Raw genomic sequence first — 288,358 nt, forward strand, 5'->3', positions numbered from 1 at the left:
TCATGCCTCTGCAATGTTCCCTGCATGATGGGCATGGCCCAACCAATCCAAAAAACCAGGCCCTGGGTGATGAGGCTTTTCTGTCTACCCACTAATTACAGTTTTTAGTGAGCTGTGTCTGGCCACGATTTCAAAATTCCATTCTGACAGCCTACACTATGGTCTACAGCACAGGAGTCCTTTACCGCGCATCAGCGTGCGGGATCAGGTAACACAGACAGATAGATCAAGGCTGTTGACAGTCTTTAATGAAGTGGCGGGGGCTGGAGCCGGACGGCTCATCTCCAGGTCTTTGTCTTGCCTGGTGCAGGCCGCACTGGAGATGCAGTTGGTGGATCACAGAGGCATAACCCTGGGCCCACAAACACTCAAATGACCTGACTCTCCTGGTTCTACAGAAGCAAACCTGGGAGACTCACGACTGACAGCACAGTGCAAGGGAGGATTTATGACTTCTTTCCGGCAGATTCTTATTTGCCTTGAAGAATCCAACAGAGGGCCGCTGCCTGGAGGAACCCACACGCTGTCAGGCATTAATCAACTGCAGAAAACCCACCAAGGACACTCTGTTGCAAGGGGACAGTTTTGAACTCCAGCTGCCACAGCTGGGGGAACATTTGATAGTGGAAAACAATAAACAGCAGGGGAGGGAAGGTCATCTGGCTGAGAATATTTAAGAACGTTCCCCTAGAGGCAGTAGCAGAAAACACATTTACATCTGATTGTCTCCTTCCTGAATGGTCAGTTTCTGCCTGATGATGACTAGGAACAGAAATACAGGCAAGCAGAATCCAGAACCCCAGGTTGGGCAAAAACACTCTGTTTTTTAAAGGACTTTGAACAATAACAAAGAGAGACGAAAAATTCCCCATGGCTATTCTGCCAGGAAGTGACCCACCAGTGAAGGTTGCAGAAAAAAAAAAACATCCAGGGCTCAAGACCACGGAGGGAGATTGTCAGGGCCTGAGCCTCACTTGCTTCAGGTTTACTGATGCTCTTGGGGCTGGGGTAATGCTGAGGTCATCCAGGGGTAACTGGATTGAACCACTACTCTGTGCACACATTAAGGTAGTGAACCACACAGTGCCATTTCTACCAGGTGGTACTGGCTTTTTTTTTTCCTCTGGCCATACTGCTTTCATGGTGGAGTCTTCACCAACCAACCCTTCCTAAATCCAATTCACTAAATGTTGCAAGGGGTACAAACATAAAGACCTGCCCTCCGCTGTCCACAAAAGCAGTCCATAAGAGAAAAAGGATGTGCATTTACTTGCTGACTAGTGTTCTAACACAGATATAAACACAGTTCAGAACAAATTTGCAGAGAAGAAAATAAATTCCATGGGGGGAAGATAAGGCCACACTAAACTCTGTGCCAAATGCCACATGGTCCCTGATCCTAGAATGCTGGGCTCATCAAGATCTTATAGATAGATGTCTATCAGTGACAGTGTTTTCTCTTAATGTTAGTATTTAGTGTCACTATCAAATATTTTAACCTTGGAAGACCTGTAAGTGACCTGACAAAGGGCATTTGAAGGTATACTTTATGACCAAGGGTGCTTGACCCGGAGGAAGCCCCTGCACGAGGGTACATCTCCTCACTTGGGCTTCCCGTGGGTTCTGATTCAATGAGGAGCACCAGGTCAGGACTGAGACATGGTCACATTGAGGCCAAAAGGATGCCATGCCACCCTGACACTGCCATGCAGACTTTAGGTCCAATTCTCAGCTTAAGGCTCACTTCTTCACAAGTGCGTCTCAATTCACACACCAGCCATGAGCTCGGGGTCCACAGACCGCCCACACTTCTGCCCAGCTAGTAACAAATTCCCATCAGGGTTAGTCATATACTGGGTTCCCATCAGGTTTAATCACATACTGTAATGACTCACAGAAGTCAGGAGAGCTCTATACTCACAATTCTAAGGGATACATCTCAGGATCATGCAAATGTGAGACACAGAGGGTGAGATTTAGGAGGGTTCCAAATATGGATGAAGCTTTCATGTCCTCAGGATATGTCACTGTCCTGGCACATGGATGTATGACTAACCAGGGAAGCTCACCTGAACTTCAGGTGTCCAGAGTGCCTATTGGGGTCTCAGTATGTAGGCTTCATTGATTAAATGGCTATGTGATTGAACTCAATCTTCAGCCACATCCCCTCCCTGAGGCCAGACTTATAGGGGCTCAGAGCCCCAACTCTCTAGTCACATGTTGATCTTTCTGGTGTGACCAGCCCCCGTCCCGAGTCTTCCTGTTCGCATGAATTCTGGTGTGGTCACAGGGGCCTACCATGAGTAACAAAGACATCCTATCACTCAGGAAATACCAAGGATTTAGAGGGTCCCTCCCAGGAACTAGAGACAAAGGCCAGCCAAATGCTCTATTGTACAATAAAGTCTGAGTCTCAACCTCAGAGTCTCTCACATGAAAGTCTTCTGTCATTCCCTTTGGCTCTTTACTCTCCTGAGACCAAGAAGAAGGAAGAGCACAGTCTGGGTTTCCCAGGCTCCCCCGGAACCCACCCATCTTCAGACTCCCCAGCAATCCAGACACCTTCGTCTGCAATGTCACCCCAGTCTCTGGGTTCATTATTCTTTGCACGGTCATGACCTGAGCTCCCACGTCATTCCTCAGAGCCAGACTTGCCGCTTCCTAAACAACTGTGCCAGACTCATGCACCTCAGTTTCCAAAACTGGGTTTTGTTTCCAAAGCCTTTTGACAGGCTGCTCCCCTTCCACTCCTTCTCTAGTGCTGACTCCCAGAGCCCCTGCCTTAGTCATCTTGCAGTCCCATGGTGAGCCATGACCCCACTCGCTTATGCATTCGTCACTTTCCCTCCCTCAGTCTTTCTTCCTGAAAAGGCTTTCTCTGGTCATCTGAGTCCCACCCAGTCTCCCAAGGCTTTCTCAGCTGCTGTTTACCTCTTGGTGAATTTCGTGGCCTCCCTCACCCTGCCACTGAAGCAGGTGTCCTCGCTCACTTGGCAGTCTGCTTTCAAGATCTGGACTTGACATCACACTATTGAGCTGCACACATTAACTTCTGCCAGCGTGGGGCCAGTCTTGGAAGAGCTGGGTGGTATTTTCACGTGTGCTGGCAGTCTCAGCTCTTAGGGAAGCAGCTCCCACACTGGTGGTGCCCAGGAGTGATTCTCAGTGGATTTGCAGCTGGTTTTACACGGCAGACAATCTCCTTTTTTATTCTGATAAAACTCTTGGCTTTTCTTGAACTCTGTTAATATTTCTGCCTAAAAATAAATGCAAAATAACTAAATTTGCAATCATCTCCAAAAAATAAACTACAATAAAAACTTGACTTTTCCTCTAATATTTAACGTAAGGTTTGAGTTATGTGTCTTCTTCAAGTGTCCATTGATGGAGGTATTGATTAATCTATTCTCAATTGCCTATGATTCTGACATATGCCACAGTTAAACATCTCCAAATGACAAGGAAACAGAACTTCAGCATGCTAATGAAATAACCAAAAGATCTGAGTAAACAGAACTGAAGACATGATTGTAAGCTCAGTCAGCATTTTCTTCTAATGGCACCAAGTAGCCCACAGTATTACCTGTGCACGCCTCATTATCTAGGCCAGGATAAAAGGACATTCACAATCTCTGTCGTGTCGAATTTCTCTTAATATTCACTTTGGTGGATGTTTCAGCTCCTTTTATTTTTTGGGTACTTACTTGTCTTCTAGAAACATCTTTTTAACTTATTTCATCCCAAGAATCTTTGACACAAAATAGGAAAAAAAAATGTTCCAACATCTTCAGAGAGTCACCATCAACCAGAAATGAGATATTGCTTTATAAATTCTGCACCAGATCTTTGCATCAGAGCCAGCTTTGGCTACCAGGGCACCCACCATAGTGCATCCATCTGGTGAGCCGGGTATCCGTGACACAGAGCAAGCCTGGGGAATGTTCACCTGCCCTGGCAGGCCAAACACAGGGGTACTGTATTCTGGGCTCACAGGAAACTACAGCATCATCACAGCCACACTACTTTTTGGAAAAGGTGATACTCAAAATTATCTGCACTTCCCTCCTATGCTTCCTTCCAGAAAGCCCATTCCCCGAGAACAGTTGCAAACCACTAATGACTCTGATCAATGCGTTGTCTTTTTAATTGAAAATTATGCAGAAACCCCTTGCATTTTAATGCCTTTTGTTGAAAGTAACTCAAAAATATGCCATCGAAAGAATATCCTGAGTGTAAACACATCTGTGAACCAGCAAAGACTTCCCAGGAGTTCCTAGAATCCTCATTGAAATAACAAGTCTCCATTTTGTGATCCTAACACCACCAGATGGGATCAGGGTAGGTGTGCAAGACTTTGGATGTCCCTGGAAGTTCTTCTTCATGCTTAGTAAATCCCTTGGACCACCTTTCTCGTTGCCATTCACTTATTTCCAAGTATTAGGGGAACACCACAGGTCATCTCTATTCACAGGGAGTTCTAGGTGGCTGGTTTGTGCTGTCTGTGCTGCTGGGATCAAAGGTGTGCCTTGAAGTGTCCCTGAATAGTCAAAGTACCACATGCGCAGGAAGGAGGCTTGAGCTTTGCTTTTGGTTACAGGGCATATGCATAAGGGCTACTCAGAATTTAGGAGTTACATCTCTTTTCTTACTCCCAGCCTGTGATGTGTGAAATGTGACCTGGATTGTAATCCAGATTCTTCCAGTAACTCGTGGTGAGAAAGACCTCCAATGAGCTGTATATTTCTCTGTGTCTCAGTTTGCTTATCCATTAAATGGGTTTAAGGAGAATACCTACTGCACAGGGCAGTTGTGTGATTAAGAGGGATAATTATAAAACTGGTTGCCCCAGTGTAAAGATAAAGAAACAGTAACTGTTGATAAAGACAATGTCTATTCTTTAATGCTTGTTTCCTAGTGAAAACAACTGGCTTCTCTTCCAATCATTTTGGCAGCCGACCCCAAATTCACCAAGGCAGACACTGAAATGGATGGAATAGAGAAATGAAAGCAATGGGTTCAGGGGTCAAAAGTGCTGCTGTACACGGGGTGAGGACAGACAGCTCTCCAGCCACAGAGAGACTTTAGAGCTGCCATGGTCCCCAAGGAGCCAGGAGTGTGACTGGGCTCTCTTTCCTTGGTGCTGTATCACCTGGACAGCACTTGATGTAGACTGGGGATAGGGCCCCGTGGCCCCTTCTGAAAAGAAGATGTAGCCATATTAGTTAGACCTGTTTATAATTTAAGAAAGCCCCTATAGCCACATGGCATTGCTCAACTATGGCCACAGTATGGGCAGAGCCCACATCCTTCCACCGCATCTAGGAAGTGCTTCTGCATGGCCTTTCCTGTCCCCAGGCTCCTGTGCTCTTACTCCTAATTGCTTCATCCACTCGGCAACCCACAGACAACCTGATGCTGGTCAGTTGGGGCTCCCCTTCCTGAACCATCACGTCAAACACGCAGCAGTCTTGTGACTGCCTTAGAGGGTACAACCTCCTGGACAGGTTGGTGACATTCTACAAGTTCACTGACTATCTTCATTTGGGCACAACCTTTTCTCTGATGCAAACTGGGCACAAACTTAAAAGAATATTGACTCAAAAGCCACCGGTATGCACTTTTCCCCAGGGACCTAACCCCCTTGGAGTGTCCCATGCTTACCTCATGCCCCAAAACATGATGCAACCCATGGGAAATCAAGTCACTTGCCAGTCACATGAAGGTCCCCTTGCTATTCAGCCAGCACAAAGGTCTTTGTGCTGGTCAATCCAGCTGCAGGATTCTAGCTTTCCAAGAAGCAAGTTGATGGGAGCAAACACTGAAAGTGGAAACAGGCAGAAGCTTGTAGTGAGTATTTTCACACAGGGAAGATGGGGCTGGAGTGTTTAGGATGCCAAGGTAAGCAGACACACAAGCAGCCTGCTCATGCATGCACTCCTCACTTCATCAGCGCCCCAGGGAGAGGGAAAGGGGAGCTGGGCCCTGGGCCAGGGAACCAGAGCCGAGTTTCCGTCACTCACATGGAGCCAGCTCAACTCAAAGCTCCAGCTGCAGACAGCTTCCCAGGACAGCCCAACCTCAGGACAGCGGAGATGCTGGGTGGTAAGAAGCAGGCAGAAGGGAAGAGCAGAGTAACATTCATCAGCTTAAAGAGGACCCCCATCTTCCTGGATCATCTTTTCCAAAACTTAGAAAATGCAACATAAACCCTGGGGTTGCTAATACTTCAGGAGTCTGTATTTGATTTCCTCCACTTTTGTAAAGCAACATCAAAGTACTAAAATTGACCTTCCTATTCCTCCCAGAACAGGGTGTACTCCCCACCATTCAGAGGCAGAGCCAAACCGAGAATGAAAAACAGCATCCCATCGTCTGGTCCTGCCCAGCAACTTCATCCCAAGTGCAGTGAGATGCTGTCCCCAGAGCTGCAGCCGGGGAGACTCCTCCAGTTTCACAAGCACACCCTCTTGTAATTTCCACCTCTTTGGAGTAGCAACTTGGATAAATTGAAAACGGCACATGAAACATCTCTGTGCCTTTCAAAGGGAGGGAGCATCTCTAATGAGCTTTTGAAAGAAAGCACAGGATTGCCCAGTGGAAAGAAATGTGTAGTGGCCACCCAGGCTTGCAGACGAGGCTCTACGATCAAGCGTGGATACTAATTCCTGATTCCACCCAGTCTCACATTAATTCTCAGGAGTCAGGAGACCTACAAATGCACTCAGGGCATCCACAGAGAGGCAGAATGCTGCTGGATTGGACGCAAAGGACCCGGTCTCTAGTTCTAGTGCCACTTATTTCCTTCTTCCCCCAGGTCCATGACTCTGGCTTTGAGACATCTGCTTTCCCAACTCTCATTCATGGGAAACCCACCCTAGCCGAGCTTCCCACCTCAGAGCAAACTGGAGAGAACCCATGCCAAGTGCTTCAGCGGCCGCGGGGATGAGAGTCCTACGCAAATATGAAATGTGGCATGCAGTCTCACAGAAGAACATGTTCTCACCAAGGATTGTTACAGAGAGCTGCCTTGTTCAAAGGTCCAAAACAGCTTTGGCAAAGGGTATCTTTCTTTCCATATTTGGCCAGAAATATGAGTTGACAGCAAATGCTATGATTTTGAAATACATGGCATATTATTTTTGCGAGATAGTCTATCTTTGGTGGTATATTCCACAGCTGATATCCAATACTGTTAAATGTTGAAGTCAGAAGATTTTAAACCAAAATAGGAGATAGCAATTAGGTAATGCTATGCCCAATCTGTTGCCGTTGGAGGCTGGTGAATTATCACTGGTTAAAGAGCAAGTGGGGAATTTGTAACAAATATTAGTCACGAGGCTAACCCATCAGGCTCACGTGGGAGAAGGAAAAAGGAAGAGGCTATAGGATCAGGATGTCTCTCTCCCCTGTCTGCAGATGTTATAAGTGGATCTGACCCTAAGAAACAACTTCTTGTTTTAAGACGTTCTAGGGTGGCCTTGGCAGGTAAGTGGAGATTTAAAGTCAAGAAACATAGAATTTTGTGCATTATTTGACAGATTTTTTGACCATGTCTGAATTCAAAATGGCCCCAGTTAGACTGGTGCTTTGGAAGTCCATTTTGTTTAAGATGAGGATATTGAAAGAAATTCACAGGCACAATTTTCTCAAGTCAAAAATATAACCTGATGAGTAGCAACTATATGGGAGGAAAGTGGGGTGAACACAGAGTGGTCTTCATAGTGCTGAGATCTGACCTCACCCCCACCCCAAACTCTGTGGGGCAGCTCTGGACTGCAATTCTGCCTGCTTGCCACTGAGGCATGGCCAGCATCTGTAGAAGGCAAAAAGTGTCTGCAAAATGAAAGAGCCACTGTGACAATGTGGCCCTGTCATTTTGCAGACACTTTTTGACACAGAAAAAGCTCTGGCTGCAGATTGAACCTGAGCAACCAGAGGCCAGCAAGGTCAGCACCACCTCCACTCCAGTCTGGTCTGAGTGGTCATGGGGGCTGAGGCTATGACAGCTGACTCTTCATGAAAGCATCTGTCACGGAGACAGTGTGGATTTTGCTAGATTGACATCTGGTCAAGGGTCTCCATGCTGAAGGATGAATTATACTTTCTTTTTGTGTGGGTTTTTCTTTTTTTCTGGACAAACAGATGTCACACAGAGTTTTGGAACAATCCTAACACACCTTTGGACTTTTGGATGAATAAAGTTCTTTACCTACAAGTCAGCATAGCACAATGAAAGCAGTAAGGAAGCCTTGAGTTTCCATCGTTGGATTCGGACTTCATGGTGAAATGCAAGTAGGTCACTTGCCTAAGTATAAATATGTGATCTCAATGTTGGCCAAAAAATGGGCAAAACTTCCTTAGGAAGCAAGGGTGAGAGGAATGGGGTCTGAGAGCTAATCCAGAAGCCCAGAATTCAGCCCAGGATTTCAGGGGCCCCCAGGCCTTTGAAAATGACTGGACTTCTCAAGGCTTCCAGGTCCTGGCCAGGTTGAAATCCCTGAGGACTATGGCTGCAGAAGAGTACAATGATGGGATGGCATAGGGTAGGTCACTGGCAGAAACCAATTGATATTTGTTTCTTTATAATGTAGAATATCAAGATTTGGAGCAGAGATTCTCAAGCTTGGCTCACACCAGAATTCCCTGGGCAGCTCTGAAAGATCCCCAAGCCCAGGTGTCCCATCAGACCCACGGAGCCGGAATATGGAGGGAACCAGGCATTAGACACACTACGAGATTTCACAGGGATAAAGACAACCTGTGCATGTATAAGCAGGTTAACTCTCATCAGGTTAAATCAAACCTAGAGGAAGCAAATGACAGACATTTCCTGACCTCCAACCCCCAGGCACTTTTCTTCAGATGATAATGAGTCATTGCCGAGCAAGTGGCACTTCATTCCCCACTCACCTTCCCACAGGGACACAGATGCAGTCAGCCCTGTCCTCCTGTGCTATGTGGGTGTGAGGTGGGGAGGTAGAGATCACTTCTCCCCTGGCCTGCTTCTCATCTGTTCTATGGAGGACCCTATGTCCTCAGACACATATGAAAGACCCTCTTGAGAACAATGCCAGGCTGCACAAAGCAAATTCAGCAGCTGAAACAAGGCTCTACCATCAAGCTTAGGAAGCACTTAATCAAACGTCTACACCTCTGCTCCCTGCTTTTCAGGGAGCCCACACGTACCCTGCACAACAATGGGAGGATGAGGGGTAGGTAGCCGTTTGATCACTTCTGTGCCAGAAAGGAGGCACCATGCTTTCACACAGAAGATCCAGAGGAGAGGGGACCCTTGTCCTCCACCACTGCCAATCAAAGAAATGCGGAGGAGTGGAGATTGGTGAGTGCTGGGAGTGGGATTTGAAGTGGACCTGCTGACGCCACCCCAGCATTCCCTCCACCGATTCTCAGAGCCACCCTGCGGCTAGTGCCCCAGGCCCTGACCTCTGAGAAGGTACTTCCAAGGGCCCGCTGATTTCATCTGAGTGAAAACATTTTTCAGGAGTTCACAAACTCCTTATCTGGCTGGGCTGCCTTTCCATAGGGCCAAGCATGAGAAAGGTCAACCCTGGTGGTGGGTCTTGCCGTGGGATTAATCCAAATAACAAAATAAGTGCCCTGCAGTCACGAGACCTGGCCTCTAGTCAGGAGGCTGAGATTTGAATCCTGATTCAGGACACGCCAGCCTTTTAAATCTCAGATGACTAGAGACAGGGCCTGCATGTCCCAAAGACCCTAGGGTTGCTCAGAGGAGTTAGCACCCTAGAGGACGATCCTTGTGAGATCCTCTGGCAGGCCTGATACCTGGAGCCTGCCTCCCTCACACCACACACCTGCACTTTCCTTCCCAGCATGTCTCCTGTCCCTCACACTCACTTTCCAGCCAAGCCCCCGGCACCCTACTGTGGCCTGGCCAGGGCTCCACCGAAACCACCAGCTCAGGCAGATCCTTCCATATGGAAACTTCCCTTTCCAGCCCTCCTTAACTTCTGACTAGCAGTCCCAAGTCCCACCCCTAGAAAGTGATGTGATGGGCTGCTTTGCACTGAGGTGTTAATGACTGACACCAGAGATTAGAGTTGCAGAGGACCACAGTTGTCAAACGGGGCCCTCTCCAATTACAGCTGAGGAAACCGAATGCCCACACACAAAGATCCCTGTCCCTAGTCACATATCCAGCTGGAGCCAGAAGAACCTCTTCAAGGAGCTCTCAAATCTCAGGGCCCCATTCCTTCTATAGATAAGCCTGCCAGCTGGTGCAGCCTCTTTACCCAGCCTCCCACCCAAATGCAAAATGGTGAGCTGAGGATTCTGCAGCGCTTTTTCCACCAAGGCAGAGACAGACAACTTTGCCCTCTGCAGCCTCTCTGTCAGGAGATGAAACCAGACTCGGACCTCAGCATCTGGGTTCCTGATACCAGCTGGGGAAACACCGTGCAGAATGTACATAAAAACTCCAGAGGCCCAGAGGAGCTGACCCTGGTTTCACGCCGAACCCCTTACCAGGCATGACTAGTGTATGGACCTTCGGGGGCCCATCTGCATGAGCAGCATTTGCTCTGCAAACAGCAGAGAAGCCTGGCCCGTTTGCAAGCATGTGGTGCACATGTGTTTGCTGGCAGGGGTGTCTGCACATGGCCTGCTGAACAAACACATCTTAAGACTTTTTAAAAAAAAAACTGGAAACTGTCATTAATAATCTGATTTTTATCTTTATAGGGCTTTGGCCCCAAAGGTATCAGGCTTCCCTATTATCACATTTCAGTCAAGCTCGCAGCTCGCACTTGACATGATGTTTAATCTTGGCACATCAAAGGGAGGGCTCTGCTACATTTGTTGCTATTGTTACCAGTGCCTGAATCCATCTGCACTCCACCCAGAAACCTACTGCTCCAGACACAGGAATTCCACCTGCTTCCCACCTCAAGGCTCTCAGATACTTCAAAGCCATTTCCTTAAATAAATAAATAAATAAATAAGAGAAAAGGGAAGAGAACAAGGGTAAAGTTTTTATTGTTTGTTTTCCGAAATGTTTCACTTCATTAAAATTGTAGAAGTCAGATCTGATATGCCTTGGGGTGTCCACATATGAAAAAGGCCATCCTATTTTACTCTTACAATAAAAACAGAGCACTGTATGTTTATGTGAACTTTCAGAAGCTCAGAATATTCTGGAAACTTCTAAAGTATGGTCATATGCCGTCACTCTATTAGAAACGTGTGGCTCAGAATTGGCGCAGAGTAAGACAAGACTGTCTCCTGACCCACTGCACTCAGTGTGAGGTCATCTTGTGTGAGACACTGTCACCGTCTGCAGTGACCCCAGCAGGAGCCAACAAGGCCACAGGGGCAGGCCCTGTGCCTGTGCACTCCTCAATGGTTCTCAGTTCTTGCATGGCGACCCACCAATCCCTCCTCATGCACCATGGGAAGTCACGCTATGTCCACCTCCAAGGCCTGCCAGGATTCCCTTGGCCCCAGCTGGGAGAGTCTCCCCCATCATTGTCCATACTGCTTCAGGCCACTGTCCACCCTGGATCATGTGCCTTTGCATACAGTCCTGTCTCCCTCTGAAAACAATAGGATGTCAAGACCTAAGTGTTCAACTCACGCCTTAAAAGACAATAGCTGTGAAACACCTGGGTCAGAAGAGCACTCAAAGGAAACGGGGTGGAGCTGCTCACAGCCATCACTCTGAGCACCCAAGGATTTGGTCAGGATCGCTTCAGCCCAGCCCCCATGGCAGAAGGTGACACTGCCCAACCCCAGGCCGAGAGGGATGGGGGCCTCCATGAGACCACTCTGGGAACATGACACATGTCCCTTACACCGTGAGGACCTGGTAGCCAGGAGTCTAATGATGCCTCTCACCTCCCACCAGGGAAATGTGTAAGGCGAGAGCCAGAGGAGCTATCTCCCAGTTCCTATATGGAAGGGCCTGCAATCCCACAGGTCAACTGAACCTCGGGGGCCATAGAGGGGTCCCGAGGGACCAGAATCAAGACACAACACCTTGAAGAGCTCCAGAAAGGCTGGATGGAGACTGCAGACACCACCAAAGCCCTGTGAGCATGTGGCCTCCTCACAGCAGCACCAGTTTCCCATGCATTTGCTCCCTTCAACCACCCTGAACTCTCCAGAAAACTTGGGGGCTGGGGAGGATGAAGAGGAGCCCATGAGAAAAAATAGAAAAAGTGGTCCCCGCCGAGATTCCCACTCCTGACTTCCACCCTGAAAATAAAGATGAACTGTTCTTGTGACTGAAAGTGACCGAGAACTGTTCATAACCTAAGAGGGAAAAGACGGCTCAAGGGGCCCGCTGCTCTTCATTCCCGCAGGAAAGCCACCTTCTCCCCTCCTGAAGAAAGTTTAAATGGCTGTGGACAAAATGCAAAATTGTATCTTCATTACAATTTACTCAACATACAAGTTACATTTATTTCAGGCACAATGACCAGGACATTTTGCTCATGGCTAAATTTCAGCAAATATTGTTGAAGGAACAGGTTTATTCTCCCAAAAATGAAACATCTAGGTTAGATCATGGGCAAAACACCACCTTCAGGGTATGCAGTTCTGAGGATATCATAGCCATAAAATGCTGCCCACTTGATCCCCTCCTCTGGGACAAGCTCCTTGTCATCCTTCAGGGTCAGACTCCAGGCTCAACTACCAATGCCCCCAAAGGCAGGCCAGGCTTCTCCTCCCCGAGGCATAATAACAACAATAATCACAGCAAGAGCTGTAGTCACGGCCTTCCTGTGCTCAAGGCTCTGAGTTCAGCCTCCAGGTGGAGACTTCCTGGATGACTAGCCTGGGAGGGAGAGGCCATCAGCCCATTTCACAGGTGAGGATATGGGCACACAAGAGAGCAGAACATGTTTACAAACTCTGTCCGTTATGATAAAAATGTCCAAAGTCATTATGAAATGGAACAAATGCATTTCATGCACGGACTGAAACTGACACTTACCACACGAAAATATCCCCCCACTGAGAGTTTGCCTGCCGTCAGCCCAAGTGTCCATAGGACAGAACAGCAGAAACTCGAGCTGTTTCTTTGCCTCAATAACCACTGTGTTATCATTGTTTGTTCAAAACAAATGTTAAACACAGGGACACCAGGGACGTGTATGACCCCAGGGCGGTGTGGGGAGGGGAATCGCAGGCCACACCTGCAGTGAACTGAGAGGGTCCTAGGCTGTTATTAACTCCCACTGGAAACAAACTCGTGTGTCTGACCAACTGTACAACTGGCAGTTCTTCAAATTTACTTCCCTGCAGAATACATTTATTAAAGTGTAGGTAGAATAAGGTGCCAGTTTGAGGCTTACATATATATTATTACAATTCATCAGTAACCACTGGAGCCATTGTTTGGAACACGAATGTTTTTCCAGGGAGAAGTATTTTATCACTGGCATCACTCAGAATCGCTGGTGCATGGTGACGATAAACAGAAGACAGAAGACAAACTGGTTGGCCTTATTTTTGTTTTGGGATTCTCTAAAGACAATGAGCACCCTCATTGCCCACAGGGAGGAGGAGAGGAGGAGACCACGCCCCTACTCCACCCTGCCCTTAGCGTGCCACTGCCCAAGGTCACCGGGAGCAGGAGCAGAGCCAGGATGGAGCCCAGTGGTGTAACTGGGACTGTGGGTGCTACGCCCAGTCCACGTGGCCTTCCCTAGGAGCCTCCTTCCATCACGGCTCACAGTCCTTTTCGGGGTCACATCCCAAATAACCTCCCTGCACCCAAGTCACAGCCCTGGGTCTGCTTCTGTGGAAAAACCAAACCAGGACAAATGGGTTTCTCCTGTCGATGTCCATGAATGCTCTGATTTGGAGAGGTCTTCACAAAAACCCACAGGCACCTGCTGTTCTTTGTGAAGACCTCTCCAGATCAGAGCATCCATTTTTATTTGTTTTCCTATGGTAATCTTTTTAAAAATTACTAAAAGCACACTCTGTAACCACATGATCCAGGAATTCAACTCCTCGGCACATGCCCCAAAGAAGTGAAAGCAGGGACCCAGACACATATTTGTACGCCCGTGTGCGTAGGAGCATTAATCACAATAGCCAAGATATGGAAACAAGGCCGGGCATGGTGGCTTACGCCTGTAATCCCAGCACTTTGGGAGGCCCAGGCAGGTGGATAACCTGAGGTCAGGAGTTTGAGACCCACCTGGCCAAGGTGGCGAAACCCCGTCTCTACTAAAAATACAAAAATTAGCCAGGTATGGTGGTGCATGCCTGTAGTCCCAGCTACTCAGGAGACTGAGGCAGGAGAATCACTTGAACCCAGGAGGTGGAGGTTGCACCGAGCCGATATCATGCCACTGCACTCAAGCCTGGGTGAGAGTGCGAGATTCTGTCTTAAAAAAATAGATATGGAAACAACTCAAATGTTCATTGAGGGATGGGTACAGAAACTAAATGTGGTACATCCATACAATGAAATATTGTTCTGCCTTAAAAAGGAAAAAAAAAAATCCTGTGATAGGCTATGTGACTGAAGCTTGAGGACTTATGCCAAGTGAAATAAGCCAGTCACCAAGAGGACAAATACTGTGTGATTCCACTCCTGCGAGGAACCTAAAGTAGTCACATTCATGAGCCAGAAAGCAAAATGGTGGTTGACAGGAGCTCGAGGAGGGTAATGGGGTTCTGTTGCCTAATGAATAAGGAGTTTTAGTTTTAGAAGATGAGAAAGTTCTGGACATGGGGGGTGGTGATGGTAGCACAACAGTGTGAATGAAATTAATGCCACTGAGCTAGCTGTGCACTTGAAAATACTTACAATGGCAAATTTTAGGTTATATGCATTTCACCACAATTTTTTTAACTAAAAAGAAAAAAATGTAAAAAGCCCATTTTGGACCATGTGATGTAAGTAAGCAGCCCTGGGCACTGTCCGTGACCTGAGAGCATGACTCGGGGTCACAGTCGATAGGATCACTCAGAGGCAAAGGTCAGTGCTCAAGCCAAAGGACACTGCTGATTAGTGGTGGGAATGCATCTTCCCCAGGGTTCAAAGCCGAGGTCCGGCCCTGTCAGCTCAAGACAGCCAAGCACACAGTGGGACCACAGCCTCTCTGCAGCTGACACCGAATGCCTACATACGACTCGTCTGTCACAATCAATTAGTGCTGCTGATTTGACTTTCTTTGGTTTTAAGGTCTGTTTGCTATTAACTTGTAGAAGTGTTTGCTTTTGTAACTGTAAATGTTACAAGCCTATCATAGAATTCATAGAAGTATGCAGAAACTTCTGCTTTACACATATATCTTAGTTTGGGCTCTCCCAAAACCTCTGAGACGGGATTCCAGATGCCGGTGAGAGAGGCAGTCCTGACCATGAGCTCCTGGGTGGAAGGGGTCCACGCTGGTTTAAGGAGCCATTTTTGGGTGAATCCAGAGGCCCTCCCTGACCTTCACAGAGCTGCTCCTAGGGAAAGGAAGGGGGATCCTGCACTGTGCCTGGGTCCCTCCCCACAGGCCTGCAGGTTGACATCCACTGGGGCAAACGAGGTTCTGGTGGAAGCTGGCAGTTCCCAAACAGGAGAGGGCATCCAAACCCCCGAGAAGGTCTATTCCCACATGAATTATGAGCCCTGCCCAGGAGTCTCCAGTTGAGTTGGGGCAAGGGAGACTGAAGGTCTAAAATTTTGGCAAATTCTGGAGTGAAGCTGCTGCTCTTCCCAGGACGTTCCCTTGAGAACCCCTGGACTGGGTCAGCTGAAGCCCTCTGCCTGGCAACCTCTGCACTGAACTCAGTCCCTTGGCCAATCCCGAGTCATTTGCTGCCATCCCAGACATGTGTCTTCACCTGCACTCTGCCGCGTGTCCTTGTAAATGGGAAGACCTTACAGGGTGGCTTTGAGAACTGAATTAAATTCAAGAGTGTTTGGAAGGGACCTGCTCCCTGTAGCAGCTCAGTGCATAGCACAGTGACACCAGTAGGTGCTGATGCCACCCCCGGGACAGAAAGGGGGCCCCTCTACAGTGGCCAGGAAAGTGATGTCAGCTTGGCCGAGAGGGTGCTGCCCTCCTGATGCCACATGGATAGGCGTGCCCCATGGCAAACCGACTTATTTTCTTAAGAAAACAAACAGGCCTGCATTATGGACTAGAGTGCTGAAAATGTGCCCACATTTTGAAGATAAACAAAACTTCAAGAAAATAAAAGATTTCTGCTTCTAGCTGGCCTCTTGGGAGTATGCCCCATATCCCAGTCTCTGTTTTGTGACTGGTGAGGTCTGAGGACTGTGGCCAGGAGGCTGGAGGAGAAGGGAATTGTGTTCTGTAACTGGACTACCAGGCTGAGTCCCTCGGGCCCTGTCAGGAGATGCTGGTCCCGGTAGGGAGGGAGAGTCCAGCGGGGCTGGGAACCAGCAGGCTGGGGGCAGCTGAGCTCCCCACACCCACTCAGCTCATCGGTTGGCAAAGGAATACTCCACCCAAATCCTCCTACCCCTGACGTCAAACCTTGGTGGTGCTCAAACTGTAGCTTCCTCCAGGTCCTGGAGGGCTGTTAAAGGACACGCCCCACCAGCTTCTGCTCAGCCCAGGTCAAGGTGAGACCCCTGACTCCAAATTTCCAACCATTTCCATGGAGGTCGACGTTCCTGGCCCAGGGCCCACACTTTGGGAACCACTAGTCTGACCTAAAGGCATCACCAACTGCACTCCAGCTGCTTAAGAAGAGCTTCCAGTCCCCCGGGCAACTGTTCCAGGGTGGCAAAGAATAGAGGGAGTTCTGGGCCTTCCTCCCTGGTCCCACCTGCTCCCAGCCTGCTCACAGCCTGTGCGGAAGTTCAAGGGACCAGATGGGAAGCCTGACACTGCCTGGGGCCTGGGCTGGAATCAGCCATTGCAGCCCCTCCCAGTACCAGGTGTCCTATTGCCCAGGGCATCTCAGGCAGCCTGCTCCCTTCCCTGGGCCTGGCGGCCCTGTTCCCCGAGCCACATCAAACAGAAACGGGGTCCCCGCAAGCTGCACGCACTGCTTACCCCTTGGCCTCTCGCTCACCTGACTGACTCCCAGTCCACGGATTTTCCCTCTTAAACATTCTGTGTTTTTTTGAGGGGAGGAAGGTAAGCATGCTTGAGAGGGGATATGACCTGGGATTTGGTCTTGGCCTGGTGGGCAGAACCCCTCCAGACCCCCATACAAAATAAATCTGCACATAATCCTAAAAAAGTAAGTATTCTAATAGGGAAAAAAGTCCGACCTAGTTCCCTAAGAGGAGTATTAAGCCCCACAACCTGCATCTTCCCCAGCAGGCAAATGCCCCTTTGGATGAAGCAGTCCCAGGAGAGCCAGGCCCTGAATTCAGATCCTACCAGATCCCTGGAGTGCAGTCAGTGAGGCCTCAGCTACTCACCAGATTCCAGGTTCTCCTCCCTGAAACCCAGGAGATCTGGATACTTCAAAGCACACACACTCCTACATAAGTGGTTCTGGTCACAGGGGATGCAGGTGTGACCTGACAGTAGCATAAAAGCTCTGCAGAGCAGTGGGCTCACCCACCCCGCCCTGCCCCACTCCACCTCACTCACCGGGGAAGTCACCTGGACCTCCAAAGAAGCCAGAGCTGGGTAACCTGACCTTTAAGCCCACTTTCCTATCAATTAGGCACCAGTTGGCACTTCCTCCTGCTCCTGCTCCTTGCTGGTTCTGCAGAAACAACGCACAGAGGTCTCAAGTCCAGCCCACTTTGTGAGGGCAAAGACAACTCTTACATGCACACATTCACACACACAGGCACACACATACACAGGCACACATGCACACACACAGAGGCACACACACACAGGCACACACATCCCATACAGACACATACACAGGAACACATGAGCACATGCACACACAGACACACACAGACACACATGCACACACAGGCTCACATGCACACACACACACAGGGGAGAAGTTGCACAGCAATTGCATAGGCAGGTAAACATGTTCAAACAGGCAAGGCACTAGAGCACAGGTCAGGAAGCACCACAGTGACTTAGACCAAGCTCTGGCTCTACCAGGCTCTGTGACCTTAAGCAAGTCACTTGAAGTGTCTGCATCTCAGTTTCCCGGCAAACACTATTGAAACAGAATGTTCAGAAATCAGATTCCTCCTGCAAGAGCCATTCTCAGGTAACTATTATCAAAAAGTCAACTCAGACATCTGAGGCCTAAGGAATCAGAACTGAGCTGGAGGAGGTAGGGGGCTCACAGCCCTGCCCCCACTCCCCAGGGAGCCCTCCTGGCTGCCTTTGATTGGAGGCCTCTGAAAATCTGTAAGAAAACTTTAGTTTTTGGAGGAACCATCTGAAAAAGTTATTTTGACCAAACCCTGTGTGTGAAAGAGAGTCATGATCTGCTCCAGATCCCGCCGCAGGCTGTCGTCATGAAGGATGGAAGACCTCGGCTTTGCAGAGCTCAGCCATTCAAGCCTTACAAGGAGCAGTGCACGTGGGGCCATGAGGTTCCAGAAGCAGGACCTCCCAGGGCTGCAGCTGGATCAGAAGAGGCATCATCCATGAGATGGGATGACCCCGCACCCCGGGTGGGGGTCAACCAAGCAGACGGGGTCTCCATGCAGTGTGGGTGTGGTGTCACAGGTGTGGTGTCAGAGGCAGGCAGCCTGGCTTGAGCCCTGCCCAGGCACAGGCCCATGGTCAATCTCTTCATCTGCAGAATCTCTTGCCCTTAGTCCCAGAGCTCTGATTTTGTTCTGAGCATCACTGCGTCTCCAAGCCTCACTTGCCAACTCAGTGCAGCCTCCTGACAACATCACAGCCAATGGGATCAAAACCAAAGTGTTGAGGGAACTTCTAGAAAGTCTCCTGAAAAAAGAAGGGATGCTCCTTGTTCCTCTCTTTCTCCTTCCTGCTGCCTGAAATGCAAACAAAAGGGATGGGGCATCAAAAGTCATCTTGGCCCACGAGGTGATAAAGCAGGAGGGTGTCCTGGGTGAGGACAGACCCTGGCTGTGTCCCCCACTGAGGGGAGGCACAGGCAGTGGGCTTGAGGTCGGTGGCAGGGACAAGAACTTGGATGCTTCTCCTGACCCTCAGCTCTATGGGATTCTCTCTGCCCAAGCTCCCCACTGGGTCCCAAGCCCAGCCTGCAGAAGCGCTCCCTGTGTCCCTACCTAGACTGCTGGTTCTCTTGTGTGCACTGGTGAACTCCCACCCACGCTCCTAGTCACTACTGTGCTGCCGTCACTGACAGCCCATATCCTGTTCTTTTATATGCATTTGATGATTTTCTGTCAATATGTTTCATCAATTACCAAGACAGAAGTGCTAAGTGTCCACCTCTAATTGTGAATTTGTTCATTTCTCCTTTCAGTGCCATCCATATTGCTTCATGTATTTTGAAGCTCTATTGTTATGTGCCTACACACTTAGGATTGTCATGGCTTCTTGAGGAATTGATCTTTTTTTTTTTTTTGCTTTTAAATTTAACAGAGTTTAAGTGAGCAAAGAATGATTCCAAAATCGGGCACCACTCTAACCAGAATGGGTTCAGAGAGACTCCAGGGCTGCCACATGGTCAGATAATATTTATGCACAGAAAAAGAAAAGTTTTTTTTATCATTATGTAGTGTCTCTCTTATCACTGTTAATTACCATACTCTGACTTTTCATTTGTCTAACATTAATATTGCCGTTCCAGCTTTCTATTGATTAGTGTTTACCTGCTATATCTTTTTTCTTTCTTTTACTTTTAATTTACCTGTGCCACTGTATGTTAAATGGATTTCTTGGAGCCCACATTTGGTTGAATCTTTCTTTAATCGATGTGTTTAAGCCATATACATTTAATGTCAAGGATTTAGGGCTACCACTTTCTTATTGTTTCCTGCTTGTTCCATTTGGGTTTTACTCTTCTGTTTCTCTTTTTCTATCTTCTTTTGAATTATTTGAATATTTTTATAATTCAATCATAATTAACTTATCTATTGGGTTTTGGACTGTATCTCCTCCTATATTCTTTGGTGGTTGCTCTAGGGATTACAATATGCATGCCAATTGTTCATAGTCTGTTCAGGATTAATATTTTACCACTTAGAGTGGAAATGCAGAAATCTCATCACCACATACATCCTCGTACCCTCCCCACTTTCCACTGTAGTTGTCACATGTATCTATAGCCACTGAAAACTCTCATCAGACAATGTTAAAGCTTTTACTTTCAGCCATTATACGTATTTTAAAGAATTTAAAAGGTGAAAAATAGACTACCGTATGGACTTCGATGTTTATGAGTTTATGACCCTTCTTTTTTATTTCTAAAGTTCCATGCTTCCCTCTGTCATCATTTCCCTTCCAACAGAACAAGTACCTTTATATTTCTTTCAAGGAAGTGATTCTCAATTGAGTGCCATTTCGCCTCCAAAGTGCAATGTCTGCAGACATTTTTTATTGTCACAACTTGGTGAGAAGGATGCTGCTAACCATCCTATACCGTATGGAGCAGCCCACCACAATAAGGCATTATCCAATCTCAGATGTCAACAGGTTGTTTCAGACAAAGTCTGCTGGTAACAAACTCTCTTAGTTTTTCTTCACCTGACAATGTCTTTATTTTGCCTTTTTTTCTGAAGAATAATTTTGTCGGATATAATACTCTGAGTTGACAGGCTTTTTTTTTTCCTTTCAGTAACTTTAAAAATGTTATTCCATTACCTTCTGGTCTGATAAAAAGTTTGCAATCTTTCTGATAGTTTTTCCCTCATATATAATGTGTTGTTTTTCTTTGGCTTCTCTCAATTTTTTTTATCTTTAAAGTTTGATTATGATGTATCTGGGAGTGGATTTCGTTATTTTATCCTGTTTAAGGTTTGCTCCATTTCTTGAATTTGTATGTTTATGTCTTTCACCAAAATTGGATGTTTTTACCTATGATTTCATCAAATGAAAAAAAAAGTCTATGCGGCATTTTTCTTCTGTCCATTTGGGACTCTGGCATAAATAGTGAACCTTTTAACCTTGCTCCACAGTTCTCTGAGGCTCTTATTTTATTCTCTGTTGTTTATAAAGCATAATTTCTATTGTTCTAGCTTCAAATCAACTCCTCTGTCATCTCTTTTGCTATTGAGTCCATCAATGGATTTTAAAAATTTCTGTTATTGTATTTTTCAGTTCTAAAATTTCCAATTTGTTCTCTTTTTTATAACTTCTGTTTTTCTGTGAGACTCTTTATATTTTTGCTTCTCCCAAGAATGTTTGCTCTACTTCTTGAAGCATGTTATAATGGCTACTTTAAATGTCTCTGATCATTCAAACATCTGGATATCTTGGGTTTGGTGTATGTTCATTGTTCCTCCCAATGAGAATTTGTCAGGCTTCCCTGGTTTTCCTTATGTTGAGTAATTTTGAGCTGTATGCTGAACATTTTGAGTATTGTTATAAAGTTATGAGCCTTCACACAACGTATGAAGAATGTTGGGGTTTTGCTTTTTGCTTTTGTGGGCAACTAATGAATGTGATTTCATGATGTATGTTCTAATATGCTTTGTATAAGCTATGGTTCTAATGTCAGTTTAGTTTTCAAAGACTTTCCATTGTTCTTTAGATCAGTTTTATGTGTGCACCACTCATGACAAAGACTGAATCCCAGGAAGTGGTCTTCTCCATAGTTCTCAAAACCTTTAGCATGCTGTTTGGGGTCAGATCCATGCGTACTCAGCTTGAAGCAAGTCCAAGAGTTCATATACAATTGGTGGGTCACTTTCTTGAGCTTCCCCTTTCTGCAGTTCCTCCTCACTCTTTTGCTTCCAGGGATCTGCTTCTTGGTCCTCTGCCTAGAAATCTGAGCAGTTTAGTTTCCTGGTTCTGCTGTACACTTACTGCAAGTGTGTATATGTACAGAGTCAAGCAGCAGGAGGCTACAGAGACAAAAAAAAAATGCAACAGAGATTCCACCACACTCTTCAGACATATTCCTCTGATGAAAAGGATTCTCCTTACTCAGAGTTTTGGGTGCCTACCCAAATCCACTGTCACCACTGTGACAGCTGCAGCTGCAGGCATGGGTTTCCTGGGGGGACAAAGGATGTCTTCCACTCTCTCTGCTCCTTTCTACTCCTCAGGCCAGAAAGTCAATCCTTTCTTTGAAGCTCTTCCTGTTCTTGCCCAGTGCATTATTCCAGGACCCATGCTGCCCTGGGGTGCATGCTGGTAGAAAAACAAAACAAAACAAAACAAGAAACTCACCACTAGATTTATCATACTTCAAACTATCTGATTTTCTTCCCCAGTATGCCTGCTACCCTTTGCTTTTCAGACTCTTTAGAGAGCCCCACCATTTACCTTTCAGACTCCTCAAATAGTTGTCCCATGGATTCTCTCCAAGATTTTAGCTGTATTTTGTGGGTGAGAAAGAGTAGAGTGTATTTTCTCCATCTTAATGAACCACAATTGCCCTATTGCTGTCTTTCGACTACAAAAGTTTTTAAAGTACTAATTCGAGAAATAATCTTAGAGAAAATATACTACACTCTTTATGCAAATTATCAAAAGAAGAAATAGTTTCTAATGTCATTTCAACATCAGAGATCCACATATAGAATATTAGACCTGAGAGGCACCTTGCATTCATCCATTCTGTCCCTCATAGGTCCTTTTTCTCTTTGCCTTCTCAAATACAAGATATTTGAGGTATGTGTGTGGTGGGGGTGTTGTGTATTTACTAGAAGAACAAAATTTGCAGATGTACAAACTATACTTGGTAACTTTTGTTTTGTTTTGTTTTGTTTTGAGATGGAGTCTTACTGTCTTACCCAGGTGGCAGTACAGTGGCGTGATCTTGGCTCACTGCAACCTCCAACTCCCAAGTTCAAGTGATTTTCCCACCTCAGCCTCCCAAGTAGCTGGGACTACAGGCATGCACCACCATGCCCAGCTAATTTTTGTATTGTCAGTAAAGATGGGGTTTCACCATGTTGGCCAGGTTGGTCTCAAACTCCTGACCTCAAGTGATCCATCCATCTCGGCCTCCCAAAGTGCTGGGATTACAGGCGTGAGCCACCACACCCAGCCAATACTTGGTAACTTTTATCTAATGTGTGCCACATTTTGCATTCTCAATCCTGGTTAACTGTAATAATTACCCAGAAAGTTGCACAAATTCCAAAATCTCCACCACTATAAACTCTCACCTCAGCATCAGCTCATGCCCAGCCAGCCACAAGTATATTTTATCCAGTTGCAGAAATGCCAGCTTTCCTGCTCGCTCCACCACTGAACCAGCCTCATAGCCTCCCATATTCTAACTTCCCTCCCAATGAGTTTTCCACATTGTCATCAAAGTCCCATTTCTAACAAAAATATGGCCATGCGTTAAAACACCTCTAATTAAAAGTCAGTGTTTTTCCCTTGCTTACTTGCAAATCTCATAAATGTGCATACTCCTTTTAAGAGAAAAAATAATGTTCTTAAATCTTTAGTGTTGCCTCAAATTATATCATACCATTAGTGTTATTCTTATTTGTATTTACATTCAGATGAAAACTGTATATAAGCACATTATTCTTACACTCTTACTTAGCTATAAAAGCAAATATAAATTCATACAAATACAAACAAACTATAAAACCAATAATATCATATTAAAGTCATTTATTTAATGTGAATAATGATGTTGTTTATTCTAACTAAATGACTGATAATAAGGATAAAAATGTGGCTTCAGGTCCAATTCTATATTTAATGTTTAGCTTTATGTGTTAATAATAATACCATTAAGAATGCTTGGTAAATGAAAGAATAATAAGCTCTTGAAGGCTTTGTTCATTAGTTTTCAACAATCACATCTCATAGTTAACCAAAATGCCAGCCACCCATCCTCAAAAATCACTTTTATTGAAATGTTACTTGATAAATTAGTCAAGTTGACTTGTTCACTTGAAAATACAATAGCTGTTTTGCTGTTACTTAAATCTACATTAGATTTCTAAGATAATTATTTCTGCAAGTAAAATAAAAAATTATTCAATAGTTTCTCCAACACTTTCTGCTAATAAACCATTGAGGTAACAAGACAGGCTGTGCCAAGAGCATCCATTCACAACGAGACTGCGACATGACAAATGAGACGAGTTCTATGGATGCCGACAGCTTGATTACCTTGTTCAAGGTGACAACTTTATTTTCACCCTCCTCTTCTCCTTTCAAACTACTGTGAAATCTCTTCATGACATCACTGTGCCTTCTTTGGCATGGAAGCAATCCTCGATAGAAAATGCCTATGGCACTGGAATCAAGCGAGTGTGGTCTCTGTCCCCTTGGTCTGAGCTGGCTCTCCAGATGATCCAGAATAGACTTGTAATATTTCATTTTAAAATATCACCAGTATTAAAAACTAGAAAGAGCACACAGATTTCTGAGAGTAGATCCATGGGTGGTCTTCAGTATTCCACACAGCTCAGTTTGAGAAACACTGATTTACAGGACAAATTCTGAGCCCCTAAGTGCACTGGGCATGGCCCATCTCAAATCAGGATGAATTATCTATTCTTTTTCTCAACTCCTCCCTCTTCCTGAGCATTCCTCTGCTCCTAACACATTGCCTTTCTCACTGGCCACCAAACTCCAGTTCCTTTGTAAATGCTGTTGGTTTAAATGTCCTTCCACTTCCTTTGCCCAAACACATTTACTTACCCACTGAGATGCTTCAGACCCACTCAGTGATGCTCCCTGTAAATGTCCTTCCACTTCCTTTGCCCAAACACATTTACTTACCCACTGAGATACTTCAGACCCACTCAGTGATGCTCCCTGTAAATGTCCTTCCACTTCCTTTGCCCAAACACATTTACTTACCCACTGAGATGCTTCAGACCCACTCAGTGATGCTCCCTGTCTCCCCCACACCCCAAAGCAGCACCAGTGATTCCATCCAAGTGTCCACATCACCATTCCAGCATCTGGCAGGTGATATCATGCCAATCAAGTCTCCAGTCTTTCATTTCTCTAGAATGTCAGCTATTACCAAGATGAAACTGTGTCTCGAACAGTTTTCATTTCACGGTACCTAATACAGTTCCTGGCAATGGTAGGAAATATACATGTGTAATCAATGGAAAATAATGAAGGCATAAAAGCACTGGAGCTGGAGTATGCAAATGGAGGACTGGGATCTGGCTTATGTTTCTCAGTTGTTAGAACAGTAAGCAAGTTCTTTAACATGCATGAGTCTCAGCTGCAAAGCAAGAATGGCAGTGCCAAGCTTTCCCATGTCACAATGATGCTGCAAGACACAGAGTCAACTACAAGTGGTGCATATGAAAGCATTCCTAAAGCTAACTGTAGAGTGCTAAACATAAAAAAAGAAAAGAAAAGAAAAGAAAAAGATTATTGTAACCATAGCACTATAGGGCTTCTCAAGCACATTTGCATCTGAGCATCAGGTTCAAATTTGGACTGAGATGAACGGTGGCACTTGAAAACAATTTTCAACTTTTTTTCAGATAATTTAAAAATCAGATAGTTTCCAGCTAAAAATCCTAAACCATCTATAGCTTTGTATCAGAATATACCTCTATACTGATGTATGTTCTATACGTAGTACAAATAATTTTTCATTTCAGTTGATATAATTCTGGATAGGACCCAAGAACACTCACAGCCACATGATTCTACTAACAAAACACACCCAGCACACAGATAATAGAGTGAAGCCCATGGTGTCAATTGAGACATGAAGTGGCAAAAGAGGTCAGTGGACCCAGACATGAGTTTCAGGTCTGGCTCTGCCACGTTTTCACTGTATAACTTCAGGCACATTAATTAATGTCTCTGAGCCTCAGCTTTCTCATCTGTGTCAGCCTTGCTGGGCTATCATGACAATTACAAGAGGCAGTGTATATTGTCTATTTCAATAAAATGTCTATTTCAGTGAGTTGATGTATCAGATACAGGAGGATAATCTCATTCAATTAGTGGGGACCTGTCTTCCTGGACAAGTTCCTTGGAAAGCCAGTGGAAAAGGAACGACCCCCATGGGGCAGGGCTTCTGTGAGTGTGCTGTGTCTTGCTAAGTGGAGTACCAAGCTGAAGGCAGGGGTTGGACATTAGCTGGATAATAGGGAAAATCTTGAGAAATTGGTCCAGTGAAGGAAAGGAAACAATTTGGCTAACAAGACAGCAGAATTCTTTATTAAGAAATAGAAATATTTGGCTGGGTACGGTGGCTCATGCCTGTAATCCCAGCACTTTGGGAGGCTGAGATGGGTGGATCACCTGAGGTCAGGAGTTCGAGACCAGCCTGACCAACATAGTGAAACCTTGTCTCTACTGAAAATACAAAAATTAGCCAGGTGTGGTGGTGGGCACCTGTAATCCCAGCTACTCGGGAGGCTGAGGCAAGGAGAATCACTTGAACTTGGGAGGTGGAGGTTGCAGTAAGCTGAGATTGTGCCACCACACTCCAGCCTGGGTGACAGAGAGAGACTCCGTCTCAGAAATAAATAAATAAAATAAAATAAAGAAAGAAATAGAAGTATTTAACCTCAATCTTTACGAGGTGCTATTGTTGATGAGTAATATAAACTCTCTCCTTGGCTTTCCCAAAAATTGTTAGGAGAAGTTTGTACCCCCTTCTTCTGAAATAGCATTTGGAAAGGCTGAAGGTAGGGCTCACTACCATAAATTAGATTTCAAGCCCATCCCACCTGTGCACAGGATGAACAAGTGAGACCTACCTGGCTTTATTCTTTCCCATCAAATAATCAGGATAAAATTTTTCTCCAATGGTCAGTTGGGTGTCCCTTCTGCCTCCAGCCTCCTCTCTTCTCTACTTCCAAGAGACCGTCTCAACCTGCTCCTACCAACCCCATTCCCACCCTGAGTTTTTCAGCACTGAAGTCAACTTTAGGTGTATACTTTCCATTTGGGGCCATCTGCTAAACAAACAGGTCTTCAGCTAGGAAAGGTGGCTGCTTCCTATGGCCTAACTTTGATGTGTTAATATGTTACCTGTCTCAAGACCTTTCAAGAGGAGGAGAGAAAGGGCAGGAGGAGGAAGAAAAGTCCTTCCTACTAGCGATGCATCTCTCTCTCTCTCTTTTTTTTTTTTTATTTTGAGATGGAGTTTCACTCTTGTTGCCCAGGCTATAGGGCAGTGGCGCAATCTCAGCTCACCACAACCTCTGCCTCCCAGGTTCAAGCGATTCTCCTGCCTCCTCAGTAGCTGGGATTACAGGCATGCACCACCATGCCTGGCTAATTTTATATTTTTAGTAGAGACAAGATTTCTCCATGTTAGTCATGCTGGTCTCGAACTCCTGACCTCAGGTGATCCACCCACCTTGGCCTCCCAAAGTGCTGGGATTACAAGACTGAGCCACGGCGCCCAGCTTGTGATGCATCTCTTACTAATGCTGTGCAGGCTTGTGGTCATCTAGGAAATTCCTTGGTGGGCCTGGAGCTATAGCAAGGGCTGCATTGCGATGCCCTCTCAGGCTAGAGGCCACTATTACTATTGTTTTATCAGTGTTATAACTCTGCTGATAAAGGTACAATGAACCTACAGCTTGGAAGTGGCCCTTTTTCCTTAGAGTCCCAGTCTTGAAGTTGTCCCAGGAAGGTATCAGGGCCCCCAGCATCTGCCCATCAGCCTCCCAGCTGGCAGGCCTAAGAGCTGCTTTGAGGATCAAAGAAATTCTGGAATGATACAAGACTCACAGATCAAGGAGACTCACCTGTTCTTTCAAAGGTTCTGAAAGAATGCCCTGTTCAGGGAGGCACTGAGGCTATCAATGTAAGCCCAAGGGGGTGTTCCATTTCAAGATAAATGATGCAAACTGACACATCACACACATGGCCATGGATCCAGAGATGACCATGGTGCTTGGGAGGCAGCCCAGAGGGGCCCAGGGGCAAGGGCTCTGGGGCCAAGGCAGTTGTAAGGTGTTACTGCAACACAGTGAGACTGTGGAAAGATGAAAAGGTGAGCAGCAGGAGAGAAGGAAGAGGGCAAAGGCAGAAAATACAGCAGCGTCCTTTGGGGATAGAAAACAATGCCCTATAAATCACATGTCTTAATGGATGCCATTCTGTCCTCTGCAGGAAAGGTAGGCTTAGCTCAGAGAAACTGCTGACTACATACAGGGAAATAACTACATCTCTTTGCACTGAATTCACACACCTTTTAACATGGAAATGCAAAATGGGGTTGGGGCATCTTGTGCCCTTTATTCCCAAGGAGCACGGGGCTCATTGAGGCCAATAGCTTTCAAAACTCAAGAATTGTCTGTGCCACCCAACTCTCCCAGGCCGTGACTTCCTCTTTTCAGCAACTGCTGTGCCCAGATGGAGGGAAGCAGTGAGTTCACACAGTCTGTTGCCTCTCTCTGAGCCAGGCAAGGGGGTATTTCATTTTGACCCAGATCTACTTGTAGACACATCATACGGGGTGTGACTCATTTGCTCTGCTTGCCTGGCCCAGGATCCTCCAAACATCAGCCAAGCTTGGTTTTTAGACAGTCTCAGGGTGAAGGTGCATTTCCCTCCCAAGGAGAGCTGCTGTGGCAACGCCATGAGGACCAAGGTCCCAGACTTTCACCCTGTACTCGGCTCTCCCAAAGCCCAGGCCTCTCTCCTTGCCTCATGTTCCCAGGGTGCTGCTGCAGTGCCTGACCGCCGAGCTCTTTTCCCATCAGAAGACAGAAGGAGGGAAAGAAGGAAAACGTAATGTGCCTTCCCTTAAAGCCATCTTTCTCATCAGGCCTGGCTGGTGGCAAGGAGGCTCGGAAACGCCACCCCTTCATGGGCACATGGCCACATGGAATGACACCAGGCTCTGTTCCCAGAGAAGAGAAGTGTGGATACGGGGCAGTGGCTCCTCTCCCTCTTCCTTTCCCTGCCCTTCCTCTGAGGAACTGAAGTCATTTATCAGTGAACTAGAAAGTTTGGCTACAGGATGCGTTTATTGAATGCATGCATTGGCTGAAACACCCAAGTAAGCCATTGAGCCTACTGACATGAAAAGAAATACCATATCTTTTCTAAGGCAAATCAGATCGTCCCCAAGCCCCCATGTACTAAGTGAGAAGACCAGCATCAGTCACATCTCATGGCTCCTTCCCCATCCCTTGAGTTGTTTGATGCTTACACTGTCCAGGGAAATGAGCAAGAAGCCACTCTGTTTCCCTTCAAAGCAGCAGCACCCCAGTTCTCCCAGCAAGCTAGCCAGCAAGTCAGAATTGGCTGGCCTCCTGGAGCTCTTTCAAATTCTGTGTAGGGTCTTTCCCTACATTCCTGGCAACCTCTGTTTCTGTTCAGCCCTAAACACAACAAGCCGTTAGTTGCTTTTTGGGCAAAGGAGCCCAGAGCATAGACACAGACTCCCCTGCCCCTCCTGAGTGGGAAAGAGACGTTACCTTTCACTCTCTTAGCAAGGAGACCCTGCAGTAGCAGGAACATAAACCTCAATTCGATACTCAGAAAATTCATTCTACTATAGACATTTCTACTTAATTCTGTGGTACTTTTTTTTTCTTTGAAATGGAGTCTCACTCTGTGGCCCAGGCTGGAGTGCAATGGTGTGGTCTCGGCTCACTGCAACCTCTGCCTCCTGGGTTCAAACAATTCTCCTGCCTCAGCCTCCCAAGTAGCTGGGATTACAGGCAGGTGCCACCACGCCCCACTAATTTTTGTATTTTTAGTAGAGACAGGGTTTCACCATGTTGGCCAGGCTGGTCTCGAACTCCTGACCTCAGGTGATCCACCCGCCTCAGCCTCCCAAAGTGCTGGGATTACAGGCATGAGCCACTGCACCCAGCCTGTGGTATTTTTAAATGTACATTTTGACAATCTACAAACAGCTTTTAGGGTAAATAAGATTGTTCTTGAATTTTCTAAAAGCAGTGATATTTAAGTCATTCACTCCCAAAATGATGAATTTCTTGTTTCCCTCTCCCAATTCAGGAAATGCATAGTTGAACATCTCAGGTTTGCTTTGCACAGTCCTAAATCAAAGATGTGGACCAGGAAAATCCCACAGGAGTGTGCAGGGCTGGCTTCCAGGACTCTTTCATGCTTAGGGAAGGTGGCTCTAGTGGACTGAAGTATGAATGTTTGAAAATAAAAAGGACACACAGACCTACTCCAGGACAAATGCCTTGCTCAGTCTTTCCAATTCCTTATGGCTGAGCTGCAGAAGGAAGGCCCAGAATAGTCCAGAAAAGTTCTGCACAGAGAATAAAGAAAAGGATGGTCATTGCCATTTCTTGGTGCTGAGGCAAAGAGATTGGTTATTTCTGTCTGCAGATTTCCTCACCACCAACCAGAGTTTGATTTGAAAAAGACATATTGTAGAACTTTTATGTGGAAATAGAAGCATTCTTGTGCTGCTTAAACCCCACCAGAGTCTCCCTGTGGGATGTTTTTTCATGAAGCCTTAGACCAAGCATGACTAATCTCTAGCAATTTGGTTAGTTAAGTTACTCCTGATTACCTCTCCTTTCAGACACCTGGGACTGAGAGGAGCTTCCTGGATGAACCAAGCTCTACACTTCCAATCCAATGGTGTGCAGGCAAGTGGCCTTGGTGGGGTAGTGAAGAGTGTGGCTGCCTTCTGCAAAGAGTGCCAGGCAGATACTGTCATGTGCTGGCTGTGATGTTTTTTGATATTCTCTGGCTGTGTCTTTGTATTAAGTATTTAGACATTTAATATATTACAAGAAGCAGTACTTTGAGTCATCCCCATCGGATGAGAATCCTTCATGTATACGATACTCATTATTTGGCAACCAGATCTCATCCACATATTTGTAATGACTAACACATATGTTTTCCAAATAAATCATTTAGCAGATGTAAGGCAGTTCTGGTAAGTTTCTGTTAAGATCCATATTGCAGAAATCAGCCCATTTGCACTGGAAGAAGCCTGGCTGACCAGTGAAGGCAGACACTCTTAAGTGAAGAAAATAGCCTCATTCAAAATTTAAGAATAATGAAGTTCATTTCTAAAATACTTTGAGTTTTAAGTTCAAAAGTGAGTGAGTGCATGAAGCAATTACACGGCTTAAAAACACACACACACAATTGAAGTTTAAGTAAGTGTTTTTAACTCAGTGTATCTTCTGACTAAACACAATTTGAAGTATCCCTAATTCATTTTCTCCCAACAGAGAACAAAATCACACACACTTTTTAAATCCTGAATCTAGAGGAAGTAGGCTGGATCTCTTCAGCCAACTGGCAAATGGGGCCTTTCTTCCTGGTGGGCCTTTGTAGCCACGCTGTCCCTTCCCCTGGGAGACGCCCTGGCCGTCACTGCTATTGGTTAAATGCACTGGCTACTATAGAGCTCTGCTCCCTCTTCATCAGAAGCAGCCCTTGATCTTGGACAACTTAAAGAGAGTCCTAGGTTTATGGCAGCATGGAGAGAAATGCCTCCCAGGCGAGAGCTGCTCTTTCCTGCATTAACCCAGGGGCTGTACTGCTCTGCTCTGTGCACAAGGCAGGCAAGCGGAACTGGCTGAAGCTTTCGTGGCAATAAGCGGGAGGCCGTTCAGAGCCCGCTTCTGCTGTGCTCAAATCAACAGTCCCCCTGTTGCCTTGGCTCTACCACCCACCCAACAAACAGCTAAGAAGGCAGCAGCATGTGCTCAAAAAACATTCAGGATATTTAAAAAAAAAAAAAAAAGTTTAAAACTCATTCACAGGGGAGGTTTTGCTATGTTACACGGGCCAATGTTTCATATTAACTTCATGCTTTCTGAGGTTGCGTTTGGGGTGACTAAGCCTCCTGATCTGGTTTCAATCCAAAGTCCGAGGTAAGTGTTTTCCCCTTATCTGTGATCATGAGTGAAGCCACTGGAGGGTGATGGGCATACGCACACACATGCACGCTCCCATCAGAGAATGAAAGGAATGTGATTCTCCACCCTGATAACACCCAGGGGCTCTGCCAGCTTTGAGATGCTCTCATTTGGCACTTACGAAGGTTTTCAGACCACCAAGGCATTCTTTTAAAGTAAACAGACAGTAAACAGACAGCAAAGGCGGCCCGGTGAGTGAGTTGGCCAGCAGCCCCCTCCTGCCCGTGTCGGTTCAGAGGCTCGTCATCCACTCACAGCCTCATTCAAAGACTCCAAGCACAGAAAGCTTTCTGAGGTGCTGGAGACATAATGGTCAATAAAACAGAGTCCGGAACCAGAAAACCATCCAGGCTAATAGAGAGACCAGCAAGCTAACTTTAATGCAGTATGACAATTGCTAAAGAGGGATAAGATAAGCAAGCTGCCTGATGAATGACACAAGGAACCCTTTCCGAGTAGCTGGAGATGGAACCTCAGAGCCCTTAATGTCCCCAACACCCCCAGGGCCCAGAGCTGGCAATCCCAGCGACTCCCAGGAAAATAGACATCCACGGTATCACCGTTCAGTGTGAAAGCTCAGGCTCCTTCTGCTGTCTGGCAAAGCTGCTCTCTCTCTTGCACTGCGATGCAGAAGGGCAGCCCGAGCTGGGTGGCCCTGCAGAGAGCATGCCCAGCTTGTCTAGCTGCACCTGGCCCAGAAGCCCAGCAGTGGGAACCACGCATCCGTCCTGAAGTCCCCCCACCATGCATGGCACTCCAGGATGCCACAGCGCAACTAAGAGGTCTGCCTGCCCTGCCAGGATCAAAGACATCCCCACTTCAGAAGCAGTGATGCCTATGCTAAGACGGGCAAGCTAGAAGAAGCTCATTAAGTCAGGGGATATGCCTGCTGAGAACACCCCAGGCAGAAGGGGGCCAGGCTGGTGTGTGGGGCGCAAGGCTCATTGAATACAGTGAATACATCCTAGGGGAGGTAAATGGAGAAAGATGCAGATGCAGACACAAGCACAAGACAGACACAAGGAAGCCATAGGGAAGAGCATGGAATACACCAGCTAGGAACCAGGCATTGTCCCAGCTCTGGAAAAGGCTCTCAAAAAAGGAGCTGATGTCTCTGCATTCCAGAGGAGCCAGGCCCGCGGCAAACTGTCAACTAATAAACAGCTGACATGGAACTTAGGTAGGCTGCCATGGGGGATGAGGAGACATTGAAACAGAGTCCCTGATGGAGAGTGAGCTGAGAGCTGAAGGTGGGAAGGAGACAACCAGGCTGGATGACAAGAGAAAATGAGCTCGTGGCTCTTATTCTTAAGTATTAGTGCATTTGTTATTTTTGTTCTTTTTAAAGTAAACACTAAATTTAAATTCCCTTATCTGGGTTTTTCTTCCAGCATCCCTTTACTCCCACTCCAGGAATTGAGGAGACAGCCCCTGGCTCTCTGCTCCCTGCCCTGCTCCTGTCTCTCATCATGCGGTCAAGGTTATGAGTGTTCTGTTCCTCTCCATCACCAGGGTAAGCCCTCCATGTGTTGTCCAGAGCTTGATTGCAACGTGGAAAACAGAACAGGGGCCCGCAGTGATGATGACCACCTATGTTGGGCACCGCAGGCCAAGGGGCTCACCAGGGTGGATTCTTTTTCTGCAAGTCCCGTGTGTCAAACCCATCTCCTGGGCATTGGTTGCCCAAAATCGCACCCCGCACTTGGACCATTTGTAATTTTTCATAGTTTCTGGATGCTTGGTTCCTTTTCAAAGTACTTGGAGAGCAAGAACTCTGGGGCTCTGGGACTCAACTTTGGCTCATTCCATTGCACAGAAATCCCCACTCCATGAGAGTGTTGGTGCCACATAAGTTCTGGAAACTGCGCGTGTGGGGGCAGGGTCCAGCTCCCCCATCTGCCCCATTGCCCCACAGAATCACCAGCTGGTTGGCCACACATCCTCGCTTCTCCACTTGGTATTGGCTTATTCCCTGAGGAGTCAACCTCACACCTATGGTTTCCTAAGAGGAAAGCCAGGACTCAGCAACAGCCTGTGTCCTGGGGAAGCTGCAGCCTACCCTCAGCCCAGGTTGAGCTGTGGGGTCTCATCACCAGCCCTTTCCTGCACATTGTGCCGGCCGAGTGATGGCTGCTGTCTGTGGGCAGGGTTCAGCAGATTTCTAGTAGGGAATGAGGCTGATCTTACAACTACCTACACACACACACACACACACACACACACACATACACACATTAATGCGGAGACACAGTCCTGGGGACTGAGTCCTATGCACAGAGGGAGAATCAGTTCTCTGGACTCCAAGTAGAGGCAGACCACATGACCTTGAAGAGCTACAAGAGACCTGCAACTCCTCTGCTCCTTTCAAATGCAGCCTTATGATTGGATCAGTTTCAGAAACCCCCGTGTCCGAAGGACATCGTCTCCGAGTGAGTACCTGACTACCAGAGCCGCCATGCTGCCTGGCATGGTGGTGCAGGTCCCATGCAGGCTGTGGTTGTGGGCTGTTTCCAGCAACTTGGGGACAGCTCTGGGAGCTGGGATATCCTTGAGCATAGCTCCTGGGGAGCAGGGAGGCAGATCAGTCTCACGCATTGCTTAGGAGCAGCTCATGAGCAGCTTGACTCCCCTGAGATCACGAGTCCCAGACAATGATGGTGACAGGAAGGAGTCGCAGTCAGGTCCGTGCAAGGGACTGGCTTCTCAGTCGGATCCGGTACCAGGTAGGAGGGGAGGGAAGAAAGGACAGTTGGCAGTCTCAGCCTGAAAGATGCCTCCTTGTGAGCCAGACCGTAAGCATCATGATACCCCTCCAGGAGGGCACCCTTGGGAAAGATGCTCTAGCTTTTAGCACCCTTGAGAAGGCACTGCTATTATTCTTGTATCATGACCAGACAGATGGTGAAAGAGGTTAAGAAAAGTCAGGGCCAGCTGTGAAGGTTTACACCTATAATATCAGCACAGGAGGATTGCTTGAGGCTAGGAGTTTGAGACCACCCTGGGCAACAGAGTGAGACCCCATTTCTAGCAAAAAAAGTTGCATTAAAAATTAGCTGGGCATGGCAGTACATGCCTGTAGTCCCAACTACTCAGGAGGCTGAAATGGGAGGACGACTTGAGCCCAGGAGCTTGAGGCTGCAGTGAGCTGTGAACCCAGGGCTCATGTTCCTCGCCTCTTCCCCAGACCATTTCATGGTTGCATTCCTGCAACTGGCTTCATTGGCCCCAATGAGCATCTCAGACTGGGTTGCTGGTGTTCGTTGGAATTCAGATACTGGGTGGGGGCAGTCTCTCTGGGACCTGGCTGCACCCTCTTTGTGGAAGCTGGCAGCTTCCCCCTCTTTGGGGGACCTGAGGCAGCTTCCTTGTGGGAGCAGAGGGCCAGGTAGAAGACTGCCTCTTAAGGAAGGATGCTGGTCCAGGCCCCGGGGGTGCTAGGAATGAGGAGTGACTGATCTGCAAGAGCTGGAGGGGCCTCCAGAGCAGGATTCCCTGGATTGGACTCCAGGGTCACCAGAAGAGAATGGGGTGGGAGTCCTGACTCCACACTTTCCCAGTAGATCCAGTGGGGTTCAGCCTTGATTCTTTGGTTCCAATGGAACAATCTTGCCAACACTGTGCTCCACATTGTAAGTGAGAGTTTTCTTCCGGTCACACACCTGGGACTCTGCTCACCCCTGGAAAGCCCTTTCCCAAAGGCATTTGTGTTTCTGGCAAATAGCAAGCCGCCACAAGATTTCACCCCCACCTTGCTGTATCCCTGCTTTCATGCCTGGAATCTTGAAACTTGACTTCCCTTTGTCATAAAGCCACAGTCTGGAGGCTGCAACATCGCCCACTCCCCGCTGCGGCCTCTCACCTAGGCCTGCCATGGACTCACCCAAGGCTTCCTTACATCAGGCGAGACAGGGCCCTGCATGACTGTGTTTTTTAAACCTAGTAAAAATGTGAGCACAAATTTCAACAATGCTATACCTACGATTGCTCAACCCAGACAGTTTGGATACCCGTAACATCCAGAAAAGGAAAAGCAACTGAGACTAATGAACCATCTTGTCTACCCACCCATGTCTTTTAAACATGGAAATTTATAAGCAAAATCAGAATGAAAGCTCTCCAAATAACCAGAGCAGTCCATGTTAGGAAGGAGACAAGGGCTGGAAGCATGGCGCACAAGGGGATTCCAGTATGATGTTTGGGTAGTGCTTGCTGGGAATGGAAGCAGCTAGAGAGCCAGGATTTGAGGTATTTGGTGAGGACTTATATCTCCAGACAAAGCAACAGGGCTAGGCCAGCTGCAGAATGTGGCCACAGAAGGGCATGAGGCCCTCCCCTATCGGATGTCCTATGTGTGCCCCTCAAGCTGCATGTTCCTTTGAAAAGGATTTCTTTTCCCAATAAACCAAGCCATTCGTTCTTAAGGAATCTTACAGGGACTCCCAGAACTAAGATCCAAATATGTTTTCTATAATGCTTATCATGTTAGAATCACTCCCATAGGCTAGAGAGTGATACTATACATAATTAGTAGCCCACGGAATGAAACTCTGCCCTACAAGGCTGAGATTACAGCATCATTAGTCCTGCTACCTTCAGCATGGAAACCTTTTAAGCACATTAAAAGAAGGAACTTACTCATAATAAAGCATAATTCCTTAGTCCATCAGGATTAAGCCAAGAAGAAATCTACTCTTTGATGCTTGAATAAGTTTAGAGAAAAATTTAACGTCATAGAATAAACAGTTATTTTAAATAAGACTATTTTTATTAACTTAGAGGGCCCTTGATGTATGAGTGGTAATATATATGCTGGATGTCTGGAGCTAGAAATTTGAGTAGTTTCCTTTTCCAACTCTTCCCAGCTGTGTAAGCGTGAGCACAACTTAGTCGACCTAAGTCTCAGTTTTCTTATCTGTAAACTGGGGATAGCAGTAATTAAAGTGGGTTGTTGAGGGGCATTATATACTATGCCCTGCACTGTCCCCTGAATGTTTTTGCCTCTGACTTGGACTAAACAAAATATACTGAGCAGTGACCTCATCATAACATATTTTTGAGATGTTTCACTTTTCAGAACTTGTCTTTGATTGCTTTGAAGAGCAGAGGTCGACAGAGTATGAATTTTGTTTCACTGATGAAGTGATGATGCCCCCTTTTGTCAGGGCCCTGTGGCTGTGGCCGGCCTCTTGTACAATGGGCAGCTTGCACTTGTGGGTCATAGCTCGTAGGAATCAAGTGACTGAATGGCTGGATGTGGATCCTCCGTGCTGTTGTTTCAGTTGCTTTCTCCTGCGTAACAAGCCACCCCAAAATGGAGCCACTTAAAGTAGCAGCGATCTCTTGGCTTTCCATGCTGCGTCTCAGAAAAGCACACGGGGCTTGGTTAGACAGCTGTTTCTGATTCACGTGGCACCAGCTAGGGCCGCTCAGCCCGACTGGAGGATTCAAGGTTGTCTGGACTTTGCCTCTGGTTCTTGGGTGGCATGTCTCTTTTCTCCTCCAAGTGTTCACTGCCTCCAGTAGGTCAGGACCCCAGAGGTACAGACTTGACCTGCCAAGACCTCCTAAGGCCTAGCCTAGAAGAGGCAGGACCTCACCTCGGTCTGGGCCAGTCATAGTCGGGATTCAAGGATGCAGAAATGGGCTCCACTCACCGCCTGAAGGATTCAGCAGCACAGGACATGGACAAAGGCCAGGGAGGGCACTGAGTCATCTTCAGGAGCAATATACCTAAACAAGGGGTTGGTGCCTCCGCACCTAGAACCCAGCTGCCTTCCTCCAGAGCTGGGCATGACCAGACCTCCCCTTGCTCACCCAAGGTGAGGAGAAAGCAGAAGTCCCCACACTTGTTTTGGGCACAGGTGCAGGAAAGGGATCAAGAAATCCCAGCAAAGGAGACAGAAGATGGCTCCAGGGAGTGCAGAGAACAGGAGAGTGGAGGGCCAGGAAGTGAGAGAGACTTTGAAGGAGGAGGGAATGACCACCAGGAGGACTAAACTGTGAATTATAAGAAACTGTGAAAAGCAGTTACCCTTGGCAAGGGTCTGCGCACTAGTGAGGGCTCCCACTTGTCCTAATTGCCTGGATCCAGGCCTTCTAACTTTGCCCCTGGATCACAGTTTGTTCCCCCCAGAACTATCTGGGTGGTGGACTTACAATCATTCATTTTAAGTCTTTTTTGAAAGGTGTCTTTCCCACCCACCACCTTCTCCCCTCCCACCTGAAATTAGAGAATGAGAAACCCCACGATGGCACAGGCCACTTAATGACCCCAAGAGCTCTTTGGTACTCTTATTCTTGAATGTCACGGATGATCAAAAAACGTGGGCAGGGATCTCTAATATCAAAGTTCAGTGATGGTTTTAGAATTTAAATAAGATTTTGGGGTCTCTGAAAACAAGGTGTTCATGGTGCAGTCACCTGTGGATGAATGTGGGGGAGGGATAATTGGACTGTTTGAAGGTATGGTACTTGAGGCTGTGATGATCCTCCACATGTACCTGTTTGTTTGCTAAAGAGGATGGTACAGACCTTGGCACAGCCTCCCACTAAAGTGGAATATGGAGGTTGGTGCCTTGAGACTGTCAAATCTAGGCTTTCTGGCCTTGGATCCAGAATCGTTGAGTGACAGTCCATGGATCCAGCGAGGTACAGCAGGCCTGACTCTGATTCCCCTATGGCCCTGGCATCCTGCATTCTCCCAGCCCCCACTCAGCATTGGAAGGTCCCAGAGCAAGGCTAGGTCCTGAACACCTTCCCTCAGCAGTGTGTAGCCCCATCTTCCACCCTCAGCCTGATCTTCACATGCCCTACTCCTTGTCCTCTACCTGCCGTCACCCTAGGGGCCCACCAGCAGGACTGCAGATGCTCTGTCAAGGTACCTTGCAGTCTCTGATACTCGGCCAGCCCTGATTGAGACACACACATGTGTATGCACATACACAAGTATGCACGCAGGTATATGAATGCATACCATATACACACATAGACACACTAACACACAAGTGCCACACATGCAAAAGCATGCACACACGCACACACATGTAGATACTCACTCACAGACATACACTGGAAGCACCCTCAGGCCCAGCAGCCAGCACAGGAAGGCAAAGCCTGCTGTAAACAAGCCTGGCACACACCCTTTTCCATGGTACTGGTCCCATTTGGACATACCGAAGGTTTCCAAATTGCCCACCACAGTTAAGAGAGGTTGTCATCGCAAAGAACACGCGGACCCCTCCCACCCAGCCCACCACGTTCAGCTGCCTGGACTCTTTCACACACAAGATGCCTGCAATTATTTGGTGTCCCAGGCACCTTGCCAGGTATCTGACACACCTCACTCCCTTTATCCTCACAGCCACCCCAGGAGAGGGGCTGCCAACAGCTCATTAACACAGCACAACACATTAACAACACTATTGCTGCCCTGCTCATTAACACAGCACAAGTGGCCTCCCTGCCAGGTGCCCTGGACACAGATGGCCCCAAATGGAAGCCACACTCTGGACATGTCACAGAATGTCAGCCTCCACAGGTGCAGTCAGGGATCATGGGCAACCAGCCTCTGCAAAGCCCTGGGCTGGTCACCCTTACCTGCTGCAGCTACAGCCGATGTGCTCCTTGGACTCTTTCTCACCCACCATCAAAGCTTAAAAGGATGCTACCAGCTACTTTCACTTCCTTTACTGGAGCATTTCAAAAAATCATTCTGGTTAGCTAACGGGAACTGCTGGAGATTTAGTGACATCTTCCTCTTGTAACTCCCCCATCCCAGCCTCAGTTTTGGAGGACTTGTGCCTAAGCATCCTGCCAAATTTTTACCTCTGGGAAGAGTGTCTGACAATAATCCACGTCTTTTCATAACAATCTCCATTAGAAAACAGTAAGTTACCCGATGTACTTCCCTGTGTGCTGGGCTTAAGGATCTAAAAGGTTTTCAGAGCCACTGAGGCCAGAGCCCAAGTGTGATTGCTCCCTGGCATACACTGTGCGGGGAAGACATTTGGGGAACAATTCCTGAGAATCTGATGTTTCCTTAATCCCAAAAGAAGGAAATTTCTTAATGCATTACTGTTGTGAAATTAAAGAATGTCAGGCTCCCCTAGTTACTTGTCACCCCAATCATTGCTGCCAAAATTTCTATTCAATACATAAAGGGTAGTCAAAATAACCCTCGCCCCGCTAAGGATTAAATTTGAATACTTGTAGTAATAAACACACACTATAGGAAGGAAACAGTAAGAAGAAGAATACAATTGAAAATTGAAGGCTCACTTAAAATCTATCCTAACCCAGTTCCTCAAAGAATTAAAAATAGAATTACCATATGACCAGCAATCCCATTTCTTGGTATATACTCAAAAGAAGTGAAAGCAAGGACTCAAGCAGACGTTGTACACCAAGATTTATAGCAGTATTATTCACAATAACCAAAAGATGGAAGCAGCCCACATGTCTGTTGAGGAATGAATGGTTAAACAAAATGTGATGTATACAAATGGACTGCAAAATGTTCATGAAAAAATAGAATTAGAAGATAGAAATTAAAAATATGAACTTCATTTCTCAATATAAGCTCCATCAATGTCAAGACACTTTTGTAAGTGATGATACACTTTTGTAAGTGATTTAGTTCATTCCTAAGGAACTGAGGGTCCTAGAAATGTAACCATGTCAATGCAGTATTTTTTACATTATTAACTGAAGAAAAATGAGTGACCTTTACAGGTGTTTTAAGAATAGGAAACAGGAAGGGCACGGTGGCTCACGCCTGTAATCCCAGCACTTTGGGAGGCTGAGGTGGGTGGATCATGAGGTCAGGAGATCGAGACCACCTTGGCTAACACGGTGAAACCCTGTCTCTACCAAAAATACAAAAAATTAGCCAGGCGCGGTGGCGGGCACCTGTAATCCCAGCTACTCAGGAGGCTGAGGCAGGAGAATGGCGTGAACCGGCGAGGCGGAGCTTGCAGTGAGCCGAGATAGCACCACTGTAGTCTGGCCTGGGCGAAAGAGCGAGTCTCCGTCTCAAAAAAAAAAAAAAGAATAGGAAACGAAAAGAAGTCAAAAGTACTCTTCATTAGTCTGCTCTCATGCTGCTAATAAAGACATACCCAAAACAGGGTAATTTATAGAGGAAAGAGACTTAATGGACTCACAATTCCACATAGCTGGGGAGGCCTCACAATCATGGCGGAAGGCGATAGAGGAGAAAGTCATGTCTTACATAGCGGCAGGCAAGAGAGCATGTGCCAGGGAACTCCCCTTTATAAAACCATCTGGTCTCATGAGACTTATTCACTATCATGAGAACAGCGCGGGAAAACCCAGCCCCATGATTCAATTATCTCCCACCGGGTCACTCCCACAACACATGGGGATTATGGGAGCTACAATTCAAGATGAGATTTGGGTGGGGACGCAGCCAAACCATATTAGAGCCAAATCAGGATTGCAGGGTGGATGCCTGATGATTTCGCATGGAAACTCTGATAAAATCGCCCTTGTTTGATGAGAGGAGTGAGCAGGAGCATTGCCATGATGGAGAAGAACCCACAGCATAGCTTTTCCAGGTGTTTTTCTGCTAAAGCTTTGGCTAACGTTCCCAAAAACAGTCTCATAATAAGCAGATGTTATTGTTCTTTGACCCACCAGAAAGTCAGCGAGCAAAATGCCTTGAGCATCCCCAAAAAACTGCTGCCAAGAATTCTGTTCTAGACCAGCCTGCTTTTGCTCTGATTGGACCACCTCTTCACTTCTCAATAGCCATTGCTTTAACTGTACTTTGTCTTCAAGATCATATTGGGAAAGCCATGTTTCATGTCCTGTTACAATTCTTCAAAGAAACGCTTCAGGATCTTGATCCCATTTGTTTAAAAAATCTATTGAGAGCTTGGCTGTTATCTGCTGCTGATCTGGGTGCAATCATTTTGGCACCCCTCAAGTGGAAAGTTTGCTCAACATTAATTTTTCAGTCGAAATTGTGTAAGCTGAACCAGTTGAGTTGTCTGTGGTGTTGGCTATTGTTTTGGCTGCTAATCCTCAGTCCTCTTCAACTAAGGCACAATCAAGACTTTTTTTTTTCTTGAAAATTGATGTGGATGGTCGGCCGCTTTGGGCTTCATCTTCAACTTCATATCATCCCTTCTTCAAATTATCCTCTTGTAAACTGCTGATTTATTTGAGGCATTGTCCCCATAAACTTTTTATAAAACATCAGCGATTTCATCATTCTTCCACGTAAACTTCACCCTAAATTTAAGGTTTGCTCTTGCTTCAATTTTAGCAGAATTCATGGGGCTCTGTTGGGTGCTCTTTCCAAACCAATGTCTCATCCTTCTTAGTGCCCCAAACTAGACCCTGCTCAGACATGTCCCAACAAGTCAGTACAAGTTGATTTTCTCACAAAAACAATTTTGAAATCCATACATAGTATTTTCATAATACATGTATACAATAAACTTTTTTAAGATCCTTTGTACTTACAACAGAGTATTTATTCAGCCTTAAAAAGGAAGGAAATTCTGACGCATACTACAACATAGGTGAATCTGGAAGACATCATGCTCAGTGGTATAAGCCATCACAAAAGATAAATACTATAGGATTCCGCTTATATGAGGTATCTAGAGTATTCAAATTCATAGAGATGGAAGGTTGAGTTGAGGGGCTTAGGGAGGAGAAAATAGGAGTTGTTTAATGAGAATAGGATTTCAGTTTTGCAAGATGAAAAAGTTCTGGAGATGCATTACACAACCATGGGAATGTAATTAATGTCATCAAACTGTACACTTAAAATGGTTACAATGGTAAATTTTGTGCCATGTTTATTTTACTGCAATTTAAAGATACATATTTCTCCATTTAAAAAAAATCCATTCTAACCAACCTATCAGCTATGATTTTCTGGCTATTGCACTGCATGTTGCTATTCTCTTGGGGAGCTTTGACTGCACATACAAAACATCTTCAGGGAGAATGGCAATAACTAGCCCCAAGATCAAAAGAACAAATACAAGACTGAGTTCTGGTATTTCCAGTTTAGCCATCAGCACTTAGATAGTCTAACAGCCTGCAATGAGGAATGCAGCCACAGATAAGTAACTGAGCCACAAAGTAGAAACATACATATCAGAAGAACAGTGCTGCATGTTTTACAGTAGCCTGAAAGTGAAATCAACACAACAGTTCATCAATAAACAACTGGATAAACAAAATTTAATATATTCATTCAATGGAATGCTATTCAGTCATAAAAAGTGGTGAAGCAGTAACGCGGGCTACAACACAGATGAACCTTGAAAACACTATGCCCAATGAAAGAAGCCACTCACAAAAGGTCATATATGTTGTTCAATTCCAATTATATGAAATTTCCAGAAAAAAAAAATCCACAGAGACAGAAAGTAAATTAGTGGTTGCCTGGGGCTAGGGGTAGAAATGGAGGTTACCTGCAAATAGGCAGGAGTGATCTTTTTGGGGTGGGGTGGCAGAAATGGACTAAAACTGGGTTATGGTGATGTGTAAACAACCCTGGAAATTTACTAAAAATCTTTGAATTTATACTTATAATGGGTGCATGTTATGGTAGGTAAATTATACTTCAATATGGCTGTTAAAAATTTAAGTTAAATGAGGGGCGCAATGGCTCACACCTGTAATCCCAGCACTTTGGGAGGGCAAGGTGGGCAGATCATGAGGTCAGGAGATCGAGACCATCCTGGCTAATACGGTGAAACCCCCGTCTCTACTAAAAGTACAAAAAATTAGCCAGGTATGGTGGCAGGCACCTATAGTCCCAGCTACTTTGGAGGCTGAGGCAGGAGAATGGCATGAACCCAGGAGGTGGAGCTTGCAGTGAGCCGAGATCGTGCCACTGCACTCCAGCCTGGGCAACAGACTGAGACTCCGTCTCAAAAAAAGAAAAATTTAAGTTAAATATATATAGACATATACACACATATTATATATTATAGATGTAGCATACCTATTTTATATATATATATATATATATATATGACTGTACCTCTGTTGAGATGCACATCTATCAACAGAGGCATAGTCAATGAATATGCTGTTTCTCTGGGTGAGAATACAAGCCTGACTCTTAAGTTGGACAAAGGAACGTGCACCCTGCTGCCTCTCTGATGTCTAAAGCAGGTGACTCCCTCCTAATCATCCCTTCAAATGCCAGCACTTCAGGCACTCAGTGTGTGTTTAACTGTGAGTACTGTGAACTGCCACTGGTCAAAAGATCTCTGGAGATATCAGTCATCCAAGACAGTCAACAAGACATGTTAATCACCCATTACCCTATGTTCTCTAAACACTGTCACTATATTAGACTTGATTTTCAGAAAGCAACATCTCTGCCCCAATGAGTGATGGCTACTAACCATCACCAGGCCTTTGTGATATAAACCTTATCACAGCAGGCCACAAGAAAGTTTAACTGGGGAGGCTTGGGATGAACAAGAGCAAAGACACATGGAGACAAGGTGCATTCTGAGAAGTTCGCACCTCCACATGCAGACTGAGAGGCAAAGCCCTTCGTAATTACAGAAGTGCAAAATACATTGGCAGAATGGAAGTTATTCTGCTGGGAGGTATTTCTTTTTAGAGTGCTAAGCCAGTGGGGCTTCTGGATAGCCCCCAGGGCATCTGCCAGCACCATTGCCTCCAACTGCAGCCATTCAGCCAGAGCAGCCAGGCTGGCATTTGTTGTATTATTGGGCAGAAAATTTTACCTGAAGAAAAGATTTTGTTAATAAGAATAGAAACCACCATTCAGTTGCTTCATTGGGAAATTAGATCATTTTAAAATATTTATAATTGAGCTGTGGAGGTGGGAAAGATAGAATCCAGGTCTCTGTGATCCAGGCTGGCCCATGTTACTGTACCCTTCCTTTCCTTACTCCCTCCTCCCCGAACAAGCACCAGCACTCCAGGCCAGCACAAGACTTGAGCCCTCTGCTGACCTGCTTTTTGGAGCAAGCTGACAGCCCAGGTATACCAGGTCAGCTGGTGACTGGGACAGTACCAAGGACTCAGGCCAGTCTGTGACAAAATAAATGACAGTAAAGGCATCATTTCTCAAATGTCAAGTGAGTGTCAAGAATAACCATCTGGGGCTAGGGCCAGAAGTGAGGACTGCCTGCAAATAGGCATAAGTGGTCTTTTTGGGGTAGGGTGGCAGAAATGGATTGAAGCTAGATTACGGTGATGTGTGAATAACTCTGTAAATTTACTAATAATCTTTTGAGTTTGCACTTAAAACAGGTGCATGTTATGGTGGTAAATTGTACTTCAATATAGCTGTTGAAATTTTTTTGAGACAGAATCTTGCTCTGTTGCCCAGACTGGAGTGCAGTGGCACAATCTCAGCTCACTGCAACCTCTGCTTCCCAGGTTCAAGCTATTCTCCTCCCACAGCCTCCCAAGAAGCTAGGATTACAGGCATGCACCACCAGGTCGGGCTAATTTTTTTTATTTTTTATTTTATTTTTTTAGTAGAGATGGGGTTTCGCCATGTTGGCAGGGCTGGTCTTTAACTCCTGACCTCAGGTGATCCGCCCAACTCAGCTTCCCAAAGTGCTGGGATTACAGGCAAGAGCCACTGCACCCAGCCAGCTGTTAAATTTAAATTTTTAAGTTAACTATATAGAGAGGAATATACAAAAACACACACATATTATATATAGGATATATAATATATAATATATGTAGTATATATAATATTTTGATTTATATATGACAGTGACATATATATGACATATATATGTCATATATATATGACTGTGCCTCTATTGAGATATACATCTATCAACACAGGCATAACAAGGAGAGTGAGGCAGGGGAAACAGGAGCAACTGAGGAAGCTTCAGGATGTCCTGCAGTCACCAAGGGGGGTCCTGGGGCATGTCACCGTGGGCTGTCCTGCAGCCGAGCTTCTCAGAAGGCTCACCGGCCTGGCACTGCCCTGTCTTCACCTGCGTCCTCTGGATTTGTATGCCCTCTGTCTTGCCAAGATGGCTCCTGCCCAAAACCTCCCATGCTGCCAGGTCCATGGGATCTTCTGTCTTCATCTTGTTCAACCTTCACCTGCACACCATATGATCAACCACACCCTCCTTGTTGAAGGCTTTCCTCTCTTGGCTTTTAACTACCTATGCTCCCTCAATTTTTCCTCCTTCCACCGTGCTCCTTCTCCCTCAACATCCACTGCAGGATGCCCAACTCTTCCTTGAACTCATTCAGTTCTCGAAGCCCCTAAGTGACCATATTCCTTGCAGCTTGGTTCTGGGTTCCCCTTCCCATTTACCCACTCTCCTTAAAGATTGCATTTATTCCTATGGCTTAAAATACCATATATACACCAACAAGCTCTAAATGAACATCTACTGCCCAAGCTTCTCCACAGGCTCCTGCTCCTGGCTTAAGTGTCAACCTGACATCTGCACAGAAACTTCACCACCAGCCTACAAAGGTGGTCCCCAGTGAACCATGACAGCTGATGTCATGTCCTGTGCTGCTCCACCCTCATTGAATCTGGCTGGACCTGGGACTGGCTTTGACCAGCAATGTGGGAGTGAAGCTGGTGCTGCTGCCTTGGTCCTGTGGGAGGCCTGAGCTGACAGGTCAGAAGTCTAACTGTCCTCCTGGAGAGGCCATGTGGAGAGGTTCTGAGACTCCATGGACAGAGAAAGGCCTAATTCCCCCATCCCAGCCACGCTCAGCCTCCAGCTGTCCCCACAAACGTACCACATATGGTCTACAGCCATGCCAGGTGTCCCATCCACTGTTACCAGCAACTCCCCATCAGGACCAGTCACAGAGAACCCATTAGGACCAGCCGAGGAACCGCCCAGCTCTGCCTAGCCAATGCAGAGTTTTTGCTGTTTTAAGCCACTATATTTTGGGTGTTTTTTTTTCTTTAACGCATCAATAAATAACAGGATATCCATATCAGATCTCTTGATTTTCATTGCCAAACCTGTTTCAGGTAGGGATGACCTGATCTGATTTGTGTGTGTTTGTTTGTTTGTTTATTTATTTATTTATTTTTACAGACAGGGTCTCACCATGTTGCCCAGGCTGGTCTCTAACTTCTGGCCTCAAGCAATCTTCCCACCTTTAGCTTCCCTAGTAGCTGGGATTATAGTTGTGAGCCACCATATTGGGCTCTGATTTGCATTTTAAGAAAATCACTAGCTGTCCGGTGGAGAATTGATTGAGGCACAGAGAGTAGAAAAGAGAGAGAACAATTAAGAAATTTCACTATTTCAAGGGAAATGGCTGCTGGAGAAGAGCAATGGTGATGCGTGTGTGTGTGTCTCTGTGTGTGTGTGTGTTTGTATGTGTTCGGCAGATAAGAGGATTTCGGAGAGAGGGAGGAGTCTAGGTTCCCGGCCTGAAGAATTGGGAGAACACTGGTTTCATTTCCTGAGATGAGGATCTGGTCATCCCTACCTGAAATCCAGCAATGGCTTTTTCTTTATCTTAACTAAAACCCAAGCTCCATATCAAGGCCCCTAAGTCCCTGCATGTTGGAGCCACTCCCCTGCCCTTCACCCTCCACTGGTACCATTTCTGGCACTTCCCTCCTTCCACCCTGGACTTTTTGGTCCTCAATGGCACCCACTGCTTCACCACCACAGGATTCGTGTATTTGCTGTTCTTTCTGCTTAGAGCATTGCTCCCACAATTGACATCTCAATTTTGATGGCCCCTCCTCAGCGAGGCCTTCGCTGATTCAGTCAACAACAGCGGACTCCCACTCCATCATGTCCCTGTTGGGATGTGGCTCAGCTCATGGGTCATGTCCATCTTAATACATATTAAAATAGAACAGTTGTTGGCGATGATATTGCTTCTTTTTTATTATTATTTTTTTTTTTTTTTTTTTTTTTTTTTTGAGACAGAGTCTCGCTCTGTCGCCTAGGCTGGAGAGCAGTGGCACGATCTTGGCTCACTGAAACCTCCGCCTCCCAGATTCAAGTGATTCCCCTGCCTCAGCCTCCTGATTAGCTGGGACTACAGGTGCCTGCCACCAAGCCAGGCTAATTTTTTTTTTTTATTTTAGTAGAGACGGGGTTTCACCATGTTGGCCAGGATGGTCTTGATCTCCTGACCTCGGGATCCTCCCACCTCGGCCTCTCAAAGTGCTGGGATTACAAGGATGAGCCACCACACCCAGCCTGCTTCTTCTAATATATCCTTTCCGCAGACTTTAAGACCCACAAGCACACTGATGTGTCTGCATAGGGACACAGTTGCAACCCCAGTGTCTGCGACATCCCTGGCATTCAGTAGGCATTCAGTGTTTGTTGAGTGAATGAATGGGCCTAAGACCTTATTGGTGCATGTTGACAGTGGATAAAAACAAAGACAAATCGGCCTCCCTGGTTAGAAATGGATTTTTAGCACCAAGTAAAGGCCTAGGCATTGGCCCTTGTCATACGGGCAAGCTGTCATAAGACTTTAAGAAATAGAGGATTGTCATCTGAGCTTCTAGGAGCAGTAGAGAGAAGAAATACAGCCTCATATCCAAATACCTCAACAGCCTCTGATCCACATCTAGAAAGGAGAGGTAAGAGGCAGGGATGGGGTCAGCCAGTATGGAAACTGCTTTCTGCCATTTCAAAAATTCAAACTTCATTCCTCTGAGAAGCCTCAAAAGACTCTTCCTAAATACAAACATGTACTGATTTTGGTCAAAGGCGCTGACAACTTGCCCAATCTGAAGGCTCAGTGCTCTGTCCTTTGTGGGACAATGCTGAAGGGCAAAAGGGACAGGAACAAAAATGCCTCCACAAAGTAGGCATACTCTTTACATAAGACTGCCTTGTCCTGGCCGGGCATGGTGGCTTACTCCTATAATCCCAGCACTTTGGGAGTCTGAGGCGGGTGGATCACCTGAGGTCAGGAGTTTGAGACCAGCCTGACCAACATGGAGAAACCCTGTCTCTACTAAAAATACAAAATTAGCCGGGTGTGGTGGTGCATGCCTGTAATCCCAGCTACTCAGGAAGCTGAGGCAGGAGAATCGCTTTAACCCGGGAGGCAGAGGTTGCCGTGAGCCGAGATTGCGCCATTGCACTCCAGCCTGGGCGACAAGAGCCAAACTCCATCTCAAAAAAAAAAATAAATAAATAAAAGACTGCCTTGTCCATGAAATCGATATTTTCCTCATATAAGACTTATTTAAAGAGCTGTTCGTGGTCAATTTATAAAAATTAGAAAGGAAAAATTCATGAAATGTATGCAGACCTGCTCGATAAGACCATGGATGTGTGATCCTGAGCTTGTCTTCCCCGCACCTTCGAATTCTCAGCTATGTTAGAAAGTAGGAGGGTTTAGAACAAAAATAAAAACATTTTTATCGAGTTATCATGGTGACAGACTGAGATAAATGTGCAATACGTGGTCATTTATGAAGAGTTATGCATATATTTGTAACAGGTCTCAGCTGAAACCAAATTGGGATTTCCACTCTGGCCGATGAAGGAGGGAGTGAGCAGGTGTCCCTGAGTAGGGTTTGATTTGTTTATTGCCTGGCGGAAAGGAGAAGGGATTTTGTAGCAAGTACCTGGAGGAGAGAGATGTCAAAAAGAGGGTATAGCTCCCGACCTCTGCAGGGAGGATGAGCAGGGGTCCAGAGCAACAGCAACATTCTCTATGAAAATGTCTGGCAGCTCTGGGGACCAGGTAACAAAACACACAAGTGTAGTGGAAAAGGCACTCCTCATATCCTCCATTTCAGCCAGAATTTCTACATTAGGTCAGAAGCATGCAGGGGATCCTGGGACCTGAAAGGTCTGCTGCTTAGGGACACCAGGGCAGAAGCAGGAATGGGGCCTATGGACACCCGCGGGTGAGAATGCTGATGGAGGTGAGGCTGGCAGGAGACAGGCTAGGTGCGCCCTTAAAGCACAGTGAGACAGCATCCGATGAAGCTGCAGAACTGGGAGTTTCATGTTATTTTTGTTTTGTAAGCATAGAGAAAGCTGCTTTGGGGAAGAAACAAAACACTCCTTAACCTGAATCCTGGCTAATCCAAAATCAATACATGTTGCACTATTACCCAACTCCAGATGACCCAGCAGCCTCAGAGCCTTGTTGTTACTGCCTCAGTGATAAAAGTGACTAGTAAAGCATGGTCATTATTACTTTGTCAATAGTACTCCCTCCCAATCCACTGCCCCAAGTCATTCAGGCATGTGCTCCCCACTCTTGAACCCATGACAGACCCCCATGGTGAGCCTCCCCAACCTCAGATGCCACTGCTCCCAGAGACTTGCCCGGCCATCTCCAGCTGGGGAGCCATTTCTCCAGAAATATGTTGGCTCTTTGAATTCATCATGAAACAACTGGATATCTATAAAGCCTCATACATTCAGGCATAGATAGGACTTTATTTCCTGAGGGACTCTATGGCAATGGAACTACTTATGATTCTCTGTCAATGGTTGTCCACCACTGTTCTGCTATGTCCGTCCTGTCTGTCATTTCAGCGACTGGCTCCTGGAGCAATGGTAATCTGAGACACAGCTCCTGGTCCCTCTTCCAGCGTCATCATAACCTGGGGGCACAGGAAGGATAAATAATAATTACAGCGCCACTATGTCAACAGGACGGTATTTTGTCTTGCTTGGTTTGTGTTTTGCTCATTCACTGCTGAACAGTCATTGGTTACTTGGTTACACGAGGGAATGGAGGAACTGATGAACAGGAAAACAACAGGAACTGTCACTCAAGCAAAGCCCTCTGTGCTGCTCCAAGAGCTGGAAACCCAAGGGAAGGCTTTGAGGGTAAAGAATCAAGAGTTGGATTTTTAACTAATGGCAGGCATCAGCCCCAAATGAAAACTGACCAGGATCTTGCAAAGAGTGTGCATGATCTTAGGACAGATTTCAAGGCCAATGAGTTACAGAAAGGATCTCGAGGCCACAAAGCATCCCAAAGGGTCTTTTGTACTTCTGGGTAACAGGTATGAATATCTTCCAAATGAAATAAAATCCTCTAGATTTGCGATAGCTAATAAATGAATATTTCTAACATTTCTCAGTATTTTCCATTGATTTTAAAGCAAAATAGCTTATTTGCAATTATTAACCTTTTATTGATTCAAAAAAATGTTTTTGTGCTACTATTGCACTTTATTCTGCCCATATTTTTTGTTATTTACCATGTTGGATAAATTACTGATTTTCAGTTAATAAAAACTTCCCTAGACCTTCTGTAAAGGCATAAAAGAATCTCTGATTCCTAAATGCTTTCGGTATCAAAGCAGCCAGAACTCATCCTCCCTGGGAGACACGGTGACGACAGAGAATGCTTCGGTTTCTGCCCTTGCCCTCATGGCCTGATGAGAATTTACTTCCATTCTTAGTAGCCTGTTGGGTCTGCACAACCCATGCCTGCTGCTCTTCCTCATCCCCTCAAGCCTTTCCTCAGATCTGACACAGACTTCCTGAGCTAGACCCTCTCCCAGGAAAGGGCCCTATCTCCTCTTCCCCTTCCCTGGTCATATGGAGACCTGAAGTCCCAGACTTCCAATGAGAGTAGTCCTGACTTGATGCAATATTATTTTTTCATTAAAAATGAGTTTTAGCCGGGCGTGGTGGTGGCTCACTCCTGTAATCCCAGCACTTTGGGAGGCTGAGGTGGGCAGATCACCTGAGTTCGGGAGTTTGAGACCAGCCTGACCAACATGGAGAAATCCCGTCTCTACTAAAAATATAAAATTAGCCGGGCGTGGTTGTGCATGCCTGTAATCCCAGCTATTCGGGAGGCTGAGACAGGAGGATTGCTTGAACCTGGGAGGCAGATGTTGCGGTGAGCTGAGAAGGTGCCATTGCACTCCAGCCTGGGCAACAAGAATGAAACTCGGCCTCAGAAAAAAAAAAAAAAATGAGTTTTAATCCTATTTTTTGAAAGCTGCACTAGGGACATTGCATGTAAGAAAGACCTCCATTGTGAAAATATCCTATCACCTCATAACCTTGGCAAGCACACACTCCTACAGTCCTTCCTGTGGAAACGCAGGGGACACGGCATGGAGCCCTGGCTGGCTGCTCAGCTCAAATATCCCAGCCCAACCCCACCACACAGCAACTCTGCCGGCCACTCCCCAGGAAGCTCTTCAGGTATGACTGTTGGCTGTGCAGTACCACTTGGGAGAAAATACCTTACATGTATAACCAAGTGATAATTAATTTCAGAATTATTTAAGAATGTTTACATTGGAAACAGTTGTATCTTGACCTAGGAACTGGAAAATGAGGCTGTTGTTGTCAGGGCCCATACCCCTCCATAGGCGGTGTCACCAGCAAGGGTGTGGACGCATCCTGCTCACTAGATCATCAGCCACCTATGGCCAAGAGGTGGATCTAACCTTCCCAATGTGTGGCTGAGATGATGTCACGTGTCCCTCCAGCCCTGGAGACCACATTTCCCAGCCTCGTGGGCGGCCGGAGGTTGGGGGGTCCTGAGAAAGCTCTGGGAAATTGAATGTGAGCAGAAGTGACGTGCATCTTACTCAGGCTTGGCCCTGAAGCCTCCCATGGGATCCTCCATGCTGTTTTTCTCCTCATCCACCTCCTGGATTCAGAGACTCCAACTGAGAAACCCAGGGCCCGGGAGGATGGCAGGGCCACCTGATGGAAGGGCCGCGGATCTCTGAGTGACGGTGTAGGGTGCAGTACCCCACCTTGACCTGCAGCCAGCCCTCACGGATGGGGATGCCAGCAAGAAAGAGCTTTGGGGCTGCGGATGGAAGCCGATTCCCTGGACCAATACATCATAGCATCTGCCAAGGCCCTGCCAGGGACTCCAAAAACCTGGTTGAATGGACAAAATCGTCAAGTGAGGAGAACACAGAAAGATTTCCTGACAAAAGAGTTGAGAACGAAATGTCTCTGTGCCCAGATGTGGGTCCATACGGCAAATGACCCCACTTAAGGTGTCAGGTATCCAGCTCAGTTCCTGAAGCTGGACTGGTGACCAGGGCACCCAGCTGCAGTCCCAGCAGGACCTGCTTCCACTAATCCCAGGCACAAGAGACCTGGGGGACATTCTCAACCTTAAGGAAGCAGTGAAGCGGCCTGGAACCATGTGCCCAGTTCTGTGCTCACTCCACCCCACCCGACCAGGGGGAGATGCAGACAGGAAGGCACAGACTCACCTGCAGTCTTGCAAGAGCCAACCATAGGCTCTTTCCTCAGGGAACAGGGCCCAGCGAGGGCGTGGCACTAAGCTTGCTCTAGTTGGCAAAACTCCACCAACCTCCAACACACGCTGTCCTCACCTCACCTCCAGCCCAGTCAGCATAACCTTTAGACCACAAACTTTGTCAAAGGTTACACACACAGCACACAGGCCTGGCTTGCCAGGGAGGGACAGGCAGCAAGCCAGTGGCTTTTGCCAGCAGTCCCAGCCAAACTTTTGTGACAGGACACTGTAGAAAGTAACTCCTGGGACAGAATAGATAGTGTGGTAAGGGTACAAGTGAATTGATGCATTCAAGGGCTGTTTTGAGTCCTGGGGGTGCAGAGATGGAGAGACTCCCTGAGGAGCTTGCAGCTGAGAGGAAAAACCTCACCAACAGACCACTGCAACTGGCACAAGCGAGCACCGCCAGGCATGCATGTGCCCTGTAACATCAGAGCACAGAGGAAAGAATACCCATAAGGTGGTCAGAGGAGGCTTCTGGAGAAGGTGTGGTTTGCATTGTGGGTGCCCTGCTAGCCTGACCTTAGATCTCTGTTTTCCCACACAGCTTTAGGCCCTACTGCAATGCCGGGCTCTGCCTGAGGACGCTCCCTGCACACTCCGCTCAGCCTAATCTCCGGGTGGGTTTGGGAATTGATTGAGAGCCTGCCTGGGCAACAGAGCTACTGATGGGGGGCACTGCAGAAGTCAGAGGGTAATCTCCCCAGCTTCTTAGCCTCCAGAGGAGACAACACCAAAGCCAGTTCTGCGCTTGCCCTTGAGGTCTCCAGGGACTGTGCCCCAGTGTCCAGTGGTGACAGCTCATCACATACAGCATGCACAACCTACACTTGCCAGCACTTCCTGGAATAACTTCAAGAAGAAACCGTTGGAATCAAAGGAAACCCTTGGAATCAAAGGAAAACCTTGGAATCAAACTTGTTGCAGGAACACAGATTATGGAGGAGGGAACACCCAGAAGAGAGTGAGAGTGTTAGAGGGTGGGGCCCCGGCGCACACAGTCCTCGCATATGAAACAGCATCTGGTATATGAGAAACAGCTCAGGGCTTCTCCACAGCCGGGGCTGTGTGGCTGAGAAGTAGGCAAGGGGCATGTCACAAAGAGGCTGGTGTGCACACTGCCATTTCACCCATGTGTATTACGAAAGCATCCATCCAAAGATGTGTGCAAGGAGGCACATAGCAGCTTTGTTACTCACTATTGCCAGCTGGAAAGCATCCAGGCATCCATCAACAGTGCAGCACTACCTCTGTATGCTGGAACACTCCTCAGCAATTAAAAAGAGCCAACTGCAGATGCATGTAATCGGCCACACGGATGAATCAATAAACCAGAAGCATGTATACTCCACGATTCCATTTATACGAATTTGCAGAAAAGGCAAAGCTAAGCTATGTTGACAAAATACTGCCAGTGCTACCTTTGGGGAGTTGAAGGTGGGGATTGGCTGGCAAGGGGCAAAAGGGAACTTTCTAGGGCAATGGTGATGCTCTATATCTCTATAGAATTTGGATTATGGAAGCGGACGCATTTGCCTAAATACATCAGATTGTTCTGTTAATATATGTTCATGTCATTGGATTAAAATCTGACCACTTCCCCCCAAAAAAGAACCACTAACAAATACTGAAATCTAGTCAATAACATTCATGCTAAAGTCTTAGAGTGGCATGTATTGATGTCTGAAACTTCCATGCAATGCATTAAAAAAATGAGATGGACATGGGTGATAGGGCGGAGAGATGGAGACGTGGTAGAGCAAAGATAGTAAAAGGCTAATCAAGGGATCCAGTTGTCAGGAGGATGGGTGTTCACTGTACAATTATGTCAGCTTTTCTACATGTTGTAAAGTGTTTATAATAAAATGTTAAGAGAATAAAGGAACTAAGGTGCCATGCCAATATCAAGACTGACACACATTGCAGCAGAGGTATGGGGGCTCCTAAGGGTGGGTGACACCATCACACTGATGTTGAGAAGGGCTAGGGAGGAACCAGGTTGGTGTCATGCAAAATGGTTGTGAACACAACAGTTAGCAAGCTGTCTTGTGCTTCACTGAGGTGATGATAGGTGTGGCTTCTGGAGACTCCCAAAATGCAGGGGTGCCAGGACCCAGGGGCAAGAAGTCCGGGTGACACCTGGTTCCTGGCTTGAGTTGCTCGTGGATGTGGCCTAGATCCTGAGCTTTAGAAGGGACAGCTCTGGGCGTCTACAGGACAGGGTGGCCTGCCCCTGATCCTTCAGCCTCTGTTAGTGACTGTCCACTGGAAGCACTTAAATACTCCCAACTTCAGAACTTAAATACCCAACACTCGGAGCCAAGCATGTGTCTTTTCCCTGACAGTCCCAGGAACGGCCTGGTGAGAAGGAGGTGGGGAGAGGGAGAACTGGTTGCCTACCTGTTGTACTGAGCTTGCCTTGCCCAGAGCTCCTCTGCAATGCCCTTGCCCTCCCACCAGCAGCACCCATTTTTCCTACACACCAGCTTCAACTGAGGACGCTTGCAAGTCTCATGTCCACCCTCTGTGCTCTCCTTTCCTGTGGGCGGGGATTCCCTGAGGATGGGATGCTGCCCATCCTCAGTTGGGCCTGCATTACTTCAGGGGAGTCAGGCAGGCCACCAGCCATGGCTCATTCCAATGGGAGAACCTGGCCACTTATGCAAAGGTGCACACACTAGCAGGCGGGCAGGCTGGAATCCAAGGCCAGTGTAGGTGGACTCCAGAACTTGGACTTTTTCTGCTACTTCCATGTGATGGCAAGCAGTGGGAGGAAGAGGAAATGCACAGCAATTTATTATTTGCAATGAGAACTTCCCCAGGATACTGAAGCCCAGGACAAGGGTGTGGTTTCAGATGCTCTGGGCATTTTGTCATCTGTGTGATTTTTCCCTTTCACTGGCAAAGGTGAGAATGTGTAAATCAATTATATAATGCAAAAAAGAGTTACCAAGCAGGTATTCACTGGGAGAACAAGACCCATTTAAAAAACAATGGGTTCACATACTGGCATGATTTTCCAAAGTGGTATATTCAATTCTTTTAAAATAAATGTTTTTCCAGTTCTCCATATGGAGGGCACCAGCTGCTCACGACCACAGTGACTTCCCAAGTATACTCTGGTGAAATGCCTGCTGGACTTTGCTGTCCCAGTTGACCCACACTGGAGCCTCAGCCCTGGCCAGCTGAACAAATGTGCTGGAAGGAGCCATCAGACCCACCCACAGAACAGCTTGAACCTAGAGACTACACATAGCAGGGGTCATGGAAATCCCCAGCTTTAACAAAAGAAACTGAACACAGTGACCTACTCCAGGGCCCTGCAGAGGGACCACAGGCTGTGTCTGAAGAAGGATATGCCTGAAAGGACCCTGGATGTCCCCATTCTGCTCAAGGAGACAACATGGCCCAGAGCATGGATGCCTGGCTTCTGAAGCCAGACACTCTGGGTCCAGGTTTCAGTTCCCTGCCCTTACCAGCTCTATGAGCATACCTCAGTTAACTCATCTGTGTCGTGGGGATAGTAACTGCATTCCCCTGTGTGGTGGTAGAGACCCAGTGGACCCTACATATAAGGTGTCCTGCACGCAGCCTACTCCTAGACAGCCCCCAACGCATGCTGGTACCACTGTCGATGTTCCCACAGATGAGAAGCCACAGAGTCACAAAGCCAACAGGAATCCTACCCAAGTCTCTGGGGATATCCAAGCCTACAATTGTTCCAGCTTCATAATTGCCCGGACTGTTCCCATCCACTTTCTCTACTGCCTGTGAAGGAAGTCCAAGGGCAGCTATAAATATTGGCAGAAAAAAAATAACACATCGCTAATTATAATCCTAATGGCTTCTCTAAATAAATGAGGGGCTCAACAATCTAGGGGTTGCAATGCAGGTGTCCTAAAGAATGCAACCTTTGATTTTCACAGACGTGATACTGTGCTCAAGGAGCCAGACTCAAACAAATGCACCCTGCATGTTGCAATGATATACCTTCTAAGATAGATGAAAGTCAGCTACAGTTTCAGAGATAAGGATGGTGACCAGGCTTGGAGGGTTAGCACTCAGAGGGAGCCTCTGGGGGCTGATATTGTCCTTTCTCAGGCTGATAACACATGTGGGTTCACCTTGGGAAAATTCACCATGTTATTCAATCCTGGTGTGTGCCCTTTTCTATGTGGAAGAGATATTTCAATAAAAAGAGTTCCCCTAAAATGCAATGATCCCCATGTCGTCACCTGGAGAAATATCCAGGAATCATCAGAGAGTAGAAACAGTATTACAAACAACAAGAAAAACATAATTAGTGCAAAAATTCTGTGGGCCAGTGCTGGAACAGCTATGTGTATCATTTCAAATAATATTTCAAACATCAAGACTGGTGGCAGTGGCTCACGCCTGTAATCCCAGCACTTTGGGAGGCCGCAGTGGGCAGATCATCAGAGGTCAGGAGTTCAAGACCAGCCTGGCCAAGATGGTGAAACCCCGTCTCTACTAAAAAATACAAAAATTAAGGTGGCAGGCGCCTTAATCCCAGCTACTTGGGAGGCCAAAAAAAAGTTTTATTTTATAATAAAAAAAAATTAATTAAAAAAATTTTAAAAAACAAAAACATCAAAGAGCAGTGGGAAATGGTTCTCTGTCACTTTTATTAGGCAGCTTACACACTTCCAAGCTGGCTCCCAATGCCCCTGCCCCGGTCCCAGGCCCCTTCTCTCGGTCACCAGCCCACATACTCCTTTCCCACCCTCACCCCTCTACCCAAAAAGGGGGACACGTGGCCCAGCCCCCTCAGTGCCTAGACTGCCTCCATGCCCATGTGACTGGTGCCCCGCCTTGATGGTGGCAATATTTTTAAAAGAATTTAAAAGATTGAAATCTAAGTTTTGAAAACAAACAAACAATTCACATGAAGCTATTTAACTGTGGTTGCCACCAGGGTCAGCCTGGTGGAGATAAGAAGGAATGTTGACTTTTTCAATTAGAAAAAAAAAGAGCGGAGGCGGGTGGATCACCTGAGGTTGGGAGTTCGCAACTAGCCTGACCAACATAGAAAAACTCCATCTCTACTAAAAATACAAAATTAGCCAGGCATGGTGGTGCACGCCTGTAATCCCAGCTACTCAGGAGGCTGAGGCAGGAGAAGCACTTCAACCTGGGAGGTGGAGGTTGTGGTGAGCCGAGATCATGCCATTGCACTCCAGCCTGGGCAACAGGAGCAAAAACCCCTATCCAAAAAAAAAAGAAAGAAAGAAAGAGGTTTTTTTTAACTTTTATGTTGTTTTTGCTATTTTTTTTTAATTACAGAAGAAATAACTCATTACTTTAAATCGTATATACAGTGTGGATACATTTAAAAACTCAATGGTAACAGACTAATCAGAGCAACTCCGGAGAAATAGCTGGTTGTCCTGGCTTTTCAATCAAGGACAAAACTTCTCCCATGGATCCTGAAGGGGCCACTCAAGGTAGAGCTCCAGGCACTGTACAATTTCATAATTGAGCTCATCTTACATTAGTGCAATTCTCTTTGTCTCAAAATGTTATGCGGGTGTTTCGGCATATTTGTTTATGTTTACATGGTCTTTCTCCAACTTGTTTGTTCCTGAGGCCAGATCCCAGGAGATGCTCTTTCCTAAGGGGTCTCTGCTCTCTTGGATTCTCCCAACTTGTGACTGCATTTCAGAAGGATCTTTAGCAAGAGTATTGTAAGATTGAAACCCTAGACAAAGCTCTGTGTCTCTATAAAAATGCACAGGAACACTGGGGAGGCTGCTATTTTTCAGAGATGGGCAAGCCTGTGTGTATATGTCTGGGTATATGTGCATATCTTATACCACATGCTCCCCTCACAATGTGATCAACACTCCTCCCCCTAGGGGGTCTTTGTCCCCACCCTTAAATCTGGGTAGTATATATGCATGAGGAGAGCCTGGCAGCGAGGATGCTGTGGGGCGGCCAAGGTGAGGTCATAAATAGCATGTAGCTTCCTTTGGGCTCTTTGAGGACTCATCCTGGGAACCCAGCCACCATGCTGTGAGGAAGTCCAACTAGCCATCCAGAGAGGAACTGAGGACCCAGTTGACAACCCGCACACCTGTCAAGATGTAAGAATGAATTATCACCAGTCAGATGTCCCAGCTTGGGCCTCAGACGTGGTAGAGCAGAGAGGAGCCATCCCCACCATGCAGTCTCCAAATTCCTGACCCACAGGACCCACTAGTAGTTTCTCACACTAAGTTTCCAGGTAGCTCACCACCAACCCAGTTACCGACAGCTCTTGTCACAGAAGGGAGGCAGCAGAGAGACTGCATCCTTGGAAAGATCTGTTTTTGACATTGACAGGCCTGGAACTTCCTCCCCGCACCCCAGCAATCCCTACTGGTGAGCAACATTGTGAAATTCAGGCAAATTTCAGCCAGTAGCTTTGATAATCTCTGGTTTACCCCACTAGTTCCTGAGAGCTGTGCTGAAGTGTGATGGAAATTTGTTGCATCCTCAGTCCTCACAACCACCCCGAGAGCTGAGTACAACTCTCTCTGAAGAAGAGAACAGAGTCCTAGAGAGTCCAGGTGGCTGGTCTGCAATTACCAGCTCCCCTGGCAGAGGCCAGCTTCTGGGACTGCGGCATCAGCATAATCCCTCCTCCCAGAGCCTAGCTGGCTTCTTTAATGACTCTCTGCTGCCAGCTCCCACACACAATCCTATTGTGGCCCAGGGGCCAGGCAGCCCAGCCAGCTGAGAGCGGCAGCTGTTTCCCAGCTGTGGGCAGTAATGAAGTGTTGTACAACCTACATCTCCCCACTCCATAAAGCACATCTGGGGCCCACGCTTCTTTCAGGGACCCCCCCTGCCTTGACACAGCTGCCTGGGAATTGAGGTCCAGCCACCCTGCTTGAGCAGATGGCCACAAGACGGGTGATGGGAAGGCTCTTTCCCAGAGCTGGTCTGGGTAGGCTCAGTCTTGTGGCTCAGTATCCCATGGGACTCTGGAGCTCAGATGGGGCCATGAGCTGTGCAGGTCACTCTGTACCACACAGCTTTATCCAGGCCACGCCCATCTAAGCCCATGTCCTCCTTGTCCTCAGCACACTGGGTTTAGCAGTCCCCTGGGCCAGGGGTAGGATCATGGGGAGGATGCAGGCTTTGAAGCCTGATCACCTGGTTTGAAGTCCTGGATGCCATCCTCACTGTGTGACCTCAGGTAGTGCATCCTCACCGAGCTTCATTTTCCTCTAAAGTGTAGCCAGTCTGTTCACCTGTAAGATGGAGCTTCTGGAGCCTGCCCATGGGGCCACCAGAAGATTCAAGGGGACATTTATGTGGATTGCCCAGCACCCTTTCCTGTCTCAGGATGAGCACATGTATGCCTGTCTGTGGTTGTGTGTGTGTGTGTGTGCATGTCTGTGGTTTTGTGTGTGTGTGTGTATGCTTGCCTGTGGTTTTGTGTGTGTGTGTGCATGCATGTGGTTTTGTGTGTGTGTGTGCATGCCTATGGTTTTGTGTGTGTGTTTGTGTATTTTTGTGTATGCGTGTGTGTGTTTATGTGTGTGCGTGTGCATGACTGTGGTTTGTGTGTGTGATGTGTGTGTCAAATGGACCTGGTTTGTGTGTGTGTGCATGCCTGTGATTTTGTGTGTGTGTGTGTTTGTGTGTTTGTGTGTGTGCGTGACTGTGGTTGTGTGTGTGTGTTTGTGTGTGTGTGCGCGTGCACACACTGGGAGAGATGTGCTGCTATGGCTCGGTGCCAGTCATGAGTGTGGGCCTCTGCGAGGCAGGGGTCCCCAGGTCCTGCTGCCCCATGCTGGGCCCCAGGACACCCATTGCTCCTTCCTACCCAGCCTCAGGAAAACCATCAGCCACATGGTTGGGCAGGGACTTTTAATGACTCCTTGTTTGAAGGAGCTTTCCAGAGTCCCTCCTGACCTCCCCAGTGGCTAGGGGCCAAGAGACCAGAGCTCCCAGTGACAAGGCGTAGGCCTAGCGCATGTGGCCATAAGCCTCTGACTCTCTAGGGACCAAGGGGCTCTCCAGGGGATAGTGTCAACGCCAGACTTGACTGTGAAGGTTTTCTTGGAGGCTGGGGCAGAGGAACAACCCTGGCATCTGAAGTTTGAGACGTGCCTCTCTGAGTTTCCTGCAGCTGAAATTGCCATCTGTTCTCTGCTCAAGCCAATGGGGGAGGCCTGGGGAGATGGCACCATACCTCCCAGGACTGTAGGTCATTTCCTTTCTAGAGGGCACCTCTCAGCCGTCGTAGCACAGGTTTGCAGAGTGAGCAGTGAGGAATGGCTCTCTGTCACTTTAATTAGGCAGTCTTTGAGACTTTTTATTTCCTTCCTGTAGTTTCCTTTTCCTTTTTGCAGCTTTTTAAATGCCCACTTTTCTTTTAAAACAAGATCTCTGAGCCCTGGAAACTGTAGAGATGGTTCTGAGTGTCAACAACACCTGGGAGGTGGCACAACATCATTTGCACATGTGTAAATGTGCACGTGTGCAGTTTGTGTGTGCATGTGCATGTGTCCACGTGTGTGCATGTGTGTGCATATGTATGTGTGTGTGCACACATGTGCATAAACACATGTGTGTGCCTGTGTGTGGTTTTCTTGTATATGTACACACAAGCATGTGTATATGTCCTGTGTTAATGGCATGTATTTGTACATTTGTGCATGTGTGCGCATGTGCCCAGTGGTTGCACATGTATGAACATGTGTGATTGTTCATTCATGCATGTATGCACGTGTATGTGTTTACAGTTGGCCATGTGTTTATGTTTGCACACCCACGTGCATCTCCTGGGAACAGAGCCCACAGCTTTCGTCACTTTCTCAAAGGAGTCATGACCTTAGAGGAGGCTCTGCCCACTCTTCAAGAGTTGTTTACCTCAGTTGATTATCTCTCTGTTCATCTCTTTACTTTTCCATAGGAAACAGGCAGCCCTGTGCCTTCAACAAAAATGACGCCGTTCAACTCCCTTCTTCCCCTCTAGACCCTTCCAAGACCCTTCTGGCCTTTGTCCTGGTTTAGCAGAGTCCCGGATTCCAAGGTAGCCAGCAGAAGCAGGTCAGCTGCTTCCGCCACCAACGCCTATCCGGAAAGCAACAAGCAGTGCCCTGAAGACTGCCCCAGAAACCAGCTGGGGGCCCCCGCATCCCTGCTGTCTTCAGGACGATTCCACACAATGCTCTGGAGGCAGCCATCCTTCTGTACCACGTTGCCATGGCTGCTGAGGAGGCCATGCCGGCACGTCTCCAGCCCTGGCCCCTGGGGTCTCAGCTCTGCACAGAATACCCTCCACAGACCTGTGGAGAAAGTTTCCACGGAGGCCAGCAGCAAATGGCCGGGACAGCAAAGACACACCCAGTGTTTCTGGCCATGGTAGCAAACTGTGTTCTCAAACTATCTGTAGGGAAGGACTGGGAACTTTTTGTCGTTCTAGCCAATTCATTGCCAATGGACACTTTTGTGAGATACATTTGGTGAAATGAATTGCTAGAAAAATGACCATGAGCTTGGATGTTGCTTCTATAACCTAGTGCTGTAAAAGTGTCTGCTCCCTCTCAATTTCTGTGCTTACCTCTCCACGGCCCAGTAACAGTGGGCAGCCCTGCACCCATCCACACACCAGGCTTTGTGGAGTCCTGGTGTGAAACTCATGTGCCTCCCCGACCCTGGGACTGGTGGAGTTGGGGTATTCATACTCCACTCTGAGAAGGATCAGTTGAAGAATTCCTGAGTTAACTCCTGGCGCTTCTGCCTATTGTGGGCTCAAACTAAGCAAGCGTGATGGTGAATTTTGTCAAGTCGCCTGTGCTAAGGAATGTCCATATAGCTGGTAAAACAGTATTTCTAGGTGTATCTGTTTGAAAATTTCCAGAAGAGATTAGCATTTGAATCAGTAGACTGACTAAAGAAGTGGACCAAGGCAGGTGGGCACCATCCAGTCCATGGAGGGCCCAGACAGAACAAAAGGCAGAGTACACTTAATGTGCTCTCTCTGCTTAAGCTGGGATATGCATCTTCTCCTGCCCTCGGACGCCAGCACTGCCGGTTCTCAGGCTTGCAAACTTAGACTGGAATTACATCATCAGCTGGCCTGGGTCTCTGGCTTGCAGATGGCAGATTGTGAGACTTCTCAGCCTCTATAATCACATAAGCCAATTCCCATGAGAAATCTCTGTATGTACGCACACACGGACATCAGATGGCCAAGGCCCACAGTGGGGGAGCAGGGCCCTGCCCAGTATCTGAGCCAGCAATGAGCCCTCCTAGGACAGGCTTCGGGGAGGGATTGCTCTGGTGTTTTGGTGGAGAAACGGTTTGTTGGTGGGAATTCCGGGAGTCAGCACATGCAGAGACCTGGAGGTACAAAAGGTCAAATCCTGTTAGGAAAGGCCAGGGCCCCAACACTGGTGTATCTCATGTGCAGTGCAGAGAAGGATTCTGGAAGTCCAGCGGGCAGCACAGCAGCCCCTTGGGCTTGGAGTGAGTGGACAGTCTGTTCTCTGCTCCCTCCAGCAGCAGGAGAGGTACGTGCGGTCAGCCCCTGCCTGTCAGCTCTCTGCTGAAGACTGGGAAAGCTGGTGATACCAAATCTACAATCCTGCCCTCTGAAGGGTCCCAGCCTCCCTCAGTTCTTGGATGAGGGGCCTGAGGCTGGCTGGCAAAACCCTGCCTTGCCTTCTCCCAGAGCTGCCTTTCCCAGTGCCTGTGGCATCCACAACCCCTTCCCAAGCAAACCACCGAGAAAACAATAAAATCACACTGGCATTGGAAGTGGGCCAGACATCTGATTGCACGGGTGGCACCCTCTTCCACTTGTAGCTGCAGATTCTCTATCTGTCAGGCCGGACCTGGGGAGGGCTGGTGGCTGGGCTGACCATGGCGGACAGCTAGCCCTCGTGTGGCACCGAGACGGGGCCCTGCATCCCTTTAGCACTGAGTCTCTCTGATCAGGCCCTGGGTCTTTGAGGCGATTGCCAAGCCTGCAGACAGGCATTGGTTCTCCATCCTTGGGAGCCAGGATGTTCCTCTGGCTGTGGCCTCCAGGCAGCATGTCCCTTGCTCCATGATGGAGCCATCTCTTTGGGTGCATGCCGCCCTCCCATTCTCTCCTCTCTGTCATCCACAGAAGTCTCACTGCCACCCTCCCCTGCTCTCATGGTGAAGCACCACAAGGACCAGACAAATCCTAGAGCTATGTCCTTGGCCCAGGGCTACACAGCCCATTGGCTTGGCAGGGCCAGGCCTGGGGCCTCACCCATGTTGAGAACAGCTGTTTCTCCATCCTAGCTGAAAGAGCCCAGGCTGACATTCATGTCACAGTTGAATGAAGCCTAGAGTGACTCTCCCCAGCAGCAACTTTCCATCAGTGCAGCCAGCTCCACCCAGGTCCCCCACAATCCTCACACCTAGATCAGGAGCAGTTTCTGCAGGAGTTGTGGGCATGAGGCAGAGGGTGCCCAGAGCTCCCGTGTCCCCCAGGGGAGTGCCTCACCTCCTCCCTAAGCACTTTCTCTGCAGGCAGCACATTAAACTACCATGATGGCACCCTCACTACTAAGATAAGGAAACTGAGGCTGAGCGTGTCTGTGGCCTACCACACTTCATTAACTTCCCGGGGTTCTGACACCAGGACTCAGGTTTCCTGATTTGCGTTTAAGTTGTCTATCCACAACTCAAGGGTCTATTTTGAGGAATAAAAATAAAACAAATATAAATGTTTTCCTCATGGGATAAGCACACATGTCAATGTGGTGTCTGGCCCTCCCCCACTGAGAGTGGGGTCGATGGGCTTTCCCTGGAATCTGGGATGGCCTGCTGCTTCCACCAAGGGCATATGATAAAAGCAATCCTTGGGGACTGGCCAAGGTAGAAAGGTAGAAAGGTAGAAGCTGGGCTTTTGTGCAGCATCCCAGGGGCCACACAGCTTCTAACTTTTCCACCAACACCCATTCTGAAGTGCTGGGCCTCCATAGAGGAAGTCTGCCCTGAGGCCACCATGCTGTAAGGAAGCTCAAGCCACACAGAAGCGCTCCAGGCAGCTGCCCAGCTAAGCCCAGCCTTGCAGAGCTTCCAGCCCAGCCCTGAGCCCGCAGATAGAACACACCCAGGTGTTTGCATGCCCCAGCTATGGAGTCACCCCTCTGGGTGAGCTTTCCAGCAGCCCTGCCTGAACACCTGACCCACAGAACACATGAGCCCAGGGAAATGGGCATTGCTTTATGCCGTGAAGCACGGGCTAGGTAGTGACACTGGAACAGTGGATCCATCTGCAACAGGAAGATCCAGGCCTGCATTTCTCCAGCAGGCATGATCCACCATCACACACTCTCAGCAGCCAGGCCTAAGCTGAGGTATGTAAGGGACTGCCCTGGGTGATGACTGAGGAGTGAGGGGATGATTCCAAACCCACCCCTCTTCCTGCAAGGAGGCTAGAGTCGAGAAGATGGAAATAAATTGATAAATCACCTGTCATCCCACCAGAGCCCCCAACCATGAAACTCTGGAATGAGACACATAGGTGGTGATCCTCACATGCCCAGGACCGGGCTGGCCATGGTCAGTGAACTTAGCCCCCAGCCAGCCCATTCCCTAGCCCCACCCCGTGGTGGATGCCGGGAACCTAGAGCTGGAATCAAAGACACCATAAAAGCAGAGTTGGCGGCATTCCAGGGACAGTAGGGCTGTCTGTGGTGAGTCCCACAAATCGTGGTCCCCCTGAGGCTCTTAGACCACAGCAGACATAGAAGCCCTGCCAGGCCACTCTCTCCAAGGACACCAAAATTATCCTGTCACTCCTGGAGCTGCTGTAAACATTGTGAACCAGGCAAGAATCTCTTTGAAGTTCAAACCTTGCCTACCCACAGAAAGGGACTCTCCAGCCAGGCAGCTCTTCACAGGGTAATTAAGATGTTGTCTCCAGGTATCTGGGCAATTTGCAGGGTTTGCTGTGGCTTTTCCTGGCAGTCAGCTCTCTGGCTCCTGCCAGAAGGCTAGGTACAGACGGGCAGTAGCCAGGAGGCCCAGGGCAGGGGCTGCAGCCAGGGAAGTCTGGGACCCCTGGGGGCAGCAGGGCCAGTTTGGAGGCTGCAGACGCTCCCTCCCGCCACAGGGCTGTCTCAGGCCAGCCAGGGCACACCTGAGCTCTGTGCTTTGATGTCCTGTCTTTGCAGACAGCTTTCTTAGCTCTCACTGAAACTGTTAGAAGTGATTCTTAGCGTGCCTTTTATCAGAGACCAGAAGAAGGAGTTGAAAGTGGGACTCTGGGGTTTTCAAAAGAATCTGCAAGACTGGGGAGGGGAAGAAAAACCACCTCAAGCCCTGAAAGGAAGCAAACAAATGTCTATAGTCTCCCCGAGCCTGGAGGCCACGGTCCCAGGCCTGTGATGTGTGTGAGGGGAGGGGTGTGCTCAGAAAAGCTGCTGGGTTCACAGCTTAGGGTTTGGGTTGTGGTTTCACTTGGATCCTGTTAGAAATCTAATTATAAAAACCAAAGGGGCAGGTTCTCAAATCCCAGGCAATGGGGCGCCCACCACCCTAAGCCAGCTCTTCTGCCTGGGACCTCCCAGACTGTGCCACCTCCTGGGCTCTGCAGGTGAGGTGGGGAGGCCTCCAGATGAACAAAAATGCAAAATGAGAGCAGACAGCCGCAGTGATACCAACCCACAGCTGGGACTGAGTCCCACCAAGCAAGCAGAGGCCTGGACTCCCTGAGGCCACAACGACCGGGCTGTGGTTTCTCAGGCAGAAGCTGCTGCCACAACCCTTGTAGGCCCAGCTGTTTTCACGGTGCTATTTGCCATAAAGGCTATCTTTCTTCTGGTTTGGTAAGACAGAGACCCTCTCAGCAGCCATCACGATCACAGCAAAGCCCCTGGTCACCAGGCAAGCCAGGCTCCCAAGGCCAAAGACATGTGAGGATGATGTGATACCTGGCCAAGAATGAGGTATCCCAGGCCAGGTGCCTGCAGGTGTGGGGCAGATGAGGGGGACTGCACCCTGCCCTCAGGAGCCACCACCCACGGCGCTGATGGACATGCTGGCCGGCAGCCTAGCTGGTTTTTATTGTAGTGAAATATGCACAACATAAAATTTACTATCTTAATTCGTTTTTCAGCGTACAGTTCAGTGGCATTAAGAACATTCACACTGTTGTGCAACCATCACCACCCTCCATCTTCAAAATGTTTGCATCTTGCAAAACTGAAACTGTCCCCATTAGACAACTCCCCAGCCCCCAATCCCAGCCCCTGGCAACCACCATCCTACTTTCTGCTTCTACGAATTTTATTGTAGCTGGGATACCAGCTACCTCAAATAAGTGGAATCATACAGTTTTTATCCTTTAGGTATCTGACTAAAGGTATAGGTATTTTTAAAGACATTTCAAGGCTGGGTGCAGTGGCTCATGCCTGTAATCCCAGCATTTTGGGAGGCCGAGGCAGGCAGATCACCCGAGGTCAGGAGTTTGAGATCAGCCTGGCCAATATGGTGATACCTTATCTCCACTAAAAATAGAAAAATTAGCTGGGTGTGGTGGCACGCACTTGTAGTCCCAGCTACTCGGGAGGCTGAGGCTACAGAATAGCTTGAATCTGGGAGGCAGAAGTTGCAGTGAGCCGAGATCTCACCACTGCACTCCAGCCTTGTAGAGCAATTCTCCATCTCAAATAAATTAATATAAAAATAAAAATAATGACATTTCAACTGAATTGATACAGTCATTTTACCTCTTTTGTCCTTTTTCAATTAATAAATAATAAAAATAACTATTTCAGTGTACTGTTCTATGAGCTTTAAGACATGTATAGATTGTGTAACCACCACTGCAACTGGGATACAGAGATGTTCTATCCCCCAAGAAAACTCCCTGTACCTCCCCTTTATATTCAAAACCTCCCCCCACCCCAACCACTTACAACTACCAATCTACTCTTTGTCCCTAGGTCACCTTTTCAGGAATGTCATACACATGGATGCAGTAGCCTTTTGAGATTGCCTTCTTTTACCCTAATGCCTTGGAGGCTCATTCAAGTTGTCGCAGGGATCAATAGTTTGTTCTTTCTTACCACTCAGTTGTGTGCCACGGTATGTCGGAGCATTTGGGGGCTTGGTTTGCTTCACTCAACATAACATCCTTAAGACTCATCCGTGGCCGGGCGCGGTGGCTCACGCCTGTAATCCCAGCACTTTGGGAGGCCGAGGTGGGCGGATCACGAGGTCAGGAGATGGAGACCATCTTGGCTAACACGGTGAAACCCCGTCTCTACTAAAAATAAAAAAAATTAGCCGGGCGCGGTGGCGGGCGCCTGTAATCCCAGCTACTCGTGAGCATGAACCCGGGAGGCGGAGCTTGCAGTGAGCCGAGACAGCGCCACTGCAGTCCGGCCTGGGAGAAAGAGCGAGACTCCGTGTCTTTAAAAAAAAAAAAAAAAAAAAGATTCATCCGTGTTGTGGCCAGGCACCATGGCTCACGCCTGTGATCTCAGCACTTTGGGAGGCTGAGGCGGGTGTATCACAACATCAGGAGATCAAGACCATCTTGGCTAACATGGTGAAACCCCATCTCTACTAAAAATACAAAAAATTAGCCGGGCGCAGTGGCATGCAACTGTAATCCCAGCTGTTCAGGAAACTGAGGCAGGAGAATCACTTGAACCCAGGAGGCGGAGGTTGCAGTGAGCCGAGATAGCGACACTGCACTTCAGCCTGGCAAAAGAGCAAGACTCCATCACAAAAAAAAAGAAATTCATTCATGTTGTAGCATGGGACAGAACTTCATTACTTCTTACGACTGAATTACACTCCATGTATGTTGTTTTAAAATGTGCTGGGGATTTGTTTTAATCAGGTGTAGTAAGAAATTCAGATACAGAAAAGACTGTTAGGAAGGAGAAAGTTAATATTCACAGACTCTGGACACAGGAGGCAGGGCACGCCACACCTCGGGCCGCACAAGGAAGCACCAGGGTGGGTCAGGCGGCAGGGGCGGGGACAGGGGCAGGGGGTGCAGACGTGGGCAGGAGCCTTTATTGGGGTTTCCGCAGGAAGGAACAAGCGAGGCAAGGTAAGCAGGCTTAGGGTTGGCTAGTTTGCAGGATTTTAGCAGGCTCTAGGGTGCAGGGGCTGTCCCTAGGTGTTTCGTACGTGCCCTGGGGTGATGAGTGCAGGGAGATAGTGCCCTGGAGTGTGACAGCCCCATAGAGGAGGTAGTTGGAGTGGCTTGGAACTGGCTGGTTTGCTTATGAAAGGCATGTTTGCAGGGGAACTTCACTGGAAATCAGCTAGTCCCTGGAACAAGCAGCCCCTCCAGGGTCAGCAAGGCCCCAGACGTCACAGCAACAGGAAATGGCAAAAATTAAAAACCTAATTAATACATATGTATAGAACACATGTTGTTTATCTACTCATCCATCGATTGCCGTTGGGCTGTTTCTGACTTTTGGCTATTGCAAATAATGCTGCTAGCAACATCGACATAGCAGTGTCTGTCCAAGCCCCAAGCAGCCTAGATATATTTAAAGTGCAGTTAGAACCTTTTTTTTCCCCAGAAAATGAGGAACGAGGTAGCACCAAAATCAAGGGTTGAAATACAAAATAGTCTTAACTCAATGAAGATGTTTAGGGCTAAGTTCTCACCCCCAGCCCCATTTTTTCCATCATTCTTGGCCGAAAGAATCAGAAACCCTGTTTCTAGACTGATAGCCACCACCCAGCCATTGCTTCTTTCCTGAAACAGAAAATGACCCGGGTCCAGCAACGTGTCTCTGATTACAGACAGAGAGTGAGCCATATCAGGTGCACTGAGAGCCCTTTGCCAACACAAAAAGCTACTCACAAGCCCAAAATACTGAGGCACAGTGACCTCTGAGGCTGGGTCCCCTTTGCGGCTCCACCACTGAGCCCCTGCCTGTCTGACCACCAGGGCCATCACGTGGATCCCTGTCTCCATGGTAAGGACAGCACCCCCGTGGCCCTTCTGGCCTTGTTGGAGATTTTAACGATGCAGTATCATCAGAAGTCAGAGAAATAAGGACATAGATAATGACTAGGTCTTTCAAGGAAAGACAATACTGGTCATTACTAGAACCCTTGATGACCAGTTTTTCAGATTTTTTCATTGTACTCTTTCTTGGGTTATTTGCAAAAACAGTCAACCCATGCACAACAATGCATGTGATAACCATCTTCTAGCACTAAGGAGGAAAGGCACCTCTGACTCAAAATCAGCCCAAAGATCACTAAACCCTGCAGTTGCTGAGGTCAGCTGGAAGCTCTTCCTCCTCTAAGCCCTGGCTTCTCCTCGCTCAGACGCTAACCGTGACTCTTGTGAATTTCTCAAGCGGCTTGGAGAAAATGAGAGAAAGAAAGGATGTGGGTGCCACTTTGGAGATGATCAAGGAAAACTGAAAGACGAGTTAAGTGCTTGGACAGTGCCCTCCAGCCTAAGGGAAGCTCTCCTGCAAGTGGCCACTGTGGCTGGAAGTCCATGGAGCCATTTGGCTTCCACTTCCTCTCTGGCTTTTCTGCATCCCTCATTAAACTTGGACTGTTTTGTTTTGTGTAGTTTTGTTTTTTGTTTTGTTTTTGTTTTTGTTTTTGTTTTGCCCCTTCCCAGGGCTTGCCAGCAAGAACAGCAAAAAGAGAAAGGACAGTCTCAAATTCAGAGAAATTGAGCTAATTTGAGGAACGTGGGTCTTGATAGTGTTCTCATTTATATTTCCAACTCATTGGTTTCAATCACTGTAATACTTGACATCATGGAGCCAAACAGAAACATTCCTCGTTCATTCACTGGGAAAGTATGTATTGAGCATCTACAAGGAGCCACACTACTCCAGGCGGTAAGGATTCATCAGTGAGCAAGACAGAAAGGTTCCTGCTCTTCCTGAGCTTATCTACAAGGAAACGAGTGCACCGAATGATGGAGTTTCAGGGAGGACTGTGAACTTCAAAGAATGATAAAGCAGGAGCAGGGTATGTGAGGTGGAGGCAGGACCTCCGTGAGACCCTGCAGCTCAGGCATAGGATGCTCCCCACTGAGGGAACCTCAAAAGGAGGCCCAAGTAGGGGAGCTGTCTGACAGAGTTCATCTAGGGCAGCCTCTGAGGCACAGAGCAAGGTGAGAGCAGGGAAGAGTGTCCTGGAAGGACATCGGCAAGATCCCCAGCAGGGCATGTGACAAGGTCTCCAAGAGAGGGAAGCATCCTCAGAGCTGGGCCAGGCTGAGGCTGCAGAGACAGTGCCGGGAAAGCTGCTCCCCAGAAGCTGGCGTGTCCCTTTCAAGGGCTTCGTCTGACACCAGTCCTATCCTTGCTGCTCTCAGTGACGCATGCACACACACATTCTGCTGCCTGCTGGACACGACTGGAAGGGACCAAGCTGGGAAAGCCACAAATGAGAGATCAAGTTAGAAGAAAAAATGGATGGATTAAAGTGTGAACAAGGCCAAACCCTCCCTCCCAGCCATGCAAACTCCACTTGGTTTTGCCTCAAGGAGAAGGGTTTTGAAATAACATGCAGATAGAGAGGGGTGTGTATTCGTAAGGAGATCTGTAACTTTAAATGCAAAGCAACATTTAAAAACATGTAGTAGGTTATCTTTTTCTCATGCAAAGTTCAAGTTGACAAAGACCTTTGGGGATGGAACAGTTGCATAAGCGTGGGATTAGCTGTACTTGATGATAAATAAATGAATGACAACGAGTGAGGCAAGCCTAGTATATACCGAGCAGCTACCAGCACCCCTATGCTTAAGACTTAGCTGAAACCCAGCTTTTGGGTTTTATTTGAGTCTTCCTTGATTTTCTGTCACTCCCACTACACACCTGGGTCTTCGGCCACCCACGGTCCATGAGTCTCCTGGCCTACCCTCTGGGGCACCTTGGCATTCCAATCTTCTGTTTCCATGCCTGGCTTCCCCACACAGCTCAGCTCCCCTGGGTCTTCATCATAGCCTGGACCTAGCTTGGAACAAGAAGCACATAATAGCTCAATAAATATTTGCTGAATAAGTGAATAAGTGGCAGCCTTCACCAGTGCTCTCTGGGTTAATGCTCACAGCCACCCTGACTGTGGGCATCATTATTGTTTCCACATTTACAGATGAGTAAATGGTGACCCAGGGAGGTTGGATCACTTCCCCTGGGCCAAACATCTGGCCGGTGACAAAAATAAGATTTAAACCTCAGTGAGACCAAATCCAGAATCTATGCCTTTGGCTAAGTCTATGCCTTTGCCTCCTGTTCTCTGAGAAAAACCTTGACTAAGTCTTAGAATATTCAGAAAGATCCAGAGAGAGCCCGGGGAGCCTGTTGCTATCATTGTTTGGTGCTAATGAAGGCTCTTTCCTTTTAGAAGTGGCCAAGAGTAACAATGTTAGGGCCAAAGTTTTTATTCAATGGATAATCAGTGAGACCCGAGTTTTATTCCATCCCTATCACTCACATCTTTGTGTCTCTGAGCAAGTAAGTCACTTCATTTTTAGGGTACTCCTTTTCCTTCATTCAGTCATTCAACAAACACTTACCAAGTGCCCATGATGCACCAAGTAATGCATTGGGTGCCAGAGATGCAAAGATAAACATCCCTGGCTGCCTGTCTTCAGAAAGCTCACTAGCTAGCTAGGAGACAGGCCTGCAAATCAGTAATTACAATGGAGGTTTGTACAAATTCTACACAAGGTGCAAAGGAACACAGGAAAGAGGACATAAGGCTGCAGAGGGTCAAGGGGTGGGGAAGAAAGGCTTTATGGAGGAAGGAGCCCCTGAGCTCTCTAGCAAAGTCCAAAGCCTGGAAGCTCCCTTCCAGCTCATGGCACAGGAATTCTGGATGCTGAAGTGCCATAAATGGAGGACTTGGGGGAAGGGGGACTTCTCCTTGAGCCTTTTGTGCTTTAGGGGATGCCACAGCTAGTGGTCATCAGGGGGACTTTGAAGCCAGCCTGGGTGGCCACTTCTCCCCAGTGTGACCCTCCCTACACTTCATCTTCGCATGGGAAATGCAGTTTCCCTAGCAAGTGCTTCACTGCAAACAGCAAAACCCTAAAGAAGGTGGAGAACCATGTCCTGAAACAGGCAGGGACCAGCAGTGACTTCCTGCCATGGGATGATGGGATGAGGACACAGCCCCCAGGTCTGAGCATCCTGGATGCTGGCCCCCTGCATCCAGCATGACTCACTCAGACACAGACCTACTAAGAGTGGTGGACACTAGTGGGGACAAGAGACCACAGCGCTCAGAGCTCTCACAATGATGGGAGCCAATGGAAGAGTTTCTGCAAGGCTGCTGCTGCCCTTGCCTCTAGTGTAGGGCCTAGTGTTGCTATAGGTCAATAGCTCAGTGGGAGCTGAGAGGGGACTGGCACACAGTGCACACCCAGCACCCTCCACCAGCGTCAAGTGCAAAAAGGGCTCAGGCTTCACTTCTGCCACCCAAATCTTGTGTGTGGCACGCAGGCCTGGGACCCCTCAATAATTCGTGCCTCCTTGGGCCCATGTCTTTGTGGGCCCCTTTCCCTGAGGGCAGGCAGAACCTGAGATCTGCATCTAACCAATAGTATATGGCAACCATTAAGGCAGTCCTCAGTTGTCATGAAAGTCCCAAATCAGCTGGTTTTGAGTTATCAAAAAGGAGATTATTCTGGGAGGGCCTGACTTAATAGATGAAAGTGCTCAAGAGAAGGATCAGGGCCCTTTCTGACATGAGAGACTTTCTCCCCATCACTGGCTTTGCAGAAAGAGCTGCCATGATGTTAAAGGCCCATGGGACAAGGACCTGAGGAGACCTAAGGAACCAAGAGCAGCCCCTGCTGACAGCCAGCAAGAGTGTGGGGACCTCAGTCTGGCAGCAAGAGGAGGTGAAGTCTGTCAACAACCTGAGTGAGCTTGGAAGCAGATTCTTTACCAGTTGAACCTCCAGCCTCCAGATGAGACCTCAGCCCTGTGACACCTGTTTTGCAGCCTTGGGAGAACCTGAGCAGAAGATCGAGTCAAGCCGTGCCTGGGCTCTTGACCTGTAGAAACTGTGGGTGCTGTTTTACCCTATTAAGTTTGTCTTGCAGCAGTAAAAAATTAATATCCTAGGGCCTTCTGGAAAAATGTCATTGCAGCCTAGCTAGATTGGTATCATCCTACACCACACCCAGGCTGTTTCTAATTCATGTAACCCCTAAAACCTCCAGGTCCCAGTAAAGACTGGGAGTTTTCAGGGATCTCTCCGGAATGTGCAGGGCCTCTGAAGATACCTAGATACCAACCTGGCCAACCCACACCTTGCCAGCCACTGCCATTGTACTGCCCAGTGTCACAGCAGATATGGCCCAAGATGCATTCAGGCTTTTCCTAGTGGTTTGCAGGCTTGCTAGACTGTGCTGGACCAGAACGGATATTCCTACAACCCCAAGCCTAGCTGGGTGTTCCTACCACATCTTTCTCCATCCCTGCATGTCCCACTTAAAACGGTTGCCAGGACCCCAGAGTCAGACCCAAGCCCTGCCCTCTCCTTTCTTCCCCGTTTTTGGTCTGTAAGGAGCTGCCTCATCCCACAGGATCTTTAGGTCCATTTCACTATAGTCAGAAATGTCTCTGAAGCACAAAGAAAGGCTGAATATCCACTAAACTGAACACGACTTTTGTCTTTTGAGCATAAGCAACGTGGATCTTGGCGTGTTAAAAACGGACACCTATGCATGCTTCTGGGCCCCTGCTGGGCTTACAGGTGGATGGAGCCTTGACCACAAAATCTGGGCCAGATAATTATCCAGAGATGTCTAAACAGATCACCAAAGACAAGACCATCTCCAAAAGGAAAAGTAAGAATGTTGACTCTGAGCAGCAGTGCTAAAGCCCAGGCCAGTGCCACAGACACGGTGACAGAGGGCTTCAGTGCCCATGCTGGCCTGTTATTGGGCATACGCAGTTTAAGAAACCCTTACTTGTTTGCTATGCCTCCGAAGAAGCTATCAGGCTTAGAAAATCACAAAAGTGAACCAAAGGAAAAACAGGAAACTAACAAAATTGACAGCGTTTGCCAATGGCTTCCCAACACCGGCTTTGCATCAGCCAGGGAGGTTGTTAATAGGTGGAGCTGCTTCTGCTCTTGCTGTTTCCATGAAAGCGTCTGGTGTTTCTGTATTGCACATTCTGATTATGAAATTTTAAAACCGTAATAATGTCTAAAGTGACTATGACTAGAAGTGTTCTTCTTTACGGAAACTAAAATCACAACTGTCAAGGGAACGGGTAAGCCTGGGAATGCCGACTTCCCCAGGGCCCTTGCCGGGGTGCTTGCAGCCCTCTCCACTGCTCCTGGCAGCCACGCAGCAGTGACCTCATGTGCATTTGCCCTCCAGGTCCACCAGCTGCAGTGACCTCGTCACAGGAATGCTGCACCACTCTGATCTTTCAGCAGCCATCAATATCCAGGCAAGACCCTCCACCAGCAAAGAGATTACAACTCACTAAAGGCTCAGATAATCATTAGCGTTTTTTAACAATAAAGTATTTTTTATTCAGCTGTGTATTCTTTTAGACTTAATGGTATTCCACATTTAGTAGACTACAGTATAGTGTAAACAAACCTTTTTCCTTTTTTCTTTTTTTTTTTGAGACGGAGTCTTGCTGCAATGCCCAGGCTGGAGTGCAGTGGTGTGATGTTGGCTCACTGCAACTTCCACCTCCCAGGTTCAAGCGATTCTCCTGCCTCAGTCTCCCAAGCAGCTGGGATTACAGGCGCCTGCCACGATGCTAATTTTTGTATTTTTAGTAGAGATGGGGTTTCACCATGTTGGCTGGTCTTGAACTCCTGACCTCAAGTGATCTGCCTGCCTCAGCCTCTGGGAGTGCTGGGATTACAGACGTGAGCCACTGCACCCGGAAAACATAACTTTTATACGCACTAGAAAACCAAAAAATCCATGTGACCCACTCTATTGCAATATTCATTTTATCACGGTGGTCTGGAACCAAACCCACAATGTGTCCAAGGTACGCCTGTACAGTAAACTTGCACTATAAAAAATGTTTCTTGACACTTTGGTATGTTCTTCTTCATTAAGACACTAAATAGCAGTAATCTATACACTACCCTATTGAAGTAGTGCTGAGCATACATGAACTATCAAGACGTTTGCAACAACCACCCTGAAAGAACATTAACTGTGCTTCTACCAGAGGTCAGAGGTGCCATCAATACAGGGGATGGAAATGCTGAAGTGCAGTTAGATGTTAGCGAAAACCGAGATAGAATATTTCCTCATATATGTTCACAAACGCCCTGGATTTTACCCGTGGTCTTGCAAGACCGTGTGGTGTCTTTTTCCATGTCCCCAAGCAGGATGACGTAGTCTGCAGCATTTGCTTCCGGGCCTGGTTCCCTGGAGACACCCAAGGCTGGGCATCCCGTTGTGTGCATGCACCTTTGTCTGGATATGAGAAAGAAGAGGAAGAGGAGGAGAAGGAAGGAAATGAAGAGGGAAGAAGGAAAGAAGGGACGAAAGAGGGAGAGTGATAGAAGAGAGAAGAGACTGTGGGGTCCTCCCCTCTTCAGTTCATCAGCAAGGGGCCAGGAGGCAAGGACTGTAGGTTCAACTTGTCTGTGACCTTCAGACCCGACAGACCGCAGGTCCAGGGGCATCCCCGCACAGGCCATTAGGACCCGACCTCCACCAAAGTGTCTGAAGGAAACTTCGCAAAAGCTCCTCTGCAGCCAGACATTCTTTTCCAAGCCCCCCGGACAGTCTCTGCCCCAAGGTCAGCTCCTGACATGGAGTGTCCTTGGTATGAGGCCCGCAGCCCCATCTGAGCCCACCTCCAAGCCTCCTCTGCTCTGTGTAGAGCCAGTGAAAGGGAACCTGAACAGAATGTGGACCACAGCCAGGGGAGGAGAGAAAAGCCCTTGGAAAGCACTAAATCACTCTCCTGGTTCCAAAAGCCCCAAGGACAGCAGAATTATCTGCAAAATGAATTCCCAAAAAATGATTCATGGAGGGGAAAAAGAATTTTTCCTATGATTCTTCCTTCAATTTAAAATTTCTAGGCAAGTACACATTGCAGCCACATAATACACCCTTTCCCCATTAACAATCATGATTTTAAGAAGAGAGGGTCATTTTTCCTGTTATTGTTGGTCACACCTGCCAGTAAACAAGCTGTGTGTGCTGTGTGGGGGTCAGGGCAGAGCATTCAGACTCTAAAAGCTAGACCCCGCATGTCCATGACCTTGGGCTTGCCCAGCTGGACGGGTTTCCATGCATTCCGCATCTGGATTCCAAGAACAGACTGACATACAATGTTCCAGAGCAGACTGATGTGGATGAGGATGCCCCGTCAGAGAAAACACGGCCCGTTCTCTCCCAAAGGCTAAATTTTTTTAAAAGAGGATAAATAATTACAAGCTACTTTTGCAATGTTCCTATAACGAAAGTGGGATTTGTAAATCTCTGAATTGTTCAAGGAGGCTTGTCCGCAACCCCCCTGAGTCATGACAGGAAAGGAATTATTTATAGCCCAGGACAGTTTGTTTACATACTTGCCTAGTTCCTGGGCAGAGTCCTTCCTCCACCTTCACAGTAAAAGTTGCTCATCAAAAATAGAAAATTATTGCTTCCTTTTCAACTTTCCCTGAAAGCACTGAGAAGAGGAAGGGGGAACACAAAATATATTTTTACTAAAGGGTTCTTTCCTCTCCAACTAAACTCTTATCCAAATGTTGCTTCCTTAATCCCCAGAAGGAAACAAAAATCCTGAGCCCTTTTGTAGAATGATTAGAGAGAAAATCCTGAGACTCCACACCTGATTGTCCCCAAGGCCCAGGGGGGTTTCTGAAACTGCCTGGGAGATGCTACAGAGGGCTGTGAGAATGTAAAGGAGCCCACCACCCAAGCTGGGGACCTTGAGACCGGCCTCTCTTTCATCCAGACCAGCGCTGCCTTTATCTGTTGTGCACAATGGCATTTAGACTGCTTCTGCTGGTAAACCGGAGTTTGAAAGTGACAGAAATGGTTGATCAAGCAGGCCCTTGGGGCTCTCAGATGAATGCACCATTCTGTCACTTTGTTCTGTATGGTTGCCATCCACACAGAGAGCGCTGGGCTGAGCAGCCTCCTGCCCAGCCTGCTGGAGATGCCGTATCCACATTAGGGTGAGACCTAGAGGCACTAGGGCAGCAGGAGGGAAGGGGGAAACCTGTCAGTTCCTTCCTGAGAGTTGTAATCTCCTTATAGAGAGAGATGACCCAGAGAGGGAGCTGGCGGGGTGGCATGCAGCTATGAAGGTGCTGAGCTGGAAAGAGAGCAGCCACACAAAAGGTGGCACGGAGGGCAGGGAGCCTCAGCAACACAGAATAGGCAAAAGCCAGGACAGCTCCTCCGGGACCAGGGCAACTGGACGTGCTCCAGGTAATGCAGGTAACGCAGGTAACGCAGCTGAGCGGCACCAAAAGGCAAGAGCCGTGTTAGGGAAGAGATCAGGTTGGTCAAATACACCACAGGCTGCTAAAAAGGGAGCTCTATTACTAAGCGTTAATCATAAGATTGGAGAGATTGTTGAGAAGTACTTCACACTTGAAGAAGACATCTTCAGGAGAAAATGAAAGGAAAACGTGGGTGGGGAGAAAGATCAGGTTATTCTATTTATTTCCAACTGGGTAACATGGTATATATGACACATACACAGATAGATAGTTGGATGGATATATATACATCATAACGAAAAAGATCATCTCTCATATGAAGATCTTGAACCAGGACCCACATGCTCCACACTCCATTATTATACCATGAATTTCCACAGACCAAAATCTTTAAAGCACCTACAACTGGAACTTTCTTAAACTAAAATAATTTGGCTAGATAACAGAATTCAGCTACTTGCAAGAGTCAAAGGGGGACACGTTATTTTATAAATTAACTAGAAACATTTCTTGAGCCAAACTAGACATGGAGTTATTTACACAACTGGAGGGCAGAGCTCACCAAGGGCACCGAGACTGGCCGCTACTCAGCTCACCTAGGACCTCCCACGCTGCTCACAGGCTGCACCACAGAGCGGCAGGAGACACGTGTTCCAATGTTGACCGAAAGGCAGGTGGAGTCCAGAAAGCATGCTGCCCACTGAAACTGGGCCCCAGCCACAGACGCAGGACAGAGCCACCAGCTCCGCCTCTCCACCACCCCCAGCTCACTGGGTAAACACACTCAAGCTGGAAGCCTGGGGTCCTGGCCTTCTCACGAGACTGCAGGAAGCAGGACGGACGAAGTTTACTAAAATCTAACATCCTATGGTACGTGGGATTTATTTTTTTTAAAACACTATCCAGGCTGGTTTTGTTCTCCCCACTGTTTAACTGTATTTAGTATACAACCTGCAAATAAAAATATACGTGGGCTAGCCCTGATCCAGGGTTTGGAGGCAGTATGATCTCTGCAACATCTGCAGCAGAACCACTGGGGAATCATGAAGATTCCTGGCTCCTCCCTGACCTGCATACACACTCACACACACACACCCCCCATTCACGCACCATACACACATCATACACATACCATACACATACAAACCACGCACACTGTAAACCCACATGCACCACACACAGCACACACCCCATTCACATACCAGACACACACCATACACACATCATACGCATACATACCATACACACTATAAACCCACACGCACCATACACAGCACACACCCCACCTACACACACCACACACACCACTCACTAAACATCTCACACATACTATATGCCACCCGTACATGTCCCCCCACAGCACATACCACACACACACCATACAGACCACATATGCCCACACAAGCACACACCACACACAGCACAAATTGCACACACCACACACACACATACACACACACACCCCATTCACATACGAGACACACACCATACGCACATCATACACATACAAACCACACACTGTAAACCCACACAGACCACACACAGCCCACACCCCGCCTACACACACCACACACACACCACTCACTATACATCTCACACACACTATATGCCATCCATACATGCCCCCACAGCACATACCACACACACACCATACACACTACACAAACCCACACAAGCACACACCACACACACATACACACACCACACATATACACACACACAGCACAAATTACACACACTACACACACATGTACACACACACACCCCATTCACACACCAGACACACACCATACACCAATCATACACATACCATACACTTACAAACCACGCACACTGTAAACCCACGCACACCACACACAGCACACACCCCACCTACACACACCACACACACCACTCACTGTACATCTCACACATACTGTATGCCACCCACACATGCCCCCCTACACCATATACCACACACACACCATACACACCACACAAACCCACACAAGTACACACCACACACATATACACACACCATATATATACACATACATCCCACAGACACATACATACAGCACAAATTACACACACACCACACACACATACACACACACTATACACCACACACAATATACACCCCACACACACATACACACAACACAAACTACACACACACCACAGAAACACAGAAACACACATTATATGCACCATACAAGCTATATACCCCACACACAGCACACATTATACACCCTCCCAACCACACACACACACACACACACGAGTCCTGTATTAGAATTGTTAGGAAGTGGCACATAGTAACCTGCATTTTAACAACCAATCCTGAAGTTTGAGAGTCACAGCTTTTACATGAGCCAGTCTTCAAACCTTTAAACCCCTTTGACTGATGGGCAGGCAGAGGGGAGCTTTAGTGGATAACAGCAAAGTGTGTCGTGCACAGCACCTCATGTGGGTCAGCATCCCATGCCATTTTCATGACAGCCCCAGAAGCTGGGGATTGTCACTGTGAGTCTCAAACCCTACAGGTTTGCAAATGTACAGAATCCTCCTATCTCAGGAATGCCTATGGTTCCTAAGGAAAAAAATATATACATGTAGCTAATCTTGGCAATTCCAGAGGCCAAAAAAAAAAACAATGTCCGGCAGCCATGAGGTCATGGCCCTTCTTGTGGTGAGCTCATCGGTCCCAAGCGCCAGGAGGGCTCTCCAGGCACTATCTGAGCCTCACAACACCCTTGGGCAGCCCCACCTGGCCCTGCACTGCCTCCTTCCCTTCTTGCAACAAAAAATTCAATGTCAAGGCAAAGACTGATAACGAGGGTGATGTAATTAAAACTCCCCAGGACCAGACTCTCCACTCTGACTTTTCAAAAGGTCTATTCATCCCATCAATATCTTAGGAGGATGGGCCACATTCCTCCCTCCCAGTCTGCGGAAGCTATGGGGACAGGCCCAGGGGTGAGCTGCAAGCTCCCTCACCCCATGGAAAGGGCCCCTGCTCCGTCCCCCTCCTCTGAAGGTTTCTTCGGAGACAGAGGCTGTTCTTCCTTTGAAGGGAGGAGGCTTAGTGAGAGTGGGATGAGAAGGGGTCTTCCAGGGACAAAGCTTTGCTGTGGTCCAGGAATTGTGGGGAACCAACATGTCCTGTTTCCCTAAATTACTGCAGGAAGGGGCTGCAGGGCACCAGGAGACACCCAGCACCCTCCTACAGCCTTCTCCAGCAGCTCCAAGGCAATTTCCTCTCCCTTCTTCCCCTCCTCGGCCTTCCGGAGGGGTCTGAAGAGTCCTTCACCATGTCCTCTGGGGAGCGCATAAAGACGATGACTTTTTTAGGCAGTGTCTCTTCTATTCACCTTGACTTTGGCAGCACTGATTTTTCAAAACTCATCTCAGTGTCTATATACCTTCCTGTTTAGTTTAATAAAAATTAGCTCACCAAACTCCACCCTGGAGTAATTCACCAAAGTCACAAATTCACTTGAAAGAATTTATCCAAGGGGTCTGTGGATGGAAGTCAAAGAGTCTGAGAACTTGAATGGGGAAAGAATTCCATCTTTATTTCCAACCAACCTCTAATTGGAATTGAGCCTTGTCTTCACTGTGAGTGTAAGTACCTTCACAGTAGGATTTGGGATAGCTGTGATTTTGTCACCACAGAAGCCACAATTATTTGAGCAGCTCATTAAAATTGTTGCAGATGTAATAAAACTTTGTTTATGTATTTATGTATTTATTTAGAGACAGGGTCTTGCTTTATCACCTAGGCTGAGTGCAGTGGCGCAATCTCAGTTTACTGCAGCCTCCGCCTCCTGGGTTCAAGAATTCTACTGCCTCAGCCACCTGAGTAGCTGGGACCAGAGGCACGGGCTACTATGCCTGGCTAATTTTTGTTTTTTATATTTTGTAGAGACGGGGTTTTTCCATGTTGCCCAGGCTGGTCTAGAACTCCTGGGCTCAAGAGATCCACCCACCTCCTAAAGACTGGGATTATAGGCGTGAGCTGCCACATCCAGCCAAAATTTTGTATACTCTACCAATCCTTATAGATGTGCATCTTTAGCTAAAAATAAAATAAAATATTAAAAAGACAATAATTCTGGTTTTTCCTCTTGGAAAAAATCAGTAGAAAAATATATGTGTGTGTATGGTGGAAGCATCAGGAAGACGGGGCTTTGCTGACACTGCTTCATTTATTACTGCGTTCCCAGCATCTAGACTAGTACTGTGTATGGTAGGTGTTTAACAAACACAGTACTTACTGAATTTAAAACACTAGGTAAACTCGTAAGTGCTTACAAATCTATGGATTTTATTGACTTTTTAAACTGCAAAAGTAATGCATGCTTGTAAAACATCGAATGTTAAATTTATACAGCAAAAAAGACGTCTCCCTTATAATCACCCGCCTCCCCTCCACACCCCCTCTGCCAGCCTGTGGTCACTCCTGGTAGCACTCTGGTGTGAATCCTCTCAGATCTTTTCCCACTTATTTAAAATGTGTGGGTTGAGGAGGGTGGCTTTTTTGGTTTTTGTTAATCAATATATAACAAGGTGACTGACAGAATATGTAATTTATATTTTGCCTTTCTTTTTTCCTGTTTTTAGCAAAAGAAACCCTGGAGTTTTCAAGCAAAAGCTTTCCATGACTCAGGTGGAGGCATGAGAATAAAATATATAGCCACACACTTGTTCCGGCTTTTTGTGCTTACGACCTCCGAAAGAAAGAAATTGCCAGGAGATGGGGCTGGCCTGAAAGCAGTGTATAATATAAACGGGTTTTCATGTTCTGAAGATTCAGCCCATGATGGGAATGAAGTTACATGTCTCAGACAGGGAGAGAAACTAGAGTCTGGGTCCCATGGCTGAGAGGTGGAGAGCAGAGAGAGCCCTAGGCTGTGTGCCCTGGTTTGGATCACCAGGGAGAAGAGGTGGGGATATGAGAGGAAAGAACCCCCTCCCCTACAACCTTCAAGTGGCAGGAACCTGGAAGCCCCAAGAGCCAAATAGCCTAACCTAGTCCCAAGCCTGCAGATGAGCCTATTGATATGGTTTGGCTGTTTCCCCACCCAAATCTCACCTTCAGTGGTAATAATCCCCACATGTCAAGGGTGGGGCCAAGTGGAGGTAATTGAATCATGGGGGCGGTTTCCCCATACTGTTCTCAGTAGTGAAAAAGCCTCACCAGATCTGATGGTTTTATAAATGGGAGTTCCCCTGCACAAGCTCTCTTGCCTGCCGCCATCTAAGATGTGACTTTGCTCCTCATTCACCTTCCACCATGATTTCGAGGCCTCCCCAGCAATGTGGAACTGTGAGTCATTCAACCTCTTTCCTTTATAAATTACCTATTCTTGCCAGGCACGGGTAGCTCACGCCTGTAATCCCAGCACTTTGGGAGGCCGAGGCGGGCAGATCACGAGGTCAGGAGATCGAGACCATGCTGGCTAACATGGTGAAACCCCGTCTCTACTAAAAATACAAAAAATTAGCCACGCATGGTGGCGGGAGCCTGTAGTCCCAGCTACTCAGGAGGCTGAGGCAGGAGAATGGTGTGAACCAGGGAGGTGGAGCTTGCAGTGAGCCAAGATCACCCCCCTGCACTCCAGCCTGGGCGACAGAGCGAGACTCTGTCTCAATAAATAAATAAATAAATAAATAACCTATTCTTGGGTATGTCTTTATTAGCAGTGTGAGAACAGACTAATACACCTATTAAGGAGAAGTGGAGTCACAAGACCTTCCCAGAACGTCTGGGGCAGGAAGCCAGGCAAGGCAAACATAGGCCCTGACACCAAGCTTGTCAGGCTGCAGGAGATGGCTGCAAGGGAACAGACACTGGGATCCACCCCTGCCTGGCAGTGGAAAGGCAGAGAATCTCTTGTTTGGATTGCATAACCCCTGGGGGTGTTTGGGTGATTGGGGAGTAAGGAAACATCTTGAGGAGGATACAGGACCTCCCATTAGTGTGTACCTGGGGACTCAAGCTGATGCTCTGAAAAAATCATGGCAGCGTTTGTATTCCAACATACCTAATTTTGTCACTTAAAAATTTAGCCTAGGCTAGGTGCGGTAGGGATTAGCCCTGTAATCCCAGCACTTTGGGAAGCCGAGGCTGGCAGACCACTTGATGTAAGGAGTTCGAGACCAGCCTGGCCAACATGGTGAAACCCCGTCTCTACTAAAAATACAAAAATTAGCTGGGCATGGTGGCACATGCCTGTAGTCCCGGCTACTCGGGAGACTGAGGCAGGAGAATCGCTTGAACCCAGGAGGCAGAGGTTGCAGTGAGCCGAGATCATACCACTGCACTTTAGCCTAAGCAACAGAGCAAGACTCTATCTCAAAAAAAAAGTTTATCCTAGCTATCTTCCCACAACATCACATATACAGACACTTCAATACTCTAACCAATGAGTAGAATTCTAGACTTTGTATATACCGTAATTTATTTACCAATCCTTCATTGACACTCAGTTATGGGTTTTCCCCAATGATTTCCCATTATAGACCAAGTTCATTTCTTGAACTTGGGTTTTTACAATCAGATGCAATTCTCTCTAAAAGCTGGAATCCTGAGTGGAATGACAGGCAAACAAGGTGGGCAAAGTTCCAAATGTGTTGACTCTTGACAAATTGCCCTCTGCAAACAGTATGTGAAAGTGACCACTTCAGCAAGCATTGTGTTATTGCAGTGATGTTGTAGATTAACTTGGGGGAATGTGGTATATGAACAGTTTTAGCCTTTTACCGAAGAGTCTCCTGCATTTCCCTTTGTTCAAGTCTTCTTTTAGATCTTTCAGTAAAGGTTTTTAGTGTCCTATATATAGGTGTATTCGTTTCACTAGGGGTACCATACCAAAGTCCCACAGACTGGGTGGCTTAAACAGAAGAAATGTATGGTCTCATGGTTCTGGAAGCCAGAAGTCTGAGATCCAGGTATCAGGAGGGCTGGCTCCTCCCCAGGCTATGAGGGAGAAGCGGTCTCGGGCCTCTCTCTCAGCTTCTGGAGGTTTGCAGGAGTCTCTGGCATTCCTTGGTTTGTAGAAGAATCACCCAAGGTCTACCTTTATCTCTTCGTGGGGTTCTCCCTCTGTGCTGGTGTGTGTCCAAGTTTCCCCTTTTTATAAGGTTACCGGCCATGTTGGGCTAGGGGGCCCTCCCTACTCCAGTATGACCTCATCCTAACTTAGCTAATTAAATACAACTGATAGGACTCCACTTCCACAGTCTGAGGTATTGGGGACTAGGATTTCAACATCTGTATGTGGTGGAGGCACAATTCAATCCATAACAATACGTATCACATGTGTCTTTTTTTTTTTGAGACAGAGTCTCTGTCGCCCAAGCTGGACTGCAGTGGCGCGATCCCAGCTCACTGCAACCTCTGCCTCCCAGGTTCAAGTGATTCTCCTGCCTCAGCCTCCAGAATAGCTGGGATTACAGGCACCTGCCACCATGCCTGGCTAATTTTTGTATTTTTAGTAGAGACGGGGTTTCACCATGTTGGTCAGGCTGGTCTCAAACTCCTGACCTCGTGATCTGCAAGCCTTGTCCTCCCAAAGTGCTGGGATTACAGGCGTCAGCTACCATGCCCAGCCTCATATGTGTCTTTTTATGTATATTACAAAATATTGTGAGTTCTCAATAATAGTATGAATAGGATTGTTCTTAAAATTACATCTTCCTGTTGCTGGCATTTAGAAAAATGCTTACATTTTGTAAATTTACTTTGGATCTGACTACAAAATTATGTCATATTAATTCAAATAAATTTGATTATCTTGTATTTTTTTCATGCAAATAAATAATTAAAATTGTGTCTCTTACTTTTAAATATTTATGTCCTTTTCCCTGTTCTTGCAGTGATCTTAAGACAATGTAAAATACCTAAATTTGTTGTCAGTATCAGTATTTTTTCTGACAATAAGAGAAATGCTTCCAAAATGTCATTATTAAATATGATACTTACTGTATGTCTATTTTATGCACTTTTTAAAATATTTACATTTCAAAGTTTATACACACAGGGATTAGAAACTCTCTGTGTGTGTGTGTGGTGTTTAGCTTCTAAACAGATGGAATTCTAAGTAATCTATCAAGAACCTGGCCATTCCATTGGAGGCCCACCATGTCAGAGTCTCTGGGGTGTGTTTCCTCTTGGATGAGATTCTTCAGGTAAGAATTCTCCAGTCTCTTTCAAGGGAGCAGGTACATGCCTAGCCCCGTGTATGGGAGCCAAGCAGAATGGAGAAGATCTCTCCCTGTACTGGGCGGACTCTCCTCTCACTTTCCCCAGCTGGGTCTGGGGTTTCCTAGTGCAGAGAGAGTCTTGTCATTCCATTTCTGCTGAGAATACATCTCCGACTCCTGCTGGTGTGGCTGGGATGGTTGCATGACCATATTCATGAGTAAGATTAGGAAATACTTTTCTTTTTTGTTCTATTCAATCTTACTCTTAAGTGTGTTTCTCCCTTTGTGGAATTACATGCAAAGGTTTTTGGGATTTTGTTTTGTTTTGTTTTTTCCTTTTAATCCCCTGAAAAATACTTTACATATTGTGGGAATTGGCCACCCCTTCATTAGTCTATAAAACTGTGTGTGATGCCTTTTATGGAAGTAAAACTTTGACATTTTTATTTCTTCTGTAATGTTTGGTACACTCAGAACTCTTCTCATTCTTGAGGCAGTGTGATTGTGTTTTCTGAGAAAATCATCAATTCTATGTGGATCTCCAAATTTATTGATTTAAAAAGGACATCTTAACCTCTTATAATTGGACTCTTTTTTTTTTTCTTTTTTGAGACAGAGTCTGGCTCTTGTCACCTAGGCTGGAGTGCAGTAGCGCTATCTCAGCTCACTGCAACCTCCGCCTCCCAGGTTCAAGCAATTTTTCTGCCTCAGCCTCCTGAGTAGCTGAGATTACAGGCACCCACCACCACACCCGGCTAATTTTTGTACTTTTAGTAGAGACAGGATTTCGCCATGTTGGCCAGGCTGGTCTTGAACTCCTGACCTCAGGTAATCCGCTAGCCTCGGCCTCCCAAAGTGCTGGGATTACAGGCGTGAGCCACCGCACCTGGCCTATAATTGGACTCTTTCTGCCTCCAAGGCTGTATTCTCCCTTTCCTACTTGATCGGGCTTATGAGACAGGTTGTGTGTGCTTGTGTGATTACTGGGGAAGGGAGAGGTTACCAGACTGAGGATTCATGGACCTTATCTACTGGGTTTCTTTTACACTTACGTGACATTTCAAAGACTACTGCGTTTGTTTTTCTTGCTTCTTTCCTTTCCTTTAGGCTTACTTTGCTTTTTATCTAGCTTCATGGGTTAAGTACTTCGTTCAATTCTTTTGAATCATATGTTTTCTATGAAATGATTTTAGGTTATACATTTTTCTCCCAGAGTCACCTGGCTGTATAAAATCAGCTCTTATTGTTCTGCCCTTCCTGTTCACATCAAAACACCATGCCTTTAGCTTTGATTTCCTCTCCTATACAAAAGTAACCTCGAATCTTATGCAAATCCAACTAGAGGAAAACTAAGCCAGGATTGCGGCGCCTCTGGGCTGTCTTCTGTTGCTTAAACCAGTTTAAATCCAGAGCAATACTCATAGAAGAGGACATCAGGAACACAAAGACAGCCTCAGGTGGCCCTGGTGCCTGTGCCTGATTTAGGGTGCTTAACTCAAAGGCACCAGGCAGAGGACCAAATCAGGCCAAATCAAGGCAAAGCCAGACAGCCCTTGACAGTGGCTCTCGGCCACTCGGTAGGGAAAAGCCCTCCCTGGGCAGCAGAATCAGCACCTTTCTGGCAGGCTGGGGGCAGAGCACGCTGAGTGAGAGTGGAGTGAGGGCCACCCGGCAGAGCAGGGAAGTAGTAGGAGCTGGCAGCCAGGGCAGCTGCCCACTGCTTGCAGGGCCCTGCAGCACGAGGGCCCCTGGAGTGGACTGGCTGAGAACCACAATCATCTTCCTGGACCTCATGAGAGGCCCTCTAGTCCAGATAACTCTGACAACATCTCTGAATTGTTTAATGTTGTTTTGGGGCTACAGATGGTTTCCAGGGCACTTCGAAACACATAATTTGAGATTGATTTAGGAGTTAAAAAATATGGTATGGAAAATGCAATCACACTCTTCTCCTTTCCCCACTGGTCTTTGCATCCTACCACCTAAACCCCCAAATTTATGACCCCCCCTCCATCATCTCACTGGCTTATCATGACGGTCATTCTGCAATCAGGCCTTTCTTTATTTCTCCTCTGGAAGGAACTCCTGGGGGCTATCATGCGTTTAATGCCCAGACAGCTCTGCAGGTCTGAAAGTCACCCAGATCATAAACTTTGGGCCCTGTTCCACCACCTTCCCCAGCCCACCCCACCTCACCCCATCTGTCTTGCAAGCCCCATCAGCCTATCAAATTTTACGACCCGTTCTTCACTCTGCTTAGTATCTGTTGACCCAGGTTGCTAAACAATTTTACACAGCTGTGCAGCCAGACCAGAAGTCGGCAGTTTCATATCTGTCTGCAATAAAGTTGGCTTGATTAAGTGGTTTCTTGGATTGCTCCATTTAGGATTTCTTAAATCAGCTGGGTCTGACACTGCAGATTTAGTAGACATCCAAGGGGAGGTCAGAGCAGTGAGCCCCGTATTGCCCTTACACACACTGGCCCTGGACACCCTCAGACTCCACCTGGCCAGGGAATCCCGAAACTCCCTTTTTGCAACAGGTGGGACCACAACCATGGTTGTTAGGAAACTAGTTAGGAGTAATTCATGGACTGTACCTAGTGGCCCTTGGGCCTCTAAATGTGAGGAAATCTGATAGCTGCTGGAGCCAGCGTCTGCCCAGGTTGCTCCAGCATGCCCTGCCAGGGAGGCCAGAGGCCTCGTGCACATCTGTTCTGCCAGGAAACTCCTGAGGAGGGCCGAGGGCTAGGGGCCCACAGTGCCCTTAGTCTGCCCAGGGGGAAGGGGCCATCCCCAGAGACCTACAGACCACAAAAAACGCATTGCATGTGTGCACCCATGCTCACAGCAGTGTAACTCACAGTGGATGACAGGTGGGAGCAACACAAGTGTCCATCAGCTGATGAATGGATGAAAAAAATGTGGTCTAGCCACACCATGGAGTATTACTCCAACCCAAAAGGAAAGAAATTCTGACACATGCTACCACAGGGATGAACCATGAGGACATGATGCTCAGTGAAACAAGCAGATCACAAAAAGTCAAATACTCTATGACTCTACTTACCGGAGGCACCTAGGGAAGTCAGATTCACAGAGATGGGAAACAGAAAGTGGAATGGTGGTTTCCAAAAATGGAACAGCGGGTAGCTGTTTAGTGGGTATAGAGTTTCAGATTTGCAAGACAAAAAAGTTCTGGAGATCGGCCTCACAACAATGTGAATGTCCTTCACAGTACTGAAATGTACACTTAAAAATGGTTACCATAGTAAATTTTATGTTGTGTGCGTTTCACTACAATTTAAAAAAGAAAAAATACATTGCAAATATATGATATGATCCATCGTATACTTGCCATCAACAGTGCTTGAAGTCCTTCAGCTCTCGGACTGCACACACCAAGAATCCCACCTTGATAAGTCCGGGTACTGCTGGTATGGAATTCAGCAACACAGAATGCCTTTCAGCTGATATTTGCAGGTGTCTGTCCCTGAACTTGCAGGTGACAGTGATTAAAGACCTGAGATCTGTCTCCCACAGGAGGCTGAGATGCATCAGCCCAAAGCCCCGTAGCCAGGAAGGGAAGAGCTGCAACAATGAATCCCCACGCGACAACTGAGCCCCATCCCTGCTTTCCTCCTGCTCCCTTGTGAAGATGAAAATACTTGTAAGATGCTGGGGGTCAGGGCAGGAAGATAATACTGCCTTCCAAGACCAGGCATTTGCTTTAGTGGCCCCGTGGTGTGGTGAGATGCCCTTAACCACCTCCTTTCCTCTAATGATGTGGGTTCAGTGCACTGAGCTAACCAGTTCCAGTGACTGCCAGGGAGCAGCAGCGAACCAAGCACCAGAAATACCAGCGCTTAGCACCAGGCAGCCCTCAGAACCTGCTTCAGGCTCCAGCTTCATGAGGGTGGGTGGGATGAACATTAGGCAGCAGACCTGGATAGAGTAAGGGGCACATGGCTCGCCTCCTCATTGTACTTTTCTTCTTGACAAGGATCCTAAAAGCACAAGACTGGGGACCTATTGCTAGAGAAAAACCACCCCCAAACACCTAGAGACCCAAAATGTAATGTCTTAAAATAACCACCATTTTTATTTTGTTCATACATCTGCAATTTAAGCAGCGCCCAGCAAGGACAGCTTGCCTCCGCTCTCAGAGCATCAGCTGCGGTGGCTAGGAGATGGGAGGCTCTGCAGGATCACTCACTGACATGTTGGGCAGTTGATGCTGGCTTGGCTGAGACCTCGGCTGTCGTGGCCTCTCCGTGTGGCTGCTGGGCTTCCCCCCAGCATGGCAGCTAAGGTCTGAGAACAAGGGTCTTGAGAGTCAGGCAGAAGCTGTGTCATCTTTTCTAATCAAACTTCAAACTCACACATTGTCATTTCCACCACTGAAGCCAGCCCATATTCAAGGGAGGAGGGTTAGACTCTATTTCTGGATGACAAGAGTGTCCAAGAATTTGCAGATATGCTTTTAAACCACCGCTCTTGGCAAGTTACTTGTCACTGACTACGAGCTGGTCTCTGTGTGCCTCAGTATACCTGTGTACAGGTCTTCCTGAGGCTTACACAGCTGATGTAGGCAAGCCTCTCAGCACCATGCTTATCCATCAGGGGACATTTGCTATGGATCATCCAGCCCTGCAGATAGAGAGGCTGGTTAGCATGATTGTCATTTTATAAAAGAGGAAGATAGAGCACAGTGAGATGTTGAGAGTTGTTTGAACACACCAAGCTTGTTAGGGAAAAGATCAAAACCAGAAAATATTCCCCCCAGCCAGTTGAAGGAGTTTCCCAAAGTTCCTGAAAGCAGATAAAGGCTTTTGCTCAGTTTGTGGAGAAAACCATTGCTAAGAGGGTACCGGAGAAGAGTCACAGCAGGAGGCCTGTGCTGGAGCAGAGGGTCTGAGAGCCAGGAAGCCAGGGGGCAGGACAGTCAGCTGGGAGATATTGGGAAACATGAAATACGAAGGAGCCAACATGAAATGCTGAGGAGGCCATTTTTTGCAACCTATTATATTTTGTTAATGGTTTACACACCAGGCAATGACCCTAATGCCCCTGAGGATTTGGAGAGGGCCAGATAGTGATAGCCAGCCCTGAAGTTGCAGACGAGGAATGTGGGAGGAAAGCAGCCCTTCTGCTGCTCTCAACTCAGGCCCCACACCCCAGCTCGAGCTGGTTTCACGATGTCCACCGTTGCCTCCCAGGCCTTCAGGGACCACCCAGCACAGCTTTCTCCCTGCTAGAATCTGCAAACCACCTTCAAGCAACGTGGCCCCTGTCATGCTCAGAGACAACCTAGAGACAGGACTCTCTTCCCTCTAGCTAATGGAATGTCCACAAAGCCCAGTACAGTGGCCTCAGCCATGTGCCCCAGGGCCTTGGCCTCAGAGAGGTCTCAGGGCTCCTGTCTTCAGCAAGGGTGCAGCCTTGGCACCACTGGGAGTGGAGGAGACCAGGATCACTCTGGTGGCTCTGCCCAGTGACTCACCCCAATGTCCTGGTGTCCCCTGAAGATACCTCTCCACTTGTCAATCACTGCCCTGAACACCCTGGCTGAAGGCAAGTCTCAGAGGTGAGTCAGTTACCTTCACTGAAATGGGGTGAGTGTGGCCATGTGCTGACGAAACTCTTTCTGATTTTTCTGTGTCCCTAAAAGAACTGCCCACAACACTTCCCCGGGGCCAGACCCCTGCCCTTAGAGGCCTTCCTGAGTCCAAGTCCCCAACCCACTTAGTAGGTTGTACATGTGCTCTTTGGGAGCGAAAGTAATGAGTTACTGGCTCACCCTTTTGGGGGGATTACATCATTCCATTAGCTAGTAGGGAAGAGTGTATTCCCCATCGGGTCTTGGCAGCCTACCCTACCTCAGATGCTCTTCTGATTGTGAACTTGCCACTCACCCTTCAAGAGGAGGAACCCAGGTCCTGCTGCCAACCTGAGGGAACTTCTGTGCCTTCCTCCCTCAACAGGGTTCAGCAGACGTGGCCTGCCGTGCCTGGCAAGGCATTAGCCTGGCTCACTCCCTCAAAAAGCTTGCTCTGAGAGAAGAGCTGCCATGCTGTGAGGAAGCCCAGGGCTCACAGAGGCACAGGGAGGGGCTTTCTGTGGCACAACCCTGGCTGAGCTCCGAGCCATGGCCAGCACCAACTTACAGCCAGGAGAGGATGCCCTCTTGGACATGAAGCCTTGTGAAGCTTCCACAGCTACTGCCACAGGTATGGGGAAGGCTCCATTCCCCCAAAGAAATGAAACAAAGTAGTATATGCTTCCTGCCCCAAAAACTGCAGAGGAGGCATCTCCATGGGGACCTCTTATGTCTTAGGCCCTGTGGCAGTTTCTGAAATGGCTCACAATGATTCTTAGCTCCAAAAATTCATACCTTCCCCATATATGCATGCATCTAGGCATATTTTGTGTGACCATGTGTGGGGGGGAGGTATATATGTGTGTATGTATGTGTGTGTGTATATATATGTGTGTGTGTGTGTGTGTGTCTATGTGTATGTGAGTAGGTATGTAAGTGTACAATTATGCATGTGTGGGTGTGTGGGTGTCTATGTGTGTATGAATGTGTGTGGTGTGTGTATATGTGTATGGATGTACATGGGAATGTGCATATATATGTATGTGTATGAGTGTATGTGTGAGACTATATTTCTGTGTGTGTGAGTATATGTATGTGGGTATGTGTGCATGTATGTGTGTATATGAATGAGTGTGTATGCAAATATGTGTATGGGTGTATGAGTGTATGTGTTCGTGAGAGTGTGTGTATGAATGCATATGAGTGTATGTGTGTGCAGGTATGTATGTGTGTATGTGTGAGTGTATGAGTGTATGTATGTGTGTTTGTGTGTGGGCATGTATGTGTGTGCACATAAGCTGGACCTAGTGAATGACAAATAAATAAAATGAATAAACATTAATAAAATATGACAAAGCTGGCAGGATGTCATTTCCAAGGTCACCTTGTAAAAGACTGAGTTTAATCTTGCTTTCACTGTCTTTTGCCTTCTCAGCTTGCTCATTTTGATGAAGCAAGCTGTCATGCTGGAGGGTCCCATGTGGCAAGGAACTGAAACCCTCTGTTCAACAGCCTGTGAGCCAGAAGCCACGTGAGTTTGGAAGCAGATCCCTCCCCAGTCCAGCCTTGAGATTACAGAGCTGTGACCGACACCTTGGCTGTAGCCTGTTCCAGACCCTGAAGCAGAGAAGCCAGTTAAGTTTTGCTCAGATTCCTGAGCTACAGACATTGAGATAATAGATATGATTGTTTTAAGATACAGTGTTTTGGGTTAATACGTTATATAGCAATAGATAATAAAGACAGATTTTAGTATCAATGTAATGTTGCGGTAAAAAATGCCTGAGGCTGGGCGCGGTGGCTCACACCTTTAATCGCAGCACTTCGGGAGGCCAAGTCCTGCAGATCACGAGGTCAGGAGTTCGAGACCAGCATGACCAACATGGTAAAACCCAATCCCTACTAAAAATACAAAAATTAGCTGGGTGTGGTGGTGCACGCCTGTAATCCCAGCTACTCAGGAGGCTGAGACAGGAAAATAGCTTGAACTGGGGAGGCGGAGGGTGCAGTGAGCCAAGTTTGTGCCATTGCACTCTAGCCTGGGCAACAGAGAGAGACTCTGTCTTAAAAAAAAAAAAAAAAAAATGCTTGAAAATGCAGAAGTGGCTGCAAAACTGGACAGTGGATGAAAGTGAATGGATTTTCAGGTGTGTGATACAGAAAGCCTAAACTGCTTTGGACAAATTGTTAGCAGAAATCTCAGCTTTGGGAACACTGCCAGTGAAGGTTCAAGAGGAAGTGAGGGACATGTTATAGAAAATTGGAAGAAGGGGGTTCTCATCACACAGTGGCAAAAGGTTTAGCTACACTGCTGCTTGCAGTTATGTGGAGTGCAGAACTTGGACCTAGCAAACTGTGTAGTCTAGATAAGAACTTCAAGGAAAATGTTGAAGGCATTACCTGGTTCTTCTTGCTGCTTATAATAAAATGTGAGAGGGGAAAGCGAAACTGAAGAAAGAACTGTTAGAAAGACTTGATGACACAGAAAATTCTCATCCTTTGCAAATAGCAAAAGATGCTAAAATTAAGAATATCTAAGCAACATTCAAAATTGTCTAGAAATAAAGGCAATATGTGATTGTGCAATCTTTTGTTAAAATCTCAGAACAGTCATAATATCAGAGTACAATTGAGACAGCTGAAGGGCCCTTTTAAAAAATTGTGTACCCACAAATCCTCTCTATTGAGTCATGAGGTCTGTAAAAAGCATAAGGGTGTTGTCCCTAACCTTTCTCAGCAGAAGTCCAAATTAGAGAAGAACATATCTCAAAGAGATAGGTAACTGTGGCTTTGAAGCCACAGTTTAATTATCTAATGAAGTGGGTTCCAGTGAGATTCACAGAAAACTCACAAATTGTCTGAAAAAAACTACATCAGCAAAAGCACTTCCAGCTTGAACTAAAAGGGACAGAGCCAGGGCAAAATGAAAAGAGGCAATTGGACCTCAACGTTTGACTGGCAGGAAGAAGGCTGAGAGAACTGCTCAGAGGCAAATACATTTTGTCTTTCATAAAAAAGTAAGTATACTAAAAGGACAAAAGTAGGATCCCAGAGGGTAGAGCCAACAGCCACAGAGAATGATTCACAGGCCTTGAGACCTAACCAAAAAAAGTCCAGTGTTTGCCCAGCTGTACTTCAGAATTGCTATGGATCAGTGCCTACTGTGTGCCTCCCATTTCCCCTTTTATGAACAGAAAAGATTATACTGTTTATCCCATGCCTGTCCCTCCATTGCATGTAGAGTGAGTGAGGGGAAGATAACTTTTGTCTTGAGTTCGTGAGTATAAGACTGAAAAGTGCTGTAATTGAGGATCTGTACTTAGGCAACCTCATCTAAGGAGCCTCACTCATCCCCTGGACTTGATTTAAATGATGAGATTTTTGACTTTGAGCTGGTGCTGTAATGTAATGAGATTTGGGGGGACCTTGTAGGACATAAATTATTAAGAGCCAGGAACAGCCTAAGTTAGGCAGCTCCCGAAATGGTTCCCAGTGGTCTCCACCTCTTAGAGTTTACACTCTAATGATCCTTTCTCTTTGGGGAGGTAGGAAGCTGAACCTGGTGAGTAGCTTCTAATGAACAAAACACAGCAAAGGTGATGGGAGGCCACTTTCAAGACAGCGCTATGAAACACTGTGACTTTCCTCACACTTGAGCTTGCTCTCTTTCACATGCTCACTTTGTTGAAGCAAGCTGTCATGCTGAAGAAATCCATAGGGCAAGAAGCCAAGGACAGCCTCCAACCAACAGCCAACGAGGAGCCAAGGCCCTCGGTCCAACAGGCTGGGAGGAACTGAACCTGCTTGTAAGGATGCAGTATGCAAGGGACTGAATGTTTGCATTCCCCAAAATTCACACATTGAAATCTTAATGCCAATGTGATCGTTTTAGGAGGTAGAGCCTTTGGGAAGTGATTAGGTCATAAGAGGGGAGTCTTTATGAATGGGATTAAGTGTCTTTATGAAAGAGGCCTCAGAAAGCTTTCTCATTTCTTCTGTCATGAGAGGACACAGAGACAACATGGCCATCTATGAACCAGGAAGCAGGGCCTCAACATGCACTGAATCTGCCAGCACCATGATCTTAGACTTCCAGCCTCCAGAACTGTAAGAAATAAATGTCTATTTTTTAAGCCACCAAGTCTGTGCTATGTTTTGTTATGGCAGCCTGAACTGACTGAGATACAGAGCTTCCTCCATTCAAGCTTTAAAATGACTACAACAGGCCAGGCACGGTGGCTCACACCTGTAATCCCAGCACTTTGGGAGGCCAAAGCGAGTGGATCACCTGAGGTTGGGAGTTCGAGACCAGCCTGACCAACATGGAGAAACCCCATCTCTACTGAAAATGCAAAATTAACCGGGCATGGTGGCACATGCCTGTAATCCCAGCTACTCGGTAGGCTGAGGCAGGATAATCGCCTGAACCCAGGAGGCAGAGGTTGCGATGAGCCGAGATCGCGCCATTGCACTCCAGCCTGGGCAACAAGAGCAAAACTCCATCTCAAAAAAAAAAAAAAAAGACTACAACAGTCCCAGTCAACACCACAAGGGACCCTGAAGCAGGGGATCCAGGTAAGCCTGTGCACCATTGTATATGCCCAGATCCCTGACTTGCAGAAACTGGGTGGTAATAAGTGCTACTGTTTCAAACCATTGTGTTTTGGGGTATAATTAGTTAAGCAGAAATAGGTGACTAAAACATCGCACTTTCCAGGGGAATAGGGGATTACCTGGGTACAAGTAATGACATTGGACCAGTCTCACCTGTGACCCCCAGGAATCTACATCACTGGAAATGCTTATTTGAAATGAGGTTCAAGGGGTGGTCCTGGCCTTCCCAGACTAGGACCAAGATGGTTCTCATGGACACTGCTGCTTGTGAATGGAGGTGAGGGCAATGGCTTCTGATTCCCTATAGCTCCCCATCGCTCCCGTGAGGGCTTCTGTTATCATGACACCTTGGATCTATACCTATGCCATGCCTCCCTGGTCCCTGAGAGCAATGTCACTGTCACTAGGGATCTCAGAGCCCATTCATGTGTCCACTAGCAGAGAGGGGCCACCGCACCTGCACACTGACCCCTCAGCCAGATTGAACCCAGCAGGCTCTGGCTTCCCCAGGGTGAGTGTAGGAGAATTAATGCTATGGGAGTCTTGATGAGGTGAGAGATGCCTGGCAGGGAATTCCCTCCCTCCCCTGCCCCACTGCTGGGCTGTTCTGAAGCCCAGTTGTTCTCTCGGCCTATCTGAAATGCCCCACAAGAGGCACAGGTGCCTGTGGCCATGTGGCTGCTTGTCCTCCTAGGACACCCCACTCTGCCCCGGCCCCTCACCCTGCTTTCCTGGGCTTCCACTCCCTGCAGTCATCACAGGAGCCTTTGCCTCAGGCTCTGTTTTCAAGCTGAAGATGGCACTTCAAAAAAGCCAGATGAGGCTCTAGACCAGGCCAGGTTGGAGGACTACAGCACCAACTGTGATCCGGCAGTGGGAACAACCACCAGAGTTTCTCCCCCTGCATGAGGCTCCTGAAATGCCCCAGCAGGAGTAAAGTCCCTGCATTCCCTAGACAGGGGTGGAGCAAAGGGGCTTTTCTCAGTGCTCGATGTGAGTCCCCAGCAACCAGCAAAGAGGGGATGGCCATGTGGCAAGAACTGACAGAGGGGACCCAATGCCCAGGGCCACCCAGGGAACCCTCGAGTTCTCCAAAGAGCTGCCTGCTCACCTTCTGTGAGGCATGGGCATGGAGCTGCGTTTCTGCCCCACGTGTGCTCCAACAGTAGCTCTGGCCGGGGAGGGAGGAGGGAGCCCAGGGACTTTGTGACGCTGTTTTTCACCGTAAGCTTCCTTAAACAAACAACATTGCCACGAGCCAGCATTAATTGAACCCGCGTGCCAGTGTTCTGAGTGGCTGCCTCTATGTGTATGTGTGTATAGAGATATGTAGGTGTGCATGTGTGTGCATATATATGTGTACTGTGTACTTGCATATCGTGTGTACATGTGCGTTCTGTGGTGTGCTTGTATGTGCATATGTGTATGAGTGTATATGCATTGTGTGCATGTATGTGTGTGTGTACGTGTAGTGTATGTGCATGCATGTATATATGTGGGTATGTACATAGGTATGTGTGGATGTGGCTGAATGTGTGTATGTATGAGGGTGTGTGAATGGGTGTGTAGGTGCATGCATGTACATGGGGGTTGTGCATGTGTGTGGGTGTGTAGTGTGTGTGGATGTGCACACATGTGCATATGTGGGGTGTATTGTGGATGTACGTGTGTGTGTATGCATGTGTGTATGGGGGGTTTGTACGTGGGTGTGTAGTGAGTGGCGTGTGTGCGCATATGTGTGTGTGTGTACAGAGGTATTGGTCTAGTCCTCCCCAGCATGCTGAGCCATCGCTCAGGGCTAGCAGTCACTGCTGGGCTATGTGTTCTGCACTGAATCGTCACAAACAATGCTCCCAATTTACAGGTGAGAAATCCAAGGCACAAGGAGGTGAAGTCCCTCACCCAGACCATGGGGATGGCTATACAGCTTGTGTGGTGACACAGACCTGTGTTGAGATCCCTGGCCTGCCACAGCCTGGCCAAATGGCTCGCCTTTCCTCTACCCCTCCTTGGTAATGTGAGGACAAACTGCTCACCTGCAGGACCTGTGGGGAATCCAAGAGCTCTCGTGTGGGGAGAAGCTTGCTTGGTGTCTGAGAGAGCAAGTGCCCCTCCTCGTTCACTCACAGGAACTTCCTGCATACCTACTCTGTACCCGGCATCACGCTGGTGCCATAAATCCAGCTCCTGGAAGCAGAGCTCAAGCATGGATTCATGTGATTTCTAAAGGGTTTGCTCCTGGATCACAAATGGAGGGAGAGGTGAGGGGCAGGGAAGGGGAAGAGGCCAGGGTGCAAGTTCAGTAAGAGCCCCAGCCCCTACCTGATCTCACCTGCAGCATCGATTGACAATGAATGTTTAAGCTGTGACGTGATTGTTTAAGCTGCCTTGAATGGTCCGTGGTGCTCATTGCAGAGGCCCTAGCAGATGAAGACAACCCCAGGCCCCCAGAGCAAAGGGAAAGCAAGGCCTCTCACCCTCGCTGCCTGGACTCCCCTGACCGGGCACTCCATCTCCCCAGGAAGGAGTGTGGGGAAACAGCCCTGTCTACACTGGGGACAACCCACTTCCAGAAGCCCCTGTCCAATGCTTTTACCCTTGATTTTTCAGCCCGGAGCATTTTATAGGAAATATAATCCACATGGCATTGAGTCACTGGGCCTGAGCTCGGCAAAAGTTGTTTTGTAAGAAATGTTTTCTATCCACCAGAGGCCTCTTTTCTTAGAAACAGGAAGTCATTTTTAGCCAAGAATAAACAAGCTCGACACTAAGCAGTTTAGTTTTTCACACAAAGCCCCTGACGGACTTTGTGGACTTCTTAGTCATAGGTCGGATTTCCTTTTCGGACTCTTTTCTTTTGACTCTTGACTGTTGAAATAAGATGAGTTCGCACTGGACCTACTGCCCACGGGACCCCCACCAAGCCACCATGCAAACATGGCATGCATGGCCCAGGGTAGCAGCAGAGGCCATGTGACTTCAGCAGGCCCGATAACACTAACAGCTACCATTGACGGGGGTACCAGTACTTGGTGGCAGCATGCTGTAATCGTAAAGAAAATGAGCTGTAGATTTCCGAGCACATCACTCAACCTCTCTAAAGGCCACGATCCATGTCTATAAAGAAATGTTGACAACCAACTGACAAGCTTGTTGTCAGAATTCAAAAAACCAGTGTCAATGTGCACACCCATCTCAGTACAATGCCTGGCATGGAGCACATGCTTGATAAAGGGTAAGTAATGTCACTACTGGAGGTCACATGAGATTCACCAACAGAGAGAACGGGGGCAGGAAGGGGGCTCTTTCACATTTGTTTTAATCCTTAGAACCCAGTGCTGTTACTGGCATGTGGTAGGAATGTCATTTACTATGCGTTGAACGAAAAGAATGAATGGGGATACAGACGCAGTCTGCTCCTAAATATTTAACAGCAATCCCGGCTACTTAGGCTTCTCCTTCCAAACGTATTGCTTCTTTAGTTAAGACAGCAGAAGAGGTGATTTAGTCTATGGTTGTTACACTCAGCCACAAGTGAACACAGAAATAGTCCAGAGTGTCACAGGTCCAGGGCAAAGGACTAACATGGACAGTTATGGACATGAGCAAGGTGGGTCTCAGAGTTGGTCTTGGCGATCAGATGGCGATGAAGTTCTAGATGCATTGAAACAAGCTCTAGACAGTAGCATGCAGTCCAACAACTTGTACCAGCATCCCCAGCCTCTGGCATTCATGTTTCTGCTTCTGGCACCTCCATGGGTGCAACAACCTAGCGGTTTACTTGGACCTCTGCTTCATCTTTCTTCCTTTGAGCTTCAGTCTGCGCATTCGCTTCTTTCTCCACTTGGCTCTTGTGGTGCAGAGGTTTCCAAGAAGATGGCACTAAGGCCAAGAGACGTATTGCTTTGACATTAATCAGATAGAGTTTATATCCCTGCCAAACTCAACAGGAAAGTTTCATGGTTTTTTTTTCTACTTTAGCATGGATGTTCCAGGTGATGGAATCCAACTGTGGGTTATTTAGACAAGGCCCTTGCTTCCAATCCACTGGAGTGGGTGAAAGAAAGAGAGAGAGAGAGACAGAAAGAAGGAAAGAAAGGAAGAGAAAGAAGTGGAAGCAATGACCTCAGGTGAGTCTGAAGCGGCAGGTTGCATTTTCCAAAGACAGCTGAGCAACATCTAGCATCCCACTGTCTTTTCCACGGTGTGGCCTTGCCAGTCCCTGTCAAGGGCCTCATCTCTGCCACTTGAATCTGGGCCGACCTCTGTGACTTTGTCAACCAATACAAGTTCTGATTCTTCCAAGCCCAGGCTATCCAGAGGCCTTGCAGCTCCTTGTCAACTCTTGGGACCTGACCCTTGGGATGCTCCCTCTTGGGACCCGGCCACCATGCTGGGTGAGGCTGAGTGGAGAGGGCTTATATGGGCACTCCTGGGATCCCAGGCCGAGAGGAGAGCTGAAAGCCAACATCTTTGGCCAGGCACGTAGATGAAGGCACCATCTTGGACATCCACTCAGCAGAGGCTTCAGAGACTCCAGGTCTGGGCACTGTCTGATTGGATCCGAAGCCTCGCCATTGTAAGGATGGTGTGGCCAAGCCCAATCTACCCACAGCACCATGGGAGAGGATAACAAATTGTTGTTCTAGCCACTGGGCTTTGAGGTGCTTTTAAATGCAGCCATAGACAGCCAGAACAGTGAAGAGGGTGTCAACAGGACAACAAGCCAGTGAGAGGACAGGACTTCAGGAGTGATGGGAGGAGGGAAGCTCTCTAAAGAGGCACCGTGTAGCTGAAATATAGATGACCAGGAGCCGGGCATGCAAAGGAGAGGAGAAGCATGCAGAAGCAGTGTGGCAGAGCTGCTCAGGCGGCATGAGCTGGCCTGGGGTCGGGTGGGCAGCTGGGGAGACAGTGAGCAGGTCAGAAGGGGCCAGGGGAGCTGGCCATGTGGACAGCATCAACGAGTTCACCGGGAGGCATTAGAAGCAGTGGTGAGCCTGTGAAAGGCTTTAAGCAGGAGGCCTTGTGGCCTGACACACCCAGTGGGGAATGGATTAGGCCTGGAGGGTAAAGAAGGAGGTGGGAGCTGGGAGGCCACCCTGGTGCAGAGTGGGGAAGTGGCAGTGGCACCTCATCTCCTCAATGACCAATGTCCCCTGAACTGGCTGCTCAGAGGCTGATCTCTCTTGATGATAGGCCTCTGGGCAGGGGCGCTGGGTGGGTACCCATACTGTTCACCATGCAGGGCTGACCCCACCAGTCTGTGCCAGCCTATGGCGACTGCTTCCCTGGGAAGGACAGAGTTGTGTTCCTTGATCAGCACGAAGCAATGATGTTCTGGCTCATTTTAAGAGAACCCAAATGGCTCACTGGTGAGGCTCCTCCATGGAGGGGAGCAAAGCACAGAGGCTTCCAGAATGATGAAGCTGAGTTCTCACTGGTGGCCTGACTACCAAACGCTGCTAGCACTGACCTCAAACTTGCAATTGCTTCAATAAAATGCCAAGGAGAACTCTTTCTAGAACAGTGGCTTTCGAACTTCTCTCTGGCCCCAAAAAGAAATGCATCTTACTTCTGGAGGCTGAGATGGGCAGATCACGAGGTCAGGAGTTCAAGACCAGCCTGGCCAACATGGTGAAACTCTGTCTCTACTAAAAATACAAAAATTAGCTGGATACGGTGGCGCGAGTCTGTAATCCCAGCTATTTGGGAGGCTGAGATGAGAGAACTGCTTGAACCGGGACCCGGGATGCAGAGGTTGCAGTGAGCCGAGATCGCGCCACTGCAGTCCAGCCTGGCGACAGAGGATGAGTCTCAGATGAGTCTGAAGTTTGACTCCGTCAAAAAAAAAAAAAGGAAGGAAGGAAGGAAAGAAGGAAGGAAGGAAGGAGGAAAGGAAGAAAGGAAGAAAGGAAGGAAGGAAGAAAGGAAGAAAGGAAGAAAGGAAGGAAGGAAGGAAGGAAGGAAGGAAGGAAGGAAGAAAGAAAGAAAGAAAGAAAGAAAGAAAGAAAGAAAGAAAGAAAGAAAGAAAGAAAGAAAGAAAGAAAAGAAAGAAAGAGAAAGAAAGAAAGAGAAAGAAAGAAAGAAATGCATGTTGCCTGTCAGCCGGCACCTCCAGACATGGCCGTCCGCCAAGGACAGAAGGCTCAAAACACAGACTTCCCACAGGCAGAATGCACTGGTGTTTGCTCTGCTCTCCCACGCATTAAAAAAACAAAAACAAAAACACTGGTCACTTCCCACTAATGGCTCCGAACCAAAAGTTTAAAACCCTGTTCCTGAAGCCCATAGTGATGAGAAGGATGGAAGACCCGGCCTTCAGGGAGGCACCTGGCCCACGCTCCAGCCCTCACCTCCCTCTGTGCTTGTGCCTCACCATCGGGCCAGATAAGCTCCCCCTGGTTTAGGCCCCAGGAAGAATAAGGAGATGGAGATGTTCTTCCTCCAGTGATCAAGCTAGTGTCGTCTAACCCAAAGAGGAGAAGCAGGAGGGTGGGACTTCCCGAGACCAGCCCCAGCTCCCAGCCCTCTGTCACCGAACTGGCACCAGGTAGAACCCCCAAAACAATCTACACCCCTCCCAGCTCTGCCTTTCATGATTCAACCCTTCCCTGGGGAAGTTTAACATATGAAAATGGGCATTTCACCGCACACAATCCAGATGCAAATACAAGGGGGCACTGAAGACAAATTTTCAATGTAGCAACTGGGGCTAAATTTGTCAACAGAAACTAACCGCAGCCTATATTTATAGTCAGTGCTTTCCCTGAGATCTTCCCTGGGGACCATTCAGCAAATGCATGTCCACCAAATGCTTTTCAAATCTTCTGCAAGATGTAATGTTCTGTTGCTCCTCAGATGACTTTTTAAAAAATTTTAAAACAATGCATTTTCTTGTGACCAAACCTTATATAAGAATGATTTTTTTAATTTCAAAAATAATCAATTTATATCTCTGAAAATTCTATGTCATTTTACAAGGAAGGGAAAATCTTTTTAGCAACATAACTCATGCATATACGTTAAATTTTTCAAACACTCCTTTCCAAGTTGTTTGGCTTACATATTTTCATTTACACAACTAACCTATTTTCACAATTATTAACACTCACAATAGCCTTTAGTGACTGGAAAGAACCCAGAGAATCAAGACATTTATGATTACAGGAAATCTATCCCAAAAACCATACTACACACACTGAGCTCAGCTCCTCTTCCCACGTAGGGGCAAAATGAAGAACTGTTCAATGAATCTTCCTAAGTTAACAGGAGACATTTGAAGTTGTTTTCAAAGTTTTGCTTTACACACAAAGTGACATCACTAAAGACTAAACGCTGACTGTTTTTCTTCTTTTGCCCAAATTCCTACTTAAGGGGCCTGGAGAGTCACACTCTAGAAACCATAAAGTCTCATCAGAGGGATTTGATTTAACCCTATACAACATGGTGGCTTACTTTCCAGCCTGACTCTGGCATAACATCACATAACAAGGAAGGAAACCGAAATATTTTAACCCCAAATATATTTTCTTACCATATCTTGAAATTGCCCTGCAAAGTCATCTCTCGTGGGGAAAAATCTACGTTCTATAAAGAATGCCCTTTCCCTTTTCCAGACCTTTTCCCTGATCCAAGAGAGAGTCAACTAAGAGTCTGGCACCTTTTTAAGTCTGATAAGAAACATTCACAATCTATTCTCTCTGAAGCCTCCTACCCTGGAGGTTTCATCTGCATAATAAGAACCTTGGTCTCCACAATCCTTTATCTCAACCCAGACAATTCCTTTCTATTGATTCCAGGTCTTTAGATAAACTCTTTCAACCAATTGGTAATTAGAAAACTTTTAAATCTACCTGTAACTGGAAGGGCTCCCCACTTCCCCCAACCCCTTCAAGTTGTCTCGCCTTTCTAGACCAAACCAATGTACATCTCAAATGCACTTAATTGATGTCTCATGTCTCAAAAATGTGTAAAACCGGCCGGCGCAGTGGCTCACACCTGTCATCCCGCACTTTGGGAGGCTGAGGTGGGCAGATCACCTGAGTTCAGGAGTTGGAGACCAGCCTGACCAACTTGGAGAAATCCCGTCTCTACTAAAAATGCAAAATTAGCCAGGTATGGTAGCACATGCCTGCAATTCCAGCTACTACAGAGGCTGAGGCAGGAGAATCGCTTGAACCTGGGAGGCGGAGGTTGCAGTGAGCCAAGATCAAGCCATTGCACTCCAGCCTGGGCAATAAGAGCGAAGCTCAGTCTCAAAAAAAAAAAAAAAATGTAAAACCAAGCTGTGCCCCGACTACCTTGGGCACAAGTTCTCAGGATCTCCTGAGGGCCATGTCACAGGACACAGTCACTCATATTTGGCTCAGAATAAATCTCTTCAAATATTTTACAGAGTTGGACTCTTCCTCACCATCATTTTGCGCAAGTCTCTCTAGAGGTAACTAGGGGTCAAACTGCATTTGTTACTTTGATGGAGAATGCCAAATGACCTTTCTCAGATGGTGCATCATTTTAAACTCCCATTTTAAATATTAGTGGGTAGTGACCAGTGTTTTTGTTTAAACTATTTATACTAAGCAATATATGGGAATGTCTATTTCCCTACACTAGTGTTACCACATTTTTAAAACATTTCTGAAACTTCTACAAAGTTTGATTTTTTTCGTTACTCTTTTTTTCTTTAACTTTTTATTGAAGTATATCCTACATACTGAGGCATGCACAAAGTGAACCCATTCACGTAACATTCTTGATTCCTTCCAGACACTGTTTCTCCTAGTCACAGGGCAGGTGTGTGCTCAGCTTTAATGGAAACTGCCAAACAGCCCCGAGGTTGGCTGCACCAGTGCGTACCCTCCACCAGCAGTGGATGGAGGTTGGCCGCTCCACACCCTCACCAACACTGGCCCTTGTCAGTTTTAGGATTTTTTTCACTTTGGCCAATTTTGTGGCTGTACATGAGGATATTACCTTGTGGTTTTCCCCGGTGACTAATGAAGCTGAACACCTCTTTTTGCTCTTGGACATTTGGATTTCCTTTTCTGGGCAGTGCCAATGCTTCACATTGATTTTTTTTTTTTTTTTGTCTTGTCCTATTGATTTGTAAGAGTTCTTTGTATATTTTGAGTAAGAGTTCTTTGTCAGATTTATGTATTGCAAATATCTCCTTCCATTCTGAGGTTGCCTTTTAAATCTCGTAATGTTATCCTCGGAGGAACAGAAATGCTCAATCTTAATAGAGTCCTACTTATCAACATTTCCCCTTTTTGCACCTTTTGTGTCCTGATTAAGAAATGTTTGCCTGCTCCAAGGTCATAAAAATATTCTGTTTTTCAAAGTCTTGTTGTTTGTACCTTTTGCATTTAGAACTGCAATTCATTCTGAGTTTGAAAGGAGGTGGGAGTCAGATGAACTATTTTCTATACGGATAGAAATTTTATTCCTCGTTTATCGAGGGAAGAAAATGTTCCCTCTGTACTATAGTATCTTTTTTGCATAAATCAAGTATGCATACAAATAACTATACATAACTGTTCCTAGATCCTATATTTTGTGAACTAAAAATAAAATTCTAAACCCCTTAATGACTGAACAAACCCCCTCTTGGCCAAGGAGACCCCAGAAACACCTTAAAAACTAAGTTCCATGATGGGACAGGTAGTCAGACACACCTCATTAAACTCTCTTCCTTTTGGGGTTTAGACACAAAAACTGACCAGCACTAATGTTAAAATAGAGATCATAAGACTCACAGAACAGACTGTTTGTGGCAATAAAATACCAAATTATAAACAGGACCTAAGGCCATGCCAGACAAAGGTTAAGTCACATACCTGCTCCACTTAAAGAATGAACTGGCCAGGCACAGTAGCTCACGCCTGTAATCCCAACACTTTGGGAGGCTGAGGTGGGCGGATCACTAGGTCAGCAGATTGAGACTATGCTGGCTAACACGGTGAAACCCTGTCTCTACTAAAAATACAAATAATTAGGCAGGCACGGTGGCCAGGCACCTGTAGTCCCAGCTACTTGGGAGGCTGAGGCAGGAGAATTGCTTGAACTGGGGAGGCGGAGGTTGCAGTGAGCCAAGATGCGCCACTGCACACTCCAGCCTGGGCGACAGAGCGAGCCTCCATCTCAAGAAAAGAAAAAAAAAAAAAAGAAAGAAAGAAAAAAGAATGCACTATGTTGTAACTGCCACAAGGTTTTTCTCTTTCTCTAGCAGCTAAACAAGCTCCAGCCTTGAGATAAGCAATATTAAAGCAATTACAACCCATCCAGTTCACAGAGGCTGAGTAACTGAACACCTGTTCCACCAGCCACAACTACAGCACTGGCTCTGGCTGGTTTACAGAGGCTGCGCACTTGAATCCCTTCATGTCCTGAAAATACCTTTTGACGTATAGGGCCTGATTGTAATACATTTGAATGTTCAGTCTCCACCCCAAGGTAGACATAAGTTGTATGTTACATATATGTGGGTTCAGCACTCATGCATCAGGACCACCTCATGAATACTCCTAGCTCCTCCTATAACCTGTTGAATATGCAAGTTTATCCAACCCATTTAGCACAAAGCTCCTGCCCTAATCTCTCCTTCAGAGTGCCTGTCTCTGGCTTTGGCCAAAGGCAAGCTTCCTGGCCTAAGGGATGGCCACGTTGATGGCTGTAACCATCAAGTCTCCTTTTCCAAACTTATAGATCGTGTGATTTTTAAGTTAGCAATGTCTTTTTTTACATTGATCTGTCCATTCGTGTGCAAACATCACACCATCTTAATTCCTCTAGCTTTCTAACAGATCTTTCCTTCGGACAGAGTGAGTAGTCCAGTTTTATCCTTCTTCCACAAAGAGTTTGGGCCTTTGGATTTCCTACATTAACAAAAAACCCTGCTCTTAGCTGGGAGTGGGGGCAGGTGCCTGTGATCCCAGCTACTCAGGAGGCTGAGGCAGGATAACTGCTTGAATCCGGAAGGTGGAGGTTGCAGTGAGCTGAGAGATCCCGACACTGTACTCCCGCCTGGGCGACAGAATGAAACTCTGTCTCAAATAAAAAATAAAAATAAAAAATAAACATAAAAAACCCTGCTCTTTAAAAATTTCAATATAGCTCTTACATATTTCATGTGCTTAAAAGCTGTTTGTATTCCCTTGTCTGAAAACTTTTACTAATATATTTTAATCCTTTTGGACTATTGGTCTTTTTGTTATTGATTTGTAGGAGTTCTTTATAGATTAGGAAAATTAGCTCCTTGTCTACGATATGAGTTGTAAATATTTTCCCACATTTCCATTTGTCTTTAGACTTGGAAATGCATTGCCCACATTATTTTATTTTTATGTGTGTCAATCTTTTCTAGGTTTTTGTGTCTTTCTTAGAAAGGCCTTCCTCACTACAAGGTTGTCATTACAACTGTTTAAAAACATGCATTCGTACTGAGAAGAGAGCAGCTGTTTTGCCAGAATGATGGAATGTGGGAAGATCCCTTCTGTTACGTATTTCCTCTAGTATTGCTATCACATATGGGGATACTATTTTTAAATAAATGCCATGGACAAAGCATGGTGTTGGTGCTTCTGAAATGTTCTAGAACCATGTTACTAGCTATGACACGGACTCCCCCCATGCCTTGATGATGACTAGGCCTAAAGACCCTTCACCTACACAGCCCACTCATGGTACTGAGAGGTGCCTTAGCAACAAATAATCATTATTATACCTTTTCTTAAATTTGACAAAGTAAGGGATTTGAACTGCAGTGGGTTCAGACTGCCAGCAGGTCACATTCTACCCCCTTCCTAGAGGTGGGGGAGGGGGGGATGTAAATTGTGTTGTAATTCTGTGTTCTTTCTCATAGCAGGCACCCCAGCATCAGGCCCACAAAACCTGGACCTACTACAGTATCTACCTAGGAAGCACCAAATAGCGTCTTGCACTGATACCACACTCTTAGAAGAGTCCAGCTGCTGGATGCAACCTGGAGAGGGACCATGGAGAAGATAAGGCTGGAGTGGGAAAGGAAGAAGAGGGAGTGAGGGTTTGGAACTGGTTGGTGCTGGAGGCAATTAGGTAATAACTTACCTGAGGACAACTTGAACCCAAAGCACTGTCTTTCAGAAGTCTACCAGGTCAGCCCAAATCCAAAATCACTCCTGTAGCAGGCAGCAGAATCAGGGAATGGAAATTAGCAGAAAATGGGGCCAATTCTGGCTCAACACCTGGACCAATTCAATCTGAGTGGTCAATCTGGGGAGAAGCCCTTACTGGCCTCCACTGCCTGGGGGACCAGCTGGACCTCCAAACTGGCTCATGAAGATGAAGGTGTCCTCAGCCACAGGGCATCAGCAGCCAGGCCTGGATGCCCCCACATGGAGCAGCCCTGAGCTCACCCACGCCAGGCACTGGGCACTCAGACTGCCCTGGGGACTGCAGAGTCAAGCTCCCCTATCCACCCCCGGCCCCACATGGTCCCTCACAGGCCATCAGGGACTCTCCCAACCTTTGTGTAGCAACGTTATCAGGGGTTTTCCAAGAAAGGCTCCTTCAGCCTTGCCTGGGGAAATTACAGAGCAGTGGGTGGGAGGTGGAGGGGGGGCCACCGCCAAACAGCTTTGCGTGTTCTGCTACAAGCCTCTCACCGCTTCCTGCTTTTCTCAGCATTACATAAAATGCCTCTCTAATTTTGGCGGTGGCTCCAACAGTAACTCAGAAAGAAGGCAAGACACTGGACAAGTAGCTGCAGCTCTCTTAGGGGTGTGCACGCCATTTACAAATTCCTATTTAAAAAGAATTTGCATGCGAATGAGGTTCAGGGCAGATACAAATCAACCTTAAAATATTTGAGGGCCACTAGCTCAGGGCTCCAAGCCACCAGGCTGATAGAAATACTCAGCCCCCTCCATCTCTGGAGGTTCCTAATGAAACTCAAGAATTCTAGGTCTTTCTTGCTCCCTTTCAAGTGATGTGAAAAGCCTCACAACATTGGAGAGAGTCCCTAAGGCTAGCAAATGTGAATGTCAGTGTAAACTGCAGGTGTTAAGTTTATCTTAGTTTATCTTGTATCATCTGCAAGCCTGGTTTCTAAAGGTCACTTCTCTGACAAAGGAGGTGAGTCTTTGTTTTCTAACCAGAGACATTCAATGAATTCTTTTTTAAGTTTTCTTGCCCACTTAACATGCAAATGCTACAGAATAATTGTGCCATATTGTAAATTGTGATGTAGGGGCAAGAAGCAGGAATTATTTCTGGATCAAGGGATGGTTGCAGTCTCACTGTCAATGAAGAGGTGCCACATGGATCAACACACACCCCCATCCCTGTATTTTGTTTATTTTATTTTATTTATTTTTTTTTTTAATTTAATTTTATATTTTTGAGACAGGGTCTTGCTCTGTCACCCAGGCTGAAGTGCAGTGCCATGATCTCGGCTCACTGCAACCTCCACCTCCCAGGTTCAAGTGATTCTCGTGTCCCAGCCTCCCGAGTAGCTGGGATTACAGGCACGTGCTACCACACCTGGCTAATTTTTGTGTTTTTAGTAGAGATGAGGTTTCACCATGTTGCCCAGGCTGGTCTCGAATGCCTGAGCTCAAGCTATCCTCCTGCCTCGGCCTCCCAAAGTGCTGGGATTACAGGCATGAGCCACTGTGCCCGGCCCCTGTATTTTGTTTCTTTAAGAGACAAGAAAGAGCTAGAGGTGGACACTCAGACCTTACATGGCAATTCTCCTGGCCTCATGTGTGCAAATCACCAGACAGAACTCTCTGGAGAGGGATGTGGGCACACCAGGGCCCTTCCAGCTAATAAAGAAAGCCAAAAATAAGACACGTGAACAAACACACTAGAGAAAACAGTGCAATGTGAAGACACCTCGGCTGCAACTGAAGAAGGTAATGTATGTCCATGGGAGGACAGAGAAGGGCAGCAGCTGAACGTCCCCTGGAAAGGTCTGTGGAGTAGGTGAGGCTGGAGTGGGATTGGGAGAAGGGGAGTGAGGGTTGAAGGTTTGGAAATGGTCAGCCCTGGAGGGAATTGGGTAACAAGACCAACTGAACCCAAAGCATTGAATGTGCCAGAAAAAGAGGAAGACTGAGTGAATTCAAATCAGGCAAAGTGAGCACATCAAAGCGAAAAGAGGTGACTCTGAACACAGCTCGAGTCCCAGGGTCACCGTCCTACTGGGACTGGATTGTCACTGACAGAGGAGAGAAAGTATGGACTTGGGACTATGACCCTTGGCTTCAATCAGGAGTGAGCATCTGAAGCAATCGATGCCTCTAATGGAGATGGTAGCCACGAAGTTGGTGACATGTTCTGCGTCAGACTAGGAGAGCCTGGAGGGCAGGCCTGAGAAATTCAAGCTGGTAAGTCACCAGGCGGACATTCTAAGAATCCAGGGCCCGTTGCTGGAATGAGTTGGAAATCTCTCATGAGACCCACATGCAAAGGTTGACCTCCTCTTTTACCAAACTGGAAAATGTGCCTTGCTCCTATAAATGCTTTAGTGGGAGACATCACTGACCTTTTTCATTCAGCCAATCAAGAGTTCATGTACACAGGGACATTTTTGCCAAACACTGCTGAAGCCACACATACATATGGCCCCTAACAGTACAGAGTTTGCCATTAAGAGATGAAAATCAGTGCCAACGGAAGTTAGAAAACAAGGAGAGACTTTCCCTACTCCAATTTCCCTACTCCAGGATTACAAAATTGGCTTTTGTCTCTATCAAGAGGAGCATCCGTGGAGACTAGAACCCTGCTACTCAAAGTGTGGCTTGTAGACCAACAACCTCTCCCAGGAGCTGGGTAGCAAGCCAAACCCTCAGACCCCACCCCAGACCTGCTGCGTCAGAGTCCTCATTCTTGCCAGCTCCCCAAAAGACTATAGCATCCCCATTTAATCCTAAACATAATCAACCCAGAGTGATACCCAAGCTCCTCCTGCCTGGGAAGACAGCAGGAATCAAATAGGGGGTTTTAATCCTGGTCTGCACCCTTCCTGAGTCCCTGATAGCATGGCAAGAGCAGCCCAGCCTTGCCCGTCCCCAGGAGCCTCCACAGAGCCTCTGAGCTGGGCAGCCACTGACCAAGGCTGTGTCCATCAACTGTCCCAGGGCTCTTCCCAGCAATGGGCTCAGTTAAAAACCCTGAAGTCAAGGGAGCTGCCCTGGGCTGAGGTCCTTAGACTGCCACGGGCTCTCTGCCCACACCCACTCACTGCCCCTCTCCTCACTGTGGAGGCCGGCAGCTGCCCAGGCTCACCCGTGTCTGAGTCAGCCATGGGCTTGGATGGGACTGCGGTCACTTGCTGCAGCTCAGCACTCTAGTCCTGCCTTTGGCGTGGGGAAGTAGAGCAGTTACTAATGTAAAATGATGGCTCATCTGGGCTGTGAAGGGCAGGTGGTCGCAGGCAGCTGTGTGAGTTACCCTTGTGTATACAGTGCCATTGCTGCCTATGTTCTGGACACAGAGGAGAGAAGGAGCTCATCAGTCATTCCATGGTGACCCAGTCCCCTGTGATAGGAATCCCACAGCAGCAGGCACAGCTAACGCCCCACCCTTAGGGTGCAGAACACTGCTCCTGATGCCCTGTGGAATTTGACGAAGGCACCTTAAAATAAAATGTGTCATCTCAAAAGAATTTTCTCCCAAATTTGGGACCATAAGCCCTGGCTTTCAATCTCCAAAGAGTCTGAAGATTCAGACTAGCCTTTTTGATTTTCCTCCCTATTTGAAATAATAGAATCCAGATTGGCATAACCCCTTAAACCAGCCATGATTTTGGATCAGAGTTTTAAAATACACTCAATTATTCTAAAAAGTACCAAACATAAAAATTTTTAAGTCTTCAAAGTCCAATTAAACTTCACTCACCTGACTGTTTAGAATGTGAGCCATCAGTGCGCATGGCAGGGTGAGAATCTATTACAGCTTCTCCTGCCTGCATTCTGGAAATGCAGCTACGCTAAGCAAACACTGCAATGGGCCTCTGCATGGGCATGGACTCAGGTCCCGAATGCTGCAATCCATGAAGATCTGTGCTGTAAGCAGGGAGAGACCATGACAAGCTTGATTAGGGTGGGTCTGTGGGTACCAAGTTCTTCCTTTATAGTCTCCCCGAAGTCACCACTCCTGCAAATGAGTTCAGGGATACCTGGGAGCTGCGTCCACACCAAATAATCCCAACAAGACTGCTAACCCTCCCACAGCAGAAACATTTCTCAGAGCATATGGGTCAGTAAGCACAGTAGCCACTGTTTATCAGATGCTTAGAGCAGGTCAGTCATTGATCCGGACTGTCATTGACAGAAGTCGTTTTCAAAGCACCACCCAGGAACGTGTAAAAATGCAAATTCCAGGCCCCATCCCAGATCTGCTGAATCAGGATCTCCTGGGTTGAGACCCAGCAATCTGAGTTTTAAGAAACCTCTGAATGGTTGTGGTTCTTGCTAAAGTTTAAAGACCACCAGCCTTCATCATCCCATTTCTATGATTCAAGGGTGATTTATTGCAGAGCACAGAAAAGTGGGAGATCCGAAAAGTCAAAGAGCTCAGTGCAACTGTATGAGTCAGGGCTCTCCAGAGGAAAATAGCCAGCAAAGTGTGTATAGAGAGAGAAAGTCTAGGGGACTTTGCTCACATGAATACAGAGACTGGCAAGTTCCAAACTCTGGATGGTGGGCCACATGCTGGAGCCCCAGGAGAGCTGACACTGCAGGCATCTGAAGGCTGTCTGCTGATGGTGCAGAGAAGTCCAAAGGCAACGCTCTCCTCCCAGGCAAGATCAGCCTTTTGCTCTATTCAGGTCTTCAATGAACTGATGAGGCCCACCCATATTAGGGAAGACAATCTGCTTTCCTCACAGTTCATTGATTTAAAGTTAGCTTCACAGAAACACCCAGGAGAATGTTTGACCAAATATCTTGGCACCCCCTGGCCCAGCCAAGTTGGCACATACAATCCACCATCACACAGGTCCACATACCCGGCCAGTGGGGAAGCCAGGATGGCAAGCCAGCCCGGCCTGGTAGCCTAGCAGCTGCTGCCAGTGACCCCACCAGCTCATCCAAGAAGGCATTTCATGTCCAGGTCACTGTGGTGGTGCAGAAGGTACAGCAGAGTGGAAAGGGCCCAAGCTCTGCTCACAGTAGAACCTGGATTTCAGCCTTCTCTGCCACATGCCATCAGTATGATCAAGCATACTGGCTATTCTCTGAGCATCAGTGTTCCCCATTGTGAAATGGGCCTGCACCCTCTGCACCTAGAGGAGGGGGAGATGTCAGCATCTTTCATCAGCACCCAGGAAGTGGAGATGAGTTCCTTTCCCTCCTAGTTTTCTGCACTGAATGCCCCCTTTTCACAGGAGCAGCTGGTAGGTTAGAGAAATGACTGCCTTGCTAGCACCACTAGGGAGGGCGCAGGCATTGCCAACCTAAGTGACATGCAGATTTCACCAGGGACTTCGTGGGGTGGCCAGCCTTTCCAGAATTTAAAATATAGCCACTTTAACAGGTCTTCTTTTAGTAGAACCTAGAACTGGAGACCATCTAAATGTATGGCGCTTGCCTCAGGGCTACAGCCTGTCAAGGTCCCAGGTGTCATTTTTAAAAGTGACAGAGACGGCCAAGTGCAGTGGCTCATGCCTGTAATCCCAGCACTTTGGGAGTCCAAGGCAGGCGGATCATGAGATGAAGAGATCGAGACCATCCTGGCCAACATGGTGAAACCCCATCTCTACTAAAAATACAAAAAATTAGCTGGGCATGGTGGCGTGCACCTGTAGTCCCAGCTACTCAAGGGGCTGAGGCAGGAGGATCACTTGAACCTGGGAGGTGGAGGTTGCAGTGAGCCGAGATTGCACCACTGCACTCCAGCCTGGCAACAGAGCGAGACTCTGTCTCAAAAAACAACAAAAAACCAAAAGTGACAGAGAGTATAGGTCACACCGGAACAAAATAGGACTGAACGTCCAAATGGAACTAAAACCTGGTGAATTCTTTTTTAAATCAATTAAGTTGCAATTAATTTAATTTTTCAGTGCCCTGTTACAGTTAGTTATAAATTCAAATTAGCTTCAACCAGGTCAAAATACTTGCAGACAATTTAACAACTAGAGAAACTATAGCATTTACCCTCAGGGGCAAGATGTTCATAAGACAGTCCTGCTATCCTCAGCCCGGGAACCCAATCCCACTATAGCCAAGAACAAAAGGGATCTGGACTCTGAGCCACTCTGAATTGCTTCTCTTTTGCATAAATTTGCATATCACCTTCCAGCAGCTCCCACCCCAGCTGAATCAAAGGAACCATGGAGTGCCGCATTCTTAAAAATAAGCTGCAAGCTGTGTCTCTGGCATGATATGTCTGCAGATTTTCAGGTTGATTACGCTGATCACATCACCGTTTAGCAAAGTGGACACGGGGGGAGACAATACCTTTGATGCAAACTGCAGATCTTCCAGGGCTGTCCTGCAGCAGGGAGCAGCTGCAGGCCGGGTGGGCTTCAGCCCCTTCAGGGCAGAGCTGGCTCCACAGCCGGCCCCTGATCCCACCCTTTGGGGCCTCTACCCCCTCCCATATCCCCCTTGTAACTGGAATGGGTCATCCCATTGGCTGCAGAGCCTGGGGATTTACATAAGAACACCTTATTCCAAAGCTGTCATTCGCCCTACCATCTGAATCCTAACATCTCAGAGACACTTAGCAAAATCAAGCTCTCCTAAAAATAGATGCTCCATATTAGATGGCATATATTAGCCCTCATTAAGCCTCTTACTGAGAAAGCCCTTAAACCTTTTTATACAAGTTCCGCCTATCCAACTTCCCTTTCACTGTTCAAGCCTGAGCCAATAGACCCAAAATCGCTTTTCCTATTCCCCGTCTCTGCAGCTCCCAGATGCCCTGGTGTGAGGCGGGACACACAAGGAGGGCCGCGGGGGCAGGGAGAACATACTAGAGCTTTTCTTAATATTTTTTTCATCTCTTACGTGGATGAGAGGTGTGTTCAAAACAAGGTTTACAGAGGGGGTACACGATCCAATGGAGACAAACTGGGGAGCCTGTGCAAGGTGTGGCCCCTCAGTGCCTCAGCCTCCACACCTGCTGCCTCGGCAGAACCTTCCAGCCATGGCTCCTTAGCATCACTGACTTCCCACAATACATTTCATTTCTCATCTTCATCAAGTTTCATCTTCCTCAAAGTGTGATGGTGCTTTCCATTCACTCCAGCCGCTCTCCTTGTTTGCATTAAACTGGGAGAGGGAGTGGTTTGTTCCGGGGTAGGCCCTGCAGCACCAAGGGCTAGAGCCCTGTATCCAGCTACATGCTCGGTGGTGAGACCCTGAGCAGGAGCTCAAACTCTAGTGCATCACTGTCCAAGCCAGACCATGGGGCAACTTACGGTTTCTACCTAAAGGGGTATTGTGCCAATTAAATGTGAAGTACTCAACATAATGTCCAAGTAGGCACTCAGTGACCACTGGATGTTATCAAGATCACCTTACAGAAAAATGTGTTTTCAAAATGTGTTGCCCCACTAGGTTCCAGGTATGAATGTGCCCATCTGTGCATCCATTGATGAATACATCAATTGATCTGTGTATTTGTCTAAATATATAGATCAATTGATCTATATATTTGGCCATGTGAGAGCCCTTTCTTATTTGTTCCGTAGGGATTTCTAGCTACAACTTGGGAGGAAGGTCAGGGTACTGTTGCCTGCTGGATGCCCATGTGTGGGTAGGGCACCCCTCACTGCCCCATGATCCACAGTAAAGGGATTTCTGACTTCTCCCCTCTTCATCCAGTTTCTGCATTGGTAGGTAGGTTTCCTCTGTGTGAGCTCACAAGGGGCACCAAAAAAAGACTTGAGCAGTTCTTCATCCAAGGTTGTCATTTGGCAAATTCCCCCCACATGGCAGCGCATCCCGTCAGCAGCCCTGTGCCCTTGTAAGGACCGGCCGTCCTCTGAGCACGCCCCTGTGGTGAGCCTTTCATACCTCGGGCTGGCAGACAGCCCAATGGAGGCGTCCGCTTCTTCCCCACCCCAGAATCCTCTCCTTCCGGCCTCCCTTTAGGAGTCCCCTTCTCTCTCATGCTGCTTCCCTGGACATAGACTTCCTGCCTAAGAAAACAGCATTGCCCAAGCCCTGTCATGCAATGGTAGAGAAAGGATGAAAAGGGCATTCTCCACTCTCAGAAACAGTTCGCCCTTCTACCTCCAAGCACACGAAGGAAAAGGCGACCAACGTACCTACTACGGCTAAGTCAGATGGTTAGTTTTCTACCCCAAATTCACACCAGAGTGCACCCAGCTATCTTATGCCCCTACTAGCACAGCTTTAGTCTCCCAACTGGGGGTACACCATATGAGCACTGTGCCTAGCACACATCTCTGTCCTCTGCATTTTCATGCTGGTCCCTTGGAGGCTGGGAAGGAGAGGAGAGAGCCAGATAGATGGAGGTACAGCAGTAGCCACGAGCCTGCTTCAGTGCACATGTGCCACTGCGGCTGCCGGTCCCTCTATTTTTCTTACTCCATCTTTCTCTCTCTACACAGTCTTTATTGTCCCTAAGTTCTCCATTCATCTCCAAAGCACATTCTTGGCCTTGCACTCCCCTCGTCTGCTCCAGCTTCATGTCCCCACCCAAATTTCTTCTATCTTATCATCTCCATCTTACTCAACCTCACATTGTGTTTTGTTTCTACCTTTTCTCTCATTTTAAAAAATCCAAACACCTTTAATATTTACTCACCCCCCAAAGATTTTCAGTGTCACCCCCTCTCCATTAATTGTAGGCCATCATCTTGTACCACCATCCATTTTATTCCTCTATTTTTTTCCTGCTTTGTTAACTACCACTTGCCAAAGAACACCACCTCCATCTGAAGATGGCCCAGCAGACATCCTGGATGATTTTCAAGCATTTTTTTTTTTTTAATGTACAGAGCTGACCCAGTAACTTCACCAAACTTCACCTCTGACATTCTAGTCTTCCAAGTTTTTGTTTTGTTTTGTTTTGTTTTGTTTTTTGAGGTGGAGTCTCACTCTTGTTGCCCAGGATGGAGTGCAATGATGCGATCTCAGCTCACTGCAACCTCTGCCTCCCAGGTTCAAGCAATTCTCCTGCCTCAGCCTCCCGAGTAGCTGAGATTACAGGCACAAGCCACCATACCCAGCTAATTTTGTATTTTTAGTAGAGACGGGGTTTCGCCATGTTGGTCAGGCTGGTCTCGAACTCCTGACAGGTGATTCACCCTCCTCGGCCTCCCAAAGTGCTGGGATTACAGGTGTGAGCCACTGCTCCCAGCCAAGTCTTCCATGTTTTAATGATTAAAATGGCATCATGGATAAATAGGTTGAATTAATGTGAATTATTTTTCAGTCAGTATTCTCTGATAGGTATTATATCTCAGTCTTTCCTCCTGGCAATCGAGACAAGAAGGAACTGTAGGTGTAGTGTGAGACACAAATTTCACTTTATTCTTCAACTCAAAAAGCCCCCATGATGTCCCTTGGACCCCAGAGTAAAAAAGTTACAAACTCCCTGGGGCTCAGTTCTTGGCACTTCATCCTAATTATGGCCCACAATCCTCAAAGTGGAGGTTGAATAAGTGATGATCTACTGTTATTATTAATTTGCATTTTTATGAAGCTCTTTTATAAGGACACCCTGTCGCTTCAGTGAGCTTGAAGATCCCAGCCTCCAGGCCCATAGCCTCATTCATGGTGTATGTTTCGAGGTGCCCTGTGGAATTAGGTACTGAGTTCATAAATATTTGATGAGCCTGGCCAACTTCAGAGGACAGTCCAAGAAGATTCATAATGCAACTGTAAAGCCAGGCCTTGGCAGCATCCTCTCTTGATATGTTATTTTGTTGAGAGAATCACAAAACCAAAAAGTAATTAACAACCCAGAGGAACTGATAATGGTGCAGTTGCTCCCTTCTCGAGACAGGAAGAAAGCCTCTGTCTCAGCAAAGCTGTCACCAACACAAGAGAGAGATCAGAACCAGAGCACCCACAAAAAGTTTGAAAAGACACTACAGTTTAAGATGGATTCCCTCTCAGTTATTTGCACTTTTTCAAATTCTGACCTGCACAGTGACTGGAAGCTTCCAGAGGCCTTCGAATTCTCTACAAAAGCACCTCTCTGCTCCGCCCGGAACAAAATGGATTTGGTCTATATGGTCCTTTAAACTTCTGGTATCTGAATTTTATCTTTTGTCATTTTCTGCTTTCTTCACTCTAGATAAAAATATCTAACGTTCTCAGAAGTTGGGGAGTATTTCTGAGCCTCCCCACAAACATTGTCTGTGTCCTTGTGTCCTTGTATTACTTGAGGTATATTTTGTGTGGCTGCTTTTGAAGTCAAAATGCCCCATAGAGCTTCAGTTTCACAGGAGTCAATCGTGGTAAAGTTCTGATCTTTTGAGGCACTGAAAGGGATTGCTGCAGTAGTTGTTGTTGTTGTTGTTTGTTGTTTTGTTTTGTTTTTTTCTGTTTTTTGAGGTAGAGTCTCGCTCTGTCACCCAGGCTGGAGTACAGTAGAACAATCTCAACTCACTGCAACCTCTGCCTCCCAGGCTCAAGTGATCCTCCCACCTCAGCCTCCTAAGTAGCTGAGACCACAAGCGTCTAACACCATGCCTGGCTAATTTTTGTATTTTTTTGTAGAGACAAGGGTTTCTCCAAGTTGCCCAGGCAGGTTTAGAACTCCTGGGCTCAAGAGATCCTCCTGCCTTGGCCTCCCAAAGTGCTGGGATTGTGGGCGTGATCTACCACACCTGGCCTGCAGTAGTACTTTGAAGAAGCTTTTTAAAATCTTGATGAGATTTTGGGAGGCCCAGGCGGGTGGATCACAAGGTCAGGTGTTCAATACCAGTGTGGCCAAGATGATGAAACCCCGTCTCTACTAAAAAGACAAAAATTAGCCAGGGGCGGTGGCAGGGGCCTGTAATCCCAGCTACTCAGAAGGTTGAGGCAGGAGAATCGCTTGAACCCAGGGGGCGGAGGTTGCAATGAGCCGAGACTGTGTCCCTGCACTCCAGCCTGGGCAACAGAGTGAGACAGCATCTCAAAAAAAAAAAAACAAAAAAATCTTGGTGGGATAGACAGATGGATGAAAGGATGGAAGGATAGTGGGAAAGGAAAGGAAAGGGGAGAGGAGAGGAGAGGGGAGGGGAGGGAAGGAGAGGGGACAGAAGGGAGGGGAGGGGACAGAGGGGAAGGAAGGGGAGGGGAGGAAGATATAAGCTGGTAAAGTTTGAGGTTGATCTTGGTTGCCTTTGACTCACTAGTCTTTGCTCAGTCAGCAATACTTCCCTCCTGCTTTCAGCACGATAGTCAACCCTATACTCAGTTCTTAGAGTTGCTATTTTCAGGACTCATTAGAGGTTTGAATTCACAAATCCTGTGGTTTTACACCTAGCTACAGAGGTCAATATTTACAGTGTGCTACCAACACCACATAATAATGAAATTTCTCCCAGATAAATAGCAAATCTCTGATAATTACATGTTAACTTTCAGTATAACCTGTAGGTCCAAAGGATACAAACCATGACAAAGGGTAGACTAGCAGACCTCCAAAGAAAAGGAAATTAAGTGGAGTCTTACTGAAAGCATTCTTGCAACATAGAGCTTTAAACATCTTTATACATATTGACCCTGTAATCCTCTAAGAATATATCCTAAGGAAACCTTTAAGAATACTAAGATTTATGTTTAAAAAAAGCTCACCTTGGAATTTGTCATAATAACATATACTGCAAACAACCCAAATATCCCATATTAGGGGAATTATTATATGTTGTGGTGCATAAGGTGATGGAGGATAATATGAAAATATTAATACATAATATTTAAAACTTCATTTTCAAAGAAATCTAAATTTATCACACACTCCTGTTGCCAGGGTGCAGTGGCTAATGCCTGTAATCCCAGCACTTTCAGAGGCCTAGGCAAGCGGATCGCCTGAGTTCAGGAGTTCGAGACCAGCCTGACCAACATGGAGAAACCCCGTCTCTACTAAAAATACAAAATTAGCCAGGCGTGGTGGTGCATGCCTATAGTCCCAGCTACTTGGGAGGCTGAGGCAGGAGAATCTCTTGAACCCGGGAGGCGGAGGTTGTGGTGAGCAGAGATGGTGCCATTGCACTCCAGCCTGGGCAACAAGAGCGAAACTCCATCTCAAGAAAAGAAAATGTCAAAAATATATACACAATAATTATTTAAGAAAAATGACCATAATGGAATATGAAATCTACCAACAATAAGAATCCTAACTGGTTATCCCTGATTGCCAGTAATTTTACTTTTCTCTATTTGCTTTTCTATATTTTCCAAGTTTTCTGCAAAGACATATTGCTTTTTAAAAATTTTTATTTGTACCATGTAATACATCACCTGATAGCCAAAGGGGGGAAAAAAACCAACAACAAAAGAGCTTATGACGCAAGGCAAAGGTCTTACACCTCCCCTCTCCACCTCTCCGGGGAAAATCTGATAGCTGTTCGTGGATTCAGTCATCTGTGATTGCCTGTGATAGATGCCTCTGTTCTGACAAGTTATCAGCTGTGGGAAACACCAATTGACTTTCCAGTTGAAAAGTGAATATCTTGCGGCCAGGCACGGTGGCTCACACCTGTAATCTCAGCACTTTGGAGGCCGAGGTGGGCGGATCACGAGGTCAGGAGTTCAAGACAAGTCTGGCCAACATGGTGAAACTCCATCTCTATTAAAAATACAAAAATAACTGGTGGAGCGTGCCTATGCTACTCAGGAGGCTGAGGCAGGAGAATTGCTTGAACCGGGATCTGGGAGGCGGAGGTTGCAGTGAGCCGGGATCATGCCATTGCACTTCAGCCTGGGCTACAGAGCGAGACTCCGTCTCAAAAAAAAAAAGGAAAGTGAATATTTTGCTAACTTATACTACCCTCTTTTCCCAATGTCTGACATTTATATTTATGATTTTAGCTAGTTTATTTGTTATCTTTGGAACTCTAAGAATATCTTTCAGTATCTGTTTTATCAGCTTTCAGGAGTCATTCCTGACACCTTATTTTCTAAGATGAAAGAATAGCAATGAGAATAGAAATTCTCCCATCTTTGCTGGACTTTCCTACCTTTTTCTAAATGTCCCTTTTTCCCCTGCCTTTTACTTTTGACCATCTTCACTTTAGTAACAAACACGCAGCATGTGCTCTGTTTATAAATGATTTCTAACAGTGAAAAACAAGTGAACATGATTCACATTTTTTGTTCCAGAGACGGAGTCTTGCTCTGTCGCCCAGGCTGGAGTGCAGTGACACGATCTCGGCTCACTGCAACCTCTGCCTCCCAGGTTCAAGCAATTCTCCTGCCTCAGCCTCCCAAGTAGCTGGAACTACAGGCATGCACCACCACACCCAGGTAATTTTTTTGTATTTTTGATAGAGACAGGGTTTCACCATGTTGGCCAGGCTGGTCTTGAACTCCTGACCTCAGGTGATCCGCCCACCTTGGCCTTCCAAAGTGCCGGGATTACATTCACATTATTATAACTATAAACTATTGTTCAATTCTGACCCAAGTGGAGCCACCCTAGGAATGAGCTTCCTTCTCTGCAGAGCCATTGTCCCATCCTGCAGGCCAGGAACGATATTCCCAGCATGAAGATCAACTAATTCCTCCTGTCTTACAGCTCTTTATGGCTTCATTTCATAATATCTTTTTATTGGTTTCATATTTGCACTACAACTCTCTTAGAGTGCTTATCATTTTACCCTGTTTTTAGTTACCTTGTTTTTGTGGGTTTTTTCCTTCTGCATTTGGCTTGATTACAGTCTCAAAATTGTTCCAGGCCCTGAATCACAATTTCTTTCCTATTGGGTTCTTTTCCCCTGGATATCTCTTTTCCAGGCCTTATCAATAAGGATCCGTCAGAATACAGGGCAGCCGAGCTTTAGTTGGGCGGTGCTGTGCCCTCGGCCTTGAGCTCTAAGAAAGGCAGCTGCTTTTAGGGAAACTTGAGGGGGCAGTACTACAGCTCCTGAGGCTCTCCCGCCCAGTTTATGTGTGAGGACTGGGCAGTCCTCATACATATATCCTTGTATGGTTTGAATGTTCCCTCCAAAGCTCGTGTTGAAACTAGATCCTCAATGTGGCAATATTGAGACTCAGGTGGGGCCTGTCAGAGGTGATTGGATCATGAGGGTTCTGCCTTTAGGAATAGATTAATCTCTTCATTGATTAACAGATTAAAGGGTTATCTCAGTAGCTTTATGAGCAAAGGAAAGCACGCTCAGCCCCCTTACCACGTGATGCCTGGCTGAGCATGTTCGTCAGTCCCCACCAGCAAGCAGGTCCTCCCCAGAGGCACGCCCTTGACCCTGGACTTCCCAGCCTCCAGAACTGTAAGAAATTCCCTTTCTTTATACATTGCCCAGTTTCAGGTATTCTGTTACAAGCAATGGGAAATGGACTAAGACAGCCCTCTAGGTCATGTGGCTCTGATAAAAGTCAGAGGGGAGACTTTAAGCCCATCTGATTCCCAGTCCTGTGCTCCCAGGACACAAGTGGCTCTGAGCCCCTCCTGCCCCTCCTGACAGGTTTCAGGAGGTGGATGCTGTGACCAGCCTGGCCACTTAGTAGGCACGTGTTTACATTGCGAATGTGGGTAAGTAATAAACCAGGAGCAAAAATTACAGACATACAGGATGGGCAGGTGGAGCCCTGCAGCCTCCCTTGAGAGCATGAAAGAAATATTGAACGGGGCTAATGTCGTTCTGTCCTCTGACACTGAAGCCAAGAAATGAAATGCCCTACAGAGTGGAGGGGCCTGGAACTCCACACCAGTGTTCTCTTTGTGTAAACCACAAGGAAATACAGTTTTCCCCAGGCCTCCCTGGCTTCTGTCGGAAGCACTGGCTCTCTGGCCTCCTGTTTGCTGTCCCAATGAATATGCAGGGAGAGACTGGGGCTGAGCTGCAGGTCAGCCATGCTGTGCCTCACCTATTGAAAGAGGGAGCTGGAAGTAAACTCTCAGGCCCCCCAGCTTTGACATCTGTGCCCATCCTGGCCAACTCTCACAGAGCTGGCATGAAGGGTTGGATGAAGGAGCACCCTGGGATCCATAGCGCAGGGTAGGGTACATGACAGCAAGATGCAGGCTCCCTGCCAGCCTGGGCTGGCCCCGAGGGGGCTGTAGGTCTGGGATACCACTGAAGATTTGCCCCTGTTAGGCAGCTGCCGGCCCTGTGCGACTGCCTCCCAGTGCTGGAGGTGGCCACCTGGGATGGGTGCAGTGGCTCAGGAAGCTGAGGTGACCCTGAGCCTGGAGGGAGGCCAGCTGGGGGCTGTCTGCTGACCACATCCCTGCAGCTGGGCAGGAAGATCTTCCTGGAAGGGAGTCTGGAGTGCATAGCAGGGTCCACCAATGCTTCTAGGAAGCTGCACATCATCAGTATCATAGTCGTCAGTGTCCTTTGTAGAGGGGCTTCTAGGCATCCTACATCTGATATCTCACTTACCAAGGGGGAAACTCAGGCATAAGGAAACTGAGTGATCCGCCTATAAAGGAGAAGGAAATAGTTTTATAAAAAGAGAAGGCATATAGTCACCAAGAGGAGAATGGGAATGGTAGAATCTGGCAGAGCTGCTCTTGGGAGCTGCCTGGGCATGTTATTCCGAACCACGTGAGAGCATTGCTGACTCTGACCTTGATGTTCCCCGAGGATGAGGGCTGAGCCTGGAGCAACACAGGTGGCAGGGCAGGAAGAGCAGGCCGGCTCCCTGGGGGTGGGAACCAGCAGGGAGACTGCAGCTCCAGGCAGGAGTGACCAGGTAATGTTGGAACATCTGTCTGGACGTCCTGCAAGAGGCTGAGTCAGCAGCCAGCTAGGTGTGATTTAACTGGAGTGCATAGAGCTAGATGGTAAGAGAAAGGAGCATTTTTATTGTCCTATCAGAAAATAATAATGCTCTTATGGCCAGCGTGGATCTCAGGCGAGCAGAAAATTGCAAATTCTTCATTTCCCTGCATATCAAGAGCTGGATCCCCCACACCACTTGGGTGGGAATTTCCACCAGGGTAGTTCCTGGGCCTCTCCCCACCCTGCCCCAGAGTTTGTCCAAGTTGTCCAGGTTTACGCAGGGCCAAGCCACTGGCGAGCCTCCCAATGCACACGGACCCTGCCCCGGGTCCAATCTTCTGCCCAAATGGGCGCAGCCTCTGTGAGGATGCTGGAAGCCGGAGGTGGAGCGTCTATGCCCACCAGATCCCCAGCTCCCCCAAAGAACAGGACACAGCCCTCCTGCTGGAGGGACACACAGAGAGCCCTTGCAGATGTCCCACATCCAGGGAAATCTGTGTCCCCTGTGCCATTCCTCTCTGTGGGTACACACTGGAGTGGAGGAGTAAGACAAAGCAGACAGAGAGCAGTTCAATTCCATGATGGCAACCCCAGGATGACAAGGGAGGCAGTACCAGATGACTGATGCTGTGCCCGCTCCCATGCTCTGGAGTCAGGCCTGACAAGGAAGATTTATTTTTGGTACAGGCGACAAGGCATAAAAGCCCACGCACCGCACGTGCCTGTGTTTTGTGTGGCATGAATACATGTTAGCCGTGACCAACAAGAACGCAAAGCCATTACTCGGTGCCTGCAGAGGGAGGCCTGGCCAGTTCCTGTAGCAGGACAGCAGCCCGAGCTCTCTCCAGTGAGAACCCCCAGCCCGCAGCTTGATTCACACAGCACAGATCCAAGGCACCACCTGTGCCTATTCAGATTGTCTCATGCTCCAGAGAAGTCCATGGAGTGCCATCCAGATATTCCAGCCCAACAAACCTTCTAAGGGAGAAGCAGGCGCTGACTGGCCCTCACGGTCCCCTGGCTCTCCGCCAGAGCCAGAGTTCCCAACAGGACTTGTGGAACAGAATGTCAGCATTTGCTTTGTCTGGAAAGCTCAAGAGCATGTGGATCTGGCCTCAATCAACAGCCCAGAAAATCTGCCCCTGGCATTGGTGGGACATCACCCTGTTCCTGCTAAAAGCACAGCAAGGGCTGCCGATGTCCACACGGGACCTACCCGCCAAGGCAGATTCTGTCTCCCCGGTCTTCGGAGCTCTGTCCAGCTGCCAAAAGATAGGCTGTGCCCAGAGGAGGACAAAACATTTTGCACAAGGACTTTATTATGCAACGACATGAAAAATTACCACGTGAAAGAGACTTTTATTCCTCTGAAAACACATTTTGTTGGAAACATTAAATGTTATGTTATTTCCTATGCTGTATATTTAAATACTTTATTTTTCTGGGCAAAAATGCCAGGAAAATAACTTGCCTCTCTGGAGGAACTACTCTACCTTTCTTTTTTTTTTTTTTTTAAAGAACTGGCACTTAAAAAAAAAAAAACCCTTAGCTGTCAAGAAATGAGAGTTAAATATTAACTCCATGCCAGCATCCACTTTATCTTAGATTCCTGATGTATTCATTTCTCTTCCCCACTTTTCTACTAAAGTCTGCCAATGTCCTTGATTTCATTTTAACTTCTTGTGGGAGCATGCCAAGGCACCTGCAAGCCCTTTGAAAGAAAGGGAGGAATTAAAAGTAAATTAGCAGAGGCACTTGTAAGTAAGCAAGCACAGGGCTTGGGATTTGTGCCTCGTAATCTGAAGCAGCCTTGTTGAGGGCCGAGAGCTGGAAATGGCAGGAGAAGAACCCTTGGGCCGTCTCTCTAAGAATCCATGGGCTGTCCAGGAAGCATGGGGTTTCCCAGTCTGGAGCAAGAAGGGTAATAGCAGGGAGCATCAAGTATCCTCACTGTCTACTGCTGTGTAACAAATCATCCCAAACTGAGTGTCTTAAAACAACCACAATTATTTTATGCTCACTCCTGGTGTCAGGAAGGCTCAGCTGGGTGGCTCTGGCTTAGGGCTTTCTGCAGTGTAGGCAGACAGTGACAGGAGCTGTCAGGGGCTGGCCAGGCATCTCTTCATACCGCCTCAATCCTTCCCATGTGCTCTCTCCCCATGGGATATTTTATGCTTCCTGGCAGTATGGCGGCCACAGGTGGCAGGACTTGTTGGGTGTTATTAACACTCAGGGCTCCAGCGAGAACCTCCCAGTGGCGCTCAGTGTAGAAGCTGCAGTGCCTTTGAGGGCTCATCCTCAGGAGTCAGATACCATCCCAGCAGACACACTGTCTGCTGGACACTGGATCCGCCAGTCCTGAAGATGAGCCTGGGTCCCAGGGGAGGAGGCAGACCTCACCCCTCAGGGGTAGGGGTGCTGAAGAATATGTGGGTGTATCTCAAAACTGCCACTCACAGTATGCAGCAGTCACTGGCCCCAACCCCAACCCCAACTGGAAGGTAAAGAGGGATAGGGCAGGTGGACTTCTTCTCACTTAGTCCAGGGAGGTGACAACAAAGAATGCTGGAGCTTCTGCTGCTGGCCAGGCGTGTCTCTACAGAGAGGCAGTGCTGCAGAAGAAAAACACACTTCACTCTGAGAACAATCCACCACTCAGCATGTGCCACACAGACCCTCTCCCACAGCCCTGCCAGCCCCTCACCATGGGCCAAGTATATGTCTGGATCTGGCTAGGATCACTGCACCACCAAGAAAGGGGCAGCCTGCAGACCCTGCTACTGCCCGTGCCTGCCAGGAGCACACTTAGCTTTTGCTTTAGGGGACAATGAGGACACTAGAGTCTAATTGCCCTCTGGCTCTGGGACTAAGAGACACCACAATATGTGCTTTCACATTTTAAAAAATTTAATTAAAAAAAAATCATAGCTAAATTCCTACTCTGAAACCTGTCTCTTTTACTAAATTATCTGGAAATCGTAACTTCAGATGCCCCATGTTTTTGGTGTTTTTTTTTTTTAGACGGAGTCTTGCTCTGTCACCCAGGCTAGAGTGCAATGGCACAGTCTAGGCTCACTGCAACCTCTGCCTCCCAGCTTCAAGGGATTCTCCTGCCTCAGCCTCCCGAGTAGTTGGGATTACAGGCCCACACCACCACACCCGACTAATTTTTGCATTTTTGATAGAGACAGGGTTTCACCTTGTTGGCTAGGCTGGTCTCGACCCCCTGACCTCGTGATCCGCCCACCTCGGCCTCCCAAAATGCTGGAATTACAGGCGTGAGCCCCTGCACCCGGCCTGCCCTGTGGTTTTTGAGAATTTTAACATGCTATGGCAGATGAAAGTGGATTTGCAAGTCACTTGGGCCTTGGAAAAGACACCAGTTCGAAAAAGGCAAGCCTAGGCACCTCCTCCAGAGCCTGGTGAGGCCAGCTGCCGAGGGCTCTGTGCTCTCTCTAGGGGGGGTCTGTGGCCTCTCCCTCTGCCTCCAAGGGCTGTGTCCCAAGATGTCATGAGGCCTTGCACTACAGGGAGCGTGCCTGTCCCCAAGCAGGACTTCCACGGCACTTGAAACCTGTGGCAAGGAGTCTGACTTTTGTAGCTCCGAATCTCTGCAGAAGCAGAGGTAAAACCCAGGAGCAAGCAAGCTACAGCTGACCTTTCTGCAGCGAATCCCCCAAGACGTCACTGCCCACAGGACCCTCTATGTGGCAATGACACTTTGCCAAATCGACTCTCTACCAGTGTGTCCGGAATTGGTGGGTTCTTGGTCTCACTGACTTGAAGAAAGAAGCTGCAGACCCTTGCAGTGAGTGTTACAGTTCTTAAAGGCGGCGTGTCCGGAGTTTGTTCTTTCTGATGTCCGGATGTGTCTGGAGTTTCTTCCTTCTGGTGGGTTCGTGGTCTCGCTGGCTCAAGAGTGAAGCTGAAGACCTTTGCGGTGAGCGTTACAGCTGTTAAGGCGGCACATCTGGAGTTGTTCGTTCCTCCTGGTGGGTTCGTGGTCTCGCTGGCTTCAGAAGTGAAGCTGCAGACCTCTGCAGTGAGTGTTACAGCTCATAAAGACAGCATAGACCCAAAGAGTGAGTAGTAGCAAGATCTATTGCAGAGAGTGAAAGAACAAAGCTTCCACAGTGTTGAACAGGACCCGAGTGGGTTGCCACTTTTATTCTCTTATCTGGCTCCAGCAGCCTGCTTTTATTCTCTTATCTGGCCCCACCCACATCCTGCTGATTGGTCCATTTTACAGAGAGTCAATTGGTCTGTTTTACAGACAGCTGATTGTTCCTTTTTGACAGGGTGCTTATTGGTGCGTTTACAATCCCTAGGCTAGACATAAATGTTCTCCAAGTCCCCACCAGATTAACTAGATACAGAGCGTGGACTGGTGTATTTACAAACCCTGAGCTAGACACAGAGTGCTGATTGGTGCATTTACAAACCTTGAGCTAGATACAGAGTACTGATTGGTGTATTTACAATCCCTTAGCTAGACATAAAGATTCTGCAAGTCCCTACCAGACTCAGAAGCCCAGCTGGCTTCACCCAGTGGGTCTCGCATAGGGGCCGCAGGTGGAGCTGCTTGCCAGTCCCTCCCTGTGCGCCTGCACTCCTCAGCCCTTGGGTGGTTGATGGGACTGGGTGCCGTGGAGCAGGGGGTGGCGCTCGTTGGGGAGGCTCAGGCCGCCCAGGAGCCCATGGGGGGGGGCGGGGGGGGCGGCGTCAGGGAGGGCGGAGTGGGGGCGGCGGCGGAGGGGGGTGGGGGGGTGGCGGCGGGGGGTGAGGGAGACTCAGGCATGGCGGGCTGCAGGTCCCAGAGCCCTGCCCTGTGGGAGGCAGCTAAGGCCTGGCTAGAAATTGAGCGCAGTGCTGGTGGGCCAGCACTGCTGGGGGACCTGGCGCACCCTTCACAGCTGCTGGCTGGGGTGCTAAGCCCCTCACTGCCCTGGGCCGATAGGGCCGGCCACTCTGAGTGCCGGGCCGCCAAGCCCATGCCCACCCGGAACTCTAGCGGGCCGGCAAGCGCTGCGCAAAGCCCCAGTTCCCACCCCTCCCTCCACACCTCCCCGCAAGCAGAGGGAGCCGGCTCTGGCCTCGGCCAGCCCAGAGAAGGGCTCCCACAGGGCAGCGGCAGGCTGAAGGGCTCCTCAAGCGAGGCCAGAGTGGGCGTCAAGGCCGAGGCGGCGCCAAGAGCGAGGGAGGGCTGTGAGGGCTGGCATCATGCTGTCCCCTCTCACTGGCACCTTCCAACCTCGGGAAGGTTGGAAGTAGGAGGAAAACAGGTGATTTGGGCCACAAGCAAGCCACACAGAAGTCAGCTGAGTTCGGGTGTGTGTGATAGTGTGCCCTGAGAACATGCTATTTTTTTTTTAGCTTACTTTCAGTTTCTTTCCCCAGTTTCCTGAGCACAGGTCATGTGCATGGACACAAGTATGGACACGAGCATATCCCCGGCATGTTGCAATGTGCTGAGTGAAGATTGTTCTGAACAGCAATGATTTCTTTCAGATTTTTTTATTATACTCAGCAGACAAGCATGTGCAGCCATGAGGACCCATGCATGGTTCTAGGCACCCTGCAGGTGCTCACACATGGTGGTGAGGCTATTCCTGCTCACAGATGACGACACTGAAGCTCAGAGAGGGCATGTAACTTCAGGTAACCCTCCCTGCTTTGGGCCACCCTGCTCACTGACTTTGCAGGACAGTGTGCCACTTCTGAATTCTGTCTTTTCGATAAAATTCTGCTTTTCATTTTTATATTGAGCATGCAGACTCACTCCAGGGTTACTAGCACAAAATCAGACAGCACGCAACCAAGCTTTCAGGTGGCACAAATATCGTGGGACAGAGAGAAAGTTTGGATTCAGATGGAGAATGAAATGGGGGAAGCCACCTGTGGAGTGACCCTTTTACTGCGAAGAAGCTGTTGCTGAGAGGGCAGGTCGCTGCACACGTCCTTGGGCCACATCTGGACTGGAAGCAGCTACTCTGTCGGGGGGCCCCCCTATGGCTGGAGCACCCTGTGATGGTTGGGGGTGAGCAAGCCTCGGGTCAGCCTTTCTCACCTGCCTCTCAAGACGCCAAAAGCCACACCATCACAAACAAGCCTCCGGCCGGCCGTGTTGTCCCCAGCAGCTGGGCCTTTGTGCCGGAGGCCCCTGGTGTCCTGTGATCCGCAAAAGCCCCTGACCCCCTGCTGCCCTCCCCCAGCCCACGAGGCGGATGCCAGTGCCAAGCAACCAGGACGGTCACTGACTGCTGCCTGCTACCCTGAAACCTGCTTCTCACCAAAGCCATCCCTCCGTGGAGGCATGGTGGAGAGCTGGCTGGGGAAAGACGTTGTCTGCATTAGCTCTTCCCATTCTTTTCTTCTTAAAAATTATTTTATTATCATTATTATTTTTTTTAAATAGAGAGCAGGTCTCACTATGTTGCCCAGGCTGGTCTTGAGCTCCTGGGTTCCAGCCATCCTCCCGGCTTGGCCTCCCAAAGTTCTGAAATTGCAGGTGGAAGCCACTGTGCCCAGCCATCTTTTCTCTTTTAAAAATTTATTTATTTATTTAAATTCACAAGTAAAAATTGTATCTATTTATAGCTTACAACGTGATGTATAGCTTTGATATATGGATACATTGTGGAATGGCTAAATCAAGCTATTTACCATATCCATCACCTCACATAATTGTTTTTTTGTGTGTGTGGTGAGACACTTGAAACTACTACTAGCAATTTTCAAGTATGCAATACATTGTTATGAACTTGAGTCACCATGATATACAATGGATCTCTTGTACTTAATTCCTCCTGTCTGAGCACAGTGTTACATCCTTTGACCAGCATCTCCCTGTTCTCCTGGCCCCCAGCACCTGGGAACCATCATTCTACCCTACTGCAAGTTCCACTTCTCCACTCTATCTGCAAGTGAGATCACGCAGCATTTGTCTTTGCGTGCCTGGTTATTTCACTTAACATAATGTCTTCTAGGTTCATCCAAGTTGTCGCAAATGACAGGCTTTCCCTCTTTTTTAAGGCTGAATCGTCAAACTGGGCATATAGCTCCTCCCAGCAGTTCAAGCAGTATTTCAGCAAGAAAGGAATTTCAGAGAGACCACGGCTGGCCATTGAACCCAGAAAAACTTCAATGCCGTGTATTCTATGACACCAAAAGCCTTCAGAGAAATTGAAATGACATTATCAAAGAGCAGCCAAATAATTTTCTCCCGGTTGATAACTTTTCTTAACTTTTTTTCAGTTTGGTAGCAAACAGCTCCAACGACTTTTTCCCACATCTCCTGTATTTGACGTTCAGCTCCACTGGCCCTTGGAAGGCCGAGTTCCAATGTTGCCTTCTGGAGCTTACACTGGAGCCAGTGGGCTGCTGGGGGCACATGTGGCCAGGCAGGCAGTCTTCTCGGGGTTTCTATTCTCCACCTGCCTCTTCATATATATATATATATGTATATATATATATAAATTTAATCATATCATAGATATCATATATACATATATATCATACAATACATATGCATATACACACATCGTATATTATATCATATATATGGTACAATATATCATATATATAATTAAGCTTCTTTGCATGAAGAGCAGTTGGGAACCCATCCAGCAAGCCCCTTTCATCATTTGGGTCCAAGGCTGAGTCAAGGGACCTCATTTGTTGTTCGATGCTCTTCTCAACAGCCATGCCTCTTCATCTTCCTGCAGACAGAGCGCATTTCCATGAATTCTGGAACCAGAGACAGACCAGTTCCCCTAGAGGAGGCACAGAGCTTATGCAGATGCCTTCAGATATGCTCCTCTCTAAATAAATGACTCCAAGGCAGTGTCCTTACAGCCCCTCCAGACACACCTGGGTGACCCTCCAGTCGCCAGAAAGCTGGGAGCATGCACTTGTTGCCACTAACATTAGCCGAGTAATTGGCAGGACATCTCAAGTCTCCTGAGTTCCAGTCTATGCTTTGGAAACAGCCCTGCTGCATCTGACATTGTGTAAAAACACATACGGCAAGTGGTAGGTTTTTATGCATCCTGCACATTCTGAACAGAAAGCAAAGATGGCACACGTATACCCCAGAAGTCCTGAAAAGAAGTGATTGAAACTTGACGGCTGAAATAACTGTGGCCAGCCCTTTCAATCGAGAGCACAGGTCCATGAAGCATTCCTGTGGCTCTTGATCTATGCCAGCCCTACCCATGGGGCCCTGATGAGTGTTCACAGGAGTTGTGGGACATCTCTAGGTTTTGCACCATTATGATCTAAGAAGACACTCACCTTCCTGCCATCGATGTCTTGTGCATGTGCTTTCACCCTTTGCTGCTTGCAATGCAAGCTCCATGGTCTCTATGCATTCCTTGGCCCTGGCCAGCCACCAGGGTTGGAATAGAGACCTTGAAATAACACCAGCCTCTCGACAGCCGAGGTGGGAGCATTGTCTCCTGAAGCCACAGGTCAGCATGTCCCCATGCCTGACTCTGGCTCCCAGGACCTCTCTGGCAGCAAGGTGCATGTGCAGGTAGCTGTATTTTTTTTTGAGACAAAGTCTCGCTCTGTTGCCGGGCTGGAGTGCAGTGGTGCGATCTCGGCTCACTACAATCTCCACCTGCCAGGTTCAAGCAATTCCCCTGCCTCAGCCTCCTGAGTAGCTGAGACTGCAGGCGCGCACCACCACACCTGGCTAATTTTTTGTATTTTAGTAGAGATGGGGTTGCACCATGTTGGCCAGGATGGTCTCAATCTCCTGACCTCATGATTTGCCCACCTCAGCCTCCCAAAGTGTTGGGATTACAGGTGTGAGCCACAGTGCCCGGCACACATTCTTCTTGAGAACATAGCTAGGTCCTTGAGTCCAACCTACCAGGCAGCCCTTCGCAAAGCTGAAAACACACTCAAAATCCCTTTTCACAGCACAATAAAACCCAGCTTCCACCTTTTCCCCATCCCCAGGGATTCTGATACAGCTATTTGGGGATGGATGAGGCCTGGGCAACTCTTAATAACCTCTCCAGGTGATACAGATGTGTAGGCAAGAGGGAGGGCCAAAAGAGAAAAATATCAGCTAATACCTAGCAGGAGAAGCAGTCAATTTAATGCAATGATCCAGTTATCACTCAGTGTATGAAAAGAGCAGCTCATCGTAAAAAAAAAAAAAAAAAAAAAAAAACCCAGCATGTTAGAGGTGGCCACCATCACAGTGCCCGGGGACATCTCTGGGAGTGGGCCTCCTTTCTCCTGTTTGCTGGCTGAGCCCCTTGTTCTTCTGCCACTACAACCAGGTCAGCTGTAGACTTGTCCTCTTGGCCCCGGGGAAACACTCCCACCTGGTGACTCGACAGCCTCCCACAGCCAGAGCAGAGACTCAGACCTCTCCAACTGAGTCAACTTTGGGAGGACACTCTACCCTTCAGGCTGGCCCAGGAGAGTGTTCGTGCCCAAAACAGCAGCCCTGTCTCCTCCTCCACACACTCAACACTGGACAACACAATCCCAGGTGGCAGGCATTGTCCGTCACAGATGTACTAGGAGCTGATAAGAATACCAGGCCTGGGCCAGGGCTGCTCTGGGCCCAGGGGATTGCTGGGCGAGGTGCCAAAATGCCCCGGAACTAACGACTTCCAGATGTGTCTCTACCTGGGAGGGGAAAAAGGATGACCACACAGATGGTCTATACCTCCACTGCCCCATTTGGCCCTTTTAACATTTGTATTTTGACATAATTTCAGACTTAGAAAAAAGGTTGCAAGAACAGTACAAAGAATGGCCATAATCTTCACCCGGATTTCCCAAATGTTGACGTTTTACCATTTTTGGCTTCTCTCTTCCTCCGCCACCCTTTAATGTAGATATATGTAGAGAGAGAGAGTTGTAATTTTTTTTTCTGAACCATATGGGAGTCAGTTGTAGGCATGATGCTTCTTTACTTCTGAATATTTACTGTTTATTTTCTAAAAAAAAAAATCAGAGATGTTCTATTATGTAACCACGGTACAGTCCTAAAACCCTGAAAATGAACATGGATGCAATTGTATTGTCTAATCTGCAGAACTGATTCCGATTTTGCCGGTTGTTTCGACAATGCCTTTTACCACAGAAGAGCATCCCAAGTGTGTGCTGCTCGCAGCTGGCCTGCCTCTCTGTCTCCAAAATTTCTGTCTTCCAGGACCCTGGCATCCAACTCAGGGCAGAGGTCATGTAGGTTTGTCAGATGTTTTCTCAAGGTTATCTCAGGTCATGCATTTTTGTCAGGAATATTTCTAGAATCGAGGCCTCGCTGTACTCTGGGAACCCTTGCAAACCCACGAAGCTGCCGTGGGACCCCACCAGGCACATGGGAAGCTCCTGAGGTGTGGCAGGTGCTTTTCCTACTAAGATGGCTATTGCTGTTCTCCTTCTGTGCTGCCTGATTTGGGGGACTGACTTCCAACCCTGTGTTTGCTCATGGTTAAAACCCTTTTCGTCACACACAGTGAAGTGCAGGCCAGGGGTCCTCCTCCAATGTTCTCAGCAGGTGCCAAGAAGAAACAGCAAGTCTGGGAAGTCAGACATCCTGCCAAGGGACAACAACCACACCGGCGTGCTGTCTGCCAGCCTGCCTCCTGCTGCAATCACCTTGCTGCTTCATGGCTATAAGTATATTTAATTTACCCAGCACATAAATTAATATCCGCACACGCTGTAGCAAAGACGTCCTGTGGAGTCCCAGCTGGAACTGCACTGATCGAATTGCGGGGTGCCGGTGTCCTTGCTGGACATTTAGGGGGCCTGGGCTTCTGCACCCCGGCAGTGGGCATGATTGTTATGTGAACACAGAGTGCAGCTCCAGGGTGGCTGGCCCATCTGCTCCTCTGCACACTTCTTGCCTACACTAATCATTTTCCATCCTCTTAGGTGAAAACTTGCAAAATGTAAGGGCTCCCAATCTCCTTTTCATTTGCAAACGAGCCATTTCAGCTAAGCGTGGCCCCCTATTCTTCTCAGGCATTTGTGTTTGTGAAAAGACCCGTCTCAAATTTCTGGGGCAGGAGCAGCTGCTGCGAGGCCTCTTTTCACTTGGCCTGGCTCCCCTAGCCCTCTGCCTCCCGCCCCCTCCCTCCTTTTGTCTCTGTCAAAGCCAGCTCTCCTCTTTGACCCCTGGCCAACTCAGAGCCTCCTCCTTTGTCAGTCTCCCCAGACAAGTTTCACCCTAAATCAAGCATTGTTTGGGCTCCTGAGGCCAGCACGTGCCCATATCCCCTAATCTTTTAATTTCACCCCAGGAAAAAGCAGCTGTTAGTGATACACGCAATGCACAGCTGTTGGCCGGGCCTGCCGCCTGCTTCAGAGAACAATGAAGAAGAAAGGGCACTTGCAGGGCTGCAGGAATATGTACATTTCCCTTTCTCTTTCTTCTTCTTAGGATTTTTTTTCTTTTTGCAACAGTTGGCAGCACGTGCTGTGAAATGCTGCCCTGCTAGAAAAGCCACCTCCCCCACCACGATTTTTGTCCCCACCAGTTCAGCACTCCACACACCATTTGGTTTGCAGTTGGGCTCATTTAAGAACCAAACTTACAGTTTCAAAGATCCCTGGCGTGTGGCATGATCCTTTTGTTACAAACATGCATCTGATGAATTACAGGGACCCAGACAGGCAGACAGAGGCTTCACACTCACCGGCACATGCCCACGTGGGCCTGCCGGAGCCCCCCACGCTGACATTCATGAAGGCAGGGCAGGGGGGCTGTTTAGGAACATCCATGCTTTTTGGGACTCCGGCATGCATGACCAGAGGACAAGAGGATCTCGTGGAAATACACATTACCGAAGCCAACCAAATTTGGCCTGGCACCTGGGAGGGGGCTCCGTGAAGGTGTTTGGGGGACACCTCATTTTTGCATGCTGAGTCTTTGCTGAAAAGCACGTGGTAGCTTGATTTTCTGGAGCCTTTCTCTGGGCACACCTGTGCCCCCAGCAACCTAAGGCATTAGGGAATGAAAATAGAATAGCACAGTACTGCCCTGCACGGCCAGTGTGCCCCGGAGCAAGGCAGGTCACCTTCTCAGGGAGGGAAGACAAGAGGCTGAAAGGACTCTCCACAGCACACTGCTCCATGGAACTTTCTGCAATAATGAGAAGGTTCTCTGAACAGGGTCTGCACTGTTCAGCACAACCACTGAGCACTTGAAATGCAGCTTGCACATGTAACAGACTAACTTTTAAAAATGTTAATACATTTAAATTAAGATAGCCACATCTGGCTGATGGCTATTGCATTAGACGGCACAGCTCTAAATGATGGGTTTTCAAACTTTGAATCACATGAGAAACAAAAAATTCAGATGCCTGGGTTCTACTTCCAGAGTGTCTGATTTAACTGCTCTGATAGCAGCCTGAGCATGGGGATTTTTAAGGCTCCCCAGGTGGCCATGATGGGGAGAAAATTTGGGGCCCTATCTTAGGCTTCCAGCTCCAAATCTGGGCTCTGCAGAGACAGACAGTGCATTTGCAAGGTACATATCTAATTTAGCCATAAACCTTCCCTGTTTCTAAAATGCAGGGGATTTTTAAAGCAATTATCCACCCTGACATTTGTCCCTCCTCTGCCTGCCCTGCCCAGGTTTCAGGGCTGTCCCTACCCAGAAGTGGCCTGTGCAGCCACAGGTTGGCACAGGCCCCTTTCCACTCACTTTATCTCACCTGGTGGGTCATTGAAAGATGCTGGCAGAAACCCGACGCTCAGCAGAGCATATGGCGAGCTGCACACCTGCCTCGCGGGCACCTGCTGGGCCTCCCAGGGGTGTGGGGCGGCTGTCTAGGGCGCTCCAGGCCAGTGCAAAGCGTCCGACTCATTTGCATGCTGGACGCCTGCCACGTGCCTGGACTATGGCAGATCTGACACGGCATGTCATTGCTTTGAAGACCAGCCAATCTGGAGAAGCCTGCGCCTCCAACAACAAAGCCGGCAGCCCGTCTGAGACGCGTGCCAGGGCCCTGCACAGGAGCAGGCACACATGTGCACACACAGGTGACAGACACTGCCACCCGCAGACTGTCTTCTGTGACTCAGGGCCTTGGGAAGGTTGTAGCTTGGCAGTGGCCAGGGGGTCAGCCCCCTGAGCTGTGTCCAGTAGTCCCCTAAAGATGCTGCCCAGGAAAGCTGGACACTTTATAAAAGCCCACACTTTTATAAATCAGACCCCGATCGCATCTGTTCTTTGACATTTCCTTTTCAAACAAGGAATCACTGTGTTTTCATCATCCCTAAAGCTAAGCAAAAAGGAAATGAGCGGCCATGTTTTAATAACGCTGTCATATGCTGCTTCATCCTAATGCTGATGGTTGCGTTAGGTGAAAGCCCACTACGGTTGAGCTTTCAAACGCCTCCAAAAGAAGTGAATTATCTTTTTGCCAGATGCGGTGTAAATAACTGGAGACATTTGGCTCCCCCTTTTTGCTGCACGCGTGGATAATAATGAGGCCGAGTGTGAAGGGCTCATCCAATTTGGATGAATTCTTTCCCCCAAGGATCCAGCCCTTCACTCTGGAAAGGGTTAAAAGTCAATGCAGCCACTGCTGCCCTGTCCCCTCTGCCCTTGCAGGGTGACGACTGGATAATCACAGTGAATGAGCTCCTACCAGGGCCAGAGGCCAGCAGCCTCCAGCCCACCTCAGCCATCTGTCCAGACACGGGGACAGCCACGCTCTCAATGGAGGCAGGGCTTGGAAAGCACAGAAGCTGGGCCATGTGGCAACCCGGCCAGTTCACCAAGGGCGGGGAGAGGGGTCCCATAAAATATTGTGACACTTGAGGCCTGGCTAATGGCTGCGGCTGAAGGCTGGGTGGCCGGCTTACATCCCTGTGCCCAGGCTGGCATTCCTACCACCCACCCAGGCCAGGATGGAGTGGAGGAGGCCGTTCAAGTTGGAGGAGATGAGGCTTTCCTCCAGCAGCCAGCAGGGCTAGGGAAGGTAACAGGCAGGCATGTTTTAAGGCCATTAGCAAAGAACAATGGGAAGCTGAAAGGTAATCCCAGTGAATAGAAGACACAAAGTGGGCTTGTGCCAGCAGCCTCGGGGTCAGCTCATTATCCCAGACGGCAGATGGAGGGGGCCTGGTTGCTGGGCAGAACTCCGAGCTGCCTGCTGGGAGGGGAAGGCAGGCGCTGCAAGCCCAGGACTCCTCCCATCAGCAGCATGAGCAGCACTGCCCTGTCCCCGAAGCCCTGCGCAATGAACTCACCAGATCAGCTGACCCAGAGTGAGGGGAGTGCTGCCTTCTCGGTCCCCACAGGAGCCCTCACTGATGGAGCATCTTCACTCAGCTAAGACCCCCTCAGCCCTGTCCAGCAGCCTTCCCCAGTCTAAGCACTCTGACCCCAGGGACTAGAAGGTGCTTGAGAGCAGGGGCCATGTGCCCCGCATCGTGTCCTTATCATCATCTCAGCACAAGCAGCTTCTGACTCTGCTGCATTGTCCTCATGTGCCTACATAGGCTGAGCCTGCAGAGATGCCTTGGATAAGGCTGGCCAGGGGCTGTGGACACTGGAGCATGTGAACACTGGCGGAAGGATTGCTCACTGGGGGCTGTGCGCACCAGGTGTACTGGATGTACACATTGGGGTGTAAATGCTAAGAAAGGGCACACTAGGAGGATATGCACACTGGGGGGCATGCACTCTAGGCGTGTGTACATTGCGGGGATGTGCACTAGGAGATGTGCACACTGGGGGCATGAACACTGGGCTAATGTGTACACTGGAGGCATGTGTACACTTGGGGGCATGCATACTAGAAGGACATGCACACTGGAAGAATGTGTATACTAAGAGAATGTGTACACTGCAGGGTGTGCATACTGAGGGAATGCGTATCCTGGGGGCATCTGTACACTTGGGGTGTGCATACTGGGGGTCATGCACACTGGAGGGATGTGCACACTAGGAAGGTGTGCACACAGAGGGGATGTGCACACTGGGTAGATGAGTACACTGGGGGGATGTGTGCACTGGGGGGATGTACACACTGGTGGGATGTGTACACTGGGGGGATGTGCACACTGGGGGATGTGTACACTGCGGGGATGTGCACACTTGAGGGATGTGCACACTGGGAAGATGTGCATGCAGAGGGGATGTGCACACTGGGTAGATGTACACACTGGGGGGATTTGTGCACTGGGGGGATGTGCACACTGGGGGGATGTGTACACTGGGGGCATGTGTGCACTGGGGGGATGTGCACATTGGGGTGATGTGTACACTGGGGGGATGTGTATACTGGGGGGATGTGTGCACTGGGGGGATGTGTACACACTGGGGGAATGTGTACACTGCGGGGATGTACACACTGGAGGGATGTGCGCACTGGGGGGATGTGTACACTGGGGGAATGTGTACACTGGGGGGATGTTCACACTGGGGGGATGTGTATACTGGGGGGATGTTCACACTGGGGGGATGTGTACACTGGGGGGAATGTGCTCACTATGGGGATGTGCACACTGGAGGGATGTTTACACTGGAGGCATGTGCACACTAAGGGAATGTGCACACTGTGGGGCTGTGCACACTGGAGGAACCGGGAGTATGTACATACTGGGGACATGAACATTCAGTTAATCACACTTGGGATGTGCACACTGGCCAAGGCACTTGCACTCACTATGACACCCACAGAGCAATGGCATTAGCAGACCTCGATCACCCTCCATGGAAGGGCATCCTTCAAATCTGCATACCTGGAAAGCCACTGTTGGTTGTGGGGTGGTGAGATTGCTGAACCACAGAGGCTGGAATGCCCTGTCCTCCTCCTCAGCCTGCTTTGAAATCTCTATTACGTCTTTCCTGCTGCCCCTGCTACCAGATGATCCCAGCAGAATCTTGTGCTTTTTAAAATTTGAGTGTTTTCTTTTGCACAGTTGAGTTTTCATTCTGCTGCAGCCTCTTCAGGCAAAAGTGAACCCAGCCTGGGACATGCTCTCAGCAAAGCCTCAATGACCAAAATCCACACTGGAGTGCATTTTGCCCCTCTGCTTCTGGGCAGTCAGCACTCCAGCCGAGGCTGCCTCACCATCTTCTATGTTCTCCTTGCTAGAAAAGCAGTATTTCAAGAAAACTCCTTGGTGAGCTTTCCCATTTTAATTCAGCCTGTTGCTTAACAAACAGTCATATAGAATAAATACCAGTGCTGAACACATGCTGAGGCTGCCATAAAGGATGCACAGAGAATTGACATGTTCTTCTAGACTAAAGTTAAAAACCACAATTTTATTCAGGGGAGATCTTTATAAGCCATTCATCCAGTAGAGCTTGCTATTAGGTGCATACAGCAATACATCCATAAATTTTGCGGGGCAGCTTCTTGACAGAAATGCAATGCTGGCAGCAGCCTGCTTCTGTTCCTTCAATGTTTTAATTCCTACAGTAAAGCAACAGGAAGTAGTGGCCTTTGTGCAGCATCTATATTATGGTGTCTTCAAGAGACGCTGTGTGCCACAGACAGAATTATATGGACTCTGCCCACACTGGCCATCATCAAATTCTACCTAAAGTGTTTTCTTCTAGATTTCCCTTTTGTAACACTGAGTGTCAAAGTAGTATAAATCTTTTAAGAAAAATGTAATAGCACATAAAGTATATTTTTTTTTGAGACAGAGTCTTGCTCTGTCACCAGGCTGGAGTGCAGTGGTGCCATCTCAGCTCATTGCAAGCTCCACCTTGTGGGTTCAGGCAATTCGCCTGCCTCAGCTTCCCAAGTAGCTGGGACTACAGGTGCACACCACCACACCCGGCTAATTTTTTTGTATTTTAGTAGAGATGGGGTTTCACCATGTTGGCCAGGATGGTCTCGATCTCCTGACCTTGTGATCTGCCCACCTTGGCCTCCTTAAGTTCTGGGATTACAGGTGTGAGCCACCGTACCCAGGCCCACATAAAATGGTATTTTAAAAAATCAGTCTCTTGACAATGGTAGGAACCTTTCCATTTGAGAGGAATTCTCTTTCTGTGCTTTTTGTGCCCATTTGCTAGGGCTGCCATAACAAACTTTCACAGACTGAGTGGCTTATACAGGGGAAGTTTATTCCAGAAGCCAGAAGTCTGAGATCAAGGCATCGGCAGGGCTGGTTTCTGAGGCTGAGACCCAGGCCTCTTTCTAAGCGTCTGGTGGTTTGCTGGCCATCATTAGTGTTCCTTAGCTTGTAGATCTCTGCCTGCATGTTCAAATGAAATTCTTCCTGTGTGCCTGTGTCTCAAAATTGTCTTTTTTATAAGGACACCTGAACCAGTCATTTAGAATTAGGGTGCACCCTCATGATCTCATTTTAACTTGACCATGTCTGCAAAGACTCTGTTTCCAAATAAGTACACAAGGAGTTGTCATCAACATCACCACCACCACCACCATCACCACCACCATCTCCATCACCACCACCATCACCACCATCACCACCACCATCACCATCATCGCCACCATCTCCATCACCACCATCATCACCACCATCACCATCATCACCACCATCTCCATTACCACCACCACCACCACCACCACCACCAGCATCACCACCATCATCATCATCACTACCATCTCCATCACCACCACCACCATCACCACCACCATCTCCATCACCACCACCATCACCACCATCACCACCATCACCACCACCATCACCATCATCGCCACCATCTCCATCACCACCATCATCACCACCATCACCATCATCACCACCATCTCCATTACCACCACCACCACCACCACCACCACCAGCATCACCACCATCATCATCATCACTACCATCTCCATCACCACCACCATCATTACCACCATCATCATCATCATCGCCACCATCTCCATCACCACCACCATCACCATCATCACCACCATCTCCATCACCACCACAACCATCACCACCATCATCACCACCATCACCATCACCACCACCACCATCACCACCACCAGCATCACCACCATCATCACCACCATCTCCATCACCACCACCACCATCACCACCACCAGCATCACCACCATCATCATCATCACTACCATCTCCATCACCACCACCACCATCACCACCATCATTACCACCATCATCATCATCATCACAACCATCTCCATCACCACCACCATCACCATCATTACCACCATCACCATCACAACCACCACCACCGTCTCCACCATCATCACCACCACCACCATCACCACTATCATGACTACCACCATTGCTATCATTATATCTAACCTTTAAACTGATCCTGTGTGAGGTACCATGTTAAATGCTTTACCTGAATTCACTCTCTTTGTCCTCCTTAGAGCCTGCTGGTGCATGTAGTATAATTATCTTCATTTTAAAAAGGATGACCCTGGACCCTAGAAGGCCACACAGGCAGGTGCTGGGAGGCAGAATTTGAATCACAGCCGTCAGGCTTAGGGACCTGTGCCCTTAAGGGAATATTCAGATGGGCATTGTTTGCAGTAGCAAAAGCCCGAAACCAGGCGAATAATTCCTACAAGGGAGCACTGTGAAATGATTGACAACCAGGTATATGCCTCATCATGCATGCATCTCATGAGCAGAAAAAAGCAAGTCACCAAATTTATACTGTATAACTTTATTTACAAATGTTCAAAAACAGATAAAATTTAGCCATCCATTGCTTGACAACTCACACATTTACAGTAAAACTTTAAACAAGACAAGGTAACGATTAACACATAATCCAGGCCAGTGGTTATTGCAATGAAAGTGGGGAAAAAAAGAAGAATGTTATGGGACCAATTAGAGGTCTGGGTAACATTCAAACTGCTAATCTGGGTGCGTCTTCATTTATTATTGCTATTTTCTATGTATATGTAAGTTACAGATACTCTTTTGTGTGTATAGTTCATTTCAGAATTATTTTTCAAGTTTTTTTTTTTTTTTTTAAATCTCCAACTAGGAAAAAACAAATCCCAGAAGGGATGATGAGGAGCATCTCTAGAGGCTACTCTGGCCAGGGGCTCCTGCCTGTGGTCATCTACCCTCCACATGTCTGACCCTAGGTGCCTCTGTCTCTCCAGAAGGGCTAAGGTGGTGGACATAGGGAGTATAAATCTTAGGCCAAACACATCACATTTTGTTATTCCTGTTTAATTTGATTTAAAGCTAAATCTAGCGCTCTTTCTTCCAGGTAGATAGGAAACCCAATCTGAGATTTAGGAGGGCCTTGAGCAGCCCTAAACCTGGAGGCTCCCCTCAGGACTGTTGGTGGGACGATGGATCCCGACAGCCCCACACACTCAGGATGCAGGACAGCTGGCGCCAGTGTTCCTAGTGATGGGACTCACAGAACCCTCACGTCTGTGGCCTCCTTACCTGCCAGGGCGCTGTGGAGGGAAGCTCCCCTTTTTGCCTTCCCCCTTTGCCCGTGACCCTGAGCATGGGCTGCTTGGCCCAGGTCCAGCCTCTGCTGGGTCCACTGGGGCAAAGGGCAGTGTGACAAGGGACAAAGGAGCCACCCCTCTCTTACCCCAGAGCACTTACTGGGCCAACCAGATGAACTCTTACGTACTTGGTGCCCACACCAGAGCCACCTTTTTTTTTTTTTTTTTGAAACAGAGTCTTGCTCTGTTGCCCAGGCTGGAGTGCAACGGCACGATCTTCGCTTACTGCAACCTCCTCCTCCCAAGTTCAAGCAATTCTCCTGCCTCAGCCTTCTGAGTATCTGGGATTACAGGCGCATGCCACCATGCCTGGCTAATTTTTGTGTTTTTTTAGTAGAGACGGGGGTTTCACCATGTTGGCCAGGCTGGTCTCAAACTCTTGACCTTGTGATCCGCCCACCTCGGCCTCCCAAAGTGCTGGGATTACATGCGTGAGCCACTGCACCCGGTCCAGAGCCACTTGTCTCTGATCAATCCCTTGGCCATCCTGGCTGTTGCCCCCACCCAACCTTCCTGGGGACTCCAGACTATCCAAGGGGTGATTCACCTCAGCAGAGGCTGGACCTGGGCCAAGCAGCTCATCCTCAGATCCCTCCCACCCCAGGTCTCCTTCCAGTAGCATCCACCTCTGGCGCTGGCCTTTAGGTCCCCTACCCAGCCCCTGCTTGAGGGCACAGGGCCTATCTGCAAGCAGAGCCAAGCCCTATGGCCAAGAAGGGGCATGACTTTTGAGTCAACTGGGTTTGTTCGGTCAACTGGGTTTGTTCGGTCAACTGAGTTTGTTGACTTTTGCAGGTCAGCAATTGCTAAGCAGTCACTCAAAACCCAATAGACTTTGAGAACCGACCATTGTTCCATAACTCATTTGGAGGCCAAGCTTGACCTTAATTCCTCGTGAGTCTTTATTTACCTGATTTGGTTTCACTACGAAACACTAACCCATTTGCTTACAGGGTGCTCTCCACACCTCAAGGGGTGGTGTAGGGTATGTGATATCCACACTATAATCCAAAAAATGCCCAGGCCCAAATGCTGTTTGGCTCCAAAGGGGTGCACGTGAAGGTCCGTGGGCACAGAAAGTGGGCACAACACCATCCTCAAGGAAGGCTGGGGTCTCCGTGAGACCCCACTGCTCAGCCACCATTGCCGGGGTCTGCTTGTCACTGGATGATTCAAGGAGTTGCAAACACACACAGGAACACATCAAGTCTCATCTTCTCCCATCTCTCTCAAACTGGAATAGATGTGTCCACAGCTTAACGAAGCTCCCAGAAGACCCAGAGGGAGGCCTCCAAATGCCTCTCAGAGGCAGGCTAGGTCCTGTGAATCCTGCCTGCTCACTGCCTGCTGCAAAGGGCTTCCAGGCGCCTGTCTGTCCTCTTCCTACCCCTCTGATGACCCTCCCCAGGCACATGCACAGGCATGCGCACCCATGCAACACAAACACACAGTTGTACACACATGCTCACAACACACAGACACCTGTGGGCACACATACACACAGCACTTAGGCACACATGCACACATGCACCCTCCCTATCTGAGTTTTTCTCAGGACAACAGTCCACGGGACTCCATAGCAACCAGCTGCAGCATGCACTCATGGTTTCCAACTCAGAATAATACAGAATGTGCACATGGTGTGACCCTAAGCCTGGTGTCTCCCCACAAAACCACCAGAACTTGCACAACCAAAATCACATTGTCTGGGGAGGGCTGTCCACTTCTTTCCAGGATTTTATTCCAGATAGCTTTGGATCCCCTCTTCTAGAATTCTTCTCAAAGCTAAATTCAGAATCAACAAAGAAACATGACCCATTGCACACCTGCCATGAGGAAACTGAAGCAGTTGCCAAAGTCAAACGACTACTTCAGATCAGTCCGCTCCCTGGTGCACATCAAAGACTTTGCCTCTCAAACGGGGATCCCCACACCCAACTCAGTTGCCACAAGGAAAGGTGACAGCCATGCAGCCTCTGTGAGAAGGTGGGAGGGCATCCTAGTAGATGGAGGCAGAAGGGCTTCAGGAAAATGCATTTAAGCATTCTATACCTGGAAAAGGGAAATTAGGAATTTACCCTTGTCATATTCAGAGTTCACAGATGAGTGTTGGTGCCTATTTCATATGGACAGTTTCCAGAGCCCTCAAGAAGTGGCTCTGGGCTCGTTTATGTTTTCCTCCCACAATATTGAGATGAACCCGAGGAATCGACCCCAAACTTGGGATCCACAGGCCTCCCGGCTGCCTGCTGGGCAGTGGCAGCCCTCCTTCCTCTCTTCCCATCTGACCTTCTTATCTCCTGTGTCAACACACATTTCCCAGTACTACTGAATGTCCTGAAAGCAAACACTCAGCCACCTCCGGGAACTGGCTGGGTGTGATGCTCTGAAGGGAGCAGGTGCCTCAACCAGGACAGACTCAGCAACAAACCGCCAGGCAAGTTTGACAGGGGGAGAGACACAGCCAGGGCTCGGTGCTCTGGGGGATCCGGCCCAGCCCCTGCAGAGCAGAGCAGCAAGGGCATGGCGAGCCTCAGGCAGACCATCTTTCCAAAGGCAGGGACTCTGTGGAGGGAGGCTGGGCTCTAGAGCCATTCCATCAGTAACTTGTATATGAATGCTAGAATCAAACAGCCCCTTTGATCATGAATAATTTTAACATTTGCTGTACTATCCTGAAATGAAACTTTTGGATAATATAATGTGTCTATAAGTGATAGATAGATGATGTTACAGATGGATAGATAGATGACAGAGAAATAAAGATGATATAGATTAGATAGATAGATGATAGATAGATGGTATAACAGATAGATGATAGATAAATAGATCATATATGTAATGCTTTAATGGTAATACGAAAAAAACTGACATAGATATAATATACAATAACATCTATTCTGATAGTAAATGTTTAGGCACAACTACCCTAGATGACAAATCAAGTCCTCAGATGTGTGCATTCAGGTAAAATTAAGGTAAAATTTCTGAGGATTCCACCAGACAGTGGACCTTGCTTTGGTAATTCCAGCGCTCACTAGGGCTGTGGTTTTCTGAAATTAGGAACAAAGCTTGGCAAAGCTTGGAGCAAAACAAAGTCTGGATCCTCCCTTAGTCTCTGCCATAGCTGCAGTGTTGGGAAATCCAGTGTCTGTCACAGCCATGAGGGAAGTGGGTGGTATTGACAGAACACAGGCATGGGACCAGACCAGATCCCCAAACACAGATCTGCCACCCAAATGAGAAGCCGAGGGAGCGACACTAGCCACAGTGCCGTCTGTCTGTGTGGGGCTTTCTCTGCTTTGCAGAACCTCGAGCGTCCTCAGCCCTGGACCACAAAGCCAGTAGTCCCTATGGTCACTGTTCCCACCAAAAAATGCCCCCACAAATTTCCAGCATGCCCCTTTGAGACCCACTCCCACGGTGAGCGCTGACACAGGCAACAGAACCCAGCCCTGCAGTGAGGGTAAGTGGGGGCCAGCCCTTTGCCACTGTCCATGCCCAGCCATGATTCCTAAACTCCATCCTCAGCACAGGCATAGAGCCTTTGGTGGCCCCTCCAGATCCCCTTTGTCAGCCCCTGGACTGTGTGGCCAAACCTATGCAGAAGCACAAAACCCAGGCCATGCACAAGAAAAGGTCAGCCCTGTTCTGAGTGCCTGGGGGTCCAAGCAGGCAGCTGGTTAGCTCTGCCTCTGACACGCCAGCCTCCCACAGCCAGCAGCGTGGGCCCCAGGCCAGCTCAAAAGCACTGGAGAGTCCCTCACATGTTGACCCAAACCTGTAAATTACCCATCAACCCTGCGTCCGCGTGTTTTGGATTCTAAAGAGTTGCACTTGGATGAGCGGGTTCTGAAGCAGGAAGCCTCCTCCCTGGCCAGTGGCCCCAGCCCTGCTCCCTGCACATTGCACCTTTTTTTCTCATTTCTCGCCCACTTTGCTTAGTACTGAACATCTTTGTTCTAGAGGCCCGTTGACTTCCAGAATATGAGTATGCAAATGGGATACTGTGCCCCTGCCCTGTTGGTAATCAACCAACCCACTCTTGCTCCTCTCTTCGGGTGTTCCTCTAAGTCCCACAGAGAAGACCACAGTTGTGTAGGAAGGTTAGGTAAAGCTATGGGGCCAATGATCTTGTGGACAACCAAAGTCAGCACCTTTGCAAACCAGGATTCATAACTAAATATGCTGGCATTTCTGGCTTTATTCAAACCACTTCCAAACTAAGATAAGCACATAGACAGAATATCACATTCTAGACATAAATGTGGGTCTCCTGCCAAACATGAAACAAGCTAATGAACCAGCGAAAGCCCCAATCTTTGACTGGCTCATGAACTCAGTATTTAAAACAGTAACACTAGGCTTTTGTGGGAACTATTGATGCACATTTAAGTCTTTTAATAAGGGTAAGTAAGAAGAACTCATTCTAAAAATGACTCTGGGGATGTTTTTTGAGCTAGTAGTCAAGCACATGGCCAGAGCTTGCTAACTCGATGCACAAATCTGGTGTCTGCTGACAGCTATCCTCAACAGTGAGCAAATTTCTTGGGATCTGGGTTTCTCAATCTTTAAATGAGGCCAGGTGCGGTGGTGCACACCTGTAATCCCAGCACTCTGGGAGGCTAAGGGAGGCAGATCACTTGAGCTCAGGCGTTCGAGACCAGCCATGGGCAACATGGAGAAACCCCATCTCTACCAAAAATGCAAACAATTAGCTGGTCATGGTGGTGTGCACCTGTGGTCCCAGCTACTCAGGAGGCTGAGGTGGAAGGATCACTTGAGCCCCTGGAGGCGGAGGTTGCAGTAAGCCGAGATGATGCCACTGCACTCCAGCCTGGGTGACAGAGCAAGACCCTGTCTCAAAAATAAACAAATAAATGAGGCTAGGAATGGTGCGGACATACCCACCCAGGAGAGATGAGGATGGTGATGGTGAGGGGCCAGGTGACGTGATGCAGGAGTCTCCAGAGCTGCCGGGAGCCCCGCGGGCTGGGAGGCACCATGGGTACAGCAGCCCAGATGCCGCCGCAGGGCCACTCCAGTGTGCTGTGCTGGGCAGGGCCCTCCTAGGTCTCTGCAGCAGGGAGGAAGCGAGGTGTTACTGGGCCAGCTCTGTTCTCCTGAGCCCGGCTGGCTCCCGTCATCTGGACCTAAGTGGCCAAACAGGTTTTCCAGGTGGCAGCTGAGCTCCTGCAGCGCCTGGAACACTTTGTTCCTAGTAGTGTCCCGGAGGGCTGTGTTCACAAGCCAGGTTCAACGTGCGATGGGAGCCTGACAGGGAGGGTGTATCCTTCATGTGTCCCCAAGCGTGACCCGGAGCACTCCAGAGAAGAAAGTCACCCTTTGTCGGGTTAAACAGGGCTGTGTTTTTAGAGCAAAGGACAGAGGGAAAGGTCAGAGTCTCTCTCGTTCGTGCCCTTCTCAGGAGGACCTGAGCTCCCACCAGAGAAGAGGCCTAGAAAGGTGACACATCTCTAGCAGGGCCCCAGAAAATTACATTTTGGAGAAAAGAATGCCTTACCTCATTCTTTGCTTAATTGTCTATGGTAGTGGTTCCAAATCTGGGGAAGTATTTTTAAACAGATTTCCAGGCTCCAACCCAACTAGAATCTCTGCAAGGGGAACCCAGGAATCCATGATTCTGATGTTACAGGTGTAAAGGACTAACGTTCAGGTGCTGTGACCCCCACTCCCAAGATTTCTGGGATACTCACTCCCCAGAGTTGAAATGATAAAGCCTGAGGCATTTCTAAAAATATCAGTCAACTGGTTGAATTTCATTTCTGCTCATGACCACTAAAATTCAACTGAGTCCCAGAGAAAAATTCAGAGACAGTGCATTTTTCATTGTTTTCTTGCCAGAAACCTTGGCTCCGTATTCCTATGCCATCCATTACTATTAGCTGTGTGCTCGCCTGCCAGGGCCAGCCCTGCATTCAGGGAGCTCACACACCCTCCAGCTCTGGACTTCCATGCCTGGCTGGGGCACCTACAGCCAATAAGCCACTCACATTGGTAAACCTGTTTTAACCCAGCTCTCCTGGTTTCTGTGTTTCAAAATCAGAAATCAGCCAAATGTCACTCCCCACCTGGATGGTCAGCTCTGGAGGAAGGGCTGTCAGGTCTGGGTGTTCGCAGCTCAGCTCGGCACCCGAGGGTGCAAGGAAGAAGCCAGTGCGTACATGAAGGACAGCTTGTTTCTCTTTCTTACTGCTGGCTCTCAGCCAATGTCAGAGGAATCATAGCCCCTACTGCCTCTCCTCTTCTAGACCCCCACTCCCTCTCCTCTTCTCCAAGCTGCCATTCCTGAAAGCTGCTTTCATCTGCCTTCCTTCTTCAATAAGGGAGAAAGGAACTAATAGCAGTTGAATTTTACTGTGCCTGGTGCTTTCACTCTATGTTATCTCTGAAAGCATCCCATTTCTCAAGCAGCCTTTTGTAATATTATCCCAATGAGAAAGTAAGGCCCAGAGAAGTTAAGGACTTTTCACAAGGTCACACAGCTGGTAGCAGAACGAGCATTCAGGCTCCAGCCTGCATAAGGCAAAGTTGGCCCTTGAGCAAAGCTCCTTGGAATTCAGAGGAAATGCTCTTGTTTCAGAAACCGTCATCTCTACAGGGCCAGGTGCCACAAGGTAGAAGAACAGCCCAGTGCCCATCAAGGCCCACTCACAGAGCCCAGGGCGGGAAACCCACACAGGAGAGCCACAGTACCCACAGAAACCACTCCCATCAGCCCTGCAGGACCCTGACGATGCCTGGCCACTGCTCTTCCCTCCAGGCCCGCCCTGGGGAGCCAGTGAGATAGAACATTCAGGGAGAAAGGAGTGCTGATGGGGATCCCTGGGACTTCCCCAAGGTGTCCAGATGGCCCACAGAAGCACCAGGAGGGTGAGTCACAGCAATTGCTGGTGACCAGCAAGGAGACAGTGAGATTTCAGAGCCCAGTTCTGGGGATTCTTGGGCCCATTTTCTTTGTGCACCGTCTGGGGGAGGTGGAGGGGTCAGTTCCTCTTAGATCCTTTCAAAAGTCTTCTCAAGAACCCCAGCCCAGTATTGTTCCTCTTCCCATCCCCCACTCCCAACACCCCAGGTGACACCTCAGGGGGACGTTTGTGCTTGGACTTGTAGTCTTAGTCCAAGCAATGACCTCCCACTGAGCGTCTCAAGCAACAACCGCAGCACTGAAAGTGTGTGCTTTGCCGCACAGGGGCAGATACCTGGAGTCCTGCTGTCACTACTTGGTCAGCTGAAGAACGGTGTGGGAGCACGGAGCAGGAGGCAACTCCGGCAGCCTCCATCCAGAAACTGCGCTGTGAGCTCTGCCAGCAGAAGCAAGACAAAGGCGAGGGCCTGGCTGACCCGGTCACAATGCAGCCCACCGGACACCTTGCTTAACTGCATGGCACAGAACAGGCTGCCCTTCATCACAGGCTCGGCCACAGGCCAGGGCAGCCATGGGCAGGGCGAGAATCGGCAGCCACCCAGCTGCTCTCCCATCTGTAAAATGAGAGAGAACGTGCAGCTGAAACTATAGGACACAGCACAGACGCCTGCCCGGTAGAGTACCCCAGGTGGCTGCTAATCACTGCATGCTGACCCCGCCCCTCGGCCCCACCACCACAACCATGCACCCTTCACAGATGGAGAAACTGGGGCTGGCAGCAGCAGTGACATTGTTGGTGTCCGGATAGCACCCCCAAGGCTGGCGTACACGCCCCCGAGCGCTTGGCCCCTGAGGGTGGCTTCCAGATGGCCTGAGAGTCAGCTGCCTCTGTTTTCTTAGGAATCTTCAGCAAAGGGGACAGATGACCTGCTTGTGTTGTGCAATTTGGGTAGTGCTCTGGACCTCCCTCTCTGGGTCACTGTCTGCTGCCGTGGCCAAAACAGCATGGCTGATTTGTAAATAAACACAGTGAGGAGCCCCCTGAGCCCGCAGGAGATGATGATGGCGCTGGGGGCTGAATTTCACAACTGCGTCCCTTTTTGTTTTCAATTAGCTGGGGAGGTGGCTGCCTGCAGGAGGGAAGGAGGGCAGGAGGCGAGGGGGAGAGGCTGTTTTCCCTCTTGTTCTCGGGGTTGCCCCAGGAAGGAGCCATTCCACAGACAGGCAGGGTGTCCATCCACTAAGATCTCGCTCTTCCTGGGCTGCCCTCCGGATTGGTGGATCAGTGGATTGGTCGCTCCAGGCCCAGCCCAGCCGCACTTGGCAGGAGCCCAGCAAGAAGCGTTGTCCTAGAGCCAGGCAGAAGCAGGTTCCTCTGTTGAATGCAAAGGGCAGCTCTGCATTAGCAGGCTATTCAGACGTGCAGATGTAATTTTAAGAGCCCTTTAGTAATGACAAACATCGTGTTTAGCACAACGAAGGATAAACAGGGATCATGACAGGGAGAGGCCCTTAGATCTCAGTGTTCCACCCTCGAGAGCAGGAGCGGCCCAGCCCAGACTGAAGGCGGCAGCCACTGAGTCCTATTGCAGGGCTCGTGTGTAGAGAAAAAGAGAATGGCCGGAAAGGAAGATGACTTCTTTCGGTGCTCTGGGCTGTCTTCCCAAGAGGTGGCCTGTCTTTGCACGCTCGCCTTGAACAGCACGCTGCACAAGTCTTCTGCCTGTCACATGTCCACCTGGGGTGTGTCCCCTAGTCCCTGCTATCTGTGGAATGCTGTGTGCAAAGCTCCCTGGCATGCACCAGGGAGAAGAGCATTTGGTGGCCATACCAGAGTGGCAGATGCTCGCAAAAGACAAAAGGCACGCAGGATCTGTTCTCCACAGCCATGAAGGCCTGGACAAAGCTGCCCAGAGAGGGCTCAGCTGGTGAGAAATCAGCCAGCCTCCTGCAGGCTCCTCAGCTTCCTTCTTTCTGCCCCTCCCCCGGTGCATGGGCAGAGCATGGCCTCTCTTGCTAAAGGAGAAAAGTATTACCTCTTAGAAGTTTTTCTTATTGCAAATTCAAATTAACTATGTACTTTGATTCCCAAATATCATCACTAAACACTACAGAAAGCTTTAAGAAAACAATGCAAAGAGAGCTCTAACGCACCCAAAATTGTCCTTCTAGAGAGCACAAGGCTTTGCTGAGACATGATGCTTCCTAAGTGATATCCCACCATTTTTGGATGATTCCGTTCAAGAATAAGCAACAGGGTTTTTCTTACCCCCTGGTGGACATGTGACAGAGTTGTCTGTCAAATACATGAACGAGTCTGGGGGCCACACGTGTCTTGGTACAAGAAGATCAAGTATACAAAGCATTCTAGTAATTGCACCTTCAGCTTCTTGTCCTTGAGGCTTGGCTTCTCCCATCCCGACATGGCACTCATGGGCTCCCCTCTCCCTCTGGAGGTCACCCAGTTTTCTCCTCCCTGTGCCCAGCACCTCAAGAGCATGGAGGGCCTAAAGGACAAAGGAAAGAAAGAGACTGCACCCCACAATCCCCACCCCCACCCTGCTGAGGAGCACAGAAGATTTGAAAGAGGCAGAGATGGTTAACTGATAGCACCGATGCCAACAGGACTCTGCATTTGGCCAGAAGGACCTCAAGGAGGCCTAGGGGCATGCCGGGGACCCAGTCTTTTAGCAGAGGGAGAGACAACAGCCCTCAGTATGGCCGTGAGGAGCTCCTGTTCTCAGGAAGTGGCCAGTCCCATGTGGGTGGCAAGCCAGAATTGCCCGGTCGGGGCAGACAGACCCCTTGCCCACCAGCCTCATGTGGCCTCAGATGTCTTTTCCAGTGTTAGGGGAATGACATACCATGAGGCCAAAGCTTCTCTGCTGCATTTTCACAGTGGAGTCCTACATGGAGCTGCCTGGGGATGTGGTGTCAAGGGGAGAGCAGCCTCCAGGGTGAGCGGCCTCCGGGGTGAGCAATGGCCCTTTATTTGTCAGATATTTGGAGAAGTAGAAACTGCTAAGAAGAGGAACCAAAGCCTTTCAATGTCATGGCCTGAAGAGAAGAGACACTTACAGGGATGACATAGATGGAGGCAGCAAGGCCAGCCAGGTCCACTGGCTCCTAGGCCATGCAGACTTGGGTCAGGGCACTGTCAGAGAAGGTGCCCTCAGGTAGAACCAGTCGATACAAGTGATTTATTCACTTTTCAAGAAGGAAGCCTGAGCTTCCCCTAGAAGGAAGTGGTTCTGCATCTGTTCTCACTACAAAGCCACTTTTCCTGCTTCTTAGCTTCCCTTCCTTCACCATGATGCCTCCGAATTAGACCCACTGGCCCCAGGGCTCGCCTCCCCTGCCCCCTGCACCTCACTTCAGGATTGCAGACTAAGGAGGTCCAAGTCAACCCTTCACCTTGCGTGGCCAGCTGCAGTGAGGGGAGGGGGGCAGGGATGGGTTCATGTAAACGTCCTGGTGTAAAAGTCAGAGCAGAAGCAGAAACCTGGAGAGGCATCTGCAGACATGAGGAGCAGGAGGAGCTGCAAGAAAAAAATGCTCATTCCTTCCTTCTTGGTTCATCTTCCCACCCCTGGGTTTCCCCACATTCCAGGACACTCCCCAGCCTGCCTCCCCCATCCCACATCTCCGCATCCATCAGGGTCTCAGTGAGGAGCTCAGTGGGCTCAACCTGGCCCAGGACTCACTGGAGATCCAGACCAGCCTCGTCTCCCCTGGGCCAGCCAAGGGCTCTGGGCACAAGACATAACACCCCTGTCTCCATTTCCTCACTGTACACTTCAGGTGCTCAAAGCCACATGACCCTGCTGGCAGGCTGTGGTGAGAATCAAATCAGAATCATCAGTGCCGCCCTCTGAATACAGGCATGATGGAATCTGGGCACCTCGAACCCTCCCGAAACGCAGCGTGCACTCAGCCTCACCACCCTCACCACCCACACCCAACATAGGACTCAGAATTCTGTGTTTTTCTTCAAGAAAATATGAGTGCAAGCCCCGTGAGCCTGGACCCTCTCACCCATCCTCCTGAAGCAACAGGACCACAGAGGGGAGCTGGCATTTATTAACCATCAACAGTATGCTGAAGTCTCCTCTTCTGGGGGCTGCCCAGTGGAATCTCTTTCTGCAGATAGCAGGCATCTTAAGTGGGGTGGGGAGCACGTCTCACATGTGGAGTGTCTGGTGCAGAAGCTACCGCCTGCCGGTCACACTCCATGCCGTGCCTCCCAAGGTGGATGGAAAGGGCCCAACACACCCATCGGCCACACTCTGCCACACCTCCCAAGGTGTACCCAATGCACCAAGGAGACAAGCCGAGCAGAGTGCCTCACGCTACCTGGGCAGCAGGGCAGATGTGTGATCTCCCACTGGAGATCAGGGGTAATCTTGTGCCTGGTATCTATAAGATGGAGCAAACACTTCTGCATAATTGTCAATTCCAAAAGGGCCTTGATAACCCCTTAGACATTCTAAAGAAGGAAAATCTTCCAAGTTACTTTTTAGCATGTGTCATTTTATTACTAATTGATCATATAATTTTTGTCATTTTTATTTTAAAGATATGATTTTTTTTGAATGTGACATCAGGGTCAGGCCCATGTTGAAAACATATGGCACGGGCACAGGGTTAACAGAAGAGGGACTCATGAAGGAATGTGTCCACAAAGGCAGTGCAGCAGGCATGGCCTGAGGTGCAGGGGTGAGAAGCAAGGGAGAGGGAGATGCTGTTGCTAAGGGCCAGCCTTAAGAGGCATGGAGTTGGCAGAGAGGCCATGGAGCAATGCGGAGGGGACTGGCAGAGAAGCACGCAGGCTCAGCAGAGCCTCCTCAGCGGGGAGGGCTGGTTCTCCCTTCTCCACGGCACACTGCATTCATCACAGGGCCCGTCAGTCTGTACAAATGAAGGGTAGCTGCAAAGCCTCTGCTCCTGCTCCCACAGAGAAGTGGAGTCAGTTCCCAGTCCCATGAATCTGGGCTAGCTCCATTCACTTTTCCAGGGGACGTACCGGGAGAGACACACATCGGAGGCTCACTCACAGAAACCTGGCAGCTTCCACCTCCTCTCTTGCAACCTTCTCCCTCTGGGAGAAAGTCCACAGACCCCAAGACAATCAAGATGGAGACACGTGTGGGTGCTCTGGTCAATGGCCCCTGCCAAGTTCAGCCTCTTGGCCACCCCCATAAAGGCCCCAGCATGGGGATGAATCTGTCTTGGACTTCCCCAAACAACCCACATGCCAGATGTGGTATCACAAGTAACCTCCATCAGCTCTGCAGGGAAGAGAACAACTGTTCAAATTCCTGACCCACACAATTAGGTGATACAATAAAACGATGGTTGTTCTCAGTGTCTACATGGGGGTGGTGTGTATGCAGCAACATCACCAGGACCATCACTTTCAGTCCCCTCTATAAGCTCATTCCACATCTCCAGCAGCACTAAGCTGTCACAGCAGTGACACGGCATGGGCATGGGCTCTCTGTGCTGCATCCTGGTGCATGCAACCTTGTCAAAACAATGCTACCTGGTTTTGACAGTAGTAACATATTGGTGTGCAAATGCACTTTCACACACACCTCAATACGTCCGGGACTCATGCTCGGGCTAATGTGCTTGGGCAAAGAGGCATTATTAGCAAAGACCGGCATTTAACTGAGTTTTTAAAATTTCAATGAATACCTACTGAGGCTTTAATAGATCTCAGGTACTGTTTCTGGGATGCCGGTGATGGAAAATTGCTTTCCACTCAAAGAGATCCTCTGTCTTCATTATAGGAACTGCACGTGGATGCCTGGAAACCTGATCTCACTCAGCTTGGTCCCAAGAATGTGAGATTCTGACAGCAGAAATGCTTTGTCAGCCCCATGGGCGATAGAGTCAGTGACTGATACTCTACCACTCTGGTTCTGATGGAAATAAAGAGAACAGCTGGCCCTGCTCCTGCTTGCATCACCAACTGTGGACACCTGAGCCAGCCTCAGTGTTTTCAGGTGGAAGCAGGCACAGCATCACCAGTGTGGGCTTCTCCCCGGGGGCTGGAGGACCACGTGGGGAATATGCATGATCACACGCATAGTGCACTATGTGCTGTGAGCAAAACCAGCTCCTCACAGCCATGCTTGTTAGAACCTGTAACATCAACCGCATACACAATCCCTAAGAGGGAGCCTCAGAATGCGGTGTCCTCGAGCAGCTCATGTGCTCCCCACCACTCCACAGGACCCAGTGGCCCACAAGGCATGCCTTGGAATGCTATGCTGGACACAGATGGAGCATCACTCACCTTCTCTGTGCTTCTGTGTCCTCGTCCTCTGTATTAGTTCATTCTCACACGGCTATAAAGAAACACCCGAGACTAGGTAATTGATAAAGAGAGGAGGTTGAATTGGTTCATGGTTCCACGGGCTGCACAGGAAGCATGGGGAGGCCTCAGGAAGCTTTCGGTCATCACGGAAGGCAAGGGGCGAGCGAGCAGGAGGAAGAAAGGGTGGGGTCAGGGGTTACACAGTTTTAAGCAACCAGATCTCATGAGCACTCACTGTCACAAGAGCAGCACCAAGAAGCACTACAACAAGAAGCACTCGCATGATCCAGTCGCCTCCTACCGGGTCCCACCTTCAATACTGGGGATTACAGTGCGACATGAGATTTGGGTGGTGAGACAGATCCAAACCATGTCATCCTCCAAAGAAGAGAGTTGAACTAAAAGCACCACGGTGCCCCTGATCCCGTTGCCAACCATCCGTGATGATCACTGTGGACATGGTCAGGGTTTTCCCTCGAGCTACAACAGGCACCTTCAGAGGTGTCTCATCACTCTCCCGGCAGCGCACACAGTCTGCAGTGCTCATTTCACACTGTGGTTCTCCTCCAGTGTTGAGAAGGATTCTGAGGCTGTGTTCAGACACAGCCTGTCAGGTGAGTTCGTGGTGGCTGCTCAGGAGGAAGGAAGTGGTGGCGACTAACATGTTGATGCTTTGCCAACCCAGGTTTATAGGAAGTCCGGTGGGGAGAGGACTGCATGTCACATAGATGGACTGACAGAGAAGGGACAGCTAAACTCTCCTCATCAGGGGCAGGGCCTGCACCCCACTACCAGCCAGGCTCTGAGGCTGAAAAACAGCTGGTCCTCCTCAGTCACTCCATGCTGAGAGGATAAAAGGCCAAGGTGACCCAGCCTGTGACCGGACCTGAGCTCCAGCCAGGTCAGAGTATGTGCTTCGACCCAGCAGCCAGCCCTCTGGATGACTCCACACTCAGGGCCTGGAAAGCGAAACCGCTTGCCGAAGGCAGTGGAGGTGCAGCATCGCTTTCACTCCAGGGGCTTAGGGAAAAGCATCCAGCAGTGTGTGTGCCCGCACAGGCAGAGTCCGCCTGACCCCGCAGGAGATCCCAGTCCCAAGACGTCTTCACAGTCATCACTCCCTCTGAGGGGTGTCAGGGGCCTTGTGCACAGCATGGTAGTTCTAGGAGTCATAGTTTTTGCAGGGTTGGGTGAGACTTTGGAATTTGAAGAACAAAATGCGTGCTTTTAAAAAGAAATTTCGAGCAAGCTGGCCAGGCTTCCAGTCGTGGACCCTCCTTGTTGTGACGCTGCAGCTGAATGGACAGACAGGGCAGTGCAGGCCTGAGCTCCCACAACAATGCCTGGGGTGGCTGGCTACTTACTTATGCTGCCAAGGCCCACCTGACCTATACAGGGACAGCCCCTGCCCTCCTTGCCTTCCAAGACCATCTGTTTCACAGGTTTATTCTCATCTAGGCCCCGCCACTGTGAGGCACCAGGCACTGGGAGCTGAGGACAGGAGGACTGGGGCTCTGGCCTCCGGGAGCTCAGGGCCTCATTGACAATTGACAGTGAGCTGGCACGCCAGAGTCCCAGGCCAACCTCGGCATGTGCAGGCTCTGCCGGATTATGAGGCAGCAGGGAGGAAGGCCCAGTCACTTGGCAGGTCAGGGGATATTGCAGAGGGTGTAGATTAAACTGGGCTGTCAAGGAAACAGGAATTTGCCAGACAGGGAGCTGGAGGAAGAGTTCTACACAGAAGACATGGCCCCTGCAGAGCCATGGAGCTATGAGGTGTCAGGCTGCGGGAAGCGTGGGCAGCTCTGTGGTCTGGAGCAGGAGTCCTTGAGTAGGAGGAAGCTGGAAGGTCACTGCAAACAAGATCTAGGCTGGGAGGAGGGATCGGCTGGGTCAGCCATACGGCCAGAGTGGAGGGGACCTGTCATGATGGGAGGGGAACCCAGAAGTGCCTAGGGTCTGTCGGTGAGGGGACGAGAAAGAGGCAGGTGTCCAGAAAGGGAAGGTTTGCGGGCACCCACAGGGGGCTAGCCAGTGGCATACAGACCACAGTGGCTGGCAGGAGACAGAGGCATGAAGCCGGCTCCAGGGCTCTCGGGGAGCACTCTCCAGCTAGGCTGGAGGAAGGGTAATGTGGCAGGAGAGGGCCAAGGAGGATCTTGGAAAGAGCAGTTGCAGCAGAAGGATGGAAATCAGGGTCGGGGGCCTCTGTTGAAGCCCAGGAAGGAGCTGCGAGAAAGGAGTGGGCATCACAGCCAGCAGCCATGCAGGGCAAGGCAAGGAGAGCAGGAAACACGACCCTGGGATCCGGTTCCTCAGAGGCCAGCAGTGACCCAATGACAAGGGATTCAGCAGGGTGAAAAGAGCCGCCCTGAAAACCCCACACCCTCACAATGTACACGAAAACAGATGACAGTTGGGTTAAATATATCAATACACTTTAAAAACTATCAACTTAATAGAAACATGTGGAAGGAGATGTCATAACCTTGGCACAGGACAACCCCCCTAAGCAAAACGTGAAAATCCAGAAGCTCTCAGAATATTGCTACCTGGAAACACATAAAGCCAAAACATGTGTGTAGGGTCAAAGGGAACACAGAGTTTTAAAACAAACAAAGTGGGAGGAAACATTTAAGCCCTCCATGACAAAACTAAGGGTTATGATCCATAATATGTCAAAAGCCTTTACAAATTAGTAAAAAAAAAAAAAAAAAAAAAAAAAAAAAAAAAAAAAAAGAGACAAACCAATAAAAACATTCAAAGCAAAACTTTGTCAAACATTGCCAAACTTTGCAAAACTTTGCAAAACAAAGACAAACTTTGGTGACAGCAAGAGTTTCCCAACCTCCCTGGCAGGGGACAGACCCACCATTCTGGTCAAGGAGACAGGACATCAGGTGACAAGAACCCCTGCAGAACTGAGGCAGCCCAAGCGCATTGTCTCCTGTGCCCCTCCCTTCCCTGCTGCAGCCGCCCAGAGTCCAAGGGCAAAGCTTTAGGAAGGAGAAGACAGAGTAAGCAGGAAAATACAACCTGATCATGTTAGTTCATTCGATCATGGAGTCTGTCTATTGTAAGAGTTAGCATTAATTTGGGTTGAATTAAGTTGGGTTAAATGTATGAGGATTAATTTTTTTTTTTTTTTTTTTTTTGAGACAGAGTCTCACTCTGTTGCCCAGGCTGGAGTGCAGTGGCACGATCTCGGCTCACTGCAAGCTCCACCTCCCAGGTTCAAGCCATTCTCCTGCCTCAGCCTCCCAAGTAGCTGGGACTACAGGTGCCCGCCACCATGCCCGGCTAATTTTTTTTTTGTACTTTTAGTAGAGACGGGGTTTCACCATGTTAGCCAAGATGGTCTCGATCTCCTAACCTCGTGATCTGCCCGCCTCGGCCTCCCACAGTGCTGGGATTACAGGCGTGAGCCACTGCGCCCAGCCTTGGGGATTAAATTTAAAGCAACTTTGAACTACTGCACTATTTTTGAACCATCCTCAATACTTTCAAAATATTGCTGACATCCAGTATTGGAGAAGGCATGAGGAAAGAGCCATTCCAGTACTCTGTTGGTGGAAGTATACATTCGTACAATGTTGTTGGAGAATAGCTTGGCAACAACCATAGAAAATTTAAAATACATATTTAGCAATTCTGCTTCTAAGAATCTATTCTACAAACATATTGCTAGTGATGTAAATATATATGTATATATTTCTACTGATTTCTCTATACATTTATATATATTTCATTGCAGCACTGTTTGTATAAGCAAAAAAAAAGTTCAAACAACTTAAATAGCCACCAAAAAGGCATGAAGTTAATAAAAGAGGACCCATTCTAAAGAATATAATGAAACTGAAAAAATCAGTGGAAAAAAAATCTCTACGTGTTAACATGGAGAAAGTCCATAATTTATCACATGAGAAGCCAAATACTGATTGAGCATCCTAAATCTAAAAATCCAAAGTGCTCCAAAATCCAAAACTTTTTGAGTGCTGACATAATGCTCAAAGAAAATGCTCATTGGAGCATTTTGGATTTTGGATTTTCAGATTAGGAATGCTCAACCACTGAGTATAATGTCAATATTCCAACATCCAAAAGAATTCAAAATCTGAAATACTTCTGGTCCCAAGCATTTCATATAAGGGATACTCAACCTGTAGCAGGATATCTATACAGGATTATTCAAAATATGGGTTTTATTTAAAACACACTATATGACTATAAGATTGCTTATATGCAGTTATTTTATATGTATACATGAATCCCCCCCACACACACACAGAGATACACACACATAATTTAAAAATACCTGGAGGATAAATCAGAACACCTGAGGGAGAATAATCCAGTAAGATAGGGATAAATTGGGACTTTCTCTTTGATTTTATTTTTCTGCATTATATTACTTTTGTAATACAAAAGAAAAAATAAGAAGAAGGTAGTTAATAAAAAGGAATAAGACAGTGCATGTAAAAAATGGGTGTGAGAAGAGAAAGAGCAGGTGGCTCGTATACCTGTGGACCTCCCAGGTTAACTGGAAAATCTCACATATGTATGCATACATGCATTTTTCTTTTCTAAAAGATGTTCTGTCACTTTTATCAATTCTTAAGGCAATCCACCAGGGGCAGTGGCTCACGCCTATAATCCCAGCACTTTGGGAGGCCGAGGCAGGCGGATCACAAAGTCAGGAGTTCGACACCAGCCTGGTGAAACCCTATCTCTACTAAAATTACAAAAATTAGCTGGGCGTGATGGCACATGCCAGTAGTCCTAGCTAATCGGGAGGCTGAGGCAGAAGAATCACTTGAACCTAGGAGGCAGAGGTTGCAATGAGCCAAGATCCCGCCATTGCACTCCAGCCTGGGCGACAGTGCTAGACTCCGTCCAAAAAAAAAAAAAAGAGGTTCAAAAAAGTTAGAAGCATTGATGTATACTATGTTTTCAAGAAGTTTGACCATAAGGGAAAACAGACATGGAAGCCACTTGAAGGGAAAAGGATGTCAGGAATGTACCTGTAAACTTGGGATAAACATCATACCACATGAGGCTGCAGATCTTTCAGAATCTTCTGAAAGATTCTGTATTAATCTAAACCAAGGAAAATGTGGCCACTTTCATAGGCAATCAGTCAAGTTTTCTAGCAGCAAATTTACCCATTGAGCTTTGCACCTTACTGAAAGTTTGTCTGAGTATGAGATTCTAGGATGCAAATCATTTCCCCTCAGGATGTGGAAGGCATCTCTTCACTGGTGTTCGATTCCCGTAGCTGCTGAGCAGGAGTTTGAGGTCAACTTCATCTTAAATCTTTTGCATATAACCTATTCTCTCTTGCTGTCTCTCTCTCTGCCTCCCTGCCTCTTCCCACTCGCCGCCCCAACATGCCTTTAATATCGTCTTATTATCCCTGGTATCCTGAGTTTCACGATGATATGCATTGATGTGGGGTGGGGGGCGGTTGTCCACCATTGTGCTAAGCACTTCATATTTCTTCCAGCCTAAAAAATTCCCCTCCTTCCATTTTGGTAAATGTCTGTGATGATTTCCTCTCTCTCTGTTTTCTATTTCTGGAACTCCTCTTTTATCAGATGTATCTCCTTGATTAGTCTTTGAATTTTCTTCTTGTATATCTCTTTGTTTTTCTGTTCCATTTTCTGGAAGAGTTCCTCAACACCATTTCTCAAACTCCTATTGAGTTTTTTACTTCTGCCACATATTTTTCTTTTCTAAGAGCACTTTCACATACCCTAAAAGTTATCTTTTTAACATCTCACGATTGGCTATTTGTTTTTTTGCATTTTCTTTGAGTTGTCTTTTTTTTTCTAATGCATTGTACTTCTTTCCCTGAGTTCCTTTTTTCTGTTTGTTGCTGTTTTGTTTGTGTGTTTGTGTCTTCCCAACAGAGGCTTTCCCCAGCTGCTCAGGTGTCTAGGGCCATCTCTTTCACTAATTAAGGCCCCAGTCGGCTGGCTGGAATCTCAGTGTGGATGAGCGGAGGTTGTCATAGAATCACTTCACTGTAGGTTTATCAGGTGGGTACCTGGTGGTCTTATGCCAATTAATAGATCATTTTTCTTTGGTTTCTCAGTTTCACCAAAGAAGAATCCTTGACATTCTGGGTAACGGGCATAATCCTGGTTTCAACATTCCCAAAACTGAGTGGAGGGCTGAGTGGAGGGCTCTCCTGCCTTCTGCAGGGTGGCTGTGCCACACCCTGGCCTTTGGTGCTTCTGATTGCAAGTCTCCTGGGGTTCTGTGTGACCATTGTTGCAGCTGTAAAACATGGTTCCACAGTTCTCGATGCTCTCCTGTTGAGAGGTAGGAGTCTATGGACCTTTCAATCTGGCAGGCTTGTGACTGCTTCAAACAACAGATTATGGTTAAAAGAAGGGCAATGTGACATCTGCAGCTAGGTCAGAAAAGGCCAAGCAGCTGTCACCTAGAGACTTGGAATCTTCCCTCTGCGCACTTAGCCACCATGCTGTGAGGAAGCCCCGCCACATGAAGAGGCCACGTGGAGATGCTCCGTTGACAGCTCTAGCTGAGTCTAGCTTTTGAGTATTCCCAGCAGGGGCTCCTGATACAGTGGATCAGACATAAGGTAACCCTGCTCTGCTCTGTCTGAGTTCCTGACCCACAGAATCTGTGGGGATGATAAAATGATCTTTGTGTATTCTCATTTGCGTTAGTTTGTTGTGCACCAACAGTAACTGCAACAACCATAGGTTTTCTTCTTTGTTATACCAGTACCCCTCTCTCTCTCTCTCACACACACACACACACACACACACAAACTTGCTGGTACATAGGTTTTAGTTAATACCTGTGTATTAACTAAATACACAGGTGTTAACTAAGCTAAGCCATGTACTTTCCATTTTCCAAAATTGTGTTGACATGTCTGATCTGCTGGTATCCACATCCCTTTGGATTGATATCTTTTCCTATTCATTTACTATAATTTTGTGATGATTCTGATGGAATGTAGAAAAACACACATAATCGATGTGCCAATTTTAACCAGAAATTGCAGCAAACCTTTCCTTAGTGCTTCTAAATGAGTAAACCCAGAGCCAAATTAAAATCACTTCAGGTAAACTGAGGCAGTAACTTGGGAAACAGTTGTGCCCCAGGGTCTCCCTCAGCCACAGCAAAATCACTGCCATATCTGTACAGTCACTCTGAGCCCAGGCAGGTTTCACCTTCCATTGTTTCGTGTACATGTAAAATATCAAGAACAAAGGGGGAAGCTTCCTGCATTGATCTCCACGATGCTTAGAGCTCACCACTAATTTAAAATAAAAGCTTGATCCAAAATGAGGCAAGAAATTTCCCCAAAGAAAAAATATCTCTCAATGGAAAGTAGCTGAATGACCTGTGAGTTGGGCTGGGTCTTGCTGTAGAGGAGGAATGGCTGGGGCCCCACTGAAACGCAGGCTTGACATTGGAAACAGTGAGCTCGGGTCCCCTCGGCCACTGGAGCAGTCACAGTGCAACCCCCACTCCCCCAAGGAGTGTGTGGCTTTGACAGTGACTTAACCACAAATGGTAAATCTGATCAACTGACTTTAATTGTGAGCTCCGGCTAGGAACAGGTGGAGTCTCAGGTTTAATACTACTTAGATCAGTAACTTTAGATTTAAAAACATCATTCCAAGGTCACAGGCTGCATCCATAAACCTGGCAGCCCTATCAGATACTTCTCTGTTGTGTGTGAATCAGCAGGACCTGTCACGGTTCCTGGAAAAACAACTCCAAACACACGCCGCCCTGCCTCCCCCACAGTTCCGTAAACTTGAAGAGAGAAAGCACGACCATGGTGATTTTCAGTACATTCAGTGGTACCCAGAGCAGAGAATTGCTACAATGCCCTAAATGACTGTCTCAAGCACCATTTGGTTTTATAAGAAGAAAGAGAATGAACAAAAAGTCCAGCCAGGGGCTCAGGCTCCCAGGCTCCACGTTGCGGCGGCCACTCCCATGCTGTGTACCCTCCCCAGGGCAGGCTGCCCTTTCTGGGCCTTCCAGGCCTAGACTAGCGCTTGTCGACCTGGGGTGGCACCGCCTCATCTGCCCTGTCTGGCCCTGTCTCAGTGACTGAGGGCTTCTCCCAGGAGTCAGTGCCTGGGGGCCAGGGCTGCTGACTGCCCTATAGGAGGCAGCCCGTCCTCCACCACAGGGTGTCCTTCCCAAGAATACACACCATGCACCTTCCAAAGGGCAGGTGTCCCATCTCCAGTACTGTGCTCTGACAGTGCGCTCAGTGCAGAATGGAGACATGAGTGGGTGACCCTAAGGGGCCTCACGGCTCTGAGATCACCCAGTGTTTCACTGTGAACATTTCTAATATCCAGAAAAGTGGAAAGAATTGCATCCTGAACCCCACAGCATGCATGCACCATGAACATTTTGCCATACCTGCTTTATCTCAAATCTGTCCACCCACTCATCAGTCCATCGTGCTGTGTACCTACTTCAAAGACAAGGACAGGCATCCGGACCTTTGCCCTAAGCACATGTGCCTAAGTGTCATGAACTCAGTTCCACGTTTGTTTGATTTTTTTTTTTTTTTTTTTTTTTGGTAATGTGGGTATTGCAGCAGGAACATGTGCTCCTCCGTTCCTAGACAGAGAAGGGAAACATCCAGCCAGACTCATTTTGGAAGGAGTGATTAGCTCACCATACAAAGAACTTTGTTAAAAGTTTGCTTCAAGGAGATGCTCCGGGCACTGGGTCCCACACAGCAAGGAAAGTAGCCCCCAGCGCTGACTCTCCCAAAACTGTCCCTCCAGCTCTCTGCAGCCCCACTCAACCACCCAGACAGTTTCACACCAGCAACGGCACTCACAAAGGTGCAGCATGAGGGACCCACAGCACAGACAAGGGGGAGTCCAGCGATGGAAAGTGGGGCCTCCCGGGTGCTTCTATCAGGAAGTCTCACCCAGCAAGAGCTCTGTTCCCAACCCTGTGTTTGCACAGGACAGTCCATCCTGCTCTGGCCTCACACCCAAGCTCTGCCTTGGTGTGTCCCTGACTGGACGCCTTCTCAGACTCAGGGCTATGACAGGTCACTTCCCTGTGACTGGAATTGAGTCTCCTGGTTTCTCTCATGTGTGGGGACAGTTTGCTCGCTTCTTCCAAACAGTCTTGCTCTCCAAGTTACCATATCCCATGAAAGCAGACACTGAGCTAGAGGCCACCCAGAGCCCTGAACTCGGCGCCTCTCTTTTTCTTAGAGGAAGCTCCAAAGCCCCCACCCCTGCAGCCACTCCGTGTTTCACAGCCTGCAACGGCAGCAGTGGCCCCAGGCTTGCATCGCAAACACAGAGTCACACGTTCCCAAGCAAAAGGCATTTGTCAGACCTCCTCCTTACACAAGAGACGGATGAGCTTCCAGGAGCTGAGCCACCCAGGAAAAGGAAACACTGTGGGGCATGCAGCTCCGTCTGTCTGTGTTGTCCACAAGCACAGGCGGAAGGAGTCCTAGGTGGGGACGCTTGGCTGGGTCTGGGGTGGGCGGCTCTCTCCTCAGTGCCCTCTCCTCCTGACTTTCTATGTCTCTTCCCTCCCTCATCCGAGAACTGTCCACCTGACCTTTATACCCCAATGACAGATAGAAGCCTCGGCCTCCCAGCAGGACAAGGCCTTAACCAAGGAGATGATCCCGGGTCAGAGCCATGAGAGCCATGGACCAAGCCGGGCCTCAGCCCACCCTCCCTGTGCTCGGCTGCTGTGGAGTCAGGGGGTTACCAACTGTGAAGGGCTTGGAGGAGGGGACCCTATCTCTCAACTGGAGAAGTATCACAGAATTCAGGCTACGTTTTAAAGCCACAACCCACCACACGTGTCCCTGAAATCAGTCCATGTGGGTGCCCACCCCAATGACGTCTCAGGACCTCTGCTCTGAGGCATCTTGCCTAGGCGGTGAGGTTTTGCATTTCTACTCAGTTTAACTCAGGTTTTATGACTCCCACATCTTGGGAGGAGACAGGGAGGAGGAAAAGTTGGGGCAACACAACCTCTCCAGCATCATCACCACTACCCCCGCCTCCCAAAGCCTCAGAAAAACAAGTCTATCCACCAGAAAGGGCAAAGCATTCTCCCACAGGCAAATCTGCCGCACGAGTGCGGAAGGCGCTAATAAACAAGATCATAAACTTGGAATCCACAATCCACAACATGTCAAAGGATTTGGAGAAAACTTTAACTCCTGTGAGCTACATTAAATTCTAATCTCCTAGACATTCAGAATGAAAATGCAGCTTGCTACAGCTGGGCTCCCGCTCTGTCCTTTGCAGACTCAAACATCCACAGCATGGTGTTTGTACAATAAAAACTTTAAGTCAAAGCCTGTACACTGAAGAGATAGAAGGACATGCCCAAGATTGTCCTGGTAGCTCAAAATAAATACACATGCATGCTTTTGGATTCCATCTGTAGGGGATTTTAGCCCTATTTTTCAAAGAGCCTCCTAATCTACTCATGAAAATTGGGTGTTTGTAGCCACTAAATCTAGCAAAATCCGTCTAAGGGTAGGCAGGTACAAATGTGCTGACCACAGCACGTAGCCAGGTCTACAATGAAGGAAAATGTAATAACATATGCAAATAATTGAGCTTATCAATGTCTCCATTTAAAACTCCCTCTTTGACATGAAGATCCATAATAAAGTTATTTAAGGAGTCAAAAATCTACTTATTGTGTTCTAATAAGAAATGCACGAGTTTCTAAAAACATATTCCAGTCCTTGTGTACCATGCGGCATTTTGCGTGTTTCTCTTCCTATATTTTTTCAATAAAGCATGGTGGTTGTTGGCTGTCAATGAAAGCCACCTGCGATGTGTGGAGTTGAACATGGAGGATGTTCGTGGGTTGTCTGATTCTAAGCAGGCTCATGCAGCCTGGAGGTGAAAGTACCTGGAGTTACATTTTTATGCATGGGGGAGGGACAATTTAGTACCTTTTTGGAAATACACACACAAAATATTCAATGATATGTGATATGGTTTGACTGTGTCCCCACCCAAATCTCATCGTGAATTGTAGCTCCCATAATTCCCAAGTGTCGTGAGAGGGACATTGAATCATGGGAGGTAATTAAATCATGAGGTCAGGTCTTTCCCGTGCTATTCTTGTGATAGTGAATAAGTCTCATGAGATCTGATGGTTTTATTAAGGGGAGTTTCCCTGTGCACGCTTTCTTGCCTGCTGCTGTGTAAGATGTGACTGCTTCTTATTCACCTTCTGCCATGATTGTGAGGCCTCTCCAGCCATGTGAGCTGTGAGTCAATTAAACCACTTTCCTTTATAAATTACCCAGTCTTGGGTATGTCTTTATTAGTAGTGTGAGAACAGACTAATACAATATGCTTGTGTTCACTTCAAGTTTTCAAATTTAACACTAATGTGGAATTTCATTTTGACCTAGGCTCTTTCCCGGTGTGATAGGATTTTTGTCTGCAATTCTGAACAACCAGAGTTTCCAAGAACACAGTCAACTAAAGGACATTATTATATAAAACTTTCTGACTCAGTTATTCTTTTCCTACTAAATATGATTATTTATGAAAACAATTAGGCATAACTGTTAAGATGATACCACTCTGACCATCAGATGCAGCTACAGGATAGGTTTGAAGAAAGGCAAACCAAGGAAAACAAGTTCCTGTTCCCTTGATCCCTCCAGGACAATGCTGGCGTCAATAACTCTTGATGACTTTATTCTTCTGTAAATGAGTAAGAAGATGCTAAGAGCTAGGAAGTCTCCATTTTTCTATTTAGAGTGTTGTGTTAGTCCATTTCGGCTGCTATTACAAAATACCATAGACTAGGTGGTTCTTAAAAAACAGAAATGTATTTCTCACAGTTCTGGAGGCTGGGAAGTCCCACAGCAAGGCACTGGTAGATTCAGTGACTGGTGAGGGCCCCTTCTTCATAGACCATGACTTCTTACTGTGTCTTCACATGGTAGAGGGCGGAAGGCAGCACTGTGGCCTTTTCCACAATAGCACTAATCCCATAAATAAGGGCTTCATCCTCCATGACTTCATCACCTCTGAAATGCCCTACCTCCTAACATCATCACTTTGGTGGTTAGAATTTCATCATATGAATTTTAATATGAATTTTAGGGGGGACACCATCAGACCATAGCAGTGTTTGACCTCAGCACTTTCTTTTTCCATCATCTTGTGAAAACAAAAGGAAAGAAAAGCAGAGCATCATGCTGCCCCAAGTAAAGACACATTTATCTCTCACTCATTCATTCTGTAAACAGCTTTATGCCCATTGTCAGCTAGACTCTGCAAAGACAAGGAACACTAACAAGTGCCCCTGTCCCCAAGGTGTTTGTAGGTATATTAGCCAAGATGAGTTAACATCTATGAAGACAACTCTTAACTCTCAATGATCTAATAAGCTATAAGTTTGTTTATCCCTTTGTCCCAGTGTACCATAGGTTGGGGGAAAGAGTGATCCACACAAACCTCCAGGGACTCAGACTTTCCCTCCTCAGTGGCCCTGTCACCACCATATCCTCGGAGGTCTCCAGGCCCTCTTTGTCTGTCCAACAAATGAGAGGAGAGAACCTGAAGGAAGACACAGAGAATTTAAAAAGCTGCCACATCCGCCCACATCCCCTGTGCAGAACTCCATCCCAGGGCCACGGTGGCCTGCAGCAGAGGCTGGAAACCCATGAACAAGAGGGTAAACAGTGAACACATGCACTGGTAATATGGATGAACACACACTCACAATGGTCTAGTCACCCCAATCAGGAAATAGAAGTCCCTTTTCCACCTGCACTTAGCACCAAACTCCTTTCTGCCCAGAGATGTGCACGCAACTAGAAGTTTGCATCCAGCACTTATGTTCTTTCACTGGAACTCCAAATCCAAGGACATCCTTCCATTTCAACCCCTTCATTTTCTTCTGACAATTTCCTTTAATAAGCACAAGTGTTCCTTTCTAACACATTTAACCAGAACAGAGCAAAGTTTAAAGTAGAAATATAAAATACTTTCTCAGCAGAGAATAATTGTTTTTTACTCTAGTGAACCTAATCATTTAATAATTGAAGCTCTCCATAGCAAATGTGTAATCTCCTATAGATCAAGTGTAAATATTTAAAATTATTTTCCAAATGTCCAGGCAACCCTGTGGGTCCTCAGTCCCTTTCTTCTTGTTTACAGAGCTTTCTGGTTGGAAGTGGAGAGAAATAAATAAGAAGTCCAGGTGCCCAGGTATGCTGAAGAGTAGGTGAAGAGCCATGTTTTTTGTCTCAGTTTTACTTCCAATGATAGCAGAGCCAGGAGAGCCACATTCAAAAACCTTAGAAGTTCAGCCTGGCCAACATGGTGAAACCCCATCTCCACTAAAAATACAAAAGTTAACCAGACGTGGTAGTGCCACCTGTAATCCCAGCTACTCAGGAGGCTGAGGCAGAACTGCTTGAACCCGGAAGGCTGAGGTTGCAGTGAGCTATGATCAAGACACTGCACTCCAGCCTGGGTGACAGAGCAAGACTTGGTCTCAGAAGAAAACAAAACAAGAAAAAACCCTTAGAAGTTGATACCTAAATGGTCAATGGACACAACAGAAATTTTATTCATAAATTAAAGCATGAGGCTCGGCAATTGAGCTAGGAAGTTTCTGTCTGCCTATAATCTAAAATTCAGTAAGGCAATAATGATTTCTTCTTATTGCCATGGACCTGTTCAGGGCATCGTGCTAAGTAAAAAACAAAAACAAAAACAAAAATTCAGTGGCTGAAGACAACAGCAATGACTTATCATTTCTATGGTTTCTGTGGGTCTTGGCTCACTCAGGCATTTCTGGCTGGAATCCCCTGAGGGCTGGGCTGCAGTCCCTCATACTGGCTGTCGGCCACACCTCATGGCTGCTTGAGTGTCCTCGCAATATGTCAGCTGGCTTCCCACAGAGTGAGCAAACCAAGAGACTGCGGGCCAGGCGCCATCTGTGATCTGTATCACTTTTTATGACACAGCTTCGAGTCACATAAGGTGACCTCCATCACAGTCTACTGAGGGAAGCAGGTCTCAGGGAAGGGAACAGAGAGCTCACCTCTCAGGGGAAGGGTGTCAAGCCATACTACAAGAAAAGCTGATGAGAGAGTTTGTAGGTTGATGTGACTGCCTTTTGAAAATGCAATCTTTTTTAGGGCCTAACATGCAAATCTTGGCTTCTAAAACTAACCCTGAGATAATTTTATCTAGCTAAACTCACACAGCCAGGAAGTGAGGGAAGGGAGAGGAGAACAGAGCCTATGGACTCTGGAGCCCCTTCCCCAGCACTCTGAGAGGTCTCCACCAAGCGGGAGATTTTGTTTTTTGTTTGGAGACAGACAGAGTCTTACTCTATCGCCTAGGCTGGAGTATGGTAGCACAATCATGGGTCATGGCAGTCTCGGCTTCTTGTGGCTCAAATGATTCTCCCACTGCAGCATTATGAGTAGGTGAACTACAGGCATGTGCCACCATGCCTGGCTAATTTTTTTTTTTTTTTTTGGTAGAGGCAGGGTCCCACTATGTTGCCCAGGCTGGTCTTAAACTGAGGTCATGTGAGCCTCCCACCTCAGCTTCCCAAAATGCTGGAATTACAAGCATGAGCCATAGTGCCTGGCCAAGATATGATTTAATACAGCACTCTCGCTGGATACTCAATGTTAGCCCTCACTGAGCAGGTGGTGGACAATCCCAGCCCTATCAGAGTAACAAGAAAGGAGATAAACTCTGTGAAAGCCTTCAGGGCAAGGCTGTTATCTGTGGCATCAATAACAATGATAAATCCTGACCTGGCCTTAGCTCCTCCCAGGACCCACCAAACGCTCTCCATCCCATATCCAGCCGGGTCAAACACCCGAGGCATAATGCTGGGTACCCTTTTGGGTGCCATTAAAGGAAGAGAGAAAATTAACTGTGAGGGTTTTAGAGACTTAAAACTCTAAAACTAAACTCTAAAACTAAACTCTAAAACTCTAAATTTGCAGGGCAGAAGCTACAAAATGACAGCAGGCCCAGCGCCGACGGGAAGCAAGTATGACTTTCCTGCTGACGGGAAGCAAGTATGAGCTGCCCACAAGCAGCTCTGAGGTCCTGAGCCTGGCTGGTCTGCGACTGTGGAACAGTAAGATTCAGGGTTCCAGGAGTGTGATGGCCAAGAACACACACCACCCCTGCCCCAGGCAAAGGACTCAGCTTTCAGCTGCAAGAACTCCACAGAAGCCTATATAGGGTCTTGGAAGACAGCAGGGCATCTGCCAACAGAGTCCTGTCTCTTTCTTCTCCTCCCCCTCACTCCTCTCTCCACTGCTTCACTGGACTTTGAAAAATATCATGGAAGGGGCCATTGGGTCTAGGGCCAAGAAAGGGGCTAAAAACCTCCAGCCTGGGTAATTGTCATTAACACTAAGATCGTGAAAGTCAAGATAAGCCCTCTTCTCTTTGATCCCCACCCCACCACGAGATTTGCAGGGCAAGTCTGGGAGGGAAAAGAAACAAGTCTTGATAAATGTAAATTGACAGGCACCCCTGTTCACAATCTGTTCTAGGTACAATTCCACGTGGCTCCCCCAAGACAAAGATGTTCCCCTTTGATGGTGCTGTTGTCTTGGGGAGAGGCACTGGCACATTCTGACTGGCCAGTTCTTGCTCCCTAAAATAGCCTGTGGACTATGCCCTCCTCGGAGTCAGGAGGCAGGACAAACAGCTCCTCGACAGCCCACCCTCATGCTCCCGCTCTGTTCTCCTCGCTGACCTGGCCACAGGCTCTTCCACCCCAAAGGAACCCATAGTATCTCAGGAGCTCTGCCCTGAGCAGTCCCCTGCTAGGGAGGGCTGGGAAACAGGCCCTCACCACCAGAGCATGAGACACAGCCTGCGAGATGGTGACAGTGGGTCCGGCTTTTTCGCTCAAGTTGACCAGGGCTTATGCTCCTGCAATGCCAGGTCAAAAGCATAGCCACCAAGTTCTCCTCCAAAGGCCCGACTCCTTTGGAACTCACTTCCTGGGGGGATCAGAACAGAGTGTACCCCATCCTGAGTCCTGGCACAGGGACACGGCCATATAACCTGGAGACTCTTCCTGCTACAGCCAGGAAGGCACCTCCTGCCACCAGGAGCCAGGGCTGGAGAGGGCTGGGCTGCCTGCCTGGCTCACACCAGGAGTGGTGTGGCTAGGATGGAAGAGGGGAATCTCAGGCCTGTCTGGAGCACCTTGGGGATGGAGTCATAGGGGAGGGTCTAGACAGTGGCTATTCATTGCTTCTCCTTCCAGCGCTGCAGAAACTACCTCCTCAGTCTGAGTCGGGCAGGGCCCACTTGCGTCCACCTTCGAATCCCTTTCCTGCTGGTCAAAGGCAACCCCTCTGACTCTACCAGAGAGGGCTGGAAATCCAGCTGCCCACAACATATCCTGCCATGGCCTCACACAGAGGGCATGGGGCCCGGGGAGGCTGCACAGGAAAGGCAGAAGTGGGATCCCATCCCACCAGGACAGCAGATTCGGTGCCTTGCATGACGGCAGCTGACTATGGCGGGTGCTGTCATTTCAGGGGCCCACAATGGGTCTTTGGTGCCTCCCAGGAGCCCAAGGTGGCAGTGACTGCACACAACTAGCTAGGAACGTGTCTGTCCGTGATGTGGTCCCCACCGAGCAGGGATCTGGGGCTAAGGCACAGTCTCTGCTCCTTTGTGCAGGGCTGGGACTGCCTGATAGATGTATTTTTCCCACTGACCCCACTCTCGCCAACAGCCCGGAGAAGGGGAAGTTTGACGTCACTCATCCCCCACAGATGGCAGTAGCCAGAAGGCAGAGGCCCTGGGGCCACCAAAGGCAAAAGCCCACCAATGGGCCCTTGGTTATGATGAGGGTCGAGTGGAGCACACCTTACCAGTGTGTCCCAGAGACCCACTCTCCTCCCCAGATAACACCCAGACTGAGCACCCACTTCACCTACCCCAGCTTCTCTCAGGGACACCAATCTGGGGCTCTTGGGGTTGGGAGGCTGCATCCTCTGTTGTGGTGGGCCCAGGCTCGGGTCTCACAGGTGCTCCAGACCCATCCTCCTTCCCCCCAGAGCCAGGATGGGGATCCAAAAAGCCAGGAAAGCCAGGAACAGGAACAGGGAAGCCACCGGGAGGAGAAAGGAAAGACAGGGGGCGGAGACCAGCAGCTGCTCTTTGAATGAAGAGAAAGCATTTCAGGCAGCCAAACAGAATGTCAGCAAACCTCAGAAGTAATTTACTCCCCTACGCCCAGACTTATGGGGTTCCCACTGGTGCACCAGGCGCGGGCCAGGCCGACCCGGAACATTCAGTACAAATGCTGGGCTGCCAGCTCGTCCCTAAAATAAGACTCCAGCTGTTGGTCACGGAACTGCTTGGAAAGTAGAGCTCCCTGGGACAGGAAAGAAGCCCTGCAGGGCAGAGAAGCAAAGCTGGGGGAAGCGAGGCCTGCTCCCCTGTGGCCGAGGTTGGATGAGAGAGCCATGTGACTGCTGCCAAGAGCTGCTGGGGTGCAGCCCCAGGGGAGCTGCAGGAAGGCACGCCGACGCTGGAGCCATCCTGCCATTCCCACGACAGTTTCTTCTGAAATCGACATCCTTCTTTTCCTGAACTTTGATCCTCACCTGATCTTGGCAAGGGTCTTTGGGCCACACAAGGCAGGCTAGTGTAGGGGTCCCTTTCCCCATTCTTCAACATCCTGGCCCTTGAAGGAGTGAAGCTGGGGCCCCAGGAGCCACACTGAGGGGACCAGTCCCTAAGCAGGTAGGCAGGCTAATTCACACGGGCTGCAGAGGAAGGTGAGGGAGGCAAGGAGCAGGCCCAGATTCCTCAGCAGGGCTGAAAATACCCATTAGTGATGAACCAAGCTCACACTTCCGGGCGAGTATGAGTGCAGGGGTATTAAATGACATGAGATGCTTTGAAATGAAAAACAAGTTAACTTGAGACTTCAGCCTCTGTGTTGTCATCCATGTACAGAGGAAGTAAGACGCTAGCAGGTCCTCCAAGAGGGTATCCACCTGTACATCATTCCTCCACTCCACACTATTGGGTGAATATGTAACAAGCGCACTTCTTGCTCTCATCAATGAAACAATGAATATTTGTGAGTCTTTCCTACAAGGCCAGCACTGTTCTAAGCACTTTCTCTGCATTTCCTTCTTTAAACCACATGGTAATCCTAAGAGGTAAGCACTGATATTATCCTCGCTGTGCAGATGAAGAAACTGAGGCAGGGAGAAGTGACATAGCTTGTCCCAGGCCAGGCAGCTGGCCATAGGGGCCTGGCTGGAGACTCTGTGTCCTCTGCCTTGCCCATACTACCGCAGGTGGTGGCAGCTGCTCAGAGCTGTCCACACGGTACACACTTGCCAGTTCATTCTATGGTGCCCACACTTCTCCAAGAGGAATGAAGAGGGATGCTGCAAGGAGGAGCAGGGGGAGGTCATAACTGGGATGGTTGAGCCTTCGGAAAGTCCCCGGGCACATCCCAGGCTACCTGCTTCTCCTCTTCCAGGGTCAATGTGTGGTCTCGGACAGGTTGGCAAGAGGTCGGGGCTTGGGGCTCCTCGCCTTTAAGGTGGAGCAAGGTGAGCCCAGGCCACGTGGCTGTGACTTGTGTTGAATTCACTCCTACAGTGCAAGAATTCCTCCAGGACAAAACAAGAGCCTGCCCCTGGAGTCTGCATTTTAGCAGAGCGGGGAGTGCTGGATCACCAGGACACCATACGGAAGTGAGTCCTGCAGAGATGCAGTCTGGAACAAGGCTGTGAAGAGCCAGCAAGCCCAGAGGTGTCCAGAGTGGATGCTGGGTCTCAGGGGGACCCTGCCCAGAGGTCCTGGGGAGCTGAGTGGCAGACAGGGAGGCGGGAAGCAGAGCAGAGGAGCGGGTCTTGATCACAGAGCTCCAGGCCCTCTGAGGGGTTGGGTGAGTCATCCAAGGCTGGATTTCCACACACAGAGCTGGGCCAGTGAGGCACAGCCCACAGGAAGGGACACAAAGAAAAGCCCCACCTAGTACACACGCTTGTATGGACAAGGCTGCTTATCCCACACCCCAGAGTCCCCCTGATACCTGCCCGTCCATGGGCCATGGTTCTGGACTGACTTGGATTCATGACGCCCACCTAGTTCAGATTTAGAGGATGGCACGTCCTAACACCTTCACTGGCTGGGCCCAAAGGCATGAAGCCTATGTGGACAATAGGGAGGGTGGGGTGCTTGGAAAACTGGAAGCTGTGGGCCCAGCAGAAGACAGGTTTGAAACACAGGCATCTGTTGTTAAACTTGTCTGGGACCTGAGTCCTGACCCCCAGCGCCTGGTGAAGCTTCCAGCTTAGTGGAAGATCAATTTTAACCCAGTTCAAACCACCTCTACTGAGATAACTGAAAAAAGACTTGAGGCAGTGACAGGCCAGGGACAGGATGCATGTGGAGATGGACTTCTGGTGCAGATGATGGGCCTGGCCACAGAGAAGAGTCCTGCGAGGCTTCTGCTAACCTGGGAGAGGATGAGGCAAACACCTGCTCCAAATGAAAAGACATCCAGACACACAGGCCCAGACACACAGCTCTATAGACACATAGCCCCCAGACACACAGCCCCCAGACACACAGCCCCTAGAACATGTGGTGCTCAGCAGTGAGAGACAGGGAAGGAAGCCCGCAGCTGGCTCTTGGAAAATCACTCATTTGGGATAGTCATTAAAATCTTCTGAAACCTCCCCTCTTCTTAGGGCTGCTGAAAGGTACAACAGAGCCCACATGTGATAGAGAACAAGCACCTGCAAGTGCAGAACTGACTTCCTTTAATTTCCTTAAACTCAGGTCAATTATTTTTAGTGTATTTTGTTTTTGATGGAGTCTTGCACTGTTACCTAGGCTGCAATGCAACGGTGCAATCTTGGCTCACTGCAGTCTCTACCTCCTGGGTTCAAGTGATGCTTCTGCCTCAGCCTCCCAGGTAGCTGGGATTACAGGTGCCCACCACCATGCCCCATTAATTTTGTTTTGTTTTGTTTTGTATTTTTAGTAGAGACATGGTTTCATGACGTTGGCCAGGCTGGTCTCGAACACCTGGTCTCAAGAGATTCGCCCACCTCGGCCTCCCAAAGTGCTGGGATTACAGGCATGAGCCACGGCGCCCAGCCTATTTTTTTAGTGTATTTTTAAATTTGTGGAAAAGGCCTATGTTTTCTTTAATGATGAGTATTTGTCATAAACTGGGGATTAAAAAAATAAATCTATCTCAGGGACTTATTTCTATTAGGAAGCTAATCAGCATAAAAGTAGCAGCTAGATACTTGACCATAAGGCAAAGGCACCCTATAACTCAGCAAAGAGATCCCTGATTCCAGGAACCTATGCTTGGGGTGGGCCTACTGCATCTCTCCTGAGGGAGCGGGGGCCTCCTGGAGCCCTGGAGAAGTGGGCTCCCAGAGCGCAGGCAAGATGGACCCTCAGCCCTTTGCTCAGGAGGGTTTTGGCAAATGTCTGTGGAATGGGAAATACTTACATGTGGCAAAGATGGTAGCAGATGTGGCACCATTTCTGGAAGATCCAGTCCCTGCTAGGTGGGTTTTCGAGCTCCGGTAAGGTGTTAGGGCTCCGTCAAGCAAGGCATGACTGCCAAGACCGGATGGCCAGGTGCAAAGGAATCTATCAGCATCTTATAGTTTGTATTTCTTTCATTCTTGGTCCCAAATGTGTACTACTTGTTATCTACAGTCATCAGAGATTAGTTTGTGGTTGATTCACAAGGGAGGCTATACAAGAATGGAGAAGCATGTTGAATTCCTCTACCTTGGTGAGTCAGATGAAAAAAATCTGAGTGGACCCTGGGCCATGCATCCAGGAACCATGGCTCACCCTTGAGCAGCCTGAGTGAATTTCAAGCATATCTCTGCAGCTGCTAGGGGGAGAGCAATCTGCGTGAAGCACTGGCCATGCATATCTACCGTCTCTACATGAATGGCAGCTGGTATGGTTGGAGGACTGCCCTGGTTCTTACATGGGGCAGCTGGAGCTGTCTACAGAGCCACCCAAGGTGAACAGTGGTTGGCCAACCTTAGCAACCCAGCCACGATGGGCTTTTGGAGCTTTTCTGGGCACACGTGGTTAGCACCTCTAATGGCTTAGCAGAATGAGGGTGCTGTGGGGGGCCTTGAGCCATGGCCTGGACCCTGAAATGCATGGCACTGACCAAAATCCCAGAACCTTCCTTACTGTGTTTTTCTTAAAAAATGCCACCCACAAACACTAGGTCCTTCCACCCTTGGGTGATCTGCTGGGCTGGCTGCTGTTCAAGTGGCACCCTGGGCTGGCTGCCAGGGGAAAGCAGTGCTGAGCACCCCTGGCCACCTGGAGACACTCTCAGTCTGGCTTAAGCCACCTGCCTTTCTTTATCTTACCTAAATGGCAGGTAGACTAGATGGCTGGGTACAACCCAGGCTATGGGTTGGTGTGTCTGAGCTGGCTTGTTCAAAGCCATTTGGACTGTCACTCCCTAGCTAACCCAGGCCAGCAACGATCCTCCAGCTCCTGCAAAGGGCTCTGGGTGGCTCCGGTCCTGCTTCTCCACACAAAGTTGACCTTGCAGGGTCGCCTTCTGAAGAACGTTCTATCTGTTTTCAACTAGGTACTATCTAAAGACTGACCACAGCAACTCCTCCCACACACCTCCTTTCCACAACAAACAGTAACAAAGGAAAAAATTCTCTTCTGAGCTGACTATGGAAAAGAAAGATTTTGCCTCCTGCGCTCGTTTAAATTGACTCACTCTGTTCTATTCAGAACATGCCAAGTGACTAATGGACATGGCAGAGGCACAGCTTTAATGGGAAAAAAGGTGGGGCAGGAGAGTTTCTCAACCATAATTGTGGGATTTAGGTATTACACTGCTTTTAAAGAAACTGGGGTTACTGAAAAGTGTGTTGCTATTTTGGTAGGTGGCTTCATGGCCTGGCTTTCACTATGGAATACTGCTCACACCCACTGTGCATATCATTCCCAAGTTTGCCCAGGAACACCCTGGGCTTTGTCCTCCCACTTTTTAGCATTCGATCAAAGTAATCCTTGACTTTGAGTTTACAAACCCATTGTTAATATTAGAGCTCAGCTTTAGGTTCTGTCTTTGGAAACTTTCCCCAGAGATACGGATATAAACAAATTTATTGTTTTGTTTTGCTGCTGGTACATTTTAATTTACGTATGATTCAATCCATTTTTTTCCTACGGGAAATATTGTAAAAGATGAATTTGGAAATGTGTGTAGTGTCTACTTATCTTGATGAACAGAGTGTAGGAGCCAAGAGATTGGATACTAAAGCATTTAATTTTGTCTTAAATTTTTTTTTAATCTTGTGTATTCACAGAGAAAGCAAAAGGAGGACATAAACATAAACTGGGTAAATCACACTGCATACCAGACTGTGCAGTCCTGGGCAGTTCTACGAATCTGTCACTAAGCTGCCCCTGAGCCTCCGTTTCTTCTTCTGCAAGGTGGAGACGATGATGCTGCCCAGCCTGTCATTGTGAAGATGAGCTAAGTGATGCAGGTGGCTGGGCCGCGTGGAGAGAAAGCGCTCGGCGTCTGGATTTAACTTCATCCAGTGACCCACCGAGCACAGGAAGAGAAGCGCTGATAGGGTGGCCGTGACAGCGGGTATAACCGTGGCCCACGAGAGCACAAGGATGTGTCATATCATGATGGGGTGTGTGTGGTTTGCTAGGGCTGCCATAACAAAGTATCACACACAGGGCAGCTCAAACAACAGAAACGGATTGTCTCATGGTCCTGGAGGCCTGGAGTCAGAAACCCAGGGGTCTGTGGGGCCACACTCCTTCTGAGACGCCGCATGGGACCCTTCTGTGCCTCCTCCTAGCTCCTGCCCATGTCAGCTGTCCCTGGCATTCCCTGGTTTGTCCATGTACCCTCCAGTCTCTGGCCCGTCTGTACTTGGCTGTTTTCCCTGTACATCTGTCTCTTTGTTTTCTTATAAGGATACCAATCATTAGATCAGGGCCCACCTTAATGACCTCTAATTACATCTGCTAAGACCCTACTTCCAAATTAGGTCACCTTCATGAGGACTGGATCTCAACATGTCTTTGTGGGGAGGGGATGCAGAATTCATAGCAACATGGAGCACCTGGCACTGACCGGCCAAGGAGTCAATTGGCTTCCAAGACCCCTCAGCTGGCCTGGATCCACACCAGCCTCTGAAACTGAGGATGTGATGGAAAGCAGGCATCAAAGTGTCCCACCAAAGGTGTCTCAGCCCTGTCCCGTGGATGCAGCTCCATGCAGAAGGGAAGCCTGTCAAAAGCACCCTCACCTGTCATCCCATGGAGGTCCCCCAGGGCTGAGCCTGCTCCAAGGCCTCCCAGGGAATCAGGTGTGACCCTGGAGAGGTGGGGTGGCCCCATCCTCATGGCTATCCTGGGCACCTTCACCCCCAGATCAGAGGAGGGGAGAAAGCTGATTAGGGACATGCTATCAAGTGCCTGGAACTGTGGGCAACTGGAGCTCCAGCCTTGAGGAGCTTGGGGGTGGGGATGTAGACCCAGTGTCATGTCATGGAGGGGTGAGACGAGGGGATTTATGCAACAACCCTCAGCTCTCCTGGACCGAAACTGTTCTCAAGGGCATGACTCCCATAGCCAGGCATGGCCAAGCTGGGCCAGGACGTTTCTGCCGGAGACAGAGAGCTGCAGAGGTGGCAGGTAGACCCCCAGGAGGCATGGGCAAGGAGGTCTTGCCTGGTCCCTTACCGCACCCCAAAGCAACATTGCATTACTGGGATGCGAATGTTCCAGGCAAGTCCAGGTTACAGGTTGATTTGGGGTGCAGCCAAGGCTTAGCCAAGCACCTCCAAGAGCCCCCTTAAGGAATAGAGGACTTACACCCCAGAGGCTGGAACCACTCCCTGGCCCTCCAGGGACAGCCTCGTTGAAGTGCGCTGCCCCACTCCTCCCAGGCAGCCTGCTCCTGGGACCGGCCCACCTTGGGGTATAAAGGCCTGTCCTCTCAGCCTGACACAGGACACCTCTGCAGGACCACCCGACCAAAGGTTCCAGTGCCCTTGCAGGTTCGCCTGAAGCTCCCCATCTCCTTCCTTCTACAGGCATTAATCCCAAGAGTGCCCCAGAAGTCTCCTCCTCAGTAAGTGTCCCTGGGAAGGCCATCCACAAGACACTGCTGCATTTGTCCTCCAAGCCAGAGTACTCTTCAAAAGTTTTACTTCTTAGGATCTCTGATAAGAACTGGAGCTGGATCTGGAGCCTCTCACCTCCACCCAGGCCTTTCTGTGATGGCAGTTTACATGAATCTTTAAACAAACTTTGGTGGGATCAACATGGTCGGAATGCTTTCAACATCTGCCGGCATTCCGCATGCCAGTCCTGAAAGATTTCTAGCAGCAAACATCCCATTTCCTTGTAAAACAGAAAGATTTCCCTCTCTATGAGCTGCTAATAAGCAGATGCAGACCTGCATGTCAGCCCAGTAAGCTCAGGAGAACAGAGGCTCCCAGCTGGGCCTTGGACACTGGCATGCTCTGCATGGCTCCCAAGCTTGGACTCATAAAGACCTTAAAAGCAAATGCCAACACTATCGCTTAAAACCAGTGGTCACATCCTGACAGGACAAGGAGTCCAGACTGCCCAAAGGTTGCGTGTCCAATCAGGCCCCATGCCAGATGCACTGGGCAGCAGATCTGTGAGGGGTCACCCACTGCAAGTCAGGCACTGCCCTATTCTAATTTGACTCCTCTGTGCCAGTCCAGGAGACACTTACAGAAGCAAGCCTCCAGGAAGTTCCAGCCACGGGCCACATGACCCAGCAGCCTCACCTGGGCACTTGGAGATTCTGGCATATTAACTATGCCCCAACCCCCTCTAGAGGGTGGTGATCCAGGGACCCCAGAGACAGGAGGTCAGGCCATCAGCTGTACCCATTAAAGTGGATCACATCGGAGTGTGGCCTGTAGCAGCTCAGAGAAAGCAATCATCGTTCCCTTGGTTCAAGCTCACTTATATTGGGTCCACAACAAACCTTGGCTACAAGGTTCCAGGTTTGATACCCTGTTTATTTTTAAAGGTAAAGACAAGGAGCATGCAGAAGGAGCCCAGCCATTCAGGGAATAACCTACCCCTTAGTGCAATTTGCATTTATCCATTTTGGGGTGAATGTTCCCCAAATTTATAAAGATGTTAAAATTAACAGATACAGTACTTAGGGGGAAAGGCAATACCAAGGGACCATTCACGTGGCCTATCACGCTTTTAGCAGGCTGCTGAAATACCCACGCCCCACTTGGCATCACCCTGACTGCCCAGCAACATTGCAAACAACAAAAGGAGAGCTGAAGGCAGCTCCTCCTGCCACGATTCAGACCCATGGCTCATTTCCCAGAGCCAATAGACACATGGAGCTATTGAGAGGAACACTCACTCAGAGGCCAAAGAACACGGTGGAGGGCACGTGCTCCTGGCCAGGCACCTCCTCCCTGTCCTGCAGGTAGCTGGGCGATTGGTCCTTACCTCAGAAGAGCCAAAGGGTCCTAGTGGACCAGAGCAATGTTGTTTCCAAGATCTGGCACATAGGGTGAGGATCTTCATAGCACACTATCAGGAGCCGCATTTTATATCCAGTTTGGAGTTTGGAGTTTGCCAGGCCAACACTTCAGAGACATTTCTCTTTCCAGTAAGACACTGTCTGTAACTTGGGACAGTACCACCAAACCAATGGCCACTTCTGCAGACCAGGCACAGGATCCAGCAAGTTAGAGCTTTTGCAAAGGGCCCCACACAACCTGGCTGCCCAAGGATGCTCTGAATAAGGAAAGTGCTGAGTATAAATAGCAATGCCTAAACACTGCCATTTGTTGGAAGGAAAGTCACCATGGGTCCATTTCACACCTTGCTCATTGTCTTGGTCCATTAATACAGATACAACAAAATCGCATAGACTAGGTGGCTTATATACAACAGAAATGTATTTCTCACAGTTCTAAAGGCTGGAAAATTGAAGATCAAGGCTCTGGTGGGTTCTGTGTCTGGTGAGGGCTGCGCTCTCCTTCTGAGATGGCTCCCTGTTGCTGCATCCTCTAGAGGAGACAGAGAGGTTATGTGAATCGTCTTTTATAAAGGCCTAATCCCATTCATGAAGGAGGCACCCTCATGATTTCTTCGCCTCCAAAAGGCCCCACCTGTTAATACTATTGCATTGAGATTTAGAATTCAACGTGAATGTGGGAGGGGAAACAACATTCAGACCATAGCATTCCACTAGGGAATGCCTAGCAGAGCCGTGGAGTCAGGGCTACAGCAGAGTCCTCATTAGGGCAATGTTTGGTGCAGCCCTGAGGGCAGGGCCACCTTCAAAACTCCAAAACTATGAGAAAATAAATGTGTGTTCTAAATTACCTAGTCTCCAGTACTTTCTCATAGCAGCATAATCGGACTAAGACATTCACCAAACATCCATTGTTTTCAGTCATTGTCTGGTCTCACCCTGTATTTGTCCTGGCCTCAGAAAAGCTTTTATCCCGAGATTTTTTCAGCCTGGTAAACTTTACCTGCTTGTAGCTACTGACTGGGAAGTGGGAAATTCTGCCTTGGGCCCTCCTGCTCTGAGCGCAAGGAACCACTGGGTCCCTACTCTCTGCCCACGAATACCAGAAACTGGAGCTTGTCTGCAAGAATGTGACTGCTTCTGGAAAAGGAGGAGGGATGGGTTCCATGCACAGAATAGTGACTATTGGTTCTCCTTTGCCAAAGAGGAACTTTAGAGCTTTCTTCCTTTCTTCTACAATCTGGCTTAGAAGAATATTGTTATAAAAAACAAACAAACACACACACACACACACACAAGACTCAAAAGATGAAATTGCATGCTAGCCAACATCAGCAGGCACACTGCTCTTTCCAAATGGACAGTGCCATTGTTTTTGAGAAACTGAGACTTCAAAACATGATTCTGTAGAAGGAAACTTTTTAAACTACTAGATGGTTGGTGGTTTTTCTAGAACTGGGAGCTTGGAGGGAACAAAATAGAAATGGAGCCAAATGCAAGAGCAACTGCAGCATGAGGCATCTCAGAGGCTCACCGAAGGCAGGTTGCGTGCCACCAGCTGGGTTTTATTGTTGACTCTTTTAATACTACAAAAATAGTTCATGTTGCTGGAACAAGTGGCATAGTATGCTTGCATGAGGGAGCACTTCTGAGTCCTCTGCTCACCCCTGCCCCACCTCCAAGACCCAAAGCCATGGCCCTGACCTGTCCTGCAGCACCCTGCCTTCCTGCACCATGTGCACACACACAACCCTGAGCCCCACTCGGGGCAGGCCACCCTGGGCACTGAGTGGACCCTTGCTGCTTTTCTGTAATTTAATATTTCCTGGGCATTCCTCCAGATTAATACTCACAGATCTACCTTGTTCCTCTTGAAAGCTACCTAATATTCCACTGAATGGATGTCCCATCATTTATCCATCTATTCCGTCCCCAGGAACATTCAAGCTGTCCTGTTTTGTGCTATCTTTGTGTAAACCTGCGGTACACACCCTGTGCATATATTCTTACACATCAGTTCACTTACTTCTGAAGGATAACTTCCTAAAAAGGAGACTGCTGAGTCAAAGTATCCAGGCACTTTACAGCGTAAAAAAAACCGCCATGGTGGCTTCTCTTCTCTTGCCTTCGCTGTGGTTCACCATCGCAGCAATAATGTAAGGAAGTGTGCCCATTTCCTCGCAACCGGCCACCATTGAGGGTTTCCATTCTTAAACATTGTGTCAACCTTAGAGGTGGAAAATATACATCATTGTGACTTTTATCTTCATTTTGCTGATTACTAGTGAAATTGAGCATCTTTTTATGTAATCTTGGCAACCAAGGTGGCCTCTTCTTCCATTTTTATAATCTTTGCCCATTTTTTGTTTGTGTTTCTTCGTAAAGCTCTTTGCATATTGTGGCCACTAACCTTTTATGTTTCACAGAAATTGCCTAACATTTTCCCGGGTTTTTCTTCGTCATTTTACTTCTTGCCAAACAGAAATGTTTAACTTTTATGCAGCAAGTTTGTCCTTTGCAAGATCAAATCTGTCAGCCTTCAGTATGTCCTTTCTATTTTCTGGTCCTGCATATTTTAAAGGGCAACTCCAAACCCCAAATCAGACATATGTATGCCTAAAATTGCATCTGTCACTGTCAGAGCCGCATGTTTTCACAAGTGGTTCCCCAGGCTTTCTAAGACTTTCTGCCCCGCTGGAAGCAGTTGCCACATGACTGTCCATAGGAAAGCTTTCAGACCACCTGGGCACCCAGGCCAGGGACTCAGCATTTTCCTTTTTCCTGGCGTTAATTACCATGCACAGAGAACACTCTATCTGAGTCCAAGGATTCCTAGGGATATTTCTTTTATTTCTGGAAAATTTTGGAGTTTTCCAGAAAGAAACTGTTTGAAAGCATGAAGCTAAGCCTGGGGACACTCAGTCGCCAAGGAAAGCTGCCAGGGACATTGGGGAAGTCAGGGTGCTGGTGAGTGCCTGCATGGGTGATTTGGTACATGCCCCACCCAGCTTGACCCCACCCAGTGCTCCCAAAGACCCCACACGACACCCCACAGGAGAGCAGCTCTCCAGGGTGTGGAACAGGGACCAAGGGGCAGAATGAAGTTTGCATACACTGTGCTCCATCTGTGCCACGGCATGGGCTACAGTAAGATGTTCCACTGGTGGCTCACGCCTGTAATCCCAGCACTTTGGGAGGCCAAGGCAGGTGGATCATGAGGTCAGGAGTTCGAGACCAGCCTGGCCAACATGGTGAAACCCCGTCTCTACTAAAAATACAGAAATTAGCTGGGTGTGGTGATTGGCACCTATAATCCCAGCTACTCGGGAGGCTGAGGCAGGAGAATTGTTTGAACCTGGGAGGCAGAAGTTGCAGTGAGCCAAGATCGTGCCACTGCACTATAGCCAGGGCGACAAGAGCAAAACTCCATCTCAAAAAACAAACAAACAAAAAAAAGATGTTCCACTGGGTTGTTCTCAGAATAGCCCAATATTCAAGCGACTTTGCCCCAATGTCACAACTGAGAACCAGTGTTTGTAAGCTCACCTAGCTGGTTAGCAGGGTAATAGAGACCCCAGGTTTACCCTGACCCCAAGGTCCTGGTACTTGGCTCCTCACACCCCAGCCCCCTGTCCTGGTCTTTACCTCACCCTAGTGTGCTGGGTGTCATTTAGACCCATGGAAGGACTCGCCTAGGCCGGTGAGCTCAGAGGAGCATAGGGGAACCCTTGTCCAATGCCTGCCCCCAGGGAAGGCAGAGCAGGGCCAGTGGGGCAGGTGCCACACAGTGAGCTGTGCCTATGGCCAGCCGGCCCAGCACTCCTTCCCGGGTTTCTTACTGTGCCAAGGTGTGGGGTGCAAAGGCTGATCCTCTCCCAGCTCTGAGTCTCCTTCAGGACAGCTCACTCCAGGGAGCTCAGCACATGTCACCGAAACCTTCCATCTGATGGCATCTCAGTGCCTCACAGCAGTGGAGCCCTCAGCCTGCCTCAGAGCAACTCAATCTAGATCCTAAGTGCATCCCCTCCCAAACTGAGCTCAATGCCCCCTCCTTAGGGAAGCTGTTCGTGGCTCTGAGGGTGTGTTCTTGCACCACTGTTGGGGTTTCTTTCCCACACTCCTCGCACTTTGTCATTGCATGCTTACTTCTGTGATTACTGGCTGGGTCGCTGTTCTCCACCCACAGGTCCATCTGCCCGAGGGCAGGCTCTGCCCCCTACAGTGGGCACATGAAACATGGTGGGTGAATAGCATAACACCAGGAACCCCTTCACTGAAACTCCAGCCTGCACCATCTCCCAGCCCCACGCTATTCACACCAAGGTCAGCAGGGCCTTAAACGGCCAACGCCCCAGCCTGACATAGCACTGGGCACTCATTGGATCCCCTGTCCATGCTGAGAAATGATGAGAAGGAGGACAGTTTCCCTTTCAGGGTTCCAAGGCCTGCAATTGATCTGGAAAAATAACGCTGGGAGCTGTGTTCACTCCCTGAGGCGTGTCAAAGCTCTCTTTATCTCCCCCTGGAAGTTCTGACATCAGGCAGTTCTCCTCAGGTCCCAGCCAGAGCGGGGACACAAGCTCTGCTTCTCCTGCTCCTCAGAGAGGTTTTGTTGGGCTGTAGGTCACACCCTGTGGCCACAGGCAACTCCACACCCACCTGAGTGGAATGTTCCCTGATTTTTACAAGAAATGTGAGCAAGCTGAGAACTCAGCTTGGCAGCGCAACTCCTATTTGCATTCACCCCAAGATCACACAGGTATCTGGGGCCTCTCTGCCTGCAGTGAGTGCCAGCCCACTGAGTTAGGCTGTGAGAAGAGCCTTTGCAAGACAGGAGCCCCTCATGTGAGCAGAAATGCCCCAGCAGGGCAGGGACCAGGTCAGTGGGGGAGTGAGTGGCTGCAGCCTGCCTGCCGCTGACCTCTCTGTAGCCATCGGCCTCACAGGGTTCCTGTCTCCTTGAGCCAGGGGACTCTCTGACTCAGATTGTACCCACCTCTTGGGTGCTTGGAAGTTCCACAGCATGACATCAGCGGGGTCGCACACTACCCAGATCCAGCCAGGCTCTGCTCGAAGCCAGGAGGGGCTGCAGCCAAACATTTAAGAAACGTGTGCTAGCAAAAAGCTGCCTGTTTTTTTAAGAATGAAGAAAAACCTAGTGTCCCAGTGGAAAGGATTAGGCAGAAAAGCTAACATTTTGCTTTAAGCTAAAACAACACTTATTATTGACAACCTTACAAAGGTCAATGTATTATCCTACTGCTCTGGGCCCCTGTTTCAACAACAGTGGAAAACGCCTGGAGAAGGGAGAAAGCCCATAGAATCCACATTGCTCAGTGCTCTGTGGCATCACTGCAGACTCACTGGGCACCAAGAGTGGTGGTCTCATCCCTGCCTCCACAGTGTGGGGGAACCCATGGCCATTTTACACACAGATTGCCTCTACCTGCAGGCCTGGTTGTAGTGGCCGCGTGACTGCCTCAGCTCAAATGACCATGAAGTGAGCACTGCAGCAGGCCCCCTTCCGTGCACCCACACTAGTAGAGTGGCCTGCTGCAGACAGCCAGTGGTTGCTGTTCTGGAGCAGAGTCTGCAGCCAACCACAGGCAAGCCATGACCCTGCACGCTGCCTGTGGGCGTACCTGGTGCCCTCCCCTCCATCCTGGACTACCAGCTTCTCACCTGGACTCTTGGTTCCCTGAGGGTGGAAGTCCTGGCCAGCCTATCTGAGACCCTACACCTGCCCCACCATCTCTTATGCATAATGAGAGCTCCCTAACCATCTGCATGGTGACTACATCAGCCCCTCTGCGGCCATCAGAGGGACCCCCAGAAATCAAGTCTGAGTCAACCTCGAGAATAATTAGAAGCCAAGAGCCAGACAGTGAGGCCTCTTCTGTGCACTTCAGAGTGTTGCATGGTTGCTGTCCCTGTTCCCAGCCACTATAAAGGGAAGGCCTGGCTGAACACAGTGGTTCACACCTGTAATCCCAGCACTTTGGGAGGCTGAAGTGGGAGGATGGTTTGAGGCCAGGAGTTCAAGACCAGCCTGGGCAACACAGTGAGAAAAAAATAAACAAAATTATTAGGGCATGATGGCATGCACCCACAGTTCCAGCTGCTCAGGAGGCTGAGGTGAGAGGATTGCTTGAGCCTGAGAGGTTGAGGCTGCAGTGAACCAAGATCGTGCTACTACACCCCAGCCTGGGTGACAGAGCGAGACTGTCAAAAAAAAAAAAAAAAAGCCTTCTGAATGACTGTAAATGAGCACAGATGCACACAAGTCCAACAGTACCTCCTGGAAACAGGCTTGCTGCACCCAAGGGTGTGGCCCACAAGGGGCAGGGCAGAGTGCTCCGGCCCTGTGTCCCAGCCACTGCCCCCTACCTCTGCTCTCCTTGGGCATAACTCCTCCAGCAGAGGCACTAGGGGAGGTGACACTCAGATGCATCCTTTTTAGTCTGGGAACCATTCACTACATCCAAGAGACAAAAAGTTAGAATGAGATTTCTGCATTGCCCCTTTGGGGTTTTTTATTTGCCTCCATAAATATGTTGGGGACTGAGTTCTGAACTCACCTCCACAGAGTATGTCACATGGAATGGGGCATAGCCATGGCCCACGGGAGTTCACAATCCCAGATGAAGAAATGCCAGGGGCCGTCAGGACCCAGATTATGAAAGACACCAGGTGGGTTGTCTCGAAGTGCCCATTTGGAAGTCGTAGGAAATGAGAGCTGAACGCTGGAGATCCTGAGGCAATGGTTGCTGCGCTGGGTAGAGATGGGGGCCAGGTGAGCTCTGAGAGCCCCTCTGAACCCCAAATCCACAGTCCTCAGGAGCCGTGCCCATGAGGTGCTCTGTGCCCCCACAACTGACAGCAATTCTGAGCCTTGAGCAAGGCACCCGGGGCCTCAGGACAAACCCAGAGTGAGTCTCACCATGCTCAGCACCTTTCCACCAAACTGCTGATCCCAGCCGCTTCCTCCCTGGCATAGTCAGCCCCCAAACCCAGGTCTCCCAAGAAAGTAAAATGCCCTCCAATAATCAACGTCACTAGCAGGGCAGCAGCCCGGAGAAAGCTCCTGCCAGCCGTGGACTGAGCACCGCCTTGCTGGGAGAGGCGCCCTCTCACTTTACTCTTCTGGAGGGTGGGCAGGGCACCCAGAGAAGGGGAAGCTGGTAGACAGAGCTGCCCTTAAAACTGCCACAGGCTGCCAGCAGCACATTTTGTTCAGGAGTAATAACAGCTATTAGGCTGCATAATTAACTCGCAGAGGGAAGTCATCACCACCAAGAAACTAAGGGCACTCAGTGCTCCTGGCCGCAGACCAGCTGGCTGGGGGCGCCAGGGCCTCCTCACCTCAAACAGCAGCAGCCCTCAGTGGGGGTTTCTGGCCTGCTCCCCTCCTGGGTTCCCGTGTGTTGGGCTGTGCACACTCTCCCTTGCTGAGCAGAGCCGAGCCACTCTGGAGACGCAGGCTGAGGAGCTAAGAGCCCAAGAGCCTCACTTGGTTTTCTTGCACTTTCTCAATGCAGCACATGGCTGCAAAGAGCCTGCTGGTGTTCCTGAGCCTGCCAGAAAGATCTGAAATGCAGGCAGGTGTATGTCTTAAATGCCAAGAAAGGAGGCAGCAAGGGAAGCCCACACGCTGTGTTTATGGGAAACCAGAACAAAAAGGTAAACTCCAGCCCTGCACAGAGATAAAAATAACAGCGGTACAGGAGGTCCTGCCAGAAGCAGGCTGTGCTCACAGCTCCTCATTGCCACTGGGCCTGGGGCCGGGACCCAAACAGCGAGGACAGCGGGCAGTTCACCCCCAACAGCCATAGGGGCTGGCCTCCTCTTCGTTCTAGCTTGTACAATTTATCTCCCTCTCACTGGCTCCCTGCTTCTGCAGACATCTGAGAAGTTCAGTCAGGATACCCGACTCCTAGCAGAGCTTTCAACCAGGCCTTGTAAACAGTTCCCAGACGGGCTTCAGGACGGCTGCAAAGCACTCCCCTGGGCATGTTCCCAATGCCTGGAGTCATCTACTCGCTGGTGACCTTGAGCTGGTCACTTCACTGCAGGCGCCTCGGGGGTCTCCCCTTCCCAGGGTGGAAAATGATACCCAGCCTTTGAGGTTATGGCAAGCGAGGACCATCAACCGCAGGGCTTTAAATGCTGAGCTCTGCTTACTGAGAAGCCCTTTGTTTACAGAGGCGCTCAGGGTGTGAGGCTCGGCCTAATCCCCATCTGCACGGTTCAGAACATCCCACCCCAGTCAGGGAGTGTGTCCTGGTGCAGACCTCCCCCACTAATGCCAGTGCCATTGCAAAGGCTAGGTCAGCTGCCCTTGGGTGATGCTGAGCCTGGGCCATGATTTCTCGATCTAGTTGCCAGCGTTGGTTCTATCTGAGGACTTAGCAGAAGTATGATATATAAACACCTACACAGGCACACACATATACACATATACATATAGTTGCTTTCTGGTTTATGATACACAGGCTTTGCAGACATATTTGTAACTAACTGAAGAGAAATTTCATCCACATGTCTGCACGGCGTTCACTCTGCCAGAATAATAGCCAGGGAGGCCCCATGGCTACTTGGGGGATCTTCTCTCCTTCTGTTTTTCAGTTGGAAAAAAAGAAATGGTACCTTGTCATGCACCAGAAAAGCTTTAATCCCACAAAAAATGGAGCTTCACTTATCCCTGGCTGAAGCTGGCCATGGCTCTGCTTCCTTGCTCACCGCACCATGCCGATCCTGGGGTTGCTTTGGGGCACCCTGAGTTCATTCACTGTGCTTCCTGGAAAGCGCAACAGACCTTCCTCTCCTGAAACTTCCAGGGTGACTGTATTTAGAAATGCAAGTTCCTCTGAAGGCAAATAAAGAAATAGGGGACAAGAACATTTTCCCAGATCTCCACCTCCTTGCATCGCAGGCCCTGGGGTGGTCAGTATGCATGAATAGGAAAGAAAACCCGAGGCCAGACTGCCTCAAGGGGGCCGTCAACCTCTGTGGCTTGTAGAGAACACAGACAGGAACCCCACAGGGGATGAAAAGGGGAAACCTTTGGATGAAGCTGCAGCTGCAGGCACAGTTGCATGGTGGGAAAAACAAAGTGGTTCACATTCCAAGTGTGGGGAGGAAACTCACTTTCACTATGCATCCACTCCAGGCAAGGCCCTCTCCTGGGCACACAACTTTCATGCGTCTTGTCTCAGTCTTTGCAACAATGATAGCAAATGGTCTGGGTGGAGTTATTGGACAGAAGAGGAGACTGGGAGAGGCTGGAACCACATTAGTGGGTAGGATAGGGTGTGGAGGTGCCAGGGATCTGCCTTCCAGCAGGTGTGAACTGGAGGGCCAGTCCCTTCTCCACCAGGCCAGACCCCAGCCAGAGAGGTCTCCTCCTGCCCAACTCCTGGCAGATATGCTCATGGCAGCATTGATGCTGAGGCCCAGAGCTTTGTCAGCCAGGGAACAGAACCTCTCAGAATCTGCTCTCTGCTGCCAAATCCAGGCCCTGGGACAAACAAGACAGGCTCCAGGAGAACCCTGCAAGCTGAAGTTGTTCTTCACTAATTGCTAAACTGTGCAAGACCAAGCGAGAGAATCAAAGCAACCAACTTCCAGCTCAGAACAGAACATACTGTGCACTGGCTGCTTGTCCATCACCTCACCCGGGGATTCCACAAGGTGCAATGTTCCCATAACATGATTGTTTAATAGAAACCAAGCGTTCTGGCCATTGTTTTTTCTGTGCTACCTTGTTTATTTGAAGTAATTTGCAGCCCTGAAAAAATAAATAAATAAATAAATAAATAAATAGGGCAAGTGCTAAGGAGAGAGGACGCTTGTAGAAAAAATGATTTTGTTCAATTTTACCCTGTAGAAAAAGGCAAAAAGGATCATTCAGCTTTGAAATAGGGCCTTCTCCTTTCATGTTTATGAGACAGATGTCAGCCTCCGTGGAAAGGAGCAGAAGAAGCAAGCAAAAGAGGCCACAGCCTCATCCAGCACATGGCTGGATGGTGACAATGTCAAAACCAGAGCAAAAAGGCAGAGCCCACCTGCACCGGTGACACCCAGACATCCCCACAGACCCTCGGGTGGCCTCAAGAAAGAACCTGGGAGAATGAAAAACATCAAGAGAATCACTGTCTGTTTATTTTCTAGTACTCACTCTTTAAGAACGAGCTGCCAGGCCCATGTGGGAGGCTCACAGGGAATATTGCTGGCCATTGAGCACGGCATGCTGGCCCTCCTCACCAGCACCTTCGCCACTCTCTGCAGGGGCAAAGCAGCTCTTTACTTTTCACTCATCCTTGACCATCTGAGGTTGGTAAAGCCAACGCTGCTGACCTAATGTAATAGCTGGGGAGTCCAACAAGATTGAATGATTGCACTTCACAATAGACAGGTATGGACTATGGGCACACGTGCCTGTGTATGTGCGTACGTGTGTGTGCATGTGTGGGAGGAAGCAGCTAACAGAACAGGTGATTATGGAACCTGGGGAAATTGGTGTCCTATAACTGGGAGAGCCTTTAAGAACCCATTGGCTTTCATCCTCAGTTCACAAGCAGAGAGGCCTCTGGCCATCTCTAAGATATTGAGCACTGAGAGAGGGAAGGCCAGCAACCTGCCCCAAGGTCAGATCCTGAGTCAATTGGTGCATTGGGCACCTCTGAGCACACAGGTACTATGTGAGGTCGACGTCTTAAAAAAATGTGGACATTAAAGCTCAGAGAGGTACCAAAGAGTCTGAAGTCACAGCTGGGAAGCTGGGAAGATCAGGAATTCAAAATGCAGTCCTCAGCCCCACGTTGGCTCCTAGCCCAGAGCTCTGGCCCCGTGGCCAATAAGGGCCAAGGCAGGACAGCGTCCTGTCTCATCGTGTGGCGGCACAGCACTCCTCCCGTTTCTCCAATGCTGCATGGGATCAGATCAGCAGAGGACAGCCCCCTATCCCAGGATCAGCCTGGAACTGGAGCTTGAGCTCCCGTTCAAGTACAATGTCGGTTCAGGCTTGGCCCCCATTGAGCCAGAAATTTCTCCACAGAGCTCTACCTGGGTGGAAATGCAAATCCACTCCATGGAGTGGAGGGCTCCTCTGTCCTCTCGATGCCCAGAGTGTGCTCAGTGAACCAGCAGAACTGTCCCCAGAAGCGTTTTTGGAAAAATTGCCCTCCTGAGTGTGCAGGAGATCCCAGGGGACTGACAGGCAAGTTACAGACCAAGACAGGCTGCTCTTCCCAAACCCAAGGAGACCCTGAAGTCAAGGAGCAGCCAGCCAGAGCCTGGAGGAAGCCAGCCAGCGCATCCCCTAGGGAAGCCGGCCTACCTCAGAGTGCCCTGGCTTTCTCTCTGGCAAGTTCTTCCCCAGTCCTTGAAGGAATCCCTGGCAGACTGGCCTGGCCTCATCCCTGGCCACAGTTGGCCCTGGTCTCACCCAGTGAAGCTGCCATGCTGCAGTGAAAGGCACCTTCCAGCACCCCTGCAGGGAAGGAAAGCTCTCTCTGGTCTGGAGAGCAGCTTGGCTGGCTGCAGGGAACCACTCCTTGCAGATGGCCTGAGCCTTGGGGCTCATGTGGCTTTTATAGCTTGTTATTTAGTGCCCAACACCTCAACTATTGATAGAGGGGGTACTTAGCAGGGGCTCCCTAACACTTCAGTTGTACTCCTTTGGCAAAAGGGAGAATTCCCTTCCCTTAAAAACCCCAAACAGAAGCTAGGCAACACTGGCCAGCACTCACTGCACCTTCCCTTGTGCAGTCATTGTTCTGAGCATTTTTTTTTTTTTTTTTTTTTTTTTTGAGACAGAGTCTTGCTCTGTCACCCAGGCTGGAGTGCAATGGCATGGTCTCAGCTCACTGCAACCTCCACCTCCCGGATTCAAGCGATTCTCCTGCCTCAGCTTCCTGAGTATCTGGGACTACAGGCATATGCCACCACATCTGGCTAATTTTTGGATTTTTAGTAGGACGGGGTTTCACTATGTTGGTCAGGCTCGTCTCAAACTCCTGACCTCATGATCCGCCTGCCTTGGCATATTTTATATCTTTGTCTCACAAGCACCTGATGAGACAAGGCCTGCCTTCCAGATGGAAGCAGCTTGAACCAAGTTATGCAGCTAGTGGGGGATGGGATTCAACCCAACCCCAGCTTCAAGGAAAGCTCCCAACAGGCAGATGCTGCCCTCCTCCCTGCTGGTGCAGTCCCTGCTTCCTCCAGCAGTGGTGATGGGTTTAGTCATTGTTATTTACCATGGTCTTCTATGGCTGTGTCACACTTTCCCACAGAACAAATGGTATACACTACAAGATGCACCATAAGTCTTATTTTCATTTGGGGATATTGGATTTTGCCTTAGCTCATTTGGGCTGGTACCACAGAATACCACATACAGAGTGGCTTATAAATAACAAACATTTATGTCTTGTTGACATACACGGTACCTCCTCACTGTGTCCGCACATGGTGGAAGGGGCAATGGGTCTCTCTGGGGGTGTCTTTTATAGGGGCACTAATCCCAGTCATGAGAGCCCCACCCCTATGACCTAATCACCTCCCAAAGACCCCACCTCCTAACACCATCACCTTGGGGGTTAGGATTTCAACAGATGTATTAGGGGCAGGCCACAGTCAAACCACAGCAGATTTACTTTCTAGAAGGCAGGATTTTAAGCCAAGATTGGGTCTTGGCTTCTCTTGTTGCCGGCTTCATGACTCTGAAACAGTTCCTGCCTCAGGCTGGGTTCCCCAGAGGCTGGGATGCAGACTTCTGTTCTGATGATGGATGGGGGTGCTCTCAGGAGAAGGGGTGTGAGGAGGGAAATCTCAGCCAGGAGGTGGCCTGGGCCCCCAGGGGCTCTGGAGTGTGAAGTGTACCCACAGCTGGTTCCACTTGGAGGCAGCAGGCTGGCCTTTCATATCTCCTTTGCCCGCTGGTCTTTGGCTGGGGTCTGGAGAGGGAAAGCCCCCACGGCTCCCTGCGTGCAACTCTGCAGAGAAGGAGGGGCGGGAATTGGTTAGCAGCCACATTCTCAGGGGCTGAGGGATGGGCACACCTGTTGCCAAAAGGAGTCTGAGCAGGCACCCATGTCACTGGCAGCAAGGCCTCAGTGTGGGTCCTGGCACCACTCAAACTTCCTGCTTCCCTCCTTCCAGGCACCTGGGGGTTGTGCTGCTTTGCTTTCCGATTAGGCACAACCCCAAGCCTTGCTTTGTCCATTGATGTAGGAGAGGCAGGGACAGGTACGTGGGACTGAAGCCAAGTGCTCTGCCAAGAGCAAGCCGGCCCCAGGCCTGACCTGTTCAGGGTCATGGTTCCAGTCAGGTCCTCCTGCGTGCACACCAGCCAGGGCCAAGCAGAAGGAGGTGTCGCCCCAAGTTCCCACAGAGAAAGGAGGGTTCACATTCTCAGATGTGTGGTGGCTCAGAGAGCCAAGAGGATGGAGCTGATGTATTCCTGGGGACCGGGGGACTGTCACCAACCCTGGGCTGAGTGCTGAGGGCAGAAGATACACACACCAGAGCCGTGGGGCAGGGGCTCCTGGCAGGAGGTAAAGTGCAGAGGGGCAAGGCACCCCTGGGGACTCGGCCGAAAGCAGGAGTGAGAGGGAGACACACCCCTACCTCCCTCCCCACAGCCCTCTCATCTCCCATCAACACCTCTCATTGGCCAAATCCAATGAGAAGCCAGTGGGCAGGGGCCCATGCCATGTCCTCCTGGGACACGCAGTCCTGGGCACAGACAGGACACATAGGAGGCATGGGGGAAGAGGGACACATGTTGGAGAATGATGAATGGAACTCGGACCTCTATGCTAGATTCCAGAGTTTAGAGCTCAGTGTATTCATTGATATTTTCATTATTCAAACTTAAATCATAGCATGAAATGATATTGTTATTTTTCCCACAGATAAGGGAAGAGTGGTGAGTTAACAGGGGAAGCTTGGACTTGATTTGAAACTCCTTCCTCACAGGCACCAGGCCCACCCCCCCGCCCACTCCACCCCACCCAGCTGATTTACTTCCTGGAGGTGAGTGAGTGCCCCCTGGCCCTGCTGAGAAGCTCCTCTTTGCGAAAAGAACTTCCACAACATGTCTACCCACCCTATGGTATAACAGATGTTCCCACTTTCCAGATGTTTCAGATGAAGTGGAGAATATCTGATGGGGTGGGGGCACAGGGAAATCAAGTCCCTGGGGGCTTACTTCCCAGGGAGCAGGAAGCTGAGACTGGGTGGAGGATGTGCCGAGACACAGCCTTGTCCCCATCAGCTCTGAGAAGAAGGGGTGGGTGCAGGCCCAGTTACAAGAGGAGGCAGACACCACAGTGCACAGGCAGCAGTGTTCTTGTGTGGAGCCTGGTACCTTCAGGTGCCAGTGGAGGGTCCAGGGGCTGATGATGTGCCCTCACCAAGTTGCTGAATTAACCCTTGTGCATGAGTATCTCTGCCTTGGAATTCATCTCAGCCATTCCTATTGCCTCTAAAAACCCTCTAAAGCCTTTTCCTAGCAGAGAGCAGTAACTCTTCCCCAAAACTGCAATGGCACAGACGATAACATTTTGTACTTTGAAGTTATTTTCCCTTGAAATGAGTTATGTAAGCTAAATGAGCCTGACACCTGATTCAGGAAAATGAGTCACAGCAAATCTCCAAAGATGGCCCTGTGGCCACCCTCCCAGGATCCCCGCTCTCAGGTGGTCTTCTCCCCTGGGTAACCCAGACCAGTGGCTCCCACTCACCCACAAAATGCAGTGGGAGTGGAACATCCCTGTTGAGGACGCTCTGGAGAGAGACCCTATGACAAGACTGTGTGGACAGGCCCCACGGAGAGGGAGCAGCAGGGATGTCTAGCTTCCTGGTGAAGACCAGCCTCGCAGCCCCACCCTGTGCCTCCCATGGCACTTCCTGAGTCTCTCAGCCAGTCTAGCCCCCACGTGACCACCAGGCAGCCTTGGGCAGCCTCAGGTAGAGCAAGGGAACTGCTGAGCCCAGGCCAGCCGGTCACCAGAGCTGAGAAACATCCCAATATGTGTGTGGGGGTGGTTTGTTATGCAGAGGGACATGGAGAGAAGTGCCGAATTCCCTCAAGAAGCTGAGCAATTCCTGTCCCCACCTTCAGGTCAACAAATACTGCCAGGTCACCCCAGGGCCCTACGCATCTCAGACACATTGGGACTGTTAGAAGCCCACCCTGCCTCCACGGGCAGCCCACATCTAACATAGACCCCACTCCCTGGGCTACCATGCTGTCCACCGTGGGCCATCCTACTCCTGCTTAGGCTCTGAGAACCTCTTTCTCTCTCTCTCTCTCTCTTTCCACACACACCTTCCCTCTCTCCCTCTCCATTCACCCATAGAAAAAGTGTACCCTTGGGTCCTTGAATCTCTCTTACTGCAAGAGTGTGAGCCCAGGCCCCTGAGCTGGGAAAAGCAAAGGCAACACAAGCAAGCCCAGCATCTGCTCTCCAAGCATGGGCTCCCTACAGACCCAGCCTTAGGACAGGACTGAGGGGGTGACCGGGAGCAAACCTAGAAGACGTCCCCAGGGCAGTGACTGTCCTCAATTCTGTGCATGAGCTCCGCCTGCCTGAGTTCTGCTTCACTTTTAAAGCTCTGCCCCAGCCCGTCACCCCCACCTGGCCTGTCCCCCAGGACACTCAAGCCCCTAAGCACTAACCACGATGTGTACATCTGTTCGTTCTGTTATAACCAAATACCTGAGACTGGGTAATTTATTTAAAAAAACAGAAATTTTTTTGGAAGTTCTGGAAGTTCTGGAGGCTGGAAATCCAAGATCAGGGCACCAGCAGGTTCAATGTCTGGTGAGGGCTGCTCTCTGCTTCCAAAATGGCACCTCTTTGCTGCATTTTCTGGGGCCAGGAACAATGCGTCCTCACATGGCAAGAGGGATAGAGGGATGAAAAAGAACCAAATTCCCTCCATCAAGCTCTTTTATAGGGCACTAATCCTTTCACCAGGGCAGAGCCCTCATGCCCTAAACTCTTCCCATTAGGCCCACCTCCCAACACCGTTACACTGGGGATTATGTTTCCAACACATACATTTTAGAGGACACATTCAGACTATGGCACATGGCCTCATCTAGTGGGCTTCAGCAGCTGTCCTCTGAGCCTGCAGTGACCACTGAGAAGTGCCTATGACGATAGTCCCTTGGAGGATGCAGCTGAGGGTGTACCCCTGGGCTCCTAGTTTAATCCCTGTAACCCCTACCTGATATCATTTGGGCCTCATGCCACACTGTTGACCTCATATGGGCACTGCAGGAGCCTGGTGACCAGAGGAAGCCAGCAAGGTCTGCTCAGGCCTCACTTTAGCTGCCGGGGCCCCCTTGGGGAGCTCTGAAGGTGAAATGGCCCATTTGCCTTGGAATGGGCTTCCCAGTTGTGGGGTGGTCTGCTTCTCTATCAACATAATCAAGATCAAGTCCAGGGAACCAAGTGTGGACAGGCAGCTCCAGATGGCTAAGCTCCTTCCCCAGCAGAGACTGCTGCCCAGGGACCCCCAGCTCCTGCAGCCCCTCTGGGTGGGCAGTTGTTTCTCCTGAGTCTTCTCCAAGCTCTTGGAGAGACTGAGCATACCCAGGGGCCTAGGGGCCACATAGAAGGAGAGCAGCTTCTTGCCCCTGCTCATGACGGTGAAAGCAGAAACCCGCTCACTCTCCCCTGCATGGGGACTGTGGGCATCCACACAGCCTGGCAGGACCCCAAACCCTCAGTCAGCCCAAGTGGATCATTTGGTGACATGCAGGCCACCTACCAACTCCCCGGACTTTAATCTTGGTCATTGTTTCAGCCTTGCAGGGCTTGAGTGATTTGCAGACATGTGAAGACACCATGGTTTTAACTGGTCTTATGATTGCTGAGCCTAACCTGCAGTTGCATCCTCCTTCCTGGAATGTTAGCATCAAATTCTTGCTCAATGCGGGAGTTCCATGAATTGCTTTGCTGCCGTGAATCACTCTAGGGAAATTTAATCTTGCTGCAAAAGAGGATACTTTCTCCAGAGTGTAGCTGTTCCTTTCCTTTCAATTTTGCTTTTTACTGTTGTTTCACTGTTATTCCTTAGAATTCTATTTGTCTGAACTTTGTCATAGTGAAAACGCAACACGTTTTAATTATTCTCCTGAATTTTCCCACTTGCAGAAGATAGGCTGTAAATGAGTGACCCCAATCCACCATTGCAGGGTAGGGATAACGTAAGTGTCAAAAATCGGAATCAATTCTAATGACCATGTTTCATCACTGACAGGCGTGTGTGTAAACCTCAAACCAAAGCAAACTCTGAAAGCTGAAAAATGAATCATGAAACTCAGTAGCAAATCCCACCTCCCCTGGAGGTGAAGTAAAACCACATCAATGGCTCAGTATGAGATCAAGATGGTCGGTGGTTAAAGGACGAGAGACCAACTTTGAGGGGGGAAAATAAAAGCTTTGACATCCTTTTAACAAGTGTTCCCCATAACTGAGTGACTTTGTTCTGTCAGCCTCAGCTTTCACACAGCAAGACACAAACCTTTCCTGGATCTCATTGATCTGCCTGTCCCACATCCAGACCCTAGACAGACACAAATGCTTCAGCTCCTCATAATGGGAAGCCACAAGCAACAATAACAAAATGAGAGATGCTTTAACCAAAAGACTGTAGTACAAGAAAATTAGGCGAGGCAGGTCTCACTTTCCCATCTGCTTCCTTCTCTGGAGAACCGTGAACTCCATAGCCATCCTGTTTGTGTTTGGCCCGTCATCTAGGCCTCGGATAGCAGCCCAGAGGGGATGCTAAAAGGCCTTTGTTTCACCTTTGGACCAAAAGGCCCTGGGTCAACAAAGCCCAGACCTGATGAGGAGACCTAGACCTCCTTGCAACTATGGGCTTACCTCTCTGAGCCCATTTCTTTGTCTGTGAAATGAAGAATAAATAACTACGCTTCTCTCCAACACTAAGAATCTGTGATTTGACAGCACTTGGGAAATTTCATATAAGGGAAAGGATTTGGGGATGAAAATCAATGATTCAGTGGCCCAGTCAGTGGCCCTTGGGTCTTTTAATCCCCAGCTGCAGGTGAGCGATAGAGGATTGCCAATGTTCTGTAGGAATGAGCGTGCTCCAATCAGAGCCAGAGACTGGACCACAGGCACAGGCCTGCCCACCAATCCCATGGTGACCTTGGAAGGAGCCCCCTGTCCCGACACTGCCACCTGCTCTGTATAGGCCACCTCCTTAAATGCTAAGGTGGAACCCAGCTCTGGTAGGGCCCAGGGCCCACAGGCTGACTCCTCTGCTACCTCCATGCCCAGCCCCCACATCTCCTGTCTAGGCAGATGCCCATCCACTCCATGCATTCCACCTGCAAGCAGAGCCTCCGTTCAAGAAAACTTGCAGTTCACGCAGCTGGACCAGCACGTCCAAGGCCCCAGGGTATGAAAGGGCATGATATGTCTGGAGAGAGGGAGGAGCCCTGTGGGACACAGGGAGAGGCGAGAGTGGGGGAGGTGGTGCAGGACAGGAGTACAAAAGCTGTAAGACGAGGTCCAGGTAGACCCAATAGGAGCATGAGAGGTGTGGGGAGGGAAGGGCCTGATGTTCCTGGGATGTATTCGTTCCCTATTGCTGAGTAACAAATTAGCGCAAACTCAGCAGTTTGAAACAGTCCCTATTTATGTGCTCACAGTACCATGGATCTGAAGTCAGGCAGGCTCAACTCGCTTTTCTGCTCAGGGTCTCACAAGGCTTGAACCAAGCTGTCAGCCAGACTGTGGTCATCTCTAAGGCTCTGGGGAAGAGTTTGCTTCCAGCTCATCCACGTTGTTGACAGAATTCAGCTCCATGCATCTGTAGGAATCAGGTCCCCATTCTCTTGCCAGCTGTCAGCCAAGCACCACTCTCAGTTTCTAGAGGCCACCCTCAAATCTTGCTCCATGACCCCCTCCCTCTTCAAAGCCAGCAATGGTGTGTCCAATTCTTCAAACATCTGCAAAGTCTCTGGCTCTCTCTTCCCCAACCAGCCAGTCTCTGCTTTTAACATATTCATGTATTAGGTTTGGCCCATACAGAACATCTCTCTGTTTTCAGGTCATCTGATTAGTAACCTTAATTACATCTGCAACATTCCTTAATCCCACAACTGTGGGGATAACACCAGGAGGCAGTGGTTGGAGGTTTGTGGTAGAATTCTGCCTTCTGATGAGATATCAGCTGGGATATCACTAAGATAAGTAAGACAGTTTCATCTGTCAGTCACTGGGCATCCAGGTGAGAAGCAGGTGGACAGCAGCAGGGGCAAGTCTGAGCAGCTCCCCATGGGCTGTACTCAGAGGGAGTTGCTTGTGCTGGATCTGGATGGGAAAGGGACTCGGGGACTTTGGGGGGGTCCTTCTGAGACATTTACTGAACTTCTATAAACAGAAAATTGCTCATCTCTGGCAGGTTTTGTGGAATCCCATGCTCCCCAATAGCCAACAACCCTTCATGTGACCTTCACTGATTTGCAGCCTGACACCATCAGCTCAGTCTCAAGGGGTCACCCATCCCTTCTTTCTGCTCCGAAGGCAGCTCTGCTGGATGAGCCTGTACTCCATGAGAGGCATAGAAAACAGGCAGGCTGTCTCCTTTCCACAGCACCTTCTTCCACCCATTTTGGTCGGGTTGTATTTCCTAGGAAGATGACACTGCTAAGATGTCAATTCTAATGCATTTTCCTCCATGTGACAAAGAGCTAAGGAGGGCTCAGCCCACTCTGTTCTCCCAGAAACACTGTTCTATTCTGAAGCTCAGAGGGGAGTCTTGCTGGACAATTGTCATTGATTGTTATCAGGCTGTGCTTTCAGGCTTGCACAGTCATCCACCAGCCTTCTGCCTGCACCACTTGCCTGATCATGGTCTCAGGGATGGTGGCAGGTGGCCCTCATCCTCGCCCACCCTTGCATCTCCACCCTCCCCAGCAAGGTAGCCAGCCCCCAGACTCTCTTCCCTTCCACCCAAGATGAACAAGCTTCTGGACTCTGTCAGATGTTCGGAGCGATTTAGGGAGAGTCAGGAAGATGGAAAAGGAAGCCCAGGTGAGCTCCCTCCAGCCACGGCCCAGGACACAGATGCAGATTGGGCCGGACCCAAAGGAGTCACATGATCTCCACTATACCAGGGGCTCCTCTGACCAGGAGCCTTCCTGCTACCCCCAAGCCTACACCAGCATCCCTAAAAGTATGGGACTCAGGTAGGTGATAGTAAAGAGCTGGACCCTGATGACAGGAATGGAAGGGGCAGAAGCAGAGCATGGACAGAGCATGGAGAAACCTAGGAGACAGAGCGCTGCACCCTGGGCACACTGGGATACGTGGAGCCCACCCATGTTTTCATAGGTTGTGATAGTCTCTTCACCGGGAAACTTCACCTCCTCATCACTGTCATCATAGCCCCAGTCATCCATCCACAAGCCCACCTCAAAGATCAGGACCTTCGCCCCCAGGGAAGGGCATGGAACAAGCAAGGGTGTGCATGGCTCTTTGCACCAGGCCAGGCCCTGGGCAGAGACTGACTTTGGGCTCAGTCAGACAAGGTGTCCGCTGTACCTCCACTCAGGGTCATGGCCTAGCAAGTTTGAGGGGGTGGATCTGGGACACTGAGTGGATGGAAGAGAACTGGAGAGAGCCCCAGGCCAGGCCAGAGAGCTGACGCCAGGCCCAGCTCCTGGGGGCAGAGGCTGCTCGTTTCTCATCTGAGTCCCCAGGGCCTGGTTCACAGCAGGAGCTCCAAAATGGAAGTGAAGGTGGAAGGGGAAGGGGCAAAGAAAGGAGGAGGAAGGGAAGGATGTGGAGAGAAATGGACGAGAGGGAAGAGCGGAGGTGGAGGTGGAGGCAAGAAAAGGAAGAAGAAGAGAAGGTTGTGGGGAGGGAAGTAGAATTGGAAAGCAGTCTTTTGAAGCCACTAGCAGTGCTCAGGAGGGAAGCACAAGTCACAGCTTGGGAAGGCTTGGACTGGAGAAAAATCGAAGAAATAGAAAGAAAAGGGAGATGGTGAGAAGGAAAGAGGCTGAGGGTGCTTTTGATGCAAAAAGGTCACGGAATGCCAACTGTGACATATTTTTTAGTTGGCCAGTGAGAGTCTCATAAAATTAGCAATTGGTATGGGAAATGGTGTCCCCACACTCACCTTTCTCATTCCTGTCCTCAACGTGTTTTCTAGGCAGGATGAATAAGAGATGGATGGGCTTGGGAATGCGAAGCCATGGGCTCAACTCAATGCTGTCAGGACCTTCCAGGCAGGCAAAGATCAGTGGGGAGGCCATGCCTAGCACTGTGCCTGGCACAGCACATGTGCTCAGGAAATGCCAGCTGAATTAATGAGGGGATGAATGAATGAATGCTTGAACCACACGGTGGACAGCCTATGTCCCACCCTTGAAGCCCAGCAGCCCAAGGCAGTGCCTGTCTTACCCAGCACGAGGAGCTCACAGAGGTTTTAAAGGCCTCTGCTGCATCAGTGGGCAAGAAGCCATGCATCTTGGTGGTGCAGCCACTTGCTCCCAGTATCTAGACTCTGCCACCCTGTGTGGATGAACTTTACTCACACACTATTGGTTGATGAAAGGAGTGAAATTATTTGGCAATTTTATTCTAGTTGATAAAGGGAAGTTTGAGCTAGACCTAAAAACCAAATATAAGTTTGCGCTAGGACAGAATTCAAAGCCGTGTAGTCATTCCAGGCACCCCGAGGCTTCCAGCTGGCCCTGCACACGCACTTGGCCACTCCTCCGGCGGCGGCTCGCAGCAGCTCAGGTGCACCACGCAGGATCATGTCTCATTGCCCCCAGTTAAGTCATAAAGTCTCTCCTTTGTGACCGTGGAAAGACAATTCACTTTTGACATTTTGGAGGGCATACTCAAATGAGGAGTACAGGGGTTGGCATCTTAGAAAAGCAACTGAAAAACACAAGAATCTCAAAAAAGCAAAACTGAATATCTGTTTACTGAGCTGACCCTACACGCCTTGCTTTGTTTGCCAACATCCTTGCTTTTCCTCTGAAAAATTCATTTTTTATTTTTTCTCAAGTGGCTTCAAAACCAATACACATTGTACTTCTGAGGCTAATGGTTTAATAAAATATATAACACAAGAGAATTACAGCCCTTAAAAACAAAATAAATCTCAGAGATCATTTTGTCCTATTGTCTTGCCAGGAGGCGAACAAGGAGACCTCAGCTCCCTATGTGGGCAATGCTGGGTGTGGGCAAGGAATGCCTGACTCTCCAAGCTGCTCCTGTTGTCATTCTGTATCCATTTCATCTTCACGACAGGTGCTTTGCCAGTGCCAATTTTTACAGTGACCATATGCAAAACTTAAAAAAATTAAAAATAAGAATGCTTTACTTTCATTGCTCTGGGGGTGGCAAAGGTTGGTTTTAGACATGTGATATTTAAAATCCTGCAAACAGCAGTCATGTTTCTAGTTTAGTGAGGGCTGCAAGGTAAAGAAGATGCCCCAGCTGGATCCCAGGCTGGAATATGTATTTTCACCCAGGCACTGGAGCCTGCTAAAGCAGAGACAAGCCCTGTTCCAAGGTCATGTGGATATATGGGAGCTGTAATAGCATGTTAAGGAAAAGGAGACAGTAACTAAATCCAATGCAGACTAAGCCAAATGCAGCTTAAAAACTGTTGGGTGTGCTTATGTATGTTACAGAATATGTAAGAGGAAAAATAGAAGTTCAGAAGGAAATATTAATACATCAAAATTTGCTGATGGTCAGTTACAGGCACTTTTACTTATTTCTTTAATGTTTATGTATTTTACAATTTTTCTGCAATGAATACATATGACTTATAAAGGTAGAAAGTTATCTAATGAAAATAGCCTTCTTTCCAGAATAAGCCTGCTGCAAGTGCTCCAGCACCCAGAAGTTCATGGCAGCAACGTGTTGGTCCTGAAACCAGATGGCTGGTCCAAAACCCACTATTTCACTTGGAGTTCTGTGGTCTGAGACAAATGTCTTCATTAGCTTTTAAGTATTATTGTCATTAACATTCATTCAGTGCTTTCTAGATGCCAGGCATTGTGCTTGTCTTTATGGGTCACCCCAACACATATGTAGTGATAATTACCATGCACTAAGGGCTTATATGTGCATTATCACATAGGGTTGTTAGAAGTACTAAATGCAATTATGTGTTTATAAACACTGGACATTTTATTATCTGCCCTCTGAGTTAGTTCATGTTAATAGCATTAAACACCTGTTCATCAAAAAAAAAAAAAAAGAAAAAGTTTAGCATAACTTTTGGGCATGGCACTGTGTCCCATCATGCATTTTTTCTCCTAGCCCTTTGGGGCTCCAACAGGTGGCCTCATAGCAAGCTCTAATCAAAAAGCCAAGGGCTTACAACCTCATGTTCTACAAGTGTCGCCTGGCCAACAGGAGGGTCTGCCTACCTGCTCTGTGCAATGTTCTGCTGAATTTACTCATTTAAGGGTCCATTTTAAAGTAATCAAGTCCACTTTGTGTTTACAATAGCATGTTCTGGTCATTTTGCCAGAACACAGACTGGTAGACAGGCCCACCCCAAGACTACCTCAATAAGAAAACCTTAAGATTTCAAGCAGCAAATAGGTAAAATAGTAATGAAAATTGGGCACAAATACAACTGACTTTTTTATCTAGGCTTCTGTCCCATTGAGGAGTAGATGTTTTTAGGAGCTGATAAATGGAAAACAAGGACGCTTTCATTACAAGAAGAGTAATTCAGTACAGTTTTCCTGTTGCCTCAAGAATGCTCCTGTAATTTGGAGAGAATTTTAGGACGTGGCACTCAATGAGGTAAGTCAGCCACCCTAAGGACTGAAGACAGCACATCATGCCTCCTTTGCCCAGAAGGCTCAGCCTGCTTGGCAGCCTAGCTGACAGCACAAGGGTCCCACATGTATTTCCCCTGCTGAAAGCAGCTAGTTAGACACAGAATGAACTCAAGGCATATTGGTCTCATAAAAAAGATTGATTTGATCAGGACATTTCCCACTAGTTCCTTCTTAAAGAAAGTCTTGGCTTAAAATATTTAATTTTTTTTTTCCTATGAGTCTTTAAACAGAATTGTGAATAGCAGCAATCCTCGTAACTCTGATGTGGGCAGAGAACACTGAAAATAGTAGATAGCAGATGCCAGGCCCCCTCAGAATTGCTCATGCCTATTTATATAGATGCTGCCTTCCAATTTTTTCTCAGATCTTCCAAGTTCTATCATAGCCATGACAAAGTAATGACTCATACTTAAATGCAGTCATCAATGTCATATTTGGTATTAGTACCTTTGTAGCATTGCTTTGTGTCAGAGCATTTAAGAGGAAAAAGTCCCGAAGAGCAGGAGCAGGCTGCCACCGTCCTCAGGGACCACAAAAGGCAGGGCCTGCAGAAGGCAATGCTCATTGTGCAGGAAAGCCTGAGGCCTCCTGCAAGCTGTTCAGATAAGCAGCTGTAGGAGGGAGGGGGAGGAGGGCCGAGGAGGGGGAGGGGAGGCGGAGGTCACTGTTATCGCCTTGGAAGGCAAGACTTCAGCTGCTGCACTGTCTTATCGCAAGTATGCTCCTGTTTTGCAAGTTTAAAATCTTCCTAAAAGGAGAAAAGTAGGAGCCAGGCTCAAGTTCTACCCTAGCACTGGGCAGCATGCCCTCCCTCTGCCAGAGCGGAGGAGCCTGTCATTCTTGCCCGACAGGAAGACGGAACAGGTGCCATCAGTTCCACGGAGTTCCAGCAATCCTCTGAAACCCTGCACACCACCTCCCCCTACACAAAGATCCCCTACCCTCAATAAAGAGCATAAGTTTGTTTCAAAAAGTTTATTGTAAAATTCAAAGCTTCAACAGCAGCATCCTTTAGAAAACGAAGCATTGCCCGGATCCGTTTTGAAAAAGCAGCGCAGTCGGCTAAGTCCTTCACGCTCCTGCAGCTGTACCAAGTCCAGGGCGCCGCTCCTTCCTGCCGAGAGCAGGCTGCTGAGTCACGCCTGCCCGGCCAGTCTGTCCCTCCTGGCCCTGAGGCCGACGTCCTAGCCTAGGCTTTCCTGGGCGAGCAGCCGCTCCAGACACTTGCAGAGTCCTCAGCTCTGGCCAGCCTGGCCGTGCCGCCACCGGGCCCCTCCTCGGGAGGCCGCGCCTCCTCGCTCTCCAGGCGCCCCCCCCGCCTGCCAGTCTCCACGCCGCACTCGGGCACCCTCGGAGGGCCCCTCCACAGAGCCAGCCGCGCTCTAGGCGCCCCGGGGCGTCACCACGTCGATCAGACCAAGGTCCCCGCCGGGTTGTCACTCGGGGAGGGTGATGCTGGGCACCCAGTCGTTAACGCTGCGGCTCTCCTCGCAAAATAGGCTGAGCTTCTCCAAGGCGGGATCCTTCCAGGCGTCCTCGTTGGGGTTCTGCGGAGAGAGAGCAGGGTCAGCCTGGCTGGCCGCGGGCCGAGGCGGGAACCACACCGGGGCGGGGACAGGACAGGACTGTACTCACCGAAATGAGGATGCAGTGCAGGTCGCCCGGCGCACCCGCCTCCTCGCCGGCGCCCACGATAGCCGCCAGCCGCTGCACATCGCCCACGCGCACTATGTCGATGTCGTTCTCGCAGCAGAAAGCCTGGATCAGCGTAAAATGGATCTGCAGCGCGATGTCGCCCTCGTCCTCCTCATCCGCAGCCAGCACACAGAAGGTCACATTGTCGGGGTCCCTGCGAGGGCAAGGCGGGGACCTAGGTCAGAACCGGCGACCGAGTTCTCCCGCCGCCAACCCTCCCATCCGCCAGTCTCGCCATTCACCCCCGCCCCTGTCTCCCAGCCTGGGCCGCGTCTACACTTACACGTTCAGGACTTTGGCTGACTCGTAGACGCCGGCAGTGAGGCAGCCCTGACGCTGCGCCGACAGCAGCAACTCGTGCAGCGCTTTCCCGGCACCCTGCATCCTGCGGAGGAGCCAGCGCAATGAGCGGGAGTCGGCCAGCGGGCGCAGCGGAGCCCCCAGCCCCGGCCACCCGCACGCACCCTTGGCTCCCCAACTCCAACCACACTCCAATCCCGGCTCAGCGCCTGCACCCCGGCTCTCCAACCCGGATCTGGCGCCCGCACCCCCGCGCTCTGCTCCTACCCCGCTGATTCCCACCCTGGAGAACCCTGACGGTCGCCGACCGACCAGCGGCTTTCTCAGCGCCCTGAAACCCACCTGGCTGTGCTTTCCGGAACTGTGTCCTGGCCGCGGACTTCTTCCAGAGTCATAGTGCGATCAACCAGCAGCAAGTTATCCACAAGCGGAGAGCGCGGAGCGGACGCGGCCGAACACACTGAGAGCCAGAGCTCAGCACGGCGCGCCCACCACCAGCGAGTGCGCCCCGGCTACGCTGCGCGCCCTTATATAGGCTGGTGGGTGCGGCGCCGCCAGCTGGCGCGAGGCTGCGCGCCTATTGGCCGGCACCCGCTTTCTGATGTAAATGAGGCGGCGAGCCAGCGGCTCGTGCCAGAAGGCCACGTGGGGAGGGGTGCGGGGGATGACAATGCCTCAAATCTGCCGCTTTTGTTGGGGTGTTACCAGGCAGACTGGAGCCTGCAGATTTCATCTCGCCTGGCTTTTTTTTTTTTTTTTGAAGTCCTTAAAAGGAAAAAGTAAAAAAAAAAAAAAAAAAACCCAACCCACAAAAACCTTGTTTGCTAATATGATGCTGCAATTTGCGAAAAGCACCTTTATAGAAGCAAAAGGAATTATTTTGCATTTTCTATTGCTGCCTTTCTATTTGTTTCTTTTCTTTAATTTGAAGTTTATGAGACTGTTGCATTGGAGCCGGAAATGAAGGTAAAAACAGGTAGCGCCAGTTAGAGGCTTGCAAAAGGCAGTGGGCACAGCCCCCTGCAGCTGACCACTAGCGTCCCGAGGGCGCTGGTGATGCCTGCCAGGCATACTCAATGTGTACATTGAGCCGTCTCTGGAAGATCCTACCCCACCTCCCCGCCCTTGGCCGAGCGCGGCGGGGCGCCGGAGAGGGGGGCGGGCGGGGGCGAGCAGATTGCGGCCGGCGCACGCCGCTCGTTTGCATTTCTATGGAGGGCGCACAATAGCAGAGGTCTGGCGTGTGGCGGTTTGCAGTAGGGACAATCGAGGCTTTCTCTTCATAGCAACACTGTCCACCTGCCGCCGGGTGGGGTGGGCAGGCCCCCGCCGCGCGTGGGGGTGGCCGGGCTGCCTGGCGCGTGGGATCGAGGCTGAGTGCCACTCCGTGGTCCCTGAGTGCGCGCCCCCAGTACTGGCCCTGCTACATGTAATTCCCTTCCATCCGTTCCTCGCAAGGGTGCCGAGCAGCCGCGCGAGTTGGGAAGGACGGAGAGCTGCTGTGCAGTCTTCGCGGCTGGACGCCTTCTGGCCAGGACCCCGCGGCTGCAGCCCCTGGAGCTTAGGGAATGCAGCTCGGAATCTCTTTCCCGGGGCGCCATCTACAGGCAGGTTAAAAAGATTCTGAACCCCTTTTGTCCTCCCCTCCCCTCAACGCACACACCCTTGCATTGGCCTGGCGCGGGGGAAGGGCGGTGGAGGGGGACGGCCACGGAGCTGCCCGGCCGGGGCCAGTGAGCCCTGTCCAAGCTGCGCATAAATAGAACCCGAGTAAGGGCTACAAAACGCATTCAGGTGGGGCTGCAGTTACCCTGGGGAGTAGAGGGCAAAAGGAGATTCCCATCCAGTACTGATAGAGTAAGAGCCCCTACGTCTTATGCCATGTTGAAATATTTTAATTACTTAAATGTGCATATGTAAAAAGCCTTTTTTCCGGCAATAGAATAAGTCTGGAAGAGATCTTGGGAGAGTTTAACAGGCTAGAGGTTGCTGCCATTTGACCATACACGCTGGCACTTTCAAAGGATTCACCCACTGAGCACCTTCCGTGCTAAGTGGAAAGGCGCGCTGGGGGACACCTCATTGCTTCCTTTTTTTGGGTGAGGCCTTGGAGACTGGCCCGGACAGTGGCGGGCCGGGTGGATTGGATGGAAACCCGGGCCCTGCCGCAAGACTGGGGCGATAATAGGAAAGTCAACAACGCCGTGGCTTTGTTCCTTTCATTCAGGCTTTCTTCAGGTGGGTGGTGAATGTACAAGGTACTTCTGAATTTGTTATGGGGAAGTTTTCACTCTGCGCTTACAGGCAGGCACTTCTGCCAGAGTGAGACGCTGGCGTCTTTCGCCCCCCAGCGGCTTCCTGGCAGAGGAGAGCTGCAAAAGCCCGGCCCTTCCTGGATTCTAAGAATGAAGAGCTTGCTCTCGTAGCATTTCTGAACTCCAGAGCTGTCTCTTAAGGACGGGGGGAGGGGGGAGAGGGAAGCGGGGCCAGGCGGCATTATGCCCCGTTTGTTCGCTAGTTTCTTTTCTTTCTTGATGTATAAAATGATGATATGCCTTGATTGGATAAAATACGTTAATTGTAAGTGATTGGAACATAGGTATTACTCTTTTAAAACTATTAAACTTTTCTTTTCTTTTCTTTTTTTGAGACGGAGTCTCGCTCTGTTGCCCAGGCTGGAGTGCGGTGGCACGATCTCGGCTCACTGCAACCTCCGCCTCCCAGGTTCAAGCGATCCTTCTGCCTCAGCCTCCCGAGTAGGTGGGACTACAGGTGCGCCACCACGCCGGGCTAATTTTTGTATTTTTAGTAGAGACGGAGTTTCACCATGTTGGCCAGGCTGGTCTCAAACTCCTGATCTCGTGATCCACCCACCTCAGCCTCCCAAAGTGCTGGGATTACAGGCATGAGCAACCGCACCCGGCCTACTATTAAACATTTCTTAAAATGTATTAGTTCCAGGTCTCCAGGAAATGCTGGAAATGAGATTTACTTAACACACTAGCACCCCACCTCTCCAATTTATGACACTAAAAATCTGTCCACATGCCAGGCCAGAGAAAACAAAGGCTACGCCTGGAGCCTCAGCCCCTCCTCCCAGAGGAAGGCCACTAATGAATACTCCCGGCTTCTGGTTGGGGGTGGGTGCATTTCCAGTCCCTCCTGAGCTAGCCTGGACCAGGAGAGATGATTGACGACCCCTGGGGCTGTTCTACTCTGCTCACATTTTTAAAGTATTCAATTTCAGGAAACTGCCTTTTTGACATATGATACAGCTTCACTTTGCTTTATTAGGTCAGTCCCAATGGCCCCTAAGCCCCCATCTCAATTAGGAAAGAACCATTTTGTCTGCAGGCAAAGGTGGCCTTCCAGCAGACCCACCACCACCCTTCAGTTCAGACACATGCTGAAGCTTCTGGGCCTGGGATGCCCCTGCGTTGAGAAGTGGGCAATGCCCACTAGAAGAAGTTTGAGGATCCAGAGTATCCCACTGCACGGCTTTGTGGCCACAGCTCTCCCAAATTGCATGCAGCAAGGGACTTGGCCTGCTCTGTGCTTCAGCTCACAGGTGGCTGAGATGTTGTCCTGAGCTTCCTGTGACTGCACCCCTAAACCTTCCCCTAAATCTCAATAATGCAGGTGATGGTGACTTACTTAAAGGGATATCCTCAGAGACGCTCTATTTTAAAACCTTTTTGGAAATGTTTATAGTTGAACTGTTTTTATTAACACAGTCTCTGAAATGTGCTTCTCATTCTTTCACGGCTTGACTGGGTCATTGATGGGCAGATGTCTTTCATTTGGGTACAGAAGGAAATGAGCTTTAAGTAAGCAGTAAGGTTTATGAGATGTTCTTTGTTGTATGTTCACAAGTTACTTATGTGTGGAGAGTGCACAACATTGTTATTAAATAGCAGGTGTATGCCCTTATCCTACCCAAACAATGTGCCAGAATCCACGACCAGCCAGCCAGAGGCTGTGGGATGCAAAGCTGGCTGCACACCAGCCCCATGCAGACTGCAGGTGGGATTTCTTTGGCCTATGAGGTGTCTTAGGCAAAGTCAAATTCACTGCCACTTTTCAAAGTTAGCTGCATTCATATAAACATCTGGATTTCTAGCTTCTCTTGGAAAATGGGTAGATTTGGCCATGATGTGCCTAGAGTCCCCTCCCCACCTTGGTAACCTTCAGCAGGGGTCGGGGGCAATGGGATCCCGCATTGGGCACTGCTCTCCCATTCACCTCAATCCCCACCAAACCCCAGCTGAGGACACCTGGCTGCTTTGTTCATTTACATCACCTTCCTGTCACCTGTAGACCTTTGCGCTTACAATCAAGAAACAGAAGTTTGAAGCACAAAATAAAGGGGCCAAGTTCCTAAAGATGAAGCCAAAAAGGTTAAGCATCATTTGTGTCTCAGTTTGAGCAGGACAGTGTCCTATGTCAGCACAGGGCTCTTGGAGCACTCTGGGCTGGCCGGTTTCCAAAAGATTTCATGTTACCCTCACTATTCCGCCTCGTCCAGCCCCTTCTCGGGCCAGAACAAGTCTCTTCAGGGGTCCTCTGTTGGGTTTTCTTTGGTCCAAAAAAGCTCTTGAATGATAGGGGGCAGCAGCAACTCAGTGACAATACTACATTAACTCAAAAGGAAGCCAAGTTTTCATGCAGGCCACATAAAAGCTATTACTTAAAACCCAGCAGGTGCATCTCAGATGCCTTCCAGCATGTGAAGGACACCATTGCATTGGCTCTCACCATCACCATGCCCTCTTCCTTACCCAGGGTGAAGCGTGGATCTGCTCATGGGGAGGCTTCAGATGACAACTGAGACAAGAAACAGGAAGCTGAGAAAGGAGGACACCTCCCACCCACACACCTAGCAAAAGCTGGACATTTCTGGTCAGTCATCCTTATGCAAAGACTTTCTGGAAGGAGCAGTTATTCTTGGGTGAGCACTTATGTAGCATGAAAGAGGTTAACATTAGCCCAGGAAAATCCTTCAAAGTAATTGAGGGGGAAGGATACATTATTTATGCATTTGTTCCCTTCTCCATTGACAGTAAGAAATGATTCATGGCACCTGTCACAGTCCTAGGTAGTGACAGACACCAGCCTGCACTGTAGCTGAAAACCCCTGAGAAGCCACAGATGTGCAGTCTTCCCAGCTTGACTACATGCCCAAGTCTTCTGAACCTTAGTTTCCCAACCTAGGAAATAAAAATTGTGCCCTTTACCCCTCATGAACCTTACTGGGGTCTTATAAGATTGTTCCTGGTTGCCATTTGGCCCACAGATGGGTTTAGTTTGGTGGACAGTGTCCCGAAAGACTTACAAATTCAGATCTGACTTGTTCATTTGTGTAGGGGAGAGTTGGTGGCACACATCCTCTCTGTCACTGTAAGTAAGTATGTTCCAAATGTCATATTAGGCCCGCTGGCACGTGTACGCCCTGTCTGGCATTTGCCTGGTCCCTGAAGGCATTTGGGTTGGCAGTAAACTTTCTTTTCTAACAGATTTCTGGAAATGTTTACATGTAGCATATAATAGAATAATAGAACCGCAGAACTTCCACAGTAAAGTCTTCCTTCTTTTATGTTCCAAAAGCTAAAAGGTACTAACAACCTCCAAAAGACACTATGACATTGGAGTTTAAACTTTGTGGAGCAGGACTCAAAGCTGGGCTTAGCTGCTTGCTAACTTTGACCTTGAGCAAAGAGTTAGCAGATGATTTAAAGTGTAAGGTAAAAAGAATTCACGCTTGTTAGCCCATTAAATACCCATTAATTAAGCTCTCCAAAAACGTCATTCAAAAATATATATGACAATCAAATATTTATTGCAATATTTCCTAAAATAGTGACAAATTAGAAAGCATTATAGGGGTCTAGTGTTAAATCATGGTGTAACCAGAAAGGAAACATTATGCAACCATAAAAAGGAGTTCTGAAGAGTAGTTCCTGGCATGATATAATATGAAAAAAGCAAAATAGCAAAAACTTTCAGCGTACACGACTATCACTGTATAAAGTCACGAAGTAGGAATGGTGATTGTATCTTGGAGTGATGAGATTATAAGTGATTTTTAATTTTCTTCACTATGCTTTTCTGCAATTAAACATTCTACAATTCAATTTTATTTAACAAAAATACATAAAACTTCTCAAATGGAGTAACTTCAGTACCAGACATCCTCAACCTGACTGCTCTGGAGGTTATTGTGCAGAGCAATCTTTGACCATATGGTCACAGATCCAGAAGCCAGACGTCTGTGGGGCTTTGCTCCTGAGACTGTGACGTTTGATTCCTGCACTCCTCTTCTTGCCATCTGACGCCAGTCTGCGCCTGTGACTGAGTGAAAATCGTCATAACTGTACTCGGAGGTTAACTCTGGCATGACTGGGATGGAATCCCAGGCAACATGCTGGAGGCAGGAAAGAAGGCCAGCCGGCAAGTCAGAACCAAACACCCTGGATGGCACCTTTCCTTACACATGCGGTTCGCAGGACCCTTGGGGATCCTCTGTGCACACTGAGGCAAGCAGCAATGGAAGAAATTATCTTCCACTCCCTTCTTGTTGAAAATGTCTGTTTTCCAGAAATGAATTACAGTAATAAATTATGAAAATTGTTTCCATTGCCTACATAACACAGCAGGGAATTCTAAAATTTCAAAACATGTAATATACTCAACCTATGCTTGAGACTGTAGGGTATGAATTAATTTTTCAGTGTTTGAATTTTGTCTGTTTGAGAAGGGTGGGGCACTCCTTGAGTACACTGTTAGTAGTATTGTTATTATTTTATTTACTAGACTTTTCCAGGACTTGCTGTGCGCCAAGCACTGTTCCAAGCACTTTGAAAACATCATTTAATTCTCATAACAAACTCATTAGGTAGGTGCTATTATCACCATTTTAGGCATGAGGAATCTTGGGCGCAGAGAGGTTGAACAACTTGTTCGAGGTCACACAGCTGGGAGGTGGCAAAGCTGGGTGTTCGGAGCTCCTCTCCGAAGCAGGAGGGAACAGATGAACTTCACTGTGAAACCTTTTCTCGAGCCTTTAGAACAAACCATTTGACCACCAAGGACAAGGAGAGCATCCAGGTGAAAATGAGGTTTCAAAACCATTTTTGGTTTTCCTCAGGAACCCTGAATCCAACAGTGCCTGTCCCAATGTCATGGTTGCAGGGTGACATCTTGTGGTCAAAGAGAATATCGCTTCCAGCCCTAAAAAGTAGCTTCTAACACTTCAGCTGGCCTAAACCCTTCCAGGCCTGCAAGCGCCGTCCTTTAAGTGTGTTTCTGGTGAGCCCATGGGCTCTCATCACACATTAAGGTTAATATCCAGATGCAGCAGACCCTGGTAACAGTGGGCTCAGACCCCATTGTGCCACAGCTGGGCAGCCCCCGAGAAGTCAGGCTGGCTCAGAGGATGGTGCAGTAGGGTTTGGTAGTCACAGAGCAGCGTGAGCCGCCATCAACAAGGAAAACAGACCCCACCGTCAGGGAGCGTTCCTGTGTCGGCTGTAATACCCATGCCCACTTCACAGATAGGAGTACTCAGTTTCAGGGAGATTAACGACATGCCCAAGGTCACACAACCAATGGTGGAGCTGGGATTCTAGCCAGCATGTGCCAGGCCTCCAGCCTCAGGTTCATCGGGCCACACCACAGGCAGAACATTGACTTACAGCTGAACAGCTACCCTGGGGCACAGCCTCCCGTGCAACTCAGCTGTGCTTGGGTGGATCAGTCAGGGTGTATACCCTGCTTTTCTTACAAAATCAGGAATTCTCTGAATCTCCCATGGTCTTCAGTTCTGAATTTTCCCCTTATCAGCCACACAATGTGAAGTATATAGGTTATTTTTTCTTACTCACAAACCCACAGACAAATTTAAACTTGGGAGGGATCTACAAGGTGACTTCCTCCAAAACTCTGCCTAATTTCCCAATCTCTTCAGCAACACCTGACGTGAACAGCCTGCCATGGGTGAAATCCCATATGCGGCATGACATCCACCCAAGGAAAGGTGAGTCCCACTTGCTGGTGCATTTCCCATGCACCCAACACCTCCCAGCGTTACCCTCTCAAAAGGAACAGGAGTCGCAGCTCCTTCATCTCCAAAGCATGCAGGTGCACCCTCAAGATGCCCATAGACCTCTGCTGCCCAGCGCATCCAGGGCCAGCAGCCTCAGCCTCCCCGGGTAGCTAATTAGCCTCACGGAATCAGAATCTGTCTTTTAACAAGATCCCAGGGTAATGCATGCATGCATGCACATAAGTGTGTGGTCGTTCACTTGCCAAAAGGTGCAAGGTATAGGGTGGATGGGAAGCACTGTTTCAGAATCTAAGGGGCAGGATGGTGTGAGGCCCCCATAGGAAGCCGCTGTCAGGCAAGGGCAGATGTGAGAAATATAGACTAGTTGCAGAACCTTGAGGCTTATCACGGTCATGGCCACTCTTCAGATTACCTCTGAATCTGAGAACCGGCGAGGGGGCAGACTGCTCATGAGCCCCCGGGTCTGCTCTCTGATGATCCACAGTAATGGCGTTTTGACTCTGCACAGGGACTCCAAGCCAGAGACTGCATTCCCAGTCTCCCTTGCTGCGTGGGGTGGTCTTTGGCCCCAGTTCCTCTACATCCCTTGCTCAAGCAGAAGTTTGTAGCTGGCCAACTAGGTTCCTTCTCCTCCTTGCTGTTGTGACTCAATCATGCAGTCACAAGGGAAGGGGCCTGGGGTCCTGCATGGCTGTGTGGAGCCCAGCCTCCTTGCTAGCCTGTATACTCCACACTATTGTGTTCAGTAGACAAAACACAATCTTCTATCTTAAGCCTCTGTATTTTGGAGGTATTTTTAAATTTTTTTAATTTTCACAAAGTTTCAAACATAGGAAAATTATAGAAATAGTAAAACAAAGTATTCCCATGTACCTTTCACCCAGATTCCCCCATTTTACTATATTTGTTTCAGCTTTGTCTCTCTCCTTCAAGTATATATATTATTTTCTGAACCATTTGAGAGTAAGATACAGATATGATGCCTCTTTTCCATTAAATGCTTCAATGTGTATTTCCTAAAAACAAGAATGTTATCCTAAATCTATAAACTGTAGTAAAATGATGAAATTCAGGAAATTAATATTGATATAATTACCTAATCTACAAACCATACTGAGATTTTTGTCTGTTGTTTCAGTGATGTCCTCTGTAGCAAAAGAAAGTCCAGGATCACAGGTCCATTCAGTAGTCACGTCTCTGTCATCTCCCTGAATCCAAAAGCGTTCCTGAGTTTTGCTTTGTGACAGTAACATTTCATGGCATTGATAACTTTTTAAGATTTCAGGCCTGTTATGTTACAGACTCCTCTGCACCTCCACCACGCACACTGCTGGGGTTTGGCTAGCTTGTCCGCTGTTTCCTCCTGATTCAATTCAGGTGATAAACCATTAACTGGACCATCACAGTAGTGATGCTGTGTCCTTCTTGGTGTGTCATATCAGGATCATGTGCTTTGATTTGTCCTCTGGTTATTGATTGCCATGGGATGATGATCATTTGACCAAGACACCAAGATGGTGTCTGCCAGGTTTCTCCAGCCTAACAGGTTTCTCCAGTCGCTATTCTGCCCTTTGGAATCAGTGAGTGTGTTTTGCAGGAGGATGTCGGAGGTCATCGGAGCAGGGTGGCTGTGGTCACTAGTGTATGTGCTCGGTTAGCACTGGAGAAAACTCAGCAGCAAACCCAGGCTCTTTTGCTTATCAGGAGCTGTTGAGCATATACATTCACATCCTTCCCTGATATTTTGAATAGATGGGAAATTTTTATTAGTTCCCCTGAATCCACATTAAACTGTAATATTAATTTTTTTAAAAACAGCCCGGAAGAGAACCTGGATGGTGCATTTCCATTTTACTGAAGAGTCTACTGCAAGAAATAGTTCATGGCTGAGAGGACAGTGGGCTGCTTTATTCACTCTCGGTTTCCATGACAGATGACCCAGCTCAGGGTGGCTGAACCAGACGGCTCCACCCAGCCTTCCCCTTGTCTTCTCAGGCTGGATCCCATTGCTCTTGCTCTTCCCCAGGATAATTGATTTAAGTGGCCATCCTACCTGGAGAGACTCACCCTCCTCATGGAGGTATGTGCGTCCCGGCCCCTGCCTTGCTCTAGGATGCAACAGGCACTAAGTTCAATGAGGAAGAGGATGGCAACCCTGTCAGAGCAGGTGTCATGGACCCATGCAGCTCCCCCATCCTCTCCTTTGCCCAGCTCCATCCATCTCTGCTATTTTCCAGCTCACCTCTGCTCCTGCTGGCCCCTGGCTTTGAGCAACTCCCTGCCCCTCCCTTCAGCACCTACCAGGAGGCCACCACCAGGCTGCCTAGGGCCAATATGCCCTAAGGGGAGAGTCTTGGATCACCCTGGTGCTTCCTGCCTCTTTCCTCTCCTGTACAGTGGTGGTAACAACCTTCATCACAAGGATGTCCTGCCAGGCCTTTGAGTTGCTCACAGGGTCTTGGATCAGCCCCTTACACTGTCCCCATGAGAAGGGGCTGGATGAGCAAGGACAGTGTCTGCCTCGTTCCAGCTGGGAATGAATACCCTCTGTACAAAGAGACAACAATCCCTGCTTCAAGGGTCTGGGGACCACTGGCAAATGACAGGCCAGACCCAGGAAAGGGAAGGAGGAAAGATGGAAAGAGGTGGATGCAGCAAGGGGAGGGACCTGCTGGACCATGGTGGGGATGGACCTGGCCACACCAGCACTGTGTCAGTCTCTCAGCTGGTGCCAGGCAGTCTCTAAATAAGAGAGTGGGTAAACGGAATGAACTCTAGCAGGGAAGGAGGTAGAATATTTTCTCCAACATATGTCATTAATATGCAATGTGACGAGACTTCCTCACTCCGTTTATGTCAGAAAATGTATATGGACATCTCCCTTTATAACTAATATGGAGCAATGCAGAGAGACCTACTGCTCTCCCTGATGGGTACTGCTCACTCCAGCACCTGGTGACAGAAAGGGGACCAGAGCTGGTAAAAGTGGTCCCAGCATTGTTAGGACACCGCTTAGCAGGCCACTCTTACACAGACATGGCCAAAGGTGCCAATTCCCTAACTATTAGTCTATGTAGACTATCCCAAATGAAGCCTCTCCTCAAAATTCTGCAGAAACAGGTCACATCATCTAGGGATTCCTTGAAATGTAAACTGGATTTTTCACCCAGCATTTTGCACTGAGCACTTTACAAACAACAGGCCTGGACCTCATCATTTCACCCACAAACTCTGGCAGGGGAGAAGTGGTCACTCTGGACACAGGCTCTGGACAGCAGGCAAGACCCAAGGCCTCAAGCAGAAGCCTCTCCTCCCTCCAAAGCCACCCTAGAAGGAAACACTGATGCTCCACCTGCCAACCTCCATCCCCTCCAGGGCACAAGACCAGTCCGGTGAGCTACTCCCCCTGCTGGTGATGTTTGTGTGCCACTGTAGCAATGCAGAGCATGTCAGCCTGGTGGGAGACCTGGGCCACTCCAGCCCTCACAGCACAGTATGTCTGGGTTCAGGAGCTGGCTACTGCTCTGCTCCACGCCCCGCTGGCTCGGCAGTGCAGAGACACATTTGCCCTCCAGAGAGCAGTCTCATCTAAGACCCGCCCCTCATAACCCAGAAGCCCAGGGAGTCTGCAGAGATCCATGAGTCCAGGAGCCTGCTGTGAGAGCCAGCCTCCAAAAAAGTTCAATGTTCACTGAATTGCGGCCCCTGCATGGCCTCGGTCCCTCCCAAGGTCACAGCTTCCAAGATTACAGCTCTCCCCTGCTTCCAGGATGTAAGAGTACTGGGCTCCTGGAAGACTCAATTTCTGAGCGAGTCTGCCCCAGCTAAACTCTGCACATATCCCAGGAGCATTGTGTGCCCCTGAGCAGTCCTCGCTGGTTTTCACTAAGGGCCAGCTCTCATGTATTTGTGGGAAAGAAGGACAGGCCCAGTCAATGCAGTTCAACCTCTGCCACAAGCATTAGTTGAGCACCTACTGTGTGCAAGACAGTGAGCTGGGGCTGAGGATGGAGCAGTGGACTGGGTCCTGACCTCAGGAAGCCCATTGTCTGGTGGGGCATCTCCCAACCTTGCCGGACATTAGGCGTTCTCCCTCTTCATGTGTACCCCTGACAGGAGTGCCGCACAGCCCCAGCGACAAAACCACAGAAAGGAGTGGGGAAGAGTCTGGAAGATTCCTAAGGCATTGGGTGAGGGACAGCCCACAGCTCATGTAAACAAAAGCTCACAAAGCCTGGGGTGTGACCTCAGCAGGTCTTGTCAGGTCTCGTAGGGAATGCAAGAGTGAGGAAGTCTGGTCTCGCCTGCAGACTCCAACAACAAGGGGGCAGGGGACAGATGCAGTCCTGGAGCAGCTTCTCAGACTGATGGCTGGTAGAGCCCCACTCCAGGGCAGAAGGGATGAAGCCAAAGAGTGTTTCATTTTTAAATAGATCTGGAAAATGCTGGATTGAAAGACATCTAATTCATTACCGAAGGACTTACCAAGGCTTCCATTATATCCAAGTATGCCTTGAATCTCCAAGAGCGAGGTTTGGGCATGCCACAGATATCAAACATTTGATCACAAAACTCTTTGTTGGGGACCATAAAAGGAGGATGCTATGGAATACAGTTGGGGACACAGCTCCCAAGTAGCTCCCAGCCCTAGCACTGCATCGGGGTTGGGTTCACATAGAGCAGTTGTTCTCAAAATGTGGTCCCCTCACCTGGGAAATCCCTAGAAATGCACATTCTTAGCCCCACTCGACCACCTGAACCCTGGGACCCAGCGATCTGTATTATAGCAAACTCTGCAGGCTCTAGTCGGAGGCCCACTGCAGTGGGGTAACAGGACACTAGCTATGACACCTGACCCCTGCCCCACTCCACCCTGGGTACAATTCTACTCTCTTATCACCCAACTCCACTCCTGCCTGAGCAGTGAAGCTTCTCTGCCTGACCGCCCCTCCTTCCACACTCCAGCAGGAAGACTGCCTCTCCCAGTTTCCAAGACTCTCACATATACCTATTATCATCCTGTTGCCACGCTTTTATTATTTGCTGATTGTCTGCCTTCTGTCACAGAGCAGGGTGGGGTCCTCAGTCCTTGACTCTGAACACTGTCATGCACATGGAGCATCGGGGCCGCCATGCCAGGCATGGAAGCAGTCTCCATGTCTCTTGGCAAGGGTGGGACAGTGGAAAGATGACATTAGCATAGGCATCCCCCAGAATGAGAACAGAGAGCAGAGCTCAACCAGGGGGATGTGGGACACAGAGAAGGAAGAGGTGAATTCCAAGTGGGCAGCCTGGAGGAGGATGTAGGGAGAAGGTGTACAGACAGGGTCTCGAAGGAGGAAGAAGAGCTTAAGGAACAAATGTGAACCAGCAAGCATGGACCCATGCTGCCATGTGCTGGGCCTGCTGCACAACTGACCAGGGCCCTATAGGGGACAGACACACAGGGCCAGATGGGAGACCTATAGGGTGCCATGGAGGCAAAGAAACAAGGCCACCCAGGATGGCTCCCAGAGAAAGGACCTCATAACTGTGATTGGGGAAGGAGAGAGTTCTCCAAAAACAACAACAAAAAAAGAGAAAACGGAACATTAGAGGAGCTTTCCTAGAGCCACTGGTTGCAACCCTAGCCTTGCTGGAGTGGGCACCAAGGGGTTGTGCAGCCAGGTGTCTGGATACCAGGTCCCCACTGCCACTTCCTTCCCTCACCCTGTTCATCCCCACCAGTAGGGCCCTTCACTCTCTGGGTGAGGGGTACCTAGGGACAGAGGCTTCCCTCTGGTGTCAGGATAACTGAGATCAGCTGAGCAGATGGGCTGCAGCCAGACCTAAGGACGAGATGGATCTGTGGCAGAGGCTTGTGCTGGAGTCAGAGCCCAGAGCAGAGCCGGCTTTGTCCCAGCCCACAGGGGACACAGATGTCACCCCCTGCATGTCTGGGCACACTCTCTGATGGAAGTTTTATTGCTGGAAATTGGGCCAAACTAAGCATAAATAATGTGATGACCCCTGGCAGGCTGCTTTTGTGGCAGCTGCTCGGGTCATGCCGAGGCAACGATCTGAGGCTGAGGCTGAGGCCAGCTGCTGCCCAGTGCAGCCCCTGCCCCCTGGCTTGTAATCACCCCTGGGCTCAGCTAACAGGGGCAGTAAGAGGGGAGAGGGGGTTACATTTTGCAGGCTTCATGGATGTTAAAGACAGAGTCCTGTTTGGCACCTTCTTGATGGTTTCTTTCTTTTTTTTTGAGACGGAGTCTCGCTCTGTTACCCAGGCTGGCGTACTGCAACCTCCACCTCCCGGGTTCAAGTGATTCTCCTGCCTCAGCCTCCCAAGTAGCAGGGACTACAGGCACCTGCCACCACACCCAGCTAATTTTTGTATTTTTAGTAGAGACAAGGTTTCACCATATTGGCCAGGCTGTCTCGAACTCCTCACCTTGTGATCCACCCCCCTCGGCCTCCCAAAGTGCTGGGGATTATGGGCCTGAGCCACCGCACCCGGCCCTGATGGTTTCTTAAATACTAGAAGGTTTCAACTGGGGACAAGGGGTCTTCCCACCCTGGAATTGTGTGACTCATTTAGGAAGTCTCCTTGTAACTCAAGGGGTACAATATTTTTAAAAAGTCTCCCATGATTTTGAATATGCACATATACAATTTCAAACAGTAGCATTAACTCAAAATTCCAGAAGCACATTGGAAGCACCAATTGTACCCCGATGCCCACAGACTTACTTGGACTGGCCATGCCCATCTGTTTGCATCAAGGCAGAGAAAAGAGGCCTGTGCAGAGGCCTCTGTGGCCAGCACCTTCCACTCAACTATCAGCTCAGCTCGGATGGATCTTAGGATGCAGTCCAAGTTAGCAGACGAAGCCTCTCTGGCAATGGTACAACTACCCACCCAAGCAGGATTTAGGATGCATAAAGACATAATAGCCTATATTTCTGGGAACTACAGAAAAGATAAGAGATCAATTTTAAAGTGCACATTCTAGGTCATCTTTATAAAACATGGAAACATGGAAACACTCCAGAAGCAGCAAAACAGTTTTCACCATGCATGAACCGCACACACCTGACTCTAGTATCTACCTGTCCTTAATTCAATTTCCCCCAACCCTACCACTAAGGTCTTCCTACCTCTTAGGGGCCAGAAATTGCTGCCAGCCAGGGACCCCACCTCCTGATCAGTCTATGGTTTGTGGCCAGACCAGGTGGGTTTGGCCTCATCTCTTTGGTGGGGGGCACCTGGACCTCTCATTTTGTCAACTGTCCCATGAACAGCACCCAGCTGTGGCTGCGTACAAAAACTGTACATCACATCACAGGATCCATACTACTGGACTATTGAAAAGTGACGTCACGTCACATCCTTCTTCCTTGAACCACTAAAAGTTTTGTGATTGTTCACCTGAATCCGTTCTGGAACAAAGGTCCCCCTGAGTTGAAAAGGCCCTTTTGTGATGCTGTTTCCTTTTTGAGTGCTATTGAAAACACTGAAACATTCAATAATAAAAATATCATCAACTAAGCTCTTCTGTATCAGGCACTGTGCAGACACTTCACTTCCTTACTCTCATTTAATTTTCACAACAGCCCTATGGGGCAGCACTCCTATTATTACCACTCCAGCTAATGCAAACACAGGTTCCCAGAGGTAAAGTTAGGTAATTTGCCCAAGGTCCCAGCAAGTGTGAGTCAGGACAGAACCCTGGTGTTTTGACTCCTGAGTCCACACTCTTAATCACGTTGGAGTATTGCCAAATACTCCAAAATCTTAAATTCTTTTTTTTTTTTTTTTTTTGAGACAGAGTGTTGCTCTGTCACCAGGCTGGAGTGCAGTGGCGTGATCTTGGCTCACTGCTACCTCCGCCTCCTGCGTTCAAGCGATTCCCTTGCCTCAGCCTCCCAAGTAGCTGGGACTACAGGCACGTGCCACCACGCCCTGCTAATTTTTTTGTATTTTAGTAGAGATGGGGTTTTACCATGTTGGCCAGGGTGGTCTCGATCTCCTGACTTCCCAAAGTGTTGGGATTACAGGTGTGAGCCACTGCGCCCAGCCAATCTTAAATTCTTAAAGGTAGAAGGACCCTTCTGAATACGTAGCAAAGAAATGACAAAAACTGGGGCATCAGTGCCTGCATCAGTGAGAGGAAGGGACTTTCTGCTGGAACAAGCTGAGCTAATACCACAGTGGCCTGAAGACAACAGGGTTTGTTTCTTTCACCACAGTTCTGTGGCCAGCAGTCCAGGTGGGCCTGTGCAGGTGCCCAGATACAGGGCCCCTCCTGGCTCATTGCCCTTCATTCGCAGTTTGAGATACTTTGTTACAGCAGCCTTCGGAGACCCTAAAGGACTTAATGGTCACTTTAAAACACATCCAGAATTTCTTGACATGCTTTCCAATGAAAGAGGGAGCCAAGTTCCTCTCCCCTTAAACACATGACTTGCATCTGAGAATGCAGTGAGAGTGATGCCACCTGCTCTCTGAGGCCAGGTTGTAAAGGAGACATCCTGGCTCTCTCAGGATCTTGCCTAGGATCCAGTCGCCATGTTCTGAGGAAGGCCAGGCTACATGTTCTGGCCAATGGCTCAGCTCAAGTCCCAGCTGAAAGCCAGCTTTGACCACCAGACATGAACGCAGAGAAGCCTGGAAATGACTCGGCCATGGTAATGGCTGCACAGGAGGGATTCTAAGAGGGAGCTGCCCAGCCAAGCCCAGAGTTGGCAGAGGTCCTGAGCAAATCACATCTGTAGGCGTAGGTATGTCTGTCATGCAGCAGTGGAGAGCTGAAGCCCCCCTGGGGTTCTGGAAGGGAAGAGACTGTGGAAGGAAGACAGAAGTACCTGGTAGTCACAATGGGCGATGCAACTTCAAAATTAAAAATGATAATGAAAATAATAATTAATAATTAAATAAACCAAATAAGAATCGTGATTTAAAATAAATATTGTTTAATTAAAAATATTTTAAGTATTTGGTGGAATTCCCAGTGAAGCCACCTGGGCCTGGAGTTTTCTTTCTGGAAATGTTTTTAACTCCAAATTCCACATTTTTCATCAATATGGAGTGATTCAGTTATCTATTTCCCCTTCAGTAAGATTTAGTCATTGTGTCCTTTAGGAAATTGTCCATTGTTTTAAGTTGTGCAGTTTATGGACTAAATTTGTTCATCATATTTTGTTGGTGCCCTTTTAACATCTGTACAATCAGTAGTGATGTCATCTCTGTCCTTCTGGATGTGATCATTTGGTAGGTTTTTTCATGGTCAATCTGACTAAAGGTTTATCAATTTTACTTCTCTCTTCAAAGAATCAGCTTCTAGCTGGGCATGATGGTGTGTACCTGTAGTCCCAGATATAGAGGAGGCTGAGGCAGGAGGATGGCTTGAGCCCCGGAGTTCAAATCCAGCCCGGGAAACAGAGCAAGACCCCATCTCAAATAAATCGATTGATTGTTCCTATGATCATCTCCCTATTTCATTTATTTATCCTGTGATCTTTACTTTTTCCTTTCTTCTGCATATTTGGGGTCTTTTTTGTTCTCTCTTTTTTTTTTTTTTTTTTTTTTTTTTTGAGAGAGTCTTGCTCTGTCACCAGGCTGGAGTGCAGTGGCATGATCTCGGCTCACTGCAATCTCCGCCTCCCAGGTTCAAGCAATTCTCCTGCCTCAGCCTCCCAAGTAGCTAGGACTACAGGCGCCCGCCACCATGCCTGGCTAATTTTTGTATTTTTAGTAGAGATGGGGTTTCACTATATTGGCCAGGATGGTCTCGATCTCTTGACCTTGTGATCCACCCGCCTTGGCCTCCCAAAGTGCTGGGATTACAGGCGTGAGCCACCACGCCCGGCCTATTTTTTCTTTTTTTAATGTGAAAGCTGAGATCATCAATTTGAAACCTTTGTTTTCTAATATGTGTGTTTAGTGATACAATTTCTCTGTAAGCACTCTTTTAGCAGCATGCTACAAATTTTGATATTTCTTTTCATTCAGTCCAAAATGATTCCTAATTTCCCTTTTGATTTCTTCTTCAGCCCATGAGGGATATAGAAGTGTTCATTTCCAAAATTTAGAGATTTTGTCCACAGCCATATCACCCTGAATGTGCTGCAACTCACCTAAAATATTTAGAGACTTCCCAGAAATCTCTCGTTATTGTTTTCTAATTTAATCCCATTGTGGCTAAAGAACATTTTATGGTTTGAATCCCTTTAAATGTATTGACACTTGTTGTATGGTCAGAACTATGGTCTGTCTTGGTAAATTTTCCATATGAACTTGAAAAGAATGTGTTTGCCAGGCACAATGGCTCACGCCTGTAATCGCAGCACTTTGAAAGGCCGAGGCAGGTGGATCACGAGGTCAGGAGTTTGAGATCAGCCTGGCCAACATAGTGAAACCCTGTCTCTACTAAAAATACAAAAAATTAGCCGTGCATGGTGGCAGGCACCTGTAATCCCAGCTACTCGGGAAGCTGAGGCAGGAGAATCGCTTGAACCCAGGAGGCGGAGGTTGCAGTGAGCATAGATCGCGCCATTGCACTCCAGCCCGGGCGGTGACAGTGCGAGACTCTGACTCAAAAAAAAAAAAAAAAGAAAAGAAAAGAAAAAAAAAGAGTTCTGCTGTCGTTGGGTGGATGTTCTGTCAATTAAAGGAAATTGGTTGATAGTATTGTTCAAATCTCCTATATCTTCACTGAACTTCTGCCTAATTATCCTATCAATCATTTGAAAGAGGTCATTGAACTCTTCAAATCCAATTGTGGATTTGCTTATGTCTCCATGAAGTTCTTCGGGTTTTTGCTTCTTATATTTTGAAGCTCTATTATTATACACAAAAATGTTTAGGATTGTTGTGTCTCCTTGGTGATTGACCCCTTCTTCACTGTGAAATTTTTCCTGGCCACATGCCTTGCTCTGAAAGCTATGTTTTTGTTAACAGAGCCACTCCAGCTTTGTTTTGATTAGTGTAAACACAGTGTATCTTTCCTTGTCTTTTACATTTAAAACATTTATGTTTATATATTTAAAGTATGTTTCTTTTAGGCAGAAAATAGACTTGTGTCTTGTTTTTTTAAATCCAATCTGACAATCTGCCTTTTCTTTTTCTTTTTTTTTTTTTCTTTTATTTTAGATTCAGGGGTACATGTACAGGTTTGTTACCTGGGTATATTTCATGATGCTGAGGTTTGGGGTATGAATGACACCATCACCAAGACACTGAACATAGTACCTAATAGTTAGTTTTTCAACCCTTGCCCCTGTCCCACCCTCTAGTAGTCCCCATTGCCTATTTTTCCCATCTTTATGTCCACAAGTACCCAATATTTAGCTTCCACTTCTAAGTGAGAACATGCGATCTTTGGTTTTCTGTTTCTGTATTAATTTGCTTAGGATAGCGGCCTCCAGCTGCATCCATGTTTCTGCAAAGGACATGATTTTGTTCTGTTTCATGGCTGCGTAGTATTCCATGGTATATACGTACCACATTTTATTTATCCAGTCCACCATTGACGAGCACCTGTGTTGATTCCATGTCTTTGCTATTGTGAATAGTGCTGAGATGAACATGCAAACACATGTGTCTTTTTAGTGGAATGATTTATTTTCTTTGGGATATATATCCAGTAATGGGATTGCTGGGCCAAACGGTAGCTCTGTTTTCTTTGGGGAGAAATCTCCAAACTTCTTTTCACAGTGACTGAACTACTTTACATTCCTACCAACGTGTATGAGAATGCCCTTTACTCTGCAGCCTCCACAGCATCTGTGATTTTTTGACTTTTTTAACAATAGTCATTCTGACTGGTACGAGATGGTATCTGATTGTGGTTTTGATTTGCATTTCTCTGATGTTTAGTGATGTGGCTGGGCCACTTATCTGTCTTCTTTTGAGAAGTGTCTGTTAATGTCTTTGCCCATTTTTAAATGAGGTTATTTGGGTTTTGCTTGTTGAATTAAGTTCCTTATAGATATTAGACCTTGGCTGGATGCATAGTTTGGGAATTTTTCTCCCATTCCATAGTTGTCTGTTTATTCTGTTGATAATTTCTTTTTCTTTTTCTTTTTCCTTTTCTTTTTTTTTTTTTTTTTTTTTGTTTGAGATGGAGTCTCGCACTGTCACCCAGGCTGGAGTGCAGTGGTGCAATCTTGGCTCACTGCAGCCTCCGCCTCCCAGGTTCAAGCAATTCTCCTGTTTCAGCCTCTCGAGTAGCTGGGATTACAGGCACCTGCCACCACACCTGGCTAATTTTTTTTATATATATATTTTTAGTAGAGACTGGGTTTCACTATGTTGGCCAGGCTGGTCTTGAACTCCTGACCTCACTATCCACCTGCCTCAGCCTCCCACAGTGCTGGGATTACAGGCGTGAGCCACCACAACTGGCAGATAATTTCTTTTGCTGTGCAGAAGCTCTTTAGTTTGATTAGGTCCCCCTTGTCAGTTTTTGGTTTTGTTGCAATTGCTTTTGGGGACTTAGCCATAAATTCTTTGTCAGACAGTATTTCCTAGGTTGAGAAGGGTATTTTCCAGGTTTTTTTCTAGGATTTTTATAGTTTGAGGTCTTAATCTAAATCTTTAATCTCTCTGGTGTTAATTTTTGTATATGGTGAAAGTTAGCTTTGTATATTTTATATAGGTGTCCAGTTTCATTCTTCTGCATATTTTATACAGGAGTCCAGTTTCTTTCTTTATATGTGGGTCCAGTTTCATTCTCTGCATTCTTCCAGTACCATGCTGTGTTGGTTACTGTAGCCTTGTAGTATAGTTTGAAGTTGGGTAATGTGATGCCTCTGGCTTTGTTCTTTTTGCTTTGGATTGCTGTAGCTATTCGGGCTCTTTTTTGATTCCATGTGAATTTTAGAAGAGTTTTTTCTAGTTCTATGAAAAATGATGTTGGTTTGATAGGAATAGCATTGAATCTGTAGATTGCTTTGGGCAGTGTAGCCATTTAAATGATATTGATTCTTCCAATCCACAAGCATGAGCATGGAATGTTTTTCCATTTGTTTTTGTCATCTGTTGTTTCTTTCTGCAGTGTTTTGTAGTTCTCCTTGTAGAGATCTTTCACCTCCTTGGTTAGATATATTCTTGAGTATTTTTTGTTTGTGTGCCTATTGTAAATAGAATTGCATTCTTGATTTTGCTCTCAGCTTGAATGTTACTGGTTTATAGTAATGCTGTTGATTTTTGTACATTAATTTTGTATCCTGAAACTTTGTGTAAGTCATTTATCAGCTTTAGCAGCCTTTTGGTGGAGTCTAGGGTTTTCCAGATGTAGAATTATATAACCATGAAGAGAGATAATTTGACTTCTTCTTTTCCTATTTGGATGCCTTTTATTTCTTTCTCTTGCCTGATTGCTCTTGCTAGTGTTTCTAGTACTATGATAAATAGGATCTGCCTTTTCATTGGCTTGTTTAGACCACATACATTTATGTGGTTATTGCTATGATTAGGTTTAAATTTATTGTGTACTATTTGTTTTCTATTTGCCCCAAGTTCTTTATTTCCATTTTCACTTTTTGCTGCCTTCTTCTGGATTAATTAGTTGGATTCCCTTCTTTTTCAGCTTTGTTGTTATTGTTGTATTGTTGTTGTTATTGTTTTAGTGATTGCCATAGGGTTTATAGTATCTGTCTTCAACCTATTAGTCTTTCTTCAAGTGATATTATACCACTGCATGTATTCTGTTTAAGAGCCGTAAGATAGTATACTTCCATTTCTCTCATCCAGAACTTTATGCTATATTTGTCACACATTTTACTCATACATACATTATAAATCCCATACTGCCCTATCATTTTTGTTTATACAATTACTTTTAAGGAAATTTAAATCATACGAAAAAGGTCTTAGAGTTGCTGTAAAGTTACCTTAGCTCTTCAATTCTTAGATCCAGTTTCCCATCTGGGGTCATTTTCCTTCTGCCTTAAAGACTTCTTTTAATGTTTTTGGCAGTGTCATTCTGCTGGTCAGAACTGTCTTGCTTTTGTATGTCTGATAACGTGCATATTTCACCTTCAGTTTTGAAGGATGTTTTCTCTGGGCATGGAATTCTAAGTTGATGGTTTGGATTTTGCTCTGCGCTTTAAAGGGGCAGCTCCACCATGTTCTCTCTTGCATTCTTCCCAGTGAGAAATCTGCTCTCGTTCTGCATCTGTTCCTTTGTGTTGCTTCTCTGGCTGCTTTTAAGATTAGATTATGATATGCCTTGATTAATTTTTCTTCATTTTTCTTGTCTTTGGGTTTTATTGAGTTTTATAGAGTGGTAGATTTATACTCTTCATCAAATTGGACATTTTTCAGTCATAATTTCTTTAGATAGTCTGTCCATCTACATGGATGTCTTTAGATAGTCTGTCCATCTACTGTAGTCATGTCCATATACATGGAAATCATGTATAGTTGTCCCATAGCCCAGTGATGCTTTTTAGTTTTTTACCCACATTTTAGTCTTTTTTCTTTCTTCCTCTAGCTTTTTGAACATAAGAAATACAATTATAATAACCATCCTAATGCTCTTATCTGCTGATTCTAACATCAGCGTCAGTTCTGGGTCAGATTCAGTTGATTGATTATTCTCTTCATTTGGGGTTAAGTTTCACAGGCCTGGTGATTTTCTATTCAAAGTCAAAAATTTCCAGCTGAGCGCAATGGCTCACGCCTGTAATTCAAGCACTTTGGGAGGTTGAGGCAGGTGGATCACAAGGTCAGGAGTTCAAGACCAGCCTGGCCAAAATGGTGAAACTCCACCTCTACTAAAAATACAAAAATTAGCCAGGTGTGGTGGCTGGCACCTGTAATCCCAAGTACTCAGGAGGCTGAGGCAGAGAATTGCTTGAACCTGGGAGGCAGAGGTTGCAGTGAGCCAAGATCACGCCACTGCCCTCCAGCCTGTTTAACAAAGCAAGACTCCATCTCAAAAAAAAAAAAATCCATTTTACCTCATTGGATACTAGATTATTTCTGTATTTCTACAAATATTTTTTTAACTTTGCTCTAGGAGGCAGTTAAGATTCTTAGAAACAGTTCAATGCTTTCAGGTCTTGTTTTAAGATTTGTTATTTGAATCCAGAGCAGATTGCAGTCTAGGGCTAACAACCTCCCACCACTGGGGCAAGGCCTTTCTGCATATTATCCCCGGTGCCCCACGGATTCTGTCTTTTTCCAGCCTGGCTGGTGGGAGCAGGCACTATTCCCAGCCCTGTATGAGTTCCCAGTACTGCTCCCTCTAATCCCTTGTGTGGGTTTCTCCCCAGCCCTGGGTAGCTTCCACATACACATTCATTGATCAACACTCTACTGAATACTGAAGGGGGCCCTCTGAAGATCTCTGGGCTTCTCTCTCTGCACAGCTCCCTCTGCGGTGGTGCCCTGCCCTGGGAAGACCAGCTGCCTTGGACTTCCCAGATGCCCAGCTCCCCTTTCTCAGCCCTAGCAGTGTGCCATGTTCCAACGCAAATCTCCCTTTATGCCGGAGCCTGGAAACTCTCTCCAGGCAGCCCGTTGGGAAACTGCGGGAATATTCTCATTTGTTTCTTGGCTCTCTCAGGGATCACTGTCCTTCCCTGTCTCATGTCCAACGTCATGAAAACTATTATTTCATATATATTTGTCTGGTTTTTCAGTTATTTCAAGTGGAAGGGTAAATATCACCTGTTGCCCCTTCTTGGCAAAAAGCATGAGTTTTGGACAAGTGCTTACTTTTAATCATCTTTTTCTAGCACATATATTTCAGAAGCACAAATGAAGTGTCTCCTTCGTCTTCGTACCTCCCAGAGAGTCCAATTCAATGCCTTGTACATAGGATGTGATCAGCAAGTGCTGCTGATTGATTAATTGAGAAGAAATGGTGTTTCTTTGTTGCAGGCAGGGGAAACGATGAAGATGAACCATTTTCCAGCTTTTCCAGAAGTAGATCATTAAAATATGGTTTCTGACTCTAAAACAGCACACAATTTTGTTTTACAGCTTTTTTATTTAGCTATGAATGCACATAAACATTTTTTAAAAGGCAAAGATTATCTGGCCACTTTTTGGATTATGCTATAGGACTAGATGGATCAAATTACTAAAATTGCTATAATCTACTTCAACCTAGGAATTTGTTTCTAAGGAAATGGGACATTGTATTTATAAGTAAATTTGTATGTTTATTTGGCAAACATTGGGCATCCTCTGGGGCCTTGGGACCTGGTGCAGCAGCTCAGCAGGGAGCTCCAGCACTGCAGCCTGGACAGCCCTTCACTGGTGGGTGGGCTGACTGTGTAGGGCCTGTCAGACACCCAGTCCCAAGTGAGACGTGCCATGGAGAAGGGCAGCCGTAGAACAACAGTCATGACAAGTGCAAAGAAGGAAAAATACAAATGACTAGGGGGAGCTTAGGCAGAGTCAGGGAAGGCTTCCAGCCAACACCCAATGCACCAATATCCAATGCACATAAACACAGAATCAAAGAGCGACCTTCATTCTCAGAAATCCTGCCACCTAAATTCAAAGGAAGAAAGTGTTTTCCTGGTGGCTCCAGTAACATAGAAGGCTCCTCTCTCACAAGGGAGTCAGAAAGTCACCTTCCCACCGAAAAAAGGAATGAAGCTCTATCCCAGGCGTCTCTTCCTCAATGATTAAAAAGACCAGGCTGGACCAGGAGACAGTCAGGTGCTTGGCCAAGGCTCCACTTCCCCTGGGTCCTGCCTTGTGGAGGGCAGCCTTCTTCTTCTTCAGTTGACTTTGGAAGTGGAGAGTGCAAGTGACGACTGCTCATTCCAGAGGTTTGCTTGTGAAAGAGAAGGCTGCAGCAGCAAACTCAGGGGAGGCAGGACTCTGGTGGGAGGTCGAGGACAGTAACGAGCATGAACTTGTCTCCAAGATGGGCGGAAGCAGCCAGCAGATGGCTACTCAAACGCCATTAAGAGAGGAGGTAGCAGGATGGCTTGGGAAGGCCCGAGAGGTAGGCCTTGTTGGCAGCCAGGGAACAGGGGAAGGCATTGCCTCCAAGTGGGGCAGAAGCATGTCTTCTGCTGCACCAGGAGGAACGGATGGTATGGATATGCAGAGTCGCCCAGTGTGCCGCAGACGAGGGCTTTGATGCTCACTCTCTGAAAAGGAAATGTCACCTCTGTGACCCGAAGCCGATGTGGCCAGCACTGCTGGGCTCTACTGCTAGAGGCTGGGGGTCCAGAAGTTCCTGTTGCATCAGTCATTGTGGCTGTGGATTCTTCTTTGACCCAACAGCAGTCTCTGCCCATGTTCACATACAGGAAGCAGATAGTCACGCGGATAGATTTTGCATGGGGTTTCCCATGAGAGGGGGCAGCTCGTGAAGGAGTAGAGGATCTGTACATGACAGATGATCAGGTGGAAGCTGGATAAGGGGGAACCAGAACACAAGAGGGAAGTTGCTAGCAGGTCAGGGGCCAAGAGATTGGAAACGCCTACAAAGATAAACTCACACACGTAGACACAGTCACCTCTATGCCCAGGTCCTCCCATACACGTACACACACTGTCACACACACACACCTGCCAATGCACATTTATACATACACACATCCATGCATGCATATGTCCATGCACACATGTCCGCACATGCCCATGCACACACACATATCCCCACACATCTGCTCACACACATGCACACACACAGCTGCCATCACCAGCCCTGGCAGAATGAGCTGGAAGAGTGAAATGTTTAAATTTAATGTTTTGAAGACGGTGCCTGGGTTCATCGTAACCCAGGAATATCCTTCTCTCCAAAATATTGCTCATTGTGAATGGAGAACAACAGCTTAGAGCATCTCCCCTCCCAGGGGCCTGCGTTCTGAGCCAAGTCTTCCATGGCACAGCAGACATCAGGGTGATCTTGGCTCACTGCAACCTCCGCCTCCCAGGTTCAAGTGATTCTCCTGCCTCAGCTTCCCAAGTAGCTGGGATTATAGACATGCACCAACACGCCGGGCTAATTTTGTATTTGATTGCTATGACATGTTGAATGTGCTGTTCCTCAATAGTAATTCATAGTTCCCATGGTTTGTGTGTGTTTGCTTCCCCTTCCACCATGATTGTAAGTTTCCTGAGGCTTCCCCAGCCATGCTGAACTGTGAGTCAATTAAATCTCTTTCCTTTACCCAGTCTTGGGTATGTCCTTATTAGCAGAATGAGAACAGACTAATCCTCCACCTTCAAAGCCAGCAACAGCAGATCAAGTCCTTCTCACATCCGTCAGGCTGATGTCCTCTCTGCCAACCTCTTCCACTTACAAGGATCTTCAAGGTTACATTGGGTCCCACATGGATATTCCAGAATAATCTCTTAAAATCAGTTAATTAACAACTACAATTCTATCTGAAACCTTAATTCCCATTTGCCCTGTCAGGTAACATGTTCTCAGGATCTGGGGATTCAGATATAGACATCATCGGGGCATTATTCTGCCAACCACAGAGGTCCTTGTGAGAAAAATAAAATAAAATCATATGATCGGAAAGGAAGAAATAAAACTGGATTTATTCACAGATACAATAATCTACATGGAAAAATCTAAGGAATGTACAAAAAGCCACTAGAACTAACGAATGAATTTGGCAAGATTGTAGGATACAAGTTCAATTTTTAAAAATTCGTTGGATTTCTATATACTAGAAGTACACTGAAAGGTGGAAATGTTCAAAACACAAAAAATATTGGAAATTAGCAACATTTACAATGACATTGTAACATTTACAGTGACATCAAAGAATATGAAATACTTCAGAATAAATTAAACAAAAGATGCACAAACTACAAAACAATCCTGAGGAAAATTAAAGAAGATCTAAATAAATGGAGAGGTATACCATGTTCATGAGTCAGTATTGTTATGACGTCAATTCTCCCCAAACTGATTTAGAGATTTGGTGAAATCTCAAGTAAAATCTCAGGAGGTTTCTTCTTTTTTGCAGAAATTGAGAAGCTAATTATAACATCTACGTGGAATGCAAAGGACCTAAAACAATTTTGTTTGCTTGTGGCCAACACAATTTTGAAAAAGGAGAATGAGATTTGAAGACTAACAATGCTCATTTCAAGATTTACTATAAATCAACAGTTATCAAGACATTGTGACATTAGTCTAACGGAAAAAACACATGTAGTTCAATGGAACAGAATAGAGAGTTCAGAAATAGATCCACTCATGTAGAATCAATTAAATTTTGACAAGGTTGCCAAGGCAATTCAATGAAGAAATGATAATTTTTTCAACAACTGGTACTGAAACAACTGGATACAAATTTGTTCCATGCAAAAACAAAACAATTAAATGCAACCTCTACATCACACTGTAGAAGAAGACTAATTTGAAATGGGTCATAGATCTTAATGTAAAAGCTAAACTATGAAACTTCTAGAAGAAAACATAAGAGAAAATCTTGGTCACCTGGGGTTAGGCAAAGATTTCTTAAACTGGACCCAAAAAACAAGAACTATATATTAAAAATTTAATACATTGAACTTTATCAAAATTAAGAACATATGCTCTTCAAAAGACACTGTTAAATGAAAAGGCAAGCTATAGACTGTGAGAAAATATTTGCAAATAATAGAAAAAACTTCTATCCAGAATATATAAAGAGCTGTTACAATGCAAAATGAGAAGATAAACAAGGTAATTTTTAAAAAATAATCAAAAGATCTGAGCAGACAGTTCACCAAGAAGATATCAGATGGCAAATAAGCACATGAACAGATGCTTATTATCATCATTAGACATTAGGGAAATGCAGTCAAAACACAATAAAGTGTAACTACACACTCACCAAAATTAAAAAGACTGATAATGACAAGTGCTGGCGAAGACGTGCAGAGACTGGAACTCTCACACATGGCAGGGGAGAGCATAAAATGCTGCAGCCACCTCAGAAAACCATTTGGAAAACAGTTTCTTAGAAAGTTAAAACATATATTCATCCCATGGCACAGCAATGCCACTGCTTGGTATTTACCAAGAGATGAAAATATACGTCAACGGAAAGACTTATGTGTAAATGTTTGTAACAGTTTTATTCATAATATCCTAAAGCTAGAAGCACCCCAAATGTTCATTGTGGTTGGATGAGTAAACAAACTGTTGTAAAGCCATTCAATGGAACACTAGTCCACAATAAAAAGGAAGAAATTACTGAATCATTTAACAACATGGATTAATCCTAAAAGCAAGGGGCTGTGGAAAAGAAGCCACCTACATGAGGCTATATACTATATGAGTCCACTAATATGAAATTCTAGAAAAGGTCAAGTGGCAAAAGCCCATCGGTGGTTTCCAGGGGCTGGCAGGCAGGGAAGCTACTAGGGAAGTGACTGGAGTGATGCCAATGTTCTCTATTACAAGTGTAGTGGTGGAAACAAGACTGAATGCATTTGTTACAACTCTCTGTATTGTATCCTTAAAATTGTTGAATGTTATTGTGGTATAAATTATACCCCAATATAACTGACTAGGTACAGGAGGGACAAGAAGTATTTTTAAGGATATTCCTAATTTAAGATCACTAAATTGAAAGTCGAAAGGAAGATGATAGTTTGTGGATTATGTTAATTTAAAACAAGCTTGTCCAACCCTCAACTGGCAGACCGCATGAGGCCCAAGGCGGTTTTGAATGTAAACCAACACAAATTTGTAAACTTTCTTAAAACATCATGAGATGTTTTTTTTTCTTGCTCTTCAACTATCATTAGTGTTAATGGATTTTATGTGTGGCCCAAGGCAATTCTTCTACCAATGTGGCCCACGGACGCCAAAAGATTGGACACCCCTATTTGAAAGGTTTAAATTTTAACAATAAGCAATGTAAGAGTCCCAAAGCAAAAAAATGGGTGCACACCGCCATCTAGTGGTCTAATTCCACAATTACAATATCATTCTAGTTTACCAATTTAAGATAATGCAATACATGAATTTGAAAAAGTCCAGTAAAAAATTAATCTATTTCCCAAAAGTAATTTTATAACATTCAATATCTATTAGCAATAAGAAAAGCTGAAAGCCCTAAGAAGGGGAGATTATTACCTACATTTGAGCAACAACAAAAATCTACTTTAAAGACATTCTCATTTCTATTAGGGAAAAAAATTACCTGTTGTGAAAATTATTATTTACCACTTGTCCAGAATTTTCAGTCAATGCAAAATATTTAAAAATAAATAAAACAGAAACAAGATGTGTAATTATGTAAAAGAAGGAAATAAAACTATCAATCACAACTGGAGGATAGTGGAATAATACACAAAACACAGCTAATCATCTTAAAATTCATATATGAGTCAAGTGATTATGTATAAGATTAAATGTTACAAAATTAATAGCTTTTCTTTTCTTTTTTCTTTTCCTGAGACAGGGTCTTGCTCTGTCCCCCAGGCTGGAGTGCAATGGTGAGATCTTGGCTCACTGCAACCTCTGCCTCCCAGATTCAAGCGATTCTCCTGCCTCAGCCTCCAGAGTAGCTGGGATTACAGGCACAAGCCACCACGCCCGGCTAATTTTTGTATTTTTAGTAGAGATGGGGTTTCACCATGTTGATCAGGCTGTTATTGAACTCCTGAACTCATGATCCGCCAGCCTCAGCCTCCCGAAGTGCTGGGATTACAGGCATGAGCCACCCCTCCTGGCCCATTAATAACTTTTCTATAACACAGCAATCACAGAATATAAGCTATAATGGGGGAGACATTCCATTAATAATAGCAGAAACAAAAATACATTAAATGCCTATGATCTTTAAAGCAATATAGACAAACTAAGGAAGAAAACCATCAAAATTTACTGATTGAGGTACAAAAAAGTTTTCTTTGGTAAGATATATATTATTTCTTAACAGAAAAACTGCATTTATCTTAGATGTTTTATGAAACTCCAGTCAAAAATTAGTACAGTATCTTTTTAGAACTTGTTCATACAATTGAAGTTAATCTAAATACTACAAATGTATACACGCATTACTAATAGAATACATTGTGGTGCATGCCTTCTTTTTTACTTTGTATACTTGGCATCATATGGAATGCATCTTTTTTTGTATTTGAGACAGAGTCTGGCTCTGTCACACAGGCTGGAGTGCAGTGGCGCAATCTCAGCTCACTGCAACCTCTGCCTCCTGGGTTCAAGCGATGCTCACGCCTTGGGCTCCAGAGTAGCTGGGACTACAGGCGTGCGCGACCACATCCAGCTAATTTTTGTCTTTTTAGTAGAGGTGGGGTTTCACCATGTTGGCCAGGCTGGTCTTGAACTCCCGATCTCAGGTGATCCGCCCGCCTCTCACTGCACCCAGCCAGAAGACATTATTTTGCAACTTGCCTTCTTACAAAGAACATTAGCATTTTTAGATGCATTTGTGTAACCGCCTAAAGTATTCTGTTGTAGACACATATCCTAAATTGTTCATTCTTCTGTGAATGGATATTTACATCATCCACTTTTTTACAACACAAACAGTGCAAATGTAACCATTCTTTTTGTCTCTCCTGGTGCACAGGTGCACATATCTGAGCACAGACTTGCTAGGTCACAGGGCATGCATACATTGAGCTTTCCGAAGAGGCAGTGCCCATCCCCCGGCCACAGAATTATCTCCTCTTGAAAGACTAGATATTAATATATGCTACCGACTAAATTGTGCCTTCCTCTTCATTCTAATGTTGAAGTTTCACCCCTAGTGAGATGGTATTTGGAAAGTGGAGCCTTTGGGAGTGATGAAGGTTGGATGAGGTCACAATGGTAGGGTCCTCATGACAGGATCAGTGCCCTTATAAGAAGATGAAGAGACTTCCCCCCACCCCTGGGCACGGTGAGAAGGCAGCCTCTGCAACCCAGGAAGTGGGCCCTCACCAGGAACCAACTATGCCAGCATCTTGATCTTGGACTTACAGTTTCCAGAAGTGAGAAAATACATTTCTGTTGTTTAAGGCACTCCATCTACAGTATTTTGTTATGGTGTGTGGTATTTTGTTATGAGTGTGAGCAGGCTAATACAATATACCTCTGCTATGAAACTGTATTTCATTGGTGATAACTAAAATTGTACTGTCTTAATTCAGAAATTTTCCCCAAAATATGTTGCAGTTTCCAATGCTATTTTCCATTTTTTAAATTTGTACTACCAATAATTTTCTGTAAGTTTTCCCCCAAGAGTATATGTCAAATGCTTTATTATATCTGGCTCATAATGTTGTTTTATGTTTTCTCATTGATGATTACACTTTTTTTTATTTGAACTGTGAACATTATCAGGATGAAATATGTATTCAATGCTTTCAACTTTTAATGACCGACATGGTTTGAATATTTGTCTCCTCCAAAACTCATGTTGAAATTGAATCCTGGCTGGGTGAGGTGGCTCATGCCTGTAATCCCAACACTTTGGGAGGCCAAGGCAGGTGGATCACCTGAGGTCAGGAGTTTGAGACCATCCTGGCCAACATGGCGAAACTCTGTCTCTACTAAAAATACAAACATTAGCCGAGCATGGTGGTGCATGCCTGTAGTCCCAGCTACTCGGCAGGCTGAGGCACAAGCATCGCTTGAACCCGGGAGTTGGAGGTTGCAATGAGCCAAGATCGCACCACTGCACTCCAGCCTGGGCAACAGAGGGAGACTCCATCTCCAAAAAAAGAGTAAGAAAGAAATTTAATCCCTAATGTGGCATTACAGAGAGCTGGGGGCTTTAAAAGGTGATTGGGTCATGAGGGCAGGATTCATCTATTCATGGATTAATGGATTAATAGGTTAATGGATTAATGGGTTATGATAGGAGTGGGTCTGATAGTTTTATAGGAAGAAGACAGACCTAAGCTAGCATGCTCAGCCCCCTCACCATGTGATGTCCTGTGCCACCTCAGGACACTGCAGAGTCCCCACCAGCAAGAAGGCTCTCACCATACATGGCTGCTTGAGCTTCATCCTTCTCAGCCTCCATAAATATAAGCAATCAGTTCTTTTTCTTTCTATATTGCCCAGTTTCAGGTATTCTGTTATAAGCAACAGAAAATGGATTAAGAAAATGACTTTCAAGTAATATTTGCATCCAACATTTATGTCATTAACAACAAAAATGAGCCACTCATTTTTCTTGAAATTAGCAATTTATTTCATTCCAGAAATAGATATCTGTTCTATTGTAGGGTACTACAGGTTATCCATTTTTCTTTACCTGTTGAAAATTCATTCCAAAAATTCTTCATCAGAAATGTAAATCTCTTCTCAATACATTCAAAAAACATCATGTATTCCAACAGTGGCATCTGTTCCTAGGAAAGAGACCTTCATAGGAATCTTGTTTTTCAGGTTGCTGCCCCCTGTAACCTCAAGGTGCCAGGTGGTTGGGAGCGTGCCTTTGACCCTGATCTTGGGTCCTTTGCTTCCTTAATTTATTTTTTTATTTTGCTGGAGGGCATCCAATAGCAGCTTCCTCAGAAAAGGTATCTACAAAGTGCGCTCCTCGGGAACTCGCATGACTGAAAATGTCATTTTTCCATCCCCCTGGAGCACTGGCCCTTCAGGGTCTAGGGTCTATGTGGAATGCTGCTTCCCTGGAATTGGGAAGTCATATTCTCACTGCATTCTAGCTTCCCATGTTGCTGTTGGGAAGACAATTAGTCCTTAGCCTGGGTCCCATTTTTCTCACTGTGAGGCTTGATCTGAGTGTTTTGACGTTTCAGGATTTGTGTTTTACTGAAGGTCTTCTTCCTTTCATTTTGCAGGGGATTCAGTGAGTTTTTTCAAACTGGAAACTCAAGTCCTTCTGTTCTAGGAGTTTTTCTGTTTTTTGTTTTTTGAGACAGAGTCTCGCTCTGTCACCAGGCTGGAGTGCAGTGGCACAATCTAGGCTCACTGCAAGCTCCACCTCCCATGTTCCAGTGACTCTCCTGCCTCAGCCTCCCGAGTAGCTGGGACTACAGGTGCACGCCACCACGCCCAGCCAGTTTTTGTATTTTTAGTAGAGACGGTGTTTCACCATGTTGGCCAGTCTGATCTCCTTCTCTTGACCTCATGATCCGCCTATGTTGGCCTCCCAAAGTGCTGGGATTACAGGTGTGAGCTACTGTGCAAGGCCTGTTCTAGGAATTTTTAAATGCATTTCTTTGATAATTTCCTCTTCTCTGTTTCCTTTGATCTCCATTAGTAGAATTTGTTCACATCATGAAACTTCTGGGTTAATCCTCTAATGATCTTCACTTTCTTTCCTATTTCCTTTCCATTTCCTTTCTCTTCTTTTTTCTTTAAGACAAGGTCATGCTCCGTCACCCAGGCTGGAGTACAGTGGCATGATCTCAGCTCACTGCAGTCTCCATCTCCACCATGCCTGGCTAATTTTTTTCATTCTTTTTTCCCCCCCAAATGTAGAGACAAGGTCTCACTATGTTGCCAAGGCTGGTCTCGAACTCCTGGGCTCAAGCAATCCTCCCACCTTGATCTCCCAAAGTGTTGAGATTACAGGCATGAGCCACGGCGCCCAGGTCTCGTTTTCTTTGTAAGTCTATCTTCTGGGAAGTATTTACTATTCTTCCATCATTTCCAATACAATTTTCATTCCATGTTCTTTTTCTTTTTTTAGTTTCCAAGACCTATTTTCATATTAAGAATGTTACCTTTTGTTTTTCCTCATTTTTATTTATTAGGGACAATATCTATATTTGGGAATACATGTTATAATTTTCAGAAAAATTTATTTTTATTTTTACATTCTTTTTCTTTTCTCCCTTTCTTTTGAGTTTTCTCACTGCTCCTTCTGTTAACATTCTTTCTTCAAATGTCCAATTCTTGGCTGTCTGGTTTTAGAATTTGGTACTGAAAAGCTGGAGAGTCAGCCTCCCAAAGTACTGGGGTTACAGGCTGAGCCACCATGCCCAACCCAGCCCTTCATTTTCATACTTTGAATAATTTGTAATACTTTGCAATGAAATATTTTATTTTTCCTAAAATGAAAAGATACAACCTCTAATTTCAAGAAAAGCAAATGGCTTACATTTGTTGTTGGTAACCTAATGTTGGCTGTAGATTTTACTCACAAGTGTTATCACCAAAGATTGAAAGTGGTAAATACTTGTTTTATCAGAATGGACAGTTGTAAAGTTTATGGTTCAAATAAAGTTTCATCAGCATGAAACTGTGTAACAACATTATGAATCAGCTACATACAATAAAGCATTTGGAAAAGTGCTTATCAAATAGTAAGTCAAACTAACATTTAGAAGATACCACCACAACTTAAGAATTTTACTGTATAGTTAAAAATAATTTGGCATTTTCTGCCATAATACATTTAATAGAATGTTAATAATAATATTGATGTGAGCATATCACTACATTCGAAGTTTATGGAATCAATTTCTTACAAAATATATATCTCACTGAAATAAGAAAACAATTTTGGTGAAAATATATAAATCAAGACAGTAAGAGTTGAATAATAACCAATGAAGCTTCAACTCTTTGGCATAAAAATTTTAATCATTTACTTAAAATGTAAAATCCAAGATTTTTTTTTTATTTTTGAGACAGAATCTTGCTCTGTCGCTCAGGCTGGAGTGCAATGGCGCAATCTCGGCTCACCACAAGCTCCGCCTCCCGGGTTCACGCCATTCTCCTGCCTCAGCCTCCCGAGTAGCTGGGACTACAGGCGCCCGCCACCACGCCCGGCTATTTTTTTGTATTTTTAGTAGAGACGGGGTTTCACCATGTTAGCCAGGATGGTCTCAATCTCCTGACCTCGTGATCCACCTTCCTCGGCCTCCCAAAGTGCTGGGATTACAGGCGTGAGCCACCGCGACCAGCCAAAATCCAAGATTTTTAAGATAACTTAACGGTTTCATGATGCTATATCTGAAAGATATCATATTTTACTATCAGTGTACATAAAACATGGTTTCAATGAGAAATATTTACATATAGAAGTTATTTGGTCTTGTCTAGGTGGTGCAGTGTAATATTACAGAGAAAACATGGTTTTCCAGCCAGAAGGTAAAAAAAACTAGGTTGGCTTAATTTGTTACCAGCCACAACACTGGATTTTTTTTATCTCTGAAAACTGCAATAAAAATGATAAATCATCTCACTTACATTATGTCTTGTCTCGATAAACTTTATGTTTTCAACCAAATATCAAATCATCCTCAGAGAGGATTAAGTAATATGTGTAGGAGGGAAATTAAAACAATGAAAAATGGAAAACATTTAGGCTCCAGGGTATGGCTGCAGACAGCTTGGGAACTTCCCTGGGCTTTTCAGTTTCACCTTAGTAGAAACTGTCAAGTGGAAATCATTAAACATTGGAAAATGAAAACTTTTCTAGAGATTTGGCTTTATTTGAAGAAAGTTTCCATTGTTAAAGTTAATAATAGATTAAAATGAGGAATGGTAAAAAGTGACTGAACATATAAAACAAAATGAAAATATTCATGAAAACAGAGCAGACTCTGCCACAGTACTGAAGGACTCTGATATTCCAGTTGAAACAAAACAAATGGAAATATCAATTCCGAGAGAAAATCTATTAGGTTGTCTGAATACATTTTACAAAAATTCATGTGTTGTATGATGATAAGAGTGGAGAATACATTGAATTTTTTTTTTAGGAGATAGGGTTGCCGAGGCTGGACTTGAACTCCTGAGCTCAGGCGATCCTCCTGCCTCAACCTCCAGAGTTGTTGGGATTACAGGTTCACACCATCATGCCCAGCAAGAATCCATTGAACCAAAAGTTCTCTCAAGTTACTGATACATAAAATTTGGCTGAATGACAGATTGTGGGTTAAATGTGAGTTAATAAAATAATGCCAACTGAATAAATCTTTCATACCAATAAGCAATTTTCACGTACTTAATATGGTCTTCTCTGAACAGTGTTAGAGGAGCTAAGCTCTGTTGAATTCACTGCAGCTGGTTCAGCAGAATCTGAGCAAGGTTCCCTCTCATGAGCAATGCTGTGGAGAGCAGAAGACCATCCAGGAGCAAGCCCTCATCTACATAACGCGATGGTCATGAGAAGGCTCAGTGCAGCTTCGTACATTCAATCAAGGTTCAGACATGGGCCCCATTTAGTGACTTCTGGAAGCAAACCAAGGATTGTGCCAATCATTTCAAAACTACATCAGATAATTAAAACATTCTTAGAATGTTTTGCTAAATGATTTGCACTACTGATTTCATCACTTGACACAGTTTTTATATAGAGTTCAGTTTATTTAGAAAATAAAAGAGAATGTATTTTTACTTTTGAGTTTATATATCAATCTATGCATCCTTTTGCATTGTCAAATGTCATGAAATCCATACTTTTTCAGTCCCATGTTCTGCCGGCCCCTCTCGAAGTCAGGCCTGACCAAAACCCATCTCAAGAGTCATTTCTTCCTTCATACATCATCTGGGAGAAAATGCTATCAAGCAGGAAATGCCTGTCAGTATGGCTCTTTAGTTACAAGCTAGGGAAACTGAATCTGGTGAACTTAAGACAAAAAATATTGGAAGGCTATTCAGTAGATTGTCGTAATGGAAAAGCTTGGCAGCCAGGCTATATTAGTCTGTCCTCACACTGCTAGTAAAGACACACCTGAGACTGGATAATTTGTAAAGGAAAGAGGTTTAATTACTCACAGTTCAGCATGGCTGGAGAGGCCTCAGAGAACTTACAATCATGGTGGAAGGGGAAGCAAACATGTCCTTCTTCACATAGCAGCAGCAAGGAGAATTGCTGAGCAAAACGGGGCAAAGCCCCTTATAAAACCACATCAGCTCTCATCACTCACTATCATGAGAACAGCATGAGGGTAACCATCCCTATGATTAAATTACCTCCCAGCAGATCCTTCCCATGACACGTGGGGATTATGGGAGCTACAATTCAAGATGAGATTTGGGTGTGGATAGAACCAAACCATATCACAGGTCTTGAGAAGTTTGGGGTCCTCAGCAGAAGGGCCCCATCAGTTAGCTCTTGGGAACTTTCCACAGGAGGGCTCACTTCCCACCCCTCTCCATTTTTGTGTGTCTCAGTTCAAGATGCAAATTTCTAAGAAAGAACCAGACTGGCCAGCTGTGGTTCCATGCTCACTCCTTTAGTTAGGGTGGTCTGTGTGCTCTGACCCTGAACTGGGAACAGGGCACTTCTCTTGCCCAAGGAAAGGTAAAGGGATGCTGAGCTCACTGTTCCAGGGAGGGCAGGGTTTTAGTGGCCCTGTGGGGACAGAGCAAGGGCTTGGTCCATAGATGTTGGAAAATTGTGACTGGAGTCGTCATAGAAAGCCCAGGACCCTAGAAGGGCTACACACCCAGTGGCAGAAGATACTAGAAAAAAAATCCACCCACTGGTAAAGGGAGACAGCAAGAAAACATTTCTTTCTTGTTCTCAGCTCTCAGATGGAAATATTCCCTCTGGAAAGTTTATCGTCTCAGATTTTAATATGGGTTTGGCCTTTGAATGTGTACTACCCACATCTTCCAGGAAACCTCAAGCCAAGAAATGAATGTCCCTGGTTTGGTGGCTCCCAAGAAACATGACAGAAGCAAACTCATAATGTCTCTGAAAGGAAGCACCTCAATCCAGGCCCCAGAGAGTTCCCAGAATAAAGTCCCACTAAATATGAGTCCACAATCCAAAATTACAAAACAGGTGATCCATGAGCTCCACAGGCAAGAGACCGCAGAAATGACAAACAGCAGAGGCCATCTCCCCCAAACTTGGAACTACTGGATCCAGAATATAAGGTAAGTTTGGGGAAAGAGATCAAAGAAGGAATTGAAACATGAAAAAGGAACAAAATGCTATGAAGAAAGTAATGACTATTCAGGTCAGGTATCAAATTCTTTTTCCACTCAGCTGCTTTTAAGTTCTTTGTTCCAAAAAACTTGAAGGCAGACCTATAGAGTTATAAGTTGGTAATGCATTAAAATTATTTTTGACAATAGATCACTATGTGTTTATTTGACATGTCACAGAAATAGTACAAAAATGTAGTGAATTATGTATATTTTACAAATCTATGCTTATCCATACATACTTATATATATGAACAAAGTGTCTTAGTGGGTATAGAGAAAGAGACAGAGACAGAGATAGAGACAGCTAGAGATGGAGATAGAGATCCAAAATAAGGTTACAAACAATGGTAAAATCTATCATACTTCAGCAATAAGTGCTCTTCTATTACAGATATCTGAACTAATTGAACTAAAAAAAAGCCCTGGCCAGGCGTGGTGGCTCACACCTGTAACCCCAGCACTTTGGGAGGCCGAGGCGGGCAGATCACAAGGTCAAGAAATCGAGACCATCTGGCCAACATGGTGAAACCCCATCTCTACTAAAAATACCAAAATTAGCTGGGCGTGGTGGCACGCACCTGTAGTCCCAGCTACTCAGGAGCCTGGGGCAGGAGAATTGCTTGAACCCGGGAAGCAGAGGTTGCAGTGAGCTGAGATCATGCCACTGTACTCCAGCCTGGCTGCAGAGTGAGACTCCATCTCAATAAATAAATAAATAAATAAATAAATAAATCCCCATCCATGTCAAAAGAAATCAATTTTTTAAAATCTTTACTACTTGTGTTTAAAATTATTTCTCAAAATATGTAATACATTTTTATTGTTTTGCTCTAATAATTGTACTACCAACTGAATCCAGGAAAAAAATATCTATATTTTTAATTTTGGAACCTACAATTATGAGGAATTTTATTTCAATTTCTATTGAACTATTGCATATGTTCCTGTATTAGTTTCTTAGGGCTGCCATACCAAATGACAACAAAATTTGTGGCTTAAAACAACAGAAATTTATCTACTCGAAGTTCTGGAAGCCAGAAGTCTGAAATCAAGATGGCAGCAGGGCCACCTGATTTCACTCCTCCGAAAGCTCCAGGGGAGAACCTTCCCTTGGCTCTTCCAGCCTCCAGTGGCTGAGGCATCCCTTGGTTTGTGGCCACATCACTCCACTCCCTGCCTCTGTCTTGATGTGTCTGTCCTCCCTCAGTGTATGCCTCTGTTTCTCAACTCTCCCTCTCCTTTCTCTTGTAAGGACACTAGTTATTGAATTAAGGGCTCCCCCTAATCCAGTATGATCTCATCTTGAGATCCTTACCTTAATTACGTCTGCAAAGACTCTATTTATAAATAAGGTTACATTCACTGGTACCAGGGGTTAGGACTTGAACATGTCTTTTGGTAGGACACAGTTCAACCCACTATAGTTTCCAAGCATAAAAAATATGTCATTTAGGACACAATTTTGTGAGAAAATCAGGATAGAAATATGAGTTCAAGAAGGAAATTAATGATGTAAATATGTAAAATTTGTACACATGTAAAAATTTTAAATATGTAAAATGACTTAATGATGTAAAATTTCTGATGATTAATTTTATGGATTTATTTTGGTCAGGTCCAGTGGCTCATACCTGTAATCCCAACACTCTGAGAGGCCAAAGCAGGAGGATTGCTTGAGACCAGGAGTTGGACATCAGCCTGGGCAACATAGTGAGACCCCATCAACACAAAAAAAAGGTTTAACTAGCCAGGCCCTGGTGGTGTGCACCTGTAGTCCCAGCTACTTGGGAGGCCAAAGCAGGAGGCTAACTTGAGCCCAGGAGGTTGAAGTTACAGTGCACTGTGATTGCACCACTACACTCCAACCTGAGCAACAGAGTGAGAGCTGGTCTCTTAAAAAAAATAAATAAATAAATAAATAAATAAAATTAATGTATGGCTTTTTAAAGGGAAGATGATGAGGGTCAACTTTACTCCATACATTCTTCATAACTATATAAGCTTATGAGGACATTTGTAGTTATTAACTTTATAATATACAATGAAGTACATAATTTTTCACAATTCTTATAGGGAATATGAAAGAAAACAAGTCTTGAGAGTTGTTTTTTGTTTTTTGTTTTTTGTTTTTGAGACAGAGTTTCGCTCTTGTTGCCCAGGCTGGAGTGCAGTGGCGCAATCTCAGCTCACTGCAACCTCCACCTCCCAGGTTCAAGTGATCCTCCTGCCTCAGCCTCCCAAGTAGCTGGGATTACAGGCACCTGCCGCCACCCCTGGCTAATTTTTGTATTTTTAGTAGAGATGGGGTTTCACCGCGTTGGCCAGGCTGGTCTCCAACTCCTGACCTCAGGTGATCCACCCACCTTGGCCCCCCAAAATGCTGGGATTACAGGCGTGAGCCACCGCGCCGGCCTTAAAGAAAAAACTCTTTCCTGCCATGGGAAGTCTGGGGCCTCCAAAGGCGGGTCAGGAGCTCCTGTGAGAGGAGGGGGAAGCACCTGGGCTCAGGGTGAGGGAGACGGCGGCGGGAGAAAGAAGTCCCGCCCAGGACCCTGGCGCACCCATTCTCCAGCTTCGGGGGACTGCACCCTAAATAGGGGCTGGTGGTGGAAGGGAGCACCAATATGCCAGTCTCTGGCCTCAACCAAAAAAGTGTTTGTTTTGCTTTTTGTTTTTAACCAACATTTTTATCCCCTTCTCCTATGCTTCATCCTCCTGTGCGTGGCTCTGTCCCAGCCTCCAAACAAAGCTGGCTCTGCAGGCTCCAGGCCGGCTGCGATGGGCTGACATCATGAAGCAGAAAATTACCACCAAAAGCTTCGTGACATCACCATCGTAGATGACCGGGAAGTAACCAGGGCCTCAGACCAACAGAGCCAGCTGTCAGCCAGCCACCAGAGGCTAGCTGGAGGCTTGTCCCTGCCATCACCTAGAGCGCCCTCTGGCCACAGCATCAAAAATGGCAGGTAAGAAGCACTCTCCTTTGCCGTCTTCTGAATGGCTGGCTGTCAGTATTTACCACTTTCTCTTCCCTCAGCCTCCGAGACACCCCACTTCTCAGAGGCCACGGTTCCCCGTGATCAATCACCCAGTCAGTGTAGTGTGGAGCCGCATACTGGTGCCTGCTTAGGACAAGAGTCCTGTGGGGACCCAGCACAGCCCTAGCCACCTGAGACAGACCGAGGCTACTTTGCCAGTGGCTTCTTCTCCATTCTTGTCGTTTCCCCGGGTGTCCTCTGCAGTCCTGGTGCGGTTTTCCACATTAGAGATGCAAAAATGCCAAAAGAGACGCACATGCAGGGCCTGTGCTGACCAAGATCAGAGAGATCATTCCCTTATTCCCCATTCAACAAAAATTAGGGTGAACCACATGAACCACTGTGCGGGGGACAAAAAAGATCAGATATTGGCAATTTTCAATCTAATCGTATTTATTGAGCCCCTCCATGTCCCCCGCACGTTTCCAGTGCTAAATATTGTGAAAGGAAATTAAATCTTGAGACCCCAAACTCATTAAGCCAAAGGGAGAAGTCAAGCTGGGACCTGGATCACGCAGACCTCCCTCCCCCTTTTGGCTCCTAAATATGATGGCTACAAGGTGAAAAGCTACACGCCTCCCCCGTATTTTGCCCACAAGGAAATTATTAGTGAGCTGCAAGATCTCTTAAGGTGTTTCTGTTAACATTTCACCATGGCAACGTAAATTCATAGCTTATCATTACAGACACAGTCACCCCCCGCCTACCAGACACAAATGCATATGGGATTGTTTCGCTGCCCCATTTTGTCTAAGTTATCTTATGTAAAATGCAGATTCCCTGCATTTTTCCCCTGACCCATTTGTCAATGTCATCTTACGTAAAAAATGCAGATTCACTGAGCCAGACAAAGTCATGAATGACTATTTTTCCCTACCAGCTTCTTACATGAAAACTGTGTGCTTCTCAATACCCCGCCCTTTCCCCTTTAAATTTGGAGCCCTCAAAATCATCTTCAGAGCAAGGTATAGACCTGTCTCCCTGGCATGTCCTTAACTTTGGCAAATAAACCACCTAAAATGATTGAGACTTCTCTCGTCATTTTTCTCAATTGACAACACAAAGCAGTGAACCCAGGTCCCTGACCTCATGCAGGTTCTTCAGCCCCAGGGGCACGGGCAGTGGCCTGATGTGAAGTCATTTTGTTCATGGTGGAAAAGCTATTCTCTTCCCAGCTCTCAGGCCATGGGACAATGTCATAAGAATGGCCCATTCAAGCTTGTGTGGGGTGTGTGTGTGCGCGTGCGTGTGCGTAGGTGTGCTGAGGGTCTGGGGTGTGGGTGGTGGTCTTGCCTTTGGGATGCTAACATTCCTATCACACTAATACTCTGACTGCTACATCTTGTCATCTTCAATGCTTGTCCCTAACATCTCTTTCTGTCATTGAGATGCAATGTGACCAACATACATTGAATCCGGACTGACAATGTCAGAAAAAGACAAGTTAGACCACACATATATAATACTTCTAATAATTAAACTATTTACTTTGGGAGAAATAAAAAGCTAATTACATATATTAAAAGAAAGGCAAGCCGACCCAGGAATAATGTAAAACAGTCATTTATTAATGGTAGGTTTCACTGGCGAGGTGACGGATTCCCTAATTGTTCTGCTTAGCCTCATAACTAATATTTTAATGCTTTTTAAAATTTTTGATTATTGTAGCAACCCCTAAGCAAGTAACTACAGAGGAAAGAAATTGTCACAGAAGAGGCCAAGAAAAATAGGAGTAAGTTAATCTGGAATCTAAATATTGTAGACAGACCACAACGTGGTTAATCTTTAGCTTGACCTCCTCTCTAGGGAACCAAACAGAATGTAGTGAAGTGGAAAAGACAATTTCTTAAACTGATAACTGTGGCCTTAAAGAATTCTGTAACTATGACACCCAAGTCATACCCAGTCTTTTTTAAAGCCTTTCTCCAGCTCCTGGGGCCCTTTGCAAATTGCTCATTAACTCCCCAGGGTTGCACAGTGCTGGAAGGAACAAAAGCTACTATAGCATGTCAGCATCTGAGGCTGGCCAACTTATAGGCCTTGGAGAGCCCAAATTTCATCAGGAAGGGAGGGGGCCAGGGAACCAAGGGCAAGGAAGCCCTTCCAAGGAGGGTTGATGGAGCCATCGTCCTATGACCACGGCATGGTGGGCAGCCCCAGGAGCCTGGGATGGGAGGAAGGCACAACTCTGGACCCGGGAGTTCCAGGCTGGGCTGTTGGAGATGGGCCCTGAGCTTCCTGGGTCAAGCTTCCTGGGTCAAGCCCCATCCCTGATAAGAGCAAGCAGCCTCTATAAATGCTAGTTGAATGATGGAGTTGGATTCTATAATAACTTGGGCACTTCCCATAGCACAAAACCAGATGTCCCAGGACAAAGCTTTGGGGACCATGAGGGTTGCAGGCGCTGAGGAGTCCCTCGGGCAACCAAAAGCAACACCACTGAGAAGCAGTGATGAGGAAAGTGACTGCTAAAAACACGTCCACACACACCTAAGAGCTGGGAAAATACTGGCTACGAGGATGGTAGCCCCATGCAATTACTGAGCCCTGGAAATGTGGCGAGTGTCACTGGAGAACTGAATTCTAAATTTTAATTGAATAAAATTTCAATAGCACGTACAATCTGTGGCTGTCAAATTAGACCACGTAGCTCTAGGGCAATGGCAAGCCATCAAGCATGCAGAGCAGGAAGATGACACCATTGGATCTGCATTTGACACCGTCCGATCTGCACGAAACGTCTGGTTTTGTGCCATGGGAAGTGCCCAAGTTTTTTGTGTTTTTAACAAAAGGTAGAAATCAAAATTGCATTTGCAATATGATCTACATTTTGACAATTTTTCTTTCTTGTTTTGAGATGGAGTCTCGCTCTGTCACCCAGACGAGTGCAGTGGCACGATCTCGGCTCACTGCAACCTCCACCTCCCAGGTTCAAGCAATTCTCCTGCCTCAGTCTCCTGAGTAGCTGGGATTACAGGTGCCCGCCACCATGCCCAGCTAATTTTTGTATTTTTAGTAGAGACGGGGTTTCACCATGTTGGCCATGATGGTCTCCATCTCTTGACCTCGTGATCCACCTGCCTCACCCTCCCAAAGTGCTGGGATTACAGGTGTGAGCCACCACGCCCAGCCTTGACAATTTTGTATACATTCATACTTACATACACATGAACTGAACGGTTTGGGAAGAACTCCAGCAAAATATCATAGTAGGTTAAAACTGTTATGGGGCTATAAAGTTTTTTGCTTTTTATGCTTTTCTCTATTTTCCATGTATACTACAACAAGCATAATATGCATTTTTCATAAAATAATAAACATCTTTATTTTTCTAAAATTATACTGCCCACTTTTAAAAGCATTTAATTACAACCATCAAAAACATGAAAATGACCCAAATGTCCAGCTACCTGTAAATGGATAAACAAACTGTGGCACATCCATAAACAAAAGACCACCCGGCAGTGAAAATAAACAGATCACCGGCACACACAACATGGGTGAGTTTCAGAAACATCACGCTAATGTAACATTTACATAGACTATTCCTGGAAATGTGTGCTGGAACAAGACAAGAGTGTTAGTTTTGTCGTTTTTAAGAGCATCTAATAGGACTCGTACATCTGATTGCAACTATCTGCGCACATTGCCAATTTTGAACAGGAATCCAAAAAAAAAAATAGAAAGTTTGGGTTTTACTGAGTATTTTTCTTTTTTATTTTATTTATTTATTTTTTTGAGACAGGGTCTTGCTCTGTCACCCAGGCTGGAGTGCAGTGGTGCAATCTCAGCTCACTGCGACCTTCGCCTCTGGGACTCAAGTGATCCTCCCACCTCAGCCTCCTGAGTAGCTAGGACCACAAGTGCACACCACTGTGACCAGCTAATTTTTGTATTTTTTGTAGAGATGGGTTTTTGCCATGTTGCCCAGGCTGGTCTTGCACTCCTGAACTCAAGCGATCCTCCTGCCTCAGCCTCCCAAAGTGCTGGAATTACAGATGTGAGCTACCACGCCCTGCCCAGGCATTTTTTTTCATTTTCATGTTGCATTTCCATACTGATGCATCACAAGTGAAATTCCTCCTTTCTTAGAAATTCTGGCAGCCCATGCCTTTCCTTGGAGCCCTGCAGCTGCACATCTAGACAGCCTGTTCCTCCTGAGTACTGGGCACCCACTCTGAAAGGGACAGGGAACCCCACCAACTTTGTCCTTCTCATGTCAGCAGCCTGAGGAGTCCTGCCAGCTCCCTTCCCTGCCCACTGTCAGAGGCCACCACTATTCTGACTTCTGAAGATCTCTTGAATCTTTCCGAGATCATGCAGCCATTATTTACCCCCAGCACCACTGTGGCAACATCTACACAGGTCCTTACACTGTCCGCATGGAGCCACAGTGAGTGACAAATAACAGTAACAAATGCAGATCCGATGGTGTCATCTTCCTGGTCTACATTCTTGGTGACCTGCCGTTGTGCTACAGCTGTGAAGCCCAACTTGGCAGCCACAAGTTGCATGTGCTATTGAAATTTTACTTAATTAAAATTTAAAATTCAGTTTCTTGGTCACACTAACCACATTTCCAGGGCTCTGTAGTTATGTGGGGCTACCACACTGGTCACTACAGATACAGAGGTTTTCTCTCTGTGCAGCAGGTTCTGCTGGACAATGCTGAATTGAAACATAAAGCAAGACCTTGAACTGGCCCTCGAGGCCTAGCAACACCCCCAGCCTCACCTTGCACAATGTTCCCCCACACACCACCCTCCCATTGCTCCAGTCCTATCATCCCAGAGTCCCTTCCACCTTGGGGTCTTTACACATGCTGCTCCCTGCACCAGGAGCCCCACCTCTGCCCTCTGTCCCCACACACCTACCTCATCTAGCTGATTCTCCTCCTCTGGTGGAATTCAGAATTCACTGGTCAGAGATTTCCCTGCCTTCCCAGATGAGGTCAAATCCCCTTGTAGAGCAGTCTAATGGCTCCTATACTCATCGTTTAAAGCACTTTAATGATGAGAGCATTGTTGTAGTTTAAATAGTGAAGGGTATCATTCATTGCTTATAGTGTCTTTTCCTAACAAGAATGGAAGCTCTAGGATAGCAGGTGTCTCATCTGTCTTGGACAACACCCAAACCAGTGCAGTACCTGGGACATAGTAGGAGGTAAATACATGTTTGTTGAATAAATGAATGAGTTTAGAGGCTGATTCAAACAACATGAGTATCATAAGAGTATTAACACCTAACAAAGAAGGGTTTCCTCCATTCTAAACTCAGAGTACTTGAAGCTGTGAATTAAATAATGTTTTGACTATCTGCTGTCCACTTCATATGGGATTTGCTGCAAGGACAGGGGAGGGGCCAGAGATAACAGCTTAGGTGGAGAGAACCTGCTGAGAAGCTGCCTGTGAATTGGAGAATGTAGCCAGTCCAAAGCTTTCCCCAAAAGCCTGGGTAGTGAGGGACGTTTGGCTGTTAACACCAAAGGCAAGAGCAAGCCTCTGCTGAAGCCAGGCTATGATCACAGGCCTTTAATAGGCATTGCATTCAATAGAATCTTACACTTTTATACATTAGTGCAAAAGACTGAATATGCCTCCTCTCCCCAAACCATATGTTGAAACCCTAACCTGAAATGTGATCGTATTAGGAGCAGAGCTTCTGGGAGGTGATTGGGTCATGAAGGTGGAGCCCTCATGAACGGGATTAGTGCCCTTATAAAAGAGGCCCCAGAGAATTCACTAGCTCTCTACTCTCCATCACATGAGGACACAGCAAGAAGGCATCATAGTAAACCAGACACAGCCCTCACCAGACACCATACCTGCTGGCACCTTGATCTTGGACTTCCCAGCCTCCAGAACAGTGAGAAATACATTTCTGTTGTCTATCAATCAGCCACTCAGCCTATAGTATTTTATAGCATCCTGAACTAACACAGCGATACATACTGTACTGAGTTCAGAGGAAATGATAGACTGTCTTGGATTTGCTTCAATGTGAACAGATATCTACAGGAAAAAAATAAACTTCGTCCCCTGCCTACACATACACAAAGAGAAGTATGGAATGGATTACAAATCCAAAATAAAAACTGAAGCTATAAATCTTCTAGAAGAGAACATGGGCCAGCTTCACAGGAAAAAGCAAAAACCACAAGAGAAACTATTGGTAAGTTACTTTCATGAAAATATAAAACTATTATTCATTAAAATACACCATTTAGAAAATGAAGAGGCAAGCCACCTATCAGGAGAAAACGTGCAACTTGTCCAGGGTTGATTCACATTACTGGTGGTAGTCACAGTCTGTGAAGTGACTCAGCACCAATTTAGTGAACACCGAACCACGGTTCTTAGACAAAGTAAGGTTCCTATGAGCCTCTAGTGATAGCATTGTCATCAACCCATCAATGCATAACTTTGTTTGATGTGTGTTTCTATTGAAAGATGCTTTATTTGATCAGCACTGTTGATTCCTTTACATTGAACTCGCAGCCAACACGCCTGAACAAAGCTTCTCTAACACACCAGTTTTCTCCATAAGGCACAGCACAGCCTTCTTGCACTTTGGAGCACCAGACAGCGCTTCAGCACCATGCTGGGGCTGTTACAAACTATGAGATCCCCAACAAAATGCACAGAAACATAAAAAATGGGGCACTAAATGGACTGTAAAAAGGACACTCACTGTCCCTGTGGGAGCTGCAGCAAGAAGGTGGGGAGTTGCCCTGTCCATCCCAGCTGGGGCCACGCACGTCAGACAACTCCAATGTCTCAGGGCTCTGCGTGTGCCCACAAATGGCCACAAAATCGTCCACAGTATTGACTTAGGGGTTATAAGTACATTTTATCAAGTAAATGAATTCAGAAATATGGAATCCATGAAGAATAAGGATCAACTATGACAAAGAATTGGCATCAAAATGTATAAAGGCTGGGTGTGGTGACTCACGCCTGTAATCCCAGCACTTTGAGAGTCCGAGGCAGGTGGATCACGAGGTCAGGAGTTTGTGACCAGGATGACCAACATGGTGAAACCCTGTCTCTACTAAAAAATACAAAAATTAGCCAGGCGTGGTGGTGGGTGCCTGTAATCCCAGCTACTGGGGAGACTGAGGCAGAAGAAAACCTTGAACCCAGGAGGCGGAGGTTGCAGTGAGCCAAGATCGTGCCATTGCACTCCAGCCTGGGTGACAGAGTGAGATTCCATCTCAAAAAGCAACAACAAATTTATATATATATATAAAAAATATATATGTATATATGTGTGTATGTGTGTATATATATATATATATATGTTATACAACTCAATAATAAAAAGACCAACGACGAATTTTTTTTAATGAGCAAAAGATTTGAACACATTCTTCACAAAGGAATGAACACCCTTGGCCAATAAGCACATGAAGAAAGGCTCAGCACGGTTCACCTACAGGAACATGCAGATTCAAACCACATGAAGGTACCACGGCACACCCACGAGAGTGACCGGAGTGTGAATGCGCGACAGCGCTCGGCGTCAGTGAGGTTGTGGTGGGTTGGTGTAGGACCCCCACACGCGGTTATCGGGAATGGGAAATGGTCACTGCTCTCAAGAGACTTCCCAGCAATTTCCTGTACAAGGTACAAGTAAACATTAGTCACGTCTGATTGAGCAAGTCCATTCCTAGTGCTTACCCAAGAGAAATGGAAGTCCTCTCTCTCTCTCTCTCTGTCTCTCTCTCACACACACACACACACAGACTTGCACACAAAATTTCATAGCAGCTTTGTTCCCGGTAGCCCAACACTGGAAATAGCCCAAGTCCAGGGCAGTCTATGGTCTATGATCCCCTCCCCCTGGGCCACTGCAACCTGTGTGTAGCCCAGCTCACCCACCCTAGAGGGCAAAGGTGGGGAAGTGCTGGGTGCTGCAGGTGACATCACAACAGAGTCTGAGCTGGGGATGACACACCCCCTCTGCAGAGTCAGAACACCCCCGCCGGGCCAGCCAGTACCTTCCATGCTGGAAAGCACTCCACCTCCACCACCTCCCAGCTGACCTTCCCAGGTGAGGGATGCCAGGGTGACCCCTGGTCCTGGAGCTGTCCACCCTTGTGCCTTATTCAAATCCCATCTCTCCTTCCAGGACCACCTCCTCCAGGAAGTCGACTCGCTGACCCCAAGCCACCTCTGACCTGCCCGTAGCAGGCATGTCTGCTCCCTCCTAATTGTGTCTGTCCTGCACAGCTGGGGTTTCCTTGGTTTCATTTTAACTAACATTAACTGACCACATCTTAGGCCCCAGACTCTAAGCTGAACACTTGAAGTGCATTTCCTTATTTAATCCTCTCACAACCTGCCACATGGCATTAGGGTCCTTATCTTACAGAGGAGGAAACTGAGGTAAAGGGAGGCAAGGCACACGTGTCCCTAGTCAGCCAGCTGTTTCATCAAGATTCAAACCCAAGTCAGGGAGGGAGGAGGAGCAGGTGCCCCGAGGGAAGGGGGAAGCTGCTGCCAGAACTGGGGTAGGGGCAGAGGCAGGTGGCATCAGGGGCTCTCAGTTGAACTCAGCTCCCCAGGGGGACAGAGGCACACCCGGAGGGCTTGGTGGGAACATCAGTAGCATGCCCAAGGGCACCCACTTCCCAGGGCTACTCCCACATGGGCAGGGCACGCCAGTAACAGCAGCCTGGAGGAGTGGGGACCAGAGACCCTTCTTCAAATTGCCAGGCCTCAGTGTTCCTCGAAAACCCCAGAGGGGCCTGTGGTGGTCCTGGAAAGCCAAGAGCTGCTGGGCCAAACTTATTTGATGTCAAAAAGAGAAGAAATGTGTAATTTCCAGCCCTGAAAGGTTGTGGAGCACACCCACGAACACCTGTCGTAGCTGTGTGAGCATCTTTACTTTTCAGGCATGCACGGTTCACTTCGTTTCTTCACTGAGACTTGACGGAGGGCCTTGGTATGTCAGGAACATCTTTAGTGTCTGGCGAACAGAGGTGAAAAAGGCATATGAGGTGCCCACTTGTGCAACTGACACACAATAAACACAAACAAGAGAAATATCAGAGTAGCCACTGAAATGCAGAAAGTTAGGGAATGAGTATCCTCAGGACACACCGGCTCCTATGGGTGGAACAGTCCCCAGGGTGTCTTGGGGTTTCCACGTGAAGGAGCAGGGAAGTGCTCAGCGAGGTCCCTCAGGCTAGCAGGGCCTGTCCCGGGAAGTAGGAGGGCAGGGAACTGGGGAGGAGGCCAGAGGAGAGGCCGGCAGATGCGGACGGCCTTGGAGTCCATTTCCAGCACCTTGGCAGGCTATCAGAAGGTTTTAGCAGGAGAATGGTAAGACTTGACTTGGGTTTTTCAAAAATCCCTGAGCATTTTCAAGAATGCCTGAGCTGTTTTAGAGACTGGATTTGGGAGTGGGGAGCAGGAGTGGACTCAAGGGCCAGGTAGGGCCTCCTACAGTGTCCGGGGAGACAGAGGGTGGTGGCCCAGGGAAATGTGGGGACAGATGGGGTCGGGACACATTTCAGAGTTAGGGAACAAGATATACTGAGGGATTGGAGAGAGGAATCAAGGATGACTCCTGGGCAGAGGCGGAGTGGATGCCCACTCACCAGCAACTCGGGCTGAGCGGGGCTCTGCCCTCCTCGCCTCCCTGCAGCTTCTGGGTGGAGAGGCTCTTTCTCCCTGCTCTCCCCCTCTTTCCACTCTTCTGAAAACACAGCTCAGCTTGCATCTGGTTGCATGCAACAGAAATGGATTCTGGCCCACTTCCAGAAGAAAAGGGTGTGATAGAAAGAAGTGGGTTGGGGTCAGGCTCAGAAACCCCAAGAGAAGCTCCTGGGGAAGGGAGGGGCTAGGGCTTCTGGGGTCCCTGAAGCAATTGCTGATGAAGGATCCCTTCTGCTGTGGAGGGAAATCTCCAAGAAAGGTCTGAAGTCCTCAAATGGCTTACTGGAAATCCACACTTCCCAGAAAGTCCAACTGGCCAAGGAGGATGTCCTGTTGTGACAGGACATTTCACCCACAGTCTCACTCACCAAGATTGATGGTGAGAAGCGTCCTGTGCGAGAAGTCAGAAGAGGGAGCAGAGGCTGGGGCCACCAAAGCTCGCGGTACGACCTGCTCTCGGCTCTATTTTCAGATGTTTTGGGTGTGAGTCCTGGCTCCAGAGCTGTGTGATGTGGCCAGATTACTTATCTTCCCTGTGCCTCAGTCCCCCATCTGGGAACATGGAGATAACAGCAATGTCTACTTGATAGAGATGTTATAAGAATTGAGTGTAAAATAGAAGAGTTTCTGGTATCAGATCAATGCTCAACATGTGTCCTTGTTATTACTAATTATTGTATAACTATGATTCCTCTTGGACAAGCAGGGACAGAGGATCTTAGGGGAAGGAAGCCAAGTAGGGGAGTCAGAGGCCTCGTGAATTCCCTCAATGCAGAGGGTCCACCATGTGCCTGCTCAATGGGGAACTGACCCGTGACTGTCTTTAAGGATGGGTGGGAACCTAGAATGCAAGTTCTCACTGGAACAAGCTCTGGGCCAGTGAGTTTCTGGAGCAGCCAGCACACACCTGCCTAATTCGTGTTAGAGCTAAGCTCTACTTATTACAGCCCATTTCTGTGGCCAGCATTCTCAGGTGCTTCTGTGGCAAGATGCTCACCCAGTACCTGCCACACAGTGGCAGAGAAGGTAAGAAACCTGGACTCGCACCACCCCCCAGAGTGGAAACAAGGCTCCCTGCCTCTCTGGTATCCCAGGGCTCCAAGCAGGAGTGCAGGGCTAGAGGAGGAGTGAGCAGGTCCCAAGGCTAGGGTGAAGAGGGCTTCTAGAGAAGTACACAGCAAGGTAGGGGCTGCAGGAAGGACACAGGGCTGAGAGGGTGGCTGCAGGATAGCACAGGGCAGTGCAGAGAAGGAGATGGAGGCTGCCTGGGCTCCCTGGGAGGGAAGATCATGGTGAGGGGGGCGGGCCTGGGGGCAGCTGCAGCCCTGTCACACCTGTAGAGATGAACAAAGAAACTACTTTAGTCTGTTAATGTTTGAAGGTGTCCTCAAGATGAAAAAGAGTTAAGAGTTACTATTAAATACTGTAATTACGAGGAAAACAGCTCTACACATCACTGTGCATCTGCGTGCAGGTTAATGCCTGCTGACAAGGACATTTCCGCTCCTCATCTGGGAGCAGGTCTTGACTATAGTCATCCAGGTTCCCAGCTCACCTGGGCATATTAGCATATTAACCTAGGAGAGAGAAGAGACAGGGCTGGGGCCCCTTCTGGTGCGAGACGGAGAGATCCTTCTACATCCTGCACCCTCATCTCAGAGGGACAGCCCGTCACCTTTGCCCTGCAGGAGGAACTCACACAGCCAGCAGGGGACAGACCCCGGCCTGATCCCACCCCCTGCTCACCCTACCTGCCCCCCTTTCCAGACCACCCCAGCTGAGAACATCAGCACTAAGGCCATGGCTTTAGTGCACATTGAAGAGCACCCAGGGGGAATACATTTCCAGAATACATTTCCTAAAAGATTGCACAGGTTACATACATCCCATTGCAGTGACACAAAGTCCTGAGGCAACAGGGTCCTGACTGTTCCCTGGACTCATGGCAGATGACCCCCAATGGCCCACACCTTGTGTCATTCCCTTCCCTTCCATGTCAGCAGGACCTGAGGCTCATTTGTAACTGATAAAGCAGTGCAGAGGGGACGGGCTGTCCCTCTGAGATTAGGAGCGGGATGTAGAAGGCTCCCTCTGGCTCGCATCATCAGGAAGCTCCTCCAGGTGGCCTTGCAGAACGAGCTGTGCGGTGAACTGTCCACGGAGAAGACCGCCTGGCAGGGTGGCCTCCGGCCCACAACCAGTGAGAAGTTGATAAAAAGATCTTTCAAACAGCTTTATTCCTGTGAATTTGAAGTCATAGATAAAAGACACAGTCCTGGCCGGGCGCAGTGGCTCACACCTGTAATCCCAGCACTTTGGGAAGCTAAGGAGGGTGGATCACAAGGTCAGGGGTTCAGACCAGCCTGACCAAGATGGTAAAACCCCACCTCTACTAAAAATACAAAAAAAAAGTTAGCTGGGCATGGTGGCAAGTGCCTGTAATCCCAACTACTCAGGAGGCTGAGGCAGAGAATTGCTTGAACCCCGGAGGCGGAGGTTGCAGTGAGCTGAGATCACGCCACTGCACTCCAGCCTGGGCGACAGAGCAAGATTCTGTCTCAAAAAGAAAAAAAAAAAAAAAGACAGCCGGGCATGGTGGCTCATGCCTGTAATCCCAGCACTTTGGGAGGCCGAGGCAGGCAGATCACAAGGTCAGGAGATCGAGACCATCCTGGCTAACACAGTGAAACCCTGTCTCTACTAAAAATACAAAAAATCAGCTGGGCGTGATGGTGGGCGCCTGTAGTCCCAGCTACTCGGGAGGCTGAGGCAGGAGAATGGCGTGAACCCGGGAGGCAGAGCTTGCAGTGAGCCGAGATCATGCCACTGCACTCCAGCCTGGGCAACAGAGCGAGACTCTGTCTCAAAAAAAAAGAAAAACAAAAAACAAAAAAACTGAGTTTCCAGCCATGACAGGATGAGAGGTCAGACCCACCTCAGTATGCCCCCTCCCTTATTAATCTTTAACCAGAATTATTTCCTAAGGAGTAAGCAGAAACCAGCTCTGGAAAACAAGAAACAGACAATCATTAGCCAATCACCTGAGGCCTCAACCAAATGATCTCTTTCTTTTGTGCTTTCGACACAGCTGACAAACATCCCTTCCTGAAAACTGACCACCATCTCTCGACTAATTTGGGTCAATATACCGAGAATGCACAGTGAGGGTTTTTTTGTTCTCCATTTCACCTTTAGATGTCAGAGGACCTAAAACTCCATCCTTGGATGGTGCTAACACTGCTCATTTTAAATATGTGACCAGTGAAGAGGTGTGAAGCTCAACTGTGTATGTTTCACCTTTCATGAATATTCATGACTCCTCCCATAGCATGCTGAATATGCATACTTAGCCAGCCTGTTCAGCACGAATTCCTGACTTACTCTTCCCTCCCTCCAAGCGCTTGCTCTCCATGTGAAGGCTGTGCTTCCCAGCCTGCAGGATGGCCGATCTACAGGCTGCAACCCTTTATGAGAAATAAAGTTCTCCTTTCCAAATTGATGAACCTTGTGATTCTCTTCAGTTTGCATCTTTTTTTTTTTTTTTTTTTTAGAAAATGTAGAAGAGTGGAAGTAGAACAGGTCCTTTAACTGATAAAGGGTAACCATAAATGTTTATTTAATGATAAAATGTTGAAATCCTTTCCCCTGGGATTGGGAGGAAGACAGATGCCACTCTTGGCACTACTGATCAGCACTGTGCAGAAGCCCATAGCCAGAGAAGGGCAAGAAACGGAATAAAGGGTGCAAGGATTGGAAAAGAAGAAATGAAACAATCAGTAAAGTCAGTAGTACGATTGCCTAGGACGAAAATCCAAGAGGGTCGATGGGAAAATTGTTAGAATTAAAAAGTATGTGTAGCAAGTTTCCCAGATAAAGATCAAAATTCAGAAATCAGTTATACATCTTCATACTAGCAACAAAGAGAGAATTATTTTTAAATACATCATTTATTATTATACCAAAAATATCCAATGCTTGGGAATAAATTTGATGAAAGATGTGCAAGAGTCTATAGAGCAAAACACAAAACAACATTAAGAAATTTTTTAAAGATCTAAATAAATGAAGAACTATGTCATGTCTATGGATGAAAAACTTCAATGTTATAAACATGTCAATTCTCTAGAATTTCATTCATAAATTTGGTGTGATTCCAGTTAAATTTCCATTATGTGTGTGTGTGTCGTGTGTGTGAGTGAAACTGGACAAGCTGATTCTAAAATACATGAAAATGGAAGAGCCAGGACATTCAACAAGGTTGGAGGACTTGTTCTAGTGGACATCAATTTGGATAAAGGCTCAAGAATTAAGCCAATGTGATATTGGCTCAAGGATAAAAAAGAAAATCAGCCAATGGAACAGACTAGAACACCCAGAATGATATCACAAAAATATGATAGCTGATTTCCGAGGAAGGTGGTCCCACAAAGTGGTGGGGTCTTTCCAAGGAGTCCTGTGGAAACATTGAGATCAGATATGACCCTTGGCCACTGCCTCCCACAATTCCAGGTATACTGAGAATCTATTTGTAAAAGGCAAAACGCTAGAGCTTTGGGTTACTTTTAGAAAGTAATGTAGAATGTCTTTGAGACCTTGGGGTTGGCAAAGACTTCTTAATCTGAATGTAAAAAATTCTAACCATCAAAGAAAATACTGAGAAATAAATATTTCTCATAAATACTACATTGAAATGAAAAGTTGTATGTATCGAAAGAGACTATGAAGACAGCAAAATGGGCAAAACTAAATGGCAGTGTTTAGAGATGGTGCTGAGAGGGTAGGGTAATAAGGGAAGTGGGAGGGGGTGACCGTGACCAGCTGAGCAGCTGGAGGGGGATGAGGAGCTCGACAGGCAGGGGGCACCAGAGAGCAGGAGAGCTCTCGAGGCTGGCCACATGCAATTTCTTGAACTGAGTGGTGTTTATATGAAGGTTTGGTTTATAACAATTAATTAAGCCATAACTCATATGTTTTCTGAGCTTTTCTGAATAGGTAGCTTATTTCACAACAGAAAGAAGTAAAAATACCTACATAAATATTTAATTATTTTAGAAATCCACTTGGACAGTTTAAGTGGATTGGTTTTTTGAAATGGATGGTAATGATATGTGAGCTGTGTATTTTTTTATTCATTATTTTTTGTGAGGAGACAGGGTTTCACTCTGTCACCCAGGCTGGAGGGCAATGGCATGATCTCGGCTCACTGCAGTCTCCACCTCCTAGGTTCAAGTGATTCTCCTGCCTCAGCCTCCTGAGTAGCTGGGACTACAGGCATGCACCACCCACACCCAGCTAATTTTTCTGCTTTTAGTAGAGACAAGGTTTTGCCATCTTGGCCAGGCTGGTCTCAAACTCCTGACCTCAAGTCATCCACCCGCCTCAGCTTCCCAATGTGCAGGGATTATAGGCGTGAGCCACTGCACCTGGCCTGTGAGCTGTATTTTTTAAAAAAGAAAAGGCTCTGCAGGAGCTCACGGAGGAGAATGTGCTGTTTCTTCAGGCCACCCTATTACACTCGGGAAAGGTGCTCATGCAGCAACTCAGATTCAGCACCTGCAGTTAAAAGCCTCTTGCCTCATTTATGTCTGTCTGCCTGGTCTCTGCAATGACTTTGCCGAAATAAACATCAGCTCATAAAGTCAAACATGCCTATTCATGACTGCTCCACCCTGCGCTGTGCACACCGCGATGAGACGCCCATGTGTCCTGGAGACACAGCTCAGCAAGACACAGTGACAGGGAAAGTCATCTGACCAGGGGAGTTCTTTTCCTTCATGTCTAATTCTTCCAGTCAGGTGGCAAAATAGTCAGTGAAGAGGAACAACACAAAATGAAAAATTCCATTCTGCGCAGTGGAAAAACCCAGTGTTTTCAAGGACACTGTGACCAAGCAGGCCAAAGGGTGCTGAGCAGAAGCAGAAGAGCCCGTGGGAGCTGGGAATAGCCAGGTTGGTGAACCAGCAGACACCCACGTCTCTGCGTGGAGACCAGCCTTCTAGGAACTGCCAGTTGTTTACTGTTTGGGGCAGTCAGATGTCCCTGAAAGTAGCTCTAAAGCTGGGATAAAGGTCCCAGAGCAAAGTACTCGTGAAGAACCCCCTGAAAAATTAACACAGAGAACAGCCTTGCTCAGCCCCCTATGTGCAAAATGACTTGGTGAGCTTCAAGAGCAAGGGATTGCAAGGACTTGGCTGATGGTTCCATGATACTTTCATCATCTCCAAAAGCCCAGTGGCACACACAACCACAAGGCTCAAAGAACAAAGCCAACATTTACTTGGCTCTGAGTTCAAATTATTTTCCAAGCATTGGGTAGAGGATGGAAAATAAATATTTAATTTTCTTTTATATTTTAAGGGAAATAAGCATTCATGAAAGTTACTAGAACCTGAGATAAGAAAGCATTATGGGCCAGGCACAGTGGTTCATGCCTGTAATCCCAGCACTTTAGGAGGCCAAGGCAAGTGGATCACCTGAGATCAAGAGTTTGAGACCAGCCTGACCAACATGGTGAAACCTCATATCTACTAAAAATACAAAAAATTAGTTGGGCATGGTGTCGGATGCCTGTAATCACAGCTACTCAGGAGGCTGAGGCAGGAGAATCGCTTGAACCTGGGAGGCGGAGGTTGCAGTGAGCCAAGATTGCACCATTGCACTCCAGCCTGAGCAACAAGAGCAAAACTCCATCTCAAAAAAAAAAAAAAAAAAAATGCATTACATAGGGAAATCATTGTTTAGATTTCCCTTGCTATAGAAGAAACTGACATCATAGTTCCTTTTAAAGTGTAACCCTGAAAAAGACTGGCATCTGTAACAATTTAAAATATAAAAAAGAAACATATGTAACTTTTTTAAAAAGACATACAATAACAAGTGTTGGTGAGGATACAGGGCAACTAGAAACATCACACATTGCTGATGAGAATGCAAATTGGTGCAGCCACTTTGGAAAACAGTTTGGTAGTTTCTCTAAAAAGTTAAATATAAACTTACTGTATGAGCCAGAAATTTCACTCCTGGGAATCTATCCCAAAAAAAAAAAACATTCATCCACACAAATATTTGTACATGAATGTTCATGGCTTCATTATTCATAATATTATTCATAATACCCAAAAGGTAGAAACAATCCAATGTCCATCAGCTGATGAATGGATAAATAAAATCTGGTATATCCATAACACAGAACATTGTTCAGCAATAAAAAGAATAAGACTACTGAACACATGCTGCACCATAGATGAAGCTCAAAAACATGCTCAGTGAAAGAAGCTGGAGACAAAAGAACATGTATTATGTCATTGCATTAATATGAAATGCCCAGAAAGATCAAATCCATAGAGACAGAAGCAGATCAGTGGTTGCCCAGGCCTGGGGGCCAGGGAGGCAGTGAGGATTGAGGGCAAATGCTCCAAAGTTGTTTTGGGGGGTGATGAAAATATTCTAAAACTGGACTGTAGTGATGATTGCATAACCCCATATATTTACTAAAATTTATTGAATTGTACACTTAAAGTGGGTGAATTTTATGGTATGTAAAGTAAAACTCAATAAAGCTGTATTTTGGGGGAAAAGAAGCAGAATACACAAATGAATAAGGAATGGATTATTCAGCAAGAAGTGTTGGGGATATTGACTAAGTATTTGGGGGAAAAAATCAACTTCCGTTCTGACTCATATTGCACACACTAAAATAAGCCAAGTTTTATATTAGCCAAACCATAAAAAATGATTAGATGAGAAATATGGCTAATAGGTGACTAATTCCTTAGTGGGGAAGGCTCTTTAAGTATAAAAGCAGTGGGAAAAAAAAATGAAGGAAAAGATATGCTGATATTTGACTATGAAAAAGCCAAATATCAGCATATCTGTATAAAAATATATATAATATATAAATATAATAAATATATATTTATATATTATATATATTTATTATTTATATTATTTTATATAATTTTATATTATTTATAATTTGTATTATTTATAATTTATAAAATTTTATATTATTTTATATAAATTATATATATTATTTATATATTATATATAACTATATATTTATTTTATATATAATTTATATATAATAAATGTATAGTTATATATAAAATAAAGTTACAAGATAAAGAATGAACCAAAAATATATGTTTGCTACAAATATGACAGTGTTCAGGTCTTTGATGTTTACATATAGAAATTAAAAAGAAAAATACTAACATTGACGATTCCCAGAAGAAAGTTTCCCAATACAGACTCATGCCCGGAGAGTAAGCTCACTTCCCTAGCCCAGCATCCTGTCTTCTCAGCGACTTCCAAACTGCATGCACACATATTTGTTCTGACCCAGCCTCATGGGAAGACAGAGTTGGTAGGGCATAGGGGCTCTGACCACACCAAATCCTCGGTTGCAAATAGCTGGTCGGCGCTGTGCCCTCCAAGCTCTGACTTGGCTGGTGGCACCACCCTCACTCCTCTTCCCACAGACCACCTCCTCCGAAGGAAGGGTTCTGCCCACCAACATACAGAAACCACCCCTTGATAAAACAGCTGTCTCGGCCGGGCACGGTAGCTCACGCCTGTAATCCCAGCACTTTGGGAGGCAGAGGGGGGCGGATCACGTGGTCAGGAGATCAAGACTATCCTGGCCAACATGGTGAAACCCCGTCTCTACTAAAAATACAAAAAATTAGCTGGGCGTGGTGGGGGGCGCCTGTAGTCCCAGCTACTCCGTAGGCTGAGAGAGGAGAATGGCTTGAACCCGGGAGGCGGAGCTTGCAGTGAGCCGAGATCGCGCCACTGCACTCCAGCCTGGGCAACAGAGCAAGACTCCGTCTCAAAAAAAAAAAAAAAAAAAAAAAAAAGAGCTGTCTCCCTGAAAGAGGAAAGTTTCAAGCAGTTATCGGTTCTCACATTAGCTTGAATATGTCTATAATAGTCTTCCTATCTAAAAGCGGGAAGAAAGCAATGCAACGTGCTGGGCATTCACCCAGGATACCTCATTTAGGTGGAGAAAAGTAGGGATCATCTCACGTGGCTAATAAGGAAGGCAGGAGGCCTGAGACAGCAACCCGGGCTGGCATAAAGTCTGCGTTCACTGTTTCAGACAGGCAAGAAAGCTCAGATTCCTTTATTTTCTCCAGATTACCTTCAATCTGGCTGTGAGGAAATTCAGTCTTCCTCCCCCTGCCACCCTGGGAGTGTGGACGTCTCAGTGATTCACAGGCACGGTGTCCCTACCCCAGCACCAGAGACCCTGCCCCAGGGGCCAGCGTCCTGTGAGGCAGACGCCAGCATCCTATGAGGCAGACACCAGCATCCTGTGAGGCAGACGCCATTTCTTGCTGCGGCACCGGGCCGCCATTCCCCTCAGAGACCTTGTCACGCCCCTGGGCATAGTCCCCACTAACCCATGGCACCCCACAGTCTCCTTACCTCTCTCCTTCCCTGGAATTGCTCTCCTCCTATCAGTACACCCAGCAGCATGTCTTCTGAAAACACGCACACCACACACACACACCACACACACCGTGGACACATCACACACGCCACACAGCACACACACACATACACATACCACACATACACACCACACACACACATACACATACCACACATACACACCACACACACACACACACCACAGACACACACCACATGCACTGTGGACACATCACACACGACACACAGCACACACACACACACATACACATACCACACATACATACTACACACACACACCATGCACACACACCACACGCACCATTGACCATCACACATGCCACACAGCACACACACATACATATACACATACACACATACATACCACACACACACACCACACACATCGTGGACACATCACACACACCACACAGCACACACACATACATATACACATACCACACATACACACTACACACACACACCATGCACACACACCACACGCATATACCGTGGACACATGAGACATGCCACACAGCACACACACATATACATCCACCACACACACACATAGAGCATACACATACACACCACACACACACATATACCACACACACACACTGTGGACACATCACACACGCCACACAGCACACACACATACACATACACCACACACACACACAGCATACATATACACACCACACACACACCGCACACACCGTGGACACATCACACACGCCACACAGCACACACACATACACATGCACCACACACACACACACACACACAGCATACACATACACACCACACACACACTTATACCACACACACACACCACACGCACCGTGGACACATCACACATGCCACACAGCACACACACATGCACATCCACCATCCACCACACACACATACACCATACACATACACACCATACACACACATATACCACACACACTATGGGTACATCACACACACCACACAGTACACACACATACACATACACCACAGACACATACACTGTACACATAGACACCACACACATATATATACCACACACATACACTGTATACATACACAACACATACACATATACCACACACACACACCGTGGACACATCACACATACCACACAGCACACACACATACACATACACATATACACCACACATACACACCACACACACACCACACACACACACCACACACACTGTGGACACATCACACACACTGCACAGCATGCACACATATACATATGCCACACACACATACACAAACACCACACACACACGCTACACACGTCACACACCACACTACGCACACCACACACACACACACGCTAACCCATTGACTTAGCAGTGCCTGCTTCCATCTCACAAAAGCTGATATGGAAGCACATGGATTTGGTGCTCTATTTAGAACCCGGGGAGGGAAGTGTGGAATGAATGAAAATGAAGCCCCAGGTGCAGTGGCTCATACCTGCAATCCCAGCACTTTAGCACTTTGGGTGACCGAGGCAGGTGGATCACCTGAGGTCAGGAGTTCAAGACCAGCCTGGCCAACATGGCGAAACCCTGTCTCTACTAAAAGTACAAAAATTAGCCAGACGTGGTGGCAGGCACTTGTAATCCCAGCTACTCAGGAGGCTGAGGCAGGAGAATCACTTGAACCCAGGAGGCGGAGGTTGTCATGAGACCAGATCGTGCCACTGCACTCCAGCCTGGGCAACAGAGCGAGACTCTGTATGCAAAAAAAAGAGAGAGAGAGAGAGACAGAAAGGAAAAGAAAATGCAGCTGGACTTGATGATCCTGGCATCTGCACTGCCCTTACTCATAGCAGATTTCAGCCACAGAGCTCCATTTCCCAAATCTGGAGAGGAGACAGTTTGATGTCTCCAGTTTGATGACTCCATCCTGGACTTTATTTTAATTTATTTATTTATTTATTTTTTGAAACGGAGTCTCGCTCTGTCACCCACGCTGGAGTGCAGTGGTGCAGTCTCGGCTCACTGCAAGCTCTGCCTGCCAGGTTCAAGCAATTCTCCTGCCTCAGCCTGCTGAGTAGCTGGGATTACAGGCACGTGCCACCAAGCCCAGCTAATTTTTTGTATTTTTAGTAGATATGGGGTTTCACCATGTTGGTCAGGCTGGTCTTGAACTCCTGACGTCGTAATCCGCCCGCCTCGGCCTCCCAAAGTGCCGGGATTACAGGCATGAGCCACCATGCCCAGCCTCATCCTGGACTTTAAAACAGAAAAGAAGACAGAAGGGCTGGAGAACAAAGGTTTAGAAAAGCTCCAGACCAGTGTTGGCAGACTCCTTAAGGTCCAAAACATTTGTGTATTGAGAAAAATGCCCAGGACTCTGGAACTTTGTCTAATATTCAATTTCCTTACCTTAAGTGGTTAAGATTCCCCCTAGAGAGAGCACTGGTTCTCAAATAAGCGCTCTTGGGAACCTCTTGGGCAGTTCATTAAGACACATTTGCTGGCCAGGCGCGGTGGCTGACGCCTGTAATCCCAGCACTTTGGGAGGCAGAGGCAGGCAGATCACGAGGTCAGGGGATTGAGGCCATCCTGGCTAACATGGTGAAACCCCGTCTCTACTAAAAATACAAAAAATTAGCCAGGCGTGGTGGCGGGCACCTGTAGTCCCAGCTACTCAGGAGGCTGAGGCAGAAGAATTGCTTGAACCTGGGAGGTGGAGCTTGCAGTGTGCCAAGATCACGCCACTGCACTCCAGCCTGGGTGACGGAGCGAGACTCCATCTCAAAAAAAAAAAAAAAAAAAAAAAAAAAAAAAAAAAGGACACTTTTGCTGGGCCCACCCCTAGAGTTCTCTCTCAGCAGGTGGTCAGGGGTGGAACCTGAGAATGTGCATTTCTAATGAGTCCCCAGGCTGTGCTGCTGTGCAAGCCAGACTGAGAACCACTGCTCTAATCACACATTACTCTCACAGCTGGTAAATCAAAAATGTTCTAAATTCAACCGGATGCCCTTACTTAGAAACATAGATTGCCAGCTCAAAACTCTTCTAAAGATTTCATTAAAATTACAAGACTAATAGATCAGTTGTTCTTGAATGTTTTAAGCACTTTAAACAGCAGGTGAACACTTCTACGCATTATAATTATTACAAATATAATCAGTACATGCAAAGTAAACATTTACAGCAGTGGCAATATTGTGGATCTTAAATGGCTTTTTCAAGATCTCTATTTCAATTCTGATTTCTGTTTCTGTTATCTTTATTCCCCATGTTCTCCCAGGGACACAATGTCACTCCCCTAATTAGAGAGACGGGTCACAGTCTCAGAGGCAGAGGCTGACAGAGGTTTCAGTTATTGCCTGAAACTCAGTGACTCAAGACCAGGGATATATGCCTTGGGTGCACCTTCCTGGGCGATTCCCCTTGAATCATTTCCCAGCTGGGCAAGCCCCTTTTAGTAGTTCTACTTTGTGTGTTACAGCAGAAACTATCCAAATGATAAATCTTCACCAGCTGGATTGGCATAGGATTTTGTAACATAGTCTTTTATTCAGCATATACTTAGCCTGAGCAACTTGTCCAACTGTGTGCTGGAACAAACACATACTGGTTTACAAGGGTCAATTGTTGAATTTTTAGGAATCTCACAAGCTGATTATTAAACACAGCCATTATTACATGTTAAATTATGTAAACTTAGAATTAAATGCGTTATATTAAGAACAAAGGGGCCAGGCGCGGTGGCTTATGCCTGTAATCCCAGCACTTTGGGAGGTCGAGGCAGGTGGATCACCTGAGGTCAGGAGTTCGAGACCAGCCTGGCCAAGATAACAAACCCCTTCTCTACTATAAATACAAAATTAGCCGGGTGTGGTGGCGTGCACCTGTAGTGCCAGCTACTCAGGAGGCTGAGGCAGGAGAAACTTGAACCTGGGAGGCGGAGGTTGCATTGAGCCAAGATCGCGCCACTTCCCTCCAGCCTGGGAGACAGAGTGAGATTCCATCTCAAAAAAAAAAAAAAAAAACAGAAAGAACAAAGGTAATAAATACTCAAAACTTGTTACTTCCTATTTATTTTACTAACATCTATGCCCTTGACAATATTTACATCAAGCATATCTGCATGATAGAAACACTATACAATAACCAGTTCCTGTGCATCTCTTCCCAACTCCAGGAATGTTCAGTGATGGTAGCTTGACATCAGCCATGGTGAGAGTATTCATTCCACAGAAATCAGCATGCCCTATGAATCAGTGTCCCCCGACCCAGGCAATTATTAAACAACTCACATTGATGCTCCCTTCACAAAAGAATGTGGCAATAAATGTACTTTAAAACTACATGTCCTGAGAGTCCTTTGTGCAAAACATCAACAAGTATAAAGCCTTTTTGACAAATGCTTGCTCTAGGTGGGAACTGCCTTGTTCTGGATGGGTCAGTTAGAGTTATAGCCTGGGATCAGTCTGATTCCCTGAAACTTGGACTTTTCTTCCTCATCAACGATAAAGACCTGTAGGAGAGACAGAGAAGAGGTGCAGAGCCTTCCATCCCATGCCACCACTGAGTCACAGGGCAGCCCCGAGCACAGCCTCTTCCTATCTATAAACCTCAACTTTCTCATCAGTACAATAGAGATAACGACACCTATCTCATAATGTACTTGTCAAGTCAAAGCAAAGGAAGGCATGTGCAAATTATAAGATGATTGTAATTATAAATTATAAAGTGATTATGATCTATTTAAAATATACTTTTTAACAAGGATACAAACATGGGAAGGGAAACTCCCCATTGATTTTAACTGAAGTGATACCCAAGAAGGAGGTGCTCTGTGAATACGGATGGCAAAATCATATTTAGGAATACGAAAACATGATTTAGAAAATCAGACAGGAAATATACTGAAGAAGAGGTAAAATAAGTAAGCAACAATCTCTCTGGGAATAAATAATCTGAAAGCTGATATTTCATAGAAATGCTTGGGAACTTGTCTGGCCAATAAAATCTTGAGACAGCAATGGCTGTGGTGACATGACTGACTATGTTTTCTAGGAAATAAAGAAGAGTAGACTGACATATTAGGAAGGGAGAAGGAGTAAAGAAGGCAAGAGGAATAAAGAAAGAAAGAAGGAAAGAAAGAAAAAAAAGAAAGAAAGAAAGAAAGGAAGGAAGGAAGGAAGAAAGAAAGAAAAAAAGAAGAAAAGACAAGACAGGTTTAAAAAGAGAGAAAGAAAGGAGAGGAACGGGCACAGTGACTCACACCTGTAATCCCGGGACTTTGGGGGACTGAGGCAGGAAGATCACTTGAGGCCAGGAGTCCGAGACCACTTTGGACAAAAGAACAAGACCTCATCTCTTCAAAAATAAAATAAAATAGCCAGGAGCAGTGGAGTGTGCCTGTGGTGCCAGCTATTCGGGAGGCTAAGGCAAGAGGACTGCTTAAGGCCAGAAGTTTGAGGCTGCAGTGAACTGTGATTGCACCACTGCACTCCAGCCTGGGCAACAATGCAAGACCCTGTCTCTTAAAAAATTAATAAATAAGAAGCATAAGGGGAAAATGAAAAAAGAAAAATAAAATAAATCCTCTACAGAAGTTTGCAACAGCAAAATAAGTGATTGCAATAGCACAAGAGACAGCAGGGTTAAGGTAGATGGAATGATACTATATTCACATCTTATACTTTATGTGTTGTGGCACACCATCACTTTATGTAGACTGTCTTTCCAGGATGTCACGTACAGGCATGCAAAGCCCTTGGTTGAAGGTAAGGATGCATATTCTAATTCTAATGTTTGTATCCCCTGTAGGTCTATTTCTATATTGGGTTGTTTCTGCTTGTTATTATTAATGTTACCTTGTCTCCTCCTGTGTTTGACTAATTTCTATTCCAGACATTGTATTTGAAGTTATTTGTAGAAATACTTTGAGGCCTAAAAAATTTTCATGACTTCTGTAAGGCTCCTGGCCAAGAAGCAACCTGGAATTACCTAACTTTTTTTTTCAAAACTTGAGAGTTTCTGAGCCCCCAGATGTTTCAACACCAGGCCACGGTCTATTCAAAGTGGGCTTTGTTTTTGCTTTGTTTTATTTTGTTTCGTTTTGTCTTTACCTCTGATTCAATGTTACTCCAACAGTGTGGCCTTTTAGGGTTCCAGTCCAAAGCACAGGAGATCACCATGGGTACCCCCAGGCTCTGGCACTCCAAATTCCCCCCACATTCTCCCAGGATGTCAAATGCATTGCTGGAACACTCAGCCGTCTCCATAGCAAAAGTGACCCAAGCTCCAGGCTCATGTCTCTGAACTTCTGTCTTCTCTTGCATCTCAGTCTTGGAATTCTTCACATCCTGGCTAGCTTTCTGATGCTTTCAAGCAAACTTTAAAACATACCTTTTCCAGCTTTCCTATTTGCCTTCAGCAGAAGAACTGGGTTGAATTACTTAGTGTAACATTGTCAGAAAGTCTCCAAATCAAATCTTAATGTTTTAAATATTGGGGGTCTGTGATGGCGGAAAAACACCCACATGAAGAGACAATAGAGTTTAATTAGTAAATATAAATTAATAATATGTTTTAATACATATAAATGTAAGTTAGTAAATATGTGCTTTGGACTGGAACCCCAAAAGGCTACACTGTTGGAGTAACATTGAATCAGAAGTAAAGACAAAACAAAACAAAATAACATCTAGGCTGATGGTGCAGATGTATTTATTCATTGATTCATTCATTTATTCAACCTCTCACTATAAGCCAGGTAGAGTTCAAGGGATTTAGAGCATATCAGTGAACAAAACAGTTGAGGACGCCCTCAGGACTGCATGTCACTGGGACAGGACATAACCTGTACAATCACCTTTAAAGTGTACTTTGGATGTGTTCTCCAAGACACAGACTCACATGCATGCTTCCTAAGGTGCTAAAGCTATGACCAGAGCGCAAGTGTCTCCAGCTGTGTGATCTGGAAAGGGAGGCAGGTAGGAAGGGGGCAGGGCTGGGGGCAGGCTGAGCTCTGTCCCTGCAGCTGTGGCAATCCCTTCTGCACTGGTGAGGAGCATCCCAGCCCTGTCTCTTTTCCCTCCTAGCTTAATATGCTAATGTGTCCAGGTATGCTGGGAGCCTGGCTGGCTTAGGAGGTTGGCAAACCCTGTTGAATGCCTGCCCTCACAGGCTTCATGAGAACATTCCATGCTTTCAGCAGGAAGTGTTACTCTACACTCATATGCCAAGGGGCCACCCTTTCTGACTCATCAACTCGCTCTCCCAAGGGTTTTTTGGAACACAGGTATTGCCTTCAGCAGCAACCCTGAGCTTTCTCCATCTTGAAAATGCCTTCAAATGTTCATAGGCTGTAGCAGTTCCATTGTTCATGCTCTCTTTGGTGAGAGCAAAGGGCATGTGATTGGCCAGAAGTGGGGAAAGAAGCTCTCAGTCCATGAGGAGCTCCAGGTGGCTGACTGCCCTCAATGTCCCCATGTGCCATGGCCCAGCCAAGAGCATATTCTCTTGGTGATATCAGTTGAGTCCATGGGCAGGCTGCCTGATGCCTCTTCTGCAGCCCCCTCCCATCCTGTCCTCCAAGAATCTCCCCCTCAATCCTGCCTGCTGTGCCTGTGTATCTTTAACTGTGTCCTGGGTATTACTTGAAAACCTGCTTGTAGACACGCTCAGAGGCGGAAGATAATAACACTTTCCTGAAGAGAGGACTTGTCTGTGCCTCTGTGCTGGCCTCGGTTCAGTTTCAGGGACTGCGATGGTCCAGGCCGTGCAGGCGACGGAGAGCTGGCTTGCAGGCGTGGAGGGGGCCCTTGACTTAGTGAACTTTTGGAGTTTTTCTGCACCCACCAGCCTTTGACCAAGTCTGGTTACTGCTGACTCCAGGATTCAAGGCCCCAGTGGAAAAGCAGATCCAAGGGCTAGATGAGCTTCCTGAGTTCCAACCTTCTTCCAGACCTTGGCTGGGTAATTTTTTCACCAACCTGATCATTTTCTGATGCCATTGAGCAGCACATTGTATTTTATATTGTGTGAGCTTTTCTAGTTCTCCTCTGTAGGACAGTTGATCTAAATTACCGCATCCACCACTATCAGAGGCAGAAGCTCTATCTTCTTTATGGAGAAAGCTTTCAAATAATGCAGAAGTGTGCCCACAGGAAAAGTGGGCTCACTGCCAACCCATTTTTATGGGGAGCAGCTGCTGCAGTTGGTATGGAGTCTCTGTGTGTGCATACATGCATAGGTTTTTATTCCTCGACTGAACAATCTCCTCACCATGGGAGGACCAGGGGGCGTGACGGCTCCACTCTGGGAGTTGCTGCTCCCTGAGGACCATCAGCACTCCCAGCCTCTCTCAGGACCGTCCCGTGTGGCTTGCCATCCCTGGTGGCCATGCCCCCACCCCTTCTCCAGAGGGTCTGGCAGCTGTATTTTCATTCCAAGGTACCTGACCTAAAAGTGCATTGGCCGCATGTTGGCATCTGTCCTGACACACGGAAATCTGTCGGGGGAGAAACAGACTTGTCCACACTGCATGATCATCCTCTGTGTTGTGCCATTTTGGTTGCTGAGGACAGGAAGGCAGGCAGACGTGCTGCCTCCACGGGGATTTATTACAGCAAGGCCTGAGGGCTCCAACGCCTCTTCGGCTGGCTGAGGCATGCAGAGGGATTTCCAGGCACAGTGTGTTGCATGAACAGGAGCAAGTGCTGCCTCAGATGGGTGGCCAGCAATGGTGGGAGCCAGTCATGCCCTGTGCACCTGCCTCCTGTCTGGTCCCCGTTTTAACAAGCACAGGTATTAATGGCTTGGCCTTAGGTGCCCTGGGAGGCTGGGGCAGGTTGAGGTCTGGGCAGTGCAGCCAGCCTGTCACCTGACTCAACTCACAGCCCCCGTCAGCTCTGCTTTCAGAGCAGGGACAGTGGCTGTCACACACATCGCAGAGCACAGGCCAGCACTGTCTTGCTCTTCGGGCCCCCAAGGCTTACACCAACAATAGAATTATCTCTTCACTTAGGATGGATTTGTGCCTGTTTCTCTCTTCATCGTCAGACATGCTGGAAACACACACATCAAACAGGGCCAACTGAGCCTTCTGTCCCCATCTTCACTACCGAAAGAGCTTTTCAGCTGATTTTTTAAAAAATTCTTCACTATCACACACATGCATTCACACATTTTTTGCGGATCTGGAGAAGTGTTGGCCGTATGTAGCTGTAATTTGAGAGAAGGATATCAAAACACAAGTCCATGGTTTTCTCATATTGCCTCATGACAAATTATGTGTTACACATATTTTGTGAACTTCCTTAAATCCTTCCTGGAATGAAACAGGTGTCTTAGTCTGCACTCCTCCAAATGCAGGCCCTGATGCAGGTAGCTTTTTGGAAGGTGGGTCCAAGAAGCACAAGTGAGGGATTAGGGGGCTGAGCCAGGGAGAGGTGAATGGCTTCCAGGATGCATTCATGGGCAGGTGACTGTGGGTAATTGGACTCAGTCCCACCACAGATGCTCTGAGGACCTGCACGGAGAACTCCACTGAATTGCCCCTGTGGGTGACAAGCAGCCTGCCTAGGGTAGCCGACTGCCCTGTACTTCTCTGTCACACCAGCCTGCATGGGACGTCCCCGGGGACCAGAAAAGCTCTCAAGCAAAGAGACTGCTGCAGTGCTGAGATGCGATGCTGCCCACCTGCTGCAGCTGCAGAACCCAGGCAGGTTGCAGGGATTTGGGGAGGGGCACCAGCAACATTGGTTTGCTGGATTGTATAGAAAGAAATGAGACCACAAATCAATGAGCCTTTGAAATGACCTGTTTGTTTAAGTATGTGAGTAATTGACCCCGTCTTGTCTCAGGGCCACAGTAAGGACATTCAGGAAGTCCCTCCTCACATTCATACCATCAGGTGAGAAGGAGGCGGGGCTCGCCTCCAGCAGGGTCTGCTGTCAAGCAGGGGGTCTTCAGGTGTCTGGGAAGATGGGCTCCAGGGGCAAAGGCAGCAGCCACCCCCTGCACAGTGAGAGATGGGAAAGGGTAAGATGACCTCCTCTGAGAGAAGCAAGACAACTCTAGCCGAGAAAGGAATCCACAGCCTCTCCCTTCTGTAGTGTCAAGGTTGGCAGGTGTGAAGCGGGGCTCTCAAAATATTACAGTGTCAAGACAGACTTCCAGTTAAAAAGTCGTAGGATAACCACGGGCTTCCTCTCCAAATATCCCTAAAATAAGCATACAGGACAAAAAGATAAAAACCTACCTATACCCAACCAAGAACATGGATTCAAATATGTGAAGAACTCCTGCAAGTCAGTAAGAAAAGGGCAGACATGCTAATAGAAAAATGGGCAAAATATTTGGATAGTGCAATGGGTATTTTTATGGGTCCACTTGACTAAACCTCAGGGTGCCCAGATATGTGGTCAGGCATTATTTCCAGGTGTGTCTGTGAGGGTGTCTGGAAGAGTATTTAAATTGGTGGACTGAGGAAAGCAGGTGGCCCTCCCCAGTGTGGGTGGGCAGCATCCAATCCATTGAAAGCCCAAATGGAACAAAAAGGTGGAGGAAGGTTGAATTTGCTCTGCCTGTTTGAGCTAGGACGTCGATCTTCTGTTCTCAGTGCTCCTGGTTCTCAGGCCTTCAGAATCTTTTGAAATTCTTCTGAAATTCCTTCTGGAATCTAAACCATCAGCTCTCAGGCCCTCAAACCATACCATCAGCTTTCCTGGGTCACCAGCTTGCAGATGACAGATTGTGGGATTTATCAACCCCCATAATTGTGCAAGCCAGTTCCTCATAACAAATTTCTTGTAAAAGACTTATATGAGGCTGTTCGGAGTACAACTGTGCATAATCGCTACAAACTGAAGCAATTCAAATTCCACCCTCAGTAGAATAGATAAGATATATTGAAATACGTAATTAAATATAATCACATATTAGGTAAATTATATATTACTAATTATATGTAAACCATGCATATAAATTATGCACAATATATGCATGAATAAATTATATGTTATATAGAATATATGATATATGATATATTACACAGCTGTATCATTACATTGTGTTGTAAAATACATAAATATATTATTATACATATCTATATATTTAAGTGACACTTACATCATGCACATGGCATATTACAGAATGGAATCCGATGTGGCAATAAGAATGGATGGACCATGCTCATGAGCACCTGGGCAAATCTTACAGCATGGTCATAGTGTGGCGTTGGGAGTGAGTCAGACACACAAGGGACACTGTGATCCAGAGACAGAATCAGAGACTGGCCACACTAAGCTTGGTGGCCACACTCTGCCGCACTGAGAGTGTCTTCATGCTCATTCTCAGGAGGAGTTAAACTGCAGGAATGGGCCAGGGCCTGCTAGTTCTCCTCCCAAGTCTCTGGTTCTATTTGGCTTTTTCAGCTCTGTGCATCCATTATCTTGGTGAAAATAAACATTAATTTAAAAAAAAAAAAAACTAAGCAAATCAACTCAGGCAGTGCAGGATGCCCAAGGAGCATTTGAGCAGAGCTGTCTATGTGTCAGGCAGCCCCAGGGAAGACCCAGGGAAAGCAGCCCTTGTGGACAGGGCTGGGGCAGAGGACACCCTCCCAGGCACCCAAGCTACAGGGGCTGTGGGTGCTGCCACTGCCCTCATGTGGGTCCCATCCTTTAAACCTCATTTTCAGAGCTCAAATGAGGGAGCCTGGCAAGACATATCTAGAGATGCACGTGTCAGCCAAGGGGCCACTCTGGGAAATCAGTCTCCTGGGAGGCTTGAGGACATGAAGTTTATGTTTTCACAGAAAAAGGAGAATCAAGCTCTTCCCCAACAGACACAGGCACACATTTGCAAGCACACATACCCACAGACATGCACACACACACGCATACATGCAGAGGCATGTCGACACACGTGTATGCATACATGTGAGCACACATGGACGCAGGCCTACATGTGTGCGTGCTCATACACACATGCACAAACTCAAACAGACACACAGCACATGCAGGCACACACACATGCCCATGTGCACGCACGCTGGCTGCACCATGTATGTACTCTAAGGGGCAACGTGGTGGTGAGGCATTGCAGTGACCATGGCAGAAAAAAGAGGAGGGAGAGAAACTGGTGACCCAGGTCCTGAGCAGGGCAGGGTGCTGTGTGGCACTGCCCTTCCCTCTAACACATCATCCTTTCTAGTTCACTGAGGGGGCAATGGAGGCCCCTCAAAGTGACCTCAGGCCTTAGCTCAACCCCAACAGCTAAGAGGACTGGAGACCAACACAGCACTTTCTCATCTTTCTTCCCCTGCACGCTGTCTAACCAGCCTCTGTCCCCATGACACCAGCTCCCGCATGCCAACACCCACCCCTGTGGTCCACCAGAGCAAGGAGAGGCAGCCAGGGAACGAAGGTGGTAGGTGACAAGCACAGGCAGCTGCCTGGTGTTGGCAGGCAAGATGGGGCAGGAGCCACCCTGCCTCACCCACCTGCCTTTCATTACCAGGTAAACATCTGCCTCACTTGACACCCCACTTCAACCCCAGCAGCTGTGAGGCACCAAGAACCTTAGAAAGCCAGGGCCCTGCCAACAAAAAGGGCATGTCATTACAGAGTCCCTCCCTCTGCTGGTGACCTGCAGACACCAGGTGGTCCCTGCACCTTCCCTGCTCGCTCGGGGAAGCCCTCACCCCCATGCCCATCACCCCGCTGCACACACTGAGGCTCAGGCTCCCCAACAGGCATGCGAGGGAGCACCCCAGTTGGTGGAATGGAGCCTAAAAGAGTACCCACCCGGTCACTCAACCATCTCTGACCACAGCTCCCCACCACAGGACCCCATCTCCTAAGGCTTTCCCTGCCACCAGGGCCCTGCTCTTCTTGGGGCCCCACACTCACCCTTTGGAGTGTAGAAGGGACCAGCAATCCTAAGTGGGAAAGTCTGCATAGAGGGAGCCCCGCTGGACATAGGTCCACATGTGCATCTGGACATAGGCCCACCTATGCATCTGGACACAGGCCTACATATGCACCTGAACACAGGCCCACATATGCATCTGAACACAGGCCCACGTATGCACCTGGACATAGGCCCATGCATGCATCTGCGCCCTCCTTGCAGCAAATATATAGCATCGTTGCCATTTAAAGATGCAAGAACTGGAAGTGACAATTGTTCAGGGATTTGCCAAGAGACTGGAAAGGAGACCAAGGCTCAGTTTTGCCTGCAAAGCCCATTACCCCAGGGATGAGGAAGGCAGTGCTGCAGGCTTGCCGGTGGCTCTCAGGACAGTTTTCCCTTATTTTACAGGTGACTCTACTCTTCAGGAGGCTCCTGCCAGATGCTCAGTGTTACATCAATGCCGCGTAATAATACTAAGCCAGGAGAGTCCGTACTCACTGTGCCTGCAGGCTGGGCCCAACAAACAGGCTCACAGGGCCGTGGAGCGGGGATTGCTTTAAAAGGAGCAGTATGTACAGGGAGCAGGGATGCTGAGGGTGTTTTTGCACACCTACTATACTCAGGAAAGTGTCTTGTGGGATGAGACAGGAAAATCTAAGACCTCTGCTTCTGAAGAGCATCACCTCTAGGAGAAGGCAAGGCCCTCAGGCACAAGATAACAGCAGCAGACACCTGGGCCCAACCTGGCAGCTCCTGGTTACTTGAGGAGTCCCAGCTCTCTTGGGGCTCACAATGGCTACAGGCGAGGGGCTACTCCTGTCAGGTCCCTGCAGCTACCTGCACAAGGTCCTGTGCATCTTGGTGCTTGATGTTGGCTGAATTTAGCAAAATAGTCTCATTTGGTTCCAAATGGCCCATCCCTGTTAATGACCACTGCCCAGAGGGCTCTGACATGCCACTACTAACTATGAAATTCATAGTTCAAGGGCAAAAATAGGTGTCCATGTGGAATGCTCTGAGCATGAGGGTTGAGAGCCAGTTTTCATCTTGGTCATGAGCCACTGCAACGTTAGGGACCAAGTCAAAAGGTATGCCCAAGTTATTTTTCCTGCCATAGATTATAAATGACTTTGGGGCATAGAAACACACTGTGTGCTTTCAGAAGAGCAGGAATTGCATTTTTCTTCCTCCTCAACATAATGAATCCCATAATAAAGAACAGCCAGCCCTGAGTAACAGCCTGGAGGAATCTGGTTGCCAGGCATAACCCAACGACATGTGTCTTTCTGGTCTTGATCAAATGTCATTTATTTACAACAAAAGTACCCAGGCTTCTCCTGGGCTCTGAAGACAGGAAGCCAAGGGAGCACCTGGATTATGGCTCAGCACTCTGCAAAGGCCTGTCCTGCCCTTGACGTAGCAGCGCCTCTAAAGAGCTTTCTCCTGGTTGGGGACCTCACTGGGAACAGTCCCCAGACACCCTTCAAGCAGGCACACTGAGCCAAGGCAAAGACCCAGCGGCCATCAGCGTCACCTTCCTGCATTGAAGGTCTCGCTGGTCACTTGCTGATGTTCTCTACAGAGACGCCATGAGCCTTCTGAAGCCCACATGGGGAGGCACAGCCTTCAAGGCACTCGGCTTCCAGATTAATTGGAAATCAGGCCGGCCAGGGCGCAGAAATGATCACAGAACTGAGATGAGCTCTCCCCACTGTCCTGGGTCAGGGTGGAAAGGCTGCCAGGCTGCACCCTGCCTTCACAGTGGAGGGACAGTGAAACCAACACAACCCGACCAGGAGAGGAGGCCCGCCACCTGCACGCTGGCTGCCTGGGGACAGACAGCTCAAGCCTCTGAGCCTCAGCCTACACACTGATAAGAATAGTTACCAGTTTTCAGAGAACTGTTGAACACATTAGATAAGGTAACTGATACGGCCCTGGACCATGCATAAGTCAACATACAGTAGACATTTCCCAAGCGTCTTTTCTTATATTGCTTTCCTTATTTAAAACATGCATATACACATATGTATATATGTGTGGTTTTACATATATATATTCATTGTAAAAAAAAAAAAAGTAAAAGGCAAACACAGAGAAGCAAAAACAAAAGAGAAAGAAGAGAGAGGAAAAAAAGGAGACCACTTTGTGTTCTCACCTCCCACATTTAACCGTTTCCAGCAAGTTTGTCCACTTCCTTCCTGTCTTTTCTCTGCACATAGACACACCTACATATGTGAGGGGTGATGTGTGTTCCACCTTCCATATTTTCATGTAATATTATGCCATGGATAGCTTTGGATGCCATTACGTCTTACTTTCCAGTGTTATGTTAAATGGCTGTATTTTAAATCCATTTGCTACGGATGCACCCAAGCAACTTAGCTCACGCCAGTGCCGGGATCCCCTTTTCTTTTCCTGTTTGTTCACTCTGAGACCTATCTTTCAAAATCACCTTCTATCTGATAAAATCACACCATGCGCTCAGGACTTTACGCAGATGATTGAGTAGTTTGTTTTATTTTGCTTGTGATTTTTTAATTCCTTCTTCTGAAACTGTAACACCAAATGGGATAAATAATAATGTCTTGGAAATTGTATATGGATTCCTCCACAACTGAGAGCACTCTCCTTCCTGCACGCTCGTCAGGCCTGCTTCATGGGGTCCCAAGGATATCTCCCAGACCTGCTGTCTCCCACCGTCTCCCCCTTCCTCTTGGCCCCACTTGGGACCTCAGACCTCCTCAGGACCCTGCACTTGTCTTTGGGTTCTTTAAAGTCAATCACTTTATGACATCCTCAGCCCCTGGAGGTGGTGCCCTCCTTCAAGGACTTTCATTCCTGGTGGCTGAGGGAAAATTGGTGCCTCTCCTCACCTGCTGGCCATTTGTGACCCCCTGGCAGATGTGGGTGTCCATAGAGCTGGGACAACCAGGAGTCCCTGGGGGCTCAGAGGGTGCGAAGCAGGGCAAGGTCTCCTCACTGCCGTGGGGCACCGTGAGCACATCCTATACCTGAAGGTAAGGTGAGGCAAGGCCAGAATGCCAGCGCAGCCCCAAGTATGCCAGGTGGAACTTGATAGCTGTCAACAGAACAACAGCTGTGAGGAAACTGGGACATTTATCACATTTCCACTTGCCTGACAAGGTAAAGACTGCAATTTTTCATTTAAAAAGGAAATTAGAACTCACTGCCTTGATTAAATATTCTGCACTTACTTCCACCCACAACCCCAATAAAACTCACACACACACAGGGTCCTATGCACACACACAGCCTTACACACTTGTACACACACAGCCCTAAACACACACCAAACATACAGCTCTACACACATGCGCACACACACAGCCCTACACATACACAGGCCTATACACATACACACACACAGAGTTCTACACACACACACACACCACCCTACACACATACACACACGGTCCTACACACACACACACACACACAGCCCTACACACACACACGCCTACACATACACACAGCCCTACACACATACACACACGCAGCCCAACACAGGCACACACACAGCCCTACATACACACAGCCCTACACACACACAGCCCTAAACACACACACACAGCCCTACACACGCACACACACAGCCCTGCACATACACACACACAGCCCTACACACATACACACACACAGCCCTACATACATGTATACACAGTCTCACAAACAGCTCTCCATGTGCAGGTATGCGTGTACACCCTGGAACTGTGTGAGCGGGAGTGTGGTGTGCAAAAGGCAATGGTTTTTCCATCTCCCATGTCCTTTTTAGTGCTGTCCGTTTCAGCTGTCACAAATTACGACCTGAGCTAACGCATGCAAAGTTATTAGGTTACCACGCGTTCATATATGTCTTGTGAGAGCCGGAGCCATCCAGCCCCCACCACATAGACACCCCCACACCCTCATCTGCAGGCAGGACTGGCTCTCCGCCCCCTGCTGTCAGCATCTCAGCTCCTTCAGCAGACTCTGGTGCAAGCAAGCAGCTTAATTATTTACAACAGGAGATTCCCGAAAGAGCCATCAACCCTTCCATGGAAAACCTCCACAGACAGCTGGCCCCTGGGAGGCTGCGCATCCCTCACCTCAACTCTTCACCTGGCTGCCCCATCAGCCTAGACAGTGACCCCATCCTCGCTAAGCCCCACCTCAAATCAGACATAAGGCCCCCATGGACTCCGCCCTTGCTGCCCCCACCCCACATACTCTGGGCCCCCCTTCCCACATGAGCAGGAAACGCAGCTTTTAGTATCCTGGCAGTGGAGGGTGGAGTGGGGGCAAGATCTGGGGTCTGGCATTCGACCCCTGGATGGAAATCATGAGTGATTCTGATTATTCCTCTATGAGTTTCTTATTTTCTAATTGACAAATATTATTTTTAAAATTATTAAACTACAATGGATGAACATTACTTTATTAGTCATAAGACCATCAGCTGATGAAAATTAGGCAAGAAAAGAAAATTGAGTTCTGGAAACCATTCAAGAAGAGAGCTAAAAAACAGAGACCAATCTAGGTATCGCATCAAAAATAGGACCCAGTTAACTGGTAGAAGGCATTTCTGACAAGTATCTCCGAACGCACAGTGCACAGGGGGTCACGTGGCAGCTGGTAAGAATCTCACTGGACTGCATCACTCCCAAGGCCCACGCTGTCCTCCAAGGCAATTTACATTCCTCTCCATCATCAGCCATGTGGATTTTTCATTAAAACAATGGCTGCTGTTCCTGGATGACCTGTTACAAACCATAATCAATCAACCTCCTCCCTAATGTCACAAATTGCCACCGCATTACACACTCCAGGAGAGATGCCAGGTTTGACTGGCACAGCTCTGGGCAAAGCTATCTGCTTGGCCCAGGAGAATCCTCTCCAGCCCTGCACGACCCTCTCCTCAAGCCCACCCCTCCCAGCACTGAGCCACAGACACTGAATCAGAGGGACATCAGCCTGCAGCATGCTGTCCCAGCCTCCATGTCTTGCCAACCACCTGAAATATCACCACGATTTTGACTGTCACCATGGCAACTGGAAAGTTCCAGGGAAGTTGGCCCGAAGGCATCTCCCAGGATGCACCCCCAGCCTCCTGATGTGCAGCGCTGTCTCCTGTGTCTGTTCAGGCTGAGGACTTGGTGCAGGGCTGAGGATGCCTATGCTGGAGTCCACCAGCCTCGTGGGAAGCAGCGTGCCCTCCTGCTGTGAAGCCATGGGTGAGTTTCCCTAGGGGTGAAGACTAGATAATGTCCCTATGTCGGGAGTGAGGAGCATGCCTGGGAGACTATAAGAAAGGCTTTGTATTAGTTGGGGTTCTGGAGGGACAGAATCAATAGGATATATGTATATACATATATATGGGAGTTTATTAGGGAGAATTGGCTCACACGGTTACAAAGGCCAAGTCCCACGCTGGGCCATCTGCAGGCTGGGTTATGAAAAATGTCAGTCCAAGTCTGAAAGGCTCAAAACCAGGGAAGCCAACAGTGCAGCCCCCAGTCCTAGGTCAAAGGTCTGAGAGCAACCAGGAGGCTGCTGATGCAAATCCCAGAGTCCAAAGGCCAAAGAACCTGGAGTCTGATGTCCAAGGACAGGAAGAGAAAAAGCCTCCTGCTCAAGAAGGGGGAGAGAGAGAGAGAGAGAGAGAGAGAGAGAGAGAGAGGGAGAGTGCTGGATATCCATCCTCCTTCTTCCACCTGCCTTGTCCACCTGTTCACCCCCAGCTGACAGAAGGTCGCCCGTCCACATTGAGAGGGGGTCTTCCTCTCAGTCCTCTGACTCACAGACACACCCAGAAACTGCTTCACCAGCCATCCAGGCATCCCTCAATCCAGTCAAGTTGACCCCTTGTAACCATCACAGCCTTCATGCCATTATTGTGAACTACTGGTCCTGGAGCCATAGTCTGCCCAACACCACGGTGACTCCATCCCTATGCAGTATGGTGAGGGACAGAGCCACCTGGGAGTGATAGAGCAGCTCTCATCAAACAGGAACTATTGACTCACTGGCACTCCCAGGGCCTTTCAAGCCAGAGAGCCGACGGTGGCAATGACAGAGTGTGGACTGCACCCAGCACTTATGAAGGGACTGTTGTGTGCTGAACAGAAACCTTGGTCAGGAATTCCAATTATAAATGGCAACCTTTGTCACTAGCATCATTACAAGCCATCCTTGTTCCACTGGAGTTCTCCTCGCACATGGAGCTGGGCAGCTGCATTCCCCTGCACAACACAAGAGGCAGGTGGGCCAAGACCCCAGCCACTCAGCTGGAAGGTTCTCTCCCATCTTGCATATTGCCACTTGGATAGCTCAGAGAGGCGGCATTGTCCTTCCCATTCTACAGACTACAAAACTAAGTCTCAGAGAGCTCAGGCAGCTCTCAGTTCACTAGATAGCAGAACTCAGATTCAAAGCCCTTGTCATTAGTGTTGTTGAATAAAATACAGACGGCCCAGTTAAATTTGCATTTCAGATAAACAGCAAACTTTAGTATAACTATATCCCCAATATTGCATAGGACAGTATTTTTGTTGGCTAAGCCTGGCAACCCTGTTGCAACTGATGTGTGCTCCCATCACACTGAAAGCAGGTGGCCACTCATAGGCTA

General features: G+C 47.7%; 1 protein-coding gene and 2 long non-coding RNA genes across 5 annotated transcripts; 1 reads left to right on the forward strand and 2 right to left on the reverse strand.

Annotated features, from left to right (window-relative positions):
• Positions 1-50,013: 50,013 nt before the first annotated feature.
• On the reverse strand, positions 50,014-152,260 carry LOC129047915 (uncharacterized). Of its 3 annotated transcripts, XR_010136547.1 has the most exons (4): positions 151,384-152,260; positions 112,769-112,935; positions 71,902-72,036; positions 69,087-71,455 (listed from the first exon to the last, which is right to left on the reverse strand). It is a non-coding gene; the product is annotated as an uncharacterized LOC129047915 (long non-coding RNA). The 3 variants fall into 3 exon arrangements; XR_008509796.2 differs by lacking the exons at positions 69,087-71,455; positions 71,902-72,036 and adding an exon at positions 50,014-50,420 and having other exon boundaries at positions 151,384-152,257; XR_008509795.2 differs by lacking the exons at positions 69,087-71,455; positions 71,902-72,036; positions 112,769-112,935 and adding exons at positions 143,489-146,212; positions 149,072-149,524.
• Positions 152,261-207,814: 55,554 nt separating this feature from the next.
• Positions 207,815-209,358, reverse strand: GADD45G (growth arrest and DNA damage inducible gamma). Its single transcript, XM_002819944.6, has 4 exons — positions 209,192-209,358; positions 208,833-208,934; positions 208,490-208,703; positions 207,815-208,401 (listed from the first exon to the last, which is right to left on the reverse strand). The coding sequence occupies exons 1-4, from the start codon at positions 209,242-209,244 to the stop codon at positions 208,291-208,293; spliced, it is 480 nt and encodes a 159-aa protein (XP_002819990.1). The 5' UTR covers positions 209,245-209,358; the 3' UTR covers positions 207,815-208,290.
• Positions 209,359-257,701: 48,343 nt separating this feature from the next.
• On the forward strand, positions 257,702-257,968 carry LOC129047738 (uncharacterized). Its single transcript, XR_008509503.1, has 2 exons — positions 257,702-257,792; positions 257,871-257,968. It is a non-coding gene; the product is annotated as an uncharacterized LOC129047738 (long non-coding RNA).
• Positions 257,969-288,358: the final 30,390 nt, after the last annotated feature.

Source organism: Pongo abelii, chromosome 13 (genome assembly GCF_028885655.2).
Source record: "Pongo abelii isolate AG06213 chromosome 13, NHGRI_mPonAbe1-v2.0_pri, whole genome shotgun sequence".
NCBI classification, from domain to species: domain Eukaryota; kingdom Metazoa; phylum Chordata; class Mammalia; order Primates; family Hominidae; genus Pongo; species Pongo abelii.

Coding starts and splice junctions, on each gene's coding strand:
- GADD45G (XM_002819944.6), bottom strand. CDS start 209,244: ATGACTCTGGAAGAAGTCCGCGGCCAGGACACAGTTCCGGAAAGCACA. Junction 208,704..208,832: donor TCAGCCAAAGTCCTGAACGT/GTAAGTGTAGAC, acceptor TTGCCCTCGCAG/GGACCCCGACAATGTGACCT. Junction 208,402..208,489: donor TGCACTGCATCCTCATTTCG/GTGAGTACAGTC, acceptor CTCTCTCCGCAG/AACCCCAACGAGGACGCCTG.